The sequence below is a fragment of the Pithys albifrons genome, chromosome 24, assembly GCF_047495875.1.
Source record: "Pithys albifrons albifrons isolate INPA30051 chromosome 24, PitAlb_v1, whole genome shotgun sequence".
Lineage (NCBI taxonomy): Eukaryota > Metazoa > Chordata > Aves > Passeriformes > Thamnophilidae > Pithys > Pithys albifrons.
This window is the reverse complement of record NC_092481.1, coordinates 6,908,508-7,127,030: the sequence shown is the minus strand read 5'-3', so window position 1 is coordinate 7,127,030 and position 218,523 is coordinate 6,908,508. Positions and strand designations below refer to the sequence as shown.

The window sequence follows — 218,523 nt, the reverse complement described above, 5'->3', positions numbered from 1 at the left end:
AAGGGGAAGCAACAAATTCTCCATCCATCACCAAATATAGCCAAGGAATGTCCATAGGCCCCAGGGCAGCATCCCTGCTATGGGTGTTCGTTTAAGGGATGGATGGCCCTCAGCAGAGTGTTCTTTTTTGCTGGAATGCCTCCCCCAGCCCAGCCCAAATCCTGCATGTTCTTCCACCAGATGCCTGGAGGAAAAATCAAATTCCAGCACAGATTTCAGCCTGTGTTGCATGAATGAAAGTCCAGGTGGGTCCATCAAGTTCTGAGAGGCCCAGATGTCCACTCCAAGGCCAAGAGCTGCCTTTGATGCATAAAACACCCCAAGCCCTTGACTCCAAGAGTTCACACTGGGGCTGAGGAGCCAGTGGGTCGTGGAAGGACACAGGCCAAGGCCATGCAGGGAGGGAAGGGAGAGGTTTGTGCAGGTGGATCTGGGAGGTTTTGTCATTGCTTTGCTGCAAGCCCAAGGTTTTGTTTCTGTTGCCTGTTTTTTGAGCTTTTCCTTTTGCCAGGCATTGCAGGGCTTTGCAGTGAGAGAGCTTTGAACTGCAGCCATGGAGGAGGAGAAGCGGAGGCAGAGCTGCTGGGAATGATGTGCCACTCAGCAATTGTCAGTGCAGATGTTCCCGAGGTAATCACAGCCTTGAATAGCAAGAGCTGCTTTGCATGATGAGTGCAGGATTTAACCCCAAGAGCTTCTGGTGTGTCTCAGTGCAGGTGGGACACCCCTGATGACCAGCTGTGTGGCAGGGAGGTCGGGCAGAGAGTGGACTCTGCTCTCCTGGTCCTTCACGTGCATCAGGTGAGTCATGACACCTTCCTGCCTCAGTTTCCCCATCACCATGACAGATCAAAATGAATTATAAAATCACAGACTGGTTTGGGTTGGAAGGACCTTTAAAGCTCTTTCACTTTCATCCCCCTGCCATGGACAGGGACACCTTCCACTTGCCCAGGGTGCTCACAGCCCCTTTCAGCCTGGCCTTGAACACTTCCAGGGATGGTGAATCCAAAACCAATGAATAATGAATGATCCAGGAGGCATGTCAGGTTTGGAGGATGACTCCAACTCCTTGGGGAAAGCTGAGAAATCAGAAATAGTGCTCTGAAGTGCTGTGAGACCCCATGTCTCTGCAGGCATGTCTGCAGATCCCTGTGTGTAGAGGTCATGGAAATACAGGTCTGTCCTCACAACCCCGTGGGGCTGGCCATGAGGGGGCCCAGGTGGCAACTCCACTCATCCCTGCAGCCCATTTAGTTTTACATCCTTCCTGGATTGTGGAATAGGTGCCAACAACATGAGCAGGGCCTGCAGCCATCCCAGGAGGCTACAGTGTCAGGGCAGGGGACCTGCTGACAGGGTGACAGAAACACCCAAAGTTGGAGGAATAGATAAGAGGACCTGGCGGCAAGAGAACAAGCAAAGGGCACTTGCTATCAGTGCATGTGGGGCCGTGCCAGGATTTGAACAGCCTGACCATCTCGTTCCTTCCACACCACTATTTATAGTCGTGTTTGTTGATGCCTCTGTCACTGGTGCCTAAAATGGTTCCCTGAGTGCAGCCAGGGCTGGGTTGGGCTCGGCCACTCTGCTGCGAGGCCACCAACGATGTCATGACTCAATGGGTGTGTGTGAGGCCGCTCAGCACCCGCTGACGGAGGTGATGGCGTTTCCCGCTGCCAAGAGGCAGCTCCAGGCCGGGGCAGCTCCTTGGAAGGTGCCCCAGACAGTTTGTTTGGGGCCTGGCCCCTCTCCAGGAGGAGCCAGTGGGGTGCATACACCCACCTTGCACTTTGCTTCTGCTTTCCCCTCAGAACTGGGACTTGTCCAGCTCTGACTGGGAACCATTGGTATCCACATCCTGGTGTTGGTCCTTAAGGCAGCTGTGGGATAACTCCATGGGAATAGCTCTGTGGGAAGAGCTTCCATCCATACTGGTGGGAATAACCCTTTGGTTACTGTGCTGGAGCAGCACCAAGAGGGCAAAGATCTTGTAACTACAGAGCAAATCCGCTCCATTCCCTCTCCCTGCCTGGAGAGTCCCCTTTTTAAGAAGTGCCTTGTTTGCCCAGTTCTGCCCAGACCAGTGAGCAACAGAGGCGGAGATCTCTCTGTCCTGGCGTTTTCCCATTCCTGCAGTGAAGGTTCTGTTACCAGGGCTGCACTTCAAAGCTTTGCTGGCAGTGCTGTGCTGGGTAGGACTGTGCCATAATCCCACAGGGAGGGGAGGAGAGGGAGAGGGAGAGGAGAGGGAGAGAAGATGAGAGGGTCCCAGTATCTAAAGAGACTCCAGGAGAGCTGGTGGGGCTTTGGGCAAGGGCATGGAGTGACAGGAAAATGGGGAATGCCTTTAAGCTGAAGGAGGGCAGATTGAGATGGGATATGAGAACAAATTCTGGCCCATAAAGGCATTGAGGCACTGGCACAGGTTGCCCAGAGGAGCTGTGGGTGCCAGGGATGATAAACAAGGGAAAATTTGCTTCGAATGCCCTGTGAGGGAAGCCTGGCTCTGCTGCCACAGCCATGGGGATGGGGACAGGGATGGGGCCAGCACAGGGAGAGGGACAGGGACAGTTGTGGTGCTGAGTGGGTGCCACGAGAGGGCGTGAAGGGCTGTGTGGCACAGCCACAGGGTGACGTGGTGGCCGGTGTCCCCTGCCTGGTGCCCTTTGAGGGCCAATGTGCCCAAGTGTCATCGCCACTTTCCATGGTGCCACCTGGTGCTTCTTCCACTCCAGGTGTGTGTTTGGGGTGTGTGTGAATGGGTGTCTCTGCCTCAGCACAGCCCCAGGGGCCACATTAGCTCCCAGATGGTCCCCAACCCACGACCTCACAGGGCATGACCCCCATGGGGAAGGGCAGCTGCTTGAAGCCCACCAAGCTGGGAATGAAGAGCTTTTCCTCAGTTCCAGTTCTGGCATGTGGCATATAAATGGCAGCATGGCAAGGCTGCCATGTCAGGCACCTTGTCACCCAGAGTGACCTGGCTGGGGGCTGTGGGACCACCCCACTTCCCCGGCTGGGGCTCTGGGGGCCTGTCCTGCTGGCTGTGCAAACAGCCCCCCCTCCTCGTCGGCTGCTCCAGGTGCGCCTGGGAATCATTAGGAGCTCTCCGCGCCGGCTGAGTGTGGGAACTGGAAGAGAAAGCTGGAGAGAGGCCTTCTTTCATCTCCCCACTCCCTCCTCCCCCTGTGTCTGCCAAGCCTGGCTTCCTTTTGAATCCTTTAGCTTGTGCCAAGCGAGGGAGAAGAGGAGGGGGGGAAGAAAGAGAAAAAAGGAAGAAGAAAAAAAACCCCAACCACAGGAATGTGTCCAGGGATCTGGCTTCATTCAGGCTGCTGAGCCCTGAATACCCTGGCTCTGCTCGGGGAGCTGGAGGGAGGGCAGCCACGGCCGCCCCCGCCATGGCAGCAGTGGGAAAACAAACAGGGAAGTGGCATTTGCACCACGGCTGTTACCAGAGTAATGGACAAAGGGTGTCAGGGAGGGGGACATGGCCACGTCCCCTGCCATGGCACTGGGGAGGTGGGAGTGACCCCAGGTCAGGGGGCTGTGAGTCCCCATGGGGGGAGTGAGGGGTCCTGCATCTGAGCACAGCCTGGCTGTGTTCCACACCGGCACGGGATGTGGTGCCCACACTGTCCACATTCCTTCTAGCATGGGGATGTGGTGCCCAGACAAGTGCCCATGTGCCAGGCCTGTCCCTCTGTACAAAGGCGACAGAGCTGCTGAGAGGGAGGGCACAAGGGGAGCCTGGGACCCTTTCCTCCAGGACATGAGAAGGATGTTTCCTGACTTGCTGCCGACTTTATTCCCAGCAAATTAATAATTTCCTCTCGTGGCAAGAGCATTGGCCTCTGTAAGTGTGGTGCAAGTGTGTCAGGGGCTCCCACTGCCCTCCCAACCGCGTTCCCCTTTCCCGGAGGGTCTGGGCTCCTTCCAGCTGTGCAGAGCTGTCGGATCGGGCGCAGCTGCGCCGGCCGCTGCCTCGGGAACATCCCGGTGGGAGCTCCGGGCCGGTGGGAACTGCGGTGTGAGTGCCAGAGGTGGCGGAGAAGCGCCCTGGGTGGCAGGAGGAGGCGCCGCTCCCTCCAGGACGAGCTCCAGGACGGAGCTCGCTCGCTCTTGGCTGGTCTGGCAGCACAGTCGGGGAAACGGGAAAGGCAGCAGCGAGGAAGCACACGGGGCATCAGCGGCACACACACCTCTGTGCTGGAGATGTGGGGCAGAGCCCAGACAAGCCCAGGGCTGGATGGCAGCACCAGCCACGCCAGCAGAGCGCCTGGCACTTAAGCCCATGGTGGCATGAGGCACCCGAGTCCTTGCACAGCTGCACAAGCCTGTGCACAGGCACTTGCTGCTCCTCCCGGTGCTGGTCTTGCTGGCACTCACCTTCCCTACCCTGGTACCAGCACTGCTCCAGCTGCCACAGTGCCCACAGGGCACGGGATAGGGCTGTGTCTGCCTGGGGACCACGATTAACACCCTGGTGACATGGCTGGGAGGGCCTGTGGATGCTTCTGGGTGTGAAATGGAGTGAGATGTGCTGGGAGGCTTCGAGGCACAGTGAGGCCGTGGGAATAGATGGCAGCTCGAGGAGGGGGAGTGGGGATTAATGAGAAGGAAGAAATTTCAGCTCGTTGGCAGGACATATATTTTTCCAATATAAAAGCAAATGGGGGAACCCTTAAATAAATTGACTGTATAAAAACATCCCTTTGCATTATTGCCACACTTTTCCATGGTACCCATGTGCTCCGTGCATCCATTCCCCTGTGTTCAATCCCTTGGCCTGGAAGCTGTTCCCACACCACTCTGGAAGCTCGTGGGGCCGCCCACGTGCCCCCCGCAGCACACACACCTCTCCTTAGTGTGGGCACACACTGTGGCATAGGATATCAGGAGATCTTCTGGGAACACCATCCATCCCTCCACAGCATTGTGTTTTGTTCCTTATTTATATCCCCGGGGTGGTGCCACAGGTGGGCGATTGTTCCAGCTGACAGCCTGAAAGGCAAAGAAACAAGATTTAACTTCCTGCTATTCAATTAGAGAAAGTGAGCATTCAGCAGCAGCTGCTGGCAGAGCCGCCCCCGCCGCGGTGGGCACGGGGAAAGGGCTCCTCGGCAGGAAAAGCTGCTGCTGCTGCCGCTGCTGCCGCGGGCACGGCGGCTCCCAACTGCTCGGAACACACTCTGCCTGCCAGGGCTCTCTCCTGGGTTTGTTTTTGCAAAGGAGATTACCTGATTAAAGCAGCCGAGTGGAGCACAGGTCAGATAAGGAGCATCCGAGGGAGCTGGGGGGGCTCAGACTGGAGAAAAGGAGCCTCAGAGGGGACCTTTTCACTCTCTGCAACTCCCTGACAGGAGGAGGGGACCGAGGAGAAATCTGTCCCTTCTGCCAAGTAACAAGTGATGGGACCAGAGGAAACAGCCTCAAGAGCCAGTGAAGCTTTAGATTGGTATTATGGAAAATGTTTTCACTGAAAGGGTGGTCAGACACCAGCACAGGCTGCCCAGGACAGTGGTGGAATAGTCATCCCTGGAAGTGTTCAAAAAACCTGTGGATGTGGGTCTTGGGGCACGGTTCAGTGGAGAACACAGAGGTGCTGGGTTCATGGTTGGACTTGATTTTAAGGGTTTTTTTCCAACCTTAATGATTCTGTGGGAAGCACCAGCATGGAAAACACCAGTGTGGGGTGGGGAGACACACACTGAGAGGGGAGCAGAGGCAAAGCCAGGGGCTTGCAGTGCTGGAGGGAGTGGCAGCACTGTGGCTTCCCCCTAGGGCAGCCGATCCCTGCCCTGAACTCTGCATGATCCCTGACCCTGGGGCCTCTCTGGCAGAGGGCCGGTGGCTTTGGAAGTCCTTTGGATGTGCATTTCCCCTCCTCTGTGCTGGAAGGGGCAGGGAATGATCCCCACCCCTACTGAATGGGGACTGGAAGCCTCCTTCTCCCTGTTTCCCCACACATGTATGCTCCCTCATGGAGGCTGGCACGGGAGGACGGAGTGCACGCTCCTGAGAGCTCCAGGTTGGTAACAAACCTCTCTCCATCTTTCCCTGTGCTGGTTGACCCCTCTGAGGCACCCGCTCACCAGGGGATGCAGTGAGGGGCCACCAGGCTGCAGGGTCTCCATGTGCCAGGAGCCCAAGGCCATTACTGCTCCATTTCCTTTCCTCACTCTTTCCCTTCTGGGGCCAATCCAATTTGAGAAGAGTCCCCTGCTGCCTCCTGTCCCTGTCCCTTCCCTGTGCCATCTGTCCCCAGCACAGTGACAACCTCACTGGTGGCGTTTCTGCTAAAGATCCTTTCGTGCACCTCTTAGTTCTCTATTTTTAATCCATCTGTTTCCACGGACTCAGGGTGTCTTCCAAGCTGGTTGTTATCATCAGGAATACAGTTGGAATCCGTTTCACGTTGCTGCACAAGCCACATGCACATGGAGATCTTCACATGCCTCCACGTTCTCCGGCTGCTGTGCCAGACCCGCAGCTCCGTCACCCTCCCCGAGCCCGAGGGTGGGACCGGGCTGGGCTCAGCCCCTCGCACGAACATCGGGCCTCCCCCTGCCTGGGAAGGTGACATGCTGCAGCCAAGGCAGTCCACAGCAATTAGCCCTTTTGGAGCTCGATGTGAAACGCTGCAGAGGCTGTTTTGTGCGTGCCGATCGCTCTCCCTCCACTCCTTTGGGAGTGACATGAGCTGGACACGCCAAACCGCTGGTCATGTCAGAGCAAAACTTGGTGCCTCGTGTCACTTCCATGAGGCTGGGAGGGCTCGGGGGCGATGTCTGTGAATGCTAAAGGCACTTGTGCACCCAAGCAGCGAAGGCACATGCTGTCATTGCCTCTGCAGTGCCATCTGGCCAGCAGCAACACAGCTAGAACCAGGGCTGTGCGCAGAAGAACATTTTACAACAGAAAGCAATTAACTGAATAAAGCCCTTTTTAAAATCCAGTAATTAAAAACAGTCCCTCCCCCTTGTTTTCCTTTTAAGCTGAAAGTTGCTGTTTACTCATTTGCTTTACAAAGTGTGCCTTGTTGTGGCTTCAGAAGAAATGAAAGTTTGAAGTGGTTAGAGAAGAAAGGCTTGGGGCTGGTGCGTTCCAGGCAGGGCGGAGGGGCAGGGGCTCTCCAGCCTGGCTTGTTTGTATTTGTTCTTGTCTACTCACAGGATCGCTAAACACACATTTAACAAGTGGTGAAACTGTCTACCAGCCTGATCTCTCCCAGGGTTCATGAGAAGAGGCCTGGCACATTAGCATTGCTGGGGGAAGGGGAGGGGGAGAACAGGCCTTTTGAAGGGTTGGTGTTTTGGGGCAGAGTGAGGGAAGGGCTCCTTGTGAAGGCCAAGTCCCAAACAAAGGCATTGTGTTCCCCGGAGCCCTGGGGACTGGCCCCGGGGGAAGGCCAGGACCTCGCTTCCCCAGCCATGGGTTTTCCCATCCCAGCTCTTGTTGCTTAGCACGGGTGCAGCCTCAAGGCCATCCAAGTCCTTCCAGCAGCCAGAGATGGGAGCAGGGCTGCCACCTCCAGGGACTGCTCATCCTGTCCATGAGACAGTGAGAGCCAAGGGCACCAGGGCTGCAGCACTCATGGGCACTGTCCTGTATTGCAGCAGCTCACCCTGACTGCATCCCCCTCTCTGCATCCAGAGAGGAGCAGACCAGCATCCAACAACAGTAAGTCTCCAGGTCCTCTCTGTGTAGCCACAGGGGAGCCCTGACCTCAGTTTGGGCTCCTGGATGAGCCTGTAATCCCGTCTGTCGGCAGGGGTGGTGCAATATTAATTACCACTCATCGTGGCTTCTCTGTGAAGTGAGTGCCCAGTGCCACAGCATCAGTATGGGTGGAGAAAATGAGGCAAGGGTAGTCGAGACTAAACCACTGGTGGTGTCTGATGCAAAACCATCAGGATCCACTGGTGTTTCCAGAGCAGGAAGGTGATCCTCCAGCCCCACTGACCTGGGCACACAGTGACAGAGCTGCCTTACACTCAGCATCCACTCCATGGGACCCAGCCTTGTCCCGGGCACGGGTTCAGGGGGACAAGCACCATGTCTTGCAGAGACAGCAGCAGCTCTGAGGTATCCCAGCCATGAGCTTGGCAGGTGCAGCCTCGTGGTGCCCCATCCCATGGGATTTGCAGGGCTGAGCCGCGTTCCTGGCCGCAGACCTGCCGTGGGGCAATAGGTGTGAGGACACAGCCAGCCCTGCCAGGGCAGAGAGGGCAGCGCCGAGTTTCAGTCGGGCCCCGAGCGCATCCAGGACCTGCCCTGGCCCTGCCTGGGAAGGGTGAGGCCATGGCTTTGTGGGAAAATGTTGCTTTTCCCTCCCCTGGCCTGCCCGTAGCAGTCGGCTGGGCCGGCTCTGCATTGCGTGGGCCGGGGAAATGGAGGGAGTTTGCAATTGTGGTGCCTCTGGCTTGGAGTGGAGCCACAGCAAACAATCCTCTCCTGGCTGTGCTCCAGATCTGACAAAACACTGAGGTGAGATCCTATTCATACCTACACGCTTTCATCCCAAATCACCTCTCAAAAGCCCTCCTGGCTCTCCTGTGTGTGGTGACTCCCTCTGCTCAGCCACAGAACCAGGCAGGCTGTGCACAGCACCGCAGCCAGGAATTCCACCCAGCATCCCTGCGAGGCCTCTGCTCTGGGAATCACAGCTGTGGGGCTGGCAGCCGCAGTGGGACCTGAGGTTAGGAGATGATGTTGACTGAAGATGTGTGGACAGGGCATTCCAGGCATGCACGGGGTTAAATAAGAGGTGTCAGTTCACGGGGAGGTAACAGATAAGTCCTGCTCCTTGCTGCCTCTGGCTTTCCAGAAGCCTTGCCCTCCCTCCCACATTCCAGCTGCTGCAGCTTTTCACAGCTGGCCACTCTCCTGGGACATTTCCCAGAGCTGAGAAGGAGGGAGGGGAGGGAGCAGTGTGGTCACAGCATGAGGGGGTGGTTGATGGCTGGGCTGACCACCAGCCCTCCAGGGAAATTTAGGCTGGAGCCCTTCACCCCCAGGAGCTGGCTGGCAAAGGCAAACCTGGGCAATCCCAGGTTCCTGGCAGGGATCCACCCTCAGCCCTAGCCTGGAGAGTTTTTCCTGCTGCGGGGAAGGGACATCAATCTTTGCAGCTCACTTATTCCTTGGCCTCTGAAGCAGGGTAGCCAATTAGTGCTGGGTGTGATGGATGGCTTAGCCCCGTCCTCGTGACACCCATCCTCTGGAAACAGTTCCCACCGCGGGGAGGCACAGCCAGCCAGAGCAGGGGACAGCTCTCACCAGTCTCCTGAGTTCCAGAGGGTCTCACAGAGGTCCTGGGGACAGTTACAGGCACTACAGCAATGCTTGCTGTCCTTTCAGAGGGGAGACAGCCCTGAGCAGGAGCCAGGGCTGTTAATTCAGGGCTTGGGGAGAGATTTCCTCTGATAATTCCCTGGCTGAGCTGTGGCAACGCCTGTGGCTCTCCAGGGAAGAGCACATCAGCTGTGGGCAGGGATTGGCCACCCACTGTCTGTGGCTCTGCCCTTGGGGTCAGCGTGCCATGGGAATCGCCTGCACTGATGCCCACTGAGAGGCAAGCAGGGGCAGAATCCCCATTTCTGCAGCTCCACACCCCCATTTCTGCACCCCATACCCCCTTGCCCACAGTGGGGGAGGTCTGGCCATTCCCTCCCATGGGATGTGGGTGGTGCCTGTGGACACCCAGCTCACCTGGCACGCCCATTGAATCCCTCCCTGTCATCTCCATTGAACCTGCCTGTGAGGGGTCTCAGCACCTTCTCTGCTTCAGCTGGGGTGGTTCAGATGGCCCTGACAATCCCCTCGGGATTGCTGGGGATGATTATAAACTACTCTCCAGGAGCACAGGCTGGAAAATGGATCCGATTACAGGAGAAGTGGGTTTCGGGGCCCCTGCTCTGTTCATAATGAAGTGTAATCCTAGAAAAACATGTTGCCAATTACACTTCAATTGAACCCAGATAATGATGCTTAGACAAGGCCCAGAAAAGATCGAGTCTGGACAGTGAATTCCTTTCTAATGCAGAAGAAAAGTGTTCCTCCGTGGCAGGTCTGGGCTCTACTTGGTTCAGGCTCCCTGTGATATGAGCAAGAGCCTGAAATAACCAATCTCAGGATCCCATTTAAATGGTTTTATCAGTGGAAAGGGTATTAATCTCTCAAAACCACATGTTTATGGGAAGTTTGGTTTGGAGATGTATGTGTTTCTAGCTGAAATCACTTTGGAAAGGGAGGAGGAGTGGGTCTCAAAATTGCTAAAATAACACTGTTTTCATTCTTCTGGTTCAAAGTAACTTTTCATTTGGAAATGTAAGCTGATAACAGCTCGGCTTCTTGACCACTTTTCATAGTGAAAACAAAACATCAGAGTTAGAGAAACAAAGTGCTGTGACCTAAAGCAAATGTTGCATTCTCTTTTTCAGTTTACAAACACTTCTAAAATGTCAGTTTTCCACTCCGGTGCAGGGCGGCTGGTTCAGGTCCCTGTTGTTTCACTTCAGGAGGGAGGATGGTGTGGCTGGGTCTCAAAAACTGGCCAGGGGGGCCGAGCCCTGCTCTGCTCCTTGTGCTGGGCTGGGGCAGGCGTGGGTGAAGGGCAGGCAGGAGCCGGGATTGGGCTTTTCCGGAGCTGCTGGAGCGGTGCTGGGGAATCGCAGACACCACGGGGCTGGCGGTGCGGCGTGGGTGAGCTGGCAGAGATGGCTGAGGCAGATAGGGAGCACCCGAGGAGGCCACGGGAGACGGGTGGAGGGATGGGTGGCTGGCCCGGCTGTTATCGCCGCCACGGGCTTTGCAAAAGGCTTTGGGAAACCCACGTGTTGCCAGATCTCAGCCCTGATTACTTTTTTTCAAAATAAAAGGCATTATTTTAGTACTGGGAACCTCCACCTCAGTGCTCTCCCTCCTCCCCTCTCTCCCACATACACACGTTTTTGCTGCCTTGGGGATTTTAGCAGCGAAGGGCTCTGAAAAACAGACTCCCACCTTCCTTCCCGCAAGCGCCGGGAAAAGGAGATGCTCTCTAGATGCTGGGCTGTGGGTCAAAGTTTCCAGCATTATGGAATGAGACAAGAAAACAACAATTCATCCCAGTGTCATAAACCCTAAAGCTGGGCTTTGGCCGGTTTATTTTACGGGGAGGCGTCAAATGGCCTGGCAGTGCCATCAGCTGGCACTTGAAGACGCTCCAAGGCTGTGGGAGCGTGGCAGGGGGCCGAGCTCCTGGCGGGACCACCGTGGCACCGTGCCGGGGTGCCGGCCCCATCCTGACGCCTCCGAGTGTGGTGCCACCGCTGCCACGCCGGCCCTCGGCCGTGGCCACTGATTAATCCCAGCCGAGGGCCCTTTGAGCGGCGTCCTCGAACAGCACCGTGCCCCGAATAAGCTGGTTTCCATCTGAATCATAAGCTCCAAAGTGCCTGCGCCGCGCGGCGCTGGGCAGACATGTGTGTGCGTGTGGGGCTGGATGTTGATTTTTCCCTGAAACAACTCAAGGCTTTATCAGTCCCATCTCTTTCCCACGGTTTTCTGTTGCCAGTGAGGTCACTGGTCCCTTTAAACTGGGGCTGAGGCCAATGTGCAGCGGGTGGAAGGGGGGCCGTGGGCAGGAGGGGGGGACATGAGACGGTTCACACAGACTGTTCCTTTTACAGGAAGACTTGGGATTTGGAGCAGCGAGCGGGAGGGGCGGGGGGGCCCTGGGAACCGGGAGCGCCGGCGCGGCCGCGTAATCCGTCACTCCCGGGAGATGGTGGCTCATTAACCCATTCCCCGGGAGGAGGGGACGTGCCGGGAGGGAGCCAGGGCAGGAGAGCCGGCGGTGGGAGAGGCAGAGCGGGCAGGGGAGGAGCTGTGCGGAGCCGGAGCAGCGGAGCCGGGGCAGGGACGGCACTGCCCCGAGCGCGGCGGGGAAAGACGGCGGCGGCCACCGGGGCCACGCGTGGGGCAGCCTCGCCGAGCCCACCGGCCTCTCCCCCCCGCCAGGATGAAGCGGCTGTGCGAGGAGAGCTCGTCCGACACGGAGTCTGACGGCACCATCGACGTGGGCCGGGAGGAGGAGTACAGGTGAGAGCAGGCTCCGTCCCACGGCACGGGAGGGCACCGGGCTCTGCCACCGCTGCACCGGGCACGGCACAGGAGGGCACCGGCTCCCCGGCACCTCGCTTAACCCCTCGGGGCCGGGCTGGTCCTGCGTGGGGCCGGTAGGATCACCCCAGTGTGCTGGCGGTGGGACTGACCCAAGTGGTGATGCAAATGTTACTATAGTTGTGTTACGAGCTGTTCGCATGCAAGAAAATGCCTATTAAACACAGTGCCATGGCCTTCCCCTAACAGGTGTGAGAAGGGCAGCAGGAGCCCGGTTGCTGGCAGGTCTCTGCACCCCGAGTTGGGGCAGCAAGGGCTGCCTGGTACCGCTGCAGTCCCTGCAATCCGAGGGCTCTCAGGGAATGTGGAAGAAACCGGAAGGTTTTGCATGAGAAACCAGGAGGTTTTGCATGAGAAACGCTTCTGCTCTGCTGATGCATTCGTAACGCACCAGCTGGGGCTGTGATGTGTTCGGGAGGGAGTCCCAGCAGGGCGAGTCTGTCCCCGCGCCCCTCGGCATCGCAGTTCTCGGGTTCCGTCCCATCGCTTCTGAGCGGTAGTTTCAGCTCGGGCTTTGCTGCTTGTGAGGGCACAGTGAGGACAGGACCAGTGTGTGGTTCTGCGGGAGATGTCCACAGGTTTTGCTGCATTCCCCTGGGCTGCAGCTCTGCTGGCAAAGGGCATCCCCTCGGGTTCCCAGGCTGTGTCAGCCCTTCGTGGACATGCCCGGGCTCCGAGGGCGCAGACGGTGCAAGGGATGAAGGAAAGTCTCTGTTATTTGTTCTCATCCAAATATCAACTGCTTTTGAGCTCTTGTTGCAGTAGCCGAGTGTGCCCCTCTCTCTGCATCCAGGGATTAATTCATTCCCTCCTGCTGCCTGATATCCTGAATGGTGGAGCCGCCTGCCTGGTGCCAAGCTCAGGTTCTCAGGGGACTAAATTCATGAGTCTGCTTCTGATACAGTCACAGCAGAGTCGGGCATATCCAACACGAAATGTCCTGCAGAAATTCCCTGACCCCTTATGCAGTTTCTAAGTGCATCAATATTTAATCTACTTTCCTGCTGCAGATGAAATATATCCCACCTCTTCACATCAGTGCAGCACACTGTCTGTAGTACCCCGAGGGATAAAATATTGGAATTGTCACAGTGTTTTATTTCAGTCAGCAGTAACGATGAACTTTAAATCTCTTTCTGGTGCCACTAATGTGTGTTTGTCTTCTCGAGCCAGTCGCAGAACGAGGCTGGCTGTGACCTGTTGGTATTTGTATATGTGTGTGTTGTTCCTCATGTCACGCAAATATATGGCCAAAAGAGCTGCTCCTGCCCTGATGAGGTTACACCCCAAATAATGCCATCCTGCATGGGATGCTGGTGGATCCAGAAAAATCAAACACTTCCAGGTGGGGAGTGTGGAGGAGTGATTAGAACAGAGGGAGGCAGTCAGGCTGCTTGGCTGGGGTTCCCAGACCATTACCCATCGGTTGAGTGGTTTGGGCAAACCAGTTTCCCTGTAGTGTGGAGATGAGTCATGCCGGGTGTGAGGCTTGGATCAGTGTGTGGAGCAAGTTTAGGCTCTGGGGTCACTGCAGAAGTGCAAGGTACTGCTTGGGGTACAGCCAAAGTTGTGCTGTAAATGATAAAATTAAGCAAAGAGCAGTGCAGAAATTTTCATCAGCAGAGAATGTACTTACACTGCCTTTTATGTGGCTCAAGTCTGTCAAACATGTTTCTAAAATACATTTTGCAGTAAGTTGTGTCTTGATATCCACATCTGGAACTGCAGCTCTCAAAGAGCAACATGCCCGGACTGCTCTGCAAAGAGAGTTTCAAAATTCACTGTTGCTCCTTGAGTGCCTACTCTGCATTCCTGCACTGCCAGGCGAGTTCAGTGCCTACCCCCTGCACGCAGAACACTCCACACAGAACACTCCAGTGTCCACACAGAGCCCGTTTTCACATCATATGTATGTGCACATCGTGTGTGTCTGTGTGTGCTGCTGATGCATGTTGGTACTTGTGGAGCCAGCCAGCACCTATGCCCACAGAAAGCCCACCCAGCAGACATTCAAATAGGGTGCCTGCATGGAGATGAGTGGAACAGGCAGTAGAAGAACTTGTTATTTTGTCTGATTGTGTAAAACCACTTCTGAAAGCACCTTGCTCAGGCCTAACAAAATGTATTTTTAATGGGCTGAGTTTGGTCTAGTTTTCAGCTTGCTGCAGACAGCACTGTCTGTGCAGGAACATCATTAATTGACTCTTGTTAAAAGGCTTCATCACACTGAGAAACATTTTGATTTGATGAGGTGAACCCAAGTGCCCCTTTCCAGGTCTGTGTGTGTGACGCGGGCTGTGGTCCCTCGGGCGCGCGGGGCTGCCTGGGGTGAGATGGGTGCGTGTTCACATCCCTGCACTGCACTTCGTAAGGCACAGGAACAGCCCTGAGCCGGTTCCACTTTCCAGAGGGAGAAACCCTGCGTGGGGGAGGCGGAGGGTGGCCCAGCTGGCCTCCCCACAAGCCAAGGGGTCTTGCTCCAGGGAGTTTCCCACACCTGGTTATCATTACTGAGACTTCACCTCTGTGGGGACCTAAGGGTTGAACTTTGCCTCCCCTTGCATGTCTTGTGCTGACCTTTGGTGTCTTTAGACTCACCAGGGCCTGCCAGGCACAGGACGGTTTGTGGGGCCCTTTTCCTTAGTCTGTGCCCTCCTTGTCCATCATCTCATGAGCAGAGCTGGTCCCTGCAGCCATCAGCCAGCAGGCAGGGTCCCGGCTCCATTGCTCCATCATCTTCTGCCAGGTGTTCCCCCCACCCAGGTCCGGGCCCTTCTCCGTCTGTTTCAGGAGTGTCTGTGCATCCAGAACATCACAGCCCACCCCAAAAATTGTGGTTTGGGAAGCAGCTCTCTGGGAAGCCCTTCACAAACCACATCAATGCTGCTGTTGGCCTCACCCTGAGGAACAGCCAGCCCTCCCTGGGTGGGAGCTCGGATCCTGCTCGTGCTATCACGGCTCGGAGATGCAAAGCCCTGCAGACAGGGCAGGCTCAGACACGAGAGCTGGGAGGTTCACACATGGAGGGAAAAAAGGCCACGACTCCAGACCTTGGGTGACTGCTTTTCTAGCCCTGTGGAGATGCTGGCACAGTCTAAGATTGAAGGAAAAGTGAGTGTAGAAGTGGATGGACAGTTTAGTGCAGAAGTCTGTCCTGGGCTGGCAGAAGACTCTTGGAGCGGAGAGAGTGGTATCTGAGTCTCTGTTTGGCTCCTCATTCCCAATTCCTGAGCTCTGTGTTGTGGGTAATAATGAGATGGGAACCACAGAAGACAATTTTTTTGGGGGGGTGTGGAAACTGCAGATGGCAAACGTGTGTAGAGCGTATGTGCAATGGAGGTTTCTCTCCAGCTAGTGCAAGAAATGACTCCCTCTTCTTCCTTTCCAGCCATGTTTCCAGGTCTGTGTCTCCCACTACGACATCTCAGATACAAGCCAGGAAGAAGAGGAGAGGGGTAAGTGTCATTTATGATGACCAGGGTTGTTGTGCTGTGTCCCCAGGGGTCAGGTTGGTCCTGGCTGTGTGCCAGGGGGGCTGTTGGCATGTCCTCCCTATGGTGACACAATGCAAAATCACTTTTACACCATTCCCTGCTCCATCTCCTGCAGAACTCTCCTCACAGCCAAGTTTTTCATAGAGGTTTGGCCTCAAATCTGGCAGAAAAAGGGTGGGGATAGGACTGGAGGAGAACAATTTCACCTGGGATTATCACACCAGTCAGTTAATGCTTCTTTGCTCGACTTTTGAACCCAAAACATTTACTTATATGGCCCTGTTCAAAGCGCCTCTCTCGACCTGGAGGTCTTTAGACCTGTGAGCTGTGGCCATAAATGACTGTGGTTTATTCTCTCCACTTGGAAATCTCCTGCAGATCATCGAGAAGCGGCGCCGTGACCGTATCAACAGCAGCCTCTCGGAGCTGCGGCGCCTGGTCCCCACCGCCTTCGAGAAGCAGGTGTGTGTGAGGGTGTGTGTGTGTGTGTGTGTGTGTGTGTGTGTGTGTGTGTGGGTGTGTGTGTGAGTGGGGGTGTGTGTGGGTGTGTGTGAGGGTGAGGGTGTGTGTGAGTGTGAGTGTGAGTGTGTGTGTGAGTGTGTGTGTGAGTGTGTGTGTGAGTGTGTGAGTGAGTGTGTGAGTGTGTGTGTGAGTGAGTGTGTGAGTGTGTGTGTGAGTGAGTGTGTGAGTGTGTGAGTGTGAGTGTGTGTGAGTGTGAGTGTGTGTGAGAGTGTGTGTGAGTGTGAGTGTGTGTGAGAGTGTGTGTGAGTGTGTGTGTGTGAGTGTGTGAGTGTGTGTGTGAGTGTGTGTGGGGGTGTGTGTGTGTGAGTGTGTGTGTGGGGGTGTGTGGGTGAGTGTGTGTGTGTGGGTGTGTGGGTGAGTGTGTGTGGGGGTGTGTGTGTGGGTGTGTGGGTGTGAGAGTGTGAGTGTGTGTGTATGTGTGAGAGTGAGTGTGTGTGAGTGTGAGTGTGAGTGAGTGTGTGAGTGTGAGTGTGAGTGTGAGTGTGTGTATGTGTGTGAGTGAGTGTGAGTGTGTGTATGAGTGTGAGTGTGTGTGTGAGTGTGAGTGTGTGTATGTGTGTGAGTGAGTGTGTGAGTGTGAGTGTGAGTGAGAGTGTGTGTGAGTGTGTGTGTGAGTGTGAGTGTGTGGGTGTGTGTGAGTGTGTGTGTGAGTGTGTGTGTGAGTGTGAGTGTGTGTGAGTGTGTGGGTGTGTGTGGGTGTGCCCCCCGATCTCCTCCCTGCAGACTCCCTTCAGCAGGGTTTGGGGTAGAACCCTCACAATGACAAAGTCATATGTCTTTCTTACCATCATCACTTCAGGGAGTGAGTAGGTGGTGGAACTGGGTGGTAAAACGATATTAACAAATATTCAGCGGCCCTGGGGAGGATAAATTCAATCTAGAAAGTGTTTTGCAAATATGAAGAAGCACAGAAATAGGGATTTTCAATCTGCACTGGAGTATCTTGGGAAGGAGCTCTTTTTCTCTACTCACTTGATGTGAAAAACAGAGTCTGGATGGATGCCCTGCACCAATATGAGCACTCCTGGGCTTCAGGTTTTGAGGAGCAGATCATTGGTCAAACAGTGGCTCCTGAGAGGAACAAAGTCCTAGGACATAAAATGATGGATTTTTCTTTCTGCTCACACCATTCAGGGGTCTTCCAAGCTGGAGAAGGCAGAAATTCTACAAATGACAGTGGATCACTTAAAAATGCTTCATGCCACTGGAGGAACAGGTAAGAACTGCTTTTCAAAGCATATAGGTGAGGTGAAGGTGGAAACCTGGAAGGAAAATTCCCCATCACTTACAGCAGCAAGCTGACACCAGCCAGATCAAAATGAAGGCTGCCCTGCCTGCTTCCCAAGGGAAATACCTTCTCAGGGAGGACAGGTGGACATTTTTCTGCTTTATTTTACATATGGGTCAGTATCCCATGCATCCCTTTGGGAGACTGGGCTATGTGGGACAGTGAGCCCCCAGACCCACAGGGACAGCATTGGTGGTGTTGTTGTACCCCCCATTAAAAAGTTGTTCAGCCAGAGATGTGCTTAGTCCTGCTCAGAAATGGAGCCTGTTTCCAGGAGAATGATATTAAACTCTTTACCTCCTCCCTGGGACATATTTCCTGCAGAGGCTGAATTCTGCATGAGGACTCTGCAAATAAACAAGGCTTTTTTCCCTTTCTGTTCTTTTTCTTTGTGTGTCTCTTGGTTGTTATAAGAAGAGAGAGGGAGCCCTGTGCAAAATTCAACAAAGGTCTTATTTGTACTGAGACTTCAGTACAGACCCTCTGTCCTGTTCCAGTTAACAGGATGGAGATCACAGCTCCAGTAAAGAAGCCTCTGGCTTGCTTACCACCCAGTTTTGGCTTGCTGGGGACACTGCTGGCATCCAGGCTTTGGTTCAGAGCTGTAACTTGGTCTGGAACATTTGTTTAGATATTCAGTTTGACTGCACTACAACAAAGGGCTGTATTGTCATGAGAAACCCTGTCAAGCAGAGTGGTCCAGCACTTCACTGTGCTGTGACATTTCTCTGCTTTATTGCTTATCGTCTCATGAAACTGCAAGTTGGGAGGAGAAGCCTAAAAATCAGCCATCAGCTGTGGATTTCTGTGGTTTTGAGCTTTCTCAGCCCAGCTGTTTTGGTTTTGCCACTGCCCTGTGTCCTTCAGCCAGACACTGGTTTGAAGGAAGTCTAAAGTTTGGCAGCCAGGCAGAGGAAAGCGGTGCTATGCTGTGTGTTGAGGGGACACAGTGTTCTGAAAAACAGCTGTTCTGCAAGACCAGGGATGGCCCATTTGCAAAGAAGGACCCAGTACCCATCTAGCCCACAGTCATGTCTCCAGCAGTGATAACCGATAGGACCCAGTAGGAAAAAATTCTTCCTTCCTGAGCTCAGTTAATGAGACCTCTTACTCGTCTCACATGCTGGAGAGAGGTTTCATGACCCTGGCGGGTTTATCCCTGTGAGATAACCACAGATGCTATTCTCATGCACACAAATGTCCAGTCCCTTGGGACACCCACTTGGCTGCCTGCTTCAGGAATATCACACGGCAGCAAAGTGCCTCAAGTGAAATACACAGTGCATTAGAGAGGGTAGTGAAATCCAAGCGCATTCCTGAGCTCTGCACGGGCTCACTGTCATCCGTGTCCTCTCCCTGCAGGCTTCTTGGATGCCCGAGCTCTGGCTGTGGATTACAGAAGTATCGGCTTCCGTGAATGTCTCACTGAAGTTGTCAGGTACTTGGGCATCCTCGAGGGCCAGAACGCCACCGACCCCATCCGGCTGCGACTCCTCTCCCACCTGAATAATTACGTGGCAGAAATGGAGCCTTCGCCTGTGGCCACATCCCTGCTGCCCATCCAGACATGGCCATGGTCCTTCCTCCACAGTGCCACCGGCCCCGTGCAGGTCCCCAGGAGGGAGGCTGCTCCCGCTCCGCTTGTGTTGACTGCATCTTCCCTGCCTTACCCAAGCCCTGCTGTGAGGCCAGCCCCGCTTCGCCGTGTCCCTGGGGACATGCTGCCATCCCGCCGAAGCTTCCTGGCCAGCAGGATGGGCTCTTCCAGCCGGAGGGCCCGCGGCGGGGGCTCGTCCACAGCTGTAGCAGCCGTGCCCAGGATGCCATCGCCAGCGGGTGCATTGAGAGAGGGCTCGTCCAAGGGCAGCCCAATCGCAACATTCCTCTTCTCCCCAGCCTCTGCCGGCATCCCCGTTCCACCGGCTTACACAGCACCTCCTGTCCTGGGTGCTGCTGTGCAGGGACCAGGGATCAGGGTTGGGACATCCAGGATCTGCCGCTCCTGGGCCACTGAAATCGGGGCTTTCTGACCCTCCCTTCTCCTTCAGAGGTAGGAATTCTTCAGCACTCATTGCCCACAGGCCTAAGAACAAACTCGGCTGAAAAGGCATCTTTCCTGCTTTGCAGAAGCCAAGGATCCACAGAGAAAATTCTCTTTGCTCTTCCCTCCCTCCTCGCACCGCCCTCCTCGCCTCCCCATCACACGTCCTCTCCCTCCTGATGCCTGCAGATGTAAATCACATCCAATTCGATGCACTTGTCTGCACGCGGCTGTACCCAGAGCCTTCCGGCTACGAGGGAGGGGGCACACACAGATCCCAAGCCCATTCCTCCTCCAGCAAACCCCTCTGCAGAGCCCAGCATTGCTCTCCTTTGGAAAACAGCCAGCCATGAAATACTGTCTTATTTCCCTGGGGACTCGGAGCTGCCAGATAGACTTGTTCATGCTGATTCCCTGCAATGTGTCCCCCAGCTGCAGCACCTAATTCTGGTGTGGTGGGACAGACAGAGCTGACCCCCTGCCCAGCAATGCTGGCACCCACAGGGCAGGACAGAGCCCCCCCAGCTCCCGAAGTGAACTGGCTGCCTGCTAATCCCTGTGCTTTCCTCAGCGCATTACCAGCTTTTCCCACTTATGTGCCCTTAAGGTGGAGTGAGGCAACAGCTTAACAGAGCTCATTCCCACAGCCCAGCTGAAAATCCCGCAGTGTCTGGAGGGCCTGTGCTGGGTCCCTGCACAAACTGTGCCGCAGCAGCTGGCCAGGCTGCCCGGGTGCAGTCCATGCTCCTCACCGAGGTGTGAAGAGGCGAGACAGAGGATTTCAAAGGGACGTCTGTCGTGGAGGGGAAGGCCAAAGTGAGAAGAAAATGCCTTTCCCGCTGGCAGTCTCCCTGCTGGAGCCATGTCTCCTCCACCCCCTGCTGAAACCATGACTGCAAAGCAGGGGAATGGGTCAGAGCAGCTTGCAATTGAAGTGCCTCCCTTGTTCTCCCTTAGCCTGGCATCCTTCACCCTCACCTCCCACAATGACTGTTTTCTTTCTCCAGCACCATGTTTGGGTCTCATTGCTCATCCCTCTTCCTGGGCCGGGACCAAAACCCACTGAGGTGTCACTGCAGACCTTGGCAAGCTCTGGGTCTGCACTTGTCCTGAGTCTGAGCTTTTTCTGCCTTACCCTGTGTGCCCCTAGATAACTGATGCAGCAGATACGCCTCTGCTCCTCCGGCTGTCCTCCCCTCCTCTCATCTTTGGGCACAAAGAACACAAACTTGAAGCTTTCCAGCCACCTTGCTCTTGTGCCACATCTCATGGAGGCGGGGCAGGGTCTCCCAGTGCTCCCCCTCGCCTGAACGGCCCCCACTCCCTGCATTTGTGCCTTGACTTGCTGGGATGCACATGCAGAATAGCCTGGACCCGGTTGCATGCCCACCCCTCGCCCACCTCTGCAGCACTGTGACACCGAAGGAGAAAAATGTGGAAAGGTCAGTGCAAAGAAAGGTAAAAAAGAGGGAGAAGATCTCTCTTGAATGGGAGAGGCTCTTCCCATGCCTCAGGTCAAACACACAGCCGGTTGGGCTGTGTGGATGAGCTGGTGTTTTCCTTCCTACAGATTGTATCTGCCATGTGCATGTCAATGTATGTATCTGCTATTGTTTTGAAAGTGAGTCCCTCCCAGTTGTTTTGATGAAAGTCATCGCACTTAACACACACAAATGCCTCTGCTACTTCTCCTCACCCTTTCCTGAAGTGCCAGAATCAGCCAGGAACAACATATTTCCTTTTAATAAGTCAGAGGAGAGGGGTCCTTGCAGCCCCCGACTGTTCCTGTGGCTGGCTGGCACGTTAGAGCTCACGGCAAGTAGCCCGGCCTCACTTTACACTGTGCAGCCTCTTAGATTCACAAGCTGTGACATCAGCAAAGGTGTCAAATAAAGTCTTTCAAACCCCTGTCCTGGCTGTGAAATGTAGTGTTGATGTGAATCTGTTCTGCTCATCCAGCCTGCTTGAATCATGGAATGGTTTGGGATGTAAGGGATCTATAAAGGTCATCGATGACTACTTTTGTGGCAGGTGAGCTTTTGTGCCTGAAAAGCTTCAAAAAAGGTAAGAGGTGAAATCCCCCCTGGTTGTTTTATAGCTCTTGGTGACTCTGGTTCCAAGACGTTTTACTTCACAAACCACTGTGTGACTCAAAATCAGCAGGGAAGTCGGCAAGGCTTGCCCTGAGATTGGCAATAACCCGTCACTTGAGAACAAATCATTTCATTTAGCTCCAAGGGGCTGCAAAAATGTCAGGGAACAGATGGCGTCCAGCACATCCTTGCAGCCAGACGCCGAGGGCTTGCCTTGGTCTCCTGACCCTTTGCAGTCAGGACCAGAATAACCCCTGTGGCATCTCACTGTCGGGAAATGGTTTGGACTAGACAAAGAGCCACAGCTGAGAGCTTGTCTCTGTTTTGAGGAAAGGACCAGTGAAAATGATCCTTCTCGTCAAAGATGCTGGGAGAATTTTCTGGGGAATGGTGGGAATTCAACTTCCTTTCCCATAACTCCTTCTCACTCCAAAATGCCTTTCAAAACTGCCCATAAATCCCTTCCTTAAGTGCTGTGTGGGGAATTGCTGGAAGGGAGCAACTGCAGCTGTGATGGAGTAATGCAGCGTCCGCCTGGGAGAAGGAGCAACTTCAAGAGCAATAATGGGGCTATTGATGATGGGTCGTCCCGCTGGAGCCTGGGCTGCCCTGACCCGGCGGTGGGAGCTCAGTGTCTCTGGTGTGGCCTCGGCCAGAGACAGGAACCCAATTACCCTCCGTGGGAGGCAGGAATACAAACCAGCCCCGCGGGCTACAGTGGTAAAACAAAACAGAGACAGTGGAAAAAAACACTTCCTGATCTCTGCGGATCAAACGGGAGCCGGAACGGGTGGGAGGGCATCGGTTCAGGCCTGTGGGGTTTTCTCCCCACAGCAACATGGTGATTAGAGCAGGAGCTCGGGACTGGAGCTTTGGTTTTTTTCCCAGGGTTTTTTGAGCCTAAACGTCTCTTCCAACACATCCTGGCACCTTTTGATCTACCCTGCAGGGGAAATCCCTGAACTCTCCGCGCACTCTCTTCATCCTTGTTCTTCAGGCAAGAAAACGATGAAGAGCTCTGTGGGAAGGCGTGGGCTGGGGTTGCTCCGTTCAACACGGCACCGACTCTGACCCCGGCGAGCCTGGAACAAAACAGTGTCCTGATGAACGAGCCCTCCCTGTCGGAGGGGTCAGGGGCACTCCCAGGCTGTGGGAGATCTGCTGTGCAGCAGGTGCTCCAGAATGGAGTCCTGCTCTCCCAAACTCCCCTGCAGGAAAAATGTTGCTTATCTCTGTCTGCTCTTGCCTGCCCTGCATGTTCTCCCTCCTTTCTGCTCGTGGTGCAATCCCGGCCTGCCATCTGCTGGTAAAATTCCAACACTGAGGAGGAGAAATCCTAAACCAGGGGCAGCATTTGGTTGAAAACTGCCATCTGTGCAGAAAAATGGGTGATCTTTTATGATGCCCATCAACGACTGAGGTACTGCTCAGAGACACAGTGGCAGAGTGGCTTGAGAGGCTTCGGGGTGATTGATGAGTCTCCCGAAAGCACCATCGATGGGGATGGCTTGGCAGGATGGTCACTAACAGATGTCACCTTTGCTGCAGGCACTGCTGAAGGTGAATGGGGAGGATCTTGGATATCTCTGGCCACCAGGAGCAGCTCCACTTGTGTGTTGAGGGCACCAAGAGCAGTGGGGTCCCCGGGACAGTTTTCACAGAATCACAGAATCAGTTGGGTTGGAAGAGACCTCCAAGATCATCAAGTCCAACCCTTGATCCAACCCCACTCTGATCACCAGATCATGGCACTCAGTGCCACGTCCAGTCTCACCTTAAAAACCTCCAGGGCTGGAGAATCCATCCCCTCTCAGGGCAGGACATTCCAATGCCTGAGCACTCTCTCTGTAAAGAATTTCTTCCTGATATCCAACCTAAACTTCCCCTGGCAGAGCTCAAGCTGTGCCCTCTTGTTCTCCTGCTGGTTGCCTGAGAGAAGAGACCAATCCCTACCTGGCTACAACCTCCTGCCAGGGAGTTTAGAGAGTGAGAAGGTCTCCCCTGAGCCTCAAGGGTTTTGGGCCCTTGTGGGCAGAGTGTAACCCCAGCCCATCAGTTCATCCAGGGAGTGGAAAGGATTGAGGAGGACACAGGACTGTGGTTGTCTGCATGAAGTCCCCTGGGAGAGAACACAAATGTCACTAAATATGCTTCAAATCAAAGCCATTTGCAGCGTAGCCACAGTGGCTGCTGCATCCAAAGGGTGTTCTATGTGGAAATATGTTCTTTGAGCTCTGCTGTGTTTTGACTTTAGCTGTCAAAGCAGGAGCTGAACCTTCCACAGCAAGACTCCTGTCAGCCCGTGGTTTCCCAGCAGAGATGTCAGCCGTGGAGAACCAGACACAGAACAGTGACAGGCACCAGGCATGACAGAATCATGGAATGGATTGGATTGGAAAAGACCTCCGAGATCATCAAGTCCAACCCTTGATCAACTCCAGTCCGTGTGGCCTCCCAGCTCCATCAGCTGTTGGCAGGATGATGATCCCAGGAGCAGGATGATTTGTGTCTTTAGAAAACAACCCAGACTGAACATATTGCAAATTATTACAATTTAATTTGCTTGTGCTACCTTTTATTCTGCTACTTTCGATTTTTCCACTGTAATGAAGGGATAGGCATCATATCTCATTTTTATGATATCATATCCTACTTTCAAAGCAAATTAAAGGTATTTAATGTAGAATTTAAAAGTCACATTCCCCCCCTCCCAGGCTCTGTAGATTACTTTAGTCCCCCTTAGCAGGACATCCCTGGAGCCTGAAGGTCACTGATGAATCAGTGAATCCTGCACTGCCGAGTCCTCACACTCTGCTGAAGATGCTGGAAATGGATAATTATGGTCCCCCCGGAGCTGGATCTCGTGAGTGCGAAGCCATGGGACACCTCAGGGGGGCGAATCCTCTCCTGCGGAGGGTTCGTGGGGAATCCTTTCTTTTGCATTGGGAGTTGTTCAACCCTCACCCCTGGGACAGGGACTGAGCCCCTTCCACAAGGTCCCTCTCCAGGGCAGCCCCCGATGTGTGCTGGTGCAGGGCCGGGGCTGCCACAGGAACTCACACTTATTTGAGGAAAAATCATGCTCTGAAGAGAACTATAACTGACAGACTTGGCTACAAGCTAAAATCAAAAATTAATATAAAGACCATATGGTTTTATGGAGAAGGGATACCATCCATTTTCTTGAGGGATCCCTGTATCAAACCCCTTGTCAGGGTGGAAAATTAGTTAAAAAAAAATCAGTAAATTTGCTGTGAAAGCAGTAAATTACTTTCCACAGCGGCCCCAAAATGGCGGGCGCGGCTGAGGGTGGGCGGTCCTCCCGCCGGCAGGGGGCGCTGCGGCGGCGGCCATGGCGGGAGGGGCGCTCTGGCCGGGCCGGGCCCCGCCGCCTGCTCCGCGCGGCTCCGCGGCCCACACGCGCCGCCGGGGCCGCTATAAAGGCCCGCCCGCCGCCGCCGCCGCCTCCTCTTTCTGCCGCCGCCTCCGCTTTCCGTCACGGCCGCCGCGCGTGAGTCGGTATCGGGCCCTGTACCGGAGGGGAGGGTTGAGGGGGGCGCAGTGCGAGCGGCGAGCGCGGCCGCGGGCGCTCCCTGTCCGCCCTCAGGCCGCCGCCGCGTGTGGGGTTTGGCCACGCCGCAGCCACATAAAAATATATATATACACCATAATATCTCTAAACCTGCTAGAGGACACCTAATTTTAAAGGAAATGTTGATATAAATACGTCTCAGAGGTTTATTTTTGTTTGTTTTTTTTCTCCCCCTCAGAAAGCCCCACGGCCGCCGCTCTGCAGGATTTGGGCCAAATCCAAGCGAATAATAAGGCACGTGGTTTTTAGGACCTGGAGAGCGTTTTGCCTCAGAGCTGACGGGAGAAGCGCTCGGGGGCCGGCGAATGAAGTTTGGCGTCGTATCCCATCGCTGCTCTCCAGGAGGCTGAACTTGGGGGTGTTTTTTTCTGGTTTTCAGGCTTGGCGAACCCCCTTCAGCCGCCTTGCTGCCCCCCTCGCCCCCATCCCCTGCCCCACGCGGTGTGTGCAGGCCCCAGCTTAGGCAGGCTTTTAAATAAGAGTTGGAGTGTTGCCCCCAGATTACATATTTATAAGAAGCGTGACTTCCCGACCCCCCGAGAGAGATAACCCCCCTCGGTGAGCGCCGGGGAAGATGAACACGGCCGCCAGCAGTTACCCCATGGCCTCGCTGTACGTGGGGGACCTGCACCCCGACATCACCGAGGCCATGCTCTACGAGAAGTTCAGCCCCGCCGGGCCCGTGCTCTCCATTCGGGTCTGCAGGGACATGATCACCCGCCGCTCCCTCGGCTATGCCTATGTCAACTTCCAGCAGCCGGCAGATGGTAAGTGCCAGTTGCAGCCACAGCCATTCGTTATTCCTGGCTTTTGTTCCTTTTTCCCCACTAACTCACACTGCTGGTGGTGTGCATTGCCCACCAAAATGAAGTTGCAGGGTAAGTAATTCCTTTCCAGTGATTGAAACTGGGATATTTACTGCTTGATGTCTACAAAATACTCTGCAAATGCACATCTCAGTAACATCTCTGATAGGCAAACCTATTTCTTGCACTGGTATTAAATTTTGGAGATGTGTGTTTGTTCCTCACGTAAGAAAATAATCCTCTTCATTCTGGTGTAGTTTTGGGCTATTTGGGTATTTTTGGAGTCAGTCCTAGCAGCAGAAATGTAGAGTAGCCAGCCCTGGTTGAATGCTCTGTTAACTGCTTACCTTCTAACTGTTCCACTCACTCCAATTTAATGTTTGGGAGATCTGTTTGGCTCCTGTGTTTGTGCAAGCAGCTGGATGTCTCCCAGTTTGGGAGTGATGTTCTTGCTTTAAATGGAAAGAACATGCAATGTTCAATCCATGGGAAACCAGGTTGTCTCACATGCAGCAGCCAGGTTAAATTTGCCCTTGCTAGACTCTTCTTTTTTCACACTTGGGTTTGTTTCCTACAAGTAGGAATTCCAGAGCTGAAGCAGCATGTGAAAGATGGGGCAGGAGAGGTCATTTCAGAACGTGTCTTTTCTGGAAGGAAAATGGGTCACCGTTTTCTGCCCCAGTTTTGAGAGCTTTGCTTGCTGACTAATGCAAGTTTATTGCTCCGTGCTGTGATGTAGCAACATGTGATAGAGGCATCCAAAGGATGGGTGAGAATGAACTTTTCTCTGGAATTCAGAATCAGTTCACAACATCACAGACTTGAGCAGCAAGGAAAGTTGCCTTTAGCCTGTAGTAGGTTTTGCTGCTTTACGTTTTTACAGAGCTTTCCTTCTGTTCCTGGTCAGAGTAACTTCTGTGTGTCCTTTCCTTGGAATACAGACTGATTTGAGTGAGCACTTCTGATTCTTTCTCTTGCCAGGCTGATAAAAAGCTGACTTGCACCCCACTGCTTGATTCCTCCTCTGGAACTCTCAGAAGTGCTTTTTATGCAGACTAAGCAGTGTATTTATGTGTTTTAAAACTTCTCAGTGAGGAGGAAAGATCCTGAGAGCCTGTACATGGTCTTGTCCTGCTCTGATCAGCCTGTGTGCTCCGAGTCCCTGTTAGACAGACCCACCTTGGTACATTCATGTGCTGGAAAAGCAAAGGGACAGTTATCCCAGCTCATGTGCCTTTGCCTGGGCCATGCAGGGCAGGAGAAATAAAAACAAGCAGCAGAAATAAAGCTGAGAACTCAGAGCTTGGATTGGGTAAGTGCTGGGGAGATGTGGTGCAAAAATAAAGTTCTCTTAAAGATGAGAAAAGCTGTTCAAACACGTGGAGTGATGATGTAAGAAGGAAGAGTGGCTGCTCACATGTACTTGCTTCAGGAGAAAAATTCTGCACTTTGTACAAATAGGTGGCTTTGATTTCCAAGGTAATCTTTTATGGTAATAAATAGGCAGGAATTTGGAGGGAGGTTGCACCATTCTGGGCTCCTGGGGAGACAGACATTTGAGGAAGCTCCAGTGCTTGAAGTGATACTTAAACCAAGTAAGTGGTGTCTTGTTACTAGTTGGTCTTAGAAGGTCAAGTGATTTAAACCTAATTGAGTTAAGACTGGGACAGAGAAATGGTCAAACTCCTCCTGCTTCATGAAGAGCTGAAACTCCTCCTGCCCTCGTGAAAACTCCTCTGAAATGCTCCAGATTTCTTCTGTTTGGCAAACTCTGCATGAATAAACCCCCCAGCTGCTGTAGTACATGCAGTGCAGCAGAGCATAAAGCAGTCCTTCCAAAGCACACTTACATAGGAAGAATATGGTTTTTATTGTGAAATGCAGAAATTGGGGATGTTTTCAGGGTGTCAGGACAAAGCTCTGTGTGCAGGAGGATCTGTGTTTTCTTCCAGGAATGCAGAACCAGAAATGCATTTGGGCTTCATTGCACTGACTGTGAAAACATGGGAAGTGTTCTGGAGCCCTGTAGGGATCTGCTTTGATCTGTGAGTGAGAGTGGGTGCTACACACCACCACTTAATCAGCAAGTTTTGTGCTCTGCAAACCTTTAGAGAAGTTCTTGTGGACCCACTGTGTGTTTGAAGTGGCAGGAGGTGTTAAAAGGGGTTGGTACCTCGTAGTTTCCCTGACTCTTCTCTGTGAGTGAGGGCTCTGTCCTTAAGGATACAGAGCAAGTCAAGGAGCCAGAGCCCTCCCCTGTTGCATTAACCATGAGGAGCTCCCACTCTCACACCCTGCTCTGCACTCACACAGTTCTGTGTCTGAACTGGGTCACAGCTTGTGTTTTTCTTTACATTTTTTAGGTGGTGGAGCCCTGCTTGACTGTGGAAGTAGCTGCTTGCTGGACATGCTCTGTGTAACTGCCAGTCTGCTGCAGAGCAGTTATTTTTGGGAAAATGAGCTCTGCTGTTTTTGATTGCAGTGCTTGGCTGTAGTAACCAGGGAATGCTGATTGCTGAGCCTGTCACACTGTGATAGGCAGAGTAAGGAAACACTTCAAAGTTCTGGCTAGTTCAGGCTCAGCTGTGGTTGTTAATATTTATTCTTTCTGACTGTGAAGAAGGAAAAGAAAACAAACTGATTTAATCTGAAAGAACAGCTGAATTTCCTTTTTCATGTGCTCTTTGTGCAATTTGATTCCACTCCAAGGTTTCCTAACATTGGCAGCCTTGACATGACAGCTCAGGTAACGAAGCAGAGAAACTTTAATATGGCTACAGAGATAAGATGTTCTGAAAGCAGAGAAAACAGAATGTTTCCCCAGCCAAGAGGGAGCCCAGAGTTGGAAATAGATAAAGTGTCCCTAAAGAAACAAGGTGTAGAAGAGTATAGATGAACATTTTGACTCTTCTCTTCCTTGAAGACAGTGTAAAGGAAGACCTGTGTATAAATACAAGTGTGGAGTTGAAAGGAAAAGTGGGTGCTGACATAATGTTTCATTGCAGCAGCCTTTTGTTGTAGTTTCAGTGATTGGGGGTTTAAGTCTGTCCTGTGTGCAGCCTTTCTTTTTTAAAAAATAAGTGGTTAAATGTGTGCTGGGTGCTCATGTTGTCAGTCTTTTTTGCTTGGTGACCTGAGTGAGAGCCCCGGGGTTTGTCTGTTAGAACAGAAGTTGTGTGGAGTTTCTCCTGGGTGAATCTTGATGTGTGTGGTTGTCTGTCCTGGTGCTGCTCAGCCACAGCCACTGATTCCAGCATTGTGTTAGCTCTGTAAGGGAGGGTAATTACTTTGAGGCCCGAGGCAAACTGCACTGAGTGTTCATGTGCCTCCTTACCCAGAGGGCCGTGGAAGAGGAATGGAAAGCCTGAAAGGGGTTAAGAGTGTGTGTAATGCTCAACATGAGTTGCAGTTGAGTCTGCTGGAAGGATGACAGGAACCAGTGGGAGAGAAACAGATACAGGAACTGAAATAGCTGAAGCTTTGTGGCTTAAATAGAAGAAAATGAGAAGGTGTTTGCTCAGATTAAGGAAATGAATCAGATATCTGAGTGTGAGTCATTCACAGGACTCCTTTACAGGTTTTCTGAGGTCGTGGTGGAAAGGGATTGCATTTCCACCTGGGGATGGCACATCTCCCTCATCAGGGAACCCATGGAGGGCTTTCACTGCTCTCACCAAGTGTGAGTGAGTTTCAAGCAGAGTGTAATAACAGACTGGAACAGTAGCCACCTATAGAAAGAGCAGTGCAATAGTATCTGCTTAGGTGTTACATGTTGGGGAGCTTGAAAGGTCTGGGGGTAAGTTCCTGACTCGCCTGGATCTCGAGGGCTCCTCACAGTTCCCTCTGGTTTTGTGCCACTGCTGCATCTGCTTGTCAGCTTTCAGCAGGACTCTGTTTCTGCTGCAAATGGTATATACAACCAGGTTGTGTCCTTGCCAACACATACTTGTGCAGGAGCTCTGCCTGCTATAAATAAACACTGCCAAATTTGACAAACTGCACCAGGTCGGCTGCTGAGCTGCCTGCCAGGAATGGCTGCAGGAACACCCTGCTTGCATGGCCTTGGGGTGGCAGATGAGAAATCATTTTAGTTAATTGCATTTAACACCTTTGACTAAACAGAGCCGGTACAATCCTTAAATTATTATTGTTTTTCAAGCCTGACTACTTCAGGAATGAAGTACAGCAGAGCTTGTTGTCAGCTGGATTTGTGTGAAGGACTGAGGAAAAACAGTGATGGTCCCACTTCAGTTTAAAAAGCAACAACAACAACAAAAACATTTCAAAGCACATGAAAAAATCTGAGACATTTCTGTGCAGTAGTTGAAGGGGGAAAGGAGTGCAGGAGGCTTTGGTAGGCAATGTCCCCCTGGAATTCCTGGAGGCAGTTTTGGGACATGCTGAGTAGTTGCTCTGTACAACATAGTCACATGAAAAAAACTGGTTGAATTGAATTTTCTCCTAGTATCTAATCAGCAAGTTGTATAGGATGAAGGTGGACTGGGAGAACTGAGCCAGACAAATTTGGAAAACCTGGATTCTGCCCTGCTAATCCTGCCTGATTTTAATGCATGTCTTTCCATCTCTTTCCCTGCTTCATGCTGGGAATTGACAGTCTTTCTTTTTCTCACTCACTCCATGCTGGGAGTGTTTTCTGGCCCAGAACAGTCCAAGCATGTCAATTTTATGAACAGGATCCTGATGTGTGTACGTAATGATCCTTTTAATACACCAGTAGGCAGCAGAAATAGCACCACGGAAGGGGGTTTGAGTGTAGGTTAGAATGACAGTGCTGGGGTTTGAGAGTTCAGATAAACACTTCTCTTTAATCACATTGGGTGTATGGACTTCTTTTCCCAGAATGTTTTCAACTCTTGCTGTCATCTTTAGCTTGAGCAACTTGGGAATCATTTTTTGGCCCCAGCAGTTACAGAAGCTGACTCATGTTGTCCTCCCAGCCAGCCACGTGTTCATGCACATTTTCCCTGACCTGAGAGGGAGATGATCCTTTTCTCTGAATAGAAATGAGTATGGGTAGATATGAGTTTTATGAAAAGCAAAACAGCCAGTCAGTTTTGTCACTTCCATTATTTAACAGGGTTTTGTTGAATTTCCTTTTCTCCTTTTGATGAGCAATTTGCCTTTATAATAATAAAAAATATAGCTAATAGACCCCCAGCACTTTGACATCCATTTTACTGGGCTGGTTACAATATTGCTATAATGTAAATTTGAATAGTCTTTGAAACCTTTTACATACTTAATATGTCCAGTGACTGTGGTGCAAGGTCTCCTTTGAAACATTGAGTTAAAAGTCGTTGGTCACCCGGGGTAATTCCCCAGATGTCTCCATGAGATGGGTAAAGTTCAGAGCAAGTGATCACCTACTGATGGAAATCTTTATTCTTGAACTAACCACAGAAATCTGTTATTGGCTTCTCTTGCAGCTGAGCGAGCTCTGGATACCATGAATTTTGATGTGATCAAAGGAAAACCCATTCGCATCATGTGGTCTCAGAGGGACCCTTCCTTGAGGAAGTCAGGGGTTGGCAATGTCTTCATCAAGAATCTCGACAAATCCATTGATAACAAGGCACTTTATGACACATTCTCAGCGTTTGGAAACATCTTGTCCTGCAAGGTGAGATGTGGTCACTTTGTCCAGTTCTGTTGTGACAGGGATGGGATCAGACAATTCAGTGTAGGAGGTGAAAGGGGCACCTTTCACCAGGGGAGGAGCAGAGTGTGAAAGGCAGAGCTGGCCAAAAGCTGCAGGTGTGTCAGATCTGCTCATGAAGTCTGAAACACAGGCAGTGTCTTTGTCGTGCTGACTGTTTGCAGCAAGATATTTTCTCTGAGCATGTCAGAGGACACAGCGTGCTCAGAGAGCTGATGTTTGCCTTTCTCCCCCGTGTGCAGGTGGTGTGTGATGAGAATGGCTCTAAGGGCTACGCCTTTGTGCACTTTGAGACCCAGGATGCTGCCGATAGGGCCATCGAGAAGATGAACGGCATGCTGCTCAACGACCGCAAAGTGTGAGTGTCACAGCGGCAGCAGCAGCGCCCAATGCTCCGGGAGGCATCTCGGTATTAACAGGGACACACAAGGCACTGGTTCTCCTGGCCCAAGCCTTGGCCTGCTACCTCTCCACTACAGGGCTGGTGAGTGACCCTGCCCAAGCCATGGCCTGCTACCCCTCCATTCCAGGACTGGTGGGTTTCCCTGACCAAGCCTTGATTTGCCACTCTGCTAGTGGGCGGGGTGGGTTCTGTGGACAGGACTCTGCACTGCAGAGCAGTGGCTGTCCTTGGCTGACCACAGGACAGGTGATTTTTCTGGTTGGTCTGTGGCCTGTTTGTTGTCCTCTGCTGTCACCCTTTCTTGTCCCCATTCCCAGCTCCTACTACACACTCATTTTTTTGCCTCACCACAAGTCACACATTGTTTTTCCACTCTTGAGAACGATCTGTTTATTGGGATTTTCGTTCTTTCTTACAGATTTGTTGGGAGATTCAAGTCTCGTAAGGAGCGAGAGGCTGAGCTGGGAGCCAAGGCAAAGGAATTCACCAATGTTTATATTAAAAACTTCGGGGATGACATGGATGATGAAAGACTAAAGGAGCTGTTTGGCAAATATGGTAAACACAGAAATACTTTTAATAAGGCTGTGAATTTCATGAACTGTGGTAGTTTGAGTGCTGCTGCCATCTGTGTAGCTCTGCCTGGGTCTCTGTGAGGCTGAGCTGTGGGAGTAGTGCCAAGTGTTGGACAGGAGGCAGGGGCTGAGGGCTGGGGTTATTTTATGGAGTTTAGTAATCTTGAAGTAGACTTAGGATGTTTTACTAACCCTGTCCCTTGGTAACAGGTAAAACACTGAGTGTTAAAGTGATGACAGACCCCACTGGAAAATCCAAAGGCTTTGGCTTTGTAAGCTTTGAAAAGCATGAAGAAGCTAACAAGGTAGGACCAGTTTTTGTTGTTTGTGTATCTTCAGTGAATGAAAACTTGGTTTGTCATGGGAACCTGTTTCTGAAAAGGAAGAAAATCCTGCCTCAGGCATAACTGCTTCTAGATGTGGGAACTTAGAAACCTTTTGCACTTTATTAGCTTGACATTCAAGGGTAACTTGGCATTTCTCCAGTTTCCTAGATCCACAGAGTGCAGTGGTATAATGGAGAATGTTAATTGCTGGAGAAATGCTACAGTGCAGGGCTTAAGGAGGAGGAAGGTTTCTAGAGTGAGAGCATTACTTAAAAATCATCTTCTCTAAGCAGTGTGCTTGTTAAAATTTAGTGTTAATTGCAGAGGGGTGGGGATAAATTCACAACCGTGTTATGTCAGCGTGATCTGTCCTGATAACTTCAGTTTGTCTTTAATTAGCCTGTGGTTACACAGGAATGGTGCAGAGGTAATGTGCAAAGTTTGATTTATTGACTGACAGGCAGGGATACAACGTGAGCTTTGGGCACTCCTGTTCCTGTCAGGATCAGGTGCTGTCTTGCTTCAGCAGCTGAGAGTTTCCTCTTGAACCCTCTGTGCAGGCAGTGGAAGAAATGAACGGGAAGGATATCAATGGGAAGATGCTCTTTGTGGGCCGAGCACAGAAGAAGGCTGAGCGCCAGGCAGAGCTGAAACGGAGGTTTGAACAGCTAAAACAGGAGAGACTCAGTCGCTACCAGGTGATTAGTCTGTGCCTTTTCTGATTTTTAGCACCGTTTTCAACCTATTGTGGGACTCAAAAGGAATTGACAAAGTAGTCATTGTCCTGTGAGAGATCCTGGGACTTAAAAACTTCCACTCCTCTGTGGAATTTGGTGGCAAAGGGTCAACAGTCTTGGCAGTGAAAGGCTTTAGGAGGGCTGAGAAAACAGGCATGCAGTCTTCTTGAGTGTCAGATGGAGATACCTGGAGGGATGGGAAGAGGCAGCATAACTCTGCACTGGTGTCTCTAATTTATGGCAGAACTGGGTCGTGTCAGAGGTCGCATCCCAAACTTCCCCACTCCTGGAGGTGCAGTGCTGGACTGGGGATACAGGATGCAACAGGAATGCAGAGGAAATCCAGGCAAGCTCCCTTTCACCACAGTGGGACTTGCCTCTACACTTCTGCAACATTTATCACACCTTCAGCTTTGGGTGGTATGAAAGGAACAGGATGCTAAATTAAGAGTGTTCAGATAAATTACACCTCTGGCAGATGGATAACTGTTGATGTGCTTAAGATTTTCCCTAATATTGTGAATGTTTTACTGTTCTCTCCCTTCCAGGGTGTTAACCTATACATTAAAAACCTAGATGACACTATAGATGATGAAAAACTGAGGAAGGAGTTCTCACCTTTTGGGTCAATAACGAGTGCCAAGGTATTGTCGGGTTTGGGGGTATTAGAATTTTAAAGGCTGAAGTGGGAACTGTTGTCTGACATGGGGTTAAAGGGCAGTTCTTGTCCTCTGGTCTTTGTGGGTCTGAAAACATCTGGGACTAGTAAATAAGCAGATTTCTTTGGATATTGGTGGGATTTCACTGAAAACTTTGTCCCCTTATCAAAAGAGGAGACAGGAGTTGGCAAACTTGCTTGTTTAAGTGACTCCCAGTGGTCAGGAAATGGCATTTAAAGCTGCACCAAATCTTTCCCATTCCTTACTGTGCAGTGTGGGCCTGGGGACACATGGTGCTGACAGCAAAGCAGAGCAAATCCAGACAAGTGACTCTTCACTGAGTACCTGCCTCTACACCTCTGCAACAGTTATGTCCTATCTGCCTGAAATTCAAAACAGGGGGATTCTTAGGCTGAGTTGTGGTGCTGGTACTCCACTAGCAATTGATCTTTACTGCAGGTGATGCTGGAAGATGGACGGAGCAAAGGGTTTGGCTTTGTCTGCTTTTCCTCTCCAGAGGAAGCTACGAAAGCTGTGACAGAGATGAACGGGCGGATCGTGGGCTCCAAGCCACTGTATGTTGCCCTGGCCCAAAGGAAAGAGGAGAGAAAGGCCCATCTAACGAACCAGTACATGCAGCGCATCGCTGGGATGAGAGCCTTGCCTGCCAACACGATCATCAACCAGTTCCAGCCTGCTGCTGGTGGCTATTTCATGCCTGCTGTGCCCCAGGTGAGCTCAGCCAGTGTGGGTTCTTTAACCTGTCTCAGAGGTTTGTTGGTTCAGCTGCATTAGTCTCATTGAGCCTCTATAAGCAAATAACTCCTAATGAGGGGTGCAGTCAGTGGGGTTAATTCTGGGACTTGCCAGCTGCCTGTTCTCTTAATCTGACTTGAGTATTGAGACCTGGCAACGATTGCCAAAACATATTGTAAACAGTGTTTGTGATTCACTTAGATGTTGCCTCTGACCTTGCCTGATCTTTCTTCAGGCTCAGAGCAGACCCACTTACTATGCACCCAACCAAATGACACAGATGAGACCCAACCCACGCTGGCAGCAAGGGGGAAGACCTCAAGGTGAGCGTGCCAGAGGCTGTTTTGGTTGTATGACCCTTTTGGTGGCTGTACTTCCCAACAGGAACAATCCATGCTTTCCTTTTTGTGCACTACTCCTGTAGCTGACTGTTCTGACTTGCCAGTTGGTTCTGTTTCGAGGATTTTCCCTTGTTTCTTCCCTTAGGCTTCCAGGGAATGCCAAATGCCATGCGCCAGTCGGGGCCCCGGCCAGCCCTGCGCCACCTGGCCCCTGCCAACGCTCCGGCCTCCCGTGGCCTCCCAGCTGCTGCCCAGAGAGTTGGTAAGGGCTCTGCTCCCAGGCCATTCCCCTTGTCCTGCAGGGAAGAGGAGGATGCCATGGAGGCTTGGCTTCTGCTACCAAAGATGGTTGTCAGATAAAGGTCACTGGGAACAAGGGGCAGAGCCAGCACTTCAGTCTTTCCTGTTCCTCGCTGTGCAGTGCAGGTCTGGGCACAGTGGGTGCTACAGCACAGCAGTGGAAGGTCCAGATGTGTTGTTTTCCACTGGTTTGGGACTCATCTTTACACCTCTGCAACACTTAGCACTCAAAAAACAACAAAAGTCTCCATAGGTTATGGATTTTGCTTTGGGAATAGAGCATCCCAAATAATTTTACTCTAGTGAACAGCTGAAAAACAAGATGCAGAATCTATGGATTAGTTGTAGGGAGAACAGCCCACTAATAAAGGAGCAAGTTGAACTTTGAAAACTGGTTTCTAAAGGTTTTTATTCCTGTGCAGAGCAGGGTTTGTAGTCAGCAGTTAATACCAGGCATCCCAACTTGCTTGCATGTTGCTGCAGGTGTTTGTCACTCTGTCCTCCTTCCTTTGCAGGTGTTGGCACAGCAGCACAGAATTTGGCTCCCCGTCCACCTGTAGCTGCTCCTGCTCCCAGAGCTGTCCCTCCTTACAAATACGCCTCCAGTGTCCGCAGCCCACACCCAGGGGTGCAGCCTCTGCAGGTACCACCAGGGCTGGGGCTGGGCAGGCCCTGCAGTTACTTCAGGCGTCAGGTTTCATATGCAAATAAAGTGTTTTTATAGAAACTTCAAGCTACTTTTATAACCCAGACAGGCGTAACTTGGAATTTAAAAACCTGGCAGTTGTGCCTTTGGCAGGGGCACCCTCATTGGTTCATCTGTACTGTACTCCCAAGCCCTTTTGTACCTTCATTTGCTGTGAGGATACTTTTCTTGGTTCTTTGTTCCCATTTTGCAACCATTTTTTCTCCTCTTTGCCAAGTCCTCACCAGGGTATCATTGAAAGCACAGTTTCCTTCTCCCACAAACCTCTGCATTGTAAAAAAGGCAGGTGTGGATGTTGCTTTTACTCAATGCCTTGCAATGTTTAATACAGTTTTTTAAGATATTTACAGTGCCCATGTGTGACATTTTGGGGTTTTGAGCTCAGGACTTGCAGGGAGCGTGTTGTGAACCAAGGGCACCTTACCTGTCCTGCTCTGGAACTTGAGTGTGCTGTAGGCTTGACAAATTTGTGTTTTAGGAGGAAATATCTTAGTGTTGTCTAAATATGAAGCAATCTGCCTGTGACCTTTCTCAGAACCCTCATGTCTGTCCTCTGTAGGCACCTCAGCCTGCAGTGCATGTGCAGGGCCAGGAGCCACTGACAGCCTCCATGCTGGCTGCTGCCCCTCCCCAGGAGCAGAAACAGATGCTGGGTAAGTGAAACTCCAGTGCTCACAGATTACTTTCCTTTGCAAATCCCCTCAGGTCTCAGAAATGACTCATCTGAACTCCTTTTTCCCTCAGGAGAACGTTTGTTCCCTCTGATCCAAGCTATGCACCCCAGCCTTGCTGGGAAGATCACAGGAATGCTGCTAGAGATTGACAACTCCGAGCTGCTGCACATGCTGGAGTCTCCAGAGTCGCTCCGCTCAAAGGTGAGCTGTGTGCTCCTCTCTGGGGTAGCCGTGGGGGGCTCTCTGGGGTGGCCGTGGGGGGCTCTCTGGGGGGGTGGCCGTGGGGGGCTCTCTGGGGGGGTGGCCGTGGGGGTGTCTCTGGGGGGGTGGCCGTGGGGGTGTCTCTGGGGGGGTGGCCGTGGGGGTGTCTCTGGGGGGGTGGCCGTGGGGGTGTCTCTGGGGGGGTGGCCGTGGGGGCCTCTCTGGGGGGGTGGCCGTGGGGGCCTCTCTGGGGGGGTGGCCGTGGGGGCCTCTCTGGGGGGGTGGCCGTGGGGGCCTCTCTGGGGGGCTGGCCGTGGGGGCCTCTCTGGGGGGCTGGCCGTGGGGGCCTCTCTGGGGGGCTGGCCGTGGAGGTCTCTCAAGGGGGGTGGCCGTGGGGGTGTCTCTGGGGGGGTGGCCGTGGGGGGCTCTCTGGGGGGGTGGCCGTGGGGGGCTCTCTGGGGGGGTGGCCGTGGGGGGCTCTCTGGGGGGGGGTGGCCGTGGGGGGCTCTCGAGGGGGGTGGCCGTGGGGGGCTCTCTGGGGGGGGGGGGTGGCCGTGGGGGGCTCTCTGGGGGGGGGGGGTGGCCGTGGGGGGCTCTCTGGGGGGGGGGTGGCCGTGGGGGGCTCTCGGGGGGGGGGTGGCCGTGGGGGGCTCTGGGGGGGGGTGGCCGTGGGGGTGTCTCTGGGGGGGTGGCCGTGGGGGGCTCTCGGGGGGGGGGTGGCCGTGGGGGGCTCTCTGGGGGGGTGGCCGTGGGGGGGCTCTCTGGGGGGGTGGCCGTGGGGGCGTCTCTGGGGGGGTGGCCGTGGGGGGCTCTCGGGGGCTCTCTGGGGAAGGTCTCACTGGCTTTGTCTCCCTGAGGTGGAGGAGGCCGTGGCCGTGTTGCAGGCTCACCAAGCCAAGAAAGAAGCTGCCCAGAAGGTGGGTGTGGTTGCTGCTACCTCTTGAACCAGGATGACTGGTGAGTGTCTTGGTCTTCAACTTCACTTAGAAGCTTCCAGAATGAGTAGATAAAACTTGATTGTTAGTGACAAACCCAGTCTGGAGGCCCAATGCAGGGATGCTGCATGTAAGTAACTTTTCTCCCCTTTCTCCTCTAGGATACAAAGAAGCCAAATAGCCCCTTCCTGGACATCAGCTCAAGGTGTTTGAAGATCCTTCACTGTCCTGCAGATCTCAATGCTGTGCATCTTATCACATAGTTATATTGCATTTTGTAAATTAATCTTGAAGATCTTATTTAAAAAGCCAACTCTGAAGTGCAAGGTTTCCAGAACCAGAATGGGGGTTGCAAGCTTTTCCATTGTCAGAGCAGGGCTACCCCTTGTGTCTTCTAAGGAGGACGTTGAGGATTTTAGGCTGGAAGTATTTTTGTGGTTTGTGTTTAATTGAACAATCCAGTTTGGAAAGTTTGGGAAACATTTATCAATAAAGGAATAATAAACTTGCACAGTGTTTATTGTCATTTCTCTCTGATAAATAAATGTGGTATGGCTTCGTGAAATTAACTGGGCTGGGCAGTTTTCAGAGTGGATACAGTAAAGTGAGATTTGAGTTACTCTGCTTGTTAATTTGGGATGTCTGTTTTGGGGCAGCTGTGTTTAAATTGGGCCTCTGGCAACGTATGAAAGGGTGATGTCCCTAAGCAGTGATCTAAGAGAAGGGTTTGGGAGGTATTTTTAAGTGGATATGAAGGTTTGGGTGTCCTTTTTGTTGTCTGCTGCTAAGGAAAAGCTCTGCTGTCCTTTGTTGATATTTTTAAGTTTTCAGCTGGGTGTTTAATGGTTCTGGTGCTATTTTATACACTAAGAGTGGCTGCATTTTGGCGCTGGAGTCCATAAATGCTTTGCAAGCTATTTTGAGTGATCCTTTGGGATAATGAAAAGCATTTCTTATGTAAATCCATCACGCTCCCTGCGCTCCCGCGGCGCTCCCGGCTCTGCCCGTGCCGCGCTCGGGGCGGGGCCATCGCGCCGTTCCGGGGCGGGCCGAGCCGAGCCGGGCCGGGTGTTCCGGGGCAGCCATGGCGGCCACCAAGCGGGTGCTGTATGTGGGTGAGTGGCGGGGCCGGGGCTGCCGGCGGTACCCTGGGGTGTCCGGGACTGCCGGGAGGTGCCCCCGGAGGTGCCAGGGATGCCCGGGGGGTGGCGGGGATCCCGCTGAGCGCTGCCCGCCCCGCAGGCGGGCTGGCCGAGGAGGTGGACGAGAAGGTGCTGCACGCCGCGTTCATCCCCTTCGGAGACATCACCGACATCCAGATCCCGCTGGACTACGAGACGGGTGAGTGCGCGGGGCGCTGGGCACGGCGGGGCATCCCCGGCCGGTGAGGGGTGGGGTGGGATGGGACGGGATGGGATGGGATGGGATGCTGCGGGTCCCCCAGGAAACTGCCCACGACCTCTTTGCTTCTCTCCCTCCAGAAAAGCACCGAGGATTCGCCTTTGTGGAGTTTGAGCTGGCAGAGGTGAGCAAGGGGCAAATGCTGGAGCTGTTCGGGGCTTTTCCTCCCGTGGAGTTTTGGGACAGATCCCCTTCTCGTTGGAGACAGCCCATGGAAGCAGGTGGGGGTTACCCACGACAGCACTGAGTCTCTCTCCAGCAGCAGGAGATGTTGTTCTGCTTTGCCAAGTTCCCACTTTTCCCATTTTCTTTTGGGCTGGAGCAGAGCTGCTGCCAGCCTGAACTGACCCTGCCATTGTCCCTGGGTGGGGTTCTTGGCTTCATGGGCAGCATGGGCTGTCAGATATTTGTCCTCTCATAATCTGCACTGGGCTTCGTAGGCAGATCTCTCATTCTCTTCCAAGTGCTGGTGTCAGCAATAAAGCAGCTCAAATAAAATGAATTTACTGGGTTGCTGGAAGGTGAGACCCAGGTCCTGGTTTGGGTACAGCTCTTGCAGATCTATCAGTCTCTGCAGCCCTGGGGTAGATGAAGTTTAGAAAAATTTAGTAATTTTTTGTATAATGAAGTGCTGGGGCATATCTATGCTTAGCCTTGCTTTTAAAGGGAGAGAAAAAAGAGTAATAATTATTTTGGTTTGATTTTTTGGCAGGATGCAGCAGCAGCAATTGACAACATGGTATGGACCCTGTTTCTGCTCACCATGGAGACCTGTGCTCTGCTGCCCTGTGTGCTCTGGGCTACAGAGAGAACACCAGCTCTGCCCTCCCCTGATCTCTGGGGGGATTTTGGGGGGCACGATGATTTTATACCTTTTGGTGGACTTTGCTGTGCTTTTCTTCCCTCTGCAGAACGAGTCTGAGCTCTTTGGCAGGACCATCCGGGTGAACTTGGCCAAACCCATGCGGATCAAGGAGGGATCATCCAGGCCTGGTGAGTTGGTGCCTGGGAGGGGAGAACATCCCTGGGCATGTTCAGAGCTTTGTGCATAAGCTCAGCTTAAGCCATTCCTGTGCTCTGACCTTTCCTTTTGCTGTCACAGTCTGGTCAGATGACGAGTGGCTGAAGAAGTTTTCAGGGAAGACTTTGGAAGAGAACAAAGAAGAGGGAGAAACAGAATCTGCCAAACCAGAGGTGCAAGAGGTAGGAAGAACAATCAGAGCCATCTGTATCCCCACTATCCCAAAGGCTGAGTGTGCGAGGCTGACCATCTCTCAAGGCAGAGCAGAGGAATATCAAAACCTGCTTTTGCTTCTTTTCTGCCCAGGATGAGCCTCCTGCCAAGAAATCCCGAGTCAACCCTCAGGTTTACATGGACATCAAGATTGGAAACAAACCCGCGGGGCGGCTGCGGATCCTGCTGCGCTCGGATGTGGTGCCCATGACTGCAGGTGGGGAGGGGGCTCAGCCTCCCTGCCTTGGTGGCTCCCAGGAGTGTCACAGCTCTCACTTCTCTCCCCTCTGCCCCTGCACAGAGAATTTCCGCTGCCTCTGCACCCACGAGAAAGGATTTGGCTTCAAAGGGAGCAGCTTCCACCGTGTCATCCCCCAGTTCATGTGCCAGGCCGGCGACTTCACCAACCACAACGGCACCGGGGGCAAATCCATCTATGGGAAGAAGTTTGATGATGAGAACTTCATTCTCAAACACACAGGGCCAGGTAGAGCCCATCTCCAGCCAGGGGCTGGAGAGAAAACAGTTCGGTATCACGTGGTGGTCACACTAGGGCTCTTTCAGCTCAGACAACGTTGATAGCGGTGGCCCTGAATTATAATCAACATTGGCCAGATGCTTCTGCCACGGTGTGATCTGCCCTGATCAGCCTCTTGTGTATCACCAAGCAGAAGTGCCTCATTCCCTCTCCATCCACACAGTTAATTTCCAGTATTACATAATGAAAAAATAATCTCCAAGCTGCTTTCCTGTTTGATTTTAAACGAGGAATGTCACAGTGTGCCTATGAAAAGCAGGAAGAAACATGCAGTTTTATCTCCATACAAACGTCTTTGCTGTTACTGCAGCTAAAAATAGCTGAGCAGCCTCTACCCCTTTCCATCTTTCATGCTTGGAAGTGTTTCTCAGCATAACTAGTTTCCAGCACCTGCTGTGGATTTTGATATTCAAGATTTTGATATCCTAAATCCAGCAGCATTTTGCTGGAATGGGTCTGGGTCAAAGTAGCAGCTCGTGTGCTGGAGTCCATCACTCCCTGCCAGCCATAACACTCCACTCTTTGATCCCAGGGATGGTGTCGATGGCAAACTCTGGCCCAAACACCAATGGCTCCCAGTTCTTCATCACCTGTGACAAAACAGACTGGCTGGACGGGAAGCACGTGGTGTTCGGGGAGGTGACGGAGGGCATGGACGTGGTGCGGGAGATCGAGGTATGTGCCAGCAGCCCAGTGCTCAGGGCAGGGCTGACCCTCTTCCTGCCCTGGGACTGGGTGCCTGGAATTCTGCTGCTCTTTTCTCCAAGGCTCAGGGCACCAAAGATGGGAAGCCAAAGCAGAAGGTGATCATCTCAGACTGCGGGGAGTGCCCGTGAGCTCGGCTCTCGCAGGGGCTGGATGGGGCAGCCTGGCCAGGAGGGATGGAACCAGCTGGGATGGGACACCTCAGCCACTGCCCAGCAGTGCCCAGGCCTGTGGCTTCCACGGAAAGTGCCCTGCAAAGCCTGGAGTGAAGGTGCCTGCGGGCAGTGCTGTGGGGTCTGACATTTCTGGCATAAATCACTTCCCAGCCTGTGCTGCCCGAGCAGGGCAGGGCTGGTCCTGCTGCCGTGCACCAGGAAGAGTTTATGTTTGGTAAAAATAAAACCTAGTTTTAAAAGTACTGAGGACCTGGCTGTCGAATTCTCTCTGTGTGAGAGAATTCTCTCTGGTCTTTGTTTTTGAGCAAAAATTGCTTTTTTCCTTTTGCCCTCATCTTTATTAATCCTGTATGTAAATCCTGGCTCCAGGGAACCTGTGCCAGGGAAAGAGCTGAGCTGAATCTCTCATGCTTATTCCACAGCAGGATCTCGTGGAGGTGTTTTTGGCACATCCCAGGCTTTGCAGTGTCCTTTTCCATCAGCAGGGGGAGGCAGGTCCATCCTACAGGCAGCCAGCCTGGTCCAGCTCCATCCCCATCCCAGAGGGATGGCCTTTACTGGGATGTGTAACCAGGAGAACATGATCAGGAGAAGAAACACCAGGAAATGAAGAAGCCCTTTGGGTGATGAAGAAAAAACCCCAAAGTGATGCGCCTGTAGGAAGGGGTTTAATGTCCAAACCCCACTTTGAACAGCAGAATAGTCATGTGGATTTACAGTTCCTGTGGTGGGAAGCTCTGGCTGTGCACCATAGAGGTGACCACAGCAGTGGGAAATGATGGATTTGGGGTTTTCTATGAAATTACAGCACTGGGGAGAAAGGTATGTGTGGTTTTGAGCATGTGCAGGAGGGATGAGGCTGCTGGGACAGAGAGGAGGGTCTGGTGTGTGGTTTGGGGATCTTTGGAGAAACTTGTGGCATTGGGGAGTTTGGGTTTGCCAGGTCAGGGGTGTTGCTTTTCCATGAGAAACACTGGGTTGCTTTTATTCACTTGATGGTTTTCCACTGTGCATTGCCCTAAAACTGGAAGAAAGTGAGATACAGACACTCAGACCTGATTCCTGGCATTCAAACCAGCCTGGCTTTTCTCTTCCTTGCTCCCTTTTTTCTGTTGTTTAAATCTCAAATTTCTGAAGGCAGCCCTTGAAGGCACCTCCAGCAGGACCTGAACCACAGAGATCCCAGAGTGAGGGAAGCCCTGGGTGTTTCCTCAGCCTGAGGCACCACATCACACAGAGCTGTGATCCCATTCTGAACTGGATTTCTTGTGGAATTTAGATGCCAAAGAAGCAAGGCCTTTTCTTGGGAAGCTGTGCATTGGCAGGGAGCAGATCTTTCTTTTGGTGGGTTTGTTGGGATTTTTTCCTGGCTTGGCCAGGTTCATTATTTGTTCAGTGATGTGAAGTTCCTTGGGTATCTGAGCTGAGAACCAGGACAGGCCTTTTCCTTTTAAAATCAGAGCAAATAAATAATTTAGTTGTACAAAGAGCCCAGGAAAGCTGCCCAGGGCAATCTCAGCCCTGTCAGGAGCCCATGAGAAGCATCCACTGGTGAGCACAGCCTGACCTAAAACTCACACCAGGGCTCATTTTCAAGCAAATAGGTATAATTTTAGCTGATTCTGAGTATTTTGTCATTGCGAAATGTCCTCCAAACAGAGCCCTGTTGTGCTGTGACATTAAAAAACAAAGAGCAAGAGAAACTCCGTGTTTACTTTCCAAACTAGGCGTTTATTTTGTAAGTGTCGTAGCTCAATATGGATATTTTTTTTCCAACTGGCTGAGTTTGGTGATCTTTAGGTAAACAGGAGTGGGTTAGTCAGCCAGCTCCTTAATTGGCTGATGATATTTTCATTAAGGGAATTAAAAGCGCTGGGTAGAGGTGGGTTAGTTAGAAATACACAGCTCGAAACAGCTCAATCCCAGAGCAACTCAGATGTTGCCTCCCTTGTCCTAATTACCCGTGAGCCCAAACTGCTTCCACCAGAGACTGCAGCAGCACAAGGGGAAAGCATCACAAACAAAACAGACAGAACCAGCCCCAAACCCTCTCTTTCCTATATATATATATATTTATGTTTGTGCATGTCTATGTGTCTCATTAAGTGGGTAAGAGGATTTTTATATTATTTGCATCCACTTCTAGGAAGAGTGGGAGGGATTTATTTTCATTAGTCATTATTATTAATGGACTTTGCTCTGATGCAGGCCATGAAACTCCTGTTGCACACTCACAGCACAAACCCAGTGTCACATTGCTCTGGTGGGGAGGAGGTGGGACACTCAGGGTGGGGATGGGATGGGATGGGATGGGATGGGATGGGATGGGGCACTCAGGAATGGATGGGGTGTTCAGGGATGGGGATGGGACCTGTCTATCAGTGGCAGCCACACGATTTCACCACCATGTTGCGATGCTTCTTGAGGATGACGTTGTTGTTGCTGTCGTAGTAGAGGACAGAGGTGGCACTGAGCTTGGTGGGGGCACAGCACGCCTTGGGCACGGCCTCAGGCTTCATCAGGTGGACCTGGGGGACGGGTGCAGCCTGTCAGCCCTGGCAAATGTGGCTCCAGGCAAAAGAAAAAGCATCAAACCAAGTCCTAACTGCAGAAATCCTGGGTGAATGGGGAGATTATTTCCACCTTTTTGCAAAAATATTTATCCTAAACTCCAGGCAGTCCCTGCTGCAGTTTATATTGGAGCAGGGCTGATGGCACTGCTTGGGCCAGGCAGCCCCTTCATTAATTTGGGATTTCAGGGCCTGTTTCTCACAAAAATAGACACATGACTAAAACAAGAAAACAAATCAGGGCAGTGCAGGTCAGACCCCAGTCTGGATGGGGGGAGCTGCAATAGAGATTCTCCACCCCAAATTTAAATCTCCCACTAAAATCTTAAATACACAACACCTCTGTGAACACAACTCCCCTTGGGCTCGTTCCTGCCCTGCTCAGGACATGCATTACCCCAGGATTTGCTGCATGGCCTCAGTGGACACTCACAGCCCTCGCTGCCTTCCCCTGACATGTGCCATTAATTTACAGCAGGGGCAGCCCAGCTCTCCCAGCTCTCCCAGCTCGGAAGTTGGGTGGTTTTGCTGCCAGACCCTGCTATTTGCAGCCCAGGCTGGGGCTGGCACAGCTCCACACCCGCCTTTGCCCTGACACTTCCCAGAAGGGCCGGATCCGGGCGCCAGGTGATTCACATCCTGCCCAAACGGCTCCGTTTTGGGAAGAGCGTTGGGTTTAGGGGTGATGGGTGGGTGTAGAGGGCAAGGGAGCCCCTCCCCACCACTGCCAGGATTGTTCCCAGCCCTGGACGGGCCCAGGAAGCTTCGTTAATGTCAAAATTAAACCCCACCAGGCGACACCTTCAAAGGCTCAGCCGAGGGCTCGGCGCTCCCTGTAATTACCCGCGAGCACCGGAGCTGGTGTGGCTCTGCCGTTGGGAAACCAAACACTCACGGGGCAGGAAATTCCAGAAATTAAACCACTGGCTGGGATGCAGGGGTGGGTTTGGGAAAAAAGGGGCATTAAAACTTTCCTGCTTGGAATATGCTGAGCCCAACGTTTGGGTGCTGAGCCACAGCGGAGCTTTCCGGGGCTGTCCAGGAACCCTCGGGCACGGCTGGCAAGGAGGATACAGAGAGCATGGAACCTTTCCAGGGAAGAGTGAGGGGCTTGGTGAGCCCTGGGCTTGTCCCTGCTCCTGAGCCCACTGCCAGGGCTCTGCCAGAAATCATCTGTTTTGTCCCAGCTGCTGTTACACTGGAGCAGGATCATGTCAGTCAGAAAATCAAGAGATGGAGGAGCTCTGGAATTACAAAATCCCCCTGTTGCACCCATCTGGCTCAGGCTGATGGACAGAGCTGGTGACCTGGGTGGTCTCACACTTGTTTCTCCATTAATGCCTAGAAATGCTGCATCAGAACCTCCTGTGATCCCGTGGTGTGGACCAGCACCCATCCAGACATACAGACACCCATCCGGATGTGCAGACACCCCTCCAGATGTGCAGACACCCATCCAGATGTGCATGCATCCACTGATGCTTTATTTGGACTGGGAGCTGAGCTGCACCCTCTGACCTAAACACCCTCAAACCCAGCCATTGCTCTTCCCAAACCCCAGTTCTCCATCAGGACCCACCGGGCTCCTACTGCTCCCCAAGACCCTCAGTTTTCCCCCAGGGCTTTCCTTTTGGGTTGCACTGACCAGGGACTGCAGGATGGCATGGTTGGTGGCATTCATGCAGGAATCCAGGGGGAAGGCACATTCCCCCTCACAGTAGTAGGCTGAGTATCCCTGTGGAGCAATCACCCAGTCCTGCAAAAAAAAAAAAAAAAAGGGGTTACATCAAGGGCTTCACCTTTCTGTGCCCCTTCCTCCATTCCCCACCTGCATAAACAGCTCCACCACCTCCTCCCCGGGTGGCTGTGCCAGCAGCAAGGGTTTATTTTGATTTTTCAGACTGAGCCATGAGTTGCTCAGGGTCAGCAGTGGGCTTTGGGGTTGTGGCAGTTCATGTTTGCCTTCCCAGCTCCCGGGATGGCTTCATGGATGGGAGAATCCAGGCTGGGAGGGATCCCAGGGCAGGGGAATGGGATGACTGGAAGGGGGAGTTGGCATTTACTTCTCCCAGTAGACAAGTACCAGCCAGCCGAGGTCCTGAAAGCTGACGTAGAGCTCGTGGCGCCGGCAGACCTGCCGCCTGTCCGTGGCGTGGACGTCGTCTGTGAGAGAAGGGAACAGGCAACACCAGCCCTGGCACGGCCCATCCCACCCCCTGCTGCAGCCACCCCCTCCCAGGGGTGGGATGCAGCCCAAAGGATCGGGGTTAGTGCAGGAGAACCAAAGGAAAGGAGCCTCTGTTACTGCACAAAGGGAAAAGAAGCTTCAGACTGGCCTATAATTTGATATTCCAATATTGGGATGAAGGAATTTAACCTTGGAAAGGCTAAATCCCAGTTTTGCTCAAGAAAAGATGACTTCGAGGGTTTTACAAACTCAGTTGGCTCAGGAGAGCTGAAGCTTCCCATTCCCTTTATGCCTGAGCAGCTTCCTGGGGCTGTGACACCTTCCCAGGGTGGCTTCAAAGCCAAGGGGAATAGGACAAGAGTTCCAATATTCGGAAATCCTGATGAACTCATGAAACACCATTTCCTTAAGGGCCACCAACCCAGACCCTCTGCATCTCCCAAACTGCAAACAATCCAGTCCTAAAACCCCAAAACCTTTTGCTCTGCTTCCCTTGGCCCCAAACCTGGGATTTCCAACCAGCCAAGGTGCCAACAGCAGATCCCACATGGCAGCAGCAGAGCCTGGTGTTCTCCATAGGGATTGCTCCTCACCCAGCAAAGCTCTTACCAAAAATTCCTGGGAGCTTGTTGGGGTGTGGGAGGTCATTGGTCTTCTTGGGCTGCCTCCTCCGTGGGGGTTTGGCTGCTCTGGTGACACGGGCAGGGCTGGCACTCGCCCGGAAGAACGTCACCATGAAGGGCTGCTTGGAGCGTGGCCCGCGGCGCCCCAGGAGCCCCGCCGAGCCCGGGTCCACGCTGTGCCCTGCAGGGATGGCACCAGGCCTGGGTTTGCTCCACAATGAACTCGTTTGGTCAAGACAAGGAGGCAAAATAGAGGATATCTGCAGTGGAGAGCTGTGGTTTGGGCATCCCAAGGGGTATGATGGGCAGCCTGGAGGTGGCACAGCCACATCCACCACATCACAGTCACACAGGGCGATTCAAGGATTAAAACCAAGCAACCAACTGTCCCCTTGGACCCTGGAGAGGAAAGCTTGGGAGGGAAGGGAATGGAGGGAGCATTCTCAGCTGTAATTCCTGCCCCTGTGGGAGGGGAGGGGCTCCAAGTGTGCCTGTGCACCCACAAAAGGCAGCGATGGAGCAGATTGGATCCCATGGGGATAAGAGGGTTAATCCTCTAACACACACACAGCAGGATCCCTCCAGGTAAGGAGTTCATTAAGTGTTAAGGGGGTTAATTACAGTCCCCCCCCTTTAGCAGGAAGCCTTTGGAAGGATTTGCCTGCAAACCCAGACTTCTGGCACCCCTGGGGTCTCTGACACAGCAGGGATTTCAAACTGCCAAGAGATGAACCCCAACAGCACCTCCCGTGGCACCAAGAGGGGAGATGGGAGGACTCCAATTCTTGCAAATTGGCCCCTGGCAGATGCTGCAGGTAAGTCCATCAGACTCACCATCCTCTGTCTCCACGTAGAGCCGCAGGCCCAGGTTGTATTTCTGATCCACTAACCAGTGGTTGCTGGCGGCTGTGACGTCAAACACCAGCCAGCCCTCTGTCCCAGCACGCAGGTCCTGGACATCCAGCAGGAACAGGTCAGATTCCCTGCAGAAACAAGATGAGTAACAGCAGCCAAAGGGCACCAACACCAGCAATAATTCTTGGAAATTACTGCTTGGTGCCTGCGTCCAGGCAGGTCCTGGCACAGGAGGGTCAGGTTAGTGGCTCTCAGTGCCACTGGCTGTGCCAGATATGATGGTGGCATCCTGGAAAAAGCACCCTCCCCACCCCGGCCAAAATGCCAGGGTGTGGCATTGCTCAATGGGAATAGCCATTTATGGCAGTGCCACTTCCCTCAGTGTTTCCATGGTAGGGGGAAGAGAAAGTGCTGGAGCTGATGGTTGTGTGGGTTCCCATTCCTGTCTTGATCCTCACCATCTGCAACCCTGTTCCCACCACTTCATTCCCATCCTCACCATCCTCATCCCCATTCCAAACCCCTCCCCAACTATCTTCATTCCAATTCCCATCCCCACCATCTTCATCCCCATCCTCATCCCCATTCCAAACCCCTCCCCATTATCTTCATTCCCATTCCCATCTCCACCATCTTCATCCCCATCCTCATCCCCAGTTCGAACCCCTCCCCATCCTCATTCCTATCTTCATTCCCATCCACATTCCCATCCCCATCATCTTCATTCCCATCCTCATCCCCATTCCCATCCAAATCATTTTCATTCCCATTCTTATCTTTTTCATTCCCATCTCCTTCATTCCCATCTCCATCCCCATCATTCCCACTCCCCACACCCCCATGCCCGTGCCAGGTGCCGTGCCCGTGCCATGCCCACGCCCTCACCTGTTGGAATGCTCTGCAGCCACCTCGTAGATGCTGATGTGGAGGCTGCTGTTGCCGTGCCGGGGCACTCCCCGGGCCTTGTAGATGCGGAACTCGGCGGCGGTGACGGCCTCGCCCGTGGGCACCTGGGTCAGGTCGAACCTGAACTCCTTCCAGTACGGCTTGGGGGACAACATGTCCCGGTCCTGCTCCACTGCGGAGCAAAGGGCTCAGGGGGAGGGCTCTGCCAGACCCCAGCGGGCTGATCCCACCCTGCAAACCCCCCACACCCAGTCCCACCCACCTGATTCAAATCACAGAATCCTGGAATGGATTGGGTTGGAAAAGACCTCCGAGATCGGCAAGTCCAACTCTTGATCCAACCCTACTGTGATCACCAGCCCAGGGCACTCCGTGCCCTGGGCTGGTGATCACAGTGGGGTTGGATCAAGACATGGTTGGATCAAGACATGGTGGATTCTTCCAGTGGGGTTGGATCAAGACATGGTTGGATCAAGACATGGTGGATTCTCCCAGTGGGGTTGGATCAAGACATGGTGGATTCTCCCAGTAGGGTTGGATCAAGACATGGTGGATTCTCATAGTGGGGTTGGATCAAGACATGGTGGATTCTCACTCAGTGCCACATCCACAGAATCACAGAATGGATTGGGTTGGAAAAGACCTCTGAGATCATCAAGTCCAACCCTTGGTCCAACTCCAGTCCCTTTACCAGATCATGGCACTCAGTTCTTCCCCAGTTTGGGCACAAACCTGCTGGCTCCAAGCCCTCCCCATCTGAGCTCTTGGCTGCTCCTATTTCTCCTCTCCCAAGAGTTTCAATCTTGTTGAAAAGTTCTGCTATTTTTGCACCCCACCAACTTTACTTTGATGTAAACCCACCAGCCTCCCAGCCTTCTTCCTTTATTATTAATTAAAATTAAAAGCACCAACATTGGCTGTGGGAGGAGTGTGGAGAAGGTGCCACTCATGCCATGGTTTAGAGGCTACAGCCTTTTGTGCTTCACCAAAGGGTGAAAAACACACACAAAAATTTGAGGTTTTGGGGTCAGCAGGACCATCTGGAGCAGGAATTGGGGTTTTCCAGATGTTCAGGGGACAGCCCAGGGCTCTCCAGGGCTGGGTCTCACAGGTCCCCTCTTGCCCACAGGTCTGGGGCTGCTGAAATGTGAAGATTTTCAGCAAAAATAAAACCTCACTTTCTCCTGCAAATATCTTATTTCTGCATCAATCCATTGCGTGCTGGGAAAGAAAAAAATCTGCTGATTTTGTTTCTTAAGTCCATAAAGAATAACCCAATGTCTTTCTTTACAGTAACGCAGCCCCACACAGTTCCTCTAATATATAATTATTTGCTTCAAATTGTTCTTTAAAAATATTACAATCTGCCTCATCTCAGTGTAATTAAAGTATATGATTAAATATGATTCAATATGACTAAAGCTTCTCCTGCTTCAGGCACAAAAGCAACGTAACCCATCTGTCCCAGTGCTTACTTTTAAAAATAAACTAAACTAATAATTAATTAAATAAAAATGTATGTTTAAAACACATTTTTCTACCCAATCTCAGGGGAGAAATATTCCAAGTTCAATGCACCACACAGTTCTCATTCCCGTTTCTATGGAGGGAGCAGCATCTCTCCAAACCTAATGCTGAGATTTTACTTATATACCCACAGGGTTTTTTTTTCTCTTGTTCTTATTTTTTCCTTTTTCCCCTCTTTTTTATTTTATTTTTTCAATCCCACATTCCCTCTAGTTACTGGCCTCACCACAAGCTGTGTTACAAAAAAAGCCCAGGCCAGGCGGGCAGGGCGGATGCGGAGAACGTTTCCTGCTGGGGCGGGTTGGCTGCCAGCTGTGCCAGGAGGATGCTGTGGGGAGCTGGGCCCAGCCTGTGCCCCCCTGGGGGGACACAGCAGCCCCCCCAACCCACTGCAGCCCCTCGGGCTCTCCCCTCTCTTCCATTTCTTCCACCAACCTGATGGTTTTACAGCCTGGCCCACGAGCGGAGCCGCCGAGGGCTCACGGCTCTTACAAAATCCCCCCCAAACAAAACCAAAGGAATCACCACCTTTTTGTTTTGGCACTGATAAACCCTCAGGGGGATGTCCCGTGGTCGGTCCAGGGAACACCCAGGTGGTGACCCCTTGGGTATTTTTGGCCACCTGGGTCACCCCTTTGCTCTGAAATCTCCACGCTCTTCAAGGTTGAGCATCTTCAGCAAAGTGATGCTGTGGGTGGGTCCTCACCCAGGAACGGGCAGAGGGACTTTTTTGCAGAGCCAAGGAGGTCCCAGAGATTCCACACCACAGAAAAAGCCCCCAGGGTGAGTTTTGGTCCTGGAGAGGAGTGAAAACCTTTGCTAAAGCAGCAGTTTGTTCTGAAAACTTGCCCTCGATGTGGGATGGAGGGATCCAGGGATGGAGGGATCCAGGGATGGAGGGATCCAGGGATGGAGTCAGAGGAGGGACCTGGTGGGAGGGAAGCCCAGGGACACCCGAGCAGGAGGAGAAAGGCTAAAGAGGATGCAAATAGCTGAGCTCCTTGATGAACCAAATAAACTGGATTCAATAGCAATATCTGGTGTTTGTGATGAAAGACTGGGGGTAATCTGTGAATTCTCTGCTTCTTCACGGAGAAGAGGAGGGAAAACCCTCAGAGAAGCATCCCCTCCTGGGCCCCATGAGGATGGGAGCAGTTGCAAACAGCAGGTTGGAGGGGGTTTAATAGCACCGTGTTTTCTGTCACTGTATAAATGTCTCTGACATTACAACCCCCAAAGCACCCAGTGGGTGCCCAATTAGAGCAGTGGGGGCTAAAATGCTGCTGGAGATGCCCCCCTGGCTGGCTGGAGCCTGCTGGGAACCTGCTATTGATTCGAGGCGGGTTGGCTCAGCCACACCACCAACCCTCAATTAGCTGTGGGCGGATTATCCGGATTGCGGATGAGACACACTAAAAAAGCCCAACCCAAGCGTTTTGCTCTCCTTGCCCCCTCCTTTGGCATTTACTGTCTCATCCCAAAGAGCTGCTGTGTCTTTCCCCAAAGCTGAATGTCCCTGCAAAGCTGAATATGTGCTCCCACCACCCTTAAAATTACTATAAAAATTATTATACACTTATATAAATGGCCTCGGGGCCATTCCCCTGGCAGGGGATGCCCAGATCCATCTAGACTGAGCCTCTCCCTGTCTCCCAGCCCCTGCATGCTCCTGATCCCTTCCCAGATCCCACCCTTCCTCTGCTCCTCAGGTTATTCTTAGCTGCACGTTTTCATTGTAAACTTTCCCTGTTTCTATAAACTGCACATCAGTTGTAATTACTGGTCCTGGCTGCTCCCAATGGTCCCCATGATCATTTCAGACACGAAATTAAAAGGAAATGCCAGGATATTCAACCACATCAAGTGCTCAGGATCCCAAAATAGGTTTAAACAAGATGCAGAGAAGATGCTGTCCTTTGCTTACAAGCAGGAAAAAATAAGCTCTGAAGGTTTTCTGAAGTGGGGAGAGATTTGGGGTCTATCCCGGGTGCTGTGAAAGGAATCCAGGCTCCTGGTTTGTCTCAGGAGAGCTTCCTCCATCCTCCTGGGATGAGCACTGGGAGCTGCAGGACAAGGGGTCAGAACTGGACACCCTCAGTCCAGCTGTTTGTGGCTGGGACACATCCTTGGCCTCCCTGCATCCCCCCACTCCCTGAGCCCTACACAGCCAGCTGGGAGCACCGTGCCATGGGAGGATCCCAGGGGGGTAATTTTCAAGGCTTTTCCCATTAAAACACACATGGAGGGCATGTACAGAGCACTGACACCTTGGCATGAGCTGCCAGAACACACTGCCCCACATCCCTCGGATGGATGCCCAGAGGGAGAGGCTCAAATGGCTGCAAAATGAAGGCAGGAGTGGGAAAATCCTGCCCCAGCTGCTGAAACCAGCTGGATTTCAGTGGCACTTGTGTGGGGGTGAGGGCAAGTGGCCAGCAGGGTGTGATGACCCTCCAGTGTGGAGAGTGGAGCAGGACCTCAACTCCTAAAATTCAAATTAAAGGGGCTGCCATGAGCTCCCACTCCATCTAATGGCTTCTTGCAGTGCCTGGGGTGCTGCAGCTACTTTTGCCAAGGTGTCCTGCCTTCCTCCCCAGTGCTCCCTGGATTTGCCAGGGAGATGCCCACCTGTGGGCAGAGCTTCATCCCAAACAGCCATGGGGGAGTCTGGCCACACAGAGCCACAGAATGCTTTGGGTTGGAAGGAACCTTAAAGATCATCTCATTCCACCCCCTGCCGTGGGCAGGGACACCTTTCAGTAGAGCAGAATCCACGGATGCTGGGAGGGAAAGGGAAGACCTGTGTGTTGTGGTGCTCTGGGTGTCCTGGGGGGCTTGGGCACACTTGGAGCCTCCTCCTCACCTTCCCATCAGCAGCCTCTCTGCTCTGTGATTATACCCTGCCCGTATCCATGACTCACTGCTGAGGAGAAATCCCAAAGCCCATCCTTATCCCAGGCTTAAAAATATAACAACCCACCTGGCTCCTTCAACAAGTGCTCAGAAATAGCACAGGTCAGGCTTTATCCTCACACTGAGAGGAGCAAACGGGATGAGACGGGCGGATCCACCATCCCCAAACCCAACCAAAGGTGCCCCGTAGCCACCCATCACCCAGCCCTTGTTGCCTCCATCCTTCTGCCCACACAGACTGGGATGTGTTTGTGCACTGGGGAGGTTTGTCATTTCCCCTTCCCAGGAAGAAGGTGTGTCGTTGGGAGCCGTGCTCTGGCCTGGCTCACACAGGGCTACGTGGGGTGGCTGCGAGCAAAGAGGTCCAAGTGCCCAATGGAGCACTGACTTATCCCATTTGCATGTCCCATCAGGATAATTGTGCAGCGAATTATGCATGCAAATGAGAGCTAGCCTTCTCCCACAAAAACTTATTTAATTAACATGAAGGGGCTGATGAAGCCACAGAAATCAAAGCCATTCAAATTGAAGGCTGGAACTGTGTTCCCCAACTCTCCTGGCTGCTCCAAGAGCAATGGGAAGGGGGGTGGTGCCAGTACCCACCCCTCATATCAGGAACCCTCTGCCACCACCAGCATCTCCTGGGCATCTCCCCAGCCCTTTTAACATCCCACCGTGGTTGCCATCAACTGTATGGAACCCTGAGCTTGGCCTGGACAGGCACACCCAGACACCCCTTAAAGCAGTGAGCAGAGGCAGGGGAGAGCTCTACATCCAAATGCCTGGTCTGCTCATCCTGAAGTGTTCAGGTCACCTCAGTGCCTGCTCTTGGATGGGTCCTGAATGCTCCTGGCCCTGCTGGTGCTGGAAACAGCTCTGCTGATGCTCAAGCAACTGCCTGGAAATTGGATGGATGCTGGAGCTTAGTAACCAGCTGGACAGGGTTCCAGCAATAATCAGCAACCTTGAGGATTTTATTTTGAACCATGATTCAGTGTCCCACCGTAGATCACTTGGTCCACACTGCTACTGGCACGAGAGCTGCTGTCCTGCCTCTGTCCCCAACCAGTTCATGTGCCCAGTGAAATGGGGAGCGTGGGGTGGACGAGGCTCCCTCAGCCCACACTCATTGCAGGATCTTCCCCTTCTCTATCTCTCAGTTTTCAAGTGGAGCTGAGATTTACACCTTCCAGGGCACACAACCACGCTGTCCCTCACAGCCACCCTGTCCCTCACAGCCACTCTCCACCGTTATTGAGCCTAACTTTGGAAAAAAGAGGCTTTTCTGAACAAGAACCTCCTCAGGACCGAGGGATGCTCGGAGCTGGCGGTACCGCAGTTACGAGCGGGGCGTTTCCGTCGGGGTCAGCTCAGCCCCGTGCTCCCCGTCCCACCGGGCGCTGCCCCCGGTGCCCCCTCTGCAGCTCCCGGCTCTGCGGGGCTGAGCCGCCGCCTCTGCTCCTGCTCCTGCCCGTGCGCCCGGCTCTGCTCCGCTCCCTCGTGCCCAAGGCGCAGGATCCTGCCCGCACATCTCGGTCGCCCCGGTGCCCCCGGTGCGCTCCGGTGCCGCGAAACCCGCCTAGATCCTGTCCACAAATCCCGATTCTCCCCGTCTCCCCGTATCCCGCGGTGTCTCCGCGCATCTTGGTGCCCTCGATGCATCCCGGTACCCCTGCACGTCCCGCTGCTCCAGGTGCCCTCGCATGTCCCGGTGTTCCCGGTGGCCCCCGCATGCCCCGGTGTTCCCGGTGGCCCCCGCATGCCCCGGTGTTCCCGGTGCCCGGCGCGGCGCTCACCCATGTTGACGAGGCTGACCACGGTGTCCGCGCGGCTCACGACGCTGCCGGGCGGGGGGCTCTGGGTGCTGAGCCCGGTGAGCACCGGCCGCGACACCGCCGCTTCCTCGCCGTCCTCCTCCTCCTCCTCCTCGCCGGCCACGGCGTGGTACAGGTCGAGCATGAAGAGCGGCGCGGCGGCGGCGGGGGCGCGGGCGGGGGCGCGGGGCCGGGGCCGGCCGGGCAGCCCCAGCACGGCCAGGATCTCCCGCTGCACGTCCCGCCGCTCGCTGCCGCTCAGCCGCCGCTGCGGGACCCCGGCCGAGTGGAGCCGGCGGCGCAGGACGCTGCCGCTGCCCAGCTGGCACAGCACGGCTGCCACCCACAGCAGTGCCACCGCGCCCCGCCGCCCCCCGCCCGCCCCGCGCCGCGGCCCCATGGCACCGCCGGGACCCCCGGGCACCGGCACGGCCCCGGCTCCGGCCCGCCCCGGCGGGGCGAGGGAAAGGGACGGTCCCTCCGGCGGCACCGCCCCGGCCCCGGCCCCGGCTCCGGGACGCCCCGGCACTCCCCGCCCGGCGGCCCCGGGGAATGGGGCGCACCGCTGGGCACTGGAACTCGCGGGCAGCCACCCCTAAGGGTGCTCAGCCTCGTGGGTGCCCAAAACCATTGACAGCCAAATCCATAGGAACGCATTCCCAAGGATGACTATCCTCGTGGGCACCCAAAATCATTGACATCCAAATCCATGCAAACACATTCCCAGGGAGGACTATCCTTGTGGACACCCAAACCCATGGGCATCCATCCTCATTGATACCCAAACCCACGGATACCCAGCCCTAGGGATGCTCACCCTTCAAAGGTCACAAAACCCAAGGACACCCACCCTTAGGCACACCCAAAATCACTGGCAAGAGCTCCCATTGACACCCAAATCCATAAACACCCACACCTGGGGATACCCCCACAGGCAGCCACTCCCACAGCCACCCAAACTCTTTGGCACATCCAACATACTCATCTACCTTCACAGGCACCCATTTCAGCAGTGCTCATCCCTGTGGGCACCCCAAAATATGTCCTCACCCTGTGAGGACACTGACCTCACCAAGCACCCACCTCACCAGCACCAGCCCCACCACAGACACTCCCTCCCACAGATGTCCTCATCAATCAGCACCCTCACCAGCACACACAGACCCACCTGCACCACCAAATGCTGGGGCTGGTGGTTCCCTGCTCTGTTCCACAAGGAAACCTGAGTGCAGACACCCCATGGCTCCCACAGCCATCACCTCCCCACAGGGGATAACCAGCTCCAGCTCTCATCCTTACAAAGCCAGCACTGGGGAATAAAGTAGGAGGCAAGATTGTTTATTACCGCAAGCAAGTTTAATACAAAAATGTGTCTGGTTTTTAAACAATTCATTGGTAGAGCTTCAGTTTTGCCTCAATTTTAAACCAAATTGAGAGAATCACACAGCAACACGGTCAGGGCCGGAGAGGAACAATATTTAATAAATACAGGAGCTGTGGAGAGCCCTCGGCCCCGGCCCATCTCCTGGTCACTTGGTCAGTCTGATTTTATCACAAAGAAAAAGTAGCGTACAAAAGCGAGACAGGACTTGCAGCGAGTGTGCTGGTGAGACTCATTTCAAGGACAAGCAACTGTGCGTGTAAGTCCAGATTTCTCCTAGGAGCAGAGTTCACATCAACCTCAGCCTGGTTGGAAGTGGAATGACCAGTTAAATAATAAATAGGAAACAAAGAGATGCAGATAAATAGCGATTGTGTGAGGAACGCCCTGCGTGGGGCTCTCTGAGCCACCAATCCCGAAGAATCCTTGAATTTGGAGACCCCCCATCGCTCAGAAGGGCTGTATCCGAGTGCTCCAGACCTGCAATGCTCCCCTCCAGTGTGAGCCCCCTCCTCCAACCCCTCCCCGAGCCCCTCCCCACCAGTTTGTTCTTTAAAAACAAAGCTGTCGGGACAGGATTTTCAAGACAGAATTGTCACGACCTTTGCTGTAGTGTGTGCAAATTTTATTTAGTCAAACTCCGCTTTCTTCAGGTAAAACCACATAGCTTAAAAAAAAGGGAAACATAAGCCCCAAGTCCCCTCACCTCATGTCTCTCTGGTTGAGGTATCTGTGATTTACAAAAAGAGAGTTCCTTGAACACTGCAGGATTCAGGTCTTTGCTTTTAAATATAATTTACCTTGCTGAGACAGCAAGTTTATAAAGACATTTAGGAAACAATCCTAAAAGATAAAGCAGGTTCACACCCTGCACCGCGCAGAAATCCTATTTATATTTTTTCTTTACACTTTCACATCTTGACCTTTTTTTTTTTTGCTTCCTTTTTTTTTAAAATACTTTTTCTTGTTTTTTTTTTTTTGTTTTTTCCTTTGTCTTCCACATTTCAGTTTTCCAGGCCCCTCTCTGAACAGGGGTCATCGAGAGGCAAATTTTATCTACATAAATATTCACATGAAAATAGTAACTTACAAAAAAAACAAAACAAAAAAACCCAAATAAGGCAGCTTCATAACACAACTTTCTTTTACACTTTTAACAATATAGTTTCTCCCACTTAGATAAATATACATCCAATGTACGGAGCGGGGTTAAGAACTGGACACGGGCTGGGTTTTCTCTCAGGAGGGTGTGGGTACAGTATTATCTTTTAGGGCCTGGAGTTTTCGGGGTGGCAGTGGTCGTTTTCTTGGACATGGTTGGGATTTTGGAGGGTTTGGCTGTGCCCCGGCGGGAGCTGCCCTGCCCTCCGGCCGCGCTGCTCTCCGAGGTGTCCGAGCACGCCGACTGCGTTTCCAGCAGGTCGAAGTCGGAGGCGTCGCTGCCTCGCCTGCTGCTGGCGCGGCTCCCGGTGCGGCTCCCGGCGCGGCTCGTGGGGCGACTCGCTGCTTTTTTAGGATCTGTAAGAGGAGCCCAGAGAGCCCTGAGCAGGAGGATTCGGATTCCTGCCCATCCCTGAACCAACTGGCACCCAAATCCCCGGCTCTGCTGTGGCTGCTTTGGACCACCCGCCAGCACCCCTGAGAGAGGGGGTTCAGCATCAGAACCGATCCCTTCCCAAGCTTTTACTGGAGCAGGAGCAACTCCTTGCACTGCAGATCTCTGCCAGCACCTCCTCTCCCAGGCAGGGATGCAGCAGTGGGCACCAGCCTCCCACCACCCCGCCCGCCCCCAAATATTCCATGTTTTCTCCACCAATTTAAGCAGCAACAGCATCAGAGGGAATTCTTCCATCTTTTCACCAGACTTACCTGCCCGACTGGTTTTGGCACCTGTGGAGACTGGTGAGGAGCTGTTACTGGTGTCCCCAGCCAGGGAGGTTCGGCTGGAGTGGAAGGTGGGTCGCTTCAGTTTGCTGCCCGCCGCGGGGGTCACCTTGGGAGGAAGCACACACAGGGCATCCTTTAGCTGGCACTGGGACTGTGATGGGCCAAGATCACATCCAAGATCAGATCCTCGGCAAAAACATTTTGCATTTAAGGAACACCCATCTTAAAGGTCAAGGACACAAGCTGCCATTTCAGCAGTGGCTGATAAAAAAGGACAAAGCCCAGATCCTGGAAGGTTGGAGGGTAATGGCAGTTTGTGCTCTGCAGGCTGATGCCCAGGTATCAAAGCAAAGCTGTTATCCACACACAGGAGACAGCATCAGCTGGGTTCAAAACCTCCACAAAGGGAAGGTGAAATAATGCAGAAATAGGGATTTTAGCAGCTCAGGAGCATGGGATCTTGAGAATGGCATCCCGTTGCATCAGCACAGTGTGACTGGAGAGGTGGGACAACCTGGTGCTGGTGCCTGTGCTCCCTGCCCCAAAGGGCAGCCAAATTGGAAGAGTGATGAACAGAGACACAAAACACATCGAATCAGCTCTGGCTGCCTCCTGAAATGGCACTTTTCCCGACCTTTAACATGTTGCAAGTGCAGCTGATGTGGAGTGAAGCAGCACAACAGGCAACTCTGCTCCCGCCGCTACGGGAGGAAGCGAAAAGGAAGGTGCCAGCAGGGTGAGGGCACCTGGATCCTGCTGGAAAAGGCAGCTCCAGTTTCTACTCACCATCCAAAGCTCTGAGTTTGGGGCAGTGTTACAGGAAAGCGACTGCCTGTGGTGTCTCCCACCCCTGGGGGCTTTGGGGGGCACAGGGACGCAGGGATGGTTCCATCTCCTCTGCATCCCTGGAGAGATGGACACGGACACCAGAGGGCATTTCCCAAGGAACTTCAAAGCAATACCTACAGGGGGTTCTCTCCATCCCCTGTGATTTTTAGGAATCTCAGAAATGTTGGAACGTGATGAAACTGGAGCTGCAAAGGGGAGAGGGGCAGCTGAGGGAATTAAAATCCATTAACACGTGATTGCCGAGGTACCATTGTCATCATCAGAGATTTCGATTCTCATCCTTGATCCTATTTTATAATAGGCAGCAAGCATAAATTTAGGGCAATTGGGAAAGTGCTCCTAACCTTCTGATGAATTAAATGAATCCCTTTTCCACACGGAAGCACCGCTGAGCAAGACACAGTTACCTCACCAGCACAGCGAACCACCGAGATCTACCCGGTGCTTCTCATCACCCACTCACAGGGGCAGGGAAGTCCACGAGGAGGCTGAAAACTTTAGGGAAATCAAAAGCTCAGGCCAAATTCATCCTCCTGGGAGCATCAAGGCGGTGACAGGGCCGGACACACCAGACGTGCTTCAACACGGTGATGAACACAAGCGCTCCGTGAAACTGAGGCGTTGTGGTTACGGTGCATGCGCTGTAGCTGATTTTCAAGTCTCAACTCGGCTGCTGCATTTGAATTTTGGGAAGCCAAACACGGCCCCTTTCCAATGTAAAAGCCATTAAAGCTTGGGAAATGAATGTATTTTTTAAAGCACAGGAGAATTAGCATCGCCCTCATGGTCTGGAGGCAGGTAAAGGTGCACTGAAAGTGCTGTGCTTTATTCTGATGTTTTATTGAATCCCGAGTTGGAAACCCATGAAAAACGCCAACAGTCGGAGCGTTAGCGGAGCTACAAGCGCTGCTCTACCACAGGGCAAGCGTTACAACAGGCAGGGGAGTGGGATGGCTCCGTGCCAGTGGCACTGTGGCCTGGCAGCAGGTCCTCGGGGCTGCCAGACCATACTCTACCTCGGCGCTCGGGAGCTGGAAGTCGGAATAATCGAATCCCCGCAGGGGGGTGCTCGCTTTACTGTTTATCAACCAGGGTTTGTCATAACATCGAGAGAAGTGATGTGGAGTCTGTGAAATGGAAAATCCAAGGAAGGGGAGGAGAGGTGGAATGAGTGGTGAAAAATAAAAAGTGAGAGAAATGGAAAAGTATCTGGAACGGGGGGGCAACGGCACTAAAATGGAACGAGAACCAAACGGGAAATACATAAACTCAAATAAAGGCAAAAAACCCAAGAGGTGATGAAATAAACCATGCATGGGTGAGGGATGTGGTGGGGAGGGAGAGATGATGGGTGATGGCTTCTTCTGACACCACTGCCCTGCCAGGGGGAGCAGGAGCCTTCAGCTGCATGGCGAGTGCTGGGGACTCTCCTGTGGAGCCACAGGCATCCAGTTTGGGCTGGAAACCTGTCCCAGATCACCCCAACACCCCCATCCCACATGGAGAGAAGGGATCCTCCTGTAGACACTGTGACCATCTTCTAGAGACCATAGTACCATCAAGCCCCCAAGCCCCAATCTTCCTCCTCCTCCATACACCTCCTGCAGCTCCTCATCTGGCTGGGATGGGTTTTGGAGACCCCTGGTTTCTAAAGGGAAGGGAAGGCTTTACTCATGAAACCCACCTTGGCTCCGCTGGCTGGAGTGGCGGGAGAGGATGGCATGGAGGCGCAGCTGTGGTTGCTCTGGCTGGCACTGGAACTGGATCGTGTTGGGGAGGCTGCTCGGGATGAGGGTTTGGATCTTCGGCCTCGTGACCGGAACGGGGTCATTCCCTGGGAGGCTCCTTCTGGCAGGATGAACTTCTCTCGGAGTTCAAGGTTGGTCCGTCCTCGTGCTGGAAGGGGACAAAGGAGAGGAGACCTGAGGTCTGGAGGAATCCAGTGTTGTTTCCAGGGCTCGGGGGCTCCAGGGCTGGGAGCAGAGCCCTTGCACATCTCCCCAAGCCTGTGGACGGCAGTGAGACCATCCTGGCTCTCTTGCTCTGCCTCAACCTCCTCCTGCCATGGATCAGCTCTTTGAGAAACTGGCTGATTAAAAGCTGCCCCAGGGTCATGAGTTCATACTGGACACTGTTGTTCTCTTGTGGAAAAGCATTTAAACTCACCATATTACAACAGCAGCCAATGTCATCTTTAATGTGACTTAAAAATAGTAAAAGCAGCTTTGAAGGGGTTTGATTCTTGAGATTCTGAGAGAGATTCTGCTCTCTTGCAGCTCTGGGCAGCTCTCCACACATTTTTTGTAGGAGAGATGAGAAACAAGTGACCATTAGCCATTAAATGCCAACTCTAGAATTTCATCTAAACACCTCAAAGAGCTGGAGTGTCTCCCTTAGACAAGTAAGGGGCAACCAAGCAGGGAGAAGGTCTGTGGGCTTCAGCTCCTGGGCCAGCTGATGTGTGCCAAGGTCTTTCATGCTCACAGTGTTCAAACAGAGAGCAAGGGCATGCACTGATCCTTACGGACAGGAGGAATTCTAGAGCCGATGGATTATGGACCACAAAGCCAAGAAAGCAACTGCAGGAGGGAAGCACCATGCTGAGATACCCAAGGGGTAGAAACCACCTCGATGTCAGTGCTGCAAAGCGTGAGCGAGGGCCGCCGGAGGAGCAGGGAAGCCCTGCAGGTTCCCCGAGGCACACGCTGCAGATCATGCTGCTGTCAGCAACAGCCGTCGGGCAGCCGGGGCACGGAGCACAGCAGCTTGAAGAAGACAGACCCAAAGCAATTAACATCTCAGAGACCCCAGTGACACAGGGACATATGGAGCACAGACCTAAGCTCTCCAAAACACGCAGCCTTGATGTGCTCCATTCCTGGCCAGCCCCTTCCTTAATCCTTCTCTATCCCCTGGTCATGTCAGACAGAAATTCTACCATCTCCTGGCTTTGAACCTTTGGAATCTTTCAGGCCACCTTTCCAAAGCTTACTCTGTCACCCCCAGGGTCACATGTGTCCATTGACCACCTCCACGGGAAGCCGAGATCCCCAGCACTGGGGTCTTCAAACCACAGGACACAACCCTTCCCTCTTCTCCTCTCACAAAACCTGGCTAAACACTGCGAGATTTGCTGCAGTATCACCAAATCTTGTGATTTTAAGTTCTCAGTTTGCTTTGGATCTGTTTTCTCCAGCTCCTTCGGATAACCCAGACCCACTCTGGTCACTCAGTCACAGCAGACAAGTTTCCAAACTCCCCTAAGTAGGTGAGAAGACACCAGCTGTACAAACCCCAGGAGCTGCCTTACCTCTGCACGGATCATTCTTCACTAAGAATTCATCCAGGGCCATCCATCCTCCTCCGACACGAACCATGACTGTGCTCCGCAGGATCCGGACCAGCCGCAGCTGCTGCGAATCTCCGAACTGCGGAGCCAGGAACAGGTCAGGGAAGGGGCACTGCGAGGGACACCCGGCCCCTTCCCACAACAGGCTGCACCAAAGGCCTTTACCCATCTACTTAATATTTTTATGGCTTCTCCAGACAGGTTCTTCTGGAGTAAGTGCAGGGTAGTACCAACTGACAGGAGTTCTGCTGCCTGGTTTTAAGATGATGCAACCATCCAAATCCTTTAATTTTAAAGTTGGAAAGTGAATTTTTGAGCAGCAAAATTGAGATTTTAGAATTTGGGGTTTGGATGGGTTTTCTCAGCTAGAATTGCCTTTTTTTTTTGTCTTTTGTTGTGAAGGAAATAGAGGCTGGCAATGCCAGGACCCCTCTGGTGCAGCCCACATGGAAAGGAGCCAGCTGGTTCAGCAGGACAAGCAGCGCTGCATCCCCACCTCTGATCATCATCAAGTCTGAAATCCAGGGATTTCCCTGAACCTCAGACTTGACCCCACCAGCCACAAAGCCCCTGCCAGAGCAATCACCCCATGAGGATGTTTTGGTGAGTGCAAAGTGATGGGATCCAGGCAGGAATGTTGATTAGTGATTGCGATGTTCATTAGTGATTTGAAACACCTGCAATACCAAACAAGTGCACCCTGAATCAGAAACGTGTGTCTGTCTTACAAAGCCCCCTAAATCTCCTGCAAAGCCAAGCTCAGGCTCCTGGATGTCTGCTGGGGGAGGGACACTGACAGCCTGGCTTGGATGTGGCAGCTCTGCATCCAGGTCTACAGAGCACCTGCTGGGATGAGAAGACAGGAGAACCAGCCTTTGGAAGCAAAACCCTCTTAAGAATGATTTAAATAAGGGGAAAAACCCAAACAGGAACATTTTTCGTGGGTGGATACACAAAAAATACGAGAGTCAATGAAAAGATAGAGGGCAAAGTGAGTGGGATGGATCACAGCAGGCAGAGGGGCAGAAGGTGACAGCAACTCTGCCCCACAGGGACATGGGATCCTGGACCACTGTGGGGTCTCCCTGCTTGGGGCTCCTACCAAAACTTGTCTGAGTGTGGTGGTTAAAGAGCTGCCATGGTGCCCAAGGGCAGGAAGGAGGGCAGGGGAGCTCCCTCCCTCTCTCCAGGCTCTATGTGAGGTGTTCCTCAAGAGCCAAAGCCAGGGATGAGTCCATTCTCATTTCTGCTGCCACATTCACATTATTTTCCAGTTTTTGTTGAAAATGCTTCTATAATCACTGCCTAAATTAAAGCCAGAGCTCTAAGAGTCATCCACTTCCAATATACAAGTTTGTTTCATTTTGGGCATCTTTTTGGGTGGGCACCATCATTCCACATGAAAAATATGCATTTTTATTTGGGCAGGGCAGAGGGGACATCAGGATGGCACAGGATGCTCCAGCTCTGTTAAAAAGGGGGCTCTGCCCCCCAGACCAGCCAGCACTCATGGGGGCTGCACTGCTCATCCCAGGTCATGGCAGCATTGGGATACATGCAGGTTTTGGGAGCCTTGCTCCAGTTACTCAGTGGGTGTAGCAGGGATGAGGGTTTAGTTATTGTTACCTATGGGATTAAAGGGGTGGACTCAGCACTCTCACATTCCATGGTGATTGCGATCCAAACCCACCCAGAGCCTGGTACAGCCCTTGTGCAGGTAGTTGTACCCCTGTGATTCCCCACAGGAGCACAGATCCATCTGGCTCCCAGTGCTCCCACCACAGGGTGCTGTGATTCACCACTGGTTATCATCAACATCCCCAATATAATATCTGAGGAAGGAGCCCAGAGAGAAAACTCTCTCCATTTTTGTCAAATCCTGCTTTTTCCATTGATTTTTTCCCTTTTTTCTGCCCAATGCCATCTTGTTTCGAGTGGCACTCCTCTGTACCAGGCTCTGCTCAGCAGTGCTCCCAGATCACACCCTCCCACAGCACCACAGGACAGAGCAGCATTACTGACACAGCTACGTTGGTTAAAAAATTCCAGAGGTGAGAGAACAGCAACACAAGGCAAACTGTACCTGATTGCCGAGGAAGAACTATGGAGGGAGAGGAGATGTAGGGAGGGGGAATGGGGAGTGGGGAGGAAAGTCCAGAGGAAGAGCAGGGGAAAGAAAAACAAGAAAAACATTTATGGGATTAACAGTGCAATAATCACGAAAATTGTTAACTGCAGGAGTTAGAAATTTGGGGGTTTTGGGCTTCTTGAGGGGAGGGAGAAGCTCTGGGAGGCTGGGGCTGGTGCGGCCAGAGGGGGAATGCTCTGGATCAGCTCCTCCTGGCCAGAGCATCAGCCCCAAAACCAGTGGGCAGGGAAGTGGGAGCTCTGCCACCAGCTCATTTCACCACTTCACCTCGGTGAAGGGTTTGAAACATAAACAGCAGCTCGTTACAAAGAGATTCTGTAAGGAAATTATTCTCCCTTCTTCGGGAGCGAGCTAAGAAAAACACGGGCGTAAGGTACACTCATCCAGGAGGGAACTTCAAGGGCGGCTCCGGCCGAGTGAATGCCGCGTTTCACGGCGCCCCCGGGCCGGCTGCTCCAGAACAGGGACACTTTTATGTTCTCCCAGTGCAGGGAACGCCCTGGGGCCAGGGATGGAGCTGGGAAAACACAGCCCAGCCACCTCCGCCGGGAGCCGCAGTGCCAGGGGATGAGGTCCCCCCGCACCAGGATGGGCACCCCCTTGAGGGATCCCCCTCCCTGGCGGGGAAGGGGGAGCAGGATTTGTGCCACCGGGGCAGCCTTGGGTCCCCTCTGCCTTACCCGGTATTTGTTCTCGCCAATCTGCTCCACTTGGAATCTCTTGGCACACTTGCACTGGGCCACTTGCCTGGTGACCTGCCATCACCAACAAGAGAGGGAAGGAATCAGGATTTTGTGAGTCTCTCCCAGTACGAGTCACTTCTTGGATAAAACACAGCCCTAAGCAGCTTTTCCTTCAAAAACATGGTAGGTCCCATCAATTCCAAACAATTATTTTGGCTCAGCACCATCATAACTCTTTTTTTTACCTATTTTTTCTCTTCCCCACTGCCAACCCACAACCTGAACCACCCCAATAACTCCAAGCAGCCCCTTTTTCTGGTGCTTTACCTCATCCTCAATCTTGTCAGCATCAGTGGTGGGGCGATAGGCATCCTTGTTGGGATGGAGAGCAGCCACAAACTCGTAGTAATCGATGTAGCCGTCGCCGTCGCGGTCGAAGATGTCGGCCACCGCCGTCATCTCCAGCTTCGTGGTGGGGAATTCTGGAAGGAGGAACAAATGAGGGACCATTCAGGGATCTCAGGGATCACAGACAGGGATGTGGGAGCATCCAGGCAGTCGTTTTCCAAGCTTGTTTTGCACACTTACTGGAAGCCAGGATGCCATCGATGAACTCCTGCCGTGTGATCTTCCCGTCCTGGTCTTTGTCGATGCGCCGGAAGAAGTCCATGACCCGCGATTTCTTGTGGTTCATCCAGCGCATGTATTTCTTCCTCCAGACATCGAAGTCAAAGTTTGCAAACTCCTTCAACTGGAAGGCAAACCGGGAGGGTCAGTGGGGGAAACCCCAAAGGAGCAGCAGCCCCAGCCCCACAGACCCCAAACACCAGCCCTGGCTGAGCCCCAGTTCCCGGCGCTGACACTCCCTGCTGCCCTCCCTCCCAGCAAGGTGCATCTGCATTTATCCAGATGACCCTAATTAATGAGGGGTTGCCCAAAGTGACTTTCCAGACCAGGACACACAGTGTAGCCACAGGCAGCACGGACTGCGCACCACGGGACCACCGACACGGGCTGCAGCGTCCCGTACGGACACACGGGAACGGGGCAGCTGCCTGCACACAGACACACACACACACACCCCGTCTGCTCGGGCTTTTGGGCATGTCTCCCCACCCAGGTTTTACCTAAGGACTCACCAGGGAGGAATTCCCGCTGCCAGTGGCATTTTGGGCAGGAATCTCCCCTCCCCTTTCTCTTTCTTCCTCATCTTGCAGGTAAAACAGCACAGCACCTCCCAGGGCACAACTCAGCTCTACAAACCCTGCCCCAGCCTCAGACCCTCCAATTCAAACTAACACCCTTCTTATTCCCCTCCCCAAAAGGACCCCCACAACCACACCATCTCAAGCAGCTCACACCAAGGTAACACAACAATTTTTAGGGCTTTTTTTTCTCTCTCTCTAAACATTCTTGGGGTTAAAAGCAACAAAGAAAAAACATGAATACGTATAAACTGAACTGACCTACAGCAAAAGCAACAGAAAACAAAAAAACCCACTCACTTCTGGGCATAGCTGCTTTGTTAAGCATAAATAAAAACAAAAATGACATTAGATGTTTGGTAAAAATAGAGACAGTAATTGTTAAACTAATTACTAGGAGGAAAGCAGTGCCTGGCTGTCATTAACTCTACAGATACCAACTACAGGGGCACAAAGTTGGTTAATATGCAGTTAATTAATTAATTACCGAAGGCTTTTTAGCCTTACTATTTTAGGAATATTGGATTTTGGAAAGGCAGTAAGAACTGTCAGCAAGAGCTGGGCAGCACTGATTTACAGTGCTCTTTGCATGTCTGTGGTGATGAACTCCCAGCTCCCCTCCCTCCCAGAGCAGCCTCTGTTACCTCCTCCAGTCTGTCCAGGGCATCGTTGAGCTTGCGCTGCCGCTCCAGGGCCAGCAGCCAGACCTGCTGCCAACGTGCTGACAGCTGGTTTATCCGGGGGTTCTTTGTTTCTGACTGGGAGATAATGGGCATGCTGGGAGGGGCGGCCTGGCCCAAGGATTTTCCTGGAAAAAGGGAGCAAATGAATGGTTTGAGGTGGTGTTGATGGGTACAGCAAGTCTGAGCTGTCCAGGAAAGAGCAGTAATGAAATATGTTTTATTTTTCAGATGAGAAAACCTCCCACAGCCTTGCTGGCTGCTCTCCCAAGGAATGCAGTGCCCCCAGGTAGGAGGACATGGTGACAGCTCTACACCCACATCCCCCCAGCACTCAGGAACTCACACTGGACTTTGGCTTCAAGAAACAACAAAAAAACCCACGCCAAACCCTCATCCCAAAGCAAGAGAGAAAGCAGCTCCAGCCCAAGCACCCCTGGGAACAGCACACCCAGCACGGGTGTTTTGGGAAGTGCCAGCTGGATTTTCCCCTCCTGACAAGTCTCAGCCGCCTTCCTGGTGGCTGTTAATGCAGGATGCCTTGCTAATTGATAATCAAAGTTAATTTGCTTCCTATGTCTTTCATTTCCTGCCATCCTAGAACGCTTCACCCAAGGCAGACGTACTGTTGCTGCGGGACTTGTCGATGAAGGGCCCATGGAGAGGCTCAGTAGCTTTTCTCTTGTATGTCTTTGTCACCCGGTCCACATCTGGCTGTTTCCGTGTCATCTCCTCCATAAAGGACTGTCCAAACACAGAAAGACAGGAAAACCTTTGTAATTTTGAGACTTTTTGTTTTGCAGACCCTGCCTGGGACATGCCAAGCCCACAGAGGAGAGATGAGCATCAAGCACCAGGGATGGTGGCTTGGGGTTGAGCTTCTGCTCAGTGCTGGGTTGGGTTTGCAATGGCTGGAGTCCACCCCTGGGCTGGCCCTGCTCAGGTCGTGTCCCACGCTGCTTTAATAGAGACTTCCAAGAGAAGTCAATGCCTCCTCCATCCTGCCCTCTGCCCCTCTCCCAAGTGCCCACCACGCTCAGCATTGGGCTCACCTGGTGTTCAGAGATCAGGCCTTTGACCTGATCAATATTCTGTGGCATGGGCTCCTGGTCCCGTTGGATCAGGGTTGTCTCAGCCCACTGGATCCAAGCCAGAAGCTCTTCCAGAAGCTCTGCATTCGCCACCAGCTCAGAAAGTGCAGATTCCAGTCTCTGCTGGTGCTGCTTTGCCCACGTGAGAACCTGTTGCAAACACAGGATGATCATCAGCCCAACGTGGGAAAACTGAGGCAGGACCCACCACCCCATGGCCATCCCTGGAACCACCAGACTGGAACAAATCCTGAGGGACTCACCTCCTCAAACCTGGCTCGGATGATGGTGATCCAGTGCTTGATGGTGGTGATGCAGTCGGGGTGGCAGGCGCCCAGGATGACCTCCCCCATTCCCACTGCCGCGTTCACGTCCACTCTCTTCTCCTCCACTTTCTTCATGAACTCCTGAAAGGCCCAAATCAATTTTGCAATACTCTCCCCCATAAATTTTGCTTGGGTTGCATTTTGGAGCTCCCTGTTACCTTGTGGGCATCGATGAGGGACTGCAGCGCCTCGGCGTCGTCAGGCAGCGCTCCCCGGAAGCGCAGGGACTGCTCTGCCTCCGAGAGCCACTCCAGCAGCATGTGCACAGCTGTCCTGAACTCCTCTGCCTGTGGAAACAAAAGCACAGGCATCAGCTCCCCCACCTCCCAGAACAGGCTCCTGGATTCACTGCTGAGAGCTGGGGGGACAATGGGCTGAAAGGGACTTGAAAAACATGGAAGAAGGGGGAAAAGCCCAGTTTGTGGCCAGGGTTTGTGCAGCACCAGCAGCTGGGTCCTGCAGCAATGGGGCATCTCCCTCCCTCAGCATCAGCTGCACTGAAGAACGAGATGTTTTCAAAAACAGCACAACTGCCCATATCCTGAGCAGTTTGGCACCTGGGTAGTTTATTCTGTAAATTGCCTACTTGACGTAAAAGCTGCTTAAGAGCCTGTGACCTTTTGGGTTGTTTTTTTTAGCTTCCATTGAGGCCTCTCTCTTGCACTAAACATTGGCAAACACCAGCCTGGCCTGTCTCTGGTCACTGCTCTGTCCTTGCTGTGCACCTCAGAGAGATCTTCTCATCCTCCCTTTTCAAACCAGCCTTTAGGGGCTCTTCTTTTGGGAAAAGAAACAGTAAATCACCAACACCAATCCAGTGCTTTGCAGCCCTCCCTGGCCTCTGCTGCAGGGGTGTCCTGTCTGGCCAGGGCAAAACCTCTGCCCTGAGCTTTGTGTTGAGCTCCTGGCACAAACCTGGAGCCCAGCAAAGCTCTCCAAGACCATTTCCACCTATAGTCTTCTCCTCACCTGCTTCAGGGCCTGTTCCAGGCGGGTTTGTTTGGACACTGACAGCTTGCACACCGTGTCCCAGCGGTTGCTCAGCTCCTGCAGCTGCACCTTCACCCAGGTCGTGTCGTCCCGGCTGTTCTCGATGAGCTCCCGGCCGGAGCGTTTGAGCACCTGGACTGTCCCCGTGCGCTTCCCCAGCTCCTTCTGGAAGACCTGCAGGGAGAGAGGACAGCAGCCAGGCAGAGTTAGATAGTTCCAGCTACTGTCACCTTCCCAGTAATGTGAAAGTTCCTTTCTCTGTTTTTATCCCCATTATCCACTGCAGGAACCAAAACATGCAGCTCTGCAGGAAGGCACCAATTCTGTCTCTGTTCTTTGGCTCTTGGGGAAGAAAATCTGTGCTCAAGTCTGGAGAAGAGCTGGAAAACATGCTCTCACCTTGTGAGCATCCATCAGGTTCATGACCAGATCCAGGTCCCCATGGACAGGCTGGTCTTCAGCTAACTGGGGTTCCACCTTGTAGAGCCAGTCCACCAAGGCCTGCAGTGCATCCATGAATTGCCCAGAGAACAGCAGGGCTTCTTCCAGCTTGTGCTGCCTGCAAAACAAACATCCACATGAGCTCTCATGAATAAACTCAACTCCTTTTGTCATGTCTCAGTGACCTTCAAGCACCCCAGGAAATCCCTCTGATAAGGGTCCTGGCACATGAGCACTGCTGGTACAATGTTGGGGCTGGACTCACCTTTCCACAGATTTTCCACACACTGTGTCCCACTTATCCCGGACCTCTCCCAGTAAATTGTCCAGCTTTTGAGTGTCATCTGGAAGTAAGGCTTTCTCCTTGAGGGCTCTGCCTGTCCTGATGGTGGTGTCATAGACAGGCTGCTTCCCACCCAGTGTCTTCTGGAACTCCTGGTTAATGGAGAGAAAACAAAACTGCTTCAGAAAACCTGGCCTTGGCTCTGAAGATTCCCAGATGAATGTTCTCCATGGCAGCAAAAGGCTTTTCCCTTGTCTTGATGGCAGAGGAGATACTGCCCTGCCTTCTGTCCCAATGGAGCACCTTCCATCCCACATCATTCAGCACCACTCTGGCTTTGGCAAAGCCTTACCTTGTGTTTGGAGAGCTGGAGCTTGATTTTGTCAGGATCATTGGAAATCTCCAGCTCTGAATCCAGGTGATTCTCTGCATCCTCCAGCCAATCAATCAGCTTCTTCCAGGCTTCGTGGAACTGCAAAGCAACAGGAGCAAGTCTGAAACTTCACACTGGTGGTATCCCCAGTTCCTTCCTGGTCCTGGGACCTCCTGCCCTCCAAGGCAGGCCATGCCTTGAGGTCTGCCACATCCTTCCCACATCTCTCACCTGCTTGGCTCGCTTCCTGGCATCGTCAAGAGCCCGTCCCCGCTCCACGGAGCGCTGGACCACCTTCTCCCAGCGGGACTGGACGCTCACCAGCAGGTTCTTGATCAACACCACATCCTGCTTTTGGCTGAGGAACTTCAGCTGGTTCCCAGTTTGATCCAGCTCAATGATGCGATCCCGGTGTGCATTCACCTCGTTGGCAAACACCTGAGAAAGGCAAAGATGTTCCATCTGTCAGGGGAGCTGGGGCTGGCCATGAACAGCCCGTGGGTCCAGGGCAGACGAGGTGCCACCCTCGCTCCCTCCACCCTGGGGATGGAGCTGTAGGGTGCCCACAGTGCTGGTACCTTGTGCTCATCAATCTGGGCCAGCACCGCGGCGAGGATGAGGCTGGCTGGGGGTGCAATGTTCAGGCTCTGCTCAGCCAGGGTCAGCCAGTTGATGAAGTCCTGGAGGGAGTTCTGGAAATCGGTGGCCAGGGCCAGTGCCTCCTCCAGCTTCGCCTGCGGCAGCGGGAAGGCAGAAAGAGAGAGGAAAAACACAACACAGAGGGTGAGAGCTCCAATCCACAGCTTCACAGACAGAGGTGGCCTTTGTGTCCCTTCCCAACCGTCCATCTAACAGGAACCTCCTCGCCTCGGCCCAGGAACGCGACTTGTTTACCAAAGGGAGGGGGTTCCAGTGAAAGCCACCACTTGTCTTTCAAAACAAGAATGGTCCCTGAAAGGGGAGACCTTCATCGGCACACGAGCAGCTGCGTCACCCTCGGCTTCCTGGGAAAGGGATCGCCGTGGGGAGGATGACATTTCGATGGCAACAGCTGCAGCACTGCACATTTATTCTGGGCTGAGGCCACTGCGGCCCTTGTTTTATCTCATCCCCCGCCAAAAGCTGAGGATGGAGTCAGCTCGCAGGAGGATTTGGCTTGACCAACAAAGCCTGCCTTTGAGAGCTGTGGGAGGCTTCTTCCCACCCTTCTAATTTAACCCAAAATGCAATTTTACTCTCATTTTCTGTGTGATTTAAGCAATTCTGATGACAATCTAGAAGAAACCCCACTAACAACTTAACACTCAGCACCACCTGAAAGACAAACTCAACCTGTACAACCAAGAGAGAGGTTGTACAAAAAAACCCAAACCCTAACACTGCATGGGAAAGCAGAGTGGGAAAATGGCATAACTGCTGTCAGACCATTGGGAAAGGGTGGGCACATCTCTCCCCCAGTGTTACCTTTCTTTCCTCCATCTTGGTGCTGACCAGACACCACTTCTGCTCCAGCAGTGCCACGCTCTGCTCCGTCTTCGAGCCAGAGCCAGAGTCATCACGGCTGAGCAGCATCAGCCGCCCCTTGGCCAGCAGCTGGCTGTAGACATCCTCCTTGGCTTTGAGCTGGCTGTACAGCTCCTGCAAAGAGGCACCACCAAAGGATCAGACAAATTGGAGCTCGGAGAGGGAACATGTTGTGCTGCAAAACTTGAGCTGATGGGAACATTAGGTTCAGGACAGGCAGCAAAGTGACAGCAGCGTGTCACTTTGAGCCGAGAAAAGGTGGTTAAGGCATCGTGATGCTTGTTCCAGGCATCAGGTGCAAAATGGTGTGTAAGAGGAGACCAGAGCAGTCTCTTTTTCCCCTCAGACATAGAAAGGAGAAGTTTTGATGCTCATATTTGACAGGAACTTGCTGAATTAAAAGCATTTAAAAAAAATCTCTCCTGAGAAATTACCATGTGGGCATTGAGCTGTTCCCGGGCAGTTTCTGGCAGACCTCCTGTGGGTTTTGATGCTGACAATTGGCTCTCCATCCTTGTTAGCCACAGGAGGAAGTCTTCAATCTCACCATGGAAACCCTGAGCCTGTTCAGGAACACAGAATCGGTCTGGATCAGATGACATCAGCCACCATTGATCATGTGCCAGGGTTAACGCTGTGTTTGCTTTGAAACTAGATAAAGAGGCAGAGCTGGATGTGCCAGCACGCTCAGGAGGGTGAGACATGGTGCATCCATAACCCATGGGTGTGCCTGATCCTCCCTGTGCTCCTGGGCAGGCACTGAACCACTCCAGGACTAACAGCTATGTGAAAAACTTGCATAGAAGTAATCCCAGGGTCTTCCTAATTCTGTCCCCCTTTATTTTCCCCCCAAAATGAAGGGAAAGCAGACCCTCAGCAGCACCCCACTGCACAGGGGGTTATTCCCAATGCCTCTTCCTGACCTGCTGGAGTGTGGACTGCAGCTGCTGCTCCCTCTCCTCTGTCTTCTGCAGCACTGACTCCCAGCAGGAGTTCAGCTTCTCCAGGCGGTTCCGCAGGCTGCTGGCATCGTCCCCTGCACTCGACTCCAGCAGCTCATTCCCTGCTTTGTTCACTGTCTCCACGGTTGCCTGGTGGGCCAGGACGTCGTTCTTCAGCACCTGCACGAGATGGGCACACATTGGACACCTCTCTTAAACACCCTGTTGATCCCTGTCTGGTTGTGGACACAAAATGGCTCAAAACCTTCATGGGAAACAAAATCCCAACAAAATGGGAATGGACTGAAAATGTACTTGGAATGGGAAGACTCACATGGTGCTTTGCGAGTTCAACCTCGATGACTTTGGGGTCTCCATTGATGGGTTTTTGGGCGTCCAGCAGCTCCTCAGTGTGGGTCAGCCAGGCCATCAGCTCTGCCAAGGCGTGCTGGAACTGGCCAAGTGCCAGCAGAGCAGCTTCCAGCTTGTGCTGGGTGAGGATGGGGAAGGAAAAGGAAAATTTTAATAACTGGGAGCATCACAGGGAGTTTCAACCCCACACTTGTAAGAGCCCCAGGTCTTCACTCTACCTGTCTGTGAGCAATTTTCTCGCCCAAATTCTCCCAGAGATGTTTCAGCTCTGTCAGTGGTTCTTTTATGATGTCTCTGTCTGTCTCATCTGTAGCCTTTTTTAGCATCAGTTCACCTTGGTGATTAAGCTTTTCCATCTCAATCTGCTGCTGGTAAACCTCCATTTTAAACTCCTGCCAAAACAAGCAGGACAAAAACCAGAACCAAATGAATCACTGAAGCTCTGTGAGGCAAAGCAGTGCTGGGGAACTGGTCCCTCTCTGCCTGTGTACCTTCATCTCGTTCATCTGCTCCTTGACCGTGCTGAGGTCGGTGCCAACAGGTGACATGTTGCAGAGTTTGATCACAGCGTTGTCCAGCCAATCAAACATGGCCTGGAAAGAGCATGGACAACATTAGCCAAGGGAATGGCAAAGTGTTCCCCCACCAGCCCACAACCATGAAACGTGTCTTTCAGGGCAGAGATGCTTGGCCATCTCTCCCTTTTCTTCCCTCTCCTGCTTCCAGCACAAGGACCTGCCAGCAGCCACTTCACTCTGCTGCCCCGTGCAGCAATGAGGCAGATTTATAAAGAAAAATGCAAAGTATCTGCTCTTCCTCAGAGCTGGTTGTTGAGCTCAGGCCATACCAGAGCCTGCAAACACTCGCCCAGGAGATGTTTCCTGCTTTGCACTGGTGCCAATCCCAGTACAACTCCAGGGAGAGGACTGGCAGTGGTGTTCCCAAGGTCCACCCACTCCCCACCAACAGCCCTGTCTCTTACTTGAAGCGTATCCTGGTACTGCACAGCAGACTGCATGGCTTCCTCCAGCTTTTCCAGCCTCTCCTTCCACATTTTGTTTAGATTTTCCCACGCGTTGTTCATCTGCGGAACACAAGATTGCCCACAAAATCCGTTCGGCTCTTAAACCACAGCTCCCACTTGCTCCCACCTGATTTTATCAGAAGGAGAAGCTGCTGGTTTTTCCTACCTCATCAATGCTCTTCTTCACTTCTGGTTTCTCCGTTTCGCCACAGGCAAAAATTAAATCAGTTCCAAGGAGGCGGATGAACTCCAGCTCTTCATGCAACCCATCCGTCTCCTCTTTAATAGTCTGCAGAGACCCAGACACAGAAGAAAAACCTTTACTATTAAATGCTCTTCCAAAACTGCACCAAGAACAGGAGGGATAAAGCACAGAGAGTTCTTCCTGCTCCAGTGTCCTGCACCTTGGCCAACAGCCCAACTCCAGACCCCAGGAGCAGGTGACACAGGGAGTAGGTGGCCAACATTGCCACCACCACCCTGGTCCACTCCCACCTCTTCCCACAGGATGGCAACTAAAATAAGAACATCTGTATTTAGATGTGAGCCTGAACTGTCTGGCTGAAGATGTTGTTTACAAATGTGCTGTTTACAGGAACATTTTGTCAATACAGGAATGAGGGTTTGAAGACTCAAAAGGTGCAAACCAAAGTCAGAATGGTTATAAAAAGGGGAATAGCAAAGCCAAACTTAGCAAAGCATAAAGAAACATCCCTGCTCCTCAAGGTCTGAGTCAAGTCAAATCCACCTGAAGTGGATTTCACCCTTTACTTGAAACAACCATCAACACCCAAATCCAAGCACTTATCTCTGGTCTGACCAAAATCTAAATACACACTTCCCACACCAGACAGACTCCAGGCTGTGAGCAGAGCTGTGCAAGCTTCCACATCTCTCCAAACAAGTGGGCACACAGCTCTGACCACACAGCCTCCCAGAACAGCAGCAGATAAAGTGATTTAAGGTGAAGGATATGTGAAATACACTGCTGGTTTTTGCCTTGCAGTTCCAAATTGCAATGGAAATAACTCTTCATAATCTGCCTGACTGCCTACAAAACTGATTTACAACTGCTTCTGGCCATGCCCACGTCTAAGATCTTCCCAATTTAGAGCACAAGCTGGAGGCAGGCAAGCTCCAGACTCAGGTACAGCCTCACCTCTGCTGCTTCCACCTGCTGCTTGATGATGGAGGGGTCAATGCCTGGGCTCTCCAGGTCATGAACAATGTCCTGTGTGTCCTTGATGGTTGTCAGGAGGGCTGCCATGTCGTACCAGAACTTCTCTGCAAGCTCCAGGACATCAAGGAACTTCATTTCACGTTCCTCTGTCCGAGTTTTGATGTCTTCCCAGAAGAAAACCATCTGATCCAACTTGTCCTGGATTACTGAGGAAGGAAATTAAAATATTCAGTGAAGAAAGAAACCTTTTTACAACTCAAAAGCATTTTGAAAACACTTCCAAATAGCCAAGAGAATATTCAAAAGGGAAATAAAGAGGACCAGGACTATCAGAGCATTAACTCTGGGAGATACTGAGGGACGTGAGAAACTCCAGCCTGCAGAAATAAAGCCTTTATTTATGTGCAGGCAAGCTCAGGGCAAATTTGCCCACACACCCTCCCTCCAACAAACCTCTGTTCTGGCCACCTCTACCATGAAGCCTCTGCTCACTCAGTTCATGAGCTGACTGCTGAGCTGCCAAGGAAGGTGCCAATTAGTGCCAATCGTGTTGATGGGTCTTTTTGTGCTGGGGATGCTCCTTCCCTCCATTAGATGCTGAATCAACATCAACAAATCATGTCACAGGGGCCACCAACAAGAGATCAGCTCAGGGTGAGGGCTCAGCTCAGCTGAGAAGCCACAAATACTTCTTTCTCCTCTGGCTGATGCCACCCTGTCTGTTCCAGATGGAAACAGGCACCAGCCACCTCACAGAGGATTGATCCTTCCTCCTAAGGCCAGGAGAACCTCCAAAACACACCCCTGGGATATCAAAGTCTCCTTGGCAGTGCTGCTCTGGGGAGGAGAAGCTGGGCACTGTTAAATCCACCCAGCCATACCTTTGGCTGCCAGGTCCTTGTCCGCTCCCTGGGACCGACCAATCAGCTCCTCCCCACGGCGTTTCAGAGCCTCAAAGGATGGCTGCAGCTTCTCCAGCTCCACGGTGGAGTTTTTGTTCTCACTGATGCACTCCCGGATCTTGTCGACCTCAGCAGGGATCAGGGGCGGCAGCCGCAGGCGGGAGGAAAGCGACTCCAGCGTCTCCAGCATGGGCTCGATCTTGTCATGGAACTGGGGGAGAGCAAATCCATTAGGGCAGGAGAGATGGGATGAAGCGATGCCAGGTCACTGCCTGTGTGTGCCACGGCCCTGAGCGCTGCACCCACGGCCACTCAGAGAGGAGACACAATGCCTGTGACAGCAATGCCACCCTCAGCAGCAATGCCACCCTCAGCAGCAAGGACACCTGCAGCAGCAATGCCACCCGCAGCAGCAAGGACACCCTCAGCAGCAAGGACACCTGCAGCAGCAGGGACACCCTCAGCAGCAAGGACACCCTCAGCAGCAAGGACATCTGCAGCCTCCTGCTCACACCTGCCCTGCTCCAACAGAGCCAACAGAGCAGCCACGGAGACTCCCAGAGCTGGCACTGGCACCACCTCTGACCCAAACACAGCCGTGACTTGTCACTGGATTCAAACATACAAATCCACCTTTTTGCTGCTGTCCCGTTTTTTGTGGATGGGCAAGAAAACCCAGTCCTGGTTGTTGGAGCATCTGGGCAAAGATGCTGCTGGAAAAGCGCCCGTGTTTGGTGTTGATGGGAATCTCTGCGTGGCACAAGGCCAGTGGAAACCCACCCTGGCAGGGGCAGCGGGAGGTGGTGGGAGGCTGCATGCGGATGGGGAGGAGCTGCCACAGGAGCTGGAGCTTCAAAAGCAGGACCAGAAAGCCAGGAATGAGAGAGGAAGGGGGTCTAGCAGGGTTTCTTATGTTTTTTTTTAAAGAAAAGTCAACTTTGGCCTTTAAGATCCCAAACTGTCTCTGCTGCTGGGGAGGACAGCTCTGCACTGTGGCTTCCAGCTCTGGTCTCTCCCCAGTTCCTACTGGGAACACACAGTGCTGGTGTCCAGCAAATCCCAGGCTCTACCAGCAGAGAGGGCACAGGCTCTTGGTGCAAAGTTGATCAGAACACGCTGGCTCAGCCAACAAGCAGGAGCAAACCAGCATGTCGAGCTGGAGCAGGAAGCTCAGGGCAAACCCCCTGAAAGCAAAACCTCTGCTGTGCAGGAAGCATTCCCAGCGGAACGAGCGGCTGAGACCAGGCGGCAACGCAACAAAAGCCATCCCAAAAATGTGATTTCAGGCCCCACAGTTCATTTTTAAGCATGTTCTGCTGAGCTGTGCATGGACCAGAAATAAAAGTCCGTGTGTAAAAGAGAATCAGCCCAAAGAGTGTAAATGAGTATCTGCGGTGGGGGACTCGCTTACCTCCGAGATCTGCAATGGTGGGGCGCAGTCAACACAAGAATGAAATGGGACCATGTGGGGAGGACGGGCACAGGCAGCAACACACACAGATAACACATTCCACAATGGGAGTGAGAGATGAGAGGGGAGGGGAATGTGGGGGGAAAAACTCGGAGTTAATACAAGTGCAAACCAAGAGAAGTGACTACACAATACAGGAATTAAAAAAATAAACACCCAGACATGACAAAAACCAACTGCACTACGGTAACATGGGGTGAAATGAAACATAACTGAGAGTCATCAACCCTCAGCAGCAGGAACACTTCACCCCCTTTCTGGACTTTAGCACCTCCAGTCTCTGCCCTTCCTTTCCTATTTCTCCTGCACTCACCCACTTCCTTGGGGGATGCCCAGACCCCAGAGACAACCATTACCTCTCCCACACAAAGGATCCTATGGCTCTTCACTGCACTCACAGCTTATCAGAACTGAAAATTCTCTCTTCAAGCTCTTTCAAGAGGCTCTCTGGGCCCTTCCAACCTTGGATGGATGCCAAATCAGCCCCTTTGAACCAGCATCATTATTGAGGTTGTAAAAATTTATTAGCCTATTGACTACGTTGAGCCTCAGAAAAGCCTTTTCCTCTGCTCCCACAGCCAGTGCTGAGCAGCAGGAAACTACCTCGGAGGTGTCTGACCACATTATGCCTTATAAAGGGTTTTACAATTGTAACACTGGGAATAAAACCACATTCCAAAGCACGTGGCTTCCCCAGGGGACTGTGAGAAGAGGATTCACCTCCGTGGCAGCCCAGCATACCTGGGTGGACTGTGAGACGGCCTCGTCGAGCGCCAGGGCCCGCTGGCACACCTCCTCCTTGATCCTGGCATACATGGCCTCAGCTGTGCAGTACTTTTCCTGCACCATCTCTCCTTCCTCAGGGTTCAGGTCCTTGAGCTGTGGCCCAATTTTCAGCAGCTTGTCGATATGAGGTTTATGTTCAGCGATGGACTCTCTCAGTTGCTAAGGAATAGAAGGGGAGAAAAACAGATTTGTTTGGAAATCTGTTTCAAGTCGCTGCCTATTTATTCCATGCAACACTCCAAGAGCAGAGATCGTATCTGGTAGGAATCACACCGTGGATTTCATGCCCCAGCATCTGCCAAGCACATGGAACTTGGCTCTTCCTAACATGGCTATGGCACAACACCCTGCCCGGGTCCTTTCCCAGCTCCTGGCCCTCCCCACAGCTCCACAGGGGACCCCACTGGGAATTTTTGCTTTGCAGATCTCTACCCTAAAAGCACAAAGTGTTTTTTCCTGCCACAATCAGGCAGGAGACCCAAACACAGCCAGGCTCCCTTGGGTGCAAGCTGCATTTTGGTAAGGAGTGCTCCAACATAACGAGTGATTTCCACATGCCACACTTGAATTATACAAGCAGGATCCCAAAAAAGAAGAGAATAGGGGAAAAAAGTGAGGCAAATTCAGGAAATAAGCTGCTCTTGCCTCTGCAAGTGCTGCACCCCTGTTTAAGGCAGGAGAACTGATAGACAGGAGATGCCAATGCCACATCCTCTTACCCTCATGTCATCCTGCTGCTGCTTGAGCTGCTCGTGGTCGATGGCTGGAGGTGGCAGCTGGGAGAGCAGGGCTTGAGTCTCCTCAATCCATGGGTTCAGCTCCTCATAGGTCTCCCAAAACTGGTTGACCAGGACCTGGGCACGTTCCAGGCGAGCGTAGCGCTCTGAGTTGAGTTGGCTCACGGCTTCGTACTGTTGCACCAGGGACTCGGTTTTCTCCTAAAAAAAAGAGGGAGGACAGTTATGTTGAGGGATGCAAAAGGGCCCAGGAAAAGTGCCAGCTCCACACTGTGAGCTGGAAGAGAGGGAGGGGCTTTTGGTGGCCTTCCACGTGCACGGGCTGTAATTCCAATTAAAGCAGCCTCGGGAATCTCCGTTGTCTCCCCTTCCCCAGCCCCAAACCCTGCAATAAAAGTATGTAATAAAGGAGCAATAAATGTGAAGAGATTTCTGCTAACACTGATGGGAATTACTGAAGATGGAGCAATTTTAAACTACTTCAGGCTGTGCAAGAGCTGAGGATTTGCCTCTCCCCTCTGTGTGCCCCCTGCTGCAGTGAATAGCAGAGCAGGCTCACCTGGAGAACAGCTTTCTGCTCCTCGCCACAGGTCCCGAAGATCTCATTGCGCTGGCTGAAAAGCTCATCCATGGAGTCTTTGTGCCGAATGATGTCGATGGAAAAAGCCTGTAGAAAGGAAAGGCACAAAGAAAGGGAAGAAATCAGAGCTGAGCCCAGCCTTTCCCCCAGCTCAGTCTCTCCCCAGCCCATCCACAGGATCCTCCTGACAGCACTGGGTGCCACAGAGACCATGCAAAACTCATCACAAGTGTCCTGTGGCCCACTGAAAATGTGGTTGGAAATGCAGATTCCTGCCTGTTTTTCTCATGACTCATCTACATCAAGCCCTCTCTTTCAAAGACCTGAAAACAGCTCTTAAAATCAGGTGTAATTACTTCCACACCCAAGGTCCTCACCAGAGGAAAAGCTCCATCATCCATTCTTTAGCAAACATGTTATCCCCCAAAATGATGCTCTCCAGAACTGCATCTACCAATAACTCTGTCATTCCCAAGGCCCACACGATTAACAGTGGGAAGCTGAGCTCAGTTTAACTTAATGCTGGATGCTTCAGTCCCCCCACCCTTATAAACCTGTCTTATTTTCCCTTTTTTTTTGAAAATTTAAATCCAATAAGCCTGTGTACTGCTCTGATTGCCCAGGCAAAGGGAAGAAAAGGGCCGTTTATTTAAAGTGCACGTTCTTTCAGGCATGAGCTCATCTCAAAGATATAAAAAACCCCCCAGCGCCTCTTTGTTCCACGTCTGGCTGCAGGGAGGGAACTGAGGAGTGCCCCACTGCTGGGAACAATGAGCAAAAAGCAAATGGAAAAGCACCCTCATTAATCAATATATACATTTTTCTAAACCCTTCCTGCTGCCAGCACCAGCAAGATCCCAGCAGAGCTTGCTCTAGTGGCCACAGGAAAAGGCTTCCAGCAGAGCAGCAATCTCAAGGGGATTCCTGGCAAGAGCACCCATCTAGCCTCAAAGAGCTCCTGCAAAACAGATGGGAAGCTTTTTCCTTTAGAAGCCCCATGTTTAATTCCTCTAAATTCTTTTTCTCCTTTATTTTGTCCTTCTTCTTTCCAAAGACAAGTGTTGTGTCTCTCCCCATGCTCTGGACTCAGCAATAAACACCTCAGAGTAAAGCTTCTCCCAAAAGCCCCATCCTGTGACCTAAGCCACATTCCACCACCCAAACTGGATATCCCTCCTCGTTGCCCATCCCACCTTCCCCATCAGGGAGTGCACACAGACCTTCTGCACCTGCAGCTGTGCCGTGGTCTGGTCCTGCTCCAGGCGGATGGGACCGAGCGCCATCAGCTTCCGCTTGGTCTCGGCCACCCAGGCCAGCTCTGCATCAGCTGCCTGCTCATACTGGACACAGGAGAGGATGGGCAGAGGTTAGTGATGGGCAGCAGGGAAGGAGCACAGGGAGAGTTGAGGATGGTGGGAAAACCACATGGACCCAGCAGGACACGGGGACAAACACCTCACTCCCACTCTCCTAAGAAAACCCATCAGCCTCCAGTGGGGTTATTAAATTACCTGTTGAGATCTCTGAATAGCAGCATCGATTTCTTCCACCCTCTGCTTGATGGTGTCACTGACCAGCTTGTAGCGCTCGTTGGTGTCCGACACGAGCTTATCCAGCCCCTCACGGGCTCGCCAGGGAACCAGCTCCAGGAGAGCTCGGCTCACCTCATTCACTGTGTCCAGGACGAGCCTGTGCTCCATCACCTCCTTCTTCAGCTCCTGTGGAAGGCACCCATGGACATGTGTCCTTTTCAGCAGGTGACATCCCTCTCCAGCTCCTCCCTGGCATCTCAAACAACGAGCAAACCCCCACGAGCTGCCACCCTCACGCCCCATCCTGGAGTGCCACTCTCCCAGTGCCCACCTTTTGCCGCTGCTGGAACTGGGGGATCTGCTCTCTGCTGGAGGACTGTGCCCCACTGGAGGCCAGCTCATCCTCCACCTTGCTCATCCACCCAGTGAGCTCCTCGTGTGTGGACTGGAACTTGGTGGCCAGCTGCCGAGCCTGCTCCAGCGTGCGCAGGGCTTTGGAGCTGGCGGCGGTGATGTCGGAATAGCGGGTCTTAATCCCATCCAGCTTCTCCTGGATCAGCAGCACCTCCTCCCCTGCGAGACAGCAGCGAGGGGCAAATCATATTGGGCTGGGCTGCTGCCACCTGCCCTGCTGCCACCTGCCCCATTCCCCCCATTTTAAACACAGAATTCCACCCTCACTTCTCTTTATATTAATACAACTTCAGCCTAGGCAGCTACTCTCATTTTCCACCAGTCACAATAAATTCCATCTCCTCCTTGGGACAGCAACTACAACAACTGGCTTTGCCACAAGCTCCAAAGCCACCCCAACTCAGTTCTCGACTAACATGTCACAACTCCAGGAAAAAAGGGCCAGTTCACTCTTCACTGCTATTTCCAAGAGGACATGAAAATGCATGCCAAATGCTTTGTAATCACTCTTCCTGCTCCACAGCTCCCACAAGGACAGAGGTCTGTACATCTGCTCTGAGCAGACCACATCTGAAGGAAACACATCGCCCCGACCTTTCTTCCCACTCATAAACATAAACTCACACCCACGTGGCAACAGCAACAACTGCTCAGTATGGGAAAGCATATTAGGAAAGGGCTGGGGGTATTTTTAACCTCTTCCCATGTGATTTAGCAGCTGGATGCAATGAGAAAACCCTCCCTTGTGTTTGCAGGGCTGTTCAGCTCTGAGCACCCCATGGCAGTGGTGGGAATCACCCGCTCTCCAGGCTGCAAGGTTGGGATTTGGGACCAACCAAGTCCTAGGCTGGAGTGTCTGTGGCTCAGCATCCAGGTCTGGATGCAAACCAGCTACTTTAGGAGTTTCCAAATGGAAATTAAGAACTGAAGGAGAATAGCTTTCCCTGAACTGTGATCACTGCAGAGCATGGACTTCCCAGGGAAGAGCATGTGGAGGACTGGGGGCTTCCCATGCCAAGATCTTCCTCTTACCTGTGGTTTGCTTCAGAAGAGCTTGTCCATTTCTAATGGCTTGGTCCACGTTCTTCTTCCTGTTCACAATTTCCTCATTCAAAGCCTGGAGAAAAAGGTAAATCTGGGTTACTCTGCTGCAGACAGGTCCCCGTGTCCTGCCAGGCAGAGATGCTGTGGAGAGCATGAACTTTCCTACTGAACATAGCAAAGGTGGACAACCCATTTGATAGTTGTCCAGTCATCCTGCTACAGGAATTATAGGGATTCCTGGGACCCAAAGGCTCAAGTCTTAGAAAACCCATCCCAACCCACTGAATCTGGGTTACCAAAGGGTTACCAACAGACTTGCCCTTGTAAGAGACAGAATCTCACTCTTGAGAAGAGGCTGCACAGTGCTGGGAACGGAAGCAGAGGCTTCCTTGGTGGCCAGCCCAGCTCCAAAAACCCACCAGGATTTTCCAGCTCTCAATCTTGGAAACAGCATCCAGCTTTCTAAAGGCACAGGGTGGCCAAGCTGGCTCAGACATTGTTCACAAAGCAAATGAAGCATTTGAAGTTTCTGTCCCCGCCCGGGAAACCCATTTTTGGGGCCACAATTATTGTTCAAAACACATGAAACGCCTTTCCACTTCTCCAAGCCTGGAAGAGAACCCGCAGCAGAACAAGTTTCGCAAAATTAAAGTCAGACCAGAAACCAAAATAAAACCAGATAAATGCAACAAAATAAACAACATAAACATGGAAGAAAACGGAAAATACCAGCTGGTCTGCATGCTGTTTCTGCAGGACGTCCCGTTTGTAATCCTTTACGGATACCGAGCCCAGCTTGTCCTCGACCTCGGCCAGCCAGTTGAGCACTTCCACCTCCTCCTCCCCAAAAAGCCTGGCGTTGGCCAGAGCCTGGTCCAGCAGTGCTGCCTTGCGGCAGCACCGCTCGCGGACCTCGCCGTAGCGGCTCTGCAGAGAGTCCAACTTCTCTGCCAGCAGCCTCTGCTCGGCCGCACAGCTCAGGGAGGAGAGGGACTGCCCGACACCCACCGCCCGAGACACGTCGGCAGCGTGGCTCTCTATCTCTTCCTCTAGAGCCTGAATGGCAGGAGGATAAAATGGACAACAGAAAGGAAAATGATGAGTGAAAAATGGAGAAAATAAAATGAACACAACAGAAAAGGGGAAACAAACAATGAGCGTAACTGAAGGAATGGAGGAGACACAAAACCCGCCCGTGAACGGGCGAACTGCATCGAAATTAAAAAGAAACACAATGGGAATGTTTTTTGTATCCAAACCCAGACACATTTGCTGTGAGGTGCAAAGACACCAGTTTCATGTTTACCCACAATGGTGGGCCAGGGCTTGCAGCCTTCTCCATACATAAACAGCCTGGGCAACTCCTCCAATATGTGTTTGTGCCAAAACCCCCTCGCTGTGGTGGCAACAACCACCAGAGCAGGACCTGACACTGACCACCACCATCCCATTCCTGCACAGGTCCTACCTTGTGCCGACTGATCTGCTGCTGGATTTTGGCAGTCTGGGTACCAATGGGCTCAGAGTTGGCCAGTTTCTTCTCTGTCACCGACAGCCAGTCCGACACTGGCTCTGTGGTTTCATGGAACTGCTTTGCCAGGACCAAGATGTCCTCCAGCTGCTTCTGCCTATAAGAAGAAATAGTAAAATAAGAAGGAAATAAGTGTCCAAGGCCAGGTTGGACAGGAGGTTGAAATGAAATGGGCTTTAAGGTCCCTTCCAATCCAAACCAGTTTGTGACTATGATTCAAAGAAAACCCTAAGAAGCAGCTCCTCACTGGAGCCAGGAATGGGAAGCAGCTTCAAGAATAAAAACGCAGGAAGCAAAACAGCCCCATTCAGAGCAAGGTGAGACACCATGTCAGGCAAGCTACAAAGGCAAAGACAAAAATCAATGTGAAAAAACTGCAAATGGAGCTTTTTTCTGCAGCTGTGCCTTTAGGATACAGTTTATTCCCCTGGGAAGGTGGTAGAAAGGCTTCCTGATTGTGCAGCTTTCCGTGGAACAGTTTGGGTTGGTAAGAACCTTAAAGATCATCTAATTCCAACCCCTTTTTTCCCATCCCTATCACTATCTTCAAGATCCCTTGACATGCTCAGCTTGTGCCAGACTCTTGGTGTTTTAGGGCTGCTGAGCTTCTGGTCAAAGACAATCCAGCATTGGTGCAAGTTCTGGATGGACAGTCCTGGGTGGACAGTCCAGCTTGTTGGCAGTGATTAAAAACACCAAGAGGGTCCAATGTGGCCCTCAGAACTCTCTTCATAACCTCAAGTATCAGCTTAGGTAGCAATAAGCAACTCATAAACAAGATTCTGGCGGCAGAAAGGTGTCAACAGGATGTTAACGCTTACAGGAATAAAAATAACATCCCTCCCCTGCAGGGAAATTATTTAATCTGAGCTCTTCCCTGCCATTGTAAACCACCCTTATCAGCTTCAGCTCCCAAACAGCCTTTGATTTCTCATGTTTTCCAGCTGTTTCCACGTTTCCAGGATGTATCTGCACAGAAATCTCTGCCAGCTTCCCGAATGCTGTAACCCCGAGCTCCGGAGCACCGTGACCTGTGGGATGAGCTGGTCCCAGGCCCTCTCACCTGGCAGCTGCCCGGCCCAGCAGCCCTGCCCAGCGCCGTGCCAGGCTCTCCAGCTGCCCCACGATCTTCTCCCGATCCGCGGGCTCGGCCGACTGCGCGATCCTGTCGCCCTCCGCTTGGATCATCTCCACGGTGGCTTTGCGATCGTCCAGGAGCCGCTGGAGCAGCTTTAGCATCACAGAGAACAAAGGAGGAGCAAAGTTACTGGACTGGGGCAGCAGAAACAATTCCAGTCCTTGGAGAGGTCAGATCTTTAATTGTGGCTGAGAACCACCACCAGCACAGGGCTGAGGCCAGACCCAGCCCAGGGGGAACAGCTCTGCCATCAAAACCAGTTAAAAAAATTATATAGTTATATTATATTACATTATAATAATAGCATGCTTTAATTTGGTCAGCCCTGAAGTGGTCAGGCAGCTGGACATGATGATCATTGTAGGTCACTTCCAACATTTCATTCTATTTATTCTATTCTGTTTTATTCCCCTTCCTTCCCATTTTCCTTTCCTTTTTCCTTTCCCTTTACCCTTTTGTTTTTCATTTCCCCTTTTCTATTCCCTTCCCCCTTACCATTCTGTTTCCCTTTTTTTCCTTTTCCCTTTCTCCTTCCCTCTTTTACACTATTCAAGATTCAAACCAGTTCTGTGCCAGAGAAGTTTTCCAAGTCTTCCCCATCATCCCCCTGCCAAACTTACCAAGTTTTTAACTTCCACTTGAAATACATTTCCTCTTCCAATCTCAATAGGTTGGACTCAGCCTTGGTAAAAATTCATTTCTAAAATACTTCCTCCTGACCACACCTGACCTTCCCTCCACCCCCTCCACTGCCCAGGCGTCGGCCCGGGCTGTTATCTCTGCAAACACCGGCACTCCTCGAGCCCACTCTTACACTTTGAACATTCCCTTTGTCCAAACACCCAAACCAGTCCCCACACCACCAGCTTGCTCCTGACACAGCAGAATTACTGGCACAAACAAAGCCCAGGGCTGGAAAAACACGGCCAACCAGCAAAACCAGCAAACTTCAAGAGGCAGCAGGACAACAAACTGACGCAGAAATTTAGAGGATGGAGATACTGAGTGTGGGCAAACGAGCTGCCTGTTCACTACACTGGGATGTGGGGAACCAGGATCCACCATGAAAGAAGCAGGTTTGTGGACATCCCAGCTGGATCCCCAAAATACTGTCTGGTTGTCCCACGTTCCCTCTCCCACTGAGTCACCCACTGCCTGGGCTTGCTCACCTTCTGCTCCTGGATCTGGGCTTTCACCACCTTGTACTCTGCAGAGGGAGGTTTCTGGTTGGAGATGAGCTCTTCAGTGTCTGCCAACCAGCTCAGCAACGGCTCCAGGGCATCCTGAAACTTCCCACAGTGCAACAGGGCCTCTTGCAGCTGAGCGACTCGCTGGGCCACCTGCACCCCAAACACAACCCCACGGCATGGTCAGGCTGGGGACACACCTTGTTGGAGCCTCAGCTCCCTGGCCTGGATCCCCTTTTTCTACCAGACCCCAACAGAGCTGAGAGAAACCAGTTACAGCCCCTCCCCACACTCCCACCTTCTTGTTGAGGGTGTTCCAGCGGGTGTTGATCTCTTCCATGTCATGCTCCAGCCCTTGGACGTCACAGTTTTTCCCGGCACTTTGGATGAGTCCTTGACCAACTCCATTGACTTGCTGTAGTTTTACCTGGAGAGGATCCACTTGCTCCTTCTGGAAGAGCTGGGGATGGAAAGGGTGGGAGAGAAAAGGCAGTTATTTATAAGCTGTGAGTTTTTCCAGCCCCTCCACAGATACAACAGGGTTTCTTTTCCAGGGGAGATGCAGTAGCTACTTGCACTCATTTTATTAGAATTGTGAAAGTTTGTCCAAACTCTTTCCTTGCCTTGACCCAGTAACACAAATGTTACAGGAATCTGCTGGGGTGGAGCAAGCTTGGGATCTGTCCACATCCACCTCTGCTTTTAAATGGGTAAACCCCAATTTTCCAAGTACTGAAGAGAGAAAATTGGAGAAGAAATGAGAGCATTGGCTGCAACCAGCAACCAGATTGGGAAATAAAGCTCCTGGGGAAAAACCTCAAGCAATTCTCACAGTGCAGCTATTGAGAATGGAGACCTGACATCATATGAGTTTTGTTAACCACGAAATTACAGGCAGCGAGGAGCAAACTGTATTTCGAAAGACAAAGGCAATAGGCAATTAATGTGCGAGTCGTTTACCACGGATTTGGCACGGTCCTGCCTGGGAATTCTGTGGGGAAAAGCTTTTTAAACCAAAGAAGATTTGATAGGAAAGGGGGAGGAGAGTGAATGAAGCTCCCCATTGTCAAGAGAGGCAGCAGCGAGAATCCTGTTTCTGCAGAGGAGATAAGTGCTCGTTATCAGAGCTGGGGATCTGCTGGAACCACGTGGCACCCTGTGCACGTCCCTCTCTGGAGCTGCACAGCCTGGTCCCAAGGGACAAACCTGCTGTGTCCTCACAGCAAATAGCCCAAGCCCCCAAAAGAGGCAGCAGAGTCGTTCCTGACTTACTCTGCTCCCTGGGCCCATGAGCCCATGCAGAGCACAGGTCACCCCACACCCAGCGCTGGGCAGGATTGGAGCCCTTGGCCCTGTCACAACATTTTCCCACTGGAAAGCAGAGGGGATGGCAGCCAACTCCCTGCTTTCTGCTCCTCTGCCCCAAGAATGCACAGACATTGATGGCAAGCAAAAGTTCCCACTTGGATGCAAGATCTCCCAGCCGTGGAGGGCCCAGCTCTCCGCACTCGGCCATCGCTTTGCCTCTGCAGGAGCACAAGGCAGGCAAAAACCTCAAACACACCAAACCCCCAAACACACCAAACCCCCCTCAGAGCCCCCAGACACAGTTCCCAGCACCAGCCACTTTGACTTTCTTTGCCTCATCTCCCAAGAAAAAGCTGTTTCCTCCCACCAGAGCTCAGCAACCGGAGGGCAGGGAGGTGTCCCTGCAGGACATGAGCAAAGGGTGAGCTGGCAGACACTGTCCAGAGCTGTCTCACGGATAATCATTCCACAGTTATAAGAAATAAATGGTGACATGGAAGCACTGATTCCTCGGCTGTTCTCCTGTTACTGTTTATATATGGAGCTGCTGGTTGGAACAGCCAAACCCACAAAAGGATCAGGCTGATAAGCCTGGCATGTCGGGCTGGTCCCAGCTCTGCACGCTACAAAACAAACTCCAGGGTTCCAATGGAGCCAGGCAGGGAGGGAGCCCTGTGGAAAGCCCGGACATCCGACCTGGGGTACCTGCAACACAGGTGCCAGCCAGCCTGAGAACCTGGTGCTCCAGGAGGATCCTTACAAAGACAGTCTCATCAACAGCCTGAGGGTGAGCGTGTCCAACACCCTTGTTTTCCTTTGCTCATAAAAGATTCCAGCAATTTAGCTCATTAACCTCACTGTGACTCAGCTCTGAAACAAAATTTAACAACTGCCCATTGCCAGGCTGGAGAAGGCGCAGAGCAAGGTGTCCTGCCCTGGAGAAGGGCTGGACAGACATTTTGGAGAGCAGAAGGACATCTGCTCCACCACACCTCTGCCTCCTCCTCCTCACTCCCAGAAATGTTTCCCAAAGCATCCCCTCACTTTCTGCTTCTCTCATCTCCCTTAACCCCAGCGGCGCCAAACCTGGTGGAAGAACTGGCATCATCAACACAGAAACAAGGGGAAGGTTTATGGGGTTAACAACCAGAGGTGCTGAATATGAAATAAGGGTCCCAACACCAAGGACATGCTGAATTTCAGGCAAGAGACAACAACACCAAGAACCCGATGGGTTTTCCCTCATCAAGGTCCTCTCTGGGTGTCCCAGTCCCTGCTCACATGGACCCCTCATGTGAAACCACCTCTCCAAGGCCCTTCACGTGCACCTCTCAAACGGGTGGTTCAGCCCAAAGGATGAGTAATTGCTACCGAATTGGGATTTTTGGCGCTGACTAACTTCTGATGTCTCCTTAGTGATATTTCTCCTAATCCAGATGGCAGGAAATCAGCGCTCGGCTGTGGGAACTCCACCACCGAGGTCTCTCCAGGCAAAAGCCACGAGCACAGCATGGTAATGCAAAATGTGAGCCCCTTCCCAGGCACCTTCCAAGCCTCAGCACCTTATTGCTCACTGGAAAAGCTACAGACAGCAATGACTGCACAGGACAGGAATTATTTGCACTTAATTTGTTTTACAGGTTTCTCTTTTCCGATACTTTTTCTGCTTCAAAGACGGGAACTACCCGCCAGGAGTCGGTGAGAAGCTTTTTCTGAAGTCTGTGATTTCCATCTGAGTGACCATAATGCACTTTACTAAGCTAAAAAAGTATAAGACAATAGTTTAGGTCATTGAGCAGAAAGAGTATTTTTGCCTCCCCTACTTATAAAATCACACAATTCCCTCCCAAAACTTTCTGCCTGTCAACTCCAGGCTGTTTTGAAGCCTAGAGGACGCAGACCATGCGTTACCAAGTGGGCTCCCATCTCCCACCCACCCCTTGTGTACGAACTAAAGCAGTTTCTGTGCCTGAAGCCCCGGCTGTGATGCCCCAGCAACAAATACCTCGTTATCTGGAACGAATCCATCTGGCAGAGCAGGAGGCCCTTCTGCGAGGAGAGCGGCGGCCAGGGGTCCCTCTGCGCCCATCGGCACCTCTCCCTCGCCAGGGCACAGGGAAGTGGCACCAGCACAGCTGGGGGGATGGAGGGTGACCCCCAGCACAGCCCCAGGGAGGGTTTGTGTGGTGGGTGCTGCAGCAGAGGGTGTCCCCAGCAGCTCTGGGGTGGTGAATCCCTCTCTGAGGGGTGGGAAGGCAAAGGGAGGCACAGAGGCACCATTGTCCCAAGCTGCCACCTCCGCTGCAGGTGCTCTTGCAGTGGGGTCATCCTCCAAAGCCAGCACTTCGGTGGGCAGGTGCTCCAGGATGGGGGACACAACTACAATGGCAAAGTCATCTGTATTCTCCAAGGCCACTGCCAATGGCACAGGGTCACCACCAAGACCCCCGACCCCAGAGGCGAGTGGATTGGCCAATTGTGGTGGCACAGTGGCAACAGGCACATCAGCAAAGGGTGGTGGGGCTTCCAGAAGCTCCTCCACCATCAAGGACACGGCAGTGGTGGTGGTTTCTGAAGGTTCCTCAGCATCCATGGCAGGATCCCCAGTGGGTGGTGATGCCTCCTGAGCCTGGGACTCTGGAACAGCCACATCTCTTGGTGAAAGTGGGTGGGTTGGAGCAGAAAGCTCCCCAAAATCCCATGGAATGGCAGGCTCTGCAATGGGTGATGTGCCAGGAAGCTCTTCAGGGGCAGCTGGACTGGCAGCACAAGGAACCCCCTCACCCAGCACCATGGCATGGCCCCAGCCATGGGCGAACAGCAAGTCCAGGTCTCCTGGCTGCAGGATGGCTGCTGGTGTCCCCCCATGTGTGACAGCCACTTCCATGGGGGACCCCTCAGTGTGGGAAGTCCCTTCCAGAGCCAGGTCATGGCTCTGGGAAACCATTTCCCATGAGAGGTCCTCAACAGGCACAGGGAATGTTGCCAGAGCCTCAGAGCCTGGCTCTGATACAGAGCCAGTGTGGAAAGGCAGCAGAGAACCACAGCAAACATCCTCACTCTCAGCCAGATGAGTCCAGCCATCAGCTCCACTCCCTGATCCCAAATTTGTGGCTTTATCCTCAGAAACCAGTTCTGGGACTACCCAGTTGGCAACCTCAGTCCTTGAAGGCAGGAGGTGATGGGTCCCAAATGGATCCATCCCCTCAACTCCAGCCTCGCTGTGCTGTGGGGGAGACCTCAGCTCCTCCAACACTGGACTGGGAGCTGGGGGCTGGCAAGGGAACACCTGGCCAGGACAGGTGCCCTCAGGAAGCTGCAACACTTCCTCATCAGGCACCAGAAAGTCTTGGTTATCTTCACCCCACCCCATGGGAGCGCTGGGGTAACCAGTTCCCCCCAGTTCGGAAGGTGGATGTGCCCCTGTCTCACGAGAGGGAATCCCACCAGCTGCCACCACCATGCAACTGTCCAGCAGTGGGTCAGGATCATCCTCCTCCACCAGTGCTGAGGAGCACTCTAGGAGGAATCCTGGCCCTGCTGTGGCCACAGGGCTGGGGGAGGCCCCTCCGTCCGAGTCTGTTGGGGTGACAGCCAAGGTGTCCCTTTCTGAGAAGGGCTCTGTCAATGGCTCCAGCGTGCTCAGCATCTGTGAGCTGCAGGTGACATCAAAGTCCTCCAGATCCGACACAACAGCAGAGTCTGAAGCACTGATGTCCAAAGGGGCCCTAAGCTGACACCCTTCGACCTCCAATCCGGCCAGTTTGGCTGAATCTGGGTCCAAGCCCTCTGAGTCCACTGGGGAAACCTGAACCTCCAGGCAACCAAGGACAGCCCCATCACCCCGATCCTCATTCAGGCACTGCTCTTCCAGCTCCAGAAACATCTGCACAGAGTCTGTGTCAGACAACTCGGGGCCTGTGGGGCTGGTTGAGCGCTCCAAAACTGGAGCAAAGTCCTCAACTCCACACTGCACTGCTGCCTCCTCGGTACAGCACATGCTGCCGGTGAGGGGGCTGCCGGCACCCCCTGGGGAAGGGCAGGCCTGGGAGGTCCCTGGGCTGGGGGCAGAGCCATCCACCGGAGCAGTGGATTGTTCCCTTTCTTCAGAAATATCTGCCAAGCAACAGCTCTTCTTCTCTTCTGCCACCAGAACAGCCTTTCCTCTCTCTGACAGCGTCGCCTCCTCCCACTCCTCCATCATCACCCAGCGCTCGTCCTCCTCAAATCTCAGCTCAGACTCCGTTTTCTCCCTGAGATTGGAGGTGATGAGAATATCCAGTCCTGCATCCAGCAGCTCTTCACTAAGGCATGGAGAGAGGTTGACATTCTCCACTGTAGAGTCTGACCCAGAGGCCTCCAGGGTCTCCTGCCTATCGTTGAAGTTTCCCCTGATGAAATTCTTCCTGGCTCGTGGCCAAGTGGCACTGGGGAGACGGCAAGCCCTGGCAAGGTCCCTGATGTGGCTGTCACTGGCCTGGTGCTCATCCCGGGGACCATCATAGCCATCCACACTGAACTGCTTGGCTGTCAGAGCCTCTGCCGTGCCAGATGACTTGGAGACGTGCTCCAAGGTAAGAGACTCGGACATGGGCTCGCCATGGTTGGGCTGGCCTGGCTGCTCAGTGAGCATGGCACTGGAATCACGCTTATCCCGCAGGGAAGGGTTGGAGGCACCTGCTTCTGACACCTCACTCAGTGATGCCCCCATCCTTTCTGCAAACTCAGTGAAGTTGGGTGGCATGAAGGACTTCCACGACCGCCGGTTGACGTTCTCCTTCTTCTCAGGGTTTGGTCGTCTCTTTGGTGGAGCTGGTGCTGGCTTGGAGACATCACTGCTGAGCTTCAGTGCATCAAAGATGACTCGCTCATCCAACTTTTTTGGTTCTGGTGCCCTGGACTCGAAGACATTGGCAGCCCCCAGAGTCCCGTTGCTGGATATGGTGCTGCCATCCCCCTTGCCAAGGGTGCTCTTGGAAAGCTGGTTGATCTTTGATCCCTGATCGATTTGCTCGTTAATTCTCATTGTGTCGTATATCGATCTCTGGGGCACGTAGCAATCCTCTATATAACCATCCTCATCCTCGCCCTTCCCCAGGCACGTGCGGTTCTGCCGTAAACAGTCTGGCCGGCTCAGTGGTTTGCCCATACTCTCGTCCTTATGGATGACGGAACCGCCCCGGCAACCTTTTGCCCACCACGGCCCAAAGCATCACATGGCCAGCAGGTCCCAAACCCACCGTGGCAGACTCTAATCCCAAACCAGTGACCCTACAGGGATGGGAGGGTGCACCAGCAGCACTCAGCGGCCCGACCGACAGTCCCGAGCGCTGAAACAACCCATCTCATCCCCCCGAGCCCCCTAAAAAACCCCATCCATCAGCAAGTCATCCAAACCCAACAGCTTTGATAAATTCCAAATGGTTTGTGACAGAAACAGCAGAAGAGTCTGAAGCTCTTGAATTATCCTGTCTGTCCTTCTGTCCTAACAAAGGCACTGCTTGTCCCGGCCGCTCAGGGCTGGCAGCACCGAGAGGCTCCGCGTGTCCTCTGCCCAGCGCCGAGTGCCGTGGAAGTCCAGCTGGTCCGAATTAGCCTCTCCCCCCGACTCTCGTGTTTTCATTTGAACTGAGCTTGTCAGCGGATATTCGTACAAGTTTAAACACAGGAAGTTCTTCATTCAGGGCAAACTCGGAGGTTTCCTGTCTCGAAAACATGATGGCATTGTTGTTCCCATCACCTTGCCCGGTGCCACCGAGAGTCCCGAACCCCCAAAATGCAGCCGGTGGGTGCGTGGCGGCCGCGGCACTCACGGAGTCTGCCGGTACAGGAAGGCTGCTGGGTCCTCACTTTTTTTTTCCGCTTTCTCCCCAGGAAAAAAAAAATTGGCTATAAAACGTATCCAAAAATGGCAAAGGGCCGGAGCGGGATGGAATCCCCTGAGTTGCCTCCGGGAGCCGGCGGGGGGGACGCGGAGCAGCCGCGGCTGGAAGGGGCTGTTGCCGCTGCTTCTTCTTCTTCTTCTTCCTCCTCCTTCTCCTCCCGGCCCCGCTCGCACTAACTTTGCCGGCGGCCGGTGCCGGGCTGCGGCTCCGCACCCCCGGGCGGCCCGGCCATGGCGGGGCGGGCGCGGGGCCGGTGCCCGCGGCGGTGCGGGGCGGTGCGGGGCTGGGGGCGGGTCACACACACACACCGGAGCCGCCCTCCTCGTCCCCGTCCCTTTCCCCGCCGCTCTCGCCCCTTTTGTGCGCGGCTCAGCGGCCGGGCCGGGGGCGGGGGGCTCCGCGCAGCCCCCGCGGGCAGCCCCCGGCCGGCGCGGCGGGATGCATGGCCGCTGCCTTCCTCCTCCTCCTCCTCCTCCTGCTGCCGCTGCCGCTCCCGGCCGCCGCCGCCCGCTCTGCTTCCCGCCGGCGGAACAAAAGGCCGAGCCGCGCAGGCCGCCGCACGCCCCGGCCCCGCCGCCGCCAGCCCCGGCTGCTCCGCGGAGCTCCAGCCCCGGCGAGGGCGGGGGACGCGCGGGCGGGGGGCGGCTCCGCGGGGCGGGGCGGCAGCGCCGGGGCCGCCCCTGCGCGGGTTCGGCCGAGCCTTCCGCGCCCCCCGCACCGACCCCCGCACCGGCCCCGGGGAGGGGGCACCGCGGCGCGCCCCGGCCGGGGGGATGCTCGGTGGCACCGCGGGGGTGGTCCCGCCCGCCCCGCCCGCCCCGGGTCCGGCCCCTCCTCCGGGGGGAGGCGGCGGCAGCCCCCGACAAAGAGCAGCAACGCCCTGGCTCGGCGGCGGCTCCGGCTCCGGCTCCCCCCGCCACCGGCCCCGCTCCCCCGGCCCTTTGTCCGCGCCCGGCTCCGGCTGCTCCCCGAGCCGGCGCTTCGTGCGGGGCTGCGACCCTCCCGCCGGGCTCGCTTGCTCCTCACACCCACCCTCGCACAAAGAACCGAGTTATTAAACCATAAAAAAAAATCAAACAAAAAACCAAACACCCCCAAAGTACCATTTTTGCCTTCCCCGCAACTTGCCACTGTTCCCGACACCCACTTGCAGGTTTTTTTCCTAAGAATTCTAATTTTTATAGCCTCAGGTCTAGGTCAGCATCCTGCTCCCCCCATCCCAAGTTCTGTCACCCTCTTTTCCTCCCCCAAAACCCTTGGGTTTAAGAGACGGTAACACTGAGAGCAGCTCGGGAGGCAGCCCGGGCGTGTGAATCACCACCGCGAAGTGATGCTGAGGAAAGTCACAGACTTGGGAGAGAAAACAGGAGGGTTGGGAACAGCCTCCACGCATCTCCAGGCAACAACCCGCCCCACCAGCCACCCGGCCTGCTACTTTGGGATGAATTATGCCATCGAGATAAAAATACAAGGTGTTTAACATAGAAAAACGTGCAGTGTGCACCCCAAAAGTGCCAAGACCAGGATAAAGGGACTTCAGTCTGTGCTTTGCTGTGCCACAGCTTCACCAAAAACCTGCCCACCCAGCCGTGGGGAGCCATGGCCATATTACGGCTGAAGGCTGAAGCCAAGGCAGACAAACTCCTGATTTCTTTGGATGCACTGCAGGTGCCTGCCATCCCCAAGCCCCTGAGGCTTGGCCACGGCATGACTGTGCTGGGAGTTCAGCTTCCCCAGCCACAAACCCTTGGACCCTTCATCCTTATGTCCCAGCACCAACTGCACATGCAGCATCTCCAGCACTGCATTCCAAAGGGATATTTCACTTAGGAGAGATGGGAATGGGTGCTTTGTGGAAGGGAGAAATGCCCATTAAATGGCCCAAAGTCCTCACTGGGAATGTTTGTGCACTGGGGCATCTTTGGAACCCCTCTCCTCCATCTTTAAATATAACCAAGAAAAAGAGTGGGAGGTGGGGAGGGAGCAGGGATCTGTGAGGAGAGTTCAAGCAGCCTCTGGGGAGCCCCTTTGCCCATCCAGGGCATGTCCCCTCCATGTCCCACCGAGTCCTCCTGGACGGCCAGACAGATGTTTAGTGCTGGCCCTGCGGTCTCCTTCCAGTCCTAGCCATCAACACTGCCAGAGTGTCCTAAAGCCCAGATTTTTCTCCTTGGCGGGGGACACTCCAGTTCCTGGTCCCTGTTATTAATCCAGCACAGCTGAAACAACAAGAGGACGATGGTGCTGTGCCAGCGCTCCGGCAACGCCGCCCCCGGCTCCGCTGCTACCACCTTGGCCGGGAGCTGGCGGAGCAGGACCGTTACCGCTCCGGGCCCCTCCGCCAGGAATCCCAGGCATCCAGGCTGGGGCGAGGAGGCTTTTTGTTCCACTGCGAAGAAGGAACGATCTCGAAGTGGAGCTGCCGTTTCACAGCCAGAAATTCTTTTCCCATTTCCTCACCAAGTCACGTGCCAGGAGCAAGCCAAGTCTTCCCCCAACACATCCCCCAATTTCTAAAACTATTAGGGAAATACTGGGCAAGGACAACAGCCAATTAACCTGTTGCGCCTGGCTCGAAGATCCCAGCCAAAGCTCTTGCAGGTTCCCCAAATCATGGCTTTAAGCCTCCAAGTGCCACCCCAGAGATAGGGACAGAAGCCAAATAGTGCTGAGAATTGCAAGCTCAGGGCTTTGCTTGATGCTCATGTCAGTGCAAGCGACTGATGGGGAAGGATGTGAAGTCCTGGTTTGAATTTCTGTCCTTTTGGTGGTCTCCAAGTGCCCACTATGGCACTGGTGGGCAGAATGGACCACCAAGATTCCTCACTGGGCTTTGGCACAGTCTCCAAACCTTCCCTCTTGTGCTCCATTACCAGCACACTTCGACCAAGCCCAGGACTTTCTCCAAGTAGCAGCATCTGCCTCCTGAACCTGTTGGTTTCAAGCTCTCCTCATATGGCCACCAGCCCCGGCGTGTGCTGTCCCTGTCATGGGGTGATGTCACCCTGTTTACAACTGCACTCCATCCTGCGCCGCTGCCACCACTGTCTACAGGGCAAAGCAGCATTTGGAAACAATATATTTTTAGCTTTCTTTTAATGTATCTCAGCAGCTGGAAGTGAGGGACCTGTGTTATGTGATGACCAGGAGAGCGCAGAGGCAGCTCAAGATCTCTGATGGATGTGTCGTTAATGAGACCTGGGTACAACCAAGGGTCTCCTTTGTCCTCAAAGCTTCTTTAATCTTCCCACTGGTGCCCTCCTGCCCTGGGATTGCAGCACCTGCTCACCAGTCTGCATGAGCTCCTGCCTTGGCACCATGAGCTTTGTCCCCATGGGTTGTACTGACTGTGCCATAAAATCATAGAATAGTCCGGGTTGGAAGGGACCTTAAAGCTCTTCTTGTTCCTACCCATGCCATGGGCAGGGACACCTTCAAAGTTGCTCCAAGCCCTGTCCAACCTGGCCTGGAACACTTCCTGGGAGGGCAGCTACAGCTTCTCTGGGCAACCTGTCCACTATGTCTGACTCCATGTGGGTCACTGTGTGTCCCATACCTGACTCCATGAGTGTCACCGAGCTGGCTGTGACAGGAGGGACCACTGGGTTGGGACACTGCATGTCCTATCAAGGCAGAGTGGATGAACCCAAATGCCTTCAGCCCAGTGGAGGGACTCAGAGCACATTTCAGACTCCCTCAGACACTGCAATAAAAGTACAAAGCCAAATCACACCGCCCCAAAATCTCCCTTAGAAACCGCAGTTTAGGTTTTGCTGGGATTTTTACCAGAGGATTCATGTTTTCAAAGCCTTTGCTGCGTTTATTGGAAGGTCAGAGAGATTTCTTTCCCTCTGTGTTGTTCTCCTCCTAAACTTGCTCCTTTTGCCCTGATTGCTGTTCTGGTGCCACGTGGGCAAGCCCTGAGCACCCAGACTGATCCAGAAGGAGCACTGGGCTAATCCCATCTCCTCATGCCACGCAGGGTGCCCCTCATCCCCTTGGCTTACAGCTGACTTCAAACCAATTTCACATCAGGGCTCTACCACCACTCAATCCCTCTTCAAAGGCTACAGCTGCTCGGGGTGCAGGGAGCCAGCACATCTTTAAATCAGCCATTTGGAACCTGGAGCCTGTTAATTCGGGACTCTCCTCCGCAGGGCTGTGGGAGGAAACCTCAGGTGGCTCCATGGGGCTCTTCACCTCCACTGGAAAAGTTTTAGAAAGAGGTTAAAGCCCAACTCACAGAGGAACCTTGTGCAGTTTGGATGTACACTGTGGGTTTAGATTTGTTTTGTTTTTCGAAGGGTGCAGGAGCTGCACCACACCACTTTCCCTGCAAGGCAGCTCATGGAGATGTTGGTATAAATAATTCTCCTGAAGGAAGCCTGGAGCCCACGTGTTACAGCAGTGCTCAGGCACAGCTCCACACATGGCATTCAGTGCTCCCATGGAACCCCATCCTGGTGCACAGAGCACCCCAAAAGTGCCTGGCAGCAACCTGAGATGGGACTGTGAGAGAAGGATAGAGCTACATGCCAGGGTCTTTATGGCCAGGAGGTGAAACCTGCCAAAATGCCCATTTTTGTCCTCAGCTGCCCAGTTTTCCTGCAAATTCTGCTGCCAGGCTTTGCTCTGGTGCTGCACGAGGGTGGATGAAGCATCCTGGGATATCCAGGCATCCCACTCTGTGCTCCCACTGACCCAGCACCCATGGGCAGGGTGGTGGGTGCTGCCACCCCACTGCCCACCCCAGGGACATGGAGAACTGCAGAAGTTGCTCCTCAGTGTAAAGGGGCACAACAGGGAGAGCTGAGGGATGGGGTGATTAATAAACTGCTCGTAAGGCTCTTTAGGAAGTGAGGTAAGTGTGTTATCATCCAGAGAATCCTCTGGATGGGAGACATTCAAACCACTCCTTCAGCAGGAGAATTGGCAATTGTTCTTGAAAGGCTGCAGTGACTAATCCAAGCCTGGGCCCTTTCCTGTAGAAGTCCCCATTTGCTCCAGACCCAGTGGCCACAGTCCCTCCCTTCCCTATTGGGGAATGGCAATTTGCTTGGATGGTGTGGATGATGGGAATGTCCTGTGTTTGCTCAACCACACACATCCCTATGGATGCCCCCTCCATGGCCATGTGCTGCCAGGACTGGGCTCCTCTCCCTCCTCTGCTCAGCCCTTGCAGACAAAAAGCTTCCCACCTCCTCCTCCCTTGGATCCTCAGCTCTCCAGTCTTATGCAAAGCTGGTATTTTTAGTATCTCCTGGAAACGCTGTGAAGTGTCATCACCACCAGCTAACAAGTGCTCGGGAGAGAGGACATTCCTCTGGCCATCTCCCTCAGCTGAGACCTGGCAGGGTCACCAAAGCATCTGCAAGTGGGTGGCTTTAGAGCAGTGACCCAAGGTGGCTCCTGAAAGGCACCATTTGATCACAGTCTGATTGTTTTACAGTCAAGAAAAGGAGGGGGGAAAAAAAGCCTTGCTATGATTTGGTTGATCTCAGCAACTTCTGGCTTTATTCACTCTTGGATCAGGGAAGGGCCTGATGACACGTCAAGGTCAAACCCACCCGTGGCTTGCTGATGAACCAGCACACTGGCAATGTTCCCTTTGGGAACAATGAGCTCCAGGGGCACATTTGCTCTTCTCTCTACACTAAAATTTATTTCCCAGGAATGAGGAGGCAGGGGCCACTTTTACTCATGTGCCTCTTGTGCAAACACAAGATCACTGGGTTAGAAGTGCACTGAGAACCACCACGGATCTGCAGCTTGGGCCACTTGGTCCAGCCAGGCTTGGTGACAGCCCTGTCACCCGGCACAGCTTATCCCCTCCACTGCTCATCCTCTTCACCAGCAAGGGGAGATGGTGCCTTTAAGGCAGTTTAACAGCTGTCAGAGGGGAGGCATTTCTGCGTGTGTTGCTGATGCTGAAAATACAAGCCAGAGATACTTTAAGTAGGTCTGGAAAACGTTCAACGAGAAGACACCGTCGTGCAGCCGGTCCCTTCTCCAGTCCAGTCCCACCCAGCTGCTCCCAACTGGACGACTGTCGGGAGCCTCACACATTCCTCTGGGGGCACAGAAGGGTTAAAAATACCCTCGGCCAGGCTGGGGCACAGCAAGTGGCAGAGTGTCCCTTCCCTTCCCTGCCCCATCCCAGAAACCCAGCTCTGCTTTCCCACCTGCTGGAGATGCACCCCCAGCTATGGGGTCTTTGCTCTACGATGGGGTGTGGAGTGCCCAAAAAAGCCTCCCCAGATGCTTGGGCATTGCCTGGGAGCACATGTGCTGCCAGTGGTGGCTAATGTGCTGTCTCCAGAAATAAAGGCTTTGATTTGGGTGTAAATACCTTGTGTCATCAGCAGACCCATTCAATCCTGCCCTGTGATCCCAAAATGGGATGCTGGATTTCCTCTTGCCCACCCTCTGCCCTCCTTAGGAGTGCTGGAATGAGATAATCTTTAGGTCCCTTCCAACCCAAACCATTCCATGACCCTGTGATCCTCAAGAGCAACTCTGCAGTGGCAGGAGAGCCACTGAGAGAGAACCACAGAATCATTTAGGTTGGAAAAGACCCTCAAGATCACCCCACAAAGGAAGACCACAAAATGTCACTTGTGCACCCAAGGACCATCCTGCTGAGGAGCACAAGCTGCAAACCTAAATGGGATTAAAACTTTTGGGGAGAAATCACCCACTTTGATCTTCCTGAAAAATATCTGCAGCAAAACACTACAGGAGGCTGGGCAGTCAAGTCCCCATCCCACATTCCTCCCTGCCTCCAACAACCCATCAATGGCAACAGCTGACACAGGGATGTGATGCCCATGAGCTCCCTTGTCCCTCTGAGGTCCCGTGTCACTGGCAGTCCCCTCTCCCAAAAAGCAGCAGCCTCAGGCAGCAGCACCTGGGAGAAACCCAGGGACACGGGGCAAGGGTTCTGGATGGGCACCAGTGGCATTTTCGATAGCACGGTTGAGTCAGCTCCCTGTTGGAAAGCGTGGGGGAACTGAGAGTCAGAAATAGAGTGCTGAGGAAAGCTGACATCCTGCAGCCAGGAAGGGGGGCAGGAGAAGGGCACAGGACTGTGCGTGGGCTCACAGGGAGCACAGGGTAACGGCTGCTTCCACTTAGGATGAAGTGGGGAGGACCTGGAGAAGGGTCAGACGGCGGCATCGGAATGGCAAGATGAGTAATGCTGGCTAAGGCTTCACTCACTGCATCACTCCCCTGGGATTCCTTTCCTGATTTTTTTATGCAAGCAGACAAAGAGGGTGCTGGAGGCACAAGAGCTGTGTGGGCCCTGGATGACCTGACCTGCTCTAAAATAAAAAGGCAGTGCAGCTTCAGTTTTTGCTGTCGAGGGATTCTTGCTCCCCCTTCTCCATGATCCAGCACTAAACCTTTATTGGTGTGACAGAGCAGTGCCCGAATTCTCTGCAATGGGCAACTCCAGTTTCCAATAACCTCCCCAAAAATCCACACCTGGAGGAAAGGTGGGAGCCTGAAATCCCATCTCATCCCTCTGCTCTCCACAACCTGCCTTGGCAAAGCCATCTCTCATTGAAGGTCAGGATGTGACACCCCCTTGCGCTCCCCCCTCCCCTGTGGCTGGGCCAGGGTGGGGTTTAATGAGCAGTGGGAGGGAGATCCCGGCTGTGCCAGCTGCGGCAGGTCCCTGCTCGCCGCATTCCTGTGCCGTGCCCCAGCGCCGCGGTGGGCGCGGGTAAAGCGCAGCTGTGGGGCCGGAGCAGGAGGGCATCGGGAGGGGACAGCGAGTTGTGGAGGTCCCACCACACACAGACACGTCACCAACTGCACCTGCACCCGTCTGAATGTGACAGTGACCATTTGGTTACGCCAAGTTTGATGCTTTTCCTTGGGCTTTGTTTTGGGTCGAGTTCTCTGGACTGGTGTAGAAATCCCTTCTGGCTGTTGAGCACAACTCGGAAGGAATGCAGGCTGCCCTGATCCTGCTCTCATCTTCCTCTCCAGGACAAAGTGTTCCCAGCAAAGCAAACCATTCTGGCATGATAAAATTGAGATTCTTCTCTGGCATGACTGCCCAGAGAGGCTGCGGCTGCCCCATCTCTGGAAGTGTCCAAGGACAGGTTGGATGGGCCTTGGAGCAACCTGGGATAGTGAAAGGTGTCCCTTCCCATGGTAGGGGGGTTGTAACTAGATAAGCTTTAAGTCCCCTTCCCACCCAAACCTTTCCATGATTCTATGAAAGGGGAGGCAACAGCATCCCAGGCATTGCTCTGTACTGCAGCGAGCCCAAAAATCCCTGCCAGGGCCTTTGACCCAGGGCTGAGTGTGACTCTCTGCTTTGTAGGTGAAATGTGGCAATGTCAGAGTTTGTCCAAAAACAACATGGTGAATCAAAGAAGGTCCTAGACCAGAATTGCCAACACCAAGCACCAGCCAGGCTTTGAAACCCAAGTTCAAAATGCACTGTGTAAAAGATAAACAAAGCCCAGGCTCAAGCTGGCTTAGCCAGGAGGCCAAGCTACCTCAGCACAGATGTCTTCCCCAAAACACCCAAGAATTTGATTCCATCAACTCCATGGCCCAGGCTGATGGGTGCTCTTTGGCCAGACAGGACCAGCCCATGCCTGGGGCTTTCTGCCACCACTGCTCCAAACCAGCAAACCTCACCTCTGCTTCTTCAGCCTGTAAAGGAGGATGAGCCACTCCCACTGAGCAGCACAAGCTTTATCCCATTAGTTTCACAGTTTTGGGGGTGATGGGTTCCAACTCAGAGTCTTCCAGCTCAGGGGTTGCTGACACCAGAGAACATGTGATGGAGAACCCCCCTATGTCTTCACATGACCCCCCTTTCTCACCCATACCTGAGGAATCACTTCCTGGAGAATTTTGCTGTTTGCCAAGCTGAATCAACAAAGCTGTTATGTTTAGTAACATCTCAACTGTAGCTCATTTGATTCCAGTCATTAAAATTTAATATTAGTGTAAGCTTTGAGAAAGCTGAGCTGACAGCAGAGACAGCAGAGGGGGAAGAAGTGACCCAGCCTGAAAACTCCTACAAGGAGCTCTGGCTGGTGGCTGGTGCTTCTCCCTCGTGCTGAAGAGCACAACTTGGCTATGTGAAACTCAGCACAAGGATTCTTCCAACTTTTAGTACCTTTTTATACAAAAAGGGGCTCCTCAGAGAGGCAGCAAGGGAAGGAGAGTCACTTGGGTTAAACTCCTGCTGAAGATCAGGAGTTGAAGATGAGGTTCCTTTGCTCTGACAGCTCAATATGAGCTAACCCCACGTTATTTCTTCTGTGACACAGCTAGATCTGAAGTGATCTGTCAGAATGTCCATTAAGCACAGGCTCCAAACCACAGAAATGCCTTTCAGCTGCACTTGTCTCACCAGGAAACAAGGGGCTAAGTTAGATGACCCCTTAGAGTCTCCTCCAGATGGGTTTCTTACAATCCTCTAACAATGTGGTGCTCCAGAACAGCCCCTGCCTCGTTTTCCACACCCCCTGAACTCCAGGTCCTTCCTGCATCGCTGTCCTGGCTCCTGGTGGCCGTGGGAGCCACTGTGGGCTCAGCCCTCAGTGGTCCCATCCCCAAAATCGCATCCGCTCGCTGAACCGAAACACCTCCTGCAAACAAAGCCTTCCCCTCCCTGAGCACGATCTGACAGCTGCTTCCCAGCCTCCCTCCTCTGAGAAACCCAGCCAGGAGCAAAACTTCCAGTGGGAGAGGGCTCATCCCTCCCAAAGCCAGGATTAGTCCTTCTGTGACCTGGGAAAGGGGCTGGGGGGAAGAGAGGAAATGCATGGATGGCAGTTTTCCAAAAGTTAAAGGTTTGTTGGAGGTTGTGGCCTTTTGGGGGTAAGTTTGAGGGATGTTTGCAGGAAAAGAATATATGGGAAGAGTCAAATATAAGCTGCTTCAGAAGTCATCTGTTCCTGGCCTCCATCAGAGCCTTCAATATATCTTCTTTATTAAAATCTGGACACAATGAGTCCAGAAGTGCCCACCTTTGTCAGGACTCCATTGGCAACTTGCCTGGAGCCCTGGGGCCATGCCTAATTTGCATCTCATTTACACAGATGTTCATTAAAATTAATGCCTTAAGACATAATATCTGCCTGCATTTGAGCCTTCTGGACAGACAGACTGTGACCGCTCCTGGAGAGCCCCAGTCACCCCATCCATCACCCCATCCATCACCTCATCCTCCTCCCCACACCACCCCGGGGGCACTGCCCGGCTGAGGAGCTCCTCTGGTCCCCCTGGACACTCCAGGCATGCAGCTGATTTGCAAGCCAAGAAGGGAAAGAGTTGTGATATTGTCTTAGAGAGACAATTATTGAGAAATAAAAGCCTGGTGCAACCAAGGGAAGCTCCCTGTGCTTCCCACAGTGCCCAAGCCAGATTTGTCCACCGTTCTCCCTCCTGCACATACAGAGGACACACAGTCCCTGGTAATGCCCTTCCACTGCAGATCAGGATCTGGGATTGCATTTCCCTTAGAGAGGACTGGAAGGTGAAGCTTTGCTAAGACCTGCCCTGCAACATTCAGGATTTGTGCAGAAATCCTTGCTGTCTGGGTGCAGAAATCCTTGCTCTCCAGATGAACTGTGCATGGGAGGAATGGAGGAATGCTGGAATGGAGGAATGCTGGAATGGAGGAATGCTGCTGTGTAACCACGATTGCTCCATCCACCCCTCGTGCTTCAACCCCATTTCACACTCAGCCATTACAGGGTAAAACCCTCCCCTCACTGCTGCAACTTTCATTTTTCCACCAACAAACACCCCAACTACACTGCATGGCCTCGATGGGCAACAAATGACTCTTGGTAAGGACACCTCATGGCCCAAGAACACCCTTGGCTCATGCAGCCCAGGTCACTTGTGCCTTACAGGGTCATCCTCAAGGTCACTGAGCTACAGACTATGTGCAATCCCTACGATGGGTTAAGCTGCTCCCTCCAGCCCAGCCAACCCAGCAATCTGGGTTTCCTCATCGCTCCTATTGGGAGCTGCTCAGCCAGGAATAATCCCTTGCTCTGTAGGAAATGTTCACTGATTTTAAGGCCTAAAACCTCCTTTTTGGACACAGTTGTTCCAAGTGGCCGTGTGGTGTTTAATGATGAAGTTAAATCCTTCCCATTGATATCAGCTCAAAGCAAAGCACTGCCCAACACAAGACAGCAACACCATTAGATGAGGTTGAGTTTGTCCCATAAATAACACTCCCAGCTACTTTTTGGATAGAAAACCCCCAAACCAGACACACCTTGTCCTGGTGAAGGTTTCACAGACCTGTTAAAGAGGTGGAATGGGATCAATTAGCCACGAGATGAAAAGTAAATGGCTGTAAAAGGGCCTCCCCCTCCCAGCCCCCATTAACACCAGGAAACAGCAGCCAGATGTAAGGCAGCCCAATCATCATCAGGAGTAGAAGTTTCACAGCAAGAGAATATCTAAGCTGATTAATATAATTAATGTAGTGTAACAGCATGACCCAACATCATAATACTGTATAAAAACACATCAAACACACTCCAACTCTTCGCCTTCTCAGCGTTTCATGCAACTCTTGATGGTCTCCATCAACTCTTTGCTGGAGATGTGAACAGCTCACATAAAACTTCACCTTGGTTTTATTCCCTGTGTGCATCCCTTGTCCCAGAGTTTATCTGTGGCTTTATTTGTACCCAAGGACCCCAAAATGGATGTAAAATGTGACCCAGGTGAAATGAAAACAAGCAAGAATGGTAGGCCAGGTAGAAAGACCTTCAGAACAATCTGATCTGGAACAGACTCTCAAGCAATGCCAACTTACAGCTCAGATGGACTCAAAACCATCCCTCCCTTCCCCAAAAACCCAAACATCAACCACCTCTACCAGCCCACGAGCTGTTGGCACATCAACATTACACACCACCAGGAGAACAGGGACTTTCCTCCCAATCACAAAATCTTTCTGCACCTTTTCACCACAGACTATCAAGTCCATCAGTTGATTATAACTTATACTCTGCAGAGCAAGGATATTTTAGCACACCAAAACCACTCACATTACAGCAACAAACAACGAAGACGTGATGGCTCAAAGCCCAGAGGTCCTACACGAAAAACCACAACACCAGACAGACCTTCGAAACGCCAAACACCACTTGAAAAAACATTACAGCATGACGGCTTACCTTGAAGTCTGCCAGCTGCTGGTTGATGGTTTCCACCTCCGTTCCCACCACCCACTGCAGGGCCTCGCTCTCCTCGGCCGCGGTGGTCATGTGGGTCAGCTCCTTCAGGCGGCTGTAGAAGTCCTCGACGCGGGACAGCGTCGTCTCCACCTGCTCCTGCCGGTTCCTGCCCCTCTCTGTCAGTTTGCCGCACTGTTTGTTCAGCGTCTCCAGCTCCCGTTTCAGCCCCAGCAAATCCGGGCTGCCTTCGTCCTCCAGCATCTTCTTACAGTCACTTTCAGAAGCTTCGATGTCCGACTTCAGCCCCTGCAGTTTGCCCAGGAAGGCGCGGACGTCCTCGGCCTGGGACTGGAGGCTGTCGGAGTCTCTCCCGATAGGGCCCATGCTGTCCAGCTCATCATCCAGATCTGCCAGCTGAGAGAACATCTCCCTGACTCGACTGTTGAACTGGCTGATCCCTTCCAGCTTGTTTTCCATGAGCACACAGCAGTCGTTCACTTTCTGCTTCACAGCCTTGAAGTCCTGCTGAGCTACCTCAGCTTGGCTCAAGAGCTGGGAACAGTCAGATCCATCTGGAGCATCTTCTACTAGACCTTGAGTCAAGTTTTTCAGATAATCCACTTGTGGCTCCAGGGCCTGCAGCACCTCCTGCTGTGCCCTGAGCTTCTCCAAATTCTTGTTGCTGCAGGCTTGTGGCCCCAGGGCATCATAGATCTCCAGCTGGTGCTTTGCCCCTTCCAGCTTCTTCTCAATGTTCTTGAAGCTCTCTTGAAACTCCTTGAGCCTCTGGGACATTTCTTCAATGGAGCCAGTCTTGGCTTGCAGCTCTTCTGTGATGGAATCCATCTTCTGGTTGATGCCAGCCTTCTCATCCCTGACATCATCCTCATCCGTTTGGGAAGCATCGATCAGGATGTCGGCCGCGCTGTTCAGCATCTCCAGCAAGGACCGGCGCTTCTCCACGTCACTCAGCATGGCCTTTGACCTCAGAAGAGTTGCCTCCAGCTGCACTGGATCCAGAGTTACCTCCAGCTCTGCCATCTTTGCCTGGCAGTCCTCCACCCATGGCAGGAGATCCTCCGTGTGCCGTTGGTACTTCTGAGCTTTCTGCAAACAGTCCTTGAGCTTAGAGTGTCTATCAACAGCCTGTTTGCTGAGCTCTTCCCAGTGCGTTTTCAGGCTGACCAACTGGTTTTGCAGAGTGGTCTTCTCCTCCCCAGGCTGGACCGAAAGCAGCAAAGATTCTCCCTCGGCTACAATCATCTCGTAGGAGCCACTGTGCTGGTTGAGGCTCTTCTGGAACTCTTCTTGTTCCTGAATTTGGCTCTGCAGCCTCTCCAGTTTAGCAGAAATCGGTTGGCTCTGAGCTTGCTGGCGCAGTTTGTCATCTAACCAGGTCCTGAGGTCATCAAACATATGCTGGAACTGCTGGGAACTCGCAAGAGCAGTCTGGAGTCGGTTCATCCGGTCGGCTGGAATGGGAATAAGATTAGAAGGTGACAATTAAACTGAAATCAAATAAGCAAAGTGCAATTATTTAAAATCATCTCATATGTACCAACTGTGTTTTGATTAACAGGAAGGAGTTTTCCATTGCATCATCACCAGCCTTTTTGCTCATTGATTCATAAAGTTCTTAAGTAGTAAGAGGCAATGATAACACAGTCTATCTTGTTTCTCCTGACTGGTCTCTAAATACAACATCTTAGAAAACAGAAGATCATCTCCAGATTAGAGAATGGCCACTGGGACTCCTCCATGCCCCACTCTGAATTTAGGAACCTAGTTTATTTCCAAGCATGTGCCACACTGCTTCTTAAAGAGTCACATCAGTGTGATTAAAGACCTCTGCTCCCTCTCCAGGTTCAGGTATGTCTGGAGTTTTAACTCTCCTGAGTTTGATCCCACATAAAACTCCCATGGAGTGCCCCAAAACATGACAAATTGTGCTTCTCCTCCTATTCTTAGAAACCCAGTGATGGGAGAGCCCTTGGGCAAAGAGCAGGGGTGGAGCTCCACATCCCAATATCTCTTAAGTGTCTCACCTGCCAGATCTTCCAGCCCTTTGAGAGGAAGTGCCACCGTCTCCAGACGTTTCCTTAACTCATCTTTGAGGTACTGCTCCCCAATCAGGACAGAGAGGTCATCACAGAGGGTCTGAGCCTCTGCAATCTCCTTCTCCAGCTGCTCCAGGTCCGAGCGGATTTCACTGGTTTCCTCCAGCTGCTGTTTGACGGCATCGGGCTGTGTGCTGATGGCAGACTGGCTGCTCAGGCGCTGCCCAACTGCCTTCACCTTCTCCGAGAGGCCCTGCAGGAGCTCCTGGTACTGGGTGCTCTTTACTATGGCCTGGTCAATCTGGCTGGAGCGGGAGTTGAGGCGTTCTGTTAGCTCGGACCATTTCTGATTAACGCCCTGCAGTTCATCCCGCACCTGGTCCGTGGATGGAGAAACATCTCCAGGGCCAGTCAAGATGCTCTGAGCCGCCTGGTTGAGCTGCTCATGCTGTTGTCTGCGGGCTTCAAATTCCTTCAGCATAAACTGGAACAGAAATAACATAAAAATGTTTGCATAAAACTGACAGCTCCGAATACACACAGTCAAAACAAACCAGACCTCCAGGGGCTTTATCCAGCCCATGGAATCAGCAGGAACAAGCCCTGGGGTGGGACAGCAGTTGGGCTGGGTAGACCAGGATTTACTGTGACCTTGGAAATTAAAAAGCTGGGAGGGGTCTGTGACTTCAGGACTTTGCTCTCTCTCTTATTTGTCTTACTGCTGGGCAGTGTAACATAAACCAGTCAGATGAGAAGGAAATCTGATTATGTTAACTGGGGCTTTTTGCTTCATGAAGTGGCCTGTTAGGGACATGTTAGGATTTGGAAGCAGGAGCTATGGAAAGAGCAGGCTGGCAGGAGGAGGGGCAGCATTAGCAAGTCCTGCAGAGCATCAGCACAGGTCTTGTTTAAAGCAATTTCACTCTCCAAGAGGGGCCAAGTGATTCATTGATGAGTCAATGCAATGCGGGGAAAGGAGCTTGGGCACTGCACCCATTTTAAGTTATTCACAGTAGTTTGGGCTCAGCTGGGAGAACTTGGCAGAGGAGCCATGAGGTCTCCAGAGTGCTTGCCAGACAAATTATTCCAAATGCAATCTTCCATCTCATATCTGGATGAGACACCCTCCCCCTCCATGGACACCCAGCATGGAGATGTGAATCCATCTCACCTGGACCTGCTGCTTCTGTGCATTCAGCATGTTGGGGTCGATGGAGAGGGGTCCCAGCACGCTCATCATCAGCTCCTTCTCCATGAGCCAGGGGCGCAGCTGGGACTCAGCAGCCTGGAAGGTGGCCAGCTGGTTTGCTGACTCCTCCAGCTTCTGCTGCCGCTCGGCCGTCGCCTGGCTGGCTCTTTCCCACCTGCAATCTGAAGCACAGGCTGTGTTGGCCATGGTTGTGCTCCTGGCCAGCCCACCCCTCCATCAAGAAGGTTTTTTCCCCTCCCCATGGTTTTCCCCAAGGGAAACCTCCTCAGTTTTCCAACAGAATTAGCGTGGCTCTATTCACTCTTTAGCTAATAAGCCATTACCCAATTCATGGGCTATGTGGTGTTGAAGCTCCTAATGAAAAACCTTGCAAGCAGGATTTCTGTGCTCTAGTCACTACTGCCATGAGCTGGTCTGACCTTGGGGGAGCCACCTCACATCCCTGGCTCGATAAATGAGGACACTCTCATGTGTATCAGTCCTCACACAGCACATTCAGGTCTCCTGGATGGAGAACTCCATAAACTCGTTCCTGCTATTTCAAAGAAGAGAATCTCTGGGCTTCTTTTTAAACACACAGCCTTGTTTAGTGAACATTTAATTACCTAGGATAGTCTCACTAATGGTTAGAATTTTATATCAAGCAATGAAGTTTTTAATCACAATAATTAACCCATGTCACTAAAGGGTTTTTTCCATTTTTTTTTTAAAGAAGCAATTTAAAGAGGCACATTTTTAAAATCCACATCCATCACAGAGATTTCATTAATCATGACAGTGCTCATCTCAGGAACACCTTGTACACCAGACAGCTCTTAGATAAGTTTGCTATTTACTGAATTTTAATTAGAAGTGACTCTGCTCTGCCGTGACTTTGGGATTGTCCCACACTCCTGAACTGCCTCTAACATGATGTTTGGAGACAGAAGCCTCACTAAGTGCTTCAGGCACTTACTCAGGTCTTCCTGCATCTTCTTCCAGTTCGCTGCTTCTGGGGAATCTGGATATTTCTCCAGCAAGCCAGAAAGTGCTTCCTTTACCTTCTGGATCTTCCCAGAATTCTGTTCCAATTCAGCCAGAAATGCCTAGAAAATAATGATTTGAACTTCCTCAGGTATAGGGCAAAAGAATCAAAACATGGAGTAGGAATGAAGCAGCAGCTACAAGCTGCAGTTGGACAGTTTTTGTCCTTTGCTCTTTAATTAAATCAATTTGTTTGCAATATTGTGAGCTAACTTGGCTCCTCGAGCAGGGAAAGGCTGGGAATTGCTTTCCAAGAGAAGTTGGAGTGACCCAGCAACAAGGGCTCCAGATAAGCTCCTTTTCCCTGAGCCAAATGCCTGAAAGCAACAGGTCTAAAAGCAAAGGGGAACTTTGGGCTCCTGCTCCACAGGCCTGCCTGGATCTCTGATCTGGGAATGCCATTCTTTAACCCAGGGCTAATCCTTCTGGTCCCACTGCAATAAAGCACATCTCTGAGATCCTCTTGCAGATGCATGGCAGGGGGTTTGGAACTAGATGATCTTTAAGGTCCTTTCCAGCCCAGACCGTTTGGTGATTGTGAGAGTCTCATTTTTATCTCAGGAAGAGGAGTTACCTTGTTGTGCTCAGCCTGGGCTCTCATTGTCTCTGTCTTGGTGGGTGAGGAAGATGCATCCAGCTCTGACAGCATCTGCTCCTTCGACTCCAGCCACTTCAGCATCGAGCTGGCCTCCTCCTGGACCTCCTGCATCTTCTCCAGCATAGCTGAGAGCTGCTGCTGGCGCTCCCTCAGCGCAGTGCCCAGGGCCTGGTACTGCTGGGTCACATCCGACACGTCGCACTGGATCTCAGTCAGATCTGTTTCCAGAAAGCAGCCTGAGCTGAGGACCACTGCCCCTGTTCTCCACCTCAGCCTGGACTATCAGGTTCTAACCTAGCCCTGGGCAGCCACAGCCAGCCAAGCATGAGGAGCAAGAGGCCACGCTCCATCCGTCTGCCTGCAGAGCGATGTCACATCATCCTCACCTCTCCTGCCAGAGGGGCTTTTCCACTCGCACCACACACACACGTTGACAGTTTGCAAACAAAGCAAATGCCTCTGTGTATGTGAGCCTGATGCAAGCTGAGCCCCCCTTTCATAATGCCACTGCTCATACAAGGTTAAATAATCTGACACCGAAATATAAAGCCATTTTTATGCACCTATTATCTCGCTGAACCGGTGAGCTAACAGCAGATAACGGGCCATAATTAAAATTGCTCTTCAAACTGGAGGGTTGGATGCTGTTATAATCCCACAGAACCAATAAATTTAATTGCAGGCCTTAAAATGATCTGCCATTTATCAGCTCTTAACACCACCTGACGGGGTGTCAGGGTGCTGTCCCTCCCCGAAGCTGCCCTGCTCTGTCCTTCAGCCTGACCTCCATCCCCGCAGCTCCAGCTGAGAATTCCCAACCCACCGTCAGGCTCATTCCCATTGCACCGGGATGCTGACAGTGTCACACCGAGGTTTCTGTTCCCAAGGATGGGACTGCACAGAGCAGAAGGGGCAGGGGCACAGCTTGGCAGGCGCGTGCCGGCGCCGCGGGCACTGCGAGCTCACCTTTGCACGTGTGGTATCCGTTCACGCTGCCCACCGACCCTCCTGGCACGGGCAGTGAGGCACCTGAGAAGAGGGGATGGGCACAAGGGACAAGGGGGATAAGGCAGGTGTGTTAGCAATGCAGACAGCAAGCCATGAATGGCCCTTCCAAGTCACAGACCACACTGGCCACCAAGCACAGATGTGGCATCTCTATGTGCCCACTGCAGGGCAATTGGCATCAGTTTGGTTTGGAGTCTCTTCATCTCTCCTCCTCCTGCTCCCCTCACTTTCCTGGAGCTCCTCCTGCCTTGCTGGGCCAGAAGGAGAAGAGCTGAAGCTGCTGGACCTGGGCACCTCTCCCAACATCCCAATATCACCCAGAAACCTGGGTGGATGCAGCTCTGGCATGGACCGAAATACTGGGGACCACTGGCCACCTTTCCATGTCTCTGGAAAGTTGCTACCCTGAGTGTGATTTTGTGAATTATATCCTGTGAGACTGGTGACTGCCTTCCCTGAAGGGATTAACTCCTTCATATCCTCCTTTTCTTAGGGGATGGAGCTATTCAAACCCACCCTGCTGTGTGGGCACTCTCTTTGCCCAGAGGCTCCATGTAGGATGCACCAGTGCCCTCTCCCTGGACACCAAGTAGCACAGCTATTGCCACAACCAACAGGGGATACATATTATCAGTTAAGTCTCTCTCTTTCTAACCACATATTTTAAGGTTTTCATGGATATAAAAGGCTGCACCTTTAGTCACCCCACATGGGTGACCATGGGAGTCACTCAGAACAAGACTCTCCTCACTTCTCTTGGAGGTTTCCCAAATAACTGCTCATGAACTTAATCCCAACAAACATATCCAGACCATGAATTCCCATAAATTCCCAACAACAATGTGAGTCCAGGGACTTGTTTTCACAAGCTGCAAGACATCTTGGAGTTGGTTTCCAAACAAACCAGACGTAGCCTCATTGCTTCACAGACTTGAAGCCAAAAAGGAGACCCGTAAATCACATCTGAGTATCACAGACTTAAATGTCATCCATATAGCAAAGCCAAATGCTGGAGTTTGATTAAAACACTTCAGCCCTCAGGAGGCTGAAGCACATCACCAGGAGAAAGCAGGAGTCACCTCCACGAGCTCCCTGCAGGGCTGACAGCCCAGACCATCAGCTCTCATGCTCCATCTCATGGAGCTCTCATGCTCCATCTCAGGAGCTGTTCCTGTGCCCACAGCAAACACAGGTTAATTCAGAGCTTGTTAGGCTACAGCTAAGTTAGGCTGATGCATCAATGCAACAAACATCAGTGACTCGGCCACTGGCTGAGCCCCACGATACTCAGACTGCCACAGGCCCTCTGGTTTTGGCTAGAAGGGGGAAATAGCCCCATTTCTTGCTCAAGGCAGGCGCAGAGAAGTTGCAGTGGTGACAGCAGAGTGCTGAGGGATGAAGCATCCTCAGGACAGTGGGCTTCAACTCACCTGCCTTGGGTGGGGTGTTGGGGGCTGTAATCTCCACAATCAGGTTCTCCAGGAGGGTCCCTCTGTGGCCAATCTCCTCCACCTGGGCCCCTTTCCCCTTCCATTCTTCCAGGAGATCCTGCTCAAAAGCAAAGGTTAGGATTGGAGGCCATGCTTGCCCAGCCACAGCCCTCCCCTGAGGTGACATGGTGGCACCAGGACACAGCACCCAGGGAACCAGCACATGGCAAACAGGCAGCGCTGGGAAAGTGGGTGTGAAACATCTATTTTTGTCAGGGAAATCAAAGAGTAAAAAGCTCTTCCTTAACTAATGGGTCTGTTGAAGGAAACCTTCTCCCTCCCACCATTTCGGGGCCGTCCCTCCTCCTCCTCCCTGCACAGCCCAGCCTGGCTGAGCCCAGCCCGAGCCCGGCGGGTGCCGTGGAGTGCGAGGGATGTGGGTGACTCAGCAGAGCTGCTCTGCCTCTGAGTCAATCCCTTGGCACATCCCTGTGGGATGCCGAGGGGAGCGGGGGCTCAACTGACAGGAGGCCACCACCTTCCACGTCTGCCACAGGGAAACACTCTGAGAAAACCACTGTGCTTAGGTCTCCCACTCCCAAATCCCACACAGAGCAGGCACGGGGAGGGACGGGAAACCAGGCAGTGCCCAAGAGGAATCTCACACTGCTCCCTTCTCCACAAGCCACTGGATGGCACAGTGAGGATTCCTGAGGCCACAAACCACCTCCCAGTAGTCAGCTTCCTGGAATTTATTCCATATCCCAGCATTTCCACACCAGCTGCCAAATTTCCCAGTCAGATTCCAGCTCCCTTTGCCCACCTGGATCTGCTGCCTGTGCTGGTGCAGCTCCTGGGTGCCCAGGGAGGTCTCTGCAGGTGGCATTTTGCCTTCGCTCTCCCTCAGCCACTTCCTCACGGCGCCAACCAGATTCCGAAATTCATCCAGTTGCTCCTGGCAGGACGACGCATCCTTTTCTCTGAGAGTGAAAAGGTTTCAGAGAGTCAGAGCTCGTGCTTTGCCTTGCAATTACCCCCTCCTGAATGTAGCACAGTTTTGTCTTTAGAAGCCCTTTTTATAATTATTATTATTAGATGTTGCTTGGGAACAGTGCAGGCAGTGCCAGCCAAAATGGGGTGCGTGCAGTGCCAGCCTCTCACTGCTGCTGACCCCCCAAATCGTGGCTGGTGGCATTTTTGGGCAGCACAGTGGTAGCCAAGAGCCATGGGACCACCACTGCCAACCTGCTCTGGCTCTGCACCGAGCTCTTTGTCCTGTGAAAAGCAAAGCTTTTGGGAAGACAGGGCTCATTCATGGCGTGTCCCCCCAGGCAGCTGCATCCTGGGGGAGCCCAGGCTGTGCTGCCCCTCCTCTCTGGCCACAGCTCCATCTATTCAGCCCATCCTGGAGGAACAAGGCAGCCCCCGGATGGGAGCCACGGGCCCCTCTGGCTCATCCTTGCTGACTGCAGCTGCGAGCAGCCTGCAGAGCACTGAATTACTGGGGATTACTGTGAGTTTCATCTGCTTTTCCCCATCACCCTTCCTGTACAGCCCAAGGATTCTGGAAATACAGCCAGAGAGGTGTGACCCCCAGAGATGCTGTTGCTCTGACCCTGCTCAAGCTGCTATGGCCAATCTGAGCTCAGTCTCTGTTTTATCCCAAGTTTGGGGGATAAAACTGCTCTGTCCCTTCCTGGAGAGCACACCTGGGGCAGGCTCCTGCTCCTCTGCCATCACCCTGCTCCCTTCCAGCAGGCTGCTCTGGGGTGGAGCTGTGGCAGCCCACACGCCGGGAAACGCAGAACGCCGGCTCCTGCAGCACCAGGAATTCTTCACAACGCCCCCAGCCAGGGCTTTTTTTAAGGTGTCAGCTGGATGGAGCTGCCTCAGGCTCCCAGTGTGGGAGGGCAGCAGGAAGAGCTCACTCGTGCCCCCCCCTTGGAAAGGAGATCTCCACAGGGTCTTGCTCAGGGTGTGAAGCCACCCCCAAACTCACCTCCCCAGGGAGTGGCCAGGTCCCTGAGACTCACCTCTCTTTTGCCACCTTCTGTAGCTGCAGGAAGTCTTTCTTCAGGCTCTGCAGCTTCTCTTGCTGTTGGAAGGCGCTGGGGGCGAAGCCACAGGAGCTCAGCTCTGCAGCCAGGTGCTCCAGAGTGGCCAGGTCCTCCTGGTGCTGCCTCATCTCGGAATTCAGCTCCTGCCAAGACCAAAGGACGGGGCTGATTATGTTTTGGACATAATGAACTGGAGAGTCCCATGCTCTGGTGAGTCCCATGGGATGAACTGGACAGTCCCATGCTCTGGTGAGCTGGAGAGACCCTCTGTGGGCCATGGAAGGCTGCAGTCCAAAACATTCCATGATTCTCTGGCTCTAAGATCTCCAAGATATCTGTCCCATGCCACACTGAGCTCACTGCCAGCACACAGGACTTTGCTGTATGAATCTTTAATTGGTAAAACCCTGTTATATTTGGACTGGTCCCTAAAAGCCTGGCTGGAGATCCCACCTAAAGACCAGTCTGACTCTTGGGAAATGCCATTTCCTTCTCTCACTGCTGGAAACAGCTTCATCCACCCTGGCCACGCTCCCTTCTGCAGGCAAAGAGCCCACACAGGCCCTGCAGACTCTGCCAGCCTGGTCCTGTCTCAGAAACCCAGCACAGGTAGAGCCTTCTCCTGCTGTGCCTCACCTGGATGTGCTGGGAGAAGTGGGCGATGTCGCGGTCCGGCTGATTCCCAGACGCCAACATGCGCGTCCGGCTCTCCGTGAACTGCTGCAGCTTCTCTGAGAGCTGCTCGTACTGCTCAGCTTTGGGGAGGAGGCCCTTCAGTGCATCCTCCCGCTCCTGCTGCTGCTGGCACAGCCTCCCAAACTGCTCTGTGACCTGGGCCAGCTTGTCCTGCAGGGCAGAGGCCGTGGGGCTGTCTGCTGCCTCCATGAACCGCGTCACCATCTCCCGTGTGGCCTCCAGGCAGCTCTTCTGCCGGGCGATGTCCTGCTTCAGCTTCTGTGGTGGGCACACATGGAGAGGGAGGACACTTAAGGAAGGTTCTCAAGCAAAACTGGTGTGAATTGGCTGGGCTGCCCTTGGAAGAGCAGCACGTGCTTTGAGACAACCAGGGGAGGGAAGGAATAGTTTTCTATCCCACTTTTCCTCTCCTTTCTAATCTCCCCAGCCTGCTCTGCATTTCCTTGGAGCCTGAAATCCAACCCTTACTTGTTAGCAAAGAAAAAAGGAGACTTCCCACAAATGTGTGACCTAGCACAGGTTGCCCAGAGAAGCTGTGAATGTCCCATCCCTGGGAGTGTTCACGGCCAGGCTGGATGGGAGCAACATGGTCTAGTGGAAGGTGTCCCTGTCCATGGCAGGCGGTTGGAAAGTGATGGTCTTTAAGGTCCCTTCCAACCCAAAGCTTTCTGTGATTCTGTGATACCAAGCAAAGGCTCTGCTCATATCCCTTTTTGGTTTTTTTTTATGCTTTCAGAACACTGTAGGTAAATCCCAGCAACCTGCATGGTCCAGGTTCTGCACAGGTGTGTTTGAGGTGAGGGAGTTGGGCCCAGCCTTACCACGCTCGTGGCAAGTGAGTCCTGGATGGAGGTGGAGGAGAGCTCAGCTGGCTGGTCTCTCTCCAGGTTCTTCTCAATCTCAGCCACTGACTGGAGGAGGCTCTCCAGGCTCTCCTGGACGCTCTGGGACTGGGCAATGGATTTCTGCAGCAGGTCAGAGCGCTCAGACATCTGCTGGGAGAGGCTCTGGAAGCGGCTCACGATGGCATCTGTAAAGTTCAGCACAAAGGAGCATCAGTGGCAAAGAGCTCCAAGTGCTCAGAGAGCAGGGAGGGTCATCTCTGGCTCCTCCAAAACTTCCACTGACAACAAATCCCTGTACCCAAACCCAGGAGTGAGACAGGAGACCTTCCCATGTGCAACCCAAGCCCTGATGTTACAACCCTCTGTGTTTACCTCACCCCAAAGTGGGAGGTTTCATCTTTGCTCCCTCCCCAGTTGGTTTTCACTCTCCCCAACCTGCCCTGATAAGACTGGCAGCTGTTTTGCTCCCTACCTGTGGTCTCCTGAATGTGTCCACGGTCTGGGGCTGGCTCCCCTTGTACCTCCAGCAGGGACCGAGCTGCTTTTTGGAGCTTCTCCACTGGCACCTGGTGCTCAGCCAGATCTCCCTGCAGCTGCTGCATTGACAAGAATGAAGCCAAAATCAGTGATGGGTCACAGGCACAGGGGAGCTCAGGGCTCCATTTAAACCCTCTGAGGGATCCTCTTCACTTAATCCCTAAATCATTAAGAAAAATAATGCAGCTTGCAAAGTCCAACCCCATGCTGCAGGCAGAGCTGGATCAGAGGGTTTGGGCTGTCCCAGCACCCAGTGACTCTCATGGGGGAGAAATGTCCCCCTCTATGTCCCACTGGGGTGTCTGTGACTGCAGTTCCTGGTCCTTGCTCTGAGCACCTGCTCTGACCCCACCTGATCTGCAGCACCAGGATCTGCTGCATCTGCAGGTGCATCTTTGCACTCAACCAGCAAAAAAAAAGCCAATAGGCTGAGTCTCTTTCCTGCTGCTCACTACTAAGAGCAGCCAAATTCCCATCCAGGCTCCAGTGCTACCCAAGGTCCCTGTACCTTGGTGCTGGCAAGCTGCTTCTGCAGAATGGCTGGATCCGAAGAAACTGTCTCTGAGAGCAGCTTCCCAACTGCAGCTTCACTTTCCTGCAGCCACGTCCTGAGAGACTCTGCCACCTCCTGGAACTGCTGGTAGTGATCCAGCAAGGTGTTCAGGTGGGAGCCGAGTTTGGAGCACTGCAAAGGAGCAATGAGATGTTACAGGAGGACATGGGCAACCCATGGAAAAGGCACAGAAATCATCAAGACAGAAAAAACAGTTAAAAATTAATCTTGCCACATGTTCATTACAGGAGGCAGAATGTAGACCAACACCAAGACAAAGGGTGCTGCCTTGCCCAAGCCTTGAAGACAATCCTTGTCCTACAATCTACATATGTCCTGGAAGTCCAAGAGAAATGTCCCTCTGCCATCCCTGCACAGGAGGGAAACAGCACCCAGGGTTCACTCCCAGCCCTGCAAAGCCCCTCCCATACCTTGGAGTGCAGAGTGGTGTATCTCTGTGTCGCATCCTCCAGCTTGCTCTTGACCACACCCCTGGACATCAGCAGTTGGGGCTCAGCGTCCCCAGCAGCTCCCTCCACATCCAGAACCTTCTGTCCCGACATGGTAATGAACCGCAGGTCGCCTTTGTGGGAGATGACGTCCTCGGAGAAGCTGCCCTGCCGCAGGAGCAGCTGCCGGAGGGCGCTGGGGTCGCTGCCCCCCTTGTACATCCCCTGCAGGTCCTGCTCTGCCTGCGTCAGCCACGCCTCGAACTCGCCGTGATCCCGCAGGAACTTGTGCAGCTCGTCCCGCAGCACCTGCACCTGCTTCAGCTGCGCCTCCGACCGCGCCAGCGACGCCGAGTACTGGTCCTTGAGCTCTGCCAGCTGCCCCTGCAGCCTGGCCCGCTCCTCCCCAGCCAGGCTGTGGCCGTGCTTGTCCAGGAAAGCCTGTGCTGACTGCGTGGCCAGGATGACATCTTGCTGCTGGGACAGCAGCTCCTGGTGCTGGGCCTGAAAGAGTCAGTGGGCAAAGGTGATGCTTGTGACTGAGGGTCTCTGCCCACCATGCTTGTGACTGAGCCTCCACACCCTCCCAACAGCTGTGGCTGCCCCATCCCTGGAAGTGTTCAAGGCCAGGTTGGATGGGGCCCTGAGCAATCTGGGCTAGTGGAAGGTGTCCCTGCCCATGGCAGGAGGTTGGAACTAGCTGAGCTTTAAGGTCCCTTCCAACCCGGACCAGTCTGGGATTCTACAACACAGCATCAGCAAGGTGGGGAACACCCCAGGCTGGGGTACAGAGGCTCTGCCTTCTTTGACCAGGATATGCATCTTCCCTCATTACCCTGATTACACCCTGCCATGGCACACACCCACCACATAGACTGCATCTCCACCAAGAAGTCAGGCAGGGACTTCCCAAGCCTCCCATATGGAAAATCACGTGTTGCAGAGGCCAGATGGATCCAACACCCCATCCTATTCCCAGCGGCAGCAGCAGTGGAGGAAGGGCCAGCACGTGGGGCAGAAAGCTTTGAGAGGGACGAGGTGTCAGTCCTGACCTTCAGCCTCTCGTACTGCTCGTCCAGGCTCCCGGCAGCACTGTCTGCTCCCACCACGTGGCCATCAGGCACATCCTGAGTGTCTGTCCCTGCTCGTGTCCCTGTCTCTTGCTTGGTAGGGTGAGGTCTGTACTTTGGGAGCCCTCCCTTCTGCTCCAGCGATGCCACCCAGTTCAAAAGGGAATCGATCTTATTGCTGTTCTCCTCCAGCTCTTTGGCAGCTTTCACCTGAAAGCACAAACGCTTCGGATAAGAATGACCCGTTCTTTGCATGCTCAGCAAACTGCTCCATGGGGAGTGAGACACAAATCAACAGGAGCAAAAACACAAGGAGTTTTCCAGCCTCAGCAAATGCCTGAGACACTCAGTGATCTCCAAAACCTTTTGTGGCTCTCTAGAAGGTGCAAAGCTGTGAATAAACTCAGGCTCTGCTCCAATGCATTTCTCACCCTGATACAATCCAGGGTCCCTCCTTTGAAGGGGGACAGGTGGCACCACCAGTGCAGGGAGGTGACTGACATTCTCAGCCCCACTGAATGTCACCCTAAAGGCAGAGCAAGGGGTCTTTTTCTCCCCCGTTTTCCTCCACAACCAGCTCATCCATGACTGCAACTCTCAAGGCACTTCATGACAGAAGTGTCTGGGGGACTCCTTGCCCACAGCTCTTTGCACGTTACCTTCTCAGTCTCCTGCTGCACTGCAGCACTCACAGCACTCTCCAGCTCCTTCTGGGCCACCTCTGTCCTCTCCTGCAGGGACCGGTACTGCTCCTTGGCACGCTGCAGGTTCTCCTGCAGTGCTGCCAGCTCCCCAGGCTCCATCTTGGCCTTGTTCTCCTCCAAAAACTCCTCTGTGCTTTTCAGGACGCTGGCAAAGGAGGCGGCTCGGGTGTGGATGCTCCTCTGCAGCTCCTGCGCAGACGATGCCGTGAGGCCCCGAGCGCTCCCGAGGCAGCGCAGCCTCTGCCCCTTCTGCCCCCGATTTAAGCACTGACCTTCACATTGCTTTGCCTCTGCTGCAAGGCTGACAGGTCCCCTTCTGCTCTCGGCTGCTCTGCCAGCGTGTCCTCTGCCCGGCCCAGCCAGCGGCTCAGCTCGGCCAGGCTCTGTGCCCGGGCTGCCTGTTGCTGCTGCAGCGTCTGTGGGCAGAGCAAAGGGGACAGTCAGAACCGGGGCTGCACCTCCACTCACTCTGCTGAAAGGCAAGGTGAGGTTACAGCTGGAGTAGCTCCTGAAGATGAGGATGCAGCACAGAAAACAGCTCTTGTGGCTCTCCAGGTGCTCCCTCTCCAGCTGCAGGTGCCCAGTCCCTGCTGAGCTGGTGGCACATTTGCCAACACTCAAGGAGGTTTCTCTCCAATGTGGAGCTGCACTCCTCTCCCAGGAAAACTTAATCACGAGTTTCTGTGCCTTTTTCATTCCACAATACAAACATTAAAATAGCAGAAGAAACTCATTGAATGAGAGGTAACAACAACCTGAGTCAGACAGTGCCACTGTGGAGCCCCAGACAACCCAAACAAGCTGTTTTTATCATCCTGGGGTTGGAGAAGGAGCCCTGGAGAGGGAAAGCATTTCTGTGCTGATCCAGCTCCTCCTTCTGCTGCCAGAACACAACACAGAAGCGCCTGTTTGAGCAATTGAGCATGATGTGACCTGAGAGTCCCTGCAACATCCCTGTTCCCCTTTCCCAGGGGAGATAAAAGGTTTCTGAGTTTTTCACTGGGCATTTCAGCAAGGTGATGTACAAACTTGTGCAAAACACTGTGCTTCTTTCTCCCAGTCATAAGATAAAACAACAGAAGCAAATTGAAAGAGCCTTCTTAAGAGCTCTTCAGCTGCAAAGCGAGTTCTTCCTGGGTTAGGATGGGTGCACACTCAATCTGAAAAGGCAAAGCAAACTGGTTAATATACACACACACTCCAGAGAGGACAGGCAAGAGTTACAGAGAGCAATTGTTAATAAAAACACATTAATCCTGTCTTGAGGAAGAGGATCCATGCAGTGATGGGCGCTGCAGCAATGCAGCAGAGACCTGAGGACTTGCTTTTGTCCTTGATAGATCACCAGCTCCTTCCCTGGTACAGCAATGCCTGACGTGTGCAGTGGAAATAAGACATTAAAACTGTTGGGTGTCTGTGGTGGCCCCTCTGCACAGCCATTTTGGTGAGGATAAAGGGCTTTTTTCCACCCAGTCCAAAGCAGCTCCATGAGGGCTGCCAGGTTGTGCTACCCAGACCTCACAAGGGCTCCAGATATTTTGGGAAGAAAGCACCTTTCCACCTGGGAGCTACGTGGTGGGAAGGAGAAGACTTTAGAGGAAGCTCATGATGTGCAGTGAGAAGTCACAAACTGTGAGTGGCATGCACACGAAATCCCAAACAGGAGGTGACTCAGCGCGTGTTCCTGTGGCCGGGAAGCGCTTCAGCGAGCAAGGGCAGCCAGGGAGCAGCTGTGTCCCGACCTTCACCTGATCCGTCTGCTCCACCTGCTGGAGACAGACCTGCAGCACCTCCAGCCGCGCCGTCACACGCTCCGACAGGTCCCGGAAAGCCTTTTGCAGCTCATTGAGCAGCCTCAGCAGCTGCCTGCTCTGCTGCGGGGTCAAGTCCTGTGCGTGCTCCGAGATGAAGAACTGGATGTCAAAGGCAGCGGCGTCCAGTTGAGACTTGGTGTCACTGAGAGGCTCTTTCAGCTCCTGGATGGGAAAGAAAAGATCTGTCAGGCAAAGTGACCCTGCGGCCAGTGCTGTCCTGCACTGCTTCCCATCTTTAGGTGGGACATGTGGATGGGCAGCACCCAAAAAAGGCGCTTTGCCACAAGAAATATATTCCAGAAACACCAAATGCTCCCAAAATCATACGTAGCATAGAGGTGAGAGCAACTCACTGTAGTGATTTCCCAGGTTCCTCTGCACCAGGCAGAGGCACCTCACCAAGAGGCTGCTTGGAGCATAAATACAAGGCTGCCCTTGGGTCTGAAGATGACCCAGGGCCGGAACTGCCAACAGCCCTGCCCAGGTCACAGTGACTCCATGTGCCACTCCCAGTTCTCAAAGCCTGATCCCCTGACTTCAGTGCCAAGGTGCTACCAGCAAGCAGGAGATGCTGAACTTGAAAATGATCTTTAAAGTTATCACTAGAAGATGGGTAAATGTGGAGAGGAGATTGGGCTCCTTGTAGAGGTGATGGAGGGCAGAGTGATGGAGGGGATTCTCAGAGCCCCTCCAGAGGAAGCAGCTCTCTCTTCAACAGCTTCATGGGAATCACTCCTGGTGGCTCAGCCACCATCACACACCTGCAGGGGAGCATGTTCCCCAAACAGCCAAAACAGCACCTTTGTGTACTGTGGAAACAAGTGACCTTGAAGCAAACACAATATGGTTGCTCCTACTGCAGCACGGGATAAGGGCAAACCCTTGGTGGGCTCCAGGAGTGAAGCAGGATTAAAAGCTTCTCCTCCATACAAAGGGCAGCAGGTTCAGCAGCCTGAAGGATTAGGGGCATTGCCATGGTTACCTTGTAGTGCTGCAGGCAGCGACTCAAGCTGTTGGCATCACCCGCCTGGTGGTAATCGCTGTGATCCAGCGACTCTGCGGTGCCAGAGACCCAGCTCAGCAGCTCCTGCAGTTTGCCCTGAAGAGCCTCATGATGTGCCATGATTTTAGCCTTAAAAACAGAAATGCACCATTTAAAGAAGGAGTTTTGGGATGCTGTGGGGGCAGCAGGGACAGTTGCCAGCTCTACCTTTTCATTTTCTGCTGCCCCACGAAGGTTTTGCAGCCGGGACTCCAGGACATCGTTCGCAGAGCTCAGAGACTTCTGGAGGTTCTTGGCATCCTTCTCCAAAGCCTTCAGTAATTGCTCAGGGACTTCTTCAGGGGGGTTGGCCACAATCCACTGCACAGCATCCAACTCCTGATTCACTGGGAAGCTCAGCTCCTGCAGCTCAGCCCCCAGGGCCTGAGGCAAGACAGCATCGTTATGTCTAAGACTGGGTGACTTCATCTTCCTGCAGCCAAAGCTGAGCAAAGGTTTTGGAGACACAGCTCCAAACCCTGCATCTAGAAAGGCTCATCACCCCCTCCTGCCCTGCTCAGCTGCCAGCACTTGCCTGTCTTTCTCAAGGATGTAAAATTCATTTCAGTCCAGCTTAGATTATTGTCTAGGCAGGGAGGAGAAGGTGGATGGCACCAGGAGAAGAAGGGATGGGGTTTGCATATAAATGCCTGTTAAACCTAAGATTAATCTCCCAGAAAGAAGGGGGTGCAAGGGCTGTGTATGAAGCTGGGGAGAGGGGAGGCAAACTCTGTCCTGCCATGCCTGGCCCAGCCTCACTCACCTCTGCCTGCTGCAGCAGGTCATGCAGGGCTGCCAAGTTCTGCTCAGCCGGCTGCACCCGCTGGATTCTCATCTCGACATCTCGGAGCATGGAGAGATATGATATCAGCTTCTCATCGTGCTCCAGACACTTCTTCTTGCTGAACTTGATCTACAGAATCAAACAGGAAAACAAAACCTCAAAGTTAGGCAGAAAACAAAAGAAAGGGTTATAAATCATTCTCCTTTTTTTTCAAAGAAGAAATCTGTTAATAACATTCCAGCTCATGGACCTGCCACTTGCTGGCCTTATCTGCAAGATTTACTACAGGAGAAATAAAACACATGGTTGTTTCCAACATAAGCTTATAAATGGCCAGAGATCTCTGGTGTTACAGCAAAAGTGCCAAAAAAAGAGTCTTAGTTGTTAATCATTTAGAAGCAATGCTCCAGCAAGAGGAGCCACAACTAAGCCTGAGTGTTTTCAGTTGTACATCAGCAGGTCTTTTGCCAAACCCAAACAGCCAGTGCTGCAGCATCCACTCCTCATGCTCTGGCTGCCCCCTGTGCCAAGGACCTTGGACAGATTTAGCATCAAACATACACAAACAGCTCATAAAAAATGTCAAAATAGCAAGAAGTATCCATTTACCTGGGCTGGTCTTGTGGATGCCCTCGAGGTTTCCAGCAGCTCCCCCTCCACTATCACAGGTAACAACAAGCTCCGATCGCCAGGACCCGGCTGCTTGGTCCTCTCCTGGGGGGGTTCTCCTTGGGATTTTGGGGGAAGAGAGGCACCTTCTTGGTCTGTGGTGAGCTTGGCTGTTTGTTCTTGCTGTTTCTTTTCTCCAGGCTCCAGGACTGCAGAGGTTTCCTGAACTTTCCTGGGCTCCTCTTCGATAATCAACTCATCCAGCAGTTCCTCTGCTGCAGGGGCTGCACTGGACCCATGCCAGGTGGTTTCCACCTTGGTGTCTTTCTGAATCATCCTCTCCTTCACACTCAGTGCTCCCAAGGAATCATGACCATTCCTGACCCCACCTTTCACCACCTCTGGAGTTTCTCCTTGCTCAGGGGGCACAGGGAACACCTGACCCTCCCCGAGGTTTTCTGTATCTTTCTCAGAAACTGTTTTCTTTCCTTTCCCATCCCTGCTGCTCCCACCAGGCTTGGCTGCATCTCTTGCCAACCCAGCTGTAATCCTGATGGTGGTTTCATGTTTTGGCTCTGGCACCCTTGAGACAAAGTCCTCCTCCTTTTTCCCTGGAACTTCTTTGGAAACTGGAGAAGGAAGGGACTGCTTTTCTGCAGCAGGTTTCTCTGGCTGAGTGCTGGCTCCTGCAGTACTGCCCTGCTTTGCTTTCTTTTTCTTGCTTTTTTGTTTTTGGGTAGGTTTGAGCTCAGTTTCACTTACTTTCTCCTGATCAACTGGACCTCCCACACCCAGTCTCAGCATTTCTCCTTCAGTGTGTCCTTCAGTGTGTTTGACACCTTTTTTTCCTGCAAGGTCATCTCCTGCAGGCTCCACAGGGCCACCAACCTCAGGGGGTTCTCCAGGCTCTGTAGGACCCATCTCTTCCCTCGCTGGACCCACACTAACAGATTTCCTCACGGCTGCTGGTGTCACCTGCACCATGCTGGTCACTCTCTCTCCTTGCCCAGAAGTCATCACTGCACCTTCTGCACCTGCCACAACTCTCTGTTCACTTACAAACTCTCTCCTCCTCCTTCTCTTCTCACCATCCTCCACACTGTGAAGGACCTCCATGTGCAACTGCTCCTTCTCCCTGTCCAATCCCTCAACTTCCCCCGTCTCTCCATCCACTTCTCTCCCAGATTCTTCCCCCTGGGCTGTTCTCACCTGGGAGCTCCTTTTTGTGATCCCTTTTTCCACAGCCTCTCCCACCACCATCTCTTCAGAGGAAGATGCTATACCTAACACTGAGGGGTGTTCTGGAGTCACCTCAGCCTTTGCTTGGGGATGATGACCATGATGATGTTCATCTTGGGGATGAACACCACCCTTGGAAGCTTCCTGAGGTTTTAATTTCCCCTCTGTCTGTGTTATGGGGAATCTCTCAGTGGCAGCAGCTGCACCTCCAGCTGTGTGATAGCTCAGGGCTTCAGGTTGAGCTTTGTGCTCAGCAACATCAAACCTCTTGGCAGATCTGGCAGAGAGGATGATGCCTTCCTCTTTTGGAGGTAATTTTTCCTTTTTTTCCTGAAAAAGTTGGGGAGGTTCTACTTTGCAGGCCTCAGAACCATATTTGTCTTCAGATACCTGTGCATCCTGAAGGCCAGCAGCTAATTTTTGGCTGATCAGTTCTTTTTCAACAGCTTCCTTTACAGTCACTCTTTTCCCACTGCTGGCATCAACAATTCCCCCAGTCCTCAGCTGGTTGGTGGCGATGACTTTGGCCATGCCCTCATCCAGCAGCCCTCGCTCCACAGCAGCTCTCAGGGACAGCCTCTTGCTGACTGTGCCCTCCACCACCCCTCCAGTGTCTGCCTGTGCCTGCAGCAGCCTCAGGGTGGGCAGAGGGTCCACCTTCCCCAGCCTCACAGCCTCGGCACACGTCAGCTTGGTCCCCGTCACCTCATCCCTGATGGCTCGGAAGGGATGGACCTCCAGGTACCTCTGGCCAGATTCAATGTCAATTTTACACTTCTTCATGAACTCTGAGTAGGGAACAATCATGCAGGTCTCAGGATCCACAATTCCTTCTTTCATTTCTGAAGATGACAGGACTTTTTCCATCACCTGCTGGGGCAGCAAGCCCTCCTGCACTGCTTGACACAGTGCCAGTCTCTGGCCAGAAGCTGGATCCAAAATGCTTCCACTCCCAGCCTGGATTTCTTGCACTTTCCTCTGGAATTCCGGACTAATGAGCCCTAAGGATACTGCCTGGGGCAAGGGCAGCTTCTCCTTTGTAACTGGATGGACATAGTCCTGCAGGCACACACCCTCAGCCTTCCTGAGCTGATGGCATAAATCTTGATCAATCAAACCATGTTCCATCGCATCGTTCACCGACAGCCTCATTCCAGACACGTGATGGATGATTCCTCCATCAGCAACCTGCTTGGTCAAGAGCTGAAAAGCTTTTTCCTTTTCCAGGAGCCCTTTTTCCACAGACTCTGCAACAGTCAAAGGCTGCTTAGTTTTAGGATCCACAATTCCAGTGGTCTCAGCCTGTAAACTAACGAGGTTCTGTCTGGTTGCCTCATCGGTGCCTTTCCCCTTGCAAGCCTTCTCCAGCTTGACCAGCTCCTTCTGACTTGTTGGCTCTATGAGGCCCAGATTTGAAGCCAAAGTGACTGACACTTTTTTGCCACGTTTCAAGTCAACAATCCCTCCAGTAACCACTTGCCCTTCCAAGATCCTCATTGCTGTTTCCTTGTCCAGAAGGCCAACGGCAGCAGCATCCTTGATGGAGTAGACAAAGTTATTGCCTGGGTCAAGAACACCACTTATGGCTTTGTCAGATGCAAGAACCTTCTGGAGAAGCTTCTCATCCATCAGACCTTCTTCAATGACGTCCTCAGTGGTTAAGGACTCGCATGTCTGAGAGTCAAAGAAGCCACTGAACATCTTCATTCTCTCCATCAGTTTCACAGCTGTGTGGCTGGACACCACCCCGCAGGCCACCGCCTCATTCAGCAGCAGTGCCTTGCCTGTCTGCTCATGGATTATGCCACCACTCTGGAGCTGTGCCAGGAGCATTTCCAAAGTGTCCTCTGCTTCCTCCTCCTCAGGGGCTGGCAGGGATGTCTCATCAACACCTTCATCACCTAATACTTCTTCCTCCTCTCCTTCTTCCACTTCCAATACACTTTCCATGTCTTCACTTTGCCACTCTGTCTGCACTGTCTCTCCAGTTTCAGAGAGCACAACCTTCTCTCCTTCCAGAACACCATTTTCAACTGACTCCTCATTTAGTAAATAAATCTCTTTTACATCTTCTGCCTCTAGTTCAGGTCTCTCCGCCCCCTGAGACCTCTCTGCCACAATTTTCAGTCTATCTCTACTTTCTGAAACACGCATTGTTATGGAGATTTCACTTTTCACAACCAATGGCCTCTTCTGATCTTCAGTACCTTCTACTCCATCTACTGCAGTAGGCTTGGACTCTTTTTCTGCCTCCATCATAATTTCCTCTGTTTCTCTTAAACCACTGTCAAGGTCACCAGGAGGTTCTGGCATCAAGAATTCTTCCTGATGTTTGTCCCTGCTTGTAGCAGTGACCTGCTCTCTTCCAGATTCAGCATCAGTTTCCCTCTTGATGGTCACCTGTTTAGTATAAATCTGCTCTTGCTCTTCCACATGCAGAACATCTGCATCCTCCATGAGGAGACTTCCAGGTCCCATCACCACCTCCCCATTCTCCAAAGCAGTTCTGGGTGGTTGGATCTTTCCACTTTCTTCTTTTGAAGGATCAAATTGAAGCTCAAGGGGCTGCAAAACCAAACCATTGCAAGGTTCATTTTCAAGAGCTGTGCTCGCCTCTGTCTCCTCAAAACTTCCAGTGTCATCCACAATCTGTGCATAGGATCCATTTTCTTGGGTTTGGATAAGAGCTTTAGTGAGATTGTTCAACTCTCTATCCACCAAGAGCAGCTTCTGGCCATTGTGGATGTTGATGTAGCTGTGAGTCATCAAGTGGAACATCAGCCTTTCATCGTCACTCCTTAGCAGAGGGTCACTGGGCTCTTCATGACCTGTGGGACTCCTTCCAGGAGAGCTCTGGTCATGCCTGCTCCTGCTTGGAGAGCCAGCGAGCTGCACACTGGCCATGACATCAGGTATGACTGTTGATTTCAGCTTCTTCACCACATCTCTCTCCAAGACACCTTGTTCAACCACCTTCTGCCAGGACAACACCTCAGAGGTTTCTGGCATAAAAACAGCCTCAATGAGTTGCCTCTTGCTGAGAATCTTGTGAACCAGCTCTGTGGACAGAACTCCTTGCTCCAAAGCATCTGCAACTGAGATGATCTCCCCTGTTTCTGGCCACAGGAGCCCCATGAAGGACCACAGGGCTTCCAGGACCACCAATGCAATACTTGGTGCTACCAACTCCTTCCTTACAGCTTCATCAATGCTCAGTCTCTGTCCCGTGACGGTGTCGATGATCCCACCTGTCTGGAGCTGCCGGATGAGAAGTGTGCAAGCCAAATCCTGGTCCATTAAATTATGTCTCACGGCCTCATCCACAGTCAGCCTGTGCCCTGTCCTGGGGTCAACGATGCCACCAGCAAGGAGGTGGACTTCCAGCAACCTGACTGTCACCTGCCTGTCTATCAGCCCTTCCTGGAGCCCCCGGAAGATGCTGACCTCTCTGCCTGATTTCAGGCTCACCATCCCACCCGCCAGCTGCTTCACTGGCAGCAGCCTCAGCCCAGTCTCCTGGTGGACAATGCACCGGTCCATGAGCTCAGACAGACTGATTTTCTCAGCAGTGTTGGGGTCAATCAAATCCTTGTCACCTTCTAGGTGGGACAAAAGTCTGGAGTAAAGCTGGGGGGTAAGGAGCCTTTCCTGCACTGCTGTCTCCATGCTGATTCTGCCCTGCTGGAATTTAAAGCCTCCAGTGACAAGCTCAGCCTCAAGAATCTTTAGCCCAGTGCTCTGACTGATCCTCCCCTCTTCTACCGCAGCAACGACAGGCAGGAGCTGCCTCCCTTCACGTCTGACTTCTTCCACCTGGTGGAGAGCATCCTTCAATTCCTGCAGCACCTGGAATGTCCTGAGATCGATGATGTTTCTGGCCAGACCTTTCTCCAAGGAGAGTTTCTCGCTGGTCTCTGGAACAACTAAGTCAGATGTGATGACCTGGACCTCCAAGAGGACAAGGCCCGTGTCCTGATCTATAAGACCTCTCTGCATGGCACCAAAGACAGGGAATATTTCTACTGTGCCAAGATCGATCACTCCTGCCACTGCTTCACTGCCCTAGAACAGAAAGAGAAGGAAAGGAATTAAATCAAAATTGAGCACTTCCAGAACTCATTGTGTAAGTTCTAGGGAGGCCTCAGTTTCCAAAAAAAAAAAGCTTAAAATCTACACAGGCTAGAAAGTGAGTCCCAAAGTGTTTGAAATGCAACTCCAAAGGCATCATAGCACAAAAATGGGTGCATTTGCCAGCTTGCATATTGCCAGCAAGTTTTAATGCTCATCTAGTCCATCACCAGGGCAGCACCAAGATGCTTCCAATATCCACCACCAGTAACGCAGCGAAGCAGCAAGCGCCAAAACCAACAAGTGCCCCAATGGAAAAGGAGGGAAGGAGACCAACAAGCACAACAAAGCCCTTCAACAACTCCAGTGTTAAAAAATAAAGACAACACAAATTCCACTGTTCACTCACAGAGAAGAAAACTCCCCAGAGCTGTCCACTTTGGGGTAAGTAGGAACCTCTCCCATCAACCTCCATGCTGATTCCTGCCATGCTGCCAATCCTGCACTTCCCAAGCAAATCTCAAGTGCCAGCATGGCCAGGGAACACCTCAGACCCCCAGTCATAGCACAGCCCCCAGCCCTGTGTCAGGGCAGCTCCCTGAGCACAACCACAGCTCCTGCTCTGCCCACTCCAGCACCTCAGAGTTTCTCCTCAGACAGGGCCAAGGCAGAAATGGAAAAAGCTGAAGGTCCCAGCATGGACACAGTGACAGAATGAGAACACACCATCTACTGTGGTGTTTTGGAGGGGCTTTTCTTGCTGCTGTCCTCACAGGGAGGGTAGTAATTTAGATGATAAAGAGTGTATTCGTCCAAAACCCATTTGGGTTTCTCCCACTCCCACTGGCTGGGCATAAGGTTGGCCCAAGCATTAAAAGGTTTTTGTGGGGATAGCAAGGAGAGAATCAGGATTATGGAATGAATTTGTTTTGCATCCCAACACCCTGCTGTGGGGAGAGGGGGAACCTTCTGGGACAACCTAAGGTCTCCACCACCATCACCAGACCCTGACATGCACAGTCAGAGATGAACGAGCCGTGGAAAGACAGAGAAGAGGGAAGGAGGGGGAGAAAAGAGAAAGACAAAAAAGGAGATGGACGGGAGGGAGGGGAGTAAAAGGCTTTTACTTACCGAGTTGCAGGGTGTGCCTTGAGCAGTTAAAGACAGAGCCTTATGGAGCAGTTCAGCCGTATCACACACAGTGTAAAGCTTGGTGTTAGCGTCCAGCATGCGACTGGTTTGTTTGCAAAAAGAACCCCACACACAGGTCGTCCTCTTTCCCTTTGTGTGTTTTGTTTGTTTAAATCCCGGAGGGTTAGTTAAACTTGTAAGCAAGGATGTCAGTTAATCTTAAAAACAGTTGACATGAAACACAAACCGTACAGGGACACATCATGCTCAATTTAGCGCGTTCTGCTTTGCACTTTTGGTCTTTCATAACTTCTTTCTGACAGTTGGATCTTTCCAGCAAGCAAATGTTAAAGAGTTCTTCATGCTCCCTCTACAGTGAAGCAACAGCTCCGCACGAGAGCCACAGGGATCGTTCTGCAGACGGGGACCTGAGGGGAGGCCCCACTGCCATCTCCTGTTTTCTTTCCCAGGCTTTATTGAGAGCGTGAGTGAAAACTGTTCCAGCTCCAAAGCAGCCTCATGCTGTACCAAAACATCCCAACAAGCCCTGGAGAAGGCTTTTGCTCTAAAATCATTCTCCTGCCCAAAAGGGAGGAAAAGGGAATGGAGGAAGCATCCTTTCCACAGGAAGGCTGCACCAAATCTGTGATGGTTTAGCAGCGACTAACGAGCTGACTCACTCACCCTGCTGCTGCTAAAGAGCTGGCCATAAAAGCATTTACTGCTCTGAGACACCTGGAATGTGCTGTAAAGTCCAGTTTGGAGCAAACACTACATATTTGGGTAAAAGCTGGACAGGTAGATATGAAACAAGCAGCCCTGCCACCCTCTTCCCATGACTGGCTCGAACAGGGCTTCACTCACGGACTCGACAGCCAAACCTGCGTCACGTGGCCAGGTCTGAGCAGGCCGTTGCTTCAGGGTACAGGGAGCCAGCAAGCAAACACACAAATATATCCACTGACACATGTATACACACTGAGAGAGCACACACATGGATATCTGTGAACGACAGCTCTAACAGAGGCGCTGAGGAGGCGCTGCCAGCCCTCCCTACCCCGCGGAACAAGGATGGGCACTGATGGCAGTGCTGGTGGCTGTGAACAGGGAGTGGGTTGGGAAGGTGTCCCAGGTCAGCTGAGGGGCTGGACAAGGCAATCACCTTCCACTGGGAAGAGAAACTTGGCTCAGCCACTGCTGAGGAAACCCTTTGCCAGACCCCGAGATCCACGAGGACACACAGGCAAAGGCCTTTTGGCAGAATCCCACCTTGCTGCATCCCCTGTCTGTGAGATGGAGCCTCTGAGGTGAAAGTCCTGGGAGGACATTCCTCAAAGGACACAGATTTCCCAAGGGGACCATTTCCAGAATTCCATCTACATTCCATCTACAATCCTTGCACAGCAGGCAGAGCTCTGATGAAAACCAAGGGACAATCTCCCACTGATCTGGAAGGCAGCAGTAAAATGGCTCCTGCTTGGCCTCCAGGGACCACCAGCCTGGATGGTTTGGGTGACCATGGATGGAAGAGAAGGGAGGGCAACCACGTGCAAGTAAGAGAGGTGATGGGCTGTGAGTGGCCAGTGGCCATGAGACACACAACGAAGTGAAACCTTTTGCACCCCCTGAGGAGTGAACCATGTCCAGCAGCCACAGGGCTGAGAGGGAACAGTACCTTGTGCTCTGTCTCCTGAGCCAGCTGGCTCTGGAGCTGCTGGAGCTGCTCCGAGGAGTTGCTGCAGAGTGCCTGGTAGGTCTCCTTCAGAGCACCAATCTGAGCAGAAATCTGTTCCTTTTCTGGCTGGGAAAGCCTGAAAGGAGAAGGGGAAATCTCTCAGGATACTGCACAGAATTACCATGTTCTTTTGGTGAAGGAAAAGGCCAAATCCACCACACGTCTCCACTCTTCCCACAGTCGTACTCCCCCCCCAGCTCAGCTAAAACCTGCAAGGATAACTGAGCACAGGTTGATCTGCATTTTAGTGATCAAATCCCCAAATATACAGGGCTGGATCACTACTAAAGAGGAATAATATTGCCCCACAGCATAAGTGGGTTTCACATATCCTACTTCTCATTGCAGATAAGAAAGAAGACAACTGTCACATACAACTCATCATTGTTTTTAACTGGAGTCAGGCACTGGACCCCAGGGACACCAGCCCACCAATGCCAGCTCTAAGGAATGTCACCTCCCACCCCTGCTCTCTCTGCCTGTCCCCTCCTTGGGTCTCACTCACTTGTGGCTGTGTTTTGCCAGGAAGATTTGGGAAGTTTTGATGGCCTCAGAGACCTGCTCCCTCTTTGCAGTCAGCTCCTCATTGAGGGCCTGGAAAAAAAAAAAAAAGAGAAAGAAGCTTAATCCAGCTGTGGAAAAAGAGCAGAAGTTAAACCTGTATCTGATGGTCAGTTCTGCTTTACCTGCTGCTCCGAGATGGATTTCTCAATGTCACCCAGCTCCCTGCTCCCGGCACCAGCCGTCCTGCCTTGCACACTCTGCTTCAAGCCCAGGGCCCAGCCCAGCAGTTCCTTCACCTTGTCCACATGCTCCTGCTTTTCCTCCTCCACTACTTTCTGCAAAACGAGGAGGGAGGAAGGAAGACAACCACGTCAAAGGGGATCTCCAAAGAGGGAGAGGCTCTCAGGAGCAGCTCTCGAGGTGTAACATCAACATGGAGCAGCACCCTCAGGGATGGAGGGAATGAACCTGCCCCCTCTGACCAGAGCTCAGTCCCGTTCCCTCACCTCCTCCTCCTCCAGCCGCCGCAGTGCATCGCTGATGTACTTCACGTGCTGCGTGGTCAGTGTCACCAGAGCCGTGTAGCGAGTCCGTAAATCCATGAACTGCCAAGGGAGAGAGGGGAAAACGAGGTGCGTCAGTCCCAGCAGCAGATCCGGAATGCTGCACTTTACGGGACACGACACGGACGTGGCACCTCTCTCTTGGGAACCCCCCAGGCACCTGGCAGACCCGGAACGGCATCAATGAAAGGCAGCAAGTCTGATGGGGAGGGTTGTGGCCACACATGCCATGCTGCACGACACTGGAGCGAGGGGACACTCCGCTCACGGACACTGGGGCGGATGCTCAACTCTCACAGAGGGCTATCGGGATCTTTAATATCCACACAGAGCAGACAGGACCTCGGGTCCCTAAAGGTCTCATCCCAAAGATCCACACACAGTAAGGCTGCATGGTGCTCTGGTTATTTACCTCACAAGGCTGAAGGGCTGAGCCGACCCCGCTGGATTTGACCCAGGGGTTCCCAGGGGTTCCCAGGAGTCTACGTATGTCATACCTGGTGCTTAGAGCACTAAGCCATCCCCTGTGGCTATTGGAAAAAACAGCGAGGGTGGAAACTTTATTTACACAAGAGAGTTCAGCAGAAAGGAGCTCATTTCACACGGGCTGCTCGTAGGTTTGCTCGGCATCGAAGGACCCCCCACACCATTTCTCCCTGCTGAGGTGGGGTGGGTGGCTGTGCTCCTACCTCCTGTGTGATGGCATCCGAGGACGACAGCATGCGCCGGCGCTTCATGGGGGACTTCTGCTGCGACTCCACAAACGCCCTGTACGTCATCAGCTGCAACTCATAGTCCTGAAAACACAGCCAGGGGTGGGGAGACAAGGACCATGAGAGACACAAACTGTGCCATGGCTGTTTCTGCCCATCCAGCCTGACCCAGGTGCAGGAGGGGAACTGTACCTTGACGGCGGCCGAGTATTGCTGGGAGAACTTCTGACACTGGTCCAGCTTGGCTTGATTTTTCTCAATTTCTGCAGCCAAAGCCTTCAATAAAATTCAAAGCAAAAAGGGTTGTCAGGACAAGTTGTCTGAGTTGTTACCCAGAGAAGCTGTGACTGCCCTATCCTTGGAAGTGCTCAAGGCCAGGCTGGAGCAACCTGGTCTAGTGGAAGGTATCCTTGTCCATGGCAGGGAGTTTGAACTAGATGGTCTTTAAGATCCCTTCCCAAACCATTCTGTGATTCTATGACAGCTGCCATTGCAGGGGGAGCTGAATTCTGGTTCCCATCCCTGCCATTCTGGGTAAAGTCTGTATGTTCTTCATTTTTTTCATGCAAGACCTCATCTCCACCTCAAGCTGAGTTTCTTCATGTCCCAGACACCCAGCTCAGGCCTGCAGCCTCTTCCCTGCTGTGTTTCATATTTTCAAGCACACAGATGAAAAGAAGTGACACTGTCACGGCAGCAACAGTGCTGAGACACCACAAGGTCCTTCCTCACCGTTTGCTGGCTGAGCTGCTCTGACAGCACCCGGCTGTCCTCTGCCTGCCCAGGCTTCATCAGCTCCTGCTGGACCGTGATCTCCTCAATCCAGTGGATCAGGGCACTGTGGCATTGCCGGTAATCACTCAGCACCTCCTGGATACTCTCTAGCTCTGTGTGCCTGAGAGCAGAACCAGGACAAGTAAGAGGAAGGTGAAATGCCATCATAGGCTACAGGGATTCCAGTGGGAATCCCATCTGGAAAAATATTACTGCTACCAAGCCTGACTCCAGCTCTCAGCTGAAGCATGAAAGTAAACCTGAGGGAAGAGGCAGGAGGTTTCTCACCGGGTCTCAATCTGGGCACAGACTCGCTGCCAGCGATCCCACAGCTGGCTCCCCTTCTCCTGGTAGCGCTCCAGGTCGATGCTGCGCTCCTGCCTCAGCCGGTACAGCTGCTCCCCCACCACCTTCGCCTTCGCCATCTCCTCCTCCAGCGTGGAGAAGACAGAGCCCTTGTCCTTCACTTCCCCCAGCCATTGCTGCAAAACCAGCAAGAGACAGCCCCGGTCACCAACAAAAGCAGAAGGGACATTAGGTCAGAGATGTCCTGCCTGGGGCTGAGAAGCCTGAGTGGGTTTATTTTCCCACTCTCCTTAACCAGCAAAGAACAGGGAGGTTATAGGAAGTGTAAAAAGAAGGGGAGCATGTTTGCAAGTCAGATTGGTTCAGCTCCTGTCCTACAGCAACAGGACATGCAGCTGCCAAGATGCTCACGTGTGCCAGCACGTGCCCTGCAAGAGTCACAGCAGTTTCTTTACCTTTACAAAGCAATAAGGGATCATATAAGCAGCACAAAATCCTCCCAGCTATATCGAGGCAAGAAAAATGTCACACTGTCAAAATTCAGCAGAGAAAGCTGCTTGACAAACCAAGAGCACCAACCTGTAATGCAGTCCTGTGAGACTGAATGGCTGCCAGGTCAGCAGGAACTGCCTCCTCCTGGCTCAGCTTCACCTCATACCCTTTCACCAGGGATTCTGCCCCTTGGGTGTTCCGGATAATGACATCAACCGTCTTCAACCTGGGAAATCAGACAGAGGCAGCACAATGACACCCAAAATTTGGCAAAGATCTTGATTGTGAGGCTGTTTGCACTGTCTGCCACAGAGCAACAAACTTAGTTATGGTCCTGTGCAAGGTGTGTTGGAGGGACAGAAGAAGGGTCTTTAGTGAATTGGGCAGGTTCAAAAGGGTATTTGGGAACAGAAGAACATCCTGACTCACTTTTCCAGGTAGATGGAAGACAGTCCATGTGTCTGGTCCATCTTGCTCACCACCAGGTCCAGCTCTGAACGCAAGTGGGGGGTGCTGGGCCCCGCGGGGGCCTTGTCGAGGAAGCTGCAGCATCTCTCGGACACAAACCGCAGGTCCGACTGCAGCCTCTGCAGATCCTCCTGCATTCGCTGGGGAGGGAGGGGCAGAACGTGAGAGGAGAGCCCAAACAGGCAGAGGAAAAGCAGCACTGCCCTTGGCAAAGGAGATGGTAGGAAATGAAGCAGGGAGCCCACCTGCCGAAGTTTCCTGCTGCCTTCTGTGCAGCAAGATCCCCTCAAACCCTGCACATTTATGCACCCATCACCCACACGTTCACTCCGGAGAAGCTACAGCTATTTTTGGAGCAGTGTCCACCACCTCCCTCCCCTGCCCATCTCCCAGCTGCAGGCCTGACCTCCTGCTCTGCAATGCGGATGGTGTTTTCCTGGATAGTGTCACCATCTGCTCGGGCACTGCTCGGGGACTGGATTCGGCTCACAAGCCTCTGCTCACACTCCTCCAGGCGCAGGCGGATATTCTTGAGCTCAGAGAGATACGTCCTGGCAACAGTCTCATCCTTGTCTTCTGCAAGTCAGAGACAAACAAAACAGCAGCTCAAACACCCCCAGCCAGTGTCTGTCCCAAACGGGATCTGCCGGAAGCCTCGGAGCTGAGCACGGCATCGCGATGACACCGGGATCTCTGCTCAGATGGAAAACAAGCTACTTAAATCATCTCATTCAAATACATCTGAGAAAGAGTCCAGCCACAGGGAAGCTCACAAGACAAAGCCAGAGCCCTCAGTCCTAGCGGGACTCAGAGTGTCCCAAGTGCCACCACCACATACACCTCCCCAAAGATTAAATGCAGGAAGAACTCCTTGCTCAGAATGCATCCTAATGATGAAACCCACCACCACCAACATTAGGGCAAGAGGACTCAGCAGTTAAGCTGAAGCTGCAGAGCCAAGACCTCTCTGCAGGAATATTGTTGGACAAGGGCCGAACACTTGGATGGATGGAGAAATAAGGAGAGCAGCTGCTCACACCACCAACCAGCTAGCACAGGGGAAAAGCCATCCCATAAATCCTTTGTTTATGAGTTCCCACAGCTCCTGGTTAAACCATCAGCCCTTTGAAGCTCACCGTTCTCCATGGACTCCAGCAGCTGCCGGATGTGTTCCTTGGAAGACTCCACTTCCTCCTCCAGGCGCAGCCGGTCCGACACCGAGAAGAGCTCCGAGTCCCGGCTGTCCTGCAGGAAATCCTCGTAGTGTGTCTGAAGGCTCTTCAGGGCTTGCTGGCACTCCCCTTGCGCCAAGGACCTGAGCTGTGAGTGGAAAAGCAGCACATCCAAACATCAGGAACAACTTCCAGACATCACCTGTGGCCACGCTCCCCAGCTGAGCCACCTTCATTTGCCAAGTGAGTATTTCCAGAGGAGAAAAGGCAAACCCTCCATAGTAGCCTTGTTTTTTCCTCCAGTCGTGCTCACTCCCTAATGAAACACTTAATCCACAATCTCTCACTGTTTTTTCAACTCAGCTGCAAGCTCCTCATGCTCTTTTTATTGGGGAAAACTGAAATCCTTTTGCACAGCATCCCCAAGCTCAGGTTTTCCCACTGTTCAAAGTGTAAAGACCCCTGAATTCTCCAGTCTTGCACTCTGGTCTTCCCTCTCTCCTCTGCCACATGAAGGAGCCTGGACAGGAGCAACTCACCCCTGGAGTCAAGCAGGGAAGTTCCTCCATACCTTTTCCACACTGAAGCTTTGCACCAGCGCTATGTCCTTCCGCAGGTAGTTCCAGGAGATGAGGCTCTTTGTGTTCATGTGGAGCTGGTGCCAGAGAGCCATCACTTTCTGGTACAACTGTTCTACCCTGCAAGGGGAAGAACAGATCCATCAGCCCTGGATCTTCCTGGCATGCCCAGTCCTGACCCCGTTAATCCTTCAGCCATCACAGCCAGGCAGCAGCCCATCAATCCAGTGACCCCAGTCTGGCAGCACACACAGAGAGTGATGCTCCTGCTGTTCAGTGCCAGAGATGCCTGCGGGGATCCCTCTTCCCGAATTGTCACCTTCTCTTTTGCAAGCCACTACAGCAGTTGCTGCAATGGAGTTTGCAGTTGTAGAACAATGAGGGATCCCTGCCACAAATCAGCTGTGCCACCCACTCCTGTTCCTCCACCCCAGCTCCTTTCCCATTCCCACCCTGAATGTGTCCCCTCCCACGCCACCATCCCATCTCTGGTGGAGACCCCCAAATTACCTGTTGGCCATCTCGATGGCCTCTTTGTTGGGTGGGGGGATCAGGAAGCAGACAGAAGGCACCATGGCCTCATTCCCTGTGGGGCTGATCACCTTCCACTTGGTCCTCTGGGAATTGTCCTCCAGGACACACTCATCATTCCTGCAGATTGTGATCTGCGGCAGCACCAACACCACCAGCCCATCAGAAACCAGCAGGAGAGCCACACACTTATGTCCCTGCTGCCACCCTCCCTCCTGGGGTGAGCCAGCTCCCATAAACATACAGATGGATATATTTTAATCAAGCAAAAGCCTGGAATAGTGCCAAGCAGTGCAACACACTCGTGTCTGGAGAGGAAGGAACAAGGAAGTTAAATGGAGCTGGCTGCCACCCACGTGCCTGTTTGGCTGAGGCTGATGAAGCCTGTCCTCCTTGGGGGGAAAGGACTTCAGCTCCTGCCCAGAATAAATCTGAGACTTGGAAATCTGCTCCAGGAAACACAGCCGTGCTATTTCCCTCCTTCTGTCTTCCCACTCCATTTCTGCTTTCCATTGACAGGCACTAAGGAGCTCATTCTAAACCATCACGGGTGTCACTCCCCAGCCTTGTCCCTGCCTTCCCTTTCCAAGTTCCACCAACACCCTCCCAGCCCTCACCTCAATCTGCCGATAGTCACAGACAGCCTTGATGGGGATCGTGCTCTTCACAACATGCTCCGGGTTCCTGGGCCGGAGCTGGACGATGGTTTTGGATCGTCCCACCAGGCTGGCAACAGAGCTCTTGGACTGAATGAGCTGCTCCTTCTCATCCTGGCAGAAAGAAGGATGATGGACAGGTTGTTCAAGGCTGAGGAGGGGAAGTCTCTCCCAGGCATTTTGGGACCCCCCACCCCAACACTGTCCTGCAAGGGCTGAACAAACATCAGGAGGATCCTGCTGCCCTGCCAGGATGGCAAGAGGGGTCAGATGGGCTGGAAGGAAGAACAGGGTGGGACCTCTCCACTACTGCTCCCACTGCCCTGCAAAGCCACATGCACACCTCTGGCTCTTTGGCTGCTTGGACAAGAAAATGTTTTCTTTCAAAAGGGCAAAAATAGAGAACACAACATACACCAAAATTAAAGTCCCGGGAGCTGTAAGGGGCCAAGAGCAGGACAAGCTCCAGCCCAAAGCTGGGGATATTTAGTTGCCTGGAGGAGAGACCACAGAAGCATGCTCCCTTCTCTACAGCAAAGGATGAAGGCATGTTGGAACCGATGGCTGGAATGGGATACGATGAATTATGAGGATAAAACATCTCAGGATAAAGGGCTCGTGGTGCAGTGACTGCACAGGCCTCTGGGTCTGGGGAGAAATTTATCAGTTGGAGGAAAATGCTGCATAATTGGTTCCTACAAATCCCTGCTGGGTTTGGTGAGGGGAAAACCCAGGGGATTGGTGGCAAAGCTCCCCTGGAACAGCCTCCAGCAGAGACGTGTGCTCATCACGGCACTGGCAGCTCGTGTGATTAGTGACAGCTCAGCCCCTTCTGGCTGCAATGGCTTAGAAAGGATCCCAGAAAATGTTCTCCCTCATGCTCGGTTCTCTGGGGTTGGTTAGTGTGCTGACAACAGTGGAGGATATTTTAATGGTTAAAAGAAAAGAAAAAGAAAAGAATAAATGATTAAATAAACTACCTGTGCCTGTCCCAGGGAGCATGATTGGAAGAAATACAACTTTAACTTATTAGGTAAGAAAGAGTAATATAGGTGAGCTCAGGGCAGCTGCCCCAGTCCTGAGATCATGGCTGTTCTCCAGCTGCCCAGAACAGCCTCTCCCACCCCAGACAGCACCTGCCCAGACTCCCAGTGTTTCAGGGCTCCCCAACACAGACCCCAGGAGCCAGGCTGGCTGCTCCATGTTCTGACAGTGCCAGAGGACAGACAGGAAAACCCTGAGACCATGACAGAGAGGACTGGGAGGAGAGAAGACAGTGCTGATGTCCTCATCACAAACACCCAGTAACAGCACCCCAGAGTCACTGGGAACACACTGGGGCTCACTGGTGTGCACTAAGAGCAAAGTCCAAGTGACCAGCTGCCTCCACACACTCAAATGTCACCTCCTGGCCCTTCCATCAGCAGCTCAGCACTTAACCCACAGCACAAATCCTCCCCTGACCCTGGTTTAAAACGCCAGCTGATGCTTTGCTCCTCAGGGTTTGTTTTTAGTTTGTTTTTTTTTCAGGCCAATTCAGACAAGACGATGACAGAGCATTGACCTGGCCTCTGCTCTCTGCTGTGCCACAGCTAAGCCAGGCCACATGTTCAGAGATCAGCCCCTGGCACGGCCGGGCTGCCCTGGCTCTCCCCCCATCCAGTGCGATGGATTAACGTGGGATTTGGCCTGGATAAAGAGCAGGCATTTCTCCACATCCCCCCAGCTCAGAAGCAGAACCAGGAGTATCCTACAGGCTCTGCATGATGCCTTTGCCAGCAGAACTCAACCAGGGTGGCACGATGGGCATGGATGGGGCAGAACCAGCTCACATGTCAGGCTGTGAACTTGCACAGGCAGCACAGGGAACCTGCTCTGCAACCCGAGGGCACAGAGAGGCTGAATGGTGCCTCTAAATGACAATGACCAAGATCCAGCCACCACACAGCTGGAGTCACCCACAGCCTGGAGTCACCCACAGCCTGGAGTCACCCACAGCCTGGAGTCACCCACAGCCTGGAGTCACCCACAGCCTGGAGTCACCCACAGCCTGGAGTCACCCACAGCCTAGAGTCACCCACAGCCTGGAGTCACCCACAGCCTAGAGTCACCCACAGCCTAGAGTCACCCACAGCCATGTACAAACACGTGCTGCAGCTCCAAGAAAAAGCAGAACATTCACCAGGGTGGAAAACAAACCACGTTACATCGAACTGTGGGAATAAAGAGCCTGGTTATCCCTGGGAAGCAAGAGGTGCCCTAAGCAATGTGGCTGGGCCAAAGCCAGGCCACCCCGGGGTGGTGGGATGTCCAAGAACCCACCATGGAGTCCTGCAGCAGGTCCTCCAGCCGCGTCAGGCTCGTGTTATGGTCGCAAGAATACTTCCTTTTGATGGAGTCCTGCAGGTTCCGCAGGTACGTCTCCGACTCCCGGGCATCGCTGAAGAACTGCAAAGGCAAAAGGGTCACAGAAACCTGCACTACAGGGAAGCTGATCCGTTTATTCCATAGTAAGACAACCTCAGATTGCAGCTAAGAGATACTGAGAAGAAAACCTGAGCACCCCAAATCCTCCTTCCCTCTCCCCTGAAGAGAACAGCAGTGTAGGAAGCTCATGCACTGGGATTCTGCAGATGGACACCAAGGGAATTTGGGCTGCCCCTCCCAAATACCTGAAAATAGGCAGCGTTCTCCTTCACGTGCTGCTCCACACACAGGCAGAGCTGCTTAATCCACTGCCACTGAGTCTGCACGGCAGCGCTGTACGCCTGGAAAACACACAGAAAACAGTGCTGGATAAGGAGCATCTACAGCCAGGAGGGTCACAGAAAGGACATGGCAGGAGGGATGTAAATGGGCAAGGTCTGGATGTGACCAGGAGGGTTTGGCCACAGGCAGGAAGAGCAGGAGATGGCAGACTCTGATCCACACAGCTATGGGTACACGATTCCAGGGGCTCTGGGATGCACATGTCTGCTTTCTCCCAAACCCAGAGAAATCCCAGGGAGAAACAGGTCCCTGTAGCCCTTTGCTTCACCACCACAGTATCCCCACAAGCCTGACTGACTCCAGGGCAGCCAAGGCCATCACCTTGCTGCAGGGAAGGCTCATGCTCTGTGTATCTGTGTCTTAATTTGAGGCGGGGATTATTTGGGAATGGCCTTGAGCTTCTCATTGAGCTTCCCAAAATAAAACAACTCCATCACTGCACTGATGTTCTGCCACCATAAACCACTTTATTAGGCACTGTGGGGCAGGACAGCAAGTCTCCCAATCCCAGATGAGAAGATTTGGTGCCAGCTGATTCCTGGGAAACTGCCAGCTCCTCGAGGTACCCACTCACCTCTACGGTTTGCTTGGCTGGGTGGTTCTCCAGGGACAGCAGCTCGGCCGTGTCTTGGAGGGAGCGGAAGATGTCCTGCTTCTCCTCCAGCTCTGCTGTCAGCTCCTGCATGAAGGACACAAGCAAAGTCCAAATCTCAGCCAAGGCAAACGACCCCACTCAGATCATGTGTCCAACTAACACATCATGGAAGCACTGCAGGAAATACGAGCATATCCCAGGGAATCCAGCACAGCTCATGGGAGCACCACAGCCCACTCCCATCAGGATCCCTCCCATGTGCCAAACACCCAGGGCAGATGCAACACAGATACTGCAAACCTGCCTGGGGACCTCTTCAGCTCTAGTATGATTGTGGGAAGATGGGTATTTATTTATACTGCTTTAAAGAGGAATCAGTTTTCCTCTTCAGCTCAGACTTTATTCCCCCTCCACTAGTTAAATGTGCCTTTAGTTCCAAATAGTGCTAAAAATACATCTTTTGATGCCTTTTTGATTGAAATTCAATTGAACACACATTTTTTTGCACTTTCTGCTCTGGGGAGAACTTTCATCAGCTTTGCTCAGGAGCTACAAGCTCAGTGACTTGGGAGGGAGCATCCAGACTCTGGGGAATTCAGGTCTGTTGGGAGCTGAAGGTCCCACAGTGGATCAAAAGCAGCAGCAGCGGCAGCACAACCAGGAGAGCACCCGCTCATCCCACCACCCTACTTACTGAGAAGTAGTTCTTCTTGGCTGCAATGCTGGGGTTGTTGTCACTCCAGTCATAGGCCAGTTCCTCCTCCTCCTTCTCATTCAGCCAAATCAGCTCAGCAGTGGCCCGAGACACAAACCCATACAAGCTCTGGAGGTGTCTCAGCCGGAAGCTCGAGGTTTCCTGAACACAAGGAAGGATGATTCCTCTTCCCTGCTCTGAAGGCAGTGTGTTTCTTCCCCCCTCCCCAGCCTTGGAACACGGGTGCCCAGGAGCAGGGCAGCAGGGATGGACCCCAGTAGGGATAGTCCTAGAGGCCCACTGGGAGCCCACTCACCATCAGCTTGCAGTACTGTGTCTCCAGCTTGCCAAGTGTCTCCGTGTAGCTCGCACGGAAATTCGGAGACATTTTACCCTGAAGGATGAGAAATGCTCCTGTTACCTGACACAGGATGGCATCACTTTAAACCCCATCCCCACATCTTTCTCCCCAGCTCTGTGTGAGAAAGAGGAGATGGTTCAGGGCAGCAGCCTCTTGCACTGCACCAATTCAGAAGCCCCATTCTTAAAAAGCACCTCTGTCCCAGGCACCCTTGCCCACCAGAGCTGACCCTGATGCCCTCGCTTGCCCATACATGTCGTGCCATGCACTGTGTCACCCAGCCCATGCCATACCTCGTACATCCTGGCCTCCTTCACGCTGGAGCCCAGGTCCTCCACACTGGCATGGACTTGCCGCTGGGTCTCCAGCTGGGATTCCACACTTGGAAGGTCAGTCCCCCACTCTGCCCGCTCCAGTCTCATCTGAAACAGTCCAAGAGGCTCAACTCAGCATTCCTCATCTGCAGGAGCTCATCACAAAATGACATGAAGGCAAGGAAACCTCCCAGGTCACTCCAGAGGGAATGAACACTATCCAGTCCTGGCAGAAGACCCTAAGCCAGTGCTCCAACACTGGATGGTTTCTGGGACAGCCTGCACAAGTTTCACACCCACATAAGACCAATTGACTCCATCAGTACAGATTGGCTTCCAGCTTTGAAAGGCTCCTCTGGTACCCACTGATCAGCAGGACCACAAGAAGGAAAACCCATCTCAAGTTGAAAGTGTCAGAGCTCTCCGGAAATGCTGGACCACCAAAGAAATGATTCATAGATAAAGGCAGGAAAAAGCCCAGAGCAGCTTCCTGCCTTCCCACAGGAGATTTGGCTCAGCACTCACCTGCATCTCTTCCACCCAGGCCAGCAGCTCGTACACGAACCGGAGGCTGCCTTCATCTTCAGACGAGGAGATGGCCACCAGCTCTGTCCTAGTCATGGGCTTCCTGAACCAGGAGGCTGAGGAGGTGTGCAGACCCTTGGTCAGGGACTCGCCCTTCAAGTGTGTTGTGCTCAGTGTGGACGTGGGCACGAGCTCCAGGGTGGAGAAGTGGCCTTTCCTGTACAGGTTAGTGCACTCCAGCCTCAGTGTCACCAGCTCGTCCTGCAGCCGCATGATCCTGGGTGAGCAAGCAAGGAATGGGTAAGGAGATACACACACAAAGCAGAGCAGAGGAGCTCCGTGCAGCTCCTGACTATGTTTCTCCATCTCAGACACAGCCCCTCTCACCTGAACACCAGCTCCTCCAGCTGGTAGTAGTTCTCATCCCGCAGGATCTGCACATCCACCTGGAGCTGGCGGATGAGCCCCTCGCACTCCTGCAGGTACATGACTACGTCGGACTCGTACTGCACCGGCTGGCCCGACTCCAGGTGAGCAGCATCCTGCACCAGGAGAGAGGACACTGAGGGCTGGGTCCCCTCAGCCCGGGAGAGGCAGGGAGAACACAACAGCAGCCCAGCACCAGCTCTGAGACAGAAAAAACCTTTAGATCCACAGGCTTAACTTTAACAGAACATGAACTCATCCCTCACATCCCACCCAGGACATCCCCTTTAGAAAAACTGCAGATGAACTGAAAGCTTCTAGGGATAGATGGGACCATCACTTTTAGCTCCCAAGCCTTTCAAACAACATCTCTTTCTTCCAGAGCAAAAAAAACCACTTCAGAAACCTCCTCCCTACTGAGGGTCTGCCACTGAGTCCTTCCTGATGGTCTTTAAGGCATATAAAACACATTTTGGGGGGTTTAAGCTTCATTATACAACAAGCTTTCCCAGAAGTGCTGTTCTCCTCCACAGCAGCACCACTGCAGATGTTCAGCCTCAAAAGTTTCATACCCAGAAGGCAAGACCACTCCCTGGCCACTCTGCCCCAAAATCTGCTACAACAACCACAGTTCACCAGGTATCCACAATCCCCACTTTTGCTCCCCCTGGGATAGGCTCAAGGGCACAAGAGAAAGGAAAATTGTCTAGGGGAAAGCAGGAGCCCAGGCAGAAGAGAGGTGAAGAGATATGTACAAAAGAAAAGTAGGAACACAAAGAAATAATGGAAATTAGGAGCAGGAAATAGCATCCCCTCACTCACAGCCTGTAGCGTGTTCTTTGCCAGAGTGAGTTTTTCTTCACAGCTCAGAGCACCATTCTGGATTTTGTTAGCGATTTGTAGCAGCAATTCCAGCCTGGAATGACAGAGGGAGATGAAAGAGAGGCTTGGGGTGATGCCACCCTGGCCAGGGGAGCAGGAGACATCCCTCCCACAGGCACAGCACTGACCTCTCCACCGCCGGCCGCAGCAGCTTCTCGCGCTCCAGCATCTCTATGATGAGCTTGCCCCACTCCTCCTCCACATCATTGGGGTGGTAGCCCTGAGGCAACTTGATGCGCCCAAATTCAATCCATACCTGGGAAAAATATCAACAGATTGGCATTTCCCACCTCTTCCTTCAGCTGGCTGTGGATTACAGCAAGGAAAGGGGCTTAAAAGGCACCAGCTCTGCCTCTGCTCCCACAGTTTGCTGTTCAGTACGTCATTTACCCTGAGGGTTATTCCCACTTCTTCATTCCAAAGCAAACCTGAAGTGAGCACACTTGAGTCTTGCTGAAAGCACAACACTCCCACCTACAAGCCTCCAGGTAGCCATGATGATCCTTACCTCTAACAGTTTGTAGAGCTCCTCTATCCTTCCTTTTTCCTGCTCTTTTGCTGGGATTTCAGTTTCCTTGAAGTGTATGTACTGGTTATAAAGTGCCTGGAATGAGAAAAGCTCATCAGGAACCACCCTGGGAAACGCCAGCACCCTTCTCTTAGCACAAAACACACAGGACACTGAGGATGGATCTTATCCAGGACCTACCTTTAGCTCTACAGGGTTCTGGGGGAAGGATTTGTCTGACATGAGTATCGTGTGCTGCTTGATCCATGAGATGAGGGACTCCACATGGGTCTGGTATTCCAGCCACCTCGAATCCACCTCCTGCAGGGTGAGAGTGTCTTTGCAGAGCAGTGCTGGTGGGCAAGTCTCCATGGGGAACAAGGAAAGCCCAGCAGAGTACAGAGGGAACTGAGGTGCCATGGTCAAGCTACAGGGTGGGTCATTTGCCAGCACCTCCCTGCTGTGATGCCAACCCAGGTACAAGGAAGAGGAGGATCTGGATGCCAGCTCGGCTTCCCCATGAGCTCAAAACCCATGGTGAAACCTGCAGAGCTTGGAGAATATCACAGTCCTACAGGCAGACCAGTAGGTCACAGGGCAGACATGCTAATGGGTACCTCCATCCTCCCCTCGAACCTCTCCCACCCATCAGCCATCTGCTACAGGGAACAGAGAACCTCTGAGCCTTTCCCACACCAAGCACCTGCCTTTCAAATCACCTTCCCAGCCTCCCAAACCACAGCAATACTTACGATAGCACTGATCCCTTCTCCTCCCTCGGGGACTTTGGGAAAGGCATCATAGATTGAAGACACGTAAGTTATCACAGACTTCTCATCTGGAGAGGGGACATCCACATCTGGCAAGAGGGAAGCAGAAAGGCAGTGAGGAATGGGAGTGGGTGGAAAGGCTGGCATTTCCCTGCACCAGCCACATCCCCGGCGCTCCCACCTTCGGCGTCCAGCAGCCGCGTGACCCCCAGGCGCTCGGCGATCTCAAACGCCTGCTCCAGGTTCTCCCGGTTACTCTGGATCTGCACCCTCTCCATGTCCACCAGGTCTGGCCTGCAAGACATGCACCAGAGTCACAAGGTTGGCATACAGCATGAGGTGCCCAGGGCAGAGCATCCTGGACAGACATTGCTGCCACGGGTGGTGGCTCTTTGAGGTGACCTGGGCTGCAGCACCCCCTCAGCTCATCCCCTTTGTTCAGGCTGCGAAGAACTTCTTGGTCCCATTGACCCAGGAGCCAAGGCAGAAACCAGTCCTGCCTCTGACTCACTGCCCACACTGAGCAAGGCAGGGGTGTTAGGGCTGTGCTGTCCCTCAGGGAACTGTGAGAGGTTTAAATGCTGCTCAGGAAAGCTCTGAGATGTTTGGATAAAAGCATGGATGGAAATGCTGCTATTCATGGAAAACTAAAGGGCAGCACTGACATATAACCAGTGCAGCACTCAAGAGTTTAAAAGCTTTTCTTTTTTGCCTCTCTCCCCAGCCTCATTAAGATGCTTTTTCTTGCAAACTGATGTATTTGCTGCTCATTCCAAGCATCCACCCCCCAGCTACCTGGAAGACGAGATAATTCTAGGTAAAAAAGACATTGCTCCCTGCAAGCCTCACCCACATCTTCAAGTTCTCCAGACCATCACTGACCACAGTGGTGGGCAGGGACCCCCCAGGAGATCCTCATCCCTCCTCCCACCCACATGACATTCTCCACTGCTCCTTCCTGCCTACCTGTATCTGTGGATGAGTGCGTTGAACATCTTCCCATCGCTCCAGCACGAGGAGAAGTTGGTGCACTTCACCCCAATGTAACCTGCTGTCACCTTTTGTGTCCACAGAAGCAGCTTCTCCTTGGCTGACATATCTCCCAGTTCCCCGCTGATGTAAATGTCGGAGATCTGCAAGGAAGTGGCACAGCCATGGGATGATGCAGGAGCAGGACAGGCTCCACCAGGCACATCCAGTTTCTGTGAACTTGCTCCAGACCTGGCAGCTGCCAGGAAGGGCAGGAAGAAACTCCGGCTCACCGTGGGGTAGAAGGATAACAAATTTGGGAATGGACCACTGGACCTGCAGGAGGGTGCTGGGATGTGGCATGGTTTGGGCAGGTTGGAGACCCAGAGGTGAGGGAGGCAGAGCCAGATATTTGCCAACCCCACTTCACAGAGGCACGAGATACTGCTTGGCCATGCAGCCCAAGCCAGCCAGAACAGGACCTGCCATCACCAGGCATCATCCCAGCTTCCTACAAGCACTGGAGCTGCTCCTCTACACCATCCTCATCCCCGCCAGCCAGGGCTTGGAACACACCTCACCAGGAACGTAATGTCCTGGAGAGAGGAGGCCCCAGTCAGGTCCCTTCCCGCCCCAAACATGCTGTGCCAACAGCAATGCTCCTGTACATCTCCTCCTCCTGCCCAGCACCCACCACAAGGAGCCACAGCACCCTCAGACACCCGAGGTTCCCATCCAACAGCACCCATGGTGGGCAGCAAGGGAGCACCCAAGAAGGGACCACTGACACCATCCCTTGCCAGGGCTGCAGGTGTGGCAGGGGCACACCTCAAGCATCCTGCTGTAAAAAACACCACCTTAAGAAGTGGGAAACAGCACTCGGAGAGGACATCTCTCCCTGACCTCCAGCTACAGAGCAGGGCCACCGGCTCCATCCCGGTGGGAAAGGGATGGATGGGGAGGAGGCTCTCACATCCCCTCTCTGCCTTGCTGTGCCCACAGAGGTGGGTGCCAGGGGTGCCATGACCCACTTCCCCAACAAAAGAGACTGACAGTCACAGACCCCTCAGACAGACGCACAGAACTGGCTGCGAATCCCAGACTGGCACGTGACACCACGCACGTGTCTCCGCATGCCAGCATATTTCTGATTGGCACAGCTTCCTCCTCGCCCTCCCAGCCTCCAGCTCCCCAATTAGTACAATTACCTCCCCTTAATTAAGGGGCAGACAAAGGGGAGGATGTGAGCTGCTCAGATTTTCCGAGGTGCCTGTGGAAAGGCAATGCAGGCTGTTTGCTCCTTGGATTCCTCCTCCCGGCACTGCAGGGAGAAGGTGTGCCAGGACCCAGCCCCACCCGCTGCCCTGAAAACACCCAGTTGCTTTATTCCTCCTCAAAACACACCCAGCTGGGTGCAGGCATTGCACAGGGCCCAGCTGTCAGACATCCCTTTGCAGGCAGAAGACAGGGACCTGCAGGATTATCCATCTCTCCCGCCGGCGGGGCGGATGCTGCCCGTGTAATTGGTATGCTGCAGCTCACCTCCCTCTCCCAAGCCTGATATGCTCATCACACATAAAACTGCTCTTTGTCAGCTGCTGCCACACCTCCAGCACTGCCTTTAACTCCTCCAGCCCCAGGGCTGGGTTTCCTTAGGGAACTTGGGAGCTGGCACTTGGCGGCAGAGCCAGGATGGATAGGGTGATGTGCTGGGTGAGCAGCAGGATGCAGGATGGGACCCTTCATGTCTGCAGGGAGCAAGAAGAGACCCACAAACCTCCATCTGCTCAGCACCCCATTATTAAATACCTGACAGCTCTTAATTAAGAGCAGAATGAACCCTTCTGTGAACCCATCCATCAGCTGTGCTCCACCCAGGCTCTCCAGCACTGCTGCCCATTGGGGAGCACCTCACAGCACTCAGTTCTGACCAATCCTTTATTTTTAACCACTGACACAGCACTGGGGTTCTCCAACCACTAGGCCTTTTCCCCGAGAGCATCCTTGCAGGAGACTCTCCTAGGGATGCGCCTACAGAGGTGCAGGATGCGGCACCAGCTCCACCCTCCTTTCTTCACATGTCTGTGACAGGACAAAGATTTAGGGAGGTACCAGCGAAAAAAGAGAGTGGAAGCTCACAGGACCTGGGGCCAAACCCTTCCAACAGCAGCCTCATGCATCAAGCAACTGGTGGCAGGATGCTGAAGGCCAAATGGTGCCTGTGACACTGGTCCCAACCCAGTACGGGTATTGGGAGCCACAGCCCCTCAAACCACACACTTGCCTTGGGGGGTGCAGAGCTTGGCCAAACCCAAGGGCACTGTTGCCTGCCCTGTCATCCCAAAGAGTGACCTACAAATAGCAACAAGCTCCAAAACACAGTATCATCCCCTTCTCTTCCTCTTAGAGACCCCTTGGAGTAGGCAGACCCCTACATCTCTACATTTATCCACTGCCACCCACCCAGGAGCTGAGCACAGGCAGCAGGAAGGGGACACCACAAACTCACACCAGACCCAGCAGCCCTGAGGGCACATGTGTCACAGGTGACAGCAATGGCACTGAGACCCTGTGTGAGCGCCAGCCGCACCCAGCAGTGACTGCTGCTCTCAGTCTGCCCGTGCCAGGAGCAGAAGATGGGACAGGGCTAGAAGGGAAAGTGCTTTGGGAGCTTTCTGCACCAGCATCCTCCTACCCATGCCCAGCATCAGGTTGCCCCTTGCTGGCATGACCATCCCCAGGGGCTACCAGGATCTGGGGTCCACTGAACCAGTTCCCCCACCCCACTCCAAAAAGGGGGTGAGGGTGCACGCAGACACTGACCATTGCTCCAGCTGTCCCCGAGCTCCCCCTCCAATCCCAGCCCTCTGCAGCAAGCCTGTGGCCACCATCAGAGGGTGACACCGTGGTCCCACCAGCTCCTGTGCCCTTGGCTGGCTGGTGTGCCGGGTCGCTGCCATAGCCCGAGGAGCTCTGGGCTGCACTGAGGGAGGATGGGCTGCGGGAAGCTGGCGGTCCATGCCCATCTCCCTCCCCAGACTGAGACGATGGCAACCCTGAGGTTCTCCCCACGCTGGGGTTTTCCAGCTGGTCCACCATGGGGGACGGCGTAGAGAGCTCCGAAACGGTGCCCGGCTCTGCTGCGGAGGAGCAGGTCCATGCGGTGCTGGAGCTGGGATCATCACTGCCTCCTTTCCCCCAGGCATCTTGGGCACTGCCAGCCCTCGGCTCCCAGTTTTTCGCTGGCTCCTCGCTGGGCACGGCGCTGGCCGGGGCCAGGAGTCCCTCCGTGTGGCCACCGGTGCCCCCGCGCAGGGGCAGCAGCACAGCGCGGCAGCTGCCGCTCCTCTGCAGCTCGACCAGCCGGCTCACCGCCTTCTCGCAGTCCTTCTCGGCCGGGTTCTCCAGCAGGCGGGCGATGACGGTGGTGCCTTCCTCGCGGGGAGCTCCCGCCACACCCGGCCGCTGCGGCTCCAGCACCAGGCGAGCCTTCTGCACCTCCCCCTGGAAGCGCTCCTTCACCTGCACGATGATCCCGGGGTGCAGCGCTGACGGGTCGGGGTCCGCAACGCGGGGCTCCTCTCCTCCCTCCTGCCGGGGGGCTGCCTTCAACTTGGGCACCTCCTCATCCTCAGCCGCCTCCAGCGCCCGGGGCTCCTCCTGCGGGGCTGCCTCCAGCATCGCTCTCCTCTTCCCTCTCCGTCTCCGTTTGAAGCGGACCCTTTTTTTGGGAGACAGCGGTGCCTTTCCCACAGCTTTTTCCTTCTGCTCTTTAACGCAGCCCAGCGAATTCCCCATCTCCTGCTCCTCCTCAGTGCCGGCAGTACCGCAGCTGAGCGAGTCGCCGGCTCCCGGACAAATCCCAAGCCGGGCTGCATCGGATCAAGCGCCCGGCGTGCAGCGCTGCACCGAGTGCCCCTCGCTGCCGTCCCTCCCGCCAGCCCTGCCGCCACCGCCGCTCCAGACAGCCATCTTACAGCCTGGGCGCTGCGAGGAGACAAATTCAAAGCATCTCACTGCAGTTCAGAAATCACTTGACCTAAAAGCAGAGGGAGCGGGGATTGGCTGCGGCGCCCTTCTCTCCAAATATGAGGTAATTGGAGCACGGCCCTCGCCAACACAAACAGGGAGCAGGAATCAGGCAGCGGAGCGAGGAGGGGAGTGGGAGAGGGTGGGGAAAAGGGGGATAAAACACAAAACCCAAGGAAGGTTGGCAAAGGTAGAATAAAGGAAGGGGTGGGAGAGAAACAGGGAAAAAAAAAGCAGGGAGGAGTCAGCGAGTGACTCTGCATGCACAGCAACCAGCTCCGCAGGGGTGTTTCTCTCCAGTTCGAGAGGTCTGCTGCTTAATTCTTAATTCCAAGAGCCCCAGAAGACCAGCTCACACTCCTACCATGCTCACCCAGTTTGGGGCACAGATGGACAGCCCAAGTTGCCCTGGGGACATGACATTGCTTCAGGGAGCTGCAGTTGGAGGGTCTCAACAGGAACATCAGAAAGATGTTCCCCATCCTGCTCCGGCACCAGTCTTGCCTCTCTCCTGCAGCTTCTGCCCCAAATGCTGCCCAGGGCAGGGATTTGAGGAGCACAGAGCATCCCAACTCTGCGTGCCAGCTCAGAGGGATCAGAGCAGCGTAACCAAAGTGGGCCAGCACCCAAAGTGGGGCAGTGACAAAAATTGGGGAACATTAAACATAAAGATGGGGGGAGACTGAGCCCAGCCCCAGCAAGCAGGAAAACACTCAGTGAGGAAACGCTCAAGGAGGAGCAACCCAGAAGATGACTAAGGGAAACCAGTGACCGCAAGAGCTCCCAGGGCACAGGGAAGCCCCCAGGGCACAGGGGCACCCCCCTCAACTTCACCGCTCCAGCTCTCTGCAGAGCAGGCGATGCCTGGGCTCTGCAGCAGCACCATCCCACCCCAAACCCCTCCCGGTTCTCCCAGCCGCCTGCCCCCAGGCAGCAGCACCAGGACACGGGAGATTAAGAGGTTCACAATGGAGCTACAACCCCAGAAAAAATCCCGTTAGCGCAGGCCGGGAGAGGACGCGCAGGCTCGGTGGCACCAGCCCTGCTCCCTGTGTCACCTGCTCTGTCCCCCATGGCAGAGTGGCAACATCCCCTCCCAGCCAGGCATGGAGGGGACCCAGGATTTCCCTATGTCCTCTCCACGGTCTGCTGCAGCAGAGGATGCACCGGGGCAGGGTGACCACGAGGACAGTGGGGACAAGATGCCACAACCAGGGCCCCAGTGGAGATGACGGTGACTCATCAGCATCCAGAGCCTGCTCGACCCCGGCAGCTTCCCAGCGCCAGAGCGCCTCGTCAGCAGCCTTACACCCAGCTTATCCCCATGCTCCTCCCAAAAGCCTCTTCCTGAGGCACTGCCCATCCTCCACAAAATATAACCTTCCTCTTCAGTCTCAAAGCCAGCACTAGTCCTGTCTGAAGGATGCCATGGGGATACAGCAGGGAGCTGGGACACAGCAGCTCCCATGGACTCGGTCCCACCGTGGAGATGACCCCAGAGCTAAAGCCACATGGCCACAAGCTGCTGACAGCAGCACCAATCAGCAAGCCCCACATGCCAACTTACTGGGGGCAATGAGGGCCACACATCACCCCCCCAGGGGCATCAAAGCTACAGCCAGATAATTTGAGACTATTAAAACCCCAAAACCCTCTTTTCCAAAAGCATCTCTAGCACACAATTGCTGGAGACAGTCCCAGATCAGGGAGCTTCTCCTGTCCCTGTCGTGAACCACTGTCACACAGCTGACACATTCCATCCCAGTGAAAAGTCCTGTGGCTGTACCGACCACCCAAAGGGCCAGGAATGACTCGGGATAACAGCCCTGAGGCCCCTTCTGAATTTGCTCTTCTCCAGAGCCTCCAGCTGAGCAAACAGCTACTGCCAACAACCCCAGAGCCAACCAGGAGGCCACTGTTAATTATTTCAGTATGTAAATGATGAGCAAAGGGTGTTGCTATTCTCTGACACAGTCTCCATGACACTGCAATGTGTGCTGACCCTCCAGACCCATCACTGCCACACAGATGCTGCCACTCTGCAGAGACAACACACTCCTGCCGTCCACCCCGCGTCCCCCAGTAAGAAACCTCCAGCACCTACCTGGAAGTGGAGGATGATGGTCCATATGAGCCCCAGGGTGAGCTTGGGGTTGCCATCTGTGATGTCATCGTTGCGAATATTCACCAGTTTCACCTGAAAAAGGCACAACAGGGTCACAGATGCCCACCAGTCTCACCCTGAGGGCAGGGGGACATGTCCCCCACCACACTGTCTGTCCCCAGGACCACCCCAAGCCCTCCCTGGGGAGTGGGCACACAACACTCCAGTGCTTCTCAAGGAGGCAGCAAGGCTTCCTGGCTCAGGAAGGATTTTTCCATGTTTCCAGCACTCTCCATCCAAAAGTGCTTTCCCAGCACTTAATGGCTTTACTTCAGCTCACAGAACAGCGTCCCCAGAGCCCCGAGCACTGGTGCATAATTGAGCAGCTACAGCCCACATATCATGGGTGAAAGGGGATGACCAAGGTTTAACTCCATCCTGGGCTCAAAACCAAGCTCTAATCAATCAGCCCTAATGAAGGCATTGCCCTCACTCTTCTCCCCTGGGGGAGTCCCTGCTCCCGACCACTCAACGGGACCCCATAATCAGCCTCTGGCAGGAGTGTCTGGGGTAAGACATCCCAGCAAGGCCACCAGGCCATCCATCACACTTCAAAGGAAAAAGCTGTTTCATCCAAGTGGAGAAACAAGTTCCCCAGAGCCCTTGGCAAAACGTCTCTATCAGGGAGCTGGGGAGGAGGAAGAGGCGGGGGTTGGAAGCAGCTCACCCTCCCTGGAGTAGGGAATGTGCTCAAATTTATTCAGTGCCCTCAGGCCAGTAGCAAGAGAGAAAAGTCTCTGCTTCAGCATGAACTGGTACAATTTATCATCATCATCATCTTGGCATATCTGGGAGCATCACAATGGGGAGACCTGACCCAACAGGCAGAACAGGACACCCGGCCCCAGGGCTGCAGGGGTTTCACCTGCAGAGCCAACAAGTCTCGGGATGCATCCCATTGCTCCGGGCAGGATCTGCCCAGGGGTGTGCAGCATGACTGGTCTCTGCCAGCTACGCAGGCACGGTGGGGCCAGCAGCTCCCAAAAACCCAGTGGAGGGAGCCAATCCTCCAAAAACTGAAGGGTAAGTCCATGCTTACATCCAGAGGGCTGATGCCACAGAGGTATCCAGCTGTGCCAGCACCAAGGCCATGGCTGTGTGGGCTGAGCAGAACCAGCAGCTACATTTCCCCCAGAGCTGCTGGGAAGGCATTGATGAGCCACAGCTGCCCACCCTCCCCACCAGGATCTGCTGAGGAGCCCTAAAAGAGGCTTTCAGGGCACAGAAGTGGCTGTTGGTGACATGTGCAACCCCCTTTCCAGATCTGCAGTTAGTCCCCCATTTTCATAATAGTTTTTATGTGCATGGGTGAATTTCAGAGGCACAACACACATGGGGAAAAGCCCCCCAAAAGCCATCATCAAACAGCACCAGCACAGCAGAGATGGGCACACCCCAGCATGGGCATCAGCTTCTTGACACCCTTCCTAAGCCCCAGCCAGGAGAAAGAACCACAAACCACCCAGCTCTGGTGGATGAACCTCCATCAGCCCTTACCTGTCGCTGCTTCAAGAAATCCAGGGCAATCTGCACGTTCTGCAGCCGGTGGAAGCGCATCCGCCCCTTCTCACGTGGCTGCAAGAGAGAGGCAGCAGCTTCAGGTCAGGCTCACAGGGCTGGGCTGGCAGCACCCCCACATGCACAGTGGTGCCCCAGGTCCCCTGGGAGCTGCCAGCATGCTGGTGTGACCCCTGTGCACCCACACCCCCTGCTCTATATCATTCTGGAGCAAATAAAGCCATTGCTGTGCACAATCCTGCTGGAAGAAGGCAAAAAGGGACCAGCTGTGGGTCTCCACTGATGGCAGAGGAACCCCAAATTCAGCATCAACCCTTCCAGACCCAGCTTGGCTCTTCCTGCACATGGGCAGGGTTGCTTCTCCAGGTGCCATCTCTGAATCCCTCAGGAAGGGGAAAATGAGACACCCTGGACAGTGCCTGTTGCTGCTGCAGGTCAGGGATTTCCAGAGGTACCTGTTGGCTGAGCCATGGCCAGGGAAAAGGTGTGGGATGTCGGGCCTGCTTTGAATCAGTAGGAGTGGAAGGATTAATGCCCAAATCCTGATCCCAGCCTCAATATGAGGAGTCACCAGGATGTCAAAAAAATCACAGAAAGTTTGGGTTTGAAAAGATCTTAAAGACCATTTAACTCCAACCCTCTGCCACAGGCAGGGACACCATGTTCTGAACTGTTAGGACACCCTAAGTCCTCCGAGTCACCTTCCTTCCTTAGCCTGAAGGGAAGAGCTGTCCCTGCAAGGGGAGGGAAGAGTCGTCCCTGCAAGGGAAAGAGCTGTCTCTGCAAAGGGAATGTGTCCAGGGCTGCAGGGATCCATCAGGAAGGTGCTACAGCCCCAGCTTCTCCTGCATTCCTCAGGGAGTTGACACAGAGCACAGGGGCTTGAAATTACACCTTCTCCAACACCTGAGCAAGTTTTGGGGTCTGTCCCCTCAGGCTGACCCTTGCCTCGCTCCCACCTCCACTCACATGCACTGGGGTTGTGGGTTGTGCCCCGTGTCCTGGGAAGTGCCTGTGCCCAGAGCCTGTCCATGCAGTGCCAGGTGAGCAGCCATCAGTGGTCCCGAGGGCTGAGCAGCGTGTGGGACCCATCCCTGTCCCCTCCCACCCCGTGGTGGGGACACACGTGCTGTCACAGCAGGTGGGTGGGTGCCCTGCCTGCAGGCAGACACTGCAGTGCCCGCACAGATAATCCAGCTCATGGGAACACAGCCCTGGAATGAGGCTGCACCTCCACCTGCAGCCTCCCCTCCACACACCCCACTCAGGGCAACCACCCCAAGTGGGCTGTATCCAAAACCACGGAGAGAGGGGAACGCTGGGCTGCACTGGACTATCTGATGGCACCCCAGTGTCTGCCAGGGACACGCTGCATCCAGGACAGGCTCAACCTACTTCTTCATCATCATCATCTTCCTCCTCACGCTCCTCGCTGCCTGCACGGCACCAGGCCGGCGCTCTCACCAGGCGAAGGCTCCGCTCAGCTGGCGGCTCTACGGGCTAAGGAGGACGGGAGGGACGGCCACGGGAGGGTGACACAACAGGGAGACAGCATGGAAACCAAAATGCAACACCCAGGCATGAGGAGAAACAAAAGAGCAGGGGATGAAGGTGGCTGGGTCTCTGGCACACCCCAGGCTCCAGCACAGGAATTTCCTCCTGAGTTTGGAAGCTGAAGAGCAGGAAGCTGTCTGGATCAGGAGTAGTGTGATCCAATTTTTCAGCCCCCACAAAACCTGATTTGGCATCTCTGGAGGATAACAGAGGGAGGTAGGAGATCTTTGCCCAGATCCTATTTTTGGGGAAAACTAAAATACTTCCTGCTGTGCTACGCTGTTACAGCAATCGGGATCTTCCTGGAGCTGAGGGAATGTGTCAGTCTGAGAAGGAGGAGGAGGAAGAAGGAGGGGGGACTCTACGAGAAGAGGTTTTCACCATTGACTGCTACAAACTCAGCTTGTGCAGGAGCTGAGCACAGAGCAGGAGTGTCAAATCTGAGTTAAACTGCTGGGCATGCAGTCACAGAAGCAGTTCTTAGACAAATCTGCTGTTATCCATGGTTTAAATATGGAGCCAGGACTGGAAGATGAAGGTGTGTAAGACTTAGCAAAAAGGGGGTTCTACCCAGCACCATAAACAGATGCTTTGGTGGTATCCGAGAGACCAGCCTGGGAGACAGGGCTCTGAGTGAAAATAAATAATAAAAAGAATAATTATAATAATAAATAATAATAGTAATAATAGTAAAAGAAACAATGACAGACATTTGAAAACAAATGGTGTAAGAAATGACAGCTGATGGCTGGGAGTGGAGAGGAGCAGGGGGAGGACAGAGGGGACTTGGGGGCTCCAGCATCCCTGCCCTTGCCTGGAGACTCACCAGCTTCACTCCTGACAGCACTTCCAGGAGGGAGATGAGGTTGTGGCCATCCCGTAAATCCTCGTAGAGGTCATTGATGTGCTTGCGCACCTGGGGAGGGAAAAGCCATCAGGCCACTTACAACTGTTATTCCAGAATTGTGGCCAAGCAGAGCAGCCTCCCCTCTCCCAAATGACCTGGCTGAACCTGCTGCCAGTTTTACACACAAAACCAAACTGTTAAACCATCTGTACCCGAGGTAATCCCACAATACTGCCCACAGATCCCTGTGGGAAGGGCAGCTCCTCCTGAGGCGGTGGTTTAACTTCTCACATTCCTAAAGCATCTCCCAAAACACAGCACCCAGATTCCACCTGGGAGCAGAGGAGGTTTCCACGAGCAGTACACCTGCAGGAGCAGGCTGGCCACGTGCAGCCTCTGCTCCTGCTCTTCCCCAGACACCCAGACCTCTTCCTGGGCTTTCACTTCCCTGCAAATCCCCAGATGTTTTCCCACAGCAGCCTCGAGATTTTTCTGTTTTTCCCTCCTTTCTAAGATTTAGAAAGCAGCCAAAAGCTTGGCACAGAGCTTTGCAAAGCTGGCAGGAAAACACAGCTGGGACACCTTGTATCCAAACCATTTTTTTCCCTTCTTTTCTTTTTTGATTTTGTTTTTGGCAAATTGAGAATTAACTAAAACCCACTAAGCAAGAAAAGCAGGAGGGACCTTATGGCGCCCTGTTCATCCTGCTTAAAAACATGTCCCTTGGCACACTTTGGGGCTCCTCTACATGCAGGAACATCCTTTGAAAGACAAAAAAGCCATTTTCACTGGCAAGGTGGTGTGAGGGGAGAACCTCCTTTGCCCTGGCATGAGGGAGGATGCACAAGCCTCTTGCTAAGCAAGGACCAGTTACCCAGGAGGGAAAAGTAATAAAAGGGCTGTGTGGTGATGCTACAGTGCCCTCCAAAGGCTCCAGCACATTTCCAGCATATCCCTCTCTGCTCTGAGTGTAAGCACACATGAACACTGAAATCAAACAGTCCCAGGCACAAAAGATTTTTAGAAAACCTTAAAAAGGCAATTATCTGCCAGTCCTGAGCTGGAACAGACAGACAGGCAGTCATTTAACCAGCTTTATAACAAAATACACGACTCTTACCTTCATCAAGTGTTTATTGACCCATTTAGTGAAGGTTTTCTTTTGGACTCTGTCCCGTTCATCTGTCAAAAGAAGACAAAGGCAGCTCTTGGTCAGTGGTTCTCATGCAGAAACTCAAATGACTTTGAAATGAGGGGAAGAGACAGAGGGATCGCCGCCGGTGCCAGGACGGATCCGCGCGGGCACCGGGAACAGAGGCGGCTTATTCAGGGGTTGGTGCAGGACAGGGCTGTTCACGTGGCTCCAGCATCTCCCTCGGGCAGGGAAATGGGAGCTAGAACAAAATACACTGGGGTTTGGTGAGAATAATGTTATTTAATGACTGCAGCATGGGTGACTGGGATAGGTGTAACTCCAGCTGGCAACACCAACTGGATGTCCAAAATGTGCCCCTGCTGTGCCTCTTTGTCCCCTCTGCAGGCAGCGCAGGGAGGGAGGGGGTTGCCTGAGCCCCCCCAACTTTAGGAGGGTGTCCCCCTCCCCGGAAGGTTTTAAGGTATTACATAAACCCCCCAGATGTCCCGTAACAGGCCTTGGCTGGGCACTGCCAGGGCGTGCAATTAGCAGCTTATTCTGTCCCTGTATTTTTGGTTCATTGGATTGTCAGGATTTAATGTTTATTTCTGTCCTGCAGCTCAGCCCTGGCGAGACACTGGGAGTTCTGAATGACAGAGGAACAGGGTGACAGTGTGGGTGACATCCCCAGGGGGTCCCCTCCTCAGGGGTGGAGTGACAGGATGGGACATTTGTGGTGATGCCAAGCAGCAATGAGGGAGCTCTAGGAAGGCTTTTTGCTTCATGGAAAAAATAATATCACACGAAAAACAAAGGCAAAGAAGGTGAAAGGAGAGGACACAAGATGGGCCACACACAGTGGAGGATCCCAGAGGGTGCAGGATGGTTCCACTCAGCTCCCACCTCCCCATGCCCAGGCAGTGAGGAGGGCTCAGGGCAATGCTGGCAGCCAGCCCTGTATCCAATGGAATCACCTGGGTTTAACCACATCACCTTGGAGGAAAAGGTTCTTCAGCACCAACACGTGGCACACGACCCCACGTTCCCAAGTGCTGTCCTATCCAGCCCAGGAGATCTCTGTGATATTCCGGAAAGGACAAGCCTGCTCCCCCAAGAGACTCCTTTGATATCAGGGCCCACCAGGAAGCAGCACCCCTTGCTTTGGTTTTAAGCCAAAAGTCAAGAAAAGCGAGAAAACCAGAATCTCTCAGCCAGAGCACTCCATCCATGCTGTGTGTCCTTCTGGACAGCCCCACATCCCACTTCCTGGGATGGGGGGGTCATTGGGGGTCTCTGCACAGCCCAGGGACGCTCAAGAAAACCTCCCAATGTCTCCATCCACACAGCATGGAAAGCACCATCCAACAGTCTTCCTCTTCCTCATCCACCCCACGGCTTCCCCTTCCGAAAGCACCACAGTCAAACACGTGGCACAGGGCAACACGTCACTTCACAATGTCCCACTCCATCCCCTGGCCAAGGCACGTACCCAGGTGCCAAAAACTATCTGTTGGTTGAACTACATCCACTCACTTCCCATCCTGCCAGGCTCAGCCCTCGGCTTCCCAGGACAGTGTGGCTGAGCCACGGAGCTGCTGCCTGGCACCGCCGGCCATAGGAAGCTGTGTCACTCTCACGTGTTTTTAGGGACTTTTCCTTCAGCTGAACCTTCCAGAGTCGCAGTGTTGGGTCCCTTCCCAACCTGGTATTAATCTGGGATGGATAAAGCTCATACCCCACATCCCATCTATGCCATGGGGGCAGCCAGGGGCTGGGCAGGGGAGGGTGGTGGGTACTAACCGATGCAGCACATCCGGCACACCAGGCAGGCGCTCAGACGCCTCCTCTCCCCGGAAAGATGCCTCCTGTCCATCGCCCCAGCGCGGGATGGGGAGCGCTGGGTCCCGGCAAAGCACCAGCTGCCTCCCAGCTCCTGGGGAAGGGTCTTCTGGCAGCACCACCCACTCGCCAACCTCGGCCCCAGTGGGTGTGGATGGGTGAGCTCTCAGCCGCAGCTCCTCCCACCACACCACTTCCTATCCCCAGTGCCCCCGGTGCGGGCACCAGCCGTTCCTCCTCCGGGGCATCACCGCAAACCTCACCACGATGGCAGCGCCTGCTTCACCCGCATTGCCCCTGCTCCTTGCGCTTCTCTGGGCGCTCCCAGCCCAGGGTGCTGCCAGCACGGCAGCTCTGTGCCAACAAAATCCTCACCAACGGTCCCAATGGCCAGCAAAGCAGCTTGGAAGGCTCCCAGCATGGGAGGGCAGAGCTGCTCCCTCCAGCACGTGAGGAGAAGCGGTGCCGAGTGCGGTGCAGCTCCTGCAGCCGGTGGGTTGGGGGTGCGGGCACAGGCTCGCCCCGCAGAGCTGGGCACTGCCCGCTGGCCGGCTCTTGGCTTGTTTTTTCTCGTCTTGTTTTCCAGTTAACTGCACCAGGGACTGGAGGGACAATGCCAGGCTGTTCTCCCCTCTCCCGCCTGCAGCTTCTGCCCAAATCACGTCCCAGGTCCGAAGCGCTGGAGCCGGGACACGGCCACAGCCCCGCTCGGCACGCAGGGAGATAACTGGGGCCTTATCACCACCTCTCTTCCTTTTCTTCTAAATATAATCCCCCTGCAGCCCTCCTGCCAGCTGCTGCCCCAGCCAGGAGGGCAAAGGGAGCCAGGGTGCTGCCTTGGGAAGGCAGGAGCATGTCCCTGAGCATCGCACGGAGCACGCGGGGACAGAGGCACATCACCGAGTCCCACGTGGAGAGTCTGCAGCCAGGCACCTCCAGTGCTGGATCCCAGGCTTGCCCACAGGCCAGCAGCTCCTCAGTGAGCTCCCTCTTCCCATCTCCTGCAGAAATGGGGGGGTTTCCTCCTTTTTTTTGCCCTGTCTCCCCACCGTTGGGTGGTTCCTGGGCTCCAACCAGATTAAACCTCGCCAGCCCACACCCGCGCTATCGACTGAGCTAATAATAATGCTGGTTACTGCTTACTAACAATATTAAGGCATTGCAAGCTTATCTCTCCCTGGCTAATCTTTTCCAGAGTCACCCTGACAAACAACTTGTTGCAATCCCCCCATGATTGTCCCCTCCCTGGTGCAGCAGAGGTTTGCTGGTCCCAGCCACCAAGAACCACCCTGGCACCAGCCAGGGATGGTGAGCAGAGGCAGGCAGGGCATGGCCAGAGGGAAGGTTACAGTGGCTAAAGGAAATCTGTCCCACTCTCAAGACAAGTCAGCAGCAGGCAAAACAACAGCAGAGCTTCAGGTCCCCTCACACACAGGGTGTGGAGCAAAGGCTGGTGGCAGCGACACAGGGAACATCAATGGCAAACAGAGACTGCACACGTGGTTTAATTCCCTCCCCGCCTCCTCTCCCCAGATTCCACATCAGAGCTCAGCCCACCTCATCCCCAAAAATGGGGATCCCAAAGCAACCAGGACATTGTCTGCTCTCCACCACAGCAGCACAAATCCCCCACAGAGGGGCAGAAGCAGCAAGGACCAAGGAGAGTTGGTGGCCACACAAGGGGAAGGTGGGTTTGGGGGTCTTCTCTCTGCTGTTGGTCCCACAAGTGAACCCAGCTAGTGAGAGGGAACAGGAAAAACAATCCTGCCACATAGCTGGTTTCCAGTGCTCCAAACCCAGTGGCATCAGCTGAGCATGGAAAGAAAAACTCCTACTCACTGTCCCGCTGGACATCAGGGCCCCCAGGCACTTGCTGTCATCACAGGGATGGCTCCCACAGGCACTGGGTGCCAGAGAACCCCCCCAGCACCACCACAACACCCTGCACAGACAATTCCTGTCCCGTTTGCCTGCAGCAGCCTCCATCCTGGCAGCCTGCCTGTCCCCAGCAGCTCCCAACACGTCTGGCCAGGAGCTGCTGCTGCTCCCCCATAGATCTCTCCTCCATCATCATTGGCCTTGCTCCCTCTCACACTCCATCACCATGTGCCTCTTCCTGCCTCAGGCTGCTGCTGCCAGAGCCTGGTCCAAGCCCTGGGAATCAGCAGGATAGAAGGTGCCTGGTCAGGCACCATCCCTAATCCTAACCCTGCCTTGGCACCACCCAGTGCTCCTTGGGATGGCCCTCTGCCATCCTCAGGAGGGAATCTGAGGGGTTTCGTGTCACCTACAGGCTCTTTCAGCCTCCTGGAATAAACTTGGGAAGTGGCTCCCAAACTTTCTGCTCCTGCTCATTAATTCCTCCTAAATTCAAAGGAATATGAGAAATCTCAGACAGGGCTCTGCTCTGGACAAGCCTGAGGGTGTCTCCAAGCCTATACTCATTGTGAAAGTGGCATTAAACAGTGAGACAACCTTGGGGTGAAGGATGGGTTGGTTACTTAAAAATGCCAAGAAATCAAATTTTTAAGCATTGAAACCCATTGCTTTCACTTCAGGACAAGCAAAGAATGGGATACACAGGGTTTTTTTTAAACCTGGTACTGTTAGATGGGGGATACACAAAAAAACCTGGCTGGCTGAGGAGCAGGAGGTATTTAAAACATGCTGGCTGCCAACTTGAGAGCTGACATAATCCATCATGACAACAGAGCCAACCAGGCGGGATTTACAGAGCCTTTCACCCAGGGAGAGGAAATGGAGCCTGATTCAGCCTGGAAGAATGCACAAGAGATACCTGCAGTGGAAAACTATCCAACACCCAGGATATTTAATGAGGGAGACACCTGAGAAGGGGTGATGCAAAGGAGAGTGGGGCGGATGCTTGGCAGAGCTGGGTGAGCACCACAGGGCAAAGAACTTGCTGCAAGATGACCCTCGTCTTCCAGGATGCTGTGCCCATGGATGAGCTTTACCTGCTCTTTTCTGGGAAGGAGTGATGAAGGAAAAAGATATTGAATATACTTGCTGCTTGCAATACTTGCCTAGGATTTTTTCCAAAAGGGATGGATCTGGGGGGCATAGACCCCTCCAAGAAGGGCAAAGCAGCAGGTCGGCACAGGGAAGAGATAGTCAAGATGGGAAGCATTGAGAAGATCCCTGGATGGAGCCAAGTACATCCCTGGACAACACTGCCTGGCCACGGAGATTAATTAAATGGACAAGGAACTGCGGGTCAGCAGGAGGAATTGCAGCAAGCTTGGGTTTAGTAGGTGACAGGGAGCATTCTGTGTTTGTGCAATTCCCTCTCAATCTCCATCTCCCAACAGTTTAGAGGGAGAAAGAAAGAAGTGAATCTCAAGGCAGTATCTTGGGAAAAGTCCTTTGCATGGCCCAGGCTGTGCAGTCCCGCCCCTTTGCATGGAAAAAGGGAAAGAAAAGAGGGAATCGGTCACGGCCGCGGGGGAAGAGGCCCCTTGCGGAGGCACAGGCGAGAACAAGCACTGCTGGAAAAAGAGAGCGAGGAATCAAAACAAACAAATCCCAGGAGGAAAGGGTTGGGAGGCAGAAGGAGCTACCGAGTCCTTGTGCAGGGCCTTGGAGCTATCGCACATCCCTGTAACGAATGCTCGCCCTCCTCAGGCAGTCATGTGCAAACCCTATTTTGGGAAACTGAGGCAGGGTCAGCCCCAGCTGCTCGGTGAGGCCGTGCCAGTGCCAGGAGGAGCTCCCAGGGCCGTGTCTTGACGCTGCTGTCACTGTGAGGGCTGCGAGTGACACTCCCCTGCACCGCAGCAGAACCAGCACACAGAACCAGCCATGTGCCATGGGGTTGTGCCAGACAAAACCAGCCTCATCCTCAGCGAGAACCCCCCTAATCCCAGCCACTTCCAGTCCCAAATGGGCTGGGAATGGGTGGCAAGGCCAAATTCAGGCACTAAAACCTCTGAGCCCCCCCACCACACACACACAGGGCTCAAGGCCACCAGGAGGACCCCCATTGCAGCGTCCTCCTCCCTCCATCCCACAACCATGTCTGTCCCTGCCCGGATGCTGCCACAGGGAGGGAAAACAATCGGTGGCCCAATCAGTGACCCTCGTGGCCCCCCCTGAACGCCCCTACCTTCCCTGCTCCGGCTGCGCCAGTACAGGACGCCGGCGATGCCCAGGACGTGGCTCAGGACAAAGGCGGCGGGCGGCAGATAGGAGCTCTCCGACAGCGGCATCGTCTCCTATTCCCGGCCCGTTAGCCCGAGCCTGGCTCTGAGTTTCTTTCTCCTGCAGCCGCCGGAGTCCGGCATCGCCGGGAGGGTGAGGGGATGGGGGCCGAGTCGCTGCCTGTGGAAACTTCCAAACCTTCCCGCCTGCGCCTCTGCCCGCAGCTGGCTGTGTCTCCCCGGAGCTGGCAGGGCTTGGGACAACCAGCGCCGCTGGGACTGGGAGGTTTGGGAGCTCCAAGAGGGGGCGGGTAGAGGGACAAAGTGAGCGTCAGGCCGGCTCAAACATCTTTCCTCGGAGTTCTCGCGGCCAAACTTCGTTCCCCCCCCCGCCCTCGGCGGGGAGAGACGTCATCTCCTCGACTTCCATTCCCAGCCGCGCTGGAAGGTCGGCGGCGGGTCCGGCGGCCGCGGCGAGGGGATATCGGCGGGACCAGCTGCCATGTCAGCATCACCACAACACCTGCATCCTCACGGGGGGCTTGGGAGCGGCACAAAACCTTGGCCCCCCATGAGTGGTGACAGTAGGCAGTGTCCCCTGCCAGCAGAGAGCCTGGTGATGCCCACACACCGAGGGAAGATGGCACCGAGGGACAGTGGCTGGGAGATGCAGGCAGTGCTTCCAGGGGCTCCCACAGGGGCTTGGTACCCCGGGCTGGACCCAGAACCTGCCTGCTCACAGGAAACCTTCTGGCCAACAAGGGGGCAAAAGCAACAGCAACAAAATTTGGGATTCTGGGAGTTGGTACCCAAAGGACACTCCCATCACCCTCCCTGGATGCCCAGATTAATGATTGACTGCCAGGACACCCCCATATAGAGAAATACCCCCAAAAGATGCTCTAACAGGAGATGTTTGCCCACTTCCCAGCCTTTCCCACAGCTGGGTGTCCTGCTTCCCCCCCACCCCACACCCTGCACAGTGAGACTTTGCAGCCCAACTCTATTTACTAACGGTTTGCACCATGTTGGGTGTTACTCAGAGTTTCAGTTCTTTCGGAGCCGCTTCCGGCAGCAACGGGACAGGGACGGCACCGGGAAACCGAGAGCAGCCGGTGCCTCCCCAGCCCCTTGGCTGCTGTGACCACAAACAAACTGGGTGGGGAAGCTCCCACAAAGCCTGGATTGATTTCAGAGCCCATAACATACCACGTTCCCCCACCAGCTCCTAAAGGAAGAAACTTGCTATTGGATAGAAAGTTGTATGGAATTAAAGGCTCATTTTTTGCTGTTGCCTTCCCCAAGGGGCTCAGACAAGAGAGGGTTGTTCTGCTGACGCTTGGCGGCGAAGGGGAAGCTGTTAAGGTGAGGATGGTACAGTGCAGACCTGTGGAACATCAGCCTGGCTCAGGATTTACTGATGGGAGAGCCAGGAATCCCAGCTTAGGATTTACTTACCAGCCAGGAGTCCCAGCCTCATGCAGGGCCAGCACCACACCAGATGCCATCTGGCAGCACCCACTCCACAGCTGGAAAACCCACAAGGTCCAGGTTGCCACCCAAGTGTCAACAGATATTTATATCATATTTATAACTGAGCAGCTCCCCAAACTCTGCAGCCACAAGTTGGTCCAGCTCACCAAGAAAACCATATCGTGCAAAACCTGACAAACACAAACATTGCCTGAAATGTTCCAAAACCCAACACAGATTGCCCAGAGAAGCTGTGGGTGGCCCATCCCTGGAAGTGTTCAAGGCCAGGTTGGACAGGGCTTGGAGCAACCTGGTCTACTGGAGGCAGGAGGCTGGAATGAGATGAGCTTTAAAGTCCTTTCTAACCCAAACCATTCCATGATCCAATGACTGCATCATTCCCTGGGGGTTCTGCACCCCTGAGACCTCCTAACATTGTTCGGGGTAACGAGATGGGCAATGAAAAATACAAAGTTACCCCGGGGCTCGGCGCTGTTGCAGTGTATTTTCCAGAGCTTCATCCCTGCCCGGATGAAAAATATCCCAGCATAGTTTTCATCCAAGGCCGTCTGCTTTCTGTTAAGGCTGCAGGAGGAATGACCCACCAGCAGGCACGAGGCCACCATAAATGGGCCCGTGGTCCATCCCGAGTGGGGCAAATAACACCCTGCAAGGCAGGTGGCTGCTGGTGATGTGATGGAGCTGGGATGTGTCTGCAGAAAAGGGTCTGGGAAGCAAGACCTGCTTTCCCACATCCCTTCATCCCAGCTGCACCCACGGGGGCTCAGTGGCTCCTGTGATTCCTGGGTGTTTCCCAGATGGAGGGGCTGATTAACTGCACTGAGCAGTGCCAGCTGCTCCAGCTGGACAAGGCTTTGGGTTAAAGAAACTCTTTAAATATATACAATCATCTATAAATATATACTTTACTTACAGATATAAATAAACTTTAGATATAAAAATAATGTTGTAGAACCACAGAAAATCCTGAGTTAAAAGGGACCCACAAGGATCGAGTCCAACTCCTGAATTTATGTACATAAATGTACATTTTTATACATCCTCTGGTTGCACCAGGACACCCTGGGAATTCCTGTGACCTCCCCATTTCATTTAACACCATCACCCCCCTTTCCTTTCCCCACTGGGCACAAGCCACTGCAGGAAGGTGATAATGCAGGAGGTGGCACATCGGGGTGTCAAGAGCCAACGGCGGGTTTCGGGGTGACTCATCAGGGCTCTGGGGACCACCCACCCCCGGATGCAGCCCCTGGCCCCCCTGCACATGAGGCTGCCCCACTGCCTACCATGGAAACCACCCTGAGCACCCAAAACACAAACAGCTCATTTTAGTTCCTTGCAAGGCGGCTTCAACCGCCGCCTTAGCCCAGAAAGGAAAGGGGTGGGGAGAGGACATGAATCTCCCGCCCGCGCAGGAATTTGGGGAGCGGAGAGGCCGTGCCCTCCCACGGTGGGGTCCCCACCTCACCGGGCACCCCCTGTTTCAGAGGGTGCCCTGGGCAGCATTTTGCAGCCCTGTGCATCACCCAGAATGGTGTGACCCCCCCCCAGCACCCTGCCTGGGTTTTGGGGTACCCCACGGGGCAGCTCTGGAGATGCAGACCCCAGACCCTGCCTCGCTCCAGCCGTGCTCCTGCCTGGAGCTGAGTCACCCCTGGCTCTGGCCAAGCTCTGGGTGTCCAGGGCAGTTCCTCCCCCCCCTCCATGTGCCTCCCCAGTGAGTAATGCTCAGGCGACACGGCCGCGGCTCCCGGCTCCGGCATCTCCTTATATGACCAGGGAAGCTGCCGGGCAGCAGCACATGGGAGCTGGGCACAGCCCTCGCTTCCTCGGCACCATCCAGGGGATGGAGGCACCTTGGCACGGGGTGGGTGACGCCACTGGGGTGCTCCTTCATCCCCTGGGTGCTGTGGCCTCCAAGAGGCACCCGAGGCCCCATGAACTATGGCCAGGGCTGTGTGTCCCAGCCCCAGGAGGTGGCAGCCAGGTGGCACTGTGGAAACGCCGGAGCGGGCATCACCGGATGGCACTAGGGACAGTGGCCAGAGCAGAGCTGGCACCCAGCAGCACTGAACCAGCATCACTCTGAGGCTCTGACTTCACAGTGCCTTTCAGTCAAGCCCACCAAAGCCCCCCATCACCTGTAGCAGGAACCACTTGGTTCCTGCTTGGATATGGAAGCAACTGTGGGTGGACTGGGGGATCCTGGGGGGGCTTCTCTGCTCTAAATGGGCATCAGGGTCACCCCATCCTGGCCCCAAAGCAGAGCAAAGGTCCTATCCAGCAGCAGTGCTGAGCACACAGGAACTCATGACTGCAGGACCGGAGCCAGGTTTCCTGCTGTGCTTCCTCAGCAATGCCTTTCTCCTTTTCTTGTTTTTCCCTCCTTTCTAGGAGCTTTAAGGGCAAATCTCAGTCACTTATGGCAGTGGCTGAGAATCACTGAGGAGGAGAAGGAGACTGCAGGTTTCGGATCAAAGATGCCCAAGTTAACCACAGACAGCACCATCCTCTGCTCCCAGGGGCAGGTCCCAGTCTGGCGCAGGGTGAGAAGTCCAGATGGGATGGACAGGGGGCAACAGGGCTGGAGCAAACCCATTCCAGCCCTAACTCTGAGCCAGGGGACGGAGCACATGCCCCCCACCAACATTCATCCACGCTCATTCCCTCCTGCCCCACGGCTTTCCCTCCTTGGCTAGACCTGCAGCATCAGGCTCTCCTTGCAAACTGCAGCAGAGGCAGCTGCAGACAGACAGACAGACAGCTCAGCAAGACCCATCCCTGGCCGCCGAGTGCACCCGCACGTGCCGGCGCACCCCTTTGTGCCGGCGCACCCCGGCAAGCACGGGCAGGGCCTGGCGGGGCGCGGAGCATCGCTCCACCCTGCCCGCGGCGCCAGGAGCCTTGGGAAGGGAAAGAAAGAACAAAGATGACGTTCCTTCTGAGCCAGGCTATTAAAAACAAGGTGGAATGAGGCAGGTCACGGCTCCCCCGCTGCCCAGCGCAGCCCCGCGGGACAGGCTGCGCCGCTTCAGCTCACAGTGCTCTCCTGCTGCAGGTGAATCACCTGCCGAGCGTGTGCGGGCACAGCTGGTGATCCTTCGCCACCCGGGCCCCGACGCCCAGCCCTGCCCACGTGCCGCCAGCTCCTGACACAGCGGGCACATTCCCCATGTTAAACATTTCCTTCTGGCTTTCATCATCCCGAAGCGGCCACAGTCCTGCTGGGAGGAGTAGGGGGAAGGCTGCAGGGTCCCATGCCAGCCCTCTGGCATCACCACCCATCTCCAGGGCTGGAGAAACCAGAAAAAATTGGGACTATGCAACCTCAAAGAAAGTAATGCTCTCATGGCCCTGGAAAATCAACCTCACAAATACAGGGGTTTGTGCAAATAGGGATTTTAGTTCCAAGTACCCCATTGCTGCTCCCCATTTGCACAGGGAACAGTGGGATCCTGAGCTTGGCTTAAACCATACTAACCAGAGCGGCCTCGTTCAACCCAGAGCTTGGGGGGGCTGTTCTGCACCAACCCCCTGGATCAGCACTGTGAGGGCAGCACAGATCAATATTTGCCTGCAAATCTCTCACAGAGGAGCTGCCCACACTGCCAAAGGTCAGCTGGACACTGCAAAGACAAGGGAGAACCTTGAACCTCCCTCCACCATTACTGGTAAAATCAGAACTCCGAGGAACCAGGGAAAGGAAGCTCTGATGATAAGAACAGAGAGGTTCCCCTTTCCAGCAGACGTCTGGGCACCAAAATTAGAGTCATATCTTAGAAATACCCAAGACTTCCCTTCCCACAGCAGAGCTGCTGCCCCAGCTGGGAGGGATGTGGGACAAGACCCCCAGGACCACCTTGTGGTGGGATATGGAGGTGGAGGGCAGGGATAGGATGGTTTGAGGTAAGGTTGGAAGCAAACATCATTCCTGCTGGCTTTCATTCTGCAAAGGCAAACAGCTGAGCTGGACAGCCACCTGCTCACAGCTTAATCATTCCCAGCAGCACTCGGCATGAACTCCTGCTCCCAGGCTGAGAGCAAATCCCTCAGTGCACCAGTGGTTATGGGGTCTACAGGAATGTGACATCCCAACGGGGGCCATCTAAAGGGACCAACTCCATTGAGATGGATGGAGCCAACAGGAGAAAATAGGGCCTCAAGAATCTCCAAAATAACCCAAAAGGAGACGACTGTTCCCTTCACAGCAGGAACAGGGAGGCTCACCTGGCTCCCACAGCTCCTGCAGGAGCTGCACTGCCCCTCCAGGGCATAGACTCAGAGCTCCAGGCTCCTTTCATTGTTGGGGCTCACTTTTTGGTGCCCCAGACTCAGCACCTTTCCCAGGGACATCCGTAGCCATCAGCACTTCCAGCCCTGCTGCTCCCAGTGCAGGTAGGGTGCCCACCCCTCTATGCATCCCTCAAAGTGACCAAAGCTCCCTGTCTCCCACAACATGGATCCCAGAAGATCCACACACACCAGCCATGTGCATGCAACACCATCCTGGACACGTCTCATTCCACACTGTCCGGGCTTTTGATCCATCCCTCAGAGAGCAAGCGTCACACTGGAGAGGAGGTGAGGGTGATCTCACTGCTTCTCTCCCAGCATTACAAACCACCCTCCATGCACCCTCTCCAAGGCTGCTGGGATTTTGCTGATGCAGCACTTCAGGCATTATTTCATCGCTCTCCACTTCTCGGAAGCCTCCCCTGGTTCGTCACCCCTGCGAGGACGCTGGCAGGGAGCCCTATGGCGCCTGCTCATTGAATGATGCCACAAAACTCACGGCCACGTAACCCCGGCCCTGGGAAAGCACCGACCCCCTGATGAGCTGGCATGAACTCAGTGCCATCATCCTGCAAGGAGAGGGCAGAGGGAGCAGGGAACAGGGACAGGCAGTGGCATCAGGGCATAGATAAAAGCTGCACATCCAGAGGCACACAGCCAAGCAGCAAGGGCAGCTTGGAGCTGTCCTGGATACACATGGAACTAATGGGTGAGAGGGATGAGGCGATGCCGGAAAATGGGGATGCACAGGGAAAGGAACAGCAAAGCTCTCCCAGCAGAAAACACTGTGGCTTCTTGGGAGTGAGCAACATCAGCTCTAGGCAGAGGAAGGCTCGCTCGCACACCCACGTGCAAGAGGACACACACGTCTGCACGCTCTCCAGGGGCTTGTGCTGACATGGAGAGGTGGCATCTTTCCCAGGCCGGGGGAGGAGGAGGAAGGCGATGCCATCTCTGGGTCCCTCCCTGCCCCTCCGGCCATGGGGACAACACCACACACCTCCACGGAGCCATCTCTGTGGCTGGGTAAACACCCGCTCTGTAATTCCCAGCACACCCTGACAGTGGGGAGAAAAAGACTTGAAAAAAACCAAAACATAAAAAACACCAAACCCCACCAGGAGACCTGACAGAAGCCCCAGCAGAGCCCTGTGCCCAAGAGCAGCCCAAGCCCTGTCTGAATCCAGTACCCACTCCCACTGTCTGCACAGGAGCTGAGCACCAGGAACGCCCTGAATCCTGGAAAAATCCCCCAAATAAAGTCCCATGCCCCAGTCCCTCTTGGAGGAGCCAGACCCTACACTGGTGCAGTTGGTTGGGGTGCAGAGCTGCCCCCCAGCACAGCTGAGCCCCAGGGAGAAATGCAGGGAGCCGGGTGGGAGCCACGGCTGTTGGATCATCCTCGGCCACTCAAGTCCAAGCTTTGCCCTTCCCACAGCAGCGGCTCAGGGAGCAGGAAAGCCGTGGGGCGGAGGGATGGCCGGCATCAACACTCCTTTTCTACCAGCTAACAAAAGAGCTGGTGTCTCCACAGAGAGGCTTGTTATTCCAACGCCAACCAAAGGCTGCTTGGCAGCAGGAGAAATAGGAAAATGTTAGGCTAGTGGGAACTGGCTGTGCTTTGTTTGGGGGTGCTGTGTTTGCACAGGCTCCACACAACGAGGGTGTCAGGGCCAAGGGGGTCAGGGCTGGGCTGCCCACAATGGGGCTGCCTGGGTATGGCCAGGCTGGCAACCCCCAGTTCAGGTGCCCTCATCCTGCTCCTCACAAATAAAGCATAAAGGCAAAGAGAGGTCATGGTCCAAGGTGCTGTTAAAAAGCTGTGTGTCCCCTTTTTTTCTGCCTTCACACTCCCCCCCAGATGCGCCCCAAAAATCAACTCAGGGTCACAAGGAACACAAGGACAGTGGTGGTGGAGCTGCCACCCTGGAACAGGGGATGTGTGAAACCTCCTCTGAGAAATGGAGGTCAAAGAGAAGGAAGCAGCCGATTCCCTCCTCTTCCTCTGCAGATGGAGGGCAGGCAGCAACCTTGAGCCCTGATCTCATTAGATGTCCCAAACTAAGCAGTGTGAAACCTGATTAGTGCCGGGTGGGAGGCGGGCACAGGAGCAGCAGCTCGCTCTGCCAGCCTGCACCAGCACCCTTCAACTGGAGAGTGGGGTCTGGGAAGCAGGATACCCACAGTCCCCTTCCCAGAGCTCCCAGGATCTGGTCCCGGTCCTTCCACACTTGATCACAGCCATGGGCTGAGCCAGGGTCATGGCTGTGCCATGCCCTGAGTGATGCTCCATCCCAGGTGCTGCTGCCAGCTCCTGGCTGGCCAGCCTGGCATGCAGCAGCAGCAGCAGAGAGAAATGGAGGATTAAAAAAGGGGGGAGGCAGGAGCCTGAAACTTCAGTTCCCTAGAGACCTGCTCTCCCACAGAGAAACTTAATCCCTGTTAAAAAGCAAAGAAATAATCCAGTTGCTAACACTGCTCTGCTGGTTTCGTTCAAGCCCCGGATCTGCTGGACCCCACTAGCCTGGCCCAAGCCCACCAGATTCCCTCAGCACGGCCCAGCTGGACATTTCCAGAGCTAGAACCACAAAGTTGTGGTGGGACAGCTGTAAATCAACAGGGATCCTCAGTTAGGGCACAGCCAGAGGGTCCCCACAGCTGGCAGTGGTCCCCAGGGGACACCTCACCAGGTGCTGTGCCAGAGGAGTAGCATCAACCTATTCCCGGCAGTGACCAGCCCCAAATTCCTCGTGCAGAGGGAGACAGGGCTGGGAGAGCCACGTGCCAGAGGAACCAAAACTCTCCAGGGCCTCCACCCGCGGTGGCCGGGGCAGATGGTGGCCCTGGATCTCTTATCACACCCAGCCACCTTGGGTGGCCCCAGCCTGGGCTGCTCCTCAGGGAAGCCACCACATGATGGGACGAAAGCAAACGGCGACGGCGGCACACAGGGATGAGCTGTGGCACCACTCCAGCACTGGCACCGTGGTGCACACTGGGCAGGAGGCTGTCCTGACTCCTGCTCCAATCCCCCACATCCCTCCGGCAGCAGGGCCAGCATGGAAGGTCTAAACCCCTCTTTTTAACAGCAGAAACTCAGCGGGGACAAGAAACTCCTCACTGCGGGCACGTGAATGATGGTGAGGCAGCAGGAACAAGCACGGACCCACTCATGGCTGCTGGACACAAGGAAAATCTGAACCCGATTCCCCTGGGGAAAGCACGTGGCAGTGACAAGGTCAGATGGAGCCAGATTAGCTGGCATGCACAGAGAGAGGGCCGAGGAGATGCCGGGCTTGAGCCCGCTGCCAAGTAAACAACAAACTCCTCAGAAAGTGAAACCAGCCGTCCTGGTGCTGCTGGGAAAATTAACCCAGCAATAAATTTGTAATCAAATGGGTCTCCTGAGCCGAGCCCAAGGATCTGGTCACTCTGGGGCCGTGACAGATGCTGCCCCAGGAAACTCAAGATGGAAACTGTGTGGAAAGTCTGGGTGACCCCGCACCCACTGGGGCAGGGTCCCTCCCTGAGCACCAGCACAGAAACAGGGATCAGGCAGGGCGCCCCCACCCAGCCCCATCTCAGCTGGGCAGGCTGGGGGCACTGGGATGCTCTCCAAGCCTTTTGGAGGAGATGGATGCTGGCACTGAGCCGGGGGGTCAGGGGCCTGGACTTACATACACCAGCATTTACATATGAAACACTCCCAGCTCCAATATCCGCTCAAGCCTCCTCCTCCCTGGGGAGATGAATAGGGATGAGGGGGAGAAGGGAAAAGAAACCTCTCCAGCAATAAAACCTTGTTTTCCTCCAGCCCTGGCCAGCCCCACAGCTCAAGGGGAGGCTGGGCCTGCTGTTTTCAGCACCAAGAGCACACTTAGGTCTATGGCAAATGCCAAATGGCAACAGCAAAATGCATGGCACAGTGTTTCCATGCCAGTGGGCACCACAGAACCAACCGTCACTGCCAGCAAACGTGGGCATCCCTTCTGTGCTTGGATGTGTGGGGAAGCCCTCCAGCAGCATAAAAGGGGCAGTTGTGCCCACTCATAGTGCTGTTTGGCCTCCTCCAAGCATGGAATCCCAGACTGGTTTAGTTGGAATGGACCTTAAAGCCCATCTTGTCCCACCCCCTGCCATGGGCAGGGCCACCTTCCACTAGGCCAGGTTGCTCCAAGCCCCATCCAGCCTGGCCTTGAGCACTTCCAGCCCCTGCCCACAACGTGGTTTCCTCCATCTCCCTGCCTGTTCCACTTCCTGAATTAAAGCCACAAAGGGCTGTGGCAGACACAGTTGGTGACAGACAAAGTCACCATCACTTGGTCTACAGGCAGCAAAACAGACCAAAATCCAAAGACTGGGTTTCTTGGGGACTTGCCACCCATGTTTTCATGTTCCCATTACAGGCTCACAGGAGTGGAAAGTGCCACAAGCAGTGGGATGTGGGAGCCAGCGCTCTGGGCAGAGCTCTGGGCAGCACCTGGAGAGGGGAACGCTGCCAGATCAGCTCCTGCAACCAGTCACCTTGTAAATGTGATTAACAATGTCATGTTGGCTCCCCACACCTTGTTCTTGCAGGCAGGAGGGGAATGTGCTGAGCTGCAGCTGGAAAGCCCCGTGTGAGAAGTTCAGCAGTAGCTCCAAAACGCAGAGAGGGGGTCAGTGGCACCCAAACCCAGGATCCATTCATGCTCCAGCTCCCAAGGGGCTGCAGACAAGGGGACAGAGCTGGTCACCACCCCGGCACGCCCAGCCGGCACATGGCGACTCGGGGCTCCTTTTACATTGATTCCCAGTGCCAGCTGCAGCAAGGCTCAGGAAAAATTTATGATGGACACCTCGGCAGCATAAGAAAGTGAATTATATTCCTCCCAGACACGATAACTCAGGGCAGCTGTCAGCCCCAGAGCTGCGGGATTAACCCTTGGCGGGAGGGTGGGGAGGCTGCCAGCCTGCTGGTGACAACTCCCTTGGCTCCCTGCTAAATTAAACATGGAATTGATTCACCTTTGTTATACAATGGGATCAGCTGGTAAAGCCCAGCAGGGCTGAGGCCACTGTAAAAAGGAGTGAGTCAATGACAGTGTTGTTCGATGACAGGCAATGGCATTCCAGGTGCCTTCTGTTTTCCGCTCTGCCTTCCGTCTAGCGGGAGAATCCCCAGAGCTGTCTGCGAGGTTGGCTGGGAATTCCAGAGGAAAAAGCTCCTCTAACAACAAGGAGAGGAAAAAATAAAGAAAGAAAGGGGAGAAAAAGCAAGGGAAGCACTCCCAGAGCAGCAGGTAAACTGAGCTGGTGTCCCGCAGCCCGGGCTCGCTGCCTGCAGCAGTGGCACAACGGGCGCCTGCCTCCAGCCACCTGCCAGGGCCAGCCCTGCAGGATCCGGTGTCCCAGCCAGCTCTCCAGGGACAGCCCGCGAGGCAGGAGAGGACAAAGCCCTGGGAAAGAGTCACAGAAAGAAGGGAAGGGGGAAATCAGCAAAATCTGCACCCAGGTGCCACTGTGCACCCACAGCCAGTGGGATCCATGCAGCGAAAACACCCTCACCAGAGCCGGATCAGACCCCATCCCATGGGGACAGCACCCAGCTCCTCTGCCTTTAGCAGGAATTGGGGCTCAATTTCTTTTACAGTTGTTTCTTGCAAAGCAGCTTCCTTGGCCTCCCTGCACAGCTCCCAGGGCTGGCTCAGCCGCTGCCCCAGCGCTCGCTTTGTGCCCGGACCACGCCGCTCCACATCCAAATGAAAGACAAAAGAGGGAAGTGAAGCGGAGCCATGGAAAGCACCACCCCTGCCAGCTGCCTCCACGGGCAGCCAGCGACTCCTCCACATCCCGGGAGCGCTCCATGGCCTCGATCAGCGATCGATGGCAGATGGTCGGACTCGGCCGGTGGAGCCCCGGGAAGCCGTGGAGCCGGAGCGGCTCAGCCTCTCTCCACACTGCACATCCACACCGCGGAGCGGCAGAAATACCTCTCAGGGCGCCGAGTCCACCCAGGAACTTCTTGTACTTCTCCAAGTCCATTGTCCAGCCAAACCCACCCTGCTCCTCAGCTGGGTGGCATCAGGGTGGCCCACGAGCTCCAGCCACCGACCCCAGCTCGGCATTCCCGCTGGGCTGCTCGTCCAGTCGCCCTTTGACCACTGGCAGAGTTTCCTTATTTGATGAAGCGCATGAAAACCTCCCATGGCTCAAGGCCACCCCCCTTTTTGCAAATGAGCCCAGCAAGTGCCCCGCACCATCAGGGCCCCCCGGCATCCCTCACCCCACCCCTCCATCAGGGATTGTATGTCCTGGGGATATATTTCCAGCAAGCAGCATGTTTGAGGGAACTGGGAAGGGAAGAATTAAAAAACAGGGATGGGCAGGCAGAAGACTTGGAAAACTCAGTGTCCTCATCCTGTGGGAAAAGCCACCCTGTTGATTCTGACACCAGGCCACCAGTCTGGAAGCAGCCACCAGAAAAAGTGTCATGAAGTGTTGGAAAAATGAGCCAGGTGAGACCCAGGAGCAGATGGGAGGCAGAGCCCTCCTGTCTTTGCCCCTCGACATTTGCCACATGGCAGCAAGGTGCTTACAAAGCTGAAAAGGAGATTTACTGGTTTTAAAGGAATTTTTGGCAGCAGGAACCAGCCCAGAGGGGGATCCAAGCACCTGCCCCACTCATTGCTGCCGTTCAGCAAGACTGCTGTCCACTGGGCATGGACCAGGACTTCTGTCAAATCAACCAATTAATAACAATAATAATAATAGCAACAGCAGTGTTGAAATGTGCTGTCATGGAGGTAGATCCTGCCCTCCCTGTATCACTCCACTGCATCTCCAGAAAGATCCCATCAGATTGAGCAAGACCCACCACACGGTGCAGGATCTGCCTCCCTGGGCTCAGGCACCTTCCAGCACAGCCACCCTGGCACACCTGCATGAGCTTTGAGCTTTGTCAGAGGAAGAGGAGACAAGACCAGGGATGTGCCGCAGGAGCCAAATCTGCCCCCTGAAACCAGGGGTGGGAGCTCCCTGTGTCTCGGGGGGGGAGGAGATTCCCCTCCTCCAGGGGTACCTGAATCCCCAACTCTTTCACTGTGTCTTGGGGTACATCCCAAAGCAAGCAGCATCCCGTGGCAACATCCCACACTACCCATAAAAATATTAATAAAACCTAAACACTCATGGAAGCAACGCTGTACCCGCCTCCTCCACAGCTCCATGGACAGACGGACACCCCTCCAGGGACAGACCCACACAGGGGGTATTGCTTTCCACGGCGAGCAGAGCAAACCCAGCAGGCCAGTTGCTGCTTGTGCCCCTGACAGCTGCCTGCCTGGGAACCAGGGAGCCCAAATCCCTTTGGGAGCTCCGAGGGGGAAAGGGGGGCAGGTGGTGAGGAGCCTCCTCCTCACTCTGATTACACCAGAAACCTCTGCACCCCCTGCATCCATCGCCAGGCTCTGGTGGGATGGAGGTGACACTTGGAGATGGTACTGCCTCCGAGGGGGGCTGTCTGAGCCCTGTGGGCTCATCATCTCAGCAAGAAGGAGCTGATTCCATGGCCAGTGAGTGGCCACATGAACAGCCTGGATCCAGGGCTGGAGCTGGAGGTGCCTGGTTGGCAGCCTGGCTGCATCCCTGGCATGGTGGGGCTGCTCCCAGACATCCCCCCGCGCCCACCGGCAGCGCCGGCAGCAGAATAAAGTTGTTGCGAGAAGCCAAGTTGTCACCACTAAAAATAGCACAATGGAATTTTCCTCTAAAGGAAAAAAAAAAGGAAAAAAGTCCCTGCTTCTTGCTGACAAAGGGGCTGTGAGAAGGAAGGGAGGAGCAGCCCCATGGAGGGGGCACAGGGGGACATCGTCTCCTTCCACTCCCGCACCGCCAAAACAGGCACAGAGAGCTGAGCCCATCACAGAGAACAGTGGCAGGCACCACCAACATCCCACCTTAATTATCCCCATCCTCCCCTTCCCAGCAAGGGGAGAGACCAGACACCACCAGGATGGCCACCGGACACGACAAACAGGCAAAACTACAGAGGTGGGAGGGAGATGCAGCTGCCCAGAATGGGCCCCTCCAGCACCCCCAGCACCCACCATGGCTTTGCACCCCCAGGGTGAGCAGGTAACCCCACACTTGTGGGGGGCTCAGTGCCTCCCTCCCGCCTTGCTCCCTAACGGATCCAACACAAAAGGAGTCAGCGGAGTGGGAAGGCAGCCTGGAACCCACCAGTCCCCCCAAACCCTGCAGTGATGGGGAGAGTGGCACTTCCCTCCTCTCACCCCAAACTCTATTCACAGGCACCCCAGCTCCCTCCATCCACAAGCATCCTGGCTCCCTCTCCCTGCTGGGAACGCCAGGAATTCCTGGAGGAGGGAGGATCTTCCAGCTGGCTCAATCCACACACAGAGACTGGGGGGAGTCAGGGGAGCCTCCAGCTCCCAATGGCCACCACACACCCAGCCCTACGAGGAATCCCAGCATCTCCCAGCCCAGCAACTGCCCCCACAGCAGGAACGAGAAGCATCCCAAGCAGCCAAAGAGATGAAATATCTCCACATGCAGCGTCTGGAGCCGCCTGCAATGAAACCATGGCTGTCCCCACCAGCCCCATCCCAGGGCACTGCTCCCCAGTGTGCACTTGGGGGGCTTCACTTCACTTCCCCACTGTCACTAGAAGTGGGGCAAGGGCTGTTCCAGCCATTGCAAGGATGTTGGCAGAGTCAGGGGATGGAGGTTTGATCCATGGCATGCCTGGGGTGCAGGATGCATTTATTTAGGGACAGCCTCACCAGCACGGCTGTACCACCACAAAGCAGGGACACAGACACACCAGCTGTCCCCAACATCACTGGTAGCAATCCTCGTGTCAACTGAACATTCCCAAAGCAGGGAGGTGGTGCAGGGGCATTAATTAATGCTCATTAGCAGGCAGGAGACTGCAGGGCTGGGGAGGCAGCCCAGCCCTGCTCTGCATGGAAAGGAGTCGCTCCCACAGGATAGTTTTACCAGTACAGCTCTCAGAGCAAAACTGCCCAAGGTCAGTGAACCTCTTGGCCACGGGAGCCCTTGTATACAGTTTCCTGCAGGGAAAAATAAGTTGCTGGCAAAAGCATTTCTGAAAGGCCACAATGGACCCAAATAACGATTAATAAAAACTAAGACAAGTTACACCCTGATTGACACAACCAGAAGTCAGCACAAACATCCCACCAGGATCAAGGCACTGCTCCATGGCTATGTAGGAGCAGGGTTGCTGGTCAGGAGGCAGCAAGGACAGAGCAAGGGCTTGGGAGCAGGATGGGGCAGAGCTGCTTTCAATCCTAACCATGCCAGGACCATGTCCTCAGCCTGGACAGGTGTTCCAGCAAAGCTCAAGGTGGGCAAAAGCAGAGACTGGGAGAAAACACAATCCATGTGGGAGCTATAGGAGTGCAAAACACAGCACTCATCACCTGTGGGAGGCTGGCAGAGCTTTCCCAGCATCATTTAAAAATGCTGGATTCGAGCAGAGGAGGGCAGGGAGGGCAGGCAGCTGCCGGCACACTCGGGCTCACCGGAGGGAAACAGGGCCCAGCAGGAAATGAAAAATGGAAATGCAGCAAGTCACGCACAGGAAAACAACAAAATAAATATGATTGTGGCCTCAGAGCATCCAGAGCTCACTGGCCCAGATCACTGATAAACAGGGGGCACAAAGGGACACTCCTGAGACTGCAAGGACGTGGCTGCAGGAACCAGGCACAAGCACAAGACCTGCAGCCAGACCTGTCTCACCTCTGCTGGTACCCACAGACCCAGGATCCCATCAGAGCCTGCTCGTGGCTCTGCTCCAAAGGGCAAGAGGGAATCCCAGCTCAATCTGCTGAGATCAGCATCCCACTTCTCAGCCAAAATCTCCCAATCTTGCCCAACAGCCCTCCCCACTCCCCCACCTTCCAGGAATCTCTGGGCTTATCTGACCCAGAAGCAGGACACACATCTCAGATCACATCAGAGGACTCACTTTACCATGTCCATGGCCAAACATACACCAAATCTGATCACTCATCCTCCCACCCCACCACACATTTCAGTGGGAAGCTGATGCTGGAGCATTCCCCTCCCTGGCCCCCAGGCCGGGTGGGATCCATCCAGACATACAAAACCCCACGACGTGAGCTTGGAAATGAAACTTCCCAGCTTATTAACACGAGCATCCTCCGTGCTTTGCAAACACTGCTGTGCAGGGAACTTCCTTGGCAGTTTCCCTCTCCAAGCTGGAGGCTGTCTGAACACCCCCAAACCCAGCAGACAGCTCAGCCCCCCTAGACAGGGCAATGCTGAGAGGTTAAATCTGGAGCTTCCAGCAAGCCTTGAGAAAGACTGTCTGGAAGGAGAAGGGGGAGCTCGAAGTCAGCATCCAGCAGGGATGCTGCAGGCCTGGCTGCTGAGGATTCAGCATGGGGATATCCAGGGAGGGGATCTCACTACCAGGAAGCTGCTCTGCTCCCTGTGCTGGGGAGATCATCACCCTGGCTCCACCACCTCCCAGCACCGGCTCTGCTGGTTCCCACCCCACCCGCAGACTCGGATGGGATGGGAAAGGTGTGAGCAATCACTGGGGGTGCGGAGAGGAGCCGGTCTGTAGGTCCTGCCCATGGCCCTGAAAAGGTTCTCTCTCCCTCTCTCTGATGGCCCCATCCCACAGGTGTGCCAGCACAGCAACCACTGCACTGCCTCGCCCCACGGGCAACAGTGATTGCCTCATCTGCCTGGAAAACCCAGCTGGCGTTGCTAGGATCCATCCACAGCACGGAGCCTCCACAGCAGCAACGCCCTGGGTACGGCCGAGCCACACAGAGGAGTGGGAAGGGCTGGATTATTTGAGCTCAGGGAGTGGGGTCCCTTCCAGGGCTCCCCTGTTGGAGCAGAGCCCCAGGAGGAGCTACACTGCTTCCCAGCTGCTCCAAGCATCTTCCTGCTGCCCCAGGCCTGTCCCAGCCCTGCAGCTCCAGCCAGCAGGGAAACACTGCCCCGTGCAGGAACCAGCCAGGCCAAGCCCATGGTCCCAGGAAGGGCTCACAGCCCCTCTGTGCAGGAGGATGGAGCTTTATCCAGATCCCAGCATACCCACCCCAAGCTCCAGCACACCTTCTCCCTGCACCAAGACAGGAGGAACTGGAAACTGCAGTGCCTCGCTGCTTCCACAGCCTGAATTTATCCATTTGTAATGCATGAAAAGAGCACTTATCACCCGGATATTCAAACAATGGTGTTAAGACACTTTAAATTTAAACAAAACCTCTTGTTTTACTTCCCTCTGCGAGGTTTCTTGCCACTGGCATCAGCCACGGTATGTCCAGAGCAGTCTAAACTTAGCTGACACAAGCGAGACGAGCCTGGAAAGGGGGTTGGCTGGGAACCAGCAGACGGAGGTCAAAGACTCCGGTCTCGCCCCGAAGCATGAGCTGGGAAGGAAAGGCTCCGCCGGGAATGCGTGCAGGCTGTGCTGGGGAGAGCAGCGGGAGAACAGCCCTTGCAGAGGCTCGGCGGCGAGCTGGCTGCTGGGATGGGATCAAAGCCTTCCGGCACGGCCCTGGCAGGTCACGCCACGTGCCCGTGCCTGTGCCACAGAGGTACTGCGGTGCCACCACCTCAGACAGGCACCCAGCAGCCCACCTGCCCAGGGGATGTTCTGTCTGGCCCAGAAGCACATGGAAACAAGGAGCAGCAGCCAACAGCCCTGGGCCCTGTGAGTGGGCTCAGCCACGGTTCTGGTTCATCAGCAGGGCACCAGGACAACGATGGCCATGGCTCATGTTGATTTGTCGTGGGGATGCTGGTGGGATGGGGGAGGCACGTGTCTCTCTGCCAGGCAATCCTCACCCAGCAGGCACTGCCGTGCCTTGGCATGGTGGTGACTCCACTGCGAAGGCAGCAGAAAGCTGGCCAGGCAAGGTGGGGTGGATCCTGTCACCTGAAACACCATTTCCCTGCTGGCCAAAACAAACACGAGCAAAACACCTTCCAGCAAGTGCCTGGGCTCCACTTCACACCCACAGGGCTGCCCGAGGCTCCTGGCACCTTCCTGAGCCCCCTTTGCCTCTGGTCCCCCATGCACCAGGGAAGCCAATGACTCTCATGCACCTCCCCCAGAAAAATCAGTATTATCCCACTCAATGATGGGAAGCCTGATGGCTTCCGGCCCAGCTTCCCCCTGTGCTTGCTCAAGCCAGGGACTCTCCACTCCAAAAGTGGCACTTGGCCAACCTTCCTCCTGGGCAATGAAGAGGAAGAAGGGCTTCCTCTCCCCCAGTGAGGAGTCACTGTCACACCGCCAGCCCCACCAGCACTCTCATAGACCACAGAGACCTCGTGCAGCCCACTCAGTACCACCCAGGAACCATGTTTATCCTTGTGGGATGAAATCCCAGCAACAGCCTTGCATCAGGAGGCAGCTGCGTGCTGGGAGAGCTGCTTGGCTCAAGGCACCTCCAAGACCCCAGCACTGGCATCCAGACACCTCCAGCTGAATTTGCTAAGGCACAAATGGAAAAAAGGAGGTTCTTAAAGAGATGGGCATGGCCAAGATTGTCACCCACCACCAGGAAGGCTCCAGTCCCAACTGGGAATGAATCCTGGTGGATTTATACAAGGGTCCTCCACCTTTCCTGCCTGCTACCTTAGGGTCTCCTTCAGTCCCTGGAAGGTTGTTCCCTTCCTACAGGAGCCAGGTTACTCAAACAAGGTGACAAGGCACCCTGTGCTGTCCCAGTCCAAACAAGCCAGGCCACGTGCTGGGTGCCACGGAGCAGGCAGAGATGGCACTGAGGGTGGGGAAAAGCTTCTGGGATACTGCAGCTCCAGGTTTCTACCCCCACTCCCAAAAACCAGCTAATTAAGAAAAACAAAGGATTTCACCAGGACTGATTAGTTAATGTTTACAGCGCCCTGAGCAGGGAAAGCATGACCTGTGTTACAAGCTCTCAGCAGCACCGCCGGCACCCTTGAGCTGCCAGGTGTCCCAGGGCTGCTTGGAACAGGCCACACGCTGGATCCTGCTTTCCAGAGAAGCCACTGACTGTCAGCACTCCCCAAACCACGGTGGGAAGGACATGCCATGGGAATGGAAAGCAGCCTCAGCTGCTGAGCCATGCTCAGGGTGCCACGTGCCCACAGGAGGACACAGTAAGGCTTCCCTGCCTGCCCAGACCTCTCTGCCTGGTGACTCTGCCATGGTGGCAGCACCCAGAAGGGTTCCCAAGAGCTCCCCCATCACTCCTGGCACTGATGGCGTCATTCCCGCCGGCATCCGTGTGGCACGTCCCGGCATGCGCCACATGATCTGGTGATGAGGCAAGCGGGGCTGGAAACCACCCTGTGCCATGTTTCCCCAGTGCAGCCACAGGAAACTGGGCCAGACTGGTGAAGGTCGTGGCACTGGAGACCCCCCAGCTGCAGGTGTGGGGCTCTGTTCCAGGCAAGACAACTTGGAGGGTGCTGTGCCCCCCAAGGATGCCGGGGCCTGAAGGAAGCCACACTCAGGGAGGCAGTACCAGAGTCTCCATCCCCAAACTGCCCACCTTGAGCCCTGTGCCCTTGCTCAACCACCCCTCGGGAGCAGGTGGGTGCCCCCGCAGGGCTGATGCAGACCTCCTTCTCCCCCGGCACGCCTCGGAGCATCCCGGCGAGCCCCGGCGCCGCCGCAGCGCTGCGGCACAACCCCCGGCACCCCCTGCCAAGGTGGGTGTTCTTACAAAGAAAGAAATCACGGGGATCTGCCAGCTGGTTCCCTCCTGCTCATCAGGCAAAGGCGGCATTTACAGCTCCCCGTGCTGCTCCGAGACCCTTCCCGTGCCATCGCTCTCCTTGCGTCCCAACCTGCCCTGGCCTGCTCAATGGCAGAGGCCCTGCTGCTCAGATTGGGGCTTTTTAGGCTATTTTTTTAGGAATAGAGCAGTGCTGTCTAAGAGAAGTGCATTTGCAATCCTGGTTCCAGCAGTGCCAGGGGTCGTCCTTGCCCTCCAACGGTGTGAGCCGGTGCTGGCAGCGCCAGGTCTGGGATGTGGCAGGTCTGGAGTGGCCACCACGAGCTGGACACCAACGCCACAGGTCTCCCCACTCAGCCCTCAGCAGTCACATTTCACTGAAAACTCCACGTTTTTGCAGGATTAAGAGGGGGAGGGGATGAGCCAGCGGAAAACTTGTTCTGGACAGGAAAAACCAAAGCGATTACAGGAGCTGCAGTGGGGGAAAACAGGGAAGAGACAACACACCCAACGATTCAGGGCCCAGCGACCCAAACTCGGGCTCCCACTCAGCCCTCCCAGCACAGGTGGGACATCCTGGGGAGGGTGGGGAGTTGGGATGGGGTCAAAAGCAGAGGAAAGCTTTTATGGAGCATAAACACTCATGTCCCCTACACCACAAACAAGCTCAAGCAACACCCAGGAGGGTATTTCCAAGTTATTACCAGCTTTCTAACATATCTCAGCACAAAAAGTAGGTATTACCTAAAGAGAACTCCTTCTGAGAGGAGCCCAACTGCTCAGTGAAAGCACCAACACTCAGAGCACAGGGCAGGCAAAGGGAGTCCAGGTGCCAGGGGTGCTCCTGCTGGGCCAGCACACACAGGCACTGGAATTTCCATTTTTCTTCAGCACAAAGCAAACCTGATGCAAACAGCAGCTCTTCCTGTGCCAGCGCTGGCACCCACTGCAGTTTCCTGCATCTCCACACTGAACCCAACTACATCAAAGCAGCTTTTTATTAATAAAAGTTTGTCAAGTACTTGGAGGAGCCCCAGACATGTTTTCCAGCGCCTTTCCAAGGCTCCCAAAGAGGCTTTACCCCCTGCTGCCCGTGGAAGCAGAGCGAGCCTGCACGTCTCCCCCACCTCTGGAGGTTTGAGTAGCACCCCTGAATCAGGGTGCCAGGGAATCCATTATCCCCCTTTCTCTGTAGGCAGAAAGGAAAAGGAAACGGGCGCCGCGAGCGCCTGGCTCGGCTCGGCTCGGCTCAGCCATCCACATTTTAAAGAGACTTGGCTGCTAAACTTATAAAACAGAGCGCTGGGAGCCCTGTGGGGCTGAAATCTGGGCTCCAGGACAAGTCTGGCGCTGCAGCGAAGGAGGAAAAATAATAATAACAGGCAGGAGAATGGGAAGGCACAGAAACACCAGCGATGAGGCACTGACAGCAAAACTGCACACTCACTGCCGGCACCGACACCGGCACCGGCACGGCCGCGGCTCTGCCAGCCTGGGCAGCACCACGGCCCTTCTGCCACAGCCAGCACCTCAACCCCTGGGGCACCCAGGGGTACACACACACCTTGTGCCACCCCAGAGAGGGCACAGGGATGATGGACGTTGCCATGCTGGGTAAGGGACGGAGGGACACGGAAACTCTGGGAATCCCATGCAGGGGACACGGGAATCTCACACAGGGGACACAGGAAACTCACACAGGGGACACGGGAAACTCACACAGGGGACACGGGAAACTCACACAGGGGACACGGGAAACTCACACAGGGGACACGGGAATCTCACCCAGGGATGCTGAGTGCCGGCAGCTCACGCAGGGACCCCAGACATCCCACGCAGGGCCCACCAGTGCCACTCATCCCCTGGGCACCCTACGCAGGGATGCTGAACCCCCGGACAGCCCACGCAGGGACACTGAGCACCCAGACAGCCCACGAAGGGACTCTGAGGATCCAGCCCACGCAGGGACACTGAGCACCCAGACAGCCCACGAAGGGACTCTGAGGATCCAGCCCACGCAGGGACACTGAGCACCCAGACGGCCCACGCAGGAACCCTGGGCATCCCACGCAGGGGCCTCTCAGGCTTCAAGCGTCCCACGCAGGGGACACCTGGGGCACCCGGACCGCGGGTACCCCCACGCCGGGGGGACACTCGCACCCCGGGTACCCCACGCAGGGGCTGCCGCGCTCCCCGAGGATGCTCCCGCCGAGCATCCCACCCCGCCGGGCTCCCGGGGCCACCCGCAGCGCTCCGTCCGTGGGCACCGGGACAACCCCGGGACCGCACCGGGGCGGCCCCGCCGCGCTCCAGGCCCCGAGCGCGAGCCCCGCCGGCCGCAGTACCTTTGTAACGCTCCAGCACGTCCTCGTAGGCCTGCACGAACTCCTTCTCCTGCGTGCGGTTGGCAGGGAGCAGCCCCGGCACGTAGCCGGCCATGGCGGCCCTTTGTGCCCGCGCTGGGCGCAGCTGCCGGCGGCGCGGCCAGGGCCGGTCTGCGACGGGGCCGCTTCCGCCGCGCCCGCCCGGCGGGGGGACCCGCCCCCGGGACGGACACGCCCACCGCGGGGACACGCCCCCGTGCGGGACACGCCCCCTATGCGGGACACGCCCCCTATGCGGGACACGCCCCCTGTGGGACACGCCCCCTGTGGGACACGCCCACCTATGTGGACCCGCCCATCTATGTGGGACACGCTCCCGGGACACGCCCACCATGTGGACACGCCCCCCAGACACGCCCTGCTGGTTACACCCATGTGCGCGGGACACGCCCCCGGCAAGCCCCAATTGGTTGTTGCTCCGCCTTTTGCCCCGCCCACTAATCAGGCCACGCCCCCAGTAGATCCACAAATTGTGGGGGCTCCGCCCCCAAAGCGAGGCCACGCCCCCTGCACCCGCCCTGGCCCCGCAGCGTCCCCTGGCGGTGACACCAGGAGGTGACAGTGGGGGTGACAGTGAAGAGTCACACTGGGGGGGGCAGTGCGGTGAACACTGGGGGGGTGACACCAGGAGGTGACAGTGGGGGTGACAGTGGGGGTGACACCAGGAGGTGACACTGGGGGTGACAGTGAAGAGTCACAACAGGAGTGACAGTGGGGTGAACACGGAGGGGAGTGACACCAGGGGTGACAGTAAGGAGCGACATCGGCGGTGGCAGTGTGGTGAACACTGGGGGGTGACACCAGGAGGTGACAGTGGGGGTGACGGTGGGGGTGACAGTGAAGAGTGACACAGGAGCCAGCTCCACCTGCCACCCCCATATCTGCCAGAAATCCCGCTCAGCGCCCCCAGATCCCATCCCAGCTGATGGAGCAAAACCTCCCACAGAAACAGGAGTCACAGGGGCCTGAGGGTGGCTGTCCCCAGGCCAGGGGACACCCCAGCCCCTCCCCGAGCCCCCTTGTGACCCCACAGGACACCCCCTCACTATGACCCCAGCCCAGCCCCAGCTCCTCCCACTGGGCCAAATCCCGGCCTTTTTTGGCCATCTCAAGATGTTGCTTTTTCACCCTGATGCACCGTTCCCATGGCAACTGGAGGGCCCGGCTGGGTAACCATGGCAACAAGAAAAGCCCCATCCCTCTCAGACAGACACCCTGTGTCTCCCCATCACCCAGAGACCCCTAAATCACCCCAGGGTGGTGGGGGGCCTGCACCCCCATCCCTTCAGGGGATGAAAAAGAACCATCAGCATCCTCCTCTTTCTCCTCCTCCTCCTTCTCCCACAGCCTTTGGCCTAGGGTGGGGTTACACAGATCACCCCCTATCATCACCCCGGTTTCAGAGGCATCTCCCCTTCATCGTTGTGCCTTAATTAGGAGAAGTAATTAACATGGCACTGAACACTGCTGTCCGGCTGCATCCCTGGCAGAGCCTCCACAGGGAGGAGGGTTTGAATCCCGGCGACCTCGTGGCGGGGTCTTTGTGCCCAGCGGTGCCACAGCCAGGCAGGCATCCTCAGGCCATGGAGAATCCCACAGGGAATGGCCAGAGCATCCACTGGGAACGGGCACATGGATGCAGCCCCTGCAGCTCTGCACGGAGCCCTGCAGAGGTGCCTGCGCTCACCACATCCGTCTGACCCAAAAACGCGTTCCCAGGGACAGGGAGGTGTGTGCCCGCCAGCTGGCACTCCGCGGTTCCTCCCGGGCAGGGGGAATGCTGCTCCCAACCTGCCCCGGCCCCACGGGCTCTGCCGCTCCCAAGGCAGCAGAGAACAAGGGGGTTTGTTCCCGAGGCCCCGGGATGCAGCACAGCTCCCTCCCTCAGCCAGCGCTGCCGCTGCCAGCGGCGCGGGTGACGCCGGGTGACAAAGGACTCCCGGGAGGCTTTTCAAAGAGCCCTTGGAAAATCCCTGCGACGCCTCGTCCATCACCCCTGCCCGCCCACCACCAGCACCCCCAAATCCCCGGCCCCCCCTGCCCCAGCACCGCCCCAGCATCACCCCAGCACCCCAACACAGCCCTGGCAGCTCCAAGCACAAACAGATTTAGGATGAAAGAGCCTTTTTTTTCTCCCCAAAAAGAGCTCTCTCTGCCCACTCTCACCCTCTGCCAAGTGCCTGGAGCAAGACAGAGCAACTCAGGGCCAAGGGTCGGACTCTGACCCTCCACATCCTGCTCCCCCCCATCACTGCCTTCCAAGGAGATGCCAGCAAAGCAGGGAACAGCTCCAGAGCTGCCCGGGCACCCAGCCCCCTGCACCACGGCACCCCCACAAGGTCCTTGCTGGTGCAACCCCTCCCTTGGCATGGCCATGTCCTCCTCTCCTTGGCTCTGATGGCCAGAAAAGATGCAGAGACCACTGGACCCATGGATAGCGAGGAGGAACAGCTCCCCATATCCATGTGTCACCCCTAAACCACCGAGGCGCCAACCCTCCCCTCCCTGGTCCACAGTGGGCAGCCCCTCACAATGCCCAGGCTCTGTCCCCACCGCTGGACTGGGTCCCTGGTGCCCCATCCTGGGGATCCCAAGGACTCAAGCCCCATTCACCTGCCCAGGCACACCAAGAGGTGCCAACTGCCCCAGGGCACCTCCCACAGGCCACGATTCCGGTGCCCAGCCCGGTCCCTGTGGTGGGAACAGGCACTGGGACGGCCGGCGCCCTGCAGACATTCCCGCTGAATAATGCAAGATCTGAATCAATATTTCAGCTCATTTTCAAACTTGGTGACACAAAACTGTCTTGGAACTCTTTTTTTCTCCAGCTCAGCACTGTCTGACTGCACCTCCCGAGTTATTTTTAATGGGGAATCAGCATGAAACCGAATTTTGTGACATCCCCCTGCCTTTAATCACGGGCTGGATCCAGCCAGAGTAATGACAAGCACTTGGCACCCCAGGCAGAAACACAGCTGGGGAATGGTTGTGCCTTGGAAGGGTCCATCCCTGGGGTGTAGGAGGGTGCTCAGCACCCAGCAGGATGGGGCTCTTGGGGCAGAGCAGGTCCATGAGCGTGATGGTCAAGCCTGGAACTGTTCAGGGCCAGGCTGGATGGAGCTCTGAGCAACTTGGTTTAGGGGAAGATGTCCCTGCCCATGTAGGGGGTTGGAACGAGATGTTCTGTAAGGTCCCTTCCAACCCAAACCATTCCATGATCCTATGAGGGGTATGCTGGGCTCCTGGTCCCTGGCCATCTCCCAGCCCCAGCAGTGCTGGGATTTGGGGCAGAGCCAGCCACACCCTGCACATTTGCTTCCCCCAGCCCCAGACGGTGCATTCTCCAGGGCCATCATTTGAATCAACTGGTTCTTCCAGCCCCAAGACGCCTGGAGCCGGGATGGCACCGCGTGCCCGAGTGGCACCGCGGCACGGCCGGAGCCGCACGCACCCCTGTGCCATGGGGCAGGCAGGCAGGGAGGGCAGCAGGGCCCCACAGCCACTCCCAACCTGTGCCAGGTGCTGCCCCTGCACCCCAGTGCTCCCAGTCTGAACCCCCATAGCAAGATAAAAGCCAAGCTCTGGGTTTCTCCTGGAGCAGCAGCAGGAACAGCCTGGCCAGGCCTCGGCAGGGGCCCCTCAGCATGTCCCTGAACCCCGATTTGCTCTGGCAGGAGCAGATCAAAGGTGCCCAGAGTGCAGGGAGCTGTGGACGGACCCCAGCAGACACAGATCAAGGTCCCTGATGGCCATTTGGCCCCAGTGAAGAAGCAAATCCTGGCTCTGGTGTCTGGAGCCACCAGCTTGAATAAAATCCTCCATCCTCCCTCCCCGACAGCCCCAGAGTGGAGTCCCCACCACTCCTCTCAACCAGAACTTGGAGAAGGAGCCATTGGCCACGGTGGGTCCTTCTCTGTCTTTGTTTCTCCTTCCCATCCCCATTCCTTCCCCAGGGCTGTGGGCTGGGCACAGGGACACACAGAGCAGTGTCCCAGTGACCACAGTGATGGGGCTGTCCATGAACACCACCAGGGCAACATCATCTGAGCAGGAATCCCAAACCTCCCAGGGCAAATTCCTGCCTCGAGTACAGCCAAGGGCATTGTTCTACCAAGGAGCCATTTAGTCCTTAATTAAGCATTCTAATGTCACTGAACCCACACTTTGGAGGTGCCCAGTCATCTCTTAACCCCAGAGCTGAGGGTATGAACTGCCCAGGGTGAGCCTGGAGAAGACAAAGCCATGGCAGACCCAAGCCACCACCCTGCTCCTCAGCCAACAAAAAACACATCCATCCCTCCCTTGCCCATCCCATCCATTCCCAGCCTCCCTGGGGAGCAGCAGGGTACAAGGGTGACCCCAAGACCATCCCAGTCACCGTGGGGGGAGCCCCATGTGCCCATCCCCAGCACAGCAGGGCGCTGCCTTACCTGCAACCCTGACTACAGCCCTCTCGGCTGGGTCCAGCACCGAATCCTGGCTCTTCCTCTTCCTCTGCTCATGGAGGGGTAAATTCCAGGGCAAGGTGTCCCCTGCTGGGCAGGGGGAGAGGCTGCCCGAGCGCTCGCTGCGATAGGAGCGCTCGCTCCGACACGACCGCTCGCTCCGGCACGACCGCTCGCTGAGGGTCTCCTCGTCGGAGGACGACATGGCCCAGGGCACGGGCACGAGGGTGGGCAGGACGTCCCCACGGGCAGCACCCTGCAGAAGGAGCAAACAGCACGTGACACCGGGCCACCGGTCAGTCCCTCCCTGCCACAGGTGCTGGGGGTGATGGAGAAGGGATCAACCCACCGTGGACATCTCAGCCCTCACCCCCTGCCCAAACACCCTCGTGGGCAGCTGAATCAGCCCTCCCAAAGCTCCTAAACGCTGCCTCAGTTTCCCCCTTGCTGGTCTGACAGCTGGGATTCCCAGGGATGGGGACAGTGGCGTGGCTGCCTCTCCACCAGCAAAGCTCACACTGGCATCTCCAGCACCAGTTCACTCCCACAAAGCCAAGTCCAGCCTTTTGGGTTTGGTTTCTTTGTGCTCGGTACAAGAAGAAGCAGCAGATCGGCTCTGCCCTTTGTACCTGCAGGTTTTTCCCCTCTGAGAATGGGAATGGCTTTAAAAATCCTATTAATCATGGCAGGGGAAGATGGTAGGGCTTTCTGGAGCACGCCGGGAGTGAGCTGTGCCGCGTACACACGCTGGGCAAATAAGCACCTTGGATGAGACATATTTAAAATAAATCTCATTGTGTCCTCTAGCACGACCAGGAAAAATGCCTGAGACTCCTACAAGCGATGTGCCGCGGCGCAGGAGCCGCCTCCATCGCGCCGAGCCTTCCCTTATTCCCATCATTTAATCAGCAAAACAGGAACAAAGAGAGCCAAAAAAACATTGAAAGAAAAGGAGAAAGGATTCCATGAGTCATTCACCCCCCATTGAAAAGCTGCAAAAAAATGCATCGCGGCCCAACACAGCGGCTCCCCCAGGCAGTCCCGGGGGGCTCAACCCGCGCCCTCGTTTCTGGAGGGACCCACGGGTGGGGGGTGGGGGGTCCGCGAGGCCGGGGGGGTTCGGTGCCCAGGGCGAAGCAGGGCCGGGGGCTGCGGGGGCTGCGGGGCTGGACCCGGGGCTGCGGCGCAGGCGGGGGGGCAGCAGGTGCGGGAGGCAGCGGGGTGCGGGCACGGCTCTGCGGGGGCACACGAGGCCGGTTTGGCACCCCGGGTCCTGCTCCGCCCCGCCCCAACCCGCTGCTCACGGCACCCTCCGGTGCCCGCAGCTCCAGCCCAGCCCTGGCGGCTGCTGCCCCCCTTTCCCGGTCCATCCCCATCCGCACCCGTCGCCCTTCCGCGCTCCATCCCCGCTCCATCCCCTCTGCATCCCTGTCTCCTGCCCTTCCCGCTCCATCCCTCGCTCGGCTCCCGCTCTTCCCCGGCTCTTCCTCCCTCCATCCCCGCACCGTCCCCGGTTCTTCCTCCCTCCATCCCCGCACCGTCCCCGGCGCTTCCTCCCTCCATCCCCGCACCGTCCCCGGCGCTTCCTCCCTCCATCCCCGCTCCATGCCCGGCCCATCCCCGCTCCATCCGCCGCCCTTCCCCGTTCCGTGCCCGGTGCGCACCCCGTGCCCGTGGCCCCGCTCACCCCCCGCCGGCGCTCCGGTACCGCCTCGGCGCGGGCAGGACGCGGCGCTCCCGCTCCCGGTGCCGGTCCGGCCCCGCCGTGCGCTCCCGGTCCGGCGGCTCCCGGCCCCGCCGTGCGCTCCGGCGCCTCCCCCGGCCCGGCCCGGCCCTGCCCACCGAGCGGCGGGAGCTGCGGGGGGGTCTCGGCCGCCTCCCGCCCCGCGCAGCCCCGGGACCGGCCCCGCCGCCCGCCTCTGCACCAGCCCAGCCGGCATCTCCGGCCCTGGCACCCGCCCCGGGCTTCCCCGCCCTGTGCCCCCCAGCCTGCCCGTTCTCCTCAGGGCACCCCCACGCCTGCTGCCTCCCCGTTCTGCACCCCCGTTGCACAGGGGATCCCCCAAACCACCCAGGAGATCCCCACCCATTATAAAGGGTGTCCCCCAAGCCACTCAGGAGATCCTCACCCATTGTACAGGGGGCCCCCCAAACCACCCAGCAACTCCCAACACCCTACACAGCCCCTCCTGCATCCCCCCAGCATCCCTCCTGCCCATCCTCTGCATCCCCCAGGCCCAGGGTAATTAGAGCACCCATCGATCAGGGACCGGCAGCCACAGCGCAGTGGGAGCACAGCAGGGGGGACACGAGCAGGGTGAAGGGGGGGACGGGAGCAGGGACAGGCACAGAGAGAGCCGGAGGGCCGCGCTGGCACCGCCGTGAGGTGCCGAGGGCCTCACCTGCGGGGCAGCGCAGCATCCCAGCGCCAGCCGGACCTGTCCCAGCAGCAGCCGCGGCGCGGGCAGGGACACGAGGAGCAGCCCGAAGGGGTGGCGGAGCTGCAGGACAGCCCCGGCCGCCTGGCAGGAGTGCAGCAGGACAAACCGCTCCGGCTGACGGCAGATCCAGCCGCCCCGCACCGACGGCGGCACCCACCGAGCCCCGGCCCCGCTCCACGGCCCGGGGGCAGCGCGGCCGCTCCCGCGGCGCCGCACGCGGCCCGGCCAAGCCCGTCGCCCCAGTGCCCCCGGGGTCTCGGCGCACCCGGCTGCCCCGTGGGCATCTCTCCCCCGCCGGTTTTCAGATCTCATCCCAAACACGTCCCTCTGCTTCCCGGTGACTGTTTCCCTGAGCGCTTCCAGCGAGGGGGTGGGACGCGGTGGCCGGCGTGGGGTGTGGTGCCACCCGTGCTCTCGGCCGCGTGGGATGTGCTGGAGAGGAGCACGTGTTGCCCTCCGGCCCTGCCCGGCCGGGGCAGCCGCGGGGAGGAAGCGCCGGCCAAAACCCGCCCGGTGTGGATGCACAGGTGGGATGATCCCACAGACACAACAGCCAAGGCCTTGCAGACACGAGCTCCAGCTGGGAATGAGGGTGTGAGAACTGGGGCAAGAGTAAAGGGTGGATTGGAAAAGGGCATTCTGGTGGGATGGCACCAGTCCCACCACACCAGTGCCAGCCCCATCAGCCCAGCAGCTCCTTCTCTTCCCTCCCATGTGCAGGTCTCGCACCTCTGGAGAGGGTGGTCGGGTCCATTTCTGGACACTGCTGGATAAATGTGTTCAGTGGGGGCCTCGGTTCCCACCATCATGAGGGATCCCTAAATCCCTGAGAGCTGAGGAGCAGGGAAGGCTCATCCCAGCTGAGCCGGCGGCCTCAGACGCGCAAGTGCCCCAAGAACCAGACGCTGCTCGAGCCGTTCCCAAAGCTCCCAGACGGGTTGGGCAGCTCAGCCGCGTGTCTGTGGAGCTCGGAGGTGACAAAGGTGATGGAGCTGATGGCCCCTCGAGCCAGCCATGGCCAGCCCGGCCCTTGGCACACAGCGGGGTGACGCTGTGACACCGCTGTCACCCTCACGGTGACCAGGCACCACCTGCCCCCAGGGCACGGCACAGGGTTCATGGCACAGGCAGCCACGGGGGGCCCGACACTGGCTCCAGGGTGACGCTTCCCTTGTCACCCCATGCTGGGTGTCACCAGCCGGGCTCAGCCTCCTCCCTCCTGCTGCTCTCGGAGCACACCCGGCCAGTCCGAGCCCTGCTGGTCCCAGAGGAGCCGGGGCAGGCAGGAGACGGTGCCTGTTGCAGCCTGTGTGGATCTCACACCTCAGATGCGTTTCCCAAAACCCCTCACAGCGCCGGGAGGTGCCGGATTATTTGTGCTGCAGATCTGGGTTAAGAGCGTGGGTTGTTTTGCCTACGTGGAGACAGTGAATTGTTATTTCAGGAGAAGGGAGAAGGTGGGTGGAGGGTCCTCCCCAAATATCTCCCCATTCCTGTGCTGCACAGCAGGAATGTGGGGACCCCTGGGACACCCACCCCAGGGTGCCAGGACCTTGGGCATGCACAGGGGCACAGGGAGATGTCCCCTGGTGAAAAATCAGTCAGCACATGGCTCTGCCCCTAAGTTTGCCCCCTCTCCCTCATTAAAACCTTTGCCCAAGGCTCAAATCTGCCTTTTCCCTTGACTTTTGATAAATTATTCATCTCCCAAGAGTTGTTTATTCCCCTTCTCCAACCCAGAGGAGCTGCAGATGCTGCCCAGGCTCCTGGAACATCCAGGGTTGGGGGTGCTGCAGGAGGTGGGGGCTCCCCCAAACTCCTGGTGGCTGAGGGTTACAGGAAAATGGGAATGTGGGAGCAGGGGGTGGGATGGCGCTGGGAGAGCAGCGGGTGAGCGCCACCAGCTCTGCCCTCCCCAGCTCCTGCCTCGCCAATGGCAGAAGTGGCTCCCCACGGAGATCGCCCACCCCATCCCAGCGCCAGCGCCTCCCACCCAGCCGGGACGTGGCAACACCCCGCGCCAAAAAAACGACAGAAAAGGCAAAGAGCAAAATATAAATTTGGAACTACTACAGGCTGGAAATGGATCTTGTTCAGGGCTCTGTGGTGAACCACATTCCGAGGCTGAGGATGCTCCAAATCGCTTTGCCCGGGGGAACTCGGTCAGAGCATCGGACCCATTTTCGATCGCTGCTGCTCACCCGGAGCTCTGGCCAGTCTCCTCCCACCGGAGCTGGGAGGGGGTTTGTTATCTCCCCGTGAATTTGATTGTCTTCATCAAGCATTTGATTATTCTCTTTATTGGCCGAAATTCCTGACAGAGCTTTTAACTACAAGGACTGGCTGCTGCGGGCCCGTGCCCTTGGCTGGGTAACACCGATCGCCAGAGCAATCAGGCTTTGAATGGATCTGAAGAGCCACTTGGGAGCCGGGCGCGTTCAGATACATCCCAGTGTTCCCTCCATCCCAATGTTCCCTCCGACATCTGGAGCGCTCGATGGGATGAGTCACCCTCGACACCAGAAAAGCTGCCAGGCTTTTTGCTGAGCCCGTTTTTTGCCTCTCCCTGGAAAAGCGACTCTTACCCATCACAGCATTGGCTGCTTTTTCCCAAACCAGCAATTTCCCGGGAGCGCCAGCCCGAGCTGTCGCTGTCGCTGTCGCTGTCGCTGTCGCGTGGCTCCGGGTGCCGCCAGCCTTCCCATGCAGCACGTGAGGGGTTTGTGATGCCACCAAGGAAACGACTGTCACAGTCAAGCTGCCACCACAAGAGCCGTTCCCGAGGTCGACCCTGCAATTCCTGCTGCTTCCCGAAGCCTCCTCCGCATTCCCAGCGCCTCCCAGTACACAAGGTCTCCTCAGGAAAGGGCAGGATAATTAACCATCACCGCTAACGAGCGATTGCGGAGGGTGGTACGGCAGTGGCGGGGGCAGACACGGCTCGGGGCTCAGGAAGGTTTGACCTCCGGGCTGGCCTCGCTTCCCAAAATTCCTGGGGAATCGTGGTCTGGCTCGGTGAGGAATCGGCTTCTGGATCAGTTGAGCCCTGCCTGGCACTTCCAGGAGGTGCCATGTGGGTTCCCACATCCCCCATCCCACAGTCCCATCCCGTCCTCCCAAATCCCCCCAGGACAACCATTCCCTGTGGATAAATAACTCCATGGCCAGTGGCTCCCGTTCCATTGCCATGCCCAGCACAATTTTCCCTCTTTATCCTTCCTTTCCTTGCTCTGGCAGCTCCTCAGCCCCTCAGGGCCTTTCCACCTGAAACCATCCTCATTTCTGCCCATTTCCTCCCACATCCCTCCTGTTTTTCCCACCCTGGGAGCTCCCTCCTTGCATTCCCAGCTGGAATCCTGACATCCTTACCCAACTTTCCCTCTGCTCAAACTGGTCACCACCAAACAAAATCCTTGAGGATTTATCAGCCCATTACACGTGGAGAGAGAATGTTGTTCCAAACCTGAGCAGGGTTTGGATGGGATGGATGGAAAAGTTCCCCTTGGGAGGGACACCCCCCCAGGCTGTGCCAGGGACGGTGCCCACCAAGCACCCCAGGGATCCTCTGGCACACGGGATTTCAAAGCCCCCAGTGGAGAAATCTGCCTGGCACACACTGGGAGGGCAGGAGAGAACCCAAATCCACCCCCTCCTGCTCTGAATCGGGGTGGAAATGGAGAGTTTGAACCACCTCACCCAGCAGGAGATAACTGGGACCAGCACCAGGCACTGGCTGGGAAGAAAGATTTGCAGGACAGGTTTGGATAGTGGGTTTTTTTGGGGAATTTTTCCTACTCTTTGAGATTATTGCTCTCATTTCCTGCAGCAATGCCCAGCAGTGCCCACCCTGCAGGAGGGACAGACAGGCTGCCAGCACACAGGGCCAGCCCTCAGCACTGGCTCCAGGTGCCCCTCAGGGCACATTCCCAGCCCCTCTCCGTGTTTCAGGGTGTCCCAAACCCCTCCAGGAATCAGCTGCAGGCAGAGCCCCTCACACGGTGCTGCACTCCCAGAACAGACAGGACAGAGGCAGGGAGATGTTCCAAAGGGGCATTTATTGCCCCAGCGATGCCCAGCGTGGGGCTGTTCCCCTTCAGCCAGGGCAGGGCCCCCAGCCCGGGTCCTGGGGGGTCCCTTCCCACAGCCATTCCATGCCAGGGGCCGGGGAATCACGGCCTGGCATCCTCCTTGCCCTGGTGGTACTCGGGGGGGGTGTATTTCCCTTCCTTGATCATCTTGTCCCGCTGCTCCAGGATGGTCTTGAGCCGCTTGGCCTGGCAGGGACACGGGGGGTGGCAGTGCCAGGGGGTGCCAGGGCAGGTCCTGGCAGCACCACAGACATGTGACCCACACCAGCCCCTGCCCTGGGGCTCCTCACCCGGGGCAGAGCCTCTTCCCAAGGGCTTTGGGCTTTCAGGATGTTTCAGGATTTTACAATGGTGATATTTGGGGTTTCAGCCCCGTTTTTTTAACCAGGCAGGACCTTCTGTGGGTGTTGTTGGCTGAGCTGAACCCCAGGGTGCCCACAAAGCCCCCTCAGCCTGGTGCCCAGTGCCCTCACCCTCCACCTTTCCTTGGCCAGGACCATTCAGACCCCTGCACCCCTCCCTGTGCCCCCCAGCCTGGTGCCCCCGGGTCCCCTTCCTGTGCCCCTCAGCCTGGTGCCCCGGGTGTGCCCATGTCCCCTCCCTGTGCCTCCCGTTCTCGGTGCCCCCGGTGTGCCCCTGTCCCCTCCCTGTGCCTCCCGTTCTCGGTGCCCCCGTGTCCCCTCCCTGTGCCCCCAGTTCTCCCCCCTGTGCCCCCCGTTCTCGGTGCCCCGGTGTCCCCGTGTCCCCTCCCTGTGCCCCTCAGCCTGGTGCCCCCGGTGCCCCCGTTCTCCCCCCGTGCCCCCCCGTTCTCGGTGTCCCCGGTGTGCCCCCGTTCTCCTCCCTGTGCCCCTCGTTCTCGGTGCCCCCGTGTCCCCTCCCTGTGCCCCCCGTTCTCGGTGCCCCGGTGTGCCCATGTCCCCTCCCTGTGCCCCCCCAGCCTGGTGCCCCCGTTCTCCCCCCTGTGCCCCCCGTTCTCGGTGCCCCGGTGTGCCCATGTCCCCTCCCTGTGCCCCCCCAGCCTGGTGCCCCCGTTCTCCCCCCGTGCCCCCCGTTCTCGGTGCCCCGGTGTGCCCATGTCCCCTCCCTGTGCCCCCCCAGCCTGGTGCCCCCGTTCTCCCCCCGTGCCCCCCCGTTCTCGGGGCCCCCGTGTCCCCTGGGCTCACACACCAGCTTGGCACGATGCATGCACTCCATGAAATCCTCGTACTCGGGCTGGCACTCCCGGCGGGCGCGGGTCTGGCCCAGCCCGTGCCCGCACTCCACCCACTCGCGCTCGAAGGCGTGGCAGCGCGCGGCGCGGCCGTGCGGCTGGGGCATGCTCTGCCGCAGCAGCCAGCTGTCCACATCGATGCCCAGTTGCTTCTGCAGGTCCCAGAAGGGCATGGCTGCGCGCCTGTCGCGACACGACCCCGACACAGCTCCGGCCCCGCCGCCCTTCACCGGCCCCGCGCGACACTCCCGCGCGACAGCCCCACGCGCTTTGCGGCCGGGCGGGGCCACAGAGAGGAGAGGCACGAGCGGCGCTCCCGCCCTTCAGCGCCCCCTTGCGGAGTGGAGGATGCGCCGCGCCCCAGCGTCCCCTGGCGGCCGCGCCCGAGGGGTCCCAGTGCCCTCCCGGTGCCCTCCCGGTGCCCTCCCAGTGCCCTCCCAGTGCTCCCAGTGTCCTCCCAGAGCTCTCAGTGCTCCCCCATTGTCCTCCCAGTGCTCCTACCATCCTCCCAGTGCCCTCCCAGTGTCCTCCCAGTGCCCTCCCAGAGCTCCCAGTGCTCCCACCATCCTCCCAGTGCTCCCAGTGCTCCCCCAGTGTCCTCTCAGTGCCCTCCCAGAGCTCCCAGTGCTCCCACCATCCTCCCAGTGCTCCCAGTGTCCTTCCAGTGCCCTCCCAGAGCTCCCAGCGCTCCCACCATCCTCCCAGTGCTCCCAGTGTCCTCCCAGTGTACTCCCATTGTCCTCCCAGTGCTTCCAGTGTCATTTCAGGGCTCCCAGTGCCCTCCCAATGCCTCCCTAACGAACAAAGCCTCATTAAATGCTGATTGCATTTCACCTCTGCCAGGAGAGCCGGGGGGTCCCTCCTCTCACCCCTCTTCAAAGGAGAGCCCAAACCTGCTGGGCACCCCTGCCCACATGCCCAGCCCCTCTGGCAGCCACACACGGCACAGCTGGAACAGCAGGATTGATGGAGCAGGATTTACTTCCAATTCCCAGTGCAGTCCCCGTGGGAGCGGAGTGGGCAATGCCAGGGGCAGGATGGCACCTCCTTCCCCGGGGACTGCCGGGGGACCTTTCCCATCCCAGTTCCCCCGGGGACCTTTCCCATCCCAGTTCCCCCGGGGACCTTTCCCATCCCAACACCACCAGGGGACCTTTCCCACCCCCAGCACCACCACTGGCCCTTTCTTCCACTGGTATCCCTGTGGGATCTTTCCCTTCATGGTGCCACCATGTGACCTTTCCCACTGGGGGACATTTCCAACCCCTGGTACCACTGTGGGATCTTTCTTCTCTCCTTTACTGATGCAGGACCTTTCCCACCAAGGGACCTTTCCCTCCTGGTACCACCACATGACCTTTTTGCCCCCACCCTGGTACCACTGTGGGACCTTTTCCACTGGGGAATCTTTCCCACCCTGGTACCACTGTGGGACCTTTTCCACTGGGGAATCTTTCCCACCCTGGTACCACTGTGGGATCTTTTTGCCCCTGGTCCTGCTGTGGGACCTTCCCCTGCCCCAGACCCCCACAGGACCTTTCCCCCTGCCCCAGTACAGCTCCAGGACCTTTTCCCACCCCGGTGCCACCACGAGCCCTTCCCCAGCGTGGGTCCCGCCCCTCCCGCGCCGCTGCCGCTCAGATGATGCCGGTGGGAGCGAACACTGGGGGGACACAGAGGGTGTCCACCATCTCCCAGCCGCAGGACAGGGGCGTGCAGAGGCTCTCCCGCTCCTCTTCGCTCTGGGGGGGCTTCCCCAGGAAGAGCTGCACGGCTTTCCTGCAGGTGGGAGACACCCGAGGGGGAGCAGGGGGAAGGAGCAGTCCTTGGGAATGGGGTGGGCACAGGGAAGGGGCATCTCAGGGGTTCCCACGACCCCCAGAGCAACACCCAGGGACGAGCTGCCTGTGGCTTCCCCAGCCAAAAACTGGCTCAGTTTGCCAGTACTTAAAAAATTAGGAGTTCTGCCTCTGAGGGCAGGATTTTACCCTGGTTCTGGCACTCAGATTTGCCCCTTTCCCTCGGGCAAAGTGCCCAGGTGGAGGGAGAGCCCCGGGATACACCCCTGTCCCCCCACCCTGACACCCCTTACCAGGCCAGGCGGGACATGGCGCAGGTGACACGTGGCAGGGGACACCCCGCGGGGGTGGCTGGCACGGTGTAGGCTCCCATGTTGCCAAAGAGCAGCCAGTCCCCGACGTGCAGCCGGGGCAGTGCCAGCCCGTCGGCGATGAGGTCCTCGGGCAGCCCCGGCGGGCCCCGCAGGCTGGTGCTGTGCCATGGCTGCTCTGGGCACGGCCTCTGCGGGCACAGGGATGGGCATGTCCCAGTGTCACACCGACCTGCCCCATCGCCACCCACCCCAAAGGGCCAACCCAGCAGCCCATGGATGGTGCAGCTTCCCCATGGACTCTGGCAGGGGGTTTTGGCTGAGGTGATGCCACACAATGTGAGGGACCCGCTGGGCTCTGCCCAAACTGGGCAAATCCCTCATCTTGTGCAGACCCCTCCCCTTGTGCAAACCCCTCACCTTGTGCAGACCCCTCACCCTGTGCAGATCCCTCACCCTGTGCAAACCCCTCACCCTGTGCAGACCCCTCACCTTGTGCAGACCCCTCACCTTGTGCAGACCCCTCATCTTGTGCAGACCCCTCACCCTGTGCAGACCCCTCACCCTGAGCAAACCCCTCACCTTGTGCAGACCCCTCACCCTGTGCAGACCCCTCACCCTGAGCAAACCCCTCACCCTGTGCAGACCCCTCACCCTGTGCAGACCCCTCACCCTGTGCAGACCCCTCACCTTGTGCAGACCCCTCACCCTGTGCAAACCCCTCACCTTGTGCAGACCCCTCACCCTGTGCAGACCCCTCACCCTGTGCAGACCCCTCACCCTGTGCAGACCCCTCACCCTGAGCAAACCCCTCACCTTGTGCAGACCCCTCACCCTGTGCAGACCCCTCACCTTGTGCAGCCAAGGGCTGGGGCAGGGGCTGTCGAACAGGAGGCAGCTGAAGGCGCCGTAGGTGCCATCACTGAGGTGATACACGAGGCTCTTCCTGCTGCCAGACTCTTCCTCTGGAGGGGAGCAGGAGAGGGCTCAGGGGGGCTCGGGCACACAGGAGGACCTGCCCACTGTCCCACCTACCATCAGAGCCTGGCTGCTCCACGGGCACCTCTTCCAAGGCAGCGATGCTGACAGCGAAGGTGAAGGCGGAGGTGACATAGTATCGCCCAGGTCTGGCCACCACCTCCACCCCGGAGCCATCGGGGAAGTACAGGTCAAGGGCAGAATTCAGCACAGCAGCAATCTGGGTGGGAAGATGTTCCCTCCTGGTTAGCAGGGGATTCCACAGGCAGCCAGACCCAGGGAGAGCCTCCAGCCTGGCTCTCTGCCTGCTGAGTGCAGGTGTGGGGAGCTGGGTACCTCTTCGAACCGGGCTCTGGTGTCCTCGGTGCCGGGGAGTCCCCCTCCGATGTCCAGCAGGTGCATGTGGTAGCCCAGCTCTGTGCCCATGTCAAACACCAGCTGTGCTGCTGCCACAGCCTGAGCAAAGGCCTGGGGCTCCAGGCCACGGCTCCCAAGGTGGAAGCTGAGGGCACAGACCCCATTTCAGAGGGTTTGACCATCCCAGAGAGCGACAGCACTGGGCTTGTCACTCACAGGCGGCAGCTCTGTGCTTCCCACACACCATCCCAGGCCAGACCACCTGCACAGACCCACAGAGCCTCTTTTAGCATCCCAGCAAGGGTGAATCCCTACAAATCCCTCCCTTCACCTCACCCCACCCACAGCAGCAGGGGGGTCTGTGGGGCACTGTGTTGTTCCAGCAGGGCAGAGCTCCCCATATCCTGACCCACAGGGGCCCCTATGGAAAAAGCCCCCTGTGCTGTACCTGATGCCAACAACCTGCACGTTCTGCTCCTTGGCTGCCTCCAGCAGGTGCCGACAGGACTCCAGTGTGGTCCCAAATGTCATGCTGGGGTGGGCAGAGGGGCTGGAGTCTGCAGTGATCCCCAGCAACATCCTGCACAGCAAAGCCACACTGTGTTTAGGGGTCTTGGAATCATAGAATAAGAGAATCATTAAGGCAAAAAAAGCCTTCTAAGGTCGTTGAGTCCAACCATTAACCCAGCACTGCCAAGCCCACCACTAACCCACGTCTCCATGTGCCACATCCATGTGTTTTTTGAGCATTTCCAGGGATAGTGTTTCCACCACTTTCCTGGGCAGCCTGTTTCAATGACTGACAACCCTTTCAGTGACTAATTTTTTTCCAAATATCCAATCTAAACCTCCCCTGGCACGACTTGAGGCCATTTCCTTTCTCCTATTGATTGTTACCTGGGAGAAGAGACTGACACCAACCTTCTGCAACCTCCTCTTCAGTCTTTGTAGCATCCCACAGCCCCCTCCCCAGCTCCTCCTCCAGCTCCCCCTCCAGTGGTGCTGCCACACACCCACCTGGCACGAGGGTGGCTCCTGACCACCTTGCTCAGCTCCACCTCGTTGTCGAAGGTCATCAGCTGCACTCCGTGTTTGGCCGCGTACCTGATGTGGGCAACCTGCTTGCAGGGGCTGCTGTAGAAGATCCTGTCAGCTGGGACCCCAAGGCCTTGAACCCGTGTGATCTCAGCCTGCAGGGGAGGGCAAAACTCCCAGGCAGTTCCCCATGACCCACCCTCCACCAGCCCCGGGGCTTGTCCAGCTTGCAGCACCAGGGAGGGCAAAGCGCCAGCATTGCAGCCCAGGGTTTTCCAGGGAAAAGCTACAAGAGCTCAAAGGGATCACAGTGGACTTTGTCCTGGCAAGGACAGGTTGTGGTAAAGTGTTTAAAACCAGCATGAGATTGGGAGAGAAAACAAGTGGGTTTAGGAGGTTGGCATGTGACCCCTGGGCTGAGCTGTGACGACTCCAGCACTTTCCCTTCCTGGAAACACATCTTATTTGATTATGTACAAGTAAGTGGCTCAGTTTTGGCTCCTGGCTATTGCAAATGGTGAGGAGAAGGGAGCAGGGAGCTTTAGGCTCAGTCTTTAAGACACCAAGAGTTGGATGGCTGTGGCAGGGGCACCCCAGGGGTGTGCCAGGCCACCAACCAAGACTGCCAGCCAGGACACCAGCTCCAGAGACAGGAATGATGGTCAAAGGGAACAAGCCTGAGTCACCAGAGAGGACAGAGATTTATGGACTGTGTCAGTAGAGGTTTGACAGCAGAGGGAGACTCCTGTCCCTGTAAATGTCACCCAGTGAGTGGAGACAGGAAGGGAGGGTGAGCTCTGCCAGTCTCCCACAAATGCTCACCTGCAGCTCCTCCCACATCCTTACCTTGTTGGCACAGGCAAAGCCTACCCCCAGCTCTGCCAGCAGCCGAATGACTCCCTCACTGCCATTGCATTTAACTGGGAAATAGGGTTTGACCCGGGGCAAGGCCTTCAGGAAACGCAGGTGTTTCTTCACGATGTCCCCCAGGTCTGCCACGAAGAAGGCTTGCTGGTCACTCTAGGAGAAACTGGAGTAAGCAGGGGCTCCATGAGTGCCTCTTCCAAGGGGGAAGCAGAGAACCAGACCTTACCCCCTGGCACAGCTCCTCGAGGAGGTTCTCCAGGAGGTCTCTGGTGGTAAAACCCTCCTCCACCATCAGGAAATTGGATTCGCTCAAGAACCCGTTCATGGTGTGATGGTGCTCGTTTAAGGCCTCCTTCAGTAGGGTGTAGATTCTAAGTAAGCAACACACTAGGAAAAGAAGGAATATTAAGGGCAGGGTCTGGAAGCATCATCAGCACAGACCACCCAGCCTGCACCCTGGGATGCTTCTCATCCTTCCCACGGCAGTGCTGCCCTGGGAGAGCTCTGTGCTGCTCTACTCCAAAGCAGAGCCTCAGCAGAGCCCTGCTGTGGGTTAAAGCATCTTCTCTGGGGGAGGAGACACATTTCTCTGCAGCACAGAGCTGTGTTTTGGCACACAGCAGCCTTGTCTCCATCAGCAGCAGTTCAGGCACCAGCACAGTCAACAACGAAGCCAACGGCACCGCAGAGAGTGGGTGTCTTCCTGCACCAGGACCTGTCCCTTCACGCTCTGGAATGCAGCTGCATCTCCTGTGTGCTGCACGGGTGAGGAGCCTTTAAGGTCTCCCTGTAGATGAAGTCTCATGGCCCTGCTTTCCCAGGCACACAAGCCCCAGGAAAAGGGAGGCACAGCACAGGCCACTCTCTGACACTGCCCGACCTGAGGACAGTCTGGATCCACAGGGTGTGGAACGAGGGGACAGTTCAGCTGCACGGAGTTTCCTGGCTTGTCCTAGCAGAGCTTTAGCTTTAAGCTCTCACACTGAGCTTTAACAATGTCCTGCCCTGGATCCAGCCCTGTCCCATAACCCAGAGCGCTGACAACCTGGCAGGGAACATTTCCACTCCAATAATCCAGGTCTAGCTCCAGGCTCTTACAGGAACATGGTCTCTGATCTGAAGGCAGCAGGAGACAGAGGTTTCATTTCTCAGAGCTGCAGCAGCACCTCCTCCCCACAGAGACCTCCTGCCAACATCTCAGGGGGGCACTGGGAGAAAGACCACGCTGACCCCGGAGCAGCAGGATGTTGTAATGTATTGAGCAAGCACCACCAGTGAATTCCAGACATGGGGAATGAGGTGAAAAAACACATTTGAAGGCTCTTAGAGCTTCATACTCAGGAAAGGAGAGCAGCTCCTTCAGCTTTCCCCTTCACATCCCACCCCCAAGCAGCAGCAACCCCACTGTGGTTGGGCACGGAGCAATGAAGTGGTTCATTCCTGTCGGAACACACGCCCCAGCCTCGGATACCCCCTCCTTGCCACGGCCCAGCTCTCCCTCCCAAGTGCCTGGTGTGCTGCCAGGGGTCTCCCTGAGGAATGCAGAGCTCCTGCAGCACCCTGAGGTGTGGCTGTTCCTCGGGGTCCCGGGTGTCTGGGGAGCAGCAGTGACGGGATAGCGAGGGAGGGGAGCACTGGCAGCACCCTCCAGCCACCATTCCCAAATCTCAGCAACCACAGGCATCCCTCACCAGCCCTCTCCTTGCTGTGCCAGGCAAGACAGTTCCCCCAGAGCCCCCCAGAGCCCCCTTACCTCAGAAAGCATTTAAACAGCTTCTGCCATGGCTCTCCCAGGAGAACGAACCAGACCCAGTTGTGGCTGTTTGTCCTGCCCCAGTTCCCTGCCTGCCCTGAGCCCTGCAGAGAATGGGGGGGGGGGGGCTCTGCACCCCTTCTCTCCCAGCACTCCCTCCTTGCCCTGCCTCCCAACCGTAGCCATGGCAACCAAATCCAGCCACCCTATTGGCTGAGCTGCCTCCGAGCATCCTTCATCCCTTTTGGAGAACGCTCTCCCACCTCGCCCACCCCCTCCCAGGCTCGGGGCTGCCCCCAGGAGTCACCGAGTCCTCAGCAGCTCATGCCCAGCTCGGCTGTGCCACGGGACCACTCCACGTGGCTGTGCATGCTGTGCCCAGGGACCCTGGCAGGGAAGAGAGCCTTAGATCCCTCTGCAAAGCTGCTGCCAGGGAAGGCAGGCTCTCTGCAGTGCCACTTTGGTGGGACTCCGATGGGGCAGGGGGAGGTGGTTGGGGAGATGTCAGGGACTGCCCCTGCCCTGCCCTTGCTGAGGCACTGCCAGCTCCAGTGGGTTCCATGGCAGCAGATCCAGCTCTGCCACAAATGCAGATGCCTCATCTGGTCCATCAGTCCTGTCTTTGCTGCATTGGTGCTCTTGGAAATGGTTGAATTGCTCCATCCCACAAACTGCAAGGGCTGAGCAGGGATTTTTTTATGTCTTTTTGTTAATTTGCAGCTCCCTCTCTGCTGTTGCTGAGGAACCAATGATCTGAGTGTGGAGGGGCAGCTGCCCCCCCTGAGGAGGTGAGAGGGACCAACTTATCCTGGGCTTCTGTCTTCAGCACTGTGGTCTTGGCTTTGGCACAGACTCTCCTGGCAACCAGGGCCAAGGAAAGCTCTTGTCTCCTGTGAGATCCTGGCGTGTTTTCCCAGTGCTCTGGCCTAGCACCGGTCCTGGACTGCGCTGTGTGGGTTGTGGGGAGCCATGCAGAGAGCATTGCACTGAGGGGAGAGCAGGGAGAGGCAGAGCTCTGCAGTGCCAGGCCCTTCTGGAGGTGCCAGGCAGTGTTGTCATGCACAACCCACACAGAGCAGGGCACTGAGCCCATCCCACGCTGAGCCCACGCAGTGCCAGGGCAAGCACAGCTCAGAATCACAGAGTCACAGAATCATTTAGGTGGAAAGAAACCTCTGAGATCGAGTCCAACCTGTGACCCATCACCACTTTGTCAACCAGACCATGGCACTAAGAAGTGAAACACCTCCAGGGACTCCACCACCGCCCTGGGCAGCCCATTCCAAAGCATAATCACCCTTCTGGACAAAAACTCTTCCTACTGTCTAACATAAACCTCCCCTGGTGCAGCTTAAGACTGTCCTCTCCACCTCCATTCCCTTCTCTGAAGCAGAAAAAGTTTGGAAATAAACTGCTAAGAGAGGCTTTTGTCACTGGGCAGCAAAGGGATTTATTCCTGGGCAGGGAAGTGAGGCAGTTCCACTGCACAAACCCACTGGACAAAAACGGTGCCAGTGCCGGGCAGAGCTCAGGGCCCGAATCTGGACAAAAGCGGAGCCTTCTCGGTGCCGGTACCGGGCAGCGCTCGGGGCCCCGAGCTGGACACACGCGAGGGACCCTCGGTGCCAGTACCGGGCAGGGCTCGGGGCCCGAAGATGGATACACGGGCGGCCTCCCCGGTGCCGGTACCGGGCACCGTTCGGGACCCGGAGATGGACACAGGGCCGACCCCCCGGTCACCGCTCGGGACCCTCCGGCGCGGCCCCACCCACGTGGCGCCGATAGCCCCGCCCCCTGAGGGACTAACCCCGCCCACCGGCTGCAAACCCCGCGGAAGGCTCCGCGTGGCCCCGCCCCTCATTTGCATGTCCCCGCCCCCGCGGCCCCGCGCGCAGTCGGTGTCGGCCATGGCTCCGAACGCGCAGAGCGGAGCGCAGGGCCCGGGCCCGGGGCTGCGCCGCGGCATCCGCGCGGTGCTGCTGGGCCCGCCCGGCGCCGGCAAGGGCACGCAGGTGAGGCGGGGGGCACGCCGGTGAGGCGGGGGACACTGCCCCGGCAGCGGCCGGACCGGGCGAGCGCGGCCTTCCCGGCCGGGTGCGCCCCGCGTGGAGCGGCGCAGGGTCCGGCCTCCCTCCCGCTCCGCGCTGTGTCCCGCCCTGGCCCCGGGGGCTCGGCTCCTCCAGGCCGGGCCCTTTGTCCCGCATCCATCCCTTTGTCCCGGGCCGGGGTCGTCCGCGGGCACCCGGTGCCTGCCCTGGCCCCGCTCCCGGAGCGCCCCGGGCCGTGCCACGTGCTGGCCCCTCGCTGGCTGTCCCGGTGCTGCGAGAGCGGCTCGGGGCCCACCGAGCCGGTGGTCCCAGCCCCGGCCAGGCCGCACGCCCAGGGCCCGTCCCGCAAGCGCTCACCCCTCTCTGTCCTGTTTCGCAGGCCCCGAAGCTCGCCGAGACCTACTGCGTGTGCCACCTGGCTACCGGCGACATGCTGCGGGCCATGGTGGCCTCGGGCTCCGAGCTGGGCAAGCGGCTCAAGGAGACCATGGATGCCGGGAAGCTGGTGGGTCTCGGGGATGTGCCGGGGGGACAAGTGGCACCTGGGATGGGAGCAGACAGAAAACACCTCCCGTTTAGAATTCTCAGTGGCAAAACTAATTAGTGTAGGAAAGCAGATTGCAGGGTGAAGACAGGGGTAGAGGCTTTCAAAACCTTCTAATATCCTGTAGGAGAAACATCCTGTAAAAACTTCTTTCCTCTTCAGAATTGCTCTTTGCTTCCCAGCAGCCCGTGTGCCCCTGGGCTGGTTCTTTGCCCACAGGGTGAAGTCTGGCTGGCTGTTTTCTGGCTCCTGAACACTGTTTGAGGTGAAGGTGTACCCTTGGAGCTGCAGGATGTTACAGCCATGCTCTGCAGCTCCTGTCTCTCTTCATACCTGGACTCCAGGTATCACTTCACAGGGTTCATTTGCATCCCAGCTCTTGCATAAGTGCAATTTGCTGTGGTGAAAATAGACTTAAAGGTGTTGCTGTCATAGTCACAGCAGGTGCTGTGTGAGAGAGACACTGTGGATCCCCAAGAGGCAAGAGTTAGAATCTCTGACATTCACTTTCTGACAGTCTAATTATCTCATCAGAATGACTGAAATATCTCTGTGGAACTTGAGGGACCACAAATTGCAGCAACTTGCCCCGGTGTGGGGCAGATCTGGGGCATCTCTGCTGCTGTCACAGGCTCAGAGCACCCCAGGGAGACTGTGCAGGCCCCTGATGGGGAGAGTGACGTGGCTTATCTCAGCTTTTGCTCAGAGCTCGTTGCAACACGAGCCTGCAATACCCAGCTGGTTATGAAAGATAGGGCCGTTATCTGCTGGGCTGGTGGGGTCTGCCACGTGTGTGTGTGCCAGCCAGCCCAGGCTGCTCCATGGGGACATCCTGCAGGTGCTCTGCCTCTGTGATAACTCAGCTGGGAGCACAGCAGCTTGGGGAGGGGGGGGTTTATGCCCAGGAGCTGTTTCTCTGAAGGAAAGTAATCAGGAAAGCACAGAAATTACTTGTTGCTTCACCCAGACTTCCCCCCTGCCTGTGGGGCTGTTGTTTGTGTGTTGTGACAGTCTGGTTCCCAAATCCTGCTGGGTCCCAGCTGTGTGTGCTGGAGAAACTGCACTGCTGAGGAGAGCTGCTCCCAAACAAACAGCCATTGTTGGGGCTGCAGCATCTGTTAGTGCTGCAGTGTGGAAAAGGCACTAATCCCAGTGGTATGGGAAAAAACCATGCAGTGAAGCCAGAGCTTGTCAGCAACTACTGGGCCTTCACCTTCACACAAGGTTTATGGGAGTCAATGAGCAACTTGCCTGCTCTGCCCTTCCTGCCTCCTGAGGGGAAAGTGTGGGTGAAGGTACAAAGTAACAGGAAATCAAGGTTATGTTGATATTTTCTGCTATGAATTGGTTTAAAAAAATAATCACAGGAGTTTGTCTTCGAGCTGACATTCTGTCTTGAAATAGAGCAACCTTTGTAACAGCAAGGTTGCAGCACTGGTCCAAGTCCCTGACAGGCTGGAGTGCCCCTGGAGTGAAAGGTCTCATTTGCCACATCCTGGTGTTGGAGTCATGGCAGGGAGTGCTTCCCATGGCAGAGAGTGCTTCCCATGGCAGGGAGTGCTTCCCATGGCAGGGAGTGTTTCCCATGGCAGTCATGGCAGGGAGTGCTTCCCATGGCAGGGAGTGCTTCCCATGGCAGGGAGTGCTTCCCATGGCAGGGAGTGCTTCCCATGGCAGGGAGTGTTTCCCATGGCAGTCATGGCAGGGAGTGCTTCCCATGGCAGGGAGTGCTTCCCATGACAGTCATGGCAGGGAGTGTCTTCCTGCCATGGGCAGGTGTGAGCATGCAGCTTTTCCCATGTTAACAGCAGTGCCCTGTGCTGTGGCTGCTGCCTTTGGGAGCAGGGATGGCTGTAGGAAGGGCCTGAAGCAGCCTGGGCACTGACAGGGATCATGGAATCACAGAATGTCCTGAATTGGAAGGAACCCACAGCGATTTTAGAGTTCAACCCTTGGCCCTGCACGGGACAGCCCCAAAAATCCCACACGAGTGCAGCAGCTCTGGAGGCAGCTGTGTGTGAGTCTGGGGTGTCCCTCCTGACCACAGGCATCTCCCCTCTCTGCAGGTGAGCGATGAGATGGTGGTGGAGCTGATTGAGAACAACCTGGACTCCCCTCCCTGCAAGAACGGGTTCCTGCTGGATGGCTTCCCACGCACCGTGAAACAGGCAGAGATGGTACGTGAGGTCCTGCCCAGGCACTGCTCTGGCACCTCCTTCCCTGCAGACAGGGGTCCCTGGGCCCTCAGCCCCTCTGAGCTGGGTGTTTGCTCTTGCAGCTGGATGAGCTCCTGGAGAAGAGGAGGGAGAAGCTCGACTCGGTCATTGAGTTCAGCATTCCTGACTCCTTGCTGATCCGCAGGATCACTGGACGGTAACGCTTCTCTCCCAAGTGCTCAGTGCACAGGTTGGGGCTTCCCAGGCTATGGAAGAGCATCCTGATTTCAGATGCCAAACCTCACAGTGCTGTGCTGGTCTGTATTAGATTTCTGTCTCAATTCCTTGCCTGTTCTCCCATGGCTGGACCAGCCTTGAGCAGAGCCCCTTCCTTGCCCTATAAATTAGGGATTGCTGATAGGAATTGGCATCCTTGGTGCCCCAGCTCAGCCTTTAAACCTTTCCTTCTCCAAAGTTGTGATTGCTCCCTTAGGACACATTTGGGCACCAGTGAACTTCCTGACTAAGGTCAGATGTGTTTTCTGTAGCACTGTGTCACCCTCACACCTCCAGGAGCCAGACCTCTTCCCAGTAAAGCAGGAAGTCAAAACCCCTTCTCCATCTGCTGGTGCAGCTGCTTTTCAAAACTGAAGAGGCCCTTGGTACACAAATAACTACGGAGAATTTTCTTACAAGTGAAAAGCAAATTGTGTTGCTGTTGCAGATGTTTCTGTGCTGATGAGTGGCAGGTCCAGGAGACCTTGTCCTGCTTTGCTGACACTTATTTTCTGTCTCAGGCTGATTCACCCAGCAAGTGGCCGCTCGTATCACGAGGAGTTCAGACCCCCAAAAGAACCCATGAAGGACGATGTATGTGAGCTCCCAAGGCCACAGCTTACCTTGCTTTGGGTTTAGCTGATGCTTTGCAGCCTCCCTGGAAAAAACTCATGTCTTTCCTTCTCTTGTACCTTCTGTCCTGGCTTTCTGGGGAGCGTGGGGAGCTGCTTGGGCAGCCTGAGCCGACGGCACTGCGGGGAGCGAGGCCTGGAGGGCTGGATGGAGGGCATGGCCGTGCTGCAGAGCTGGCCCGGGCTCTGCCAGCCTCAGAACCTGTTGGGCTCTGTCCACAGCTGAAGTTGCGGTGGGTTGTCACTGGTTTCCATCCGGGGGAGCACCCGTAGCTGGTGCCTGCTCTCAGGGCTGCTGAGTGGTGTGTGGGGGAACAACCACAGTGCTGAGCCCTTCTCCCTTCAGGGAGTGCTCTGGGACTCGTTGGCTGCGCCAGGTTCGCTCCGTCTGCCCCGCACCCCTGGGGCCTCTGCAGCTCTGCCTTTAGCCTGGCCTGGAGGAGGGGAGCAGGGGCTGTAGTAGCTGTGGGGAGAAGGGAGGAGCAGGCCAGGCTGCAGCAAGCTGGAGACTGTCCTCTTGCCTCTCCCAGGTCACTGGAGAGCCCTTGATCCGCCGTTCCGACGACAACGAGACTGCGCTGAAAACCCGCCTGAAGTCCTACCACACCCAGACCTCTCCCCTGGTGTCCTACTACAGCAAGAGAGGGATCCACACGGCCGTGGATGCCTCCCAGTCTCCCGACGTGGTGTTTGCCAGCATCCTGGCAGCCTTCTCGAGAGCAACATGTAAAGACCTGGTTATGTTCATTTAGGGCTCCGTCCCAGCACGGAGCTCTCCTGTCTCTCTCTGCCTCTGTCTCTCTGTCTCCTGTCTCTCTGGGGCCAGGGAGGGTGAAGAGCTGAGCAGATAGAAAGGGTGGGGATGAGGTGATGCAGCCCAAGGCAGGGCTGTGTTAATTCTCTAATTAAACAAGCTGTTAACGGTCTCTCTCTGGCTATATGTGAACGTCAGTCTGTGGATGTCGGAGATTTTGGCCTCTAGAGGCCGCAGCGAGCCCAGACTCAGCTGCCACAAGCGGGATCTGCACCCTTTTGGGTCAAGAAGCTTTTGTTTCATCCTAGAGATGCACCTCCCTGGAGTCAGCTGGACTTCCAGCTCCTCCTGGCTGCTCCACAGGGGCCTGGGAGAAGGTTGGAGATCAGGACTAACTGATGGGGAGAGGATTTTCCCAGGTCATGTGAAGCTGCAGGAATGAAACCTGGGATTGCTCTGTGTGTCGCTGGGAGGGACAATTTGGCTGCTGTTCAGGGCTGGGTGACAATGTGTTCTCTTTCTATGTGTTGTATCCCCTGTGGGATGGCAGGTTACCTGAGAGCACAGCCTGTCATCCTGTGCTGATGGGACTGGGGGGGCTGGAAGTGGGGTTGAACTTCTTGTCTTTTGTGGGCTCTAATGTAGCAGATTGGGGAGATGCTTCTTGCTCTTACTAACAACGTGAAGTCTGTGGTCAGTCTGACAGTCACTGTGTGGCAGGCTGGGATCTCCTGAGGTTAAGAAAAAGACTTGGGGTTTATCTCTTCACTCTTGCCATGGTTTTGACCAAGGAGATGAAGATGTGTTGAGCTGCTCCTGATCCCAAAGTCTAAATATAATAAAGCCTTATTGCAAAACAAATGATTTCTCAAGGCTGGAGGGACAGTGTTATAACCACTGGCTCCATGTGCCCTTGAGCTAATGACCTTCATTAGGAGCTCATGGAAATGTTCCTGTTTCTTGAGCAAATCCAAGGGCTCTGACAGGCTCTGTTTGAGGACACTCTGGTAGTGCCTTGTCTTCTCAGGGCCCCTGTGCTGCTGGTGACACTGCAGGGCTGGCACTGACCTTTGTCCATGAGGGATTCCAGCCCTTCCCAGGGGGACCTCGCTGTAAATACAGATTGGCTCATGTGAAACTTTGTCCTTTGGCCCTCCATGTGTATTTGCTGATTGAGTGTTACTGAGTACCCTCCTCTCCAGAGGAAATGGCCCATCTCCCTCCTGTGCGCTGAGCTGCTCTGGGCTCTGTGTCCAGAGCAGATGCTTAATCCTCAGGAATCCCTTGCTCTTTTTCTTGATAATTTCTCTTTTGTCTGACAATCCCTCTCTGTCCTCATACGTCCTTTCCAGGGAAACAACCTCTTCTCTTCCAGCAAACTGGAAATAACAATGGGGAACTGAAAGCAGTTAACTTACTTCTCTTGAAAGCACATGACTGGGGAGAAAGGGTTTGGAAGTAAACAGGGCTGGGTTTGTCAGCAGCCTCTGGTCCTTTGGGATTCCCAGATGGGTGTTGCTTTGTCTCTGGCTTTCCTGTGGAAGGGCAGCCCCACAGCCTTTGGAATGGAATTTCTGTGCTCCAGGGAGGGGGAATGTGTGTTAGAGCTGCCCTGGCATCTCAGTGACTGTAAAGAAGTTCCGAGTAGAAGCAGCTTTTATCTTGAGAGAGTCAAAGAGAGCTGCAGCCCCCTCACTGTGCCATAACAGCAGGGAAGGGTTCCCAGCCACTTGGCATTCCTGGGTTTGGTCAGGGTTTTATTCTACAGCAGGAACAACATGTTCCTCCACTCTCCATTCCTTTCCTCCCTTGTGCTGATTTTGCATCCAGCTCACCAGCCTTTTTCTGCCATAAACCATGCTCCATTTTGTTTGGTTTTTTTCCCCTAAATATTTTTTTCTCTTTGTTCCCATTTATTCCAGCTGAGTGACTCCGTGAACCAGATGAGACACCACCAAACGCTGCACACTCTGCTACATCACCCATTGCAGCCCTCCCTTGGGTGCAGGGAGGGCAGCTGGGAGGGGGGCATGGCTGATGGGAGGGGGGCAAGGAGGTGGTAAGCAAGGGGTTGGGGGGCTGATTTGGTTGGGTTTTGGTTGGTTTTCTTACTTGGCAGAATCATTGTGAAGAAGAGGTGGCCTCCTTAGAGATCATGTTTGGGGAGGCAAAACAAGAGGGTGAAACATCTCTCTGATCAGCTGCAGGTCCTTGACCTGTTGGAGGGTAGGGTTAGGTGCTATTCCAGGCTTCTCCAGGACTTTCAGGGCCTGTCTTCTGGGCTCTTGGTACTCTGAGGCCACTGAAAGGTTTGCTGTGATTTTTCTAAAGTGGCTTCCCCTCAGCAATGACCAAAATGAACAAATGATGCATCATGTCTGAAATGGAAAGGAAAAAGATGCCATGGTCTTTTCCTGGAAGTTTTGTTTTTCTTGTTGTGCTGCATTCCTAAACCCTGGCCTAGAGACTTCTCAAGGATTCTCTGCTGCTGAACACAGGGCTGTGGTCCAACCCTGCCTTACTGGGAATGGGGTGGCTTTTCTGTGATCATGACCAAGCTGGAATTCACACAGTGCTGAAGAAATGCAAAAGAGACTTGCTTAATTGCCTGCAAAAATAACAATTGAGGGGTTTTTTGCATTTCTTTTTAGATCAAATGGTGCCTTGTCTAACCTCTGAATCAATAATAAAATAACCCCTTTACATTTGTATCTGGTGCTGTGTCCTCTTTGACCTGCAGACAGTGTGGAGGATGAGGAGGCAGATGACAGCAACTAACAATTGTGCTGGGTGGATCTTGGGGCCTGATCCTATCTCAAGGATGTTCTGTGCAGCTGAAAATGTGGCTTGTAATTCCTTTTATCTCTTTTCCTTGCTGAGTGTGTCCAATGCTTGTGATCACCATAGCAATGGTGTCTTTTGCTGGGCTCTTTCCTGTTCGTGTGTGACTCTCACAGCACTGAGCCCCCTTTGTATCCTGGTTTTCTGTCCAGAGCATCTTGCAGGTATTTTAACTGATGTAATTCCTTTTTTCCTCCTTCCTTTGTATCTCCAGTTAAAGGAGCTGATGTTATATTCTCTTTTCCTGCAGCAACTGGAAGCCAGATCTTGTGTCTTCTGTTACTGCTCATTTACTTTCTGCCTTTGGTACCTTCTTGTGTCCCTCCACCAGTGCCTGTCTCTGAACACAAGAAAAAATCTGCCCTGTTGCAGGGAATGAACATTTCCTGGCCTCCCTTTCTCCTGCCTCCACAGGGACCCTGACCCTCTGAGGTATCCCAGAGGAGGCTGTTCTTGATGTGCTGAAGGAGGGTTGTTTATCCTGCCTGTGTTCAGGGCTTTGGTTTAGGCACTGTGGCCCAGCACCAGAAAGGGTTGGGCTTCATGTGCTCATTTCCTCCAGAAATTACTGGTTTTCCAGCTTCATTTGGCTTTCCTGCTCCTCCGCCATGCAGTCTCTGTGCTCAGGTGTTTTTATCACCTCTCTGTACCTCCCATTACCATTCTCCCTCTTTTGAAGCCAAGCTTGTGCCTCTCTGGCATTTGTGGTGTTCTGCCCTGTTTCTTTTGATGGTGGATGTTAAACTATGCTCTTCCTTCTTTGGGATTGTGTCCTCTACTCCCTGCCTGCTGTTTTAAAAACCTGCTCTGCTGGCTCCTCCTGGTCTGTGGGATGGAGGAGCCTTGAATCCTCTGAGCTGAGCTGCCTCTGTTTGATCCTTACCTGAGTGTGGAGCATGAAATGGATTTTTGGGAGGCTGTGGGGAGGCTCTTGGCTCATGCCAACATCCTCTGGAGTTGGATCTGTGCTGTGACCTGTCTCTCTCACACTGACCTTGAATGTTTTCCACAGCACACGCTGCTCTGCAGGTGCTGTAAATTCCTTCTGCTCAACCATTTCGTTCCAGCAAGCTGCTTATCAGGCACTCTTTTGAAAACTGTGTTCATATTTCATACACAAAATTATTCAGCAACTATAAAAGGGGAAAATTCCTATTTATAGCACAAGGACCAGCATCAAATAGGACACTGAATTCTCACTGATAGAGGAAGTGACCTGTTCTGTAATGCAGCAATATTTCTGCTGAAAAGAAACAGCATCTTGGATGGGGGAGGGATGAGAGCCCTGGGCCATCTCTTTCCATTAAAAATGTGCTGCAGACCTAAAAATGTATCTGCCCTTGTCCCTTCCCAATGAACCCATTGGCGACAGGGATTGCAGACAAACCTTTCACTGTGGGTTTGTGGTTAGTAGTAATGAGCCCACTGACTCCT

General features: G+C 54.6%; 8 protein-coding genes and 3 non-coding genes across 23 annotated transcripts; 7 read left to right on the top strand and 4 right to left on the bottom strand.

Moving 5' to 3' along the window:
• Positions 1-11,738: 11,738 nt before the first annotated feature.
• On the top strand, positions 11,739-21,429 carry HEYL (hes related family bHLH transcription factor with YRPW motif like). The gene is made up of 5 exons (XM_071576644.1): positions 11,739-12,090; positions 15,560-15,626; positions 16,044-16,127; positions 17,322-17,403; positions 18,838-21,429. Exons 1-5 carry the CDS (start codon positions 12,011-12,013, stop codon positions 19,503-19,505), a joined length of 981 nt encoding a protein of 326 aa, XP_071432745.1. The 5' UTR covers positions 11,739-12,010; the 3' UTR covers positions 19,506-21,429.
• Positions 21,430-25,002: 3,573 nt separating this feature from the next.
• Positions 25,003-38,569, top strand: PABPC4 (poly(A) binding protein cytoplasmic 4). 2 transcript variants are annotated; one of them, XM_071576810.1, is made up of 16 exons: positions 25,003-25,120; positions 25,380-25,968; positions 31,455-31,648; positions 31,927-32,042; positions 32,506-32,645; positions 32,873-32,967; positions 33,549-33,686; positions 34,274-34,369; positions 34,844-35,116; positions 35,376-35,463; positions 35,627-35,743; positions 36,297-36,424; positions 37,047-37,140; positions 37,232-37,362; positions 38,220-38,319; positions 38,459-38,569. In XM_071576810.1, exons 2-15 carry the CDS (start codon positions 25,776-25,778, stop codon positions 38,304-38,306), a joined length of 1,890 nt encoding a protein of 629 aa, XP_071432911.1. In that variant the 5' UTR covers positions 25,003-25,120; positions 25,380-25,775; the 3' UTR covers positions 38,307-38,319; positions 38,459-38,569. The 2 variants fall into 2 exon arrangements, with proteins under 2 accessions (XP_071432911.1, XP_071432912.1); XM_071576811.1 differs by lacking the exons at positions 35,376-35,463; positions 35,627-35,743; positions 36,297-36,424; ... (2 more) ...; positions 38,220-38,319; positions 38,459-38,569 and having other exon boundaries at positions 34,902-35,021.
• Positions 33,991-34,123, top strand: LOC139682554 (small nucleolar RNA SNORA55). Its single transcript, XR_011699653.1, has one exon. It is a non-coding gene; the product is annotated as a small nucleolar RNA SNORA55 (small nucleolar RNA).
• On the top strand, positions 34,626-34,754 carry LOC139682555 (small nucleolar RNA SNORA55). The gene has a single exon (XR_011699654.1). It is a non-coding gene; the product is annotated as a small nucleolar RNA SNORA55 (small nucleolar RNA).
• LOC139682556 (small nucleolar RNA SNORA55) lies at positions 35,870-36,003 on the top strand. Its single transcript, XR_011699655.1, has one exon. It is a non-coding gene; the product is annotated as a small nucleolar RNA SNORA55 (small nucleolar RNA).
• Positions 38,570-39,343: 774 nt separating the features above from the next.
• PPIE (peptidylprolyl isomerase E) lies at positions 39,344-42,593 on the top strand. The gene is made up of 10 exons (XM_071576786.1): positions 39,344-39,412; positions 39,540-39,638; positions 39,779-39,822; positions 40,411-40,437; positions 40,610-40,691; positions 40,801-40,901; positions 41,026-41,149; positions 41,234-41,419; positions 42,003-42,145; positions 42,238-42,593. Exons 1-10 carry the CDS (start codon positions 39,382-39,384, stop codon positions 42,304-42,306), a joined length of 906 nt encoding a protein of 301 aa, XP_071432887.1. The 5' UTR covers positions 39,344-39,381; the 3' UTR covers positions 42,307-42,593.
• A 1,506-nt stretch (positions 42,594-44,099) lies between these two features.
• On the bottom strand, positions 44,100-56,147 carry LOC139682444 (bone morphogenetic protein 8B-like). The gene is made up of 7 exons (XM_071576785.1): positions 55,730-56,147; positions 49,473-49,665; positions 48,567-48,715; positions 47,719-47,913; positions 47,005-47,084; positions 46,567-46,677; positions 44,100-44,879 (listed from the first exon to the last, which is right to left on the bottom strand). Exons 1-7 carry the CDS (start codon positions 56,145-56,147, stop codon positions 44,730-44,732), a joined length of 1,296 nt encoding a protein of 431 aa, XP_071432886.1. The 3' UTR covers positions 44,100-44,729.
• Positions 56,148-57,069: 922 nt separating this feature from the next.
• Positions 57,070-194,758, bottom strand: MACF1 (microtubule actin crosslinking factor 1). Of its 11 annotated transcripts, XM_071576850.1 has the most exons (100): positions 194,687-194,757; positions 192,985-193,255; positions 160,631-160,692; positions 159,490-159,579; positions 157,089-157,166; positions 155,532-155,624; positions 149,396-149,562; positions 148,611-148,723; positions 148,412-148,518; positions 147,861-147,980; positions 147,660-147,755; positions 147,280-147,407; positions 147,092-147,185; positions 146,231-146,385; positions 145,844-146,120; positions 145,298-145,426; positions 144,960-145,037; positions 144,644-144,805; positions 143,929-144,033; positions 143,258-143,353; positions 142,908-143,033; positions 140,547-140,699; positions 139,909-140,063; positions 139,392-139,518; positions 138,785-138,968; positions 138,055-138,224; positions 137,610-137,788; positions 137,268-137,406; positions 136,671-136,864; positions 136,341-136,503; positions 135,801-135,884; positions 135,585-135,692; positions 134,839-134,937; positions 134,515-134,667; positions 134,334-134,422; positions 133,769-133,904; positions 125,656-130,956; positions 125,026-125,175; positions 124,431-124,646; positions 124,203-124,352; positions 123,149-123,382; positions 121,679-121,822; positions 121,362-121,595; positions 120,685-120,912; positions 119,615-120,136; positions 119,139-119,315; positions 118,566-118,689; positions 118,070-118,278; positions 117,189-117,506; positions 116,529-116,695; positions 115,319-115,475; positions 114,496-114,613; positions 113,024-113,086; positions 112,034-112,275; positions 111,392-111,521; positions 110,398-110,597; positions 109,215-109,710; positions 107,170-108,641; positions 88,096-88,257; positions 87,780-87,950; positions 86,536-86,702; positions 85,410-85,569; positions 84,671-84,997; positions 83,930-84,014; positions 82,815-83,056; positions 82,463-82,669; positions 82,172-82,291; positions 80,931-81,038; positions 80,354-80,572; positions 79,590-79,793; positions 77,357-77,588; positions 76,455-76,681; positions 75,462-75,584; positions 75,254-75,355; positions 74,763-74,864; positions 74,490-74,663; positions 74,234-74,389; positions 73,882-74,079; positions 73,393-73,521; positions 72,899-73,072; positions 72,013-72,168; positions 71,666-71,872; positions 71,414-71,533; positions 71,044-71,213; positions 70,737-70,896; positions 70,317-70,511; positions 69,506-69,634; positions 69,285-69,428; positions 68,983-69,171; positions 68,557-68,674; positions 67,895-68,058; positions 66,634-66,796; positions 66,373-66,527; positions 66,043-66,117; positions 65,297-65,314; positions 63,175-63,292; positions 61,549-61,760; positions 60,881-60,991; positions 58,998-59,121; positions 57,070-58,646 (listed from the first exon to the last, which is right to left on the bottom strand). In XM_071576850.1, the coding sequence occupies exons 2-100, from the start codon at positions 193,202-193,204 to the stop codon at positions 58,390-58,392; spliced, it is 22,455 nt and encodes a 7,484-aa protein (XP_071432951.1). In that variant the 5' UTR covers positions 193,205-193,255; positions 194,687-194,757; the 3' UTR covers positions 57,070-58,389. The 11 variants fall into 11 exon arrangements, with proteins under 11 accessions (XP_071432951.1, XP_071432953.1, XP_071432952.1 ...); XM_071576852.1 differs by lacking the exon at positions 60,881-60,991; XM_071576851.1 differs by lacking the exon at positions 65,297-65,314.
• Positions 194,759-199,476: 4,718 nt separating this feature from the next.
• Positions 199,477-201,018, bottom strand: NDUFS5 (NADH:ubiquinone oxidoreductase subunit S5). Its single transcript, XM_071576708.1, has 2 exons — positions 200,696-201,018; positions 199,477-199,714 (listed from the first exon to the last, which is right to left on the bottom strand). The coding sequence occupies exons 1-2, from the start codon at positions 200,909-200,911 to the stop codon at positions 199,610-199,612; spliced, it is 321 nt and encodes a 106-aa protein (XP_071432809.1). The 5' UTR covers positions 200,912-201,018; the 3' UTR covers positions 199,477-199,609.
• A 683-nt stretch (positions 201,019-201,701) lies between these two features.
• AZIN2 (antizyme inhibitor 2) lies at positions 201,702-208,003 on the bottom strand. Its single transcript, XM_071576569.1, has 10 exons — positions 207,839-208,003; positions 206,312-206,472; positions 206,065-206,238; positions 205,201-205,373; positions 204,632-204,763; positions 204,163-204,328; positions 203,884-204,046; positions 203,701-203,813; positions 202,831-203,039; positions 201,702-202,517 (listed from the first exon to the last, which is right to left on the bottom strand). The coding sequence occupies exons 2-10, from the start codon at positions 206,408-206,410 to the stop codon at positions 202,376-202,378; spliced, it is 1,371 nt and encodes a 456-aa protein (XP_071432670.1). The 5' UTR covers positions 206,411-206,472; positions 207,839-208,003; the 3' UTR covers positions 201,702-202,375.
• A 1,700-nt stretch (positions 208,004-209,703) lies between these two features.
• On the top strand, positions 209,704-216,959 carry AK2 (adenylate kinase 2). 2 transcript variants are annotated; one of them, XM_071576571.1, is made up of 7 exons: positions 209,710-209,850; positions 210,266-210,391; positions 212,497-212,607; positions 212,709-212,803; positions 213,384-213,456; positions 214,025-214,220; positions 216,171-216,959. In XM_071576571.1, exons 1-7 carry the CDS (start codon positions 209,746-209,748, stop codon positions 216,176-216,178), a joined length of 714 nt encoding a protein of 237 aa, XP_071432672.1. In that variant the 5' UTR covers positions 209,710-209,745; the 3' UTR covers positions 216,179-216,959. The 2 variants fall into 2 exon arrangements, with proteins under 2 accessions (XP_071432671.1, XP_071432672.1); XM_071576570.1 differs by lacking the exon at positions 216,171-216,959 and having other exon boundaries at positions 209,704-209,850; positions 214,025-214,422.
• Positions 216,960-218,523: the final 1,564 nt, after the last annotated feature.

Bases quoted from the DNA above. Each gene is read 5' to 3' on its own strand.
- HEYL (XM_071576644.1), top strand. From the start codon at position 12,011: ATGAAGCGGCTGTGCGAGGAGAGCTCGTCCGACACGGAGTCTGACGGC. The intron at 12,091-15,559 runs GTGAGAGCAGGC...CTTCCTTTCCAG, and splicing joins GGCCGGGAGGAGGAGTACAG to CCATGTTTCCAGGTCTGTGT. The intron at 16,128-17,321 runs GTGTGTGTGAGG...CACACCATTCAG, and splicing joins CCACCGCCTTCGAGAAGCAG to GGGTCTTCCAAGCTGGAGAA.
- PABPC4 (XM_071576810.1), top strand. From the start codon at position 25,776: ATGAACACGGCCGCCAGCAGTTACCCCATGGCCTCGCTGTACGTGGGG. The intron at 32,043-32,505 runs GTGAGTGTCACA...TCTTTCTTACAG, and splicing joins CTGCTCAACGACCGCAAAGT to ATTTGTTGGGAGATTCAAGT. The intron at 35,117-35,375 runs GTGAGCTCAGCC...ATCTTTCTTCAG, and splicing joins TCATGCCTGCTGTGCCCCAG to GCTCAGAGCAGACCCACTTA.
- PPIE (XM_071576786.1), top strand. From the start codon at position 39,382: ATGGCGGCCACCAAGCGGGTGCTGTATGTGG. The intron at 39,413-39,539 runs GTGAGTGGCGGG...CCCGCCCCGCAG, and splicing joins CAAGCGGGTGCTGTATGTGG to GCGGGCTGGCCGAGGAGGTG. The intron at 39,823-40,410 runs GTGAGCAAGGGG...ATTTTTTGGCAG, and splicing joins TGGAGTTTGAGCTGGCAGAG to GATGCAGCAGCAGCAATTGA.
- LOC139682444 (XM_071576785.1), bottom strand. From the start codon at position 56,147: ATGGGGCCGCGGCGCGGGGCGGGCGGGGGGCGGCGGGGCGCGGTGGCA. The intron at 47,914-48,566 runs GTGAGTCTGATG...CCATCCCTGCAG, and splicing joins CTACGTGGAGACAGAGGATG to GGCACAGCGTGGACCCGGGC. The intron at 47,085-47,718 runs GTAAGAGCTTTG...CTTCTCTCACAG, and splicing joins CAAGCTCCCAGGAATTTTTG to ACGACGTCCACGCCACGGAC.
- MACF1 (XM_071576850.1), bottom strand. From the start codon at position 193,204: ATGTCGTCCTCCGACGAGGAGACCCTCAGCGAGCGGTCGTGCCGGAGC. The intron at 119,316-119,614 runs GTATGGGAGGGG...GCTCCTTTGCAG, and splicing joins ACACCACTCTGCACTCCAAG to TGCTCCAAACTCGGCTCCCA. The intron at 83,057-83,929 runs GTAAGAGGAAGA...GCTGTCTCGCAG, and splicing joins TCTTCTGAAGCAAACCACAG to GGGAGGAGGTGCTGCTGATC.
- NDUFS5 (XM_071576708.1), bottom strand. From the start codon at position 200,911: ATGCCCTTCTGGGACCTGCAGAAGCAACTGGGCATCGATGTGGACAGC. The intron at 199,715-200,695 runs GTGTGTGAGCCC...TGTCCCTGCCAG, and splicing joins GCATGCATCGTGCCAAGCTG to GCCAAGCGGCTCAAGACCAT.
- AZIN2 (XM_071576569.1), bottom strand. From the start codon at position 206,410: ATGAACGGGTTCTTGAGCGAATCCAATTTCCTGATGGTGGAGGAGGGT. The intron at 204,764-205,200 runs GTGGGTGTGTGG...TTTGCTGTGCAG, and splicing joins AGGAGCCACCCTCGTGCCAG to GATGTTGCTGGGGATCACTG. The intron at 203,040-203,700 runs GTGAGGGGTCTG...CTGTGCCCGCAG, and splicing joins CCAGCCCTTGGCTGCACAAG to AGGCCGTGCCCAGAGCAGCC.
- AK2 (XM_071576570.1), top strand. From the start codon at position 209,704: ATGTCCCCGCCCCCGCGGCCCCGCGCGCAGTCGGTGTCGGCCATGGCT. The intron at 210,392-212,496 runs GTGGGTCTCGGG...CCCTCTCTGCAG, and splicing joins CCATGGATGCCGGGAAGCTG to GTGAGCGATGAGATGGTGGT. The intron at 213,457-214,024 runs GTATGTGAGCTC...TGCCTCTCCCAG, and splicing joins AAGAACCCATGAAGGACGAT to GTCACTGGAGAGCCCTTGAT.